General features: G+C 47.4%; 1 long non-coding RNA gene and 1 pseudogene across 1 annotated transcript; one reads left to right on the top strand and one right to left on the bottom strand.

The window, feature by feature from the left end:
* The first annotated feature begins 108,119 nt into the window (after nucleotides 1-108,119).
* On the top strand, nucleotides 108,120-250,472 carry LOC134965054 (uncharacterized). Its single transcript, XR_010188287.1, has 4 exons — nucleotides 108,120-108,207; nucleotides 109,434-109,513; nucleotides 231,938-232,069; nucleotides 249,376-250,472. It is a non-coding gene; the product is annotated as an uncharacterized LOC134965054 (long non-coding RNA).
* Nucleotides 169,640-169,736, bottom strand: LOC134967987 (U8 small nucleolar RNA; annotated as a pseudogene).
* Nucleotides 250,473-288,358: the final 37,886 nt, after the last annotated feature.

Raw genomic sequence — 288,358 nt, 5'->3', positions numbered from 1 at the left:
AGGGAAGGTGGCCCCTCTCAGCTTTGTGCCCCATAGCAGCTGCACTGCCTGCACTTATGGTAGCTACGCCCTTGCAGCCACAGAATCTGTGTAATCCATGAGCATCCCAGGTAAAAGGGATAATATGGTCAGCCGAGACATGATTAAATACTTCTTCATGTCTATAGGTCTATAGTTGCAATGGTGGGAACTTTGTGGTCAGCGGTGAGGTTACTTTCGGTCAACCGCTGACCACAAAGTTCCCACCATTGGTTACAATGGAGCGCATAGGCGCTACATTGTATCACTGCCGTGTGCTGCCTGACATACACTACAGGAGCACACAGCCAATCAGGAGGGTGCCACGACGTGGCGCTCCCTGATTGGCTGAAGGAACCCTCTTAGACAGAAGTCAGGGGGGGTTCCTGGCAGTCGGGGAAAGGGGTCCCATGTGAAAACATGGGGCCCCTTTCAGTGCGTGGTCGGGTGTCCGTTTTTTTATTTTGCAAAGTACGTGGATTACAAATAGAACAGAAGAGGACCGATCTACACTGGATTATGTGAGTATAATTTTTCTAAGAGGTACCCCATGGATTCTACATGGAGAAGAGGACCGACCCTCGTGTGAACATAGGTAAGTATGTATGTTTGGAGGTGTGGATGTATGTATTAAACTTTTACTTTCAAGCTGTGTGTCTTCTGTTTTTATTGGGGTATTTTTTTAGTAGTAGTACTACAGGTACCAGTGGGCCCGGTTTTCCACCGCATGCTGGTACTTGTGGTTCTCCAAGTACCAGCTTGCGGGGGAGGCTTGCTGGGACTTGTAGTACTGCTCCTAAAAACAATATTCAATTTTTGTCAAAAAGGCTATCAGCCCCCCATCCGCCGCCCTTGGATGGGGGGGACAGCCTCGGGCTTCACCCCTGGCCCTTGGGTGGCTGGAGGGGGGGACCCCTTGATTGAAGGGGTCCCCACTCCTCCAGGGTACCCCGGCCAGGGGTGACTAGTTGGGTATGTATTGTCAGGGCCGCAAGGACCAATATAAAAGTGTCCCACGGCTGTGGCATTATGTATCTGGCTAGTGGAGCCCGGTGCTGGTTTCAGAAATACGGGGGACCCCTACGTTTTTTGTCCCCCGTATTTTTGGAACCAGGACCAGGCGCAGAGCCCAGTGCTGGTTGATTAAATATGGGGGAACCCCGGTCACTTTTTTCCCCATATTTTTTCAACCAGGACCGGCTCAAAGAGCCCGAGGCTGGTTTTGCTTAGGAGGGGGGACCCTACGCATTTTTTTTTTGCAAATTTAACACTTTCCCACCCCTTCCCACTGATAAACATGCACGGATCTCATGGATCCGTGCATGCCTATCAGAACACGGTAAAAAAAAAAGCAGGTCTGTTTTATTTTAGCACTTTTTTACGATTTGTATTTTTTCACGGCAGTGTTGGGCTATTGTCGGCAGTGTTTGTGAATTGCACTTTTTAGTAAATGACAGAGTTCTACCAAATTACAGGCGTATTTGACCGATGGTGTATTCATTCGTATTTTTTTTCTTGGACTTCCAAAAAAATACGAATGCCCTCATCACTGCCGTGATTTGAGTTTAGTAAATTCCCGAGATGACACTTTGAAGAAAAAACACCATCTCCGACAAAATCGGGACCTTAGTAAATGTACCCCAATGTACTAGATTAGTAACAGCACAGTCTGGAAACTGATCCCTAGAAGAGGGTGTGGGCCCCCAGGCAGTAGGGCCCTCCTCTGGTTTCCCATGTACCCCTGTGAGCCAGTTCAACCCTATTTCTGGATCTGAATGCTAGAGCTCTACTACACAAGATTTATTTATTAACAGTTTCTTATATAGCAGGTGTGTGCCTTATATAGACAGGTGTGTGCCTTTCCAAATCATGTCCAGTCAACTAAATTTACCACAGATGGACTCCAATTAAGCTGTAGTAACATCTCAAGGATGATCAGTGGAAACAGGATGCACCTGAGCTCAATTTTGTTTTAGTTTTTTTATTTTTAATAAATTAGCAAAAATCTAAAAAAACTTTTTTCACGTTGTCATTATGGGGTATTGTGTGTAGAATTTTGAGGGCAAAAATTTATTTATTCCATTTTGGAATAAGGCTGTAACATAACAAAATGTGAAAAAAGTGAAGTGCTGTGAATACTTTCCAGATGCTCTGTATATCCTTAAAATCTCTCCTCTTTATTTCTATCCCATTTTTCCAAACCAGCTATTGTCCCTGCCTTCCCAACTTTCCTCCCATTGGTTATCTCATCTCCTATGGTTTCCCTGTGAGTTTTCCTGCGTAGCATTTGTCGCAGTCACACCAGATCGCTGCTGATATATTATTGCATCCAAGGCCTGCAATGTTTACAAGATAATCAGCTTCCTCTAGGAGGGGTTATTTCTCTGCCAAACAACTACAGCCTGCCTGACATATCTCTTATTTGGTCCTCTTCTACCTTGGCCCACATAATTTTCATCTCTTGTTATATTTTCATTATTATAGTTCCTTCTGTTGTTGCAGTTTTACATCTCCTTTATCCTGTCTTTCTCAGTCGTGCAATTTGAATCCACCCTCTTCATCATCTCCTCTCCTCCTTCTCTGGATATTTGATTAGCGAGAGCTTTTTGTTCTGACTGCTGAAGCTGATTTATTGATATTACACAAAGGGAGCCAAGTCATTACATCTACCAGCTCCATGCTGCTCGTGCCTTCCCCTCATCATGTGTCTCCTGTCAGCACAAAGACTAATATGAGGAAGGCTAGGGATATCCTGCTGGGAAGCCCTGCTCTTTATGCTATCCCTCATCTTCTTCCCAGCCGGTTCCATGGCTCTTCATATACAAGCCTTATCTCACTGCTGTCACCTCCCCTTCAGATTCCTCTATAAGTGCAGAATGTATATAACAGTACCACCACGTACCTTGTTTTGGTTTAAATAAAAATCACAGACCATGCAATTAATTATACAAACTGTTTACTACATTTAAGAATGTAGCACATAATCTCTGAGCCATTATCTGAAATAGCTTACATTTTATCTGACATTGGGTAGATGTACTAAGGGGGTTATTCAGGTGTGTTAGCAAACCAAAAAAGCACACTGATGGGCAAAACCATGCTGCACTGCAAGTGGGGCAGATGTAACGTGCAGAGAGATTTGGATGTGAGTGGGTTATTTTGTTTCTGTGCAGGGTAAATAGTACTGGCTGCTTTATTTTTACACTGCAATTTAGATTTCAGTTTGAACACACCCCACCCAAATCTAACTCTCTCTGCACATGTTATATCTGCCTCCCCTGCAGTGCAACATGGTTGTGCCCATTAGTGTGCTTTTTTTGTTTGCTGACAAACATGAATAAGGCCCTATGGGCTCTATTTACTAAGCCTTGGCTGGAGATAAAAGTGGATGGAGATAAAGTATCAGCCAACCAGCTCCTAACCGTCACTTTTTAAACCCAGCCTGTGACATGGCAGTTAGGAACTGAATGGCTGGTACTTTATCTCTGTCCATTTTATCTCTATCCAATGCTTATACCCCTTTCACACAGCCATAAATTACCCAGGTTAAAACACATGAACGCGCATCAACCCGGGAAATTTCTCGGTGTGAAAGGGTACAGGGACAAAAACCCGGGATTTCTGTCCCCGCATTTCAACCCTGCAATCGACCAGGGTTGGTCCCGGGATGATCCCTGGACCCTGGACAGTGTGAATGGTGCAGGGACATGTCCCACCTTCCCTGGTTGCCTATACTGATGCTGATTGGCTCTTCAGGGCACTTCCTGGTCTAGTTTTTTCCTCTGTGGCGCGCAGAGGATGCACAGCAGCGTGGAGGCAGGTACTGTCAGCTCTGTGGCACATCACACCCCTGCTGTGCATTTATACCACTGCTGCCCTGCAATGTCTTGGACAAATGCTGAGGTGAGGGAGCTTTTAAGTATCAGAGGGGAGGAGGAGATCCGGCGCCAATTCACAGGCACTGTAAAGGATGCCCAGATATACCACAACATAGCGAAGATGCTGGTCTCGTGGGGCATAATCCGTACCCAACAAGTGGTAAATAAACTGAAATCGCTGAAAAAGCAGTTTAATCGCATCCATGACCACAACAGGAACAAAAGTGGTGTTGCAAGGCGCAACTGGATGTTTTATGATCAATGTGCATCTATTTTTGGCAGCACTGCGCTCACTGACCCCATCAGCCTGTCATCCTCCAGCACAGCCACTCCCTCACCCTTTGTGGTTGCTGATGAGAGTGAGTCCAGCATGGAAAGTACCCAATGTGGGCAACCATCATCATCGCCCATACTATTCCCAGATGACCCTGGCCACCCCGATCTGGACTCATCTGTCAACCAGACTGATGACAATATACCCGACATCAGTGCGGAAGCTGCGATTGGGCAGGAAACAAATGTGGATGCGACACTCCAGCCAAATCCCCCTGTGATGCGCACCAATAGTATGTATTTGTGCTTGCTTATGACACCGTAACTGCCAACAAATAAGAATTTACTTACCGATAATTCTATTTCTCGTAGTCCGTAGTGGATGCTGGGCGCCCATCCCAAGTGCGGATTGTCTGCAATACTTGTACATAGTTATTGTTACAAACATCGGGTTATTCTTGTTGTGAGCCATCTTTTCAGAGGCTCCTTCGTTGTTATCATACTGTTAACTGGGTTCAGATCACAGGTTGTACGGTGTGATTGGTGTGGCTGGTATGAGTCTTACCCGGGATTCAATATCCTTCCTTATTATGCACGCTCGTCCGGGCACAGTATCCTAACTGAGGCTTGGAGGAGGGTCATAGGGGGAGGAGCCAGTGCACACCACCTGATCCTAAAGCTTTTATTATTGTGCCCTGTCTCCTGCGGAGCCGCTAAACCCCATGGTCCTGACGGAGTCCCCAGCATCCACTACGGACTACGAGAAATAGAATTATCGGTAAGTAAATTCTTATTTGTTGGCAGTTAGGACCATGGGGTTTAGCGGCTCCGCAGGAGACAGGGCACAATAATAAAAGCTTTAGGATCAGGTGGTGTGCACTGGCTCCTCCCCCTATGACCCTCCTCCAAGCCTCAGTTAGGATACTGTGCCCGGACGAGCGTGCATAATAAGGAAGGATATTGAATCCCGGGTAAGACTCATACCAGCCACACCAATCACACCGTACAACCTGTGATCTGAACCCAGTTAACAGTATGATAACAACGAAGGAGCCTCTGAAAAGATGGCTCACAACAAGAATAACCCGATGTTTGTAACAATAACTATGTACAAGTATTGCAGACAATCCGCACTTGGGATGGGCGCCCAGCATCCACTACGGACTACGAGAAATAGAATTATCGGTAAGTAAATTCTTATTTTCTCTGACGTCCTAAGTGGATGCTGGGGACTCCGTCAGGACCATGGGGATTATACCAAAGCTCCCAAACGGGCGGGAGAGTGCGGATGACTCTGCAGCACCGAATGAGAGAACTCCAGGTCCTCCTCAGTCAGGGTGTGCCCCTGACCAAGTAGCAGCTCGGCAAAGTTGTAAAACCGAGACCCCTCGGGCAGCCGCCCAAGATGAGCCCACTTCCTTGTGGAATGGGCTTTTACTGATTTTGGCTGTGGCAAGCCTGCCACAGAATGTGCAAGCTGCCTGAATTGTACTACAAATCCAGCGAGCAATCGTCTGCTTAGAAGCAGGAACACCCATCTTGTTGGGTGCATACAGGCTAAACAGCGAGTCAGATTTTCTGACTCCAGTCGTCCTGGAAACATATATTTTCAGGGCCCTGACAACGTCAAGTAACTTGGAGTCCTCCAAGTCCCTAGTAGCCGCAGGTACCACAATAGGTTGGTTCATGTGAAAAACAGAAAACACCTTAAGGAGAAATTGAGGACGAGTCCTCAATTCTGCCCTGTCAGAATGAAAAATTAAGTAAGGGCTTTTATATGATAAAGCCGCCCATTCTGACACACGCCTGGCTGAAGCCAGGGCTAATAGAATCTTCACCTTCCATGTGAAATATTTTAATTCCACAGTGGTGAGTGGATCAAACCAATGTGACTTTAGGAAACTCAAAACAACATTGAGATCCCAAGGTGCCACTGGGGGCACAAAAGGAGGCTGTATATGCAGTACCCCTTTTACAAACGTCTGAACTTCAGGCACTGAAGCCAGTTCTTTCTGGAAGAAATTTGACAGGGTCGAAATTTGAACCTTAATGGACCCTAATTTTAGGCCCATAGACAGTCCTGTTTTCAGGAAATGTAGGAAACGACCCAGTTGGAATTCCTCTGTAGGGACCTTCTTGGTCTCACACCACGCAACATATTTTCGCCAAATGCGGTGAAAATGTTTTGCGGTTACATCCTTCCTGGCTTCGACCAGGGTAGGAATGACTTCATCTGGAATGCCCTTTCAGGATCCGGCGTTCAACTGCCATGCCGTCAAACGCAGCCGCGGTAAGTCTTGGAACAGACAAGGCCCCTGCTGGAGCAGGTCCTTTCTTAAAGGTAGAGGCCACGGTTCTTCCGTGAGCATCTCTTGAAGTTCCGGGTACCAAGTCCTTCTTGACCCATCCGGAACCACGAGTATCGTTCTTACTCATCTCCTTCGTATGATTCTCAGTACTTTTGGTATGAGATGCATAGGAGGGAACACATACCCTGACTGGTACACCCACAGTGTTACCAGAGCGTCCACCGCTATTGCCTGAGGGTCCCTTGACCTGGCGCAATATTTGTCTAGTTTTTTGTTCAGGCGGGACGCCATCATGTCCACCTTTGGTTTTTCCCAACGGTTTACAATCATGTGGAAGACTTCCCGCTGAAGTCCCCACTCTCCCGGGTGGAGGTTATGCCTGCTGAGGAAGTTTGCTTCCCAGTTTTCCACTCCCGGAATTAACACTGCTGAGAGTGTTATCACATGATTTTTCGCCCAGCGAAGAATCCTTGCAGTTTCTGCCATTTCCCTCCTGCTTCATGTGCCGCCCTGTCTGTTTACGTGGGCGACTGCCGTGATGTTGTCCCACTGGATCAATACCGGCTGACCTTGAAGCAGAGGTCTTGCTAAGCTTAGAGCCTTGTAAATTGCCCTTAGCTCCAGTATATTTATGTGGAGAGAAGTCTCCAGACTTGATCACACTCCCTGGAAATTTTTTCCTTGTGTGACTGCTCCCCAGCCACTCAGGCTGGCATCCGTGGTCACCAGGACCCAGTCCTGAATGTCGAATCTGCGGCCCTTTCATAGATGAGCACTCTGCAGCCACCGCAGAAGAAAACACCCTTGTCCTTGGAGACAGGGTTATCCGCTGATGCATCTGAAGATGCGATCCGGACCATTTTCCCAGCAGATTCCACTGAAAGGTTCTTGCGTGAAATCTACCGAATGGGATCGCTTTGTAAGAAACCACCATTTTCCACAGGACCTTTGTGCAATGATGCACTGATACTTTTCCTGGTTTTAGGAGGTTCCTGACTAGCTCGAATAACTCCCTGGTCTTCTTCTCCGGGAGAAAACATCCTTTTCTGGACTGTGTCCAGAATCATTCCTAGGAACATTAGACGTGTCGTCGGAAAAAGCTGCGATTTTGGAATATTTAGAATCCACTCGTGCTGTCGTAGAACTACTTGAGATAGTGCTACTCCGACCGCCAACTGTTCTCAGGACCTTGCCCTTATCAGGAAAGCGTCCATATTTCTTTTAGGAAGAATCATCATTTCGGCCATTACCATGGTAAAGACCCGGGGTGCCGTAGACAATCCAAACGGCAGCGTCTGAACTGATAGTGACAGTTCTGTACCACGAACCTGAGATACCCTTGGTGAGAAGGGCAAAATTTGGACATGTAGGTAAGCGTCCCTGATATCCAGTGACACCATATCGTCCTGGTTCGCTATCACTGCTCTGAGTGACTCCATCTTGATTTGAACCCTTGTATGTAATTGTTCAAATCTTTTAGATCTCACCGAGCCGTTTGGCTTCAGTACCACAATATAGTGTGGAATAATACCCCTTCCCTTGTTGTAGGAGGGGTACTTTGATTATCACCTGCTGGGAATACAGCCTGTGAATTTTTTTCCAATACTGCCTCCCTGTCGGAGGGAGACGTTGGTAAAGCAGACTTCAGGAACTTGTGAGGGGAAGACGTCTCGAATTTCCAATGTACACCTGGGATACTACGTGTAGGATCCAGGAGTCCACTTGCGAGTGAGCCTACTGCGTGCTGAAACTCTTGAGATGACCCCCCACCGCACCTGAGTCCGCTTGTATGGCCCCAGCGTCATGCTGCGGATTTGGCAGAAGCTGTGGAGGACTTCTGTTCCTGGGAATGGGCTGCCTGCTGCAGTCTTCTTCCCTTTTCTCTAACCCTGGGCAGATATGACTGGCCTTTTGCCCGCCTGCCTTTATGGGTACGAAAGGACTGAGACTGAAAAGACTGTGTCCTTTTCTGCTGAGATGTGACTTGGGGTAACAAAAGTGGATTTTCCAGCTGTTGCCATGGCCACCAGGTCCGATGGACCGCCCCTTTATACGGCAATACTTTCATGTGCCGTCTGGAATCTGCATCACCTGACCACTGTCGTGTCTATAAACATCGTCTGGCAGATATGGACATCACATCTACTCTTGATGCCAGAATGCAAATATCCCTCTGCGCATCTCGCATATATAGATAGAAATGCATCCTTAAAATGCTCTATAGTCAATAAAATATTGTTCCTGTCAAGGGTATCAATATTTTCAGTCAGGAAATCCGACCAAGCCCCCCCAGCGCTGCACATCCAGGCTGAGGCGATTGCTGGTCGTAGTATAACACCAGTATGTGTGTATATACTTTTTAGGATATTTTTCAGCTTCCTATCAGCTGGCTCTTTGAGGGCGGCCGTATCTGGAGACGGTAACGCCACTTGTTTTTATAAGCGTGTGAGCGCCTTATCCACCCTAAGGTGTGTTTCCCAACTCGCCCTCACTTCTGGCGGGAAAGGGTATACCTCCAATAATTTTCTATCGGAGGAAACCCACGTATCATCACACACTTTAATTTATCTGATTCAGGAAAAACTACAAGTAGATTATTCCCACCCTACATAATACCCTTATTTGTGGTACTTGTAGTATCAGAAATATGTAACACCTCCTTCATTGCCCTTAACATGTAAGGTGTGGCCCTAAAGGAAAATACGTTTGTTTCTTCACCGTCGACACTGAAGTCAGTGTCCGTGTCTGTGTCGACCAACTGAGGTAAATGGGCGTTTTTACAAGCCCCTGACGGTGTCTGAGACGCCTGGACAGGTACTAATTTGTTTGCCGGCCGTCTCATGTCGTCAACCGACCTTGCATCGTGTTGACATTATCACGTAATTCCTAAATAAGCCATCCATTCCGGTGTCGACTCCCTAGAGAGTGACATCACCAATACAGGCAATTTGCTCCGCCTCCTCACCAACATCGTCCTCCTACATGTCGACACACACGTACCGACAAACAGCACACACACAGGGAATGCTCTGATAGAGGACAGGACCCCACTAGCCCTTTGGGGAGACAGAGGGAGAGTTTGCCAGCACACACCAAAAACGCTATAATTATACAGGGACAACCCCTTATACAAGTGTTTTCCCTTATAGCATTTTCACATATGTAATCATATCGCCAAATAAGTGCCCCCCCTCTCTGTTTTAACCCTGTTTCTGTAGTGCAGTGCAGGGGAGAGCCTGGGAGCCTTCCTCACAGCAGAGCTGAGCAGGAAAATGGCGCCGTGTGCTGAGGAGAATAGGCCCCGCCCCCTAAAACGGCGGGCTCTTCTCCCGGAGTTTGTGAGATCTGGCAGGGGTTAAATACATCCATATAGCCTCAAGGGCTATATGTGATGTATTTTAGCCATAAAAAAGGTATAATACATTGCTGCCCAGGGCGCCCCCCCCCCAGCGCCCTGCACCCTCAGTGACCGCTGGTATGAAGTGTGCTGACAACAATGGCGCACAGCTGCAGTGCTGTGCGCTACCTTATGAAGACTGAAAGTCTTCTGCCGCCTGTTTCTGGACCTCTGGACCTCTTCAACTTCGGCATCTGCAAGGGGGGTCGGCGGCACGGCTCCGGGACGAACCCCAGGGTGAGACCTGTGTTCCGACTCCCTCTGGAGCTAATGGTGTCCAGTAGCCTAAGAAGCAAATCCATCCTACACGCAGGTGAGTTTACTTCTCTCCCCTAAGTCCCTCGTAGCAGTGAGCCTGTTGCCAGCAGGACTCACTGAAAATAAAAAACCTAACTTAAACTTTTATTCTAAGCAGCTCAGGAGAGCCACCTAGATTGCACCCTTCTCGGCCGGGCACAAAAATCTAACTGAGGCTTGGAGGAGGGTCATAGGGGGAGGAGCCAGTGCACACCACCTGATCCTAAAGCTTTTATTATTGTGCCCTGTCTCCTGCGGAGCCGCTAAACCCCATGGTCCTGACGGAGTCCCCAGCATCCACTTAGGACGTCAGAGAAATTAAGTTTATTCTGTAGAGTTTACAGTGTATCTAGTGAAGGTGGTAGGAGGCCCCAAACACGTAAAAAAACAACACTGCTTGTTCTTATATGCCCTTTTATTCCCCTTGCAGTATATACAGTTCCCAAGAGGAGACGCAGAGCCACCAAAGTGGAGCTTGCTGCACGGGCAATGACCTCAGTACTGGTTGCAGAACTGCGCGACATGGATAACAACATGCAGCACCATGAGGATGCCCGCCAACTCTGTTTTATGGAGGCAGAAAGAGAGCTGCAGCAATCCTTCATTACACAGATAATGGGACACCAAGAACGCATCTTGAGCCAATATCAAGAGCGGCAGTTTCAGTTCACGGAACGCTTCTTGCCACACAATCAGTGCCACAATTTGTACCCACATAACTACCCCAACCAGGCCCCCCCTGTCCCAGAGCACAGTTATCCATCATATTCTCGAGGTCACTACTATGACCCCCTAACCATAACCCCAACCCCACCCCTAACCCGACCCCGACCCCTAATATTTCATCTCCAGAATACAAAATCTATAGGCAACTGCCATAGTCAGTCTTTGGAATGTATACTTGTCATTTTCGTATATACTTTTGTGCTGTTATAGCCCACAATTTTCATGTTTGGGTGTGTGTGGGGGAGGGGGGGGGGGCTGTGTTGGAAAGTTAATTTTATTATTTTAAGTTTGCATTGTGCTCCGCACATGTTGGCATTTTATGCCAAGTTGAATCCTATATATGCCTGTGCATTTGACAGGTTACTTTTGCACCATTGAAACAAAGTCAAAAACTTGGCTAAACTTTTGTTTATGTACAATTATTTATATTAGGAATCCCGTAACATTTCTTTATGCTGGGTACAAATGTTTTCACTGTTTGCCACTCATCTTTATGCCCCTTAAAAAGGGCATTTCTAATGGCATTCTTCCTAAAATTAACGCCCATCCCGGGTTCTGTATGAAAGGTACAGACCCGGGATGTATCGGCTCCAAATGCTGGTGTGAAAGGTGCCAACCCGGGAATGTCCCTGCATGAGCCCGTGGCAGTATTCCCGGGTTTTGTCCCTGCATTTCTGGTGTGAAAGGAGTATTAGCTTAGTAAATAGACCCATAAGTCTTGAAGAAAGATACAGTGGAGAGAGATGAAGCACCAGCCGATCAGCTCAAGTCATTTTTCAAACACAGCCTGTAACACGGCAGTTAGGTGCTGATTGGTTGGTAGTTTATCTCTCTCTACTTTATCACTCTTCAAGGCTTAGTACATCTCCCTCTATATACTGTATATAGGATTCAAGAAGTCTATGGTAAGGACTATGGCAAAGGCCTGCTCCCATTAGTAATTTCATTGAAATATTATCCTACCCATAACCTGATATCAGAAGTGTTTCTACAGATTGAGCCAAGTGACCTCGTCCATTCCCTCCAGCCAAGAGAGGTATTGGATAAGAAACTCCCTGTTCAGTTTGCGCTCCTGTTGCAGTTATAACAGCATAATTCAGTGATTACCTGATCTATCACATGCGGTGAGGTAAATGGCTCAGGAGGCACTGGCTAGTACCAGAGCCAGATTTGCACGCAATAAATAAATAAAAGGGTACATCTAGGCATTATACACAGGTGCAGCAGTATAAACTCCTGGAAATTTGGTGAGGTTTGATCAGAGATGTATGGGAAAGATAGACAGGTGGGGCACTGCCTAACCTGCCATAGACTTTTTATTCCAGAGTTTTGACTACAAAAATTATTAGAATGATACAAAGAAGATATTACTAATATATTCTTTGTATTTTTCATATACTTTATACAGTCAAAACTCTGGTTTACACGTTAGTATGACAGTAAAGGCTCTGCCTCACCTGCCTCACATCACTGCATGTCATACTTGCCTACTTTTGAAAACTAGTTTCAGGGAGATTCCAGGCGGCAGCAGAATACACCGCACAAAGGGGGTCATTCCGAGTTGTTAACTCTGTAAATTTCTTCGCATCGCAGCGATTTTCCGCTTATTGCGCATGCGCAATGTTCGCACTGCGACTGCGCCAAGTAAATTTGCTATGCAGTTAGGAAATTTACTCACGGCATTACAAGGTTTTTTCTTCGTTCTGGTGATCGTAATGTGATTGACAGGAAGTGGGTGTTTCTGGGCGGAAACTGGCCGTTTTATGGGAGTGTGTGAAAAAACGCTACCGTTTCTGGGAAAAACGCGGGAGTGGCTGGAGAAACGGAGGAGTGTCTGGGCGAACGCTGGGTGTGTTTGTGACGTCAAACCAGGAACGACAAGCACTGAACTGATCGCACTGGCAGAGTAAGTCTCGAGCTACTCAGAAACTGCACAGAGAAGTATTTTCGCAATATTGCGAATCTTTCGTTCGCAATTTTGATAAGCTAAGATTCACTCCCAGTAGGCGGCGGCTTAGCGTGTGCATAGCTGCTAAAAGCAGCTTGCGAGCGAACAACTCGGAATGACCCCCAAAGTGCGTCACACCGCTGAAGGGGGGTGTCATGCTCCACCCAAAGTGCGTGTCTAGGACTACCTATAGGTGTATTGATTGCCACTCATGGGTGTGTCCTGCAATGGCAGGTGAAAATTAGTACTAAAAGCAGCAAAAAAAGAAAAAAAGAGTAATACTGTAGGTGCACTAGAGTATTATTACAAGTGCACTAAATTAAGATACCGTATACATTTGTGAGAAGAAACAGAGAGTATATTACACATTACACCCAGTACACACAGCACCATAATACATTATATTATACACAGCCCTTCTCCCATATTGTACCCAGTACCATATTACATTACATTATACATGGTCACCACATTACACCCAGTACACACAGCACCATATTCCATTACATTATACACAGGGAGCACCTTATACACATTACGCCAGGCAGAGACAGTAGCGCTTCATCATGACCCGCAGCTCCACGTCTCACCCTCCTCTGCGAGCAGCCTTGGGACCCACTGTTCCACAAGTCCAGCTGCACTGCGCACCACACAGGGGTTGACACTCGGAGTGACCTGCTCTGCCTGCTGTAATATACACAGCAGTCAGCACTGCAACTGTCGACAGCAATGCAGACAGAGCCGGGTAGAGTAGATGGTGCACCAGCATGAAAAGTGTGCGGTTTGCAAGGCACTGTCTGCCCAACCCTACTTACGGCCTGGACACAGCACTATAATACATTACATTATACACAGCCCCACTCCCCCGTATAACAGCCAGTACCACATTACATAACATTATACATAGCCCCAGTCAGTGCCGTAACTAGACATTTTAGCGCTGTGAACAAGAAACAACATCGCCCCCCCATCCAAAACAGGGCCAGTGCACAGCACGTGCCAAGAATATAGAGACATGGCTTCATGGGCAAGTGGTGTGGCCACAGAGCTTCTTTTTATACATTATGGCAGGCAGAGCCCCCTTTTTTTACACATTACGGTAGCAGAGATCCCCTTTTTCTCTTACGTCCTAGAGGATGCTGGGGACTCCGTAAGGACCATGGGGATAGACGGGCTCCGCAGGAGACATGGGCACTAAAAAGAACTTTAGATATGGTTGTGCACTGGCTCCTCCCTCTATGCCCCTCCTCCAGACCTCAGTTACATTTTGTGCCCAGAGGAGATAGGGTGCATTACAGGGAGCTCTCCTGAGTTTCTCTGAAAGAAAGAATTTTGTCAGGTTTTTTATCTTCAGGGAGCCCTGCTGGCAACAGACTCCCTGCATCGTGGGACTGAGGAGAGAGAAGCAGACCTACTTAAATGCTAGGCTCTGCTTCTTAGGCTACTGGACACCATTAGCTCCAGAGGGAGTCGGAACGCAGGTCTCCCCTCGCAGTTCATCCCGGAGCCGCGCCGCCGTCCTCCTCACAGAGCCGGAAGATAGAAGCCGGGTGAGTATGAGAAGATAAAAGACTTCAGAGGCGGCAGAAGACTTCAGATCTTCTCTGAGGTAACGCGCAGCGGTAACGCTGCGCGCCATTGCTCCCACACACAACACACATGGCAGGCACTGATGGGTGCAGGGCGTGGGGGCGCCCTGGGCAGCAATTTTAAACCTCTAGGACTGGCCAAAATATATATATAGGCTCTGCGGGCTGTATATAGGAAATCACCCGCCAGTTTTTAAAGAAATCGAGCGGGACCGAAGCCGCTGAGGGGGCGGAGCTTGATCCCTCAGCACTCACCAGCGCCATTTTCTCCACAGCCCACCGCTGAGAAGCTGGCTCTCCCCTGCTGAACACGGTGACAGAAGGTTTTACAGGAGGGGGGGGGGGGGGGGGGCACATAATTTTGGCGCAGTGAATATATATAATAAAAGCGCTATATCTATCTGGGAATTTTTTCCAGGGTCATTGGCGCTGGGTGTGTGCTGGCATACTCTCTCTCTGTCTCTCCAAAGGTCCTTGTTGGGGAACTGTCTCCAGATTAGAGATTTCCCTGAGTGTGTGGGGTGTCGGTACGCATGTGTCCGCATGTCTGAAGCGGAAGGCTCTTCTAGGGAGGAGGTGGAGCAAATGAGTGTGGTGTCTCCATCGGCAACGCCGACACCTGACTGGTTGGATTTGTGGAATGTTTTAAATGCAAATGTGAATTTATTACACAAAAGGTTGAACAAAGCAGAGTCCAGGGAATGTACAGGGAGTCAAGCCCTGCCTTTCACTATGTCGCAGGGACCTTCTGGGTCTCAAAAGCTATCACTATCCCAAGTAGTAGACACTGATACCGACACGGATTCTGACTCCAGTGTCGACTACGATGATGCGAAGTTGCAGCCAAAATTGGCTAAAAGTATTGATTATATGATTATTGCTATAAGGGATGTGTTACATATCACTGATGACCCCTCTGTACCGGACACGAGGGTCCACATGTTTAAAGAAAAGAAGCCTGAGGTTACTTTTCCCCCTTCACATGAGCTAAATGAGTTGTTTGAAAGGGCTTGGGAAACTCCAGACAAGAAACTGCAGATTCCCAAAAGGATTCTTATGGCGTATCCTTTCCCGGCTAAGGATAGGATACGGTGGGAATCCTCCCCAAGCGTGGACAAAGCGTTGACACGCTTATCCAAATAGGTAGCGCTGCCATCTCAAGATACCGCAACCCTCAAGGATCCTGCTGATTGCAGGTAGGAGACTACCTTGAAGTCAATTTACACACATACTGGTACATTACTCAGACCGGCGATAGCGTCGGCTTGGGTTTGTAGCGCTGTAGCAGCGTGGACAGATACCTTATCTACTGATATTGATACGCTTGATAAGGAAACCATTTTATTGACCCTGGGTCATATTAAAGATGCGGTCCTATATATGAGGGATGCTCAGAGAGACGTGGGCCTACTGGGTTTCAGAGCCAACGCTATGGCGATTTCTGCTAGGCGAGCCCTATGGACCCGACAATGGACGGGTGATGCCGACTCGAAGAGGCATATGGAGGTTTTGCCTTACAAGGGTGAGGAATTGTTTGGGGAAGGTCTCACGGACCTGGTTTCCACAGCTACGGCAGGTAAATCAACTTTTTTGCCTTATGTTTCCTCACAGCCTAAGAAAACGCCACATTATCAGATGCAGTCCTTTCGGTCGCATAAATCCAAGAGAGTACGGGGATCTTCCTTTCTTACCAGAGGTAAGGGCAAGGGGAAAAAGCTGCCAACTACAGCTAGCTCCCAGGAGCAGAAGTCTTCCCCGGCTTCTACAAAATCCACCGCATGACGCTGGGGCTCCGCTGAGGGAGTCCGCCCCAGTGGGGGCACGTCTTCGACTTTTCAGCCATGTCTGGGTTCAATCACAGGTGGATCCCTGGGATTCCCAGGGTTACAGGCTGGAATTCGAAGAGGTGCCTCCTCGCCGTTTTTTTAAATCGTCCCTAACGGCTTCTTCCCCAGAGAGGGAGGTAGTTTTAAATGCGATTCAAAAATTGTGTCTTCAACAAGTGGTGGTCAAAGTTCCCCTGCTTCAGCAGGGGATGGGGTATTACTCAACCCTGTTTGTGGTACCGAAACCGGACGGTTCGGTCAGACCCATTCTGAATTTAAAATCCTTAAACCTATACTTAAAAAGGTTCAAGTTCAAGATGGAATCGCTCAGAGCGGTCATCGCCAGCCTGGAGGGGGGGGGGGATTATATGGTGTCCCTGGACATAAAGGATGCATACCTTCATGTCCCCATATATCCTCCTCATCAGGCGTTCCTGAGATTTGCTGTACAGGATTGTCGTTACCAATTTCAGACGTTGCCGTTTGGGCTTTCCACGGCCCCGAGGGTTTTCACCAAGGTAATGGTGGAAATTATGGTGCTCCTGCGCAGGCAGGGAGTCACAATTATCCCGTACTTGGACGATCTGCTAATAAAAGCGAGATCAAGAGAGCAGTTGCTGAACAGCGTATCACTCTCCCTGACCGTTGTCACGGCTGGATTCTCAATCTACCAAAGTCACAGTTGGTTCCAACGAACCAATTGCCTTTCTTAGGCATGATTCTGGATACAGAACAGAAAAGGATTTTTCTCCCAATGGAAAAGGCCCAGGAACTCCAGAGCTTGGTCAGGGACCTGTTGAAGCCGAAAAGGGTGTCGGTGCATCAATGCACTCGAGTTCTGGGAAAGATGGTGGCGTCTTACGAGGCCATTCCATTCGGCAGGTTCCATGCGAGGACTTTTCAGTGGGACCTTCTGGACAAGTGGTCCGGGTCACATCTACATATACATCAAATGATCAGCCTGTTCCCAAGGGCCAGGGTATCTCTCCTGTGGTGGCTGCAGAGTGCTCACCTTCTAGAGGGTCGCAGGTTCGGCATTCAGGACTGGGTTCTGGTAACCACGGACGCGAGCCTCAGAGGATGGGGAGCAGTCACACAGGGAAGAAACTTCCAAGGTCTGTGGTCAAGCCAGGAGGCTTGTCTACACATCAACGTACTGGAATTAAGGGCCATATACAACGGCCTTCGTCAAGCGGAGAATTTGCTTCGCGACCTACCGGTTCTGATTCAGTCAGACAACATCTCCGCAGTGGCTCATGTAAACCGCCAAGGCGGAACAAGGAGCAGAGTGGCAATGGCAGAAGCCACCAGGATTCTTTGCTGGGCGGAAAATCATGTAAGCGCTCTGACAGCAGTCTTCATTCCGGGAGTGGACAACTGGGAAGCAGACTTCCTCAGCAGACACGATCTACATCCCGGAGAGTGGGGACTTCATCTGGAAGTCTTTGCAGAGATTACAAGTCAGTGGGGGCTGCCTCAAATAGACATGATGGCGTCACGCCTCAAGAAGAAGCTTCCGAGATATTGCGCCAGATCAAGGGACCCTCAGGCGATAGCAGTGGACGCCCTGGTGACACCGTGGGTGTTCCAGTCGGTCTATGTGTTCCCTCCTCTTCCTCTCATCTCAAAGATATTGAGAATCATAAGACGAAGAGGAGTACAGACAATTCTCATTGTTCCAGATTGGCCTCGAAGGGCCTGGTATCCGGATCTGCAGGAAATGCTCACAGAAGATCTGTGGCCTCTTCCTCTCAGAGAGGACCTGTTGCAACAGGGGCCCTGTCTATTCCAAGACTTACCGCGGCTGCGTTTGACGGCTTGGCGGTTGAACGCCGGATCCTGGCTGAAAAGGGCATTCCGGATGAGGTCATTCCTACTCTGATAAAGGCTAGGAAGGAGGTGACGGCGAAACATTATCACCGTATTTGGAGGAAGTATGTGTCTTGGTGTGAGTCCAAGAATGCTCCGCCGGAAGAATTCCATCTGGGCCGTTTTCTTCACTTCCTCCAGAATGGAGTGAATTTGGGCCTAAAATTAGGCTCCATTAAAGTTCAGATTTCGGCCCTATCCATTTCCTTTCAGAAGGAATTGGCTTCTCTCCCAGAAGTCCAGACTTTTGTGAAGGGAGTGCTGCATATCCAGCCTCCTTTTGTGCCTCCAGTGGCACCATGGGACCTTAGCGTGGTGTCACGGTTCCTTAAGTCTCACTGGTTTGAGCCGCTTCAAACGGTGGAATTAAAGTATCTCACTTGGAAGGTGGTCATGTTGTTGGCCTTGGCATCTGCTAGGAGAGTATCTGAGTTAGCGGCTTTGTCTCACAAAAGCCCCTATCTGATCTTCCATGTGGATAGAGCTGAGTTGCGGACTCGTCCTCAATTTTTGCCTAAGGTGGTTTCCTCTTTTCATATGAACCAACCTATTGTGGCGCCTGTGGCTACGCGGGAATTGGAGGATTCCGAGTCCCTTGATGTGGTCAGGGCATTGAAAATTTATGTAGCCAGAACGGCTCGGGTTAGGAAAACAGAGGCACTGTTTGTCCTGTATGCAGCCAAGAAGGTTGGCGCTCCTGCTTCTAAGCAGACTATTGCTCGCTGGATCTGTAACACGATTCAGCAGGCTCATTCTTCGGCTGGATTGCCGTTACCAAATTCAGTAAAGGCCCATTCTACTAGGAAGGTGGGCTCTTCTTGGGCGGCTGCCCGAGGTGTCTCGGTATTACAGCTTTGCCGAGCGGCGACTTGGTCGGGTTCAAACACCTTTGCAAAGTTCTACAAGTTTGACACCCTGGCTGATGAGGACCTCATGTTTGCTCATTCGGTGCTGCAGAGTCATCCGCACTCTCCCGCCCGTTTTGGAGCTTTGGTATAATCCCCATGGTCCTTACGGAGTCCCCAGCATCCTCTAGGACGTAAGAGAAAATAAGATTTTAAACCTACCGGTAAATCTTTTTCTCCTAGTCCATAGAGGATGCTGGGCGCCCGTCCCAGTGCGGACTAATTTCTGCAAGACTTGTATATAGTTTTGGCTTACATAAGGGTTATGTTACAGTTTTGATCAGTCTCGGACTGATGCTGTTTTGTTTCATATTGTTAACTGGTTCGTATATTCCATGTTATACGGTGTGGATGGTGTGGGCTGGTATGAATCTTGCCCTTAGATTAACAAGAATCCTTTCCTCATACTGTCCGTCTCCTCTGGGCACAGTTTTCTAACTGAGGTCTGGAGGAGGGGCATAGAGGGAGGAGCCAGTGCATACCCATATCTAAGTTCTTTTTAGTGCCCATGTCTCCTGCGGAGCCCGTCTATCCCCATGGTCCTTACGGAGTCCCCAGCATCCTCTACGGACTAGGAGAAAAAGATTTACCGGTAGGTTTAAAATCTTATTTTTACACATTATGGCAGCAGAGCCCCCCTTTTTTCCACATTAGGCAGGCAGAGTCCCCTTTTTAAACATTACAGCAGCAGAGTTCTCCTTTTTTACACATTACAGCAACAGAGCCCCCCTTTTTTACATATTAGACAGGCAGAGTCCCCATTTTTTTTTTTTTTACACATTACAGCAACAGAGTCCCCCTTGTTACACATTAAGCAGGCAGAGTCCCCATTTTGCACATTAGGCAGCAGTGTCCCTTTTTTACACATTACATCAGGCAGAACTCCCTTTTACACATTACAGCAGGCAAAGTCCCCTTTTACACATGACATTACGGCAGGCAGAGCCCCCTTTTTTACACATTATGGCAGCAGAACCCCCCTTTTTTACACATTAGGCGGAAGAGTCCCTTTTTTTTACACATTTCAGCAACAGTTCCCCTTTTTTACACATTACAGCAACAGAGACCCCCTTTTTTTTTACACATTAGGCAGGCAGAGTCCCCTTTTTAAACATTACAGCAACAGAGTCCCCCTTTTTTTACACATTACAGCAACAGAGTCCCCCTTATTACACATTAAGCAGGCAGAGTCCCCTTTTTAAACATTAGGCAGCAGAGTCCCTTTTTTACACATTACAGCAGCATAGTCCCCCTTTTTTTACACAGTACAGCAGGCAGTCCCCCCCTTTTTTTTAACACATTATGGTTGGCACGCCTCTCCTCTTCTCGCCCTACGCTGCGCTCTTCTACCAGCCAATCAGCTCCTAACTACCATGTCACAAGCTGGGTTTGAAAAATGACAGGAGCTGGTTGGTTGGTACTTTATCACTGTGAAATGTATCACTTTTCAAGGCTTAGTAAATCTGGCCCAATATAATGGCAATTTTATTTCAATAATTTATTTTATCATCTGCAGTGCAGTAACTCAGAAGGTCAGGCCGAAGCAATGATGGACCCAATCGACAAGCTAAAAGCTTGGAACTGTGTAAGGAAAATAACAGGATGAATCACCAATATGGTTAGACAGTAGGTGACATAACTGAATAAGAACTGGCCATTCTGCCATTCAGGTCGACCAGCTGGCTTGCTTCAGGCAGAATTGGTGGTTGATACTGTGGTCAGAAGATATTGGACGATATTGCTGCCTGTACCGCAGCATGAATCGCATATATTAGCTAGGCAACAGTGCCAATAGGTAACTATAGCAACAGCACACCACATCTGCACAAGCCACTTTGCAAATCTAATATAAACCAGTTATGAGGCCTAATGAAATCATTTGCCTTCCGTTACCAACTATTCTCTAATCACAACAGTTCTGCAGTTTTATAGAATATTATTTAAGAAATTATGCATAGACTGAAAAGTATCATAAACATATCCAGAATTAAGCAGAAAGCATGCAGGAATTCCAAATAACAAGGAGAGGAAGATGCTGCCTTATGAGGTAACTGTTTGGCCTTAATACTGCTTGCTATGGTTGGCCCATGTCTAACACTACGTATCATCCCAGCAAAAAAGAGGCAGATGTATTATGGCTGGCGCATGTACAGATGGAGTCACGCTAATCGTCATGTGCACAAATACCGCTATACCCCACAACAGCTGTTACATATCTCTCTACCCCAGGATCCCTAATGTGAAACGTTGGCAAGAACATAATACTCAGCATATCTCTTCACTGGTCCTCTCATTCCTCCCAGAATTAAATGCAAGCTGCTCACCCTCATCTACCAGCACCTTCTCTTCATACATCTCTTCATTATTGTGAGATACACTCCTGCCCGACCTCTCTGTTCAACCTCTGATAACCACCTATCCTGCCTCCAAGAGGTGCGCGCAGGGGGTTAATCTGGCACACTGGCTGTCACCATATGCTACTTGTAATTGTACCTTTATTATTTGCTATGTCTAATGTGTATGTATGTGAGTTGTATGATGACCATCCGCACTGCAGATTTCTTTTTCATCCACTAGGGGTCACTGGAGTACTCGTGGGATATGGACGGCTTCCGCAGGGACAGGGCACTGAATATTTAAATTTAGAACTCTCCACCCCTCCATATCCCAGAGTACCTCAGTGTTTTTTCTGTGCTCACAGCACTAACAAGGCTTGTGTGGGGCTCTCACACTTTCTTTGAATATTTTTTGATTTTTCATTTTATTTGTATTTTTACAACTTCAGCACATCCCTTCCCAGTTTCTACTAAAAACGTGGGTCCGGGATAGTGCCGCTGCACGGAGGCAGCGCATGGCGTGTCGGTCCTCACAAAGAGCACCCTCACTGCCACACGCAGCCCACTGCCTGCTGCAAGAGCTCGACGGAGCTTACAGAAGAAGCCCCGTCGCAGCCCTCCCTACAGGAGACAAGGTATGCTGGGGGGGACGGGGCGGTCAGCGCACGCTGCCGCCCCGCTGTGTGGGGTCCGTGTTATATCCGTCGCCCGCACCCGCCGCTAATACAGGCCGCCCGCCCCAGCCGCTCCGTCCGCGCTGTACGGACCTCAAAGTTTGCTCCAGCGCTAAGAGGGGGAGAACCGCCGCAGCACAGCCGTTCACACTAGCGCCGCCGGAAGCAGCTACGCACCGCTCCAGCCCGCCGAACTCCGTTCACACGGCCGCTCTCCTCATAAACGTCCCCCGCCTCCCTGCAATGACACCAAGGTCAGATACAGGGGTGTTAGGCTTCCCGGCAACCGCTCCCCGCTAAGACACAGCGCTACACGGAGCACAGGGGGAGGGGGGGGAGAAGTCTGATCACAGGCAGCGCTGCTGCAAGGGAGAAAAACTTATAAAGACCCTTCAGACGTAAGATAGAAGGGCATTTGGGAAGAATAGGCTGCATGACAGGCTGCCAGATTTCATATGCATAGGTTATATTAATAGACTATTAAGCCTATATTAAACTGCAGTCAGGTACAGGTTATAAAGGCATGTATTGTAACCTGTACTGTGATTCTAACTGTAAGCATGGGATGGGGGCCATTTTAACCATGCTTCCTGTTTCTTCCTGTTTGTGATTCCAGAACGTTCCTGTCCTACATCTCTACTCCACCGGAGGCGCAGGGGTGTTAGTGGGAATTTTGGTTCAGGTTTCATATAGGCTGGCCACGTGAACTGTACTTCGGCCATATATATATATATTACACACCTTAAGTAACAATTTTACTGAGTCGTGCAAGTTGTCTGTCTTTGTCTATTGTATTGTCTGTTTGCATAATGAGTAAGGCACCAGCAAAGACTAAAAAGAAGTTTTACTGCAATGTCTGTACATGAATCTACCACATGTACAGTATGTTTTGTAGGTTTCCACTCCGGAAGCCGGTTTCATTCCCGGATCCTATGTTAAGCAAATGTAATGGCTGGGTTGAAATCAGAATTGGCCGCCGCTCGACACGAGCGGCAAGCGGCAAGATCGGAGTCTCGGGTGAGACCGCCAGAACTAACGGAGGCGTCTCAGTCTTTGCAAAGGTCCAAGTTCACTTTGGGTACAAGGGATAAATTTAATTTGTCTTATAATTTACCCGTTTCTGCTATGTTGCAGTCTGACGATTCAATGCCAGACCTCACGGCGCGAAATAAGGGTGAGGAGGGCAAATTAGACCAGCAGTCAGATAGTGCAGCTTTTGACAGCCCAGGCATTGATAATCTCATCAGGCCAGTGCGTCAGTCTCTGAAGTTTACAGAGACTAAGGAGCCTCTGACATATAATAAAGTCGTATTTACTAAACGACAGAGATCTCCAATGGGGTTCTTATTTAAGAATATCTTAATAAGATGTTAGTAGAAACACGAAAGAATCCGAATAACCGGTTCTATACCTCACAGATTTAAGTCTAGTTACCCGTTTCCACAGTCAGTGACATCTACATTGGAGAATCCGCCATTGGTGGATTCGTCTGTGTCAAAACTTATAAAGACCCTTCAGACGTAAGATAGAAGGGCATTTGAATAACAGAACTCAAGTCTGCTCTACATGACGATCACATTATATTTATCGCTAATCAAATCTGAGAAGCTGCTGAGTATCTATGTACAGCTTCTGCTGCCGGCTGTCAGCTCACTTCTCGCTTTTCATCGTCGCTAGTTACAGCACGACAAACACTCTGGCTGCGTTCTTGGCAAGCGGAGTCAGAGGTCAAAAGAATACGGTTGCCAGAAGTTGTTTGGTCCTAAATTGGACAAGTGAATTTCTCAGGCCACGGGGGGGGGGGGGGGGGGGGGGGAGTCTAGGAGTCTAGTTTCCTGCCATTGCGTCCACCGGTACCGAAACGGAAATACTCTGGGCCGGCGTTCAAATTGACGGGCTCCCAGGCCATCTCGGATTTCCAATTGTGGGAGCACGCCTTCAGACGTTCCATTTGCCGGGGTTCCAGACATCCACTTATGGATGGATCCGCTATTTAGTGTTAAAAGATAGCTGTCTCCCGCCACTGCGCTTTTTCAAGACAGGACTGCCTCTGTCGGACGACAAGAAGGCGGTTCGGCAAATTGCCATTCAGTCTCTGCTGGATTCAGCAGTTTTAATTCCAGGCCTTGTACACCAACAAGGTCAGGGTTATTATTCCAGTCTGTTTGTGGTACCGAAGCCGAATGGCTCCATCAGGCCAATATTGAACTTAAAGGGTCTCTTACTACAGATTAAAGATGGAATCTCTGCGGTCAGTAATTGCAGATTTCTCTGACGTCCTAAGTGGATGCTGGGGACTCCGTCAGGACCATGGGGATTAGCGGCTCCGCAGGAGACAGGGCACAAAAATAAAGCTTTAGGATCAGGTGGTGTGCACTGGCTCCTCCCCCTATGACCCTCCTCCAAGCCTCAGTTAGGTTTTTGTGCCCGTCCGAGCAGGGTGCAATCTAGGTGGCTCTCTTAAGGAGCTGCTTAGAAAAAGTTTTTAGGTTTTTTATGTTCAGTGAGTCCTGCTGGCAACAGGCTCACTGCATCGAGGGACTTAGGGGAGAGAAGTTCAACTCACCTGCGTGCAGGATGGATTGGCTTCTTAGGCTACTGGACACCATTAGCTCCAGAGGGAGTCGGAACACAGGTCTCACCCTGGGGTTCGTCCCGGAGCCGCGCCGCCGACCCCCCTTGCAGATGCTGAAGATTGAAGGTCCAGAAACCGGCGGCAGAAGGCTTTTCAGTCTTCATGAAGGTAGCGCACAGCACTGCAGCTGTGCGCCATTGTTGTCACACACTTCACACCTTAGGTCACGGAGGGTGCAGGGCGCTGCTGGGGGCGCCCTGGGCAGCAATGTATAATACCTTTTATGGCTAAAAAATACATCACATATAGCCCTTGAGGCTATATGGATGTATTAAACCCATGCCAGATATCTCAAACTCCGGGAGAAAAGCCCGCCGGAATAGGGGGCGGGGCTTATTCTCCTCAGCACACAGCGCCATTTTCCTGCTCAGCTCCGCTGTGAGGAAGGCTCCCAGGACTCTCCCCTGCACTGCACTACAGAAACAGGGTAAAACAGAGAGGGGGGGCACTTTTTTTGGCGATATTTTATATATTTAAGCTGCTATAAGGATACAACACTTATATAAGGTGGTTCCCATATATATTATAGCGCTTGGGTGTGTGCTGGCAAACTCTCCCTCTGTCTCCCCAAAGGGCTAGTGGGGTCCTGTCTTCGATAAGAGCATTCCCTGTGTGTCTGCTGTGTGTCGGTACGTGTGTGTCGACATGTATGAGGACGATGTTGGTGTGGAGGCAGAGCAATTGCCGATAATGGTGATGTCACCCCCCAGGGAGTCGACACCGGAATGGATGGCTTTGTTTATGGAATTACGTGATAATGTCAGCACAATACAAAAATCAGTTGACGACATGAGACGGCCGGAAAACCAGTTGGTACCTGCCCAGGCGTCTCAGACACCGTCAGGGGCTGTAAAACGCCCTTTACCTCAGTCGGTCGACACAGACCCAGACACGGACACTGAATCTAGTGTCGACGGTGAAGAAACAAACGTATTTTCAAGTAGGGCCACACGTTATATGATCACTGCAATGAAGGAGGCTTTGCATATCTCTGATACTGCAAGTACCACAAAAAGGGGTATTATGTGGGGGGTGAAAAAACTACCTGTAGTTTTTCCTGAATCAGAGGAATTGAATGATGTATGTGATGAAGCGTGGGTTAACCCAGATAGAAAAGTGCTAATTTCAAAAAAGTTATTGGCATTATACCCTTTCCCGCCAGAGGTTAGGGCGCGCTGGGAAACACCCCCTAGGGTGGATAAGGCGCTCACACGCTTATCAAAACAAGTGGCGTTACCGTCTCCAGATACGGCCGCCCTCAAGGATCCAGCTGATAGGAGGCTGGAAACTACCCTAAAAAGTATATACACACATACTGGTGTTATACTGCGACCAGCCATCGCCTCAGCCTGGATGTGCAGTGCTGGGGTGGTCTGGTCGGATTCCCTGACTGAAAATATTGATACCCTGGATAGGGACAGTATTTTATTGACTATAGAGCAATTAAAGGATGCTTTTCTTTATATGCGAGATGCTCAGAGGGATATTTGCACTCTGGCATCGAGAGTAAATGCGATGTCCATATCTGCCAGAAGAAGTTTATGGACGCGACAGTGGTCAGGTGATGCGGATTCTAAACGACATATGGAAGTATTGCCGTATAAAGGGGAGGAATTATTTGGCATCGGTCTATCGGATCTGGTGGCCACGGCAACTGCCGGAAAATCCACCTTTTTACCTCAGACCCCCTCCCAACAGAAAAAGACACCGTCTTTTCAGCCGCAGTCCTTTCGGTCCTATAAGAACAAGTGGGCAAAAGGACAGTCATATCTGCCCCGGGGCAGAGGAAGGGGTAAGAGAGGACAGCAAGCTGCCCCTGCCCAGGAACAGAAGCCCTCCCAGGGTTCTGCAAAGCCCTCAGCATGACGCTGGGGCTTTACAAGCGGACTCAGGAGCGGTGGGGGGTCGACTCAAGAATTTCAGCGCACAGTGGGCTTGCTCACAGGTGGACCCCTGGATCCTGCAGGTAGTATCTCAGGGTTACAGGTTGGAGTTCGAGAAGTCTCCCCCTCGCCGGTTCCTAAAGTCTGCTTTGCCAACGTCTCCCTCAGACAGGGCGACGGTATTGGAAGCCATTCACAAGCTGTTTTCTCAGCAGGTGATAGTCAAGGTACCCCTCCTACAACAAGGAAAAGGGTATTACTCCACGCTATTTGTGGTACCGAAGCCGGACGGCTCGGTAAGACCTATTCTAAATACAGAAATTCAAATTCAAGATGGAGTCACTCAGAGCAGTGATAGCGAATCTGGAAGAAGGGGACTTTATGGTGTCCCTGGACATAAAGGATGCTTACCTGCATGTCCCAATTTGCCCTTCACATCAAGGGTACCTCAGGTTCGTGGTGCAAAACTGTCATTATCAGTTTCAGACGCTGCCGTTTGGATTGTCCACGGCACCTCGGGTCTTTACCAAGGTAATGGCCGAAATGATGATTCTTCTTCGAAGAAGAGGCGTATTAATTATCCCTTACTTGGACGATCTCCTGATAAGGGCAAGGTCCAGAGAACAGCTGGAGGACGGTGTAGCACTAACCCGATTAGTGCTGCAACAACACGGGTGGATTCTGAATTTTCCAAAATCTCAGTTGACACCGACAACACGTCTGCTGTTCCTGGGAATGATTCTGGACACGGTTCAGAAAAAGGTGTTTCTTCCGGAGGAGAAAGCCAAGGAGTTATCCAAACTTGTCAGGAACCTCCTAAAACCAGGAAAAGTGTCTGTGCATCAATGCACAAGAGTCCTGGGAAAGATGGTGGCTTCTTACGAAGAGATTCCATTCGGCAGATTCCACGCACGAACTTTTCAGTGGGATCTGTTGGACAAATGCTCCGGATCGCATCTGCAGATGCACCAGCGGATAACCTTATCACCACGGACAAGGGTGTCTCTTCTGTGGTGGTTGCAGAGTGCTCATCTGTTAGAGGGCCGCAGATTCGGCGTACAGGACTGGGTCCTGGTGACCACGGATGCCAGTCTGAGAGGCTGGGGAGTGGTCACACAGGGAAGAAACTTCCAGGGAGTATGGTCAAGCCTGGAGATGTCTTTTCACATAAATATACTGGAGCTAAGAGCGATTTACAATGCTCTAAGTCTGGCAAAACTCCTGCTTCAGGGTCAGCCGGTGTTGATCCAGTCGGACAACATCACGGCAGTCGCCCACGTAAACAGACAGGGCGGCACAAGAAGCAGGACAGCAATGGCAGAAGCTGCAAGGATTCTTCGCTGGGCGGAAGATCATGTGATAGCACTGTCAGCAGTGTTCATTCCGGGAGTGGACAACTGGGAAGCAGACTTCCTCAGCAGACACGATCTACACCCGGGAGAGTGGGGACTTCATCCAGAAGTCTTCCACATGATTGTGAACCGTTGGGAAAAACCAAAGGTGGATATGATGGCGTCCCGCCTCAACAAAAAACTGGACAGGTATTGCGCCAGGTCAAGAGACCCTCAGGCAATAGCTGTGGACGCTCTGGTAACACCGTGGGTGTTCCAGTCAGTGTATGTGTTCCCTCCTCTGCCTCTCATACCAAAAGTACTGAGAATTATACGGCAAAGGGGAGTAAGAACGATACTCGTGGCTCCGGATTGGCCAAGAAGAACTTGGTACCCGGAACTTCAAGAGATGCTCACGGAGGATCCGTGGCCTCTACCTCTAAGACGGGACCTGCTTCAGCAGGGACCGTGTCTATTCCAAGACTTACCGCGGCTGCGTTTGACGGCGTGGCGGTTGAACGCCGAATTCTAAGGGAAAAAGGCATTCCGGAAGAGGTCATTCCTACACTGGTAAAAGCCAGGAAGGAGGTGACTGCACAACATTATCACCGCATTTGGAGAAAATATGTTGCGTGGTGTGAGGCCAGGAAGGCCCCCACGGAGGAATTTCAATTGGGTCGATTCCTACATTTCCTGCAAACAGGATTGTCTATGGGCCTCAAATTGGGGTCCATTAAGGTTCAAATTTCGGCCCTGTCGATTTTCTTCCAGAAAGAATTGGCTTCAGTTCCTGAAGTCCAGACTTTTGTAAAAGGAGTACTACATATACAGCCCCCGGTTGTGCCCCCAGTGGCTCCGTGGGACCTTAATGTAGTTTTGGATTTTCTCAAATCCCATTGGTTTGAGCCACTCAAATCGGCGGATTTGAAATATCTTACATGGAAAGTAACCATGCTACTGGCCCTGGCTTCAGCCAGGAGAGTGTCAGAATTGGCGGCTTTATCCTATAAAAGCCCATATCTGATTTTCCATTCGGACAGGGCAGAACTGCGGACGCGTCCTCATTTTCTGCCTAAGGTGGTGTCAGCGTTTCACCTGAACCAGCCTATTGTGGTGCCTACGGCTACTAACGATTTGGAGGATTCCAAGTTGTTGGACGTGGTCCGGGCATTGAAAATATATATTTCAAGAACGGCTGGAGTCAGAAAGTCTGACTCGCTGTTTATATTGTATGCACCCAACAAGCTGGGTGCTCCTGCTTCTAAGCAGACGATTGCTCGTTGGATTTGTAGCACAATTCAACTTGCACATTCTGTGGCAGGCTTGCCACAACCAAAATCTGTCAAGGCCCATTCCACAAGGAAAGTGGGCTCATCCTGGGCGGCTGCCCGGGGGGTCTCGGCATTACAACTCTGCCGAGCAGCTACGTGGTCGGGGGAGAACACGTTTGTAAAATTCTACAAATTTGATACCCTGGCTAAAGAGGACCTGGAGTTCTCTCATTCGGTGCTGCAGAGTCATCCGCACTCTCCCGCCCGTTTGGGAGCTTTGGTATAATCCCCATGGTCCTGACGGAGTCCCCAGCATCCACTTAGGACGTCAGAGAAAATAAGATTTTACTTACCGATAAATCTATTTCTCGTAGTCCGTAGTGGATGCTGGGCGCCCATCCCAAGTGCGGATTGTCTGCAATACTTGTACATAGTTATTGTTACAAAAAAATCGGGTTGTTATTGTTGTGAGCCGTCTGTTCAGAGGCTCCTACGTTTGTCATACTGTTAACTGGGTTCAGATCACAAGTTGTACGGTGTGATTGGTGTGGCTGGTATGAGTCTTACCCGGGATTCATTATCCTTCCTTATTGTGTACGCTCGTCCGGGCACAGTATCCTAACTGAGGCTTGGAGGAGGGTCATAGGGGGAGGAGCCAGTGCACACCACCTGATCCTAAAGCTTTATTTTTGTGCCCTGTCTCCTGCGGAGCCGCTAATCCCCATGGTCCTGACGGAGTCCCCAGCATCCACTACGGACTACGAGAAATAGATTTATCGGTAAGTAAAATCTTATTTTAGAGCCACAGGAATTCATGATTGCGCTAGATCTCAAGGATGCGTACTTACACATTCCGATTTGGTCACCTCATCAGAGGTTCTTACGTTTTGCAATACGCCACAACCATTACCAGTTTCAGGCTCTACCGTTTGGCCTCTCGTCAGCGCCTCGGGTATTCACCAAAGTGATGTCTGTGATGATAGCTCATCTCAGATCCCTGGGAGTGACAATCGTTCCGTACTTAGACGATCTGCTCATAAAAGCTCCGTCTCAACAGATGCTCCTCCAACATGCGCTGCTAACGTACAATGTACTAGTTCACCACGGTTGGATTGTCAACTTCAAGAAATCACATCTAATTCCGTCTCAACGACTTAAATTCCTAGGTATGATTCTCGATACGGTAAATCAAAGAATTTACCTACCACAACAGAAAGTACAGATTATTCGCCATCTGGTACAATTAGTGCTCAAGCCACGCACAGTCTCGGTACATTTGTGCATTTGCCTCTTAGGAACAATGGTGGCGGCTTTTGAAGCGCTTCAGTTAGGAAGATTTCACTCACGTCCATTTCAACTGGATGTGCTCGCACAGTGGTCGGGCTCGCATCTGCAGATTCACCACAGGGTGAGGTTGTCGCCAAGGGCAAGGGTGTCTCTACTCTGGTGGCTCAAGGTACACAATTTAACCGCAGGGAAACTGTTCGGCGGCTGGAATTGGATAATTCTAACGACGGACGCGAGTCTCAGAGGTTGGGGAGCTGTAGTTCAAAATTGTCAGCTCCAGGGTCTCTGGGCGGATCACGAAAGATTGCTGTCTATAAATGTCCTGGAACTCCGCGCAATTTACAATGCGCTACGACAAGCAGTACACATGCTTCGGTCTCAGACTGTCCAGGTGCAGTCAGACAACGCGACGGCAGTCGCATACATCAACAAGCAATGAGGAACAAGAAGCCGCATGGCAATGCGGGAAGTAGCTCGAATCCTCAATTGGGCAGAATACCACCAGGTGATATTGTCGGCAGTGTTCATTCCGGGAGCGGACAACTGGGAGGCGGATTATCTCAGCCGTCGGGATTTTCATCCAGGAGAATGGGCATTAAATCCAGAAGTGTTTCACATGTTAGTCCAGAGGTGGGGTTACCCTCAAGTGGACCTGATGGCGTCTCGCCACAATCACCAAACGCACCAGTAGGTGTCCAGAATGACACATCCAAAGGCAGTGGCGGTGGATGCTCTAACAATCGCTTGGCCGTACAGCCTAGTGTATCTGTTTCCACCGTTTCCGCTGCTCCCTCTGTTGCTAAAACGGATCAAAAGAGAGTCTGTCACAGTCATACTAGTGGCGCCTCATTGGCCTCGGAGAGCTTGGTTCTCGGGTCTCCGCGGACTACTCGCACACGATCCTTGGCCGCTTCCACTACGTCCGGACTTGTTACAACAGGGTCCGTTCCTTTACCCCGATTTAGCGCGGCTGCGTTTGACGGGGTGGCTATTGAGACCGCACTCTTAAGAAGAGAGGGCATTCCAGAATCGGTTATACCAACCATGTTACGGGCTAGGAAGCCAGTTACGGCAGCTCATTATTACATAATTTGGCGTGCCTATATAGGTTGGTGTGAAGCTCGGAAGTTTCCGACATCATCTTTCAAGTTATCCCGTCTTTTGTTATTTCTACAGACGGGGTTAGATGGAGGACTGAGTTTATCTACACTAAAGGTGCAGGTATCTGCGTTGTCAATTTATTTTCAAAGACGATTGGCTCTATTGCCGTCGGTACACACTTTTCTGCAAGGTGTCCTCAGAGTACAGCCTCCGTTCATTCCACCTACTGCGCCATGGGACTTGAATCTAGTTTTAGATTTCTTACAGTCTTCACATTTTGAACCCTTACAACAAGTGGATATTACTTGGAAAATAATTTTTCTCCTAGCCTTAGCTTCGGCAAGGCGTGTTTCGGATTTGGGTGCCTTGTCATGCAAGTCACCGTATTTGGTGTTTCATGATGACAGAGCGGAACTTCGTACGAATCCCGCTTTCTTACCAAAGGTAGTGTCATCTTTTCACATCAATCAACCAATAGTAGTTCCTGTGTTAACCGGACATTCTGGAACTCTGGATGTGGTACGCGCATTACGCGTTTATGTATCCCGAACGTCCACAGTTCGTAAAACGGATACGTTGTTTGTTCTCTATGATGCTGCCAAGATGGGTTGGCCAGCTTCTAAGCAGACCTTATCCAGATGGATAAAACTGACTATACGTCAGGCTTACCTTAATGCTAGGTTACAACCGCCTACATCAGTAACAGCTCATTCCACATGTTCTGTGGGAGCTTCATGGGCATCTGGTCGTGGAGCTTCTACGACGCAGCTTTGCCGTGCGGCTACATGGTCATCAGTGCACACGTTTGTGCGCTGTTACAAGTTTGATACGTTTGCGGCATCAGCATCTAGCTTTGGCCGCATAGTGTTACAGGTGCCAAACAGCTCTCCCGCCCACAAGGGAAACTTTGGTACGTCCCAAGAGTACTCCAGTGACCCCTAGTGGATAAAAAAGAAAATAGGATTTTGGTACTTACCAGGTAAATCCTTTTCTTTGAATCCATAGTGGGCACTGGACGCCCACCCAGAGCAGTTTTACCTGGTTTGTGGTAAGCTCAGTGGATCTTATGGTAACACACTTTCACCGACTGGTTCAAATTATAAAGTTCTATCGGTTATGGTGTCAACTGTTTAGTTGTCAGTAACGTTATGTGTCAACTTTATTGTTGTCCGTTATGTTATATGTAATTCTCCATTGTCAACCTCTCTATAGCTCCTGTTCGGCTCAGTAAAAAACACTGAGGTACTCTGGGATATGGAGGGGTGGAGAGTTCTAAATTTAAATATTCAGTGCCCTGTTCCTGCGGAAGCCGTCCATATCCCAAGAGTACTCCAGTGCCCCCTATGGATTCAAAGAAAAGGAATTACCTGGTAAGTACCAAAATCCTATTTTTACTGTACCTTGCAAATAACTGATGAGGATGATGAATGCTAGGGATTCTTCTCTACATCAGAGACTGAAACATTTGACATGCAGAGGACAAAATATGGAACAAGATATAAACAGATCTTGCTGGGAAACAGGCCGTAGTCTGCGAAAGGATTTATATTCCAGCTGGACAATGATCCAGAGCATATAACAAAAGCCACAGTGAAATGACTTAAACACAATAAAAAGAGGAAAAAAAATCGGTGTCCTGGAGTGGCCCAGTCAAAGCCCTGACTTTAATCCCATCAAGAATCTGTGGAATGATCTGAAAATTGCTGCTCATTAATGACCCCCACCCGGAATGGCGGAACTCGAGTAACACTGCAGTGAGTAATGGATGAATACTGCAGGGTCCAGATGTGCAAAGTGTTACATAGACTCACAGCTGTGACTGCAGCCAAAGGGGAATCTACCAATTATTTAAGGATTAATAACAGTCTCATTTATTTTTAATTAAGAACTTGATACAGTTGTTTTTTTTATTAACAGAGCATTTTTGTCTTGATTAACGGAAAGAATCTATTTTGATTTTATGATTTAAGAAAATAACATGTGTGCTACGGGGGCGGAGGCCGGCGTGTTGGGAGGCACTTTATATTTAGTCCCTGCAAGTGTCGGACTGGGGCATGTAGAGCCCACCAGGAAAATGCAGTGGTAGAGGCCCATGTTTAGGCGTGTGGCCAGTCTCTAGAGGGGGGGTGCCCAGCCACCACATTGGTTTGCCTAACCAATTTTCAAGTGTTGGTCCCCTAGATAAATATATACAGTAAATACTGTAGTGCATGAAAGATAATGTACTAGATTAGTAACAGCAGTCTGAAACCTGATCCCTAGAGGAGGGGGTGGGCCCCCAGGCAGTGGGAGATAATAATTTCCAAACACTGCCTCCTTCTATGCAGAGAACGGGTGCCGGGTCGCCTTGACCCAGCTTACCCGTTCACACGGCACATATCCCGGGTCGATTCCGGCTTCAACCCAGGTCACGCCCTGGGATGAAATGCCGGGACACTCGACCCGGGATATTCTTTCAGGACCCTTTCCCACTGAGCAAATTCCCGGGTTGATGCGCGTACACGTGCAATAACCAGGGAAATATTTGTCAGTGTGAAAGGGGGGGTATATCCATCCTCATGGACTAAGATTGGGTATAGTAACCTGAGGCAAGCGCATCGGTAGCAGAGTGAGGTCATCAGGTTCAAAATGTCAACATGACAACGGTCGACACAGGTTTTTTGTATTCTTTTCATTTAAAAAAAAGATTTACTTAATTTACAATTGGAAATAGTAACCTTTGGCGAGCACAGCTGCATCGGAGCCAGCCACCGTACCTGAAGTGTGGCGAGGGTACACACTTACACTGATTGTGGTCACAGGTGATGAAATATACAAAATGACACAACAAACCTTGTGTCAACCTTTTTTTAAGTTGACCATATTCATCTCGACCTTTAACCCTGTCGACCTTTTGCACCTATTGATCTTAGACACAATCAACTTTTTCAATGTCAACCTTTTATACCTGTCGACCAATTGCATGTTGACCATATGGCATCTACCTATTGACCGTCTAATTTGTGTAGATATATTATACCACACCCAAAATATTGCACCTTCTGATTCTGATCTAGTTAGTACATAATAGGAATTATATGCCTGTTAGCTGAAGGACAGATAAGCAAGCAAAGGTTATGAGGACTGTGTATTTGTGTTCTATAAAGAGAATAGCACAACATTACCATAAAGCACTCAGACATTAGTAATATAAGCCACAGCAACAAGATGTACAGTAGATGCTGAGTAATGCAAACTGATGCTGTGCTGCCAAACCCAGCGGAATAGATTGTGCCAGGATTTACAGCACTGATTTATTGTGTTACCAAAGATCCCTTCCCGATCCCAAATATTGGCATCGGATAGATTTGCTGGATCATTCATCCCCATTATGTTCTCTATTCATTACATCCACAGTCACCTTGTCTTGTAAGTAAAGCATCTCATCCACTTGAAATTCTTTAAGCATATTTGCCATCACCCCCTTTTATGGTAAGAAATGACAGTTTAACCCTTCCATTGCTTTTATGAATAATTGAAATCTGTCCTCAGCAATTATATCATTTAAAAGAACACCACTAGCATATTTAACAAAGTCTGAATATGTAGAATTGGATGCAAGCTCACTTTGTGCCTTTTCTCCTGCAAATTTTGCTTTTCAAATACTTATGAGTACCAAAAATTCTTCCCCATCCAAATGTTGGGTGGTATGTATAAAGGGGTAAATGCATCAAACCTTCAAGAGAGTTAAAGGGGGAGATGTACTAAGCAGTGAAAAGAGCGGAGAAGTGAGCCAGTGAAGAAGTTGCCCATGGCAACCAATCAGCTGCTCTGTATAATTTTATAGTATGCAAATTATAAATGTTACTTCAGTAGTGATTGGTTGACATGGGCAACTTCTCCACTGGCTCACTTCTCCACTATTTTCACTGCTTAGTACATCTCTCCAAAGTGTATAATTTGCCCATAGCATTCCATCAGCTCCTGTCATTTTATAGACTGTGCTAGATAAATGACAGCTAGGAGCTGATTTCTTCCTACGGACAACATCTCTGCATTACCTCTCTCAACGTTTTGAAACATCTTCCCCAACATAGAAATGTTACAATAGCAATATAGGGCGGGATACATGACTCATCTCATTTTGAATAATTCCCTCCACCAAAAGAATGTCATGAATGATGATGTGAATATTACTGACAGCAAGGGAGGATTGGGAACATGGGGGCAGATGTATTAAGCCTGGAGAAGTAACAAAGCAGTGATAAGTGCAAGGTGATAACGCACCAGCCAATTAGATCCAATATGTAAATTTACAGTTAGGAGCCGATTGGCTGGTGCGTTATCACCGTGCACTTATCACTAGGGAAGCCAATCCCGAGCCATTTTTTCAATCCCGGGTATCGGGATTGAAAAATGTCCAATCCCGGGATACCCGGGATTGGCTTTTAGATAGGTGGCCGCCCCCTCGCCCCGCCCCGCCCATATAATTTAACATATACCGAGGGCGGGCAGGAGGGGATCATCCTTTGATCGCTGCTGACAGCTCCTGACAGCGCAGCGTGACCTCTCACGCTGCGCTGGGAACCCGGAAGGAGGAAGCCGGGCAGCGTCTGAGCATCCTGTGGACGCTAAACGCTGATCCCTCAATCCCCAGGATTGGAGCTTCCAATCCTGGGATTGAAGCTTCCAATCCCGGGATTGAATCCAGGCCATTTTTGGGCCTAAATCCCAGGATCCCGCCGATCCCGGGATTGGCCACCATACTTATCACTGCTTTATCACTTCTCCCGGTTAATACTGTACATCTGCCCCTGAAAGTGGCTCTGGAAAAATTAGTAGAAATGGCCTCAGAGGTATAATGTGTAACCATGGCGGCAGCACCAACCCTCACATGCCAATAAACAAAACAGCCCACTGGGAATCTTCCACGAGAGCCCCCCTGACTCGCGGCACGCCCCCCCATTTCCATGGAGACGCGCTGCAAGTCTACACCCCCTGAAACTCACGGCACGCCCCCGTGGTTAGAGTCCGCGCGCCCCTTTTCACGGCATGCGCGTGCATGCACATGCCAGGACCGATTTTCACCCCAAGTCCGTCCCTACAGGCACAGCACTCAACCCCCAATCTCTGGGGTTTACACAGTCACTGGGTGCTTCACTGTGCAATGCTCACTGCTGCTGCCCAGCCCTGTACTATGCTTCTCCAGTGCCCATACTGGCTCTTCATCTCCGGGCATCAGTCATTCAGCTCACCCTGACTCTCGCTGCGCCTTGCCGCCTCTTCCTCTGCTTATGCTGCACCGCATGCTCCAATGCTGCGGATGACCTATCGGCTCCTTGGCGCAAAGCACTATGGGAATGGACTGTGAGAGAGGTAATGCCATCTCTCCCAGTCCCATGAGACACTGCAGGAGATGGGGGAGAGGCAGGCAGCTGCAGCACTGTCCACTGCAATGTATAACAGTATCCAATACATCCGACAGAGAAGGAGCAGGACGAACTGTTACTAATTACCATTACAGCAGGTAGAGGCGTCCAACAGCGCACAAAGACATCGGCAATCGCGGGTAGATATAGCCAGTTCCGCCAACAGGGCAGATGCGCAAGCGCACCCACTACACCACCACAGTTATGCCACTGTATCCCACCACTCATTGATGCATGAAGATTTTAGCAAAAGGACAGCTCTCCCGATGATCTGATTGGATCCCTCTTAAAGGTAATGCGAATAGAAGCCCATACGCTACCAACAAAAATAATGTTTCAGCATAATATATATATTTTTTTAAATCAAAACAATAAAAATACTAACAAGCTTTTAGAATAGTTTACAAAGCCTTGTGTACAGCTGAGCACACCCTGCAACCAACATAGATACTTACTATACGGGTGGTATTTAGGTTGCCGGCTGTTGGGATCCCGGCGCACAGTATACCAGCGCCGGAATCCCAACACCCGGCATACCGACACCTTTTCTCCCTCTTGGGGGTCCACGCCCCCCTAGAGGGAGAATAGATAGCGTGGCACGCGTAATGTGCTACCGTGCCCGCAAGGGGCTCATTTGCGCTCGGCCAGCTGTCGGTATGCTGGCAGTCGGGATTCCGGCGCCAGTATGCTTTGCCGCCGGGAGCCCGGCCGCCGGCATACCATACTACACCCTACTATACTATCCCTTTAAATTGGGACACTCATGAATTACACAGGTTCGGTGGCTGGCTGACTTCTGGCCTGTATTTCACCTGGTTTTAATCAGCCACAGAACCTGTATAATCCATGAGCGTCCCAGTTTAAAGGGATAGTATGGAAACCTATGGATTATCCACTGGTATAGCAAAAGCAAATATGACTTATGCAAACTATGGGCCTAATTCAGACCTGATCGCTGTTGTGTGAAATTGCACAGCAGACAATTATCGGACGACTGCGCATGTGTACGGATCATAATGCGCAGGCGCAAGGCCGAACTGCGAATATATCCGGCTTCATTTTTGATCGCTAGGCTGACTGACAGGAAGCGGACATTTGGGGATGCTAACTGGCCGTTTCTTCTGCACTGTAGGAGTAAGTCCTGGGCTACGTACAGGCAGCACCGACTGGAAAAATAATTCGATGGTGAGTGAGTTGCCAACGGATTTGCAGCTCACCGGCGTTTGCAAAGCTTTTCGTACGGCGCACGCAGACTTGCACGGGCTGGTATTTCACTTTGTCTGGGCGGTGACTATCTGATTGCAAAGCTCTGCAAATTCACAGAAGTGCGATCAGGTCTGAATTAGGCCCTAGGTCCTTGTGGTGGTAACCTGCGCAATTATCAGGCAATTTCCTGGGCAGTGAAAAAACCTCACACAGCTCAAAATCTATAATTCATTTCTTTAGGCTCAGTCTCTCTCCGTGTCATTAGGGTTACATCAGGGCTGCCTGTGTATGTCTCAGCACTAAGTTATGTCACAGGAAGTTCAGGTTATCCTGACTTCTTAATTCATTTAACCTCTGGGAGCTCCAACTTCTCTACAGTTACATAGATCTCTATCTAAGATCCCACAGTAGGACATCTAGCATAAGATCATTTCTCACTGCACTAATTAGAAAAGGGATAAATGCGGACACAAACATAAACAATAATGACAATTTGTACACTGTGCTGAGAACCGATATGTTCCCGAAAAATCATATGTTCCTGTGCCTGAGGCTCAGCTTCTATGTAACCTCTCACCCATCACTGGACCCCCGCACACAGTTCCCAGAGATTCCTGACTGATGTTTCATATTTAGAAAAGAAAATCAGCCCTTCATGAATCATTAATGCAGCCGTCTGAAGGCCTCACACAGGAATCGCTGCAGTGATGTCCTGGCACAGGATGATTCACATACACAGAAACCAAGTGACTGTATAGAATTTGACAGCAGATGAGAACCATACGGCCCTTAAAAATGGTCAGAGTAGATAGGGGGTATGGTTCTTATCTTCTATCAAATTCTAGATTCGTTTCCATCCACAGTGTGTATCCTATGGTAGTACAGAACATCTTCAGATGCCAAGTTGTATTTATTTCCTTAAAGTTAAGGTGGGTACACACTATTAGATATATCTGCAGATTTATTTATTATTATTTATTTATTACCAGTTATTTATATAGCGCACACATATTCCGCAGCGCTTTACAGAGAATATTTTGGCCATTCACATCAGTCCCTGCCCCAGTGGAGCTTACAATCTATATTCCCTACCACATGTACACACACACACATTCACGCTAGGGTTAATTTTGTAGGGAGCCAATTAACCTACCAGTATATTTTTAGATTGTGGGAGGAAACCGGAGTACCCGGAGGAAACCCACGCAAGTACGGGGAGAATATACAAACTCCACACAGTTAGAGCCATGGTGGGAATCGAACCCATGACCTCAGTGCTGTGAGGCAGTAATGATAACCATTACACCATCCGTACACCATCCGATCTGCAGATATATCTATGTACGGATCGGGCAGTGTGCTGTGCATACACACAGCCCGATCCGTCGGGGGACTGACGTCATGAACTGGGCGGGCGCTCGCGCCCGCCCAGTTCACCTGTCAATCACCGCCGGCCGCCGCAGCATGTGTACGGGCGGTCGGACGACCGCCCCATACACACACAGCGACGGGCCAATATATCGTTAGATATATTGGCTGTCGGCTGTGCTGCGCGGCCGACGCGATACGTCTGTGAATGACGGAGTTCACAGACGTATCGCCCGTACACACTGGCCGACGGTCCCGCGATGTATCGGCCGTTCAAGAGAATGGCCGATACATCGACCAGTGTGTACGGGCCTTTAGTCTTGATTTTTCCTTACCTCCCAACTATAGACCAGGTCAGGGAGGTACAAATGGGCATGGCTTAGCGGCAAGGGGCGTGACCTCACCAGATGCCGGCACAGCGTGTGTGGATGACTGGCACATGTGGTCAGAGTGTCCTCCCCAACTGCCCCCCACCGTGGGAGGGACAGCGGGACAGCCCTAGAAAAAGTCTCTGTCTCTAGAATCTGTGCAGTTGCATACTAAGCCTTGGCGAGAGAGATAAAGTGCATGGAGATAAAGTACCAACCAACCAGCTCCTGTCATTTTTCAAACACAGTCTGGCAGCTAGGACCTGGTAGGCTGGTACTTTATCTCTCTTCACATTATCACTCTTGATGGCTTAGTACATCTCTCCCTAGTTCTTAAAAAAGTAGACTATTGAATTGTCTTTTTTATTCCTCGGCCCAAGGCTGCTGAAAGATCAATTTTCTTTTTTAACTTACTATATTGCCTGATGTGTTTGTCTATTGACTTTCCATTTCATATATATTATTATTATTATTATATATGGTGACAGGTTAACCATGTGACATAGTGACCATATGACTGGATAACGCAGGTACTACCAACAATGCAGCACAAAGATTCCTATAGAAGACAAATTACTTTATAGTTTAAGACATTTGGCTAACATCACATATTCTATTTAATTCATGTTAATTAATTTTGACAGGTTCCCTTTAAAGCTAAAGTACAGCACAAGCGCAAGTAGCCTGTATATCAGGAAAGCCACAGTAACCTTCATTTCAGGTGTATGTGACCTCTGTACATTACTAATTTACTTCTTATTAAAAATATGTATATATTTATAAAACAGTTATACGCATTTGTCACACTAACAATGTTGGGGATGTTGCGGATTTTATTCTGAATGGTGAGATGTATTGTTATTGAATTACTGTTATTATATTACTATATTTATTGTTATTGCTTTTATAACCTTTGTTTTAAAGGGAAATGAATAATTCCTAAAGTCTGTGTTAAACTGGGCATACACACTACAATTATCTGTCCGATCTGCCCAATATCAGCGGATTGCACAGATACAGGCAGGTGACGGCTGTCCGGGAGACTTGACCACTCTTCAGAGGGGCCGGGAGTGCCATGCGATTTTCGGGAGCCTCCCGGCCATTCTGGGAGAGTAGGCAAGTATGTTTCAAAATGTGCAATTTAGGAGATCTTTATATAGCATTAACATATTCATGTGTTCCTGTTTTTTTTGTGTGTGCAACACAGCAGTCACTTACTGCATTATATAGCACATTAAATACCCTGTAAGTTCCAGTAACACGTGCCTACTCTGCTGAATGACCGGGAGACTCATGAATTTCACATTGTTCTCCAAAACTCCTATTAGAGTAGGTCACCCTCCTGGATCCCGTCTCTCTATCCTCTATCCTGAGAGTGGCATGAATTACACTTCTGGGGATCTGTCTCCACTGCATGGTTGCACAGTGGAGACATTGCACAGCACCTGCACATTTGTCCCTTGGACATGTGCTTCGAGATGCCCCTCAGGGCCGTAACTAGGTGTGTGCGGAGGGGGCACATAGCGCTGTTGGGTAGGGGGCGCTGTTGGCAGCACTTGTCAGTTATCTGTTTTAATTACTTTCACTTGCAGCTTCCCCTCTTTTTGAAGCCCAGTATCTCCTGACCGCCACTATCTCCTACCCTGACCCCTTCTGTCGCTAATACCTATATGACATTAATGAACTCAACTTGAGAGTTCGTTGTTATTCAGTCGCACTGTCCTTTATTACATTTCAAGATGCTGACATACCCAGGATTCTAACCCATTGCCTGTGGCATTGCAGCCAGACAATTTATTAATTGAGCTATCTGTCTTTGCATAGAAAGGTAGATAATTCTAACTATGTGAAGCTTACCTTGTACTTTGTGAAAAAATGATCAGCATTGCGGCTAAGCTGATCTATGTAGTGTGTGGCTGCAAGAGATTGGATGTGTGGCTGCACACTACATACATCTGCTCAATTGCAGTGCTGATTAGTTATTTACAAAGTACCAGTAGCTTCATATGTTGTTCACAGTTTTTATGCAGAATCAAATAGCTCAGTGAGTAGGGTGTTTGATTAGAATTCAATACGTTATAGGTTTGAATCCTGGGTATAGCAGTATATTGAAATGTGTTATTTAATAAAGGGTATTGTAAATTAATAACAACAAGCTCTCAAGTTAAGTGCATGAGTGTGGTATAAAGAAGATTTGTGTCCAAATCCATTTTCTTCCAGTGGACTATAAATGTGTGTGTATTATAAAAATGTGGGAAGGGGCATCATAGCATGGGCTTTCTCTGGGATCCATTGTGTCATGCCCCTTCCCCACAAGACATTCACCTTATGTCCCTATTGGAAAAGTGAGGAGAGGCGCAAATTCTCTCTCTGGCACACGGCACCAAAAAGTCTAGTCACGGCTCTGATGCCCCTTATGGGAGATCCAATGCATAGGCAATATGGTCAGAATGTTTGTTGAACAGTTAAAAATCCTGGCTGTAAAAAGGACAAGGTTCATCAATTTGTGTCCCAGTTCTTCTCCCCAGCATGCGTACAATATTAAAAATAATTGGGTTGTGTCTTCCTCCACCCCTTTTTTATGCAATCAACGGAACATAACACAACATAACATATCATAAAAAATGTATGGTATATTATTAACCTCAAATAGACTATTGAGAATACAGCCATAGGTGTCGGAACAGGGCAGGCAAGAAGATTGCCCCCCCCTCCAAAAAAATAAAAAAAAATTGAGAGGCGCCAGTAAATTTACTAGGTCACGGGCGCAGTGCGGTCGCCATCTAAGCTTACCACGGCAATGTAAGGATGGAGATAATCCCGTTTCCGTCTGCTCCAACTCCTCCCTCCCCACAGCCCTTCTGCGCCCACCTCCAGGGCCTTCCTCCACCCTGCTGCAGCCAGCTCCAGCCCCTACAGTGTGTGGCTAATCACCCCCTTCTCGCCTCCAATTTCATATGTTCCTCCCCTCTTCCCCCTCAGCTCCTCCTGTATGCTCCCCCGGATAGATAGAGATATCTATATATATATAGACATATATCTCTGTCACGTAATGTAGCTGGTGTGGCGGGTAAATCCATCTGCCCCTGAGGGGGCGACATTCAGCAATTTACTGCTGGCATCTACAGTATGACAATATTAATGACATACGTACAGTACATAGGAAAAATCTTAACATCACTCTGGCACAGGGTGGACACATAGAATGCTATCATAGCATAGCGTAATAGTCTCACACTTAGTTTGTGTAGTTTGTTAGTGTGATGGAGGAATAAGTTTATGTAATAAAAGACTGGCAGGGGGCAATGTAACTACAGCCTGGTACAGACGAAATCTCTCAGTGGTACTTTGGCACATGGGAATATATATGTATGATACAAAGGAGTCATTGTTCCAGGTTATTACTACAACCCAGAGAATACTAGGACTTCCTGGCACCAGAGAGTTGCAGTGTGATTCTATTTGGCACAACCTAAGACTGGTACAGATTAACACATGCCATTAGTAATAGGCTTGTGTAACGATGATGACATAGCACAGAGTGATTTATGTATAATTAGTAAATGGCACAGAAATACTGGCGCTGAGCAATTTGTGTGTGTTTATTATTGTTTTTACAAAGTTGTCCATGTATAATGAGAGATTGGCACAAAGTAACTTGTGTGATGATGTCCTGGCACAGAGTGATTTTTGTGTGATGACAGCCTGGCACAAGATGACCGGTATAATTATAAATCCTCTAACATTTTTGTGCCTTTGTGACCTATCTCAGGTCAAATGCTATATATTAAGAAACATGACATAAACGGAAGAAACATAACTTGATCAAAAGGTCAGTTTATATGGCGTGGCAGGCACGTATGGTGACAGAGAAAAGATTGCCAGCTTTTAGACTCAACCCCAGTAGTCGTGCAAACATGTACCAAACATCAGCATTGGGGCAACAGTAGCAATCTGGTGCACCAAACAAAAAACGTATCCAGCCCTCCATCAGGTTACTAAAATATTGCAACCACCCATGAGACTGTTGTCACTGACCCCTAGTCAGTTGGTATCATCCTAACACCCACACTGTGAAGAAGAGTATGCCTCAACAACTGCTGCAGCAAAATGGACGCTAATATGCCATGCTTTCCCGCTTACCAGGAACCAATCACCAAGCAGCAACCGAACGGCTACAACAAGAACAGGGAATGGTTGGTGTTTTCAGGAAAAAAGGGACCTTAGACCCCATTAGTAGCGCTGACTGGCCTGGATGGGGCCAAGATTGCAACCCCAGAACGACTGGCAGTCCTAGGAAGAGTTGTATGTATCATTGTAACTGAGCCGCTCTTATCTGTACACTTGGAGGTCTATGTACTAAGCCTTGTAGAGATAAAGTGGAAGGAGATAATGTGCCAACCAACCAGCTCCTAACTGTTAGATATCAGGTACAGCATGTAAAATGATTGGCTGGTACTTTTTCTCCGTCCACTTTATCTCTCTCCGATTGGATCCCTCTCAGTGAAAATGCAAATAGAAGCCCATAGGCTTCAATTGGGTAACGCCACATAAAGATGGCGTTACCCACCGGCTCCAAGCTCTGGAATGTACCACATTACGGAGCTTGGTACATATGGAAATGTGGGCAAACATCCAAAAATTGGATTTTCTGAGTTTTGGTCGCATTTGTGGCTTTAGTACTTCCCACCCTTTGTGGTTGTTGTTATAAATACAGTAATAATGACATGGCACAGGGACTTATATGTAAAAAATAACCTGGATTATTCCTACATTTATGTATTAGTAGTTTGGCAAAGGGTGCAGTGCTTTGTGAGGCATAATAATGACACAACATACAGGGATTTATGTATAACAATAACTTGGCAGGGGATAAGATGTGTGGTTATTTATGTGTGATAATAGCCTTGCACCAGGTGATCCTAAGGAGGCTATTATCCATTCTCAGGGCCCTCAATTTACATTCCTGGGATTCTTGGCAGAAATGGATGCAGGGGAGTAAGTGATTTGTGTGATCCATGTATTGTGGTGTGGGCTATGCAGGTGTATGTGAGCCCAGTGGGAAATGAGTGAGCTGACACTATCACCGCACCGCACCTATTGCACTTATAAACCCCCTTATGCCAGCCACCACATAAACACAGGGAATTCCTGAATGCAGCTCAAAAGGAGTCTTTCACAGTTAGGCAAATTAATCACATCTTGTTGTAGACTTGTAGAAAGTATTTGCATTCTGTAGTTGCATAGAAGTCGGCACCATCGCATTTACAGTACAACAACTTGGTGTTAGCTGAAATGTTTTTTACTGTGCATGTATCTAAGACTAAGTCACACTGCACATGTATCCTGATTGTGTTCGTATGAAGTCACAGTTGCAATTTCAGACTCACAAACTGAGAAGTGTATTGAAAATTTATTGGGTGTGTTCAGGGCCGGTTCTAGCCCTTGTGGCGCCCTGGGCGAAAACAGGGGCGTGGCTTCATAAAAGGGCATGGTCAGTTATGCCCCCTGTAGAGTTTTGCCCCCCGTTTGTGCCCCCAGTGTTATTGCCCCCAGTACAGTTGTGCCCCCGTTTGTGCCACCTAATTGCGCCACTTACAAAAACATAAATAAAAATGTTTTTGTTTTTTTTAAATGAATACTCATCATACCCGCTCCTGATTCCCGACCGCTGCTGCCCTCTGTCTCCGTCTCCGCTCCTCTGATCTATGGGAGAGACGTCATGACATTTCTCCCATAGCACCACATAGACACTAGAGGTCAATCATGACCCCTAGTGTCTATGTGCCGCTCCCACAATGCAGTGCAGTGCGCGATGACATCATCGCGCACCGCACAGCAGTGACAGCCAGCATCGGGGGGCACCACCAGTAGCGGATCTTGCATGGCAGCGGCGCCCTCCGGAAGACAGCGCCCCTGGCAAAAATCCTGTGTGCCCGTAGCAAGATCCGCTACTGGGTGTGTTCCTGCCAAGTGTCTGGGAGGTGGCTATTCAGATGCACCAAGATGGGTGTTATAGGAATGTTGCATGTACATATGTCCAGGGCCGGATTAAGGGAAGTGACAGGTGCCCCAGATCCCTCTTTCTCATAGGTCTCCCCAGCCTTTGATTACAGCTGCAATCCAGAATTGCACTGCAAGATCGAGAAATTGAAAAGTAGATGGAGGCTGTGCATCCAAAGGGTAGAATCCAAGCAGGGAATCGGGGCTACACTGCTCTGTACAGTCGAGTGGCAAACGCAGGATTTCTAGAGGGGGGTTTCCAAATGCAGTACACAGTCTCCCACTCTGCGGAACGTTGGAGCAATTGTGGGAGTCTGGGGGAGCAGTAGAAGAACCTAGTAAAGACCCTGGACATTAATGTATACTGTATGGAATACAGTATTAATATTTAACACTATAGATGGTCTATAGTGTAGGCTGTATCACACATTTAAATAATATAAATAAATGGTCAGGAAAAAAATTATACATACCATAATAAATAAATACACAAACATAATAGAACCAGTACTGCACTTTTTAAGCACACATTCTCCCACCTCATGGTAAGGCTCCTGTCTTTTCTTCCTGGTAGCTACTCTCTTGTCCAGTGTACGGATTGAGGATTCACACAGCAAACCTGGTAGAAGAAGATGCTACCACTGGGCAGGTGCAGCAGCTCTGCTCTGTCCCTTAAACTGAATTATGTGGTGGTAGCTCTAGTTATCGTATTATATACTATTGCTATAGTTTTCATAATTTGAGTGACTTGCCAAGAGTAGGGGGGTTTCCGGGCAACGGGAAACCCCCCTGCGTTTGCCTATGCAGTCAGTGTACTGCAAGCGGCATGGGAGAGAGGAGGGAAGGAGAAGCTGTGCACAGACCTTTTTCCATGTCAACCTAGTACATGTGAACCTAATGACCATGTCAACCTAGTGACCCTGTCGACCAATAGTGAACGACCTAATGACTGTCGACCTAATGACCCATACCCATGCACAGTGTACCAAGAAGAATAAGGAGACTCTCTAGCTTGTAAGGCAAGAGGGAGGGGGCACTGTGTTGTTTGTATGTACAGATGTAGCCATGTTCAGCTTTGCCGCAATACGGATTGCTGCATGGTGCGCCAGCCTGCAATTATTCACAGCTGGCAATCACTCCATTAATTCCTATGGAGGTGCATGTGTCGCGCCAGATGCGCACTGCATCTATTCACCACTTGCTCCACTGATTAGCAGCTTAGATCTGTCTTCCACCACCATACTATACTAATATAGATGACCAAATTCATGCCACATATGCCTCATGTCATTATTTAGAATTATTTCTGTTTTTGTATTATGATAGGTTTATAGTTAGGTTAGAGCTCTTATTGACATTATTCACATGTAGGGACACAAACCGCAAGTAAAAATGTAAAAACAGCACCAGAATTAAAATGAATGAATTGAATTATTGTGCAGTTTGATAATAAATGAGGTTTAATAAAGCATATAGTATTAGGGACCCCCAGTGACGGAGAAGCCTTGTCGATCGGCCTGGGGGCTTAACCCTATATCTGCAGATATACGCAACTAAGATCTCCGTATTATCTGAATATTATGTAGTATTATTATTTTTCACTCAGTGTGCATTAGGGAACACAAATTGTTTTTTCTTCCACAGAATTACCCCTCCCTTTTAGCACCTGAGTGAAATTACAATCTGATTGAGCAGCTCACCATCATATGTGTATTGTATTTAGAGAGGCATGGATGGGTCAGCATTAGGATGGATTGCTGACTCCAGAGTGCCATTGGAGAAGCCAGGGGTATCTCCAGGTAAGCTGGCTCTCAGATACTGTAGGAGCCATTATCATGTGGCCTTACACTGGGAATTTTGACCCAGACATATGTGTAATTATTTATGGGGTGGGTGTGGGGTGCGGTGGCCCCTGTGTCGGTATGGCTGGGCGGCTTCAGGTCGGCACACCCTAACACTTTATTAACACTTATGATTTTCCCTATCACTTTGTATATATTTTTGTATTATTTTAATCACACCACTTACATAGCACTTCTGTGCTTCTTATTAACCCTTATTAATTTTCACCTGTGTGCTGACCTGGGGTAGCCGACCTGTGCCAACGTGATGGGGTCCTGCACCCCGGACCCATACCTAGTATTAGGGACCCCCAGTGACGGAGAAGCCTTGTCGATCGGCCTGGGGGCTTAACCCTATATCTGCAGATATACGCAACTAAGATCTCCGTATTATCTGAATATTATGTAGTATTATTATTTTTCACTCAGTGTGCATTAGGGAACACATTGTTTTTTCTTCCACAGAATTACCCCTCCCTTTTAGCACCTGAGTGAAATTACAATCTGACTGAGCAGCTCACCATCATATGTGTATTGTATTTAGAGAGGCATGGATGGGTCAGCATTAGGATGGATTGCTGACTCCAGAGTGCCATAGGAGAAGCTAGGGGTATCTCCAGGTAAGCTGGCTCTCAGATACTGTAGGAGCCATTACCATGTGGCCTTACACTGGGAATTTAGACCCAGACATATTTGTAATTATTTATGGGGTGGGTGTGGGGTGCGGTGGCCCCTGTGTCGGTATGGCTGGGCGGCTTCAGGTCGGCACACCCTAACACTTTATTAACACTTATGATTTTCCCTATCACTTTGTATATATTTTTGTATTATTTTAATCACACCACTTACATAGCACTTCTGTGCTTCTTATTAACCCTTATTAATTTTCACCTGTGTGCTGACCTGGGGTAGCCGACCTGTGCCAACGTGATGGGGTCCTGCACCCCGGACCCATACCTAGTATTAGGGACCCCCAGTGACGGAGAAGCCTTGTCGATCGGCCTGGGGGCTTAACCCTATATCTGCAGATATACGCAACTAAGATCTCCGTATTATCTGAATATTATGTAGTATTATTATTTTTCACTCAGTGTGCATTAGGGAACACATTGTTTTTTCTTCCACAGAATTACCCCTCCCTTTTAGCACTTGAGTGAAATTACAATCTGATTGAGCAGCTCACCATCATATGTGTATTGTATTTAGAGAGGCATGGATGGGTCAGCATTAGGATGGATTGCTGACTCCAGAGTGCCATAGGAGAAGCTAGGGGTATCTCCAGGTAAGCTGGCTCTCAGATACTGTAGGAGCCATTACCATGTGGCCTTACACTGGGAATTTAGACCCAGACATATTTGTAATTATTTATGGGGTGGGTGTGGGGTGCGGTGGCCCCTGTGTCGGTATGGCTGGGCGGCTTCAGGTCGGCACACCCTAACACTTTATTAACACTTATGATTTTCCCTATCACTTTGTATATATTTTTGTATTATTTTAATCACACCACTTACATAGCACTTCTGTGCTTCTTATTAACCCTTATTAATTTTCACCTGTGTGCTGACCTGGGGTAGCCGACCTGTGCCAACGTGATGGGGCCCTGCACCCCGGACCCATACCTAGTATTAGGGACCCCCAGTGACGGAGAAGCCTTGTCGATCGGCCTGGGGGCTTAACCCTATATCTGCAGATATACGCAACTAAGATCTCCGTATTATCTGAATATTATGTAGTATTATTATTTTTCACTCAGTGTGCATTAGGAAACACAAATAGTTTTTTCTTCCACAGAATTACCCCTCCCTTTTAGCACCTGAGTGAAATTACAATCTGATTGAGCAGCTCACCATCATATGTGTAAAGCATATTAGAACAGACACACCTAGCCAGTGGCGGAACTGTGGGAGGCCCACTGCCCGACAATCCATCGCCGCTGCGCTGAATGTGGATGGAGGAGCTTTGCCAGTGTCGTGAGTGACACGGCTGCAGCAGCTGCCTCCTCGTATCCACAGAGACGTGCTGGCAGCTGGCTGCAGCTAGGGGGAGCTCCAGCACACAGCTGCTTCCAGCATTTCCAATTGAGCTGGCCGGCTGAAACTCTCTCTTCCCCCGTCCTGCTGCTAGCCGCAGGTAGGCACTGGCACCACCTGCCTCATGCTGCTGCACTGTGTATGTGTGGTGTATGTGTGTGTATGGGGGGTGATTACTGGGGGTATCTTTAATAAATATTGCCAGCACTGACTGTGTTTATGTGTGTTGATGTTTTTAAGGGAGGTGTGTGTGTGTCTGTTTTTTAACGAAAGTTGTGTGTTTAAGTGAAAGAGATGTGTGTGTGTGTGTGTGTGTGTGTGTGTGTGTGTGTAATTGTGTGTGTAATTAAATGAGGCGTGGTGTGTGTGTATGTGTGTGTGTAGTTGAAATAGGCATGTATGTGTCTGTTTAAGTGAAAGAGGCATGTGTGTGTAATTGTGGGTGTGTAACTGTGTGTAATTGAAAGAGGTGTGTGTGTATGTAATTGAAAATAAGAATTTACTTACCGATAATTCTATTTCTCGTAGTCCGTAGTGGATGCTGGGGACTCCGTCAGGACCATGGGGATTAGCGGCTCCGCAGGAGACAGGGCACAAAAGTAAAAGCTTTAGGATCAGGTGGTGTGCACTGGCTCCTCCCCCTATGACCCTCCTCCAAGCCTCAGTTAGGATACTGTGCCCGGACGAGCGTACACAATAAGGAAGGATTTTGAATCCCGGGTAAGACTCATACCAGCCACACCAATCACACTGTACAACCTGTGATCTGAACCCAGTTAACAGCATGATAACAGCGGAGCCTCTGAAAAGATGGCTCACAACAATAATAACCCGATTTTTGTAACAATAACTATGTACAAGTATTGCAGACAATCCGCACTTGGGATGGGCGCCCAGCATCCACTACGGACTACGAGAAATAGAATTATCGGTAAGTAAATTCTTATTTTCTCTGACGTCCTAAGTGGATGCTGGGGACTCCGTCAGGACCATGGGGATTATACCAAAGCTCCCAAACGGGCGGGAGAGTGCGGATGACTCTGCAGCACCGAGTGAGAGAACTCCAGGTCCTCCTCAGCCAGGGTGTGCCCCTGACCAAGTAGCAGCTCGGCAAAGTTGTAAAGCCGAGACCCCTCGGGCAGCCGCCCAAGATGAGCCCACCTTCCTTGTGGAATGGGCATTTACATATTTTGGCTGTGGCAGGCCTGCCACAGAATGTGCAAGCTGAATTGTACTACACATCCAACTAGCAATCGTCTGCTTAGAAGCAAGAGCACCCAGTTTGTTGGGTGCATACAGGATAACAGCAAGTCAGCTTTCCTGACTCCAGCCGTCCTGGAAACCTATATTTTCAGGGCCCTGACAACATCTAGCAACTTGGAGTCCTCCAAGTCCCTAGTAGCCGCAGGTACCACAATAAGCTGGTTCAGGTGAAACGCTGACACCACCTTAGGGAGAAACTGGGGACGAGTCCGCAGCTCTGCCCTGTCCGAATGGACAATCAGATATGGGCTTTTGTGAGACAAAGCCGCCAATTCTGACACTCGCCTGGCCGAGGCCAGGGCCAACATCATGGTCACTTTCCATGTGAAATATTTCAAATCCACAGATTTGAGCGGTTTAAACCAATGTGATTTGAGGAATCCCAGAACTACGTTGAGATCCCACAGTGCCACTGGAGGCACAAAAGGGGGTTGTATATGCAGTACTCCCTTGACAAACTTCTGGACTTCAGGAACTGAAGCCAATTCTTTCTGGAAGAAAATCGACAGGGCCGAAATTTGAACCTTAATGGACCCCAATTTGAGGCCCATAGACACTCCTGTTTGCAGGAAATGCAGGAATCGACCGAGTTGAAATTTCTTCGTGGGGCCTTCCTGGCCTCACACCACGCAACATATTTTCGCCACATGTGGGGATAATGTTGTGCGGTCACCTCCTTCCTGGCTTTGACCAGGGTAGGAATGACCTCTTCCGGAATGCCTTTTTCCCTTAGGATCCGGCGTTCAACCGCCATGCCGTCAAACGCAGCCGCGGTAAGTCTTGGAACAGACATGGTACTTGCTGAAGCAAGTCCCTTCTTAGCGGCAGAGGCCATGAGTCCTCTGTGAGCATCTCTTGAAGTTCCGGGTACCAAGTCCTTCTTGGCCAATCCGGAGCCACGAGTATAGTTCTTACTCCTCTACGTCTTATAATTCTCAGTACCTTAGGTATGAGAAGCAGAGGAGGGAACACATACACCGACTGGTACACCCACGGTGTTACCAGAACGTCCACAGCTATTGCCTGAGGGTCTCTTGACCTGGCGCAATACCTGTCCAGTTTTTTGTTCAGGCGGGACGCCATCATGTCCACCTTTGGTCTTTCCCAACGGTTCACAATCATGTGGAAGACTTCCCGATGAAGTCCCCACTCTCCCGGGTGGAGGTCGTGCTGAGGAAGTCTGCTTCCCAGTTGTCCACTCCCGGAATGAACACTGCTGACAGTGCTAACACATGATTTTCCGCCCAGCGAAGAATCCTTGCAGTTTCTGCCATTGCCCTCCTGCTTCTTGTGCCGCCCAGTCTGTTTACGTGGGCGACTGCCGTGATGTTGTCCCACTGGATCAATACCGGCTGACCTTGAAGCAGAGGTCTTGCTAAGCTTAGAGCATTGTAAATTGCTCTTAGCTCCAGTATATTTATGTGGAGAGAAGTCTCCAGACTTGATCACACTCCCTGGAAATTTTTTCCTTGTGTGACTGCTCCCCAGCCGTTCAGGCTGGCATCCGTGGTCACCAGGACCCAGTCCTGAATGCCGAATCTGTGGCCCTTTAGTAGATGAGCACTCTGCAGCCACCACAGAAGAGACACCCTTGTCCTTGGAGACAGGGTTATCCGCTGATGCATCTGAAGATGCGATCCGGACCATTTTTCCAGCAGATCCCACTGAAAAGTTCTTGCGTGAAATCTGCCGAATGGAATCGCTTCGTAAGAAGCCACCATTTTTCCCAGGACCCTTGTGCAATGATGCACTGACACTTTTCCTGGTTTTAGGAGGTTCCTGACTAGCTCGGATAACTCCCTGGCTTTCTCCTCCGGGAGAAACACCTTTTTCTGGACTGTGTCCAGAATCATCCCTAGGAACAGCAGACGTGTCGTCGGAGACAGCTGCGATTTTGGAATATTTAGAATCCACCCGTGCTGTCGTAGAACTACTTGAGATAGTGCTACTCCGACCTCCAACTGTTCTCTGGACCTTGCCCTTATCAGGAGATCGTCCAAGTAAGGGATAATTAAGACGCCTTTTCTTTGAAGAAGAATCATCATTTCGGCCATTACCTTGGTAAAAACCCGGGGTGCCGTGGACAATCCAAACGGCAGCGTCTGAAACTGATAGTGACAGTTTTGTACCACGAACCTGAGGTACCATTGGTGAGAAGGGCAAATTGGGACATGGAGGTAAGCATCCTTGATGTCCAGGGACACCATATAGTCCCCTTCTTCCTGGTTCGCTATCACTGCTCTGAGTGACTCCATCTTGATTTGAACCTTTGTATGTAAGTGTTCAAATATTTCAGATTTAGAATAGGTCTCACCGAGCCGTCTGGCTTCAGTACCACAATATAGTGTGGAATAATACCCCTTTCCTTGTTGTAGGAGGGGTACTTTGATTATCACCTGCTGGGAATACAGCTTGTGAATTGTTTCCAATACTGCCTCCCTGTCGGAGGGAGACGTTGGTAAAGCAGACTTCAGGAACCTGCGAGGGGGAGACGTCTCGAATTTCCAATCTGTACCCCTGGGATACTACTTGTAGGATCCAGGGGTCCACTTGCGAGTGAGCCCACTGCGCGCTGAAACTCTTGAGACGACCCCCCACCGCAGCTGAGTCCGCTTGTACGGCCCCAGCGTCATGCTGAGGACTTGGCAAAAGCGGTGGAGGGCTTCTGTTCCTGGGAATGGGCTGCCTGCTGCAGTCTTCTTCCCTTTCCTCTATCCCTGGGCAGATATGACTGGCCTTTTGCCTGCTTGCCCTTATGGGGACGAAAGGACTGAGGCTGAAAAGACGGTGTCTTTTTCTGCTGAGATGTGACTTGGGGTAAAAAAGGTGGATTTTCCAGCTGTTGCCGTGGCCACCAGGTCCGATGGACCGACCCCAAATAACTCCTCCCCTTTATACGGCAATACTTCCATGTGCCGTTTGGAATCTGCATCACCTGACCACTGTCGTGTCCATAAACATCTTCTGGCAGATATGGACATCGCACTTACTCTTGATGCCAGAGTGCAAATATCCCTCTGTGCATCTCGCATATATAGAAATGCATCCTTTAAATGCTCTATAGTCAATAAAATACTGTCCCTGTCAAGGGTATCAATATTTTCAGTCAGGGAATCCGTCCAAGCCACCCCAGCGCTGCACATCCAGGCTGAGGCGATCGCTGGTCGCAGTATTACACCAGTATGTGTGTATATACTTTTTAGGATATTTTCCAGCCTCCTATCAGCTGGCTCCTTGAGGGCGGCCGTATCTGGAGACGGTAACGCCACTTGTTTTGATAAGCGTGTGAGCGCCTTATCCACCCTAAGTGGTGTTTCCCAACGCGCCCTAACTTCTGGCGGGAAAGGGTATAACGCCAATAATTTTCTATCGGGGAAAACCCACGCATCATCACACACTTCATTTAATTTAACTGATTCAGGAAAAACTACAGGTAGTTTTTTCACACCCCACATAATACCCTCTTTTGTGGTACTTGTAGTATCAGAAATATGTAACACCTCCTTCATTGCCCTTAACATGTAACGTGTGGCCCAAATGGAAAATACGTTTGTTTCTTCACCGTCGACACTGGAGTCAGTGTCCGTGTCTGTGTCGACCGACTGAGGTAAATGGGCGTTTTAAAGCCCCTGACGGTGTTTGAGACGCCTGGACAGGTACTAATTGGTTTGCCGGCCGTCTCATGTCGTCAACCGACCTTGCAGCGTGTTGACATTATCACGTAATCCCCTAAATAAGCCATCCATTCCGGTGTCGACTCCCTAGAGAGTGACATCACCATTACAGGCTATTGCTCCGCCTCCTCACCAACATCGTCCTCATACATGTCGACACACACGTACCGACACACAGCACACACACAGGGAATGCTCTGATAGAGGACAGGACCCCACTAGCCCTTTGGGGAGACAGAGGGAGAGTTTGCCAGCACACACCAAAACGCTATAATTATACAGGGACAACCTTTATATAAGTGTTTTTCCCTTATAGCATCTTAATATATATAATCATATCGCCAAATAAGTGCCCCCCCTCTCTGTTTTAACCCTGTTTCTGTAGTGCAGTGCAGGGGAGAGCCTGGGAGCCTTCCCACCAGCATTTCTGTGAGGGAAAATGGCGCTGTGTGCTGAGGAGAATAGGCTCCGCCCCCTTTTCGGCGGGCTTCTTCTCCCGTTTTTCTGAGACCTGGCAGGGGTTAAATACATCCATATAGCCCCAGGGGCTATATGTGATGTATCTTTTAGCCAGTATAGGTATTTCATTGCTGCCCAGGGCGCCCCCCCCAGCGCCCTGCACCCTCAGTGACCGCTGGTGTGAAGTGTGCTGACAACAATGGCGCACAGCTGCAGTGCTGTGCGCTACCTCATGAAGACTGAAAAGTCTTCTGCCGCCGGTTTCTGGACCTCTTCACTCTTCGGCATCTGCAAGGGGGTCGGCGGCGCGGCTCTGGGACCGGACTCCATGGCTGGGCCTGTGTTCGATCCCTCTGGAGCTAATGGTGTCCAGTAGCCTAAGAAGCCAATCCATCCTGCACGCAGGTGAGTTCACTTCTTCTCCCCTAAGTCCCTCGTAGCAGTGAGCCTGTTGCCAGCAGGACTCACTGAAAATAAAAAACCTAACAAAACTTTTACTCTAAGCAGCTCTTTAGGAGAGCCACCTAGATTGCACCCTTCTCGGCCGGGCACAAAAATCTAACTGAGGCTTGGAGGAGGGTCATAGGGGGAGGAGCCAGTGCACACCACCTGATCCTAAAGCTTTTACTTTTGTGCCCTGTCTCCTGCGGAGCCGCTAATCCCCATGGTCCTGACGGAGTCCCCAGCATCCACTTAGGACGTCAGAGAAATAGGCATGTGTGTATAAGTGAAAGGCGTGTGTGTGTGTGCATACGCGCATGCAGGGGGGGTTTCCGAGTACCCAGAAACCCCCCCTGCCCACCGATATATCAGTGAAGCTGACCTATACTATATTTTTCTTTTTTAATTGAGGAGCTCCGGCAGCTGTGTCTGCTTGAATACAGCGCACATCTCCTCTCAGGCGGCAGACGGAGCAGTGTACAGCAGTGGAGAGGGAGAGCTCCAGGCGGCAATAGTCGCGGCTGTGCCCGGAAAGAAATGTGCTGCTGTGAGAACTGAGGCAGCGGGTGCCGCACCAGGTCAAGAGAGGACCCGGCGGCAAGTGTAGTTTGGGCGAGACCCTGCCAGCTGAAGATGCCGGGTGCGGGAACTGGAGAGGCAGTCAAACAACCTCCACACCACAGAGGGAGAAGGGAGAGACGGAGCCGCGTCCCAGCACGAGTCCAGAGCGCTGCTCAGACAGGACAGAGAAGACAGAACGCCAGTGGCTGACAGGTAGTAATCTTCTTCTCCTCTCCTCATACCCAGCTATCACTCCGGCTTGCTCCCTGCTTCTCCTGTCACTAAGCTTTCAGCCCATATTAACAGTCAGCCTCTTCCTTTGCTGCCATCATCCTGCATTCGCTATATTCCCACTCTATGGGTGGCATGGACACACATGAGTGGAAATAGTCCCTGTTAGTCGGCATTCCGACTGTCGGGACTGCAAGGGGGCGGAATTCAGTGTATATATATATATATATATTTATTCTGGAACCCCCCACCCCCCTCCTAAAAATCCTGTGTTTGTGTGTGCGTGTGTGTGTGTGTGTGTGTGTGTGTAATTGAATGAGGCGTGGTGTGTGTGTGTGTGTGTGTATATCTGCGGCTGTATCTGCATACAAAATGCTACGTTGCAGTGTAGTCCTGGAAACCACTGTAATGTAGCATTTCATATGCAGATACAGCCGCAGTCACACACAGAATATAGACATGCTGCATATCATTTTAATCAGCAGAAGCTGCATGTGCATCCTAGCCACATAGTAATGCAAATAAGATGCATTTTTATAAACAAAAGGCGCCCGACATTAGCAGAGCTACCAGCTGATTCATACCATCATCTCCTGCAGAACTAGCGGCGGTGCTAGGGGGCACCAGCCAAAATCTTGCCTAGGGCATCATATTGGTTAGGGCCGGCTCTGCGGTACTGCACGATCATCTGTCTTCTGTGCCTTCAACACACTCTGCCTCAAACTGAGTTTTGATGCTGAGTAGGCACAGTCTCTTCTTGTCTTATCAGATTTTATTATTGATTATAAGAAGAAATCAACACGTCGTATGGACTGTCTTCCCTCATGTAGGAACTGACCCACGTTGAGGATTATTATAAGGGTGATTATCCATATTGCTCTCTATGGTTCAGATTTAGCGCCATTGTATTTCTGTTACATATTCTTTTTTCTAGGCTACAGCTGGCATGTCTACCCACAGTGTATCCGACTTGCACTTTGTCTGACCCACACTATAACCCGCACTGTTTCCGACACATACTGTATCAGGCCAGCACTGTATCCAACCAGCACTTTATTCAATCCACACTGTATCCGACCCACATTGTGTGTCCCGCACTAAAACCTGCACAATATATAACTGTGTTTCCCAAAGTATTCCCCACTTTATCCCACACAGTATCCACTGTTTTTGTGGTTGGAGACATGTTGGGGAGCTGATGAAGGAAGAAGACACCCGTTCTACGGCTAGGAAAAGTTGCTGGCACTGATCACCTGGCTGTGGGCGCACGATGCCTAGGACAGGCTTCACTTGCTGTCTGATGATGCCTGGAGGGCTGCCACACATTGGTCTCTGCATCACCCGCCCATGAGTACATAGTGCCAGTCATCAGTGGCCTGGCCAAACCCTTCCCCTCCTCCAGGAAGTAGATGCAGATTGGACACTGACAATAGGCATGTGATCTAATGTAGTTGGCATCCACTTCTGCGTTCACTATTTTACACATTGTTTAGGGTTCTTTTTTCTTTGCTGTGTGTTAACTACAACTACTTTTGAGCAATGATATTCCACACACGATTCTTAGTAAGTTTCCTTGTATTGTTTTCTATTGAAAGTACTTGCGAGTTGGTTTGATTGGTTATTGCTAATACATTACTTATTTGAAACACATTTTTAAACAGAAATAACTGCCGTGTGTTTGTGCCGCTGCTCTGTTGCTTAGTTTGCTTTTAATTTTTTGCAATACTGCGATTCGGTGAGAACTGCGCATGCATATGCACCGCAATGCACACAGGCGTCGCACGGGTACAAAGCGGATCGTTGCTGTGCGATGGGTTTTACGAAGAATCCAATCGCACAGCGGATCGTAAGGAGATTGACAGGAAGAAGGCGTTTGTGGGTGGCAACTGACCACTTTTTTTTGGAGTGGTTTGAAAAACGCAGGCATGTCCAAGCGTTTGCAGTGTGGGTGTCTGACGTCAATTCCGGCCCCGAACAGGCTGAAGTGATCGCAGCAGCTGAGTAAGTTCTGGGCTACACAGAAACTGCACAAATATTTTTTGTAACGCCCGGCTGTACAGGCGATCGCACACTTGCAAAGCTAAAATACACTCCCCTGTATGGCGGCGACTATCTGATCGCAGCGCTGCAAAAAATTGCTAGCGAGCAATCAGGTCTGAATTAAGCCCTATAGGCCTAATTAAGACCTGATCGCCCGCTAGAGTTTTTTTGCACTGCTGTGAGCAAATAGTCGCCGCCCATGCGGGAGTGTATTTTCGCTTTGCAAGTGTGCGATCGCATGTACAGCCGAGCGGTACAAAAAAAGCTTTGTGCAGTTTCTGAGTTGCCCAGGAATTACTCAGCTGCTGCGATCACTTCAGCCTGTTCGGGGACGGAATTGACGTCAGACACCCGCACTGCAAACGCTTGGACAACACCTGTGTTTTACAAAACACTCACAGAAAACGGTCAGTTGCCACCCACAAACGCCTTCTTCCTGTCAATCTCCTTGCGATCCGCTGTGCGAATTGATTCTTCGTAAAAAACCCATCGCACAGCAACGATCCGCTTTGTACCCGTGCGACGCGCCTGCACATTGCGGTGCATACGCATGCGCAGTTCTGACCTGATCGCAGCGCTGAAAAAAACGCTAGCGAGCAATCAGGTCTGAATGACCCCCTATGTTGGTGAACAATATTGTGAGCTGTGAGGTTGTCAAAATTGACTGGAAATGACTGGACATAAATGTTATTGAGGTTAATAAAACTGTAGGAACAAAAATAGGCCCAAATTACAGAATTTTAGCTGTTTTTAGCATAGAAAAAAAATGCATATCCAAAACCAAAACATGCAAAGGTTCGGGGCGCATTTCTAATTATTACTACATTTGCTTAATTATTAATATTTTTAGTAGTAGTAGTAGTAGTAGTAGTAGTGGTAGAGGTGGTAGTTGTAGTAGTATTTTACGTCTGTAAAAATATATCCCTATTTTCCATAATTAATTTACTTGACCCATATTTCACATTACTTTAGTTCAGGAAAGATCCTGAGGTATACATTTCCTAATATATTATGAACACTGAATATTTAATGTAGTTAGAGTGGCAGTAATTTATGGGCGTATGCACTGATATGTACTGTATGTTTTAGCAACATTGCACATTTCTTATTACTGTACCTAGTGTTGCATTTGTGATTTCTTTCCACAGTCTGGTTACAACTTACCTCTAATCTTCCCCATTTATTTTCCAATTGCAATTACTTTGCCTTTGTTGACTGGCGATAAATCAGCTTAATCAGGAGACGGGGACATGACTGTGTCATGGTGGGCTTTACCCCAACATGACAGTTTGGTGTGCTTAGCACTGCTGAAGTGCCAGGCCATGCTCACCTCTGTGGGAAAGGTGTACTAAGCCTTGGAGAGAGATAAAGTACCAGCCAATCAGCTCCTAACTGCCAAGTTACAGGCTGTGTTTGAAAAATTACAGGAGCTGAATGGTTGGTACTTTATGGCTTTCCATTTTATCTCTCTCCACATCTTAGTACATCAGCCTGCCAGAAAGAACATTTTATTGATACTTGCAGTGAGGCGATCCCAATCAGGATGCCCAGTTTATTGATATCAACAGGGTAACAGGGAACAGTGGTATCAGCGGTAACCACAATAGCAGTATTGCAGCAGGGGTTAATAGCTGTAACAGGTCATACTCGCCTACACAGTAGAGATGGAGCTTGGGGACACAGTAGAGATGGAGCTGGGGACACAGTAGAGATGGAGCTTGGGGACACAGTAGAGATGGAGCTTGCGGACACAGTAGAGATGGAGCTTGGGACACAGTAGAGATGGAGCTTGGGGACACAGTAGAGATGGAGCTTGGGGACACAGTAGAGATGGAGCTTGCGGACACAGTAGAGATGGAGCTTGGGACACAGTAGAGATGGAGCTTGGGGACACAGTAGAGATGGAGCTTGGGGACACAGTAGAGATGGAGCTTGGGGACACAGTAGAGATGGAGCTTGGGGACACAGTAGAGATGGAGCTTGGGGACACAGTAGAGATGGAGCTTTGGGACACAGTAGAGATGGAGCTTGGGGACACAGTAGAGATGGAGCTTGGGGACACAGTAGAGATGGAGCTTGGGGACACAGTAGAGATGGAGCTTGGGGACACAGTAGAGATGGAGCTTGGGGACACAGTAGAGATGGAGCTTGGGGACACAGTAGAGATGGAGCTTGGGGACACAGTATAGATGGAGCTTGGGGACACAGTAGAGATGGAGCTTGGGGACACAGTAGAGATGGAGCTTGGGGACACAGTAGAGATGGAGCTTGGGGACACAGTAGAGATGGAGCTTGGGGACACAGTAGAGATGGAGCTGGGGACACAGTAGAGATGGAGCTTGGGGACACAGTAGAGATGGAGCTTGGGGACACAGTAGAGATGGAGCTTGGGGACACAGTAGAAATGGAGCTGGGGACACAGTAGAGATGGAACTTGGGGACACAGTAGAAATGGAGCTGGGGACACAGTAGAGATGGAGCTTGGGGACACAGTAGAGATGGAGCTTGGGGACACAGTAGAGATGGAGCTTGGGGACACAGTAGAGATGGAGCAGAGATGGAGCTTGGGGACACGGTAGAGATGGAGCTTGGGGACACAGTAGAGATGGAGCTTGGGGACACAGTAGAGATGGAGCTTGGGGACACAGCTGGGGACACAGCAGAGATGGAGCTGGGGACACAACAGAGAGGGATCTGGGGGCATTAATGAGATGGAGATGGGGACATAAAAGAGATGGTGCTGGGAACATAAGAGATGGTGTTGGTAGCACAAGGTACAGTAGGTGGCGCTGGTGACCAGGTCCGGTGGCATGGGAGGGGAGTGACGACACATGTCTTGGGCCCTGGGCTTGCAAGGGGCCCCAGCTACTCTTTGCCCCACCATCACCGATGGACACCTAACAAACAGTCCCCTTCATGTCAATAAATAGTGTGTCGTTGGTGGCCAGAGCACTCGTCTGTGCTCCATTCAGGTGGCTACTATTAGGACCCGCTGATGAAGCTGGGTGCCCAAGGAACGCATTAAGTTTTATCACTTTTCTCTGACGTCCTAGTGGATGCTGGGAACTCCGTAAGGACCATGGGGATAGACGGGCTCCGCAGGAGACTGGGCACTCTAAAAGAAAGATTAGGTACTATCTGGTGTGCACTGGCTCCTCCCTCTATGCCCCTCCTCCAGACCTCTGTTAGATTTCTGTGCCCGGCCGGGCTGGATGCACACTAGGGGCTCTCCTGAGCTCCTAGAAAGAAAGTATATGTTAGGTTTTTTATTTTACAGTAAGACCTGCTGGCAACAGGCTCACTGCAACGAGGGACTAAGGGGAGAAGAAGCGAACCTACCTGCTTGCAGCTAACTTGGGCTTCTTAGGCTACTGGACACCATTAGCTCCAGAGGGATCGACCGCAGGACCCGTCCTTGGTGTTCGTTCCCGGAGCCGCGCCGCCGTCCCCCTTACAGAGCCAGAAGCATGAAGATGGTCCGGAAAATCGGCGGCAGAAGACTTCAGTCTTCACCAAGGTAGCGCACAGCACTGCAGCTGTGCGCCATTGCTCCTCATACACACTTCACACTCCGGTCACTGAAGGCCCTGAGCAGCAATAAAAACACCTTGGCTGGCAAAATAATCACAATATATAGCCCCAGAGGCTATATATGTGATAATTACCCCTGCCAGAATCCATAAAAAAGCGGGAGAAAAGTCCGCGAAAAAGGGGCGGAGCTATCTCCCTCGGCACACTGGCGCCATTTTCTCTTCACAGTGTAGCTGGAAGACAGCTCCCCAGGCTCTCCCCTGTAGTTTTCAGGCTCAAAGGGTTAAAAAGAGAGGTGGGGCACTAAATTTAGGCGCAATATTGTTTATACAAGCAGCTATTGGGGAAAATTCACTCAGTGATAGTGTTTATCCCTACATTATATAGCGCTCTGGTGTGTGCTGGCATACTCTCTCTCTGTCTCCCCAAAGGGCTGTGTGGGGTCCTGTCCTCAGTCAGAGCATTCCCTGTGTGTGTGCGGTGTGTCGGTACGGCTGTGTCGACATGTTTGATGAGGAGGCTTATGTGGAGGCGGAGCAGATGCCGATAAATGGGATGTCGCCCCCTGTGGGCCGACACCAGAGTGGATGGATAGGTGGAAGGTATTAACCGACAGTGTCAACTCCTTACATAGAAGGCTGGATGACGTAACAGCTATGGGACAGCCGGCTTCTCAGCCCGCGCCTGCCCAGGCGTCTCAAAGGCCATCAGGGGCTCAAAAACGCCCGCTCCCTCAGATGGCAGACACAGATGTCGACGCGGAGTCTGACTCCAGTGTCGACGAGGTTGAGACATATACACAATCCACTAGGAACATCCGTTACATGATCCCGGCAATAAAAAATGTGTTACACATTTCTGACATTAACCCAAGTACCACTAAAAAAGGGTTTTATGTTTGGGGAGAAAAAGCAGGCAGTGTTTTGTTCCCCCATCAAATGAGTGAATGAAGTGTGAAAAAGCGTGGGTTCCCCCGATAAGAAACTGGTAATTTCTAAAAAGTTACTGATGGCGTACCTTTTCCCGCCAGAGGATAAGTTACGCTGGGAGATATCCCCTAGGGTGGATAAGGCGCTCACACGTTTGTCAAAAAAGGTGGCACTGCCGTCTTAGGATACGGCCACTTTGAAGGTACCTGCTGATAAAAAGCAGGAGGCTATCCTGAAGTCTGTATTTACACACTCAGGTACTAGACTGAGACCTGCAGATAGTGCTGCTGCAGCGTGGTCTGTAACCCTGTCAAACAGGGATACTATTTTGCGAACATAAGACGTCGTCTTATATATGAGGGATGCACAGAGGGATATTTTGCCGGCTGGCATCCTGAATTAATGCAATGTCCATTCTGTCAGGAGGGTATTAGAGACCCGACACTGGACAGGTGATGCTGACTTTAAAAGGCACATAGAGCCTTATAAGGGTGAGGAATTGTTTTGGGATGGTCTCTGGGACCTCGTATCCACAGCAACAGCTGGGAAGAAAATTTTTTACCTCAGGTTTCCTCACAGCCTAAGAAAGCACTGTATTATCAGGTACAGTCCTTTCGGCTTCAGAAAAGCAAGCGGGTCAAAGGCGCTTCCTTTCTGCACAGAGACGAGGGAAGAGGGAAAAAGCTGCACCAGTCAGCCAGTTCCCAGAATCAAAATTCTTCCCCCGCTTCCTCTGAGTCCACAGCATGACGCGGGGGCTCCACAATGCCTTAAGTCTGGCAAGGCCTCTGCTTCAAAACCAGCCGGTACTGATCCAATCGGACAACATTACGGCAGTCGCCCATGTAAACCGACAGGGCGGCACAAGAAGCAGGATGGCGATGGCAGAAGCCACAAGGATTCTCCGATGGGCGGAAAATCACGTCTTAGCACTGTCAGCAGTGTTCATTCCGGGAGTGGACAACTGGGAAGCAGACTTCCTCAGCAGACACGACCGACACCCGGGAGAGTGGGGACTTCATCCAGAAGTCTTCCAACTGTTGGTAAACCGTTGGGAAAGGCCACAGGTGGACATGATGGCGTCCCGCCTAAACAAAAAAACTAGATATTGCGCCAGGTCAAGGGACCCTCAGGCAATAGCTGTGGGTGTACCAGTCGGTTTATGTATTCCCTCCTCTGCCTCTCATACCAAAGGTACTGAGAATAATAAGAAAACGAGGAGTAAGAACGATACTCGTGGTTCCGGATGGGCCAAGAAGAGCTTGGTACCCAGAACTTCAAGAAATTATATCAGAGGACCCATGGCCTCTACCGCTCAGACAGGATCTGCTACAGCAGGGGCCCTGTCTGTTCCAAGACTTACCGCGGCTGCGTTGGACGGCATGGCGGTTGAATTCCGGACCCTAAAGCAAAAGGGCATTCCGGAGGAAGTCATTCCTACGCTGATAAAAGCCAGGAAAGAAGTAACCGCAAACCATTATCACCGTATTTGGCGAAAATATGTTGCGTGGTGTGAGGCCAGGAAGGCCCCAACAGAGGAATTTCAGCTGGGTCGTTTTCTGCACTTCCTACAGTCAGGAGTGACTATGGGCCTAAATTTGGGTTCCATTAAGGTCCAGATTTCGGCTCTGTCGATTTTCTTCCAGAAAGAACTGGCTTCACTGCCTGGAGTTCAGACATTTGTAAAGGGAGTGCTACATATTCAGCCCCTTTTTTGTGCCTTCTGTGGCACCTTGGGATCTCAACGTGGTGTTGAGTTTCTTAAAATCACATTGGTTTGAGCCACTTAAAACTGTGGATTTGAAATATCTCACATGGAAAGTGGTCATGTTATTGGCCTTGGCTTCGGCCAGGCGTGTGTCAGAATTGGCGGCTTTGTCATGTAAAAGCCCTTATCTGATTTTCCATATGGATAGGGCAGAATTGAGGACTCGTTCCCAGTTTCTCCCTAAGGTGGTATCAGCTTTTCACTTGAACGAACCTATTGTAGTGCCTGCGGCTACTAGGGACTTGGAAGATACCAAGTTACTGGACGTAGTCAGGGCCTTAAAAAATTTACAGGACGGCTGGAGTCAGGAAAACTGACTCGTTTTTTTATCCTGTAGGCACCCAACAAAATAGGTGCTCCTGCTTCTAAGCAGACTATTGCTGGCTGAATTTGTGGCACAATTCAGCTGGAGCATTCTGCGGCTGGATTGCCGCATCCTAAATCAGTAACAGCCCATTCCACGAGGAAAGTGGGCTCATCTTGGGCGGCTGCCCGAGGGGTCTCGGCTTTACAACTTTGCCGAGCTGCAACTTGGTCAGGGGCAAACACGTTTGCTAAATTCTACAAATTTGATACCCTGGCTGAGGAGGACCTTGAGTTCTCTCATTCGGTGCTGCAGAGTCATCCGCACTCTCCCGCCCGTTTGGGAGCTCTGGTATAATCCCCATGGTCCTTACGGAGTTCCCAGCATCCACTACGGACTACGAGAAATAGATTTACCGGTGAGTAAAATCTTATTATTTGTATGTATGACACATCTATTTCCTGGATTTATTTAGATCCCTGATATGGACTGTGCTCAAACTCTATCATTGCTGGACTGTATCTCTCTCCATTGAACCAGAACATGTCCGTAGCTTATGGAAACCTAGCGGACTATTAGGGGCTGCGGGTGTGTGTGTGTTAGGGTTTGGCACTGGGGAAGGGGGGGGGGGGAGTTAATTGTAGGCACTAGAGGGGTAGTTAGGGTTAGGCACTATAGGGGGTGGTTTGCCATAGTCACCACCCCCCGAGGGTTAGCCGTAGCTGCCACCCCGAGGGTTTAGCCATAGTCACCACCCCAGGAGGCTTTTTGATAGGTTAGGGGTTGGGAGAGGGGTAGAATACTTACCATGTTCAGTTTCAGGATCATCAGTGTCGGGATACTGCTGTCGGGATTTCATACCTAATCCTTCCAGACATCTATCCACAAATTGGTAACACCTTGCTGCTTAACTGGTTTCAGAAATAAGACCTTTGGAGAAAAAGTCCTAACACAGAATATAATATAATTTATTTTTTATTTTGATAAATGTATATATGAGATTTTTCCCACCAAATTAGCAAATATATTTATTAATTTAATATTGCTTGATCAGGGAAATCCACACTTTGCTCTGCCCCAAAACTTCTGTTACTATGCACACAGGCGGCTTCCGGATCATGTGATCTCCTACATGAATAGTGAATGCTTACTTTACAGGGGATACACAGGGGTTGCAAAAAACAAAACATGGGGCAGCCACATGGCTAAGGGCCTAATTCAGACCTGATCGCTGTTGTGCGACATCGCAAAGCGGACGATTATCAAATGACTGCGCATGTGTACGGATTGTAATGTGCAGGAGCTAGGCCAAACTACGAAAGAATCCTGCATCTTTTTTGATCGCTAGGCATACGCAGATTGATTGACAGGAAGCAAACGTTTGGGGATGGTAACAGCCTGTTTTCTGGGAGTGTAAGAAAAAACGCTGGCGTTCCCAAGTATCTTCAGGGTGGGTGTATGTGGCATCAGCTCTGGCCCCGAACAGCCTGTTTCTGTCGCACTGTAGGAGTAAGTCCTGGGCTACGCACAGACTGCACAGACTGGAAAAATCATTCGATGGTGAGTGTGTTGCAAACTGATGTGCAGCTGACCGGCGTACGTAGATATGCACAGGGCGGATTTTCACTCTGGCTGGGCGGCGACTATCCGATCGCAAACCTCTGCAAATTCGCGGAGGAGCTATCAGGTCTGAATTAGGCCCTAAAACTTGTTTGGTGACAGACAGATGAGTGACACTGAAGGAATAGTAATGTTTTCCTTTTTGAAGTGACCTAACATTTTAGTCTCAGCTGGTGACAGGAGTGATATAAAAAAAAAGCATCTAAAAATGCATTTCATACTATAAAGGTCTGTACGGCTTCTGGGGTCTCGGGCTCGGTGGGCCCCATACCGGAGGCCGCCCACTTCATATTTCTACAACAGTTTGCTTTTGTCGTTCTCTCTTATACCTCCCTAGTATTATTTCCTGTGTGGTTATGTGTACCTAATACTCCTGCCAGAATTCTAAAGAACATATTTCAATGGGTACCACTTTCCATTTCTCCATACCTCCCAACATGACCCTCCAGGAGGGACACAATGCTCTGCTTCTTGACTTTTCTCTTAATTTATGATTGACGACACCTGTTTTCAACAGGTAATGGATAAGAAAGGTGTTCAGCACAGGTGATGGCAACCATAAATTAAGAGGGAAGTCCAGGAGCAGAGCATTCTATCCCTCCTGTAGAGGGTCATGTTGGGAGGTATGATTTCTAGAGATGTGCACCGGACATTTTTCAGGTTTTGTGTTTTGGTTTTGGATTCGGTTCCGCGGTCGTGTTTTGGATTCGGACGCGTTTTGGCAAAACCTCCCTTAAGATTTTTTGTCGGATTCGGGTGCGTTTTGGAATCGGGTGTTTTTTTTTTTTTTTAAACCCTCAAAAACAGCTTAAATCTTAGAATTTGGGGGTAATTTTGATCCTATAGTATTATTAACCTCAATAACCATAATTTCCACTCATTTCCAGTCTATTCTGAACACCTCACAATATTATTTTTAGTCCTAAACTTTGCACCGAGGTTGCTGGATGACTAAGCTAAGCGACCCAAGTGGGCGGCACAAACACCTGGCCCATCTAGGAGTGGCACAGCAGTGTCAGACAGGATGGCACTTAATAAAAATAGTCCCCAAACAGCACATGATGCAAAGAAAAAAAGAGGTGCACCAAGGTCGCTGGATGGCTAAGCTAAGCGACACAAACACCTCAATATCACAGGAATTATTCGTTCTAATCAATGGTATTATTTATTGGTCCAAATCACTGGAAGAAAATGACAAAATCACTGGAATTAAAAGACAGTATCACAGGAATTATTCGTTCTAATCAATGGTATTATTGGTCCAAATCACTGGAAGAAAATGACAAAATCACTGGAATTAAATGGCAGTAATGTCGGGAATTATATCAAATGGCAGTACCTCTGGACATATACGGAAGTGTCAGACATGATGGCACTTTAGAAAAAACTTTTTTTTTTATATGACAGGGACAAACCCACTGTCCTAACAATTGTCAGGGCTGATTAAACAAACAGCCAGGGGGAAACTCCTGAATCCAGTTTCTAACGTAATATTTTTTATTACCCGGGATATAATAATCACTAAGGCTCCCCTGTAGTGATGTAGATGATATCCCCCCCCCCCCAGTGGACCCCCACATGGGAGTCCTTCCACGCCACGCTGAGGACGCTAAGGGAGTAGAATCCAACTGTGAACCCGTGCACCTGTAGAGGGTGCAGATTTTCTGCTCTTTCTATGGCCTAGCCTCGTGCAGAAGTAGGCCCTCCCGAATTTTCTCGATCTGGCAGCCCAAGGGGACTACATCAGAGAAGCAGAGTTACGTCTTCTCACAGGTGGTGCTGTGGAAGGATTTGTATTCAGAGTGTCCCCAAGTATGTCTCACCTGCGAAGGGGAGGTACCTCTTGGATTCGGCGTCTGCATTCCATTGGCGGATCCAGAGACCTCTGCGAGCCGCTACTGCCATGGAGGATGCTCTAGAATTCATCAGCCTAATGTCCCTCATGGCTTTCACCATGAATTTAGCCGAATCCTTTATGTGACCTAGAATCAAGACAACATCATCCCTATGGATTGTATCAAGGTCTTCTATTAAATTGTCTAACCATTTTAACATAGCCCTAGCTACCCAAGTGCATGCAATAGTCGGCCTAAGGGCGGCTCCAGTAGCCGTGTAAATGGATTTTAGAGTTGTCTCTATCTTGCGGTCAGTCAGCTCCGTTAACGAGGCCGAGCCTGGTACACGTAATGTAATTACCCCTGATGGCCTGGACACCGAAATGTCCATTATGGGAGGAATCTCCCATTTCCTTCTATCCTCCTCAGGAAAGGGATATGTCTTAAGTACTTTATTGGGGATGTGCAAAACCTCTTCTGGGTTTAACCAGGATCTTTCAAATAGGGTATTCAACTCTTCCGAAACCGGGAATGTCACTAATGATTTTGCAGTTAGCATACAAGAATTTTCCTCTTATTTGTATAGGTATTTCTAACACATCCCTAATGGCATTGATAAATTGCTAAATATTATATACCAATCTATCATAGTGCCCCCCTCTAACATCTGTGTTGATCCCTGTGTCGGCATCGATGTCCGCGTTGGCCTGCAAGACTTGTGTATCAGGAGCTGAGGGGGTCCTAGATGAAATGGACTGATCCATATCTAGAGCATTCTTCTTAGCTTTTTTCCAGCAACTTAATAGAGTATGCCCTAATGAACTCTGAGGAATCTTATTTCCTAGGCTATCCAGCCATTCTGTTTCCATCCTAATGGGATGAAACCACTCAAGGCAATCCTGAGTACCTGGTACAGACTCCTCTGAGGAAGACACCTCCACAACCTCCAAAACATTTTGTTCTGACATGACACTGACCAGTGATACCAGTGATACTGAGCACTGTTCAGGATACTAGAAGTGACACGAGCAGCAAGATACAGCAATGGGCTGCTGTACTGTACTACTATATACTGGTCACCACAATGCAGCACTGACACTGAGCACAGATATTGAGCACTGTTCAGGATACTAGAACTGACACTGGGCAGCGAGAACAGCACTGGACTACTGTACTGTACTACTATATACTGGTCACTACAATGCAGCAATGATGATAATGAGCACAGATATTGAGCACTGTTCAGGATAATAGAACTGACAATGGGCAGCGAGAACAGCACTGGACTACTGTACTGTACTACTATATACTGGTCAGTGGTCACTACAATGCAGCAATGATAATAATGAGCACAGATATTGAGCACTGTTCAGGATACTAGAACTGACACTGGGCAGCGAGAACAGCACTGGACTACTGTACTGTACTACTATATACTGGTCACCACAATGCAGCAATGATAATAATGAGCACAGATATTGAGCACTGTTCAGGATAATAGAACTGACACGGAGCAGCAAAATACAGCAATGGACTACTGTACTGTACTACTATATACTACTACTATATCCTGGTCACCACAATGCAGCACTGATACTGAGCACAGATATTGAGCTGATATTTAGCTGATATTGGGCTGTTCAGGCAGAGAACGTAGCCACGTCCTCTCCGCTCAATCTACAATGCACAAGTGAAAATGGCGGCGACGCGCGGCTCTTTATATGGAATCCGAATCTTGCGAGAATCCGACAGCAGGATGATGATGTTTTCCCCCGTTCGGGTTTTGCAAGTAAGGCGGGAAGAACCGAGGCTGCCTCGGACCCGTGCACACCACGTGAAGTTCGGGGGGAGTTCGGATCTCGACGAACCGAACCCGCTCATCTCTAATTTCCCGGGGGCCATCAACTGTAGTTATTCCTCTGCCCATTGGCACAACATCCTGTACTTAACAGGGGGGAAAAGGTACCTGAGTGTACCAGGCCCCGAGATTTCTGCCCTGGCCTGTATTGGTCATATCTTACTATTTAATCATCTTTAAGTACATTATTATTCATTAGGGGAGGGGGGGGGGGGAGGGGGGGGGATGGAAGGAGGGGACCAGAGGTAGTGAATTGCACTCTGCATTTTTACATTAAAATAATAACTTTTCAAAAGTTATTTCCAACTATGGAAAGTAGACTTCTTGGCAGATATTTTACTTATCGCTTTTAAAGAAATCACAGCTGCATGTTTTTGTTACAAAGAAACTTAGTTCATGGCTAATTAAATCTGCCCTATGTTTTGCAAATAACTCGGCTCCAATGTATGCTATGTCGGCTGAGCTCCAATGTATGCTATGCAATCTTAATGTTTGTATTCCAGTGACAGCCTGTCTATATTTCTCCAGTGGGAGGCAGTGTCTGGATTGGTAAATGATGATTCACCTTCAGTCTAATTCATGCCACAATCTTCCCTCTCTGGATGCATTAGACATGGCTCAGGTTACAGGTCACTGCTCAATTCCAGAACATTATCATTACGCATCAATTACTCTACCGTTTATTTCACTTTATAACATTGTGTCTATGACAAACATAATAGCATTGGAGTAATATACATTGTTTTTTGTTTGTTAAAAAGAGAATTGAAAATGGGAGATGTGGAGTTAATTCCGTAGCTTAAATGGCACTTGTATTTTCTTGGCCAATGATGCTGAAGCAAGTGGTCAGGACCCAAAGAGGAGTCCTGGAACTGTTTTTTGGGGTCCTCCATTTGTCAGACAGACGTACATATGTACTGTTACAGAACAATGTCATACTGACACTTAGGGTCAAGAATAATGGGAAGCATCCCGACAGCCAAGGGAAACCCGGCGGTCAGAATCCCGACCGGGGCTCGGAATCCCCACTCAGGGATGGTCCACGCTACCAGGACCCAAGCATGGCTAGCGCAGGAGCCCGCGAGGGGACACGCTGTGCTCGCCGTCGGGATCCCACCTGTCAGGATTCCACTGTCGGTCTTATGACTGCTGGGATCCTGACCGTTGGGATCCCATACTGTATCCACAATAATGTTGTGCTTATACTCAGGGTCACGGAACAATGTCGCACTGACACCTGGGGTCACAGAACAGGGTCACACACTAGGGGTCACAGAACAATGTCACAATGATCCTTAGGGATCACAGAACAATGGGGCAGATGTATTAGGCCTGGAGAAGTGATAAAGCAGTGCTAAGTACAAGGTGATACGCACCAGCCAATCAGCTCCAATGTGTAAATTGACTGTTAGGAGCCGATTGGCTGGTGCGTTATCACCTTCCACTTATCACTGCTTTATCACTTCTCCAGGCTTAACACATCTGCTCCAATGTCACAATGGTACTTAAGGATCACAAACAAAGGGGGTCATTCCGAGTTGATCGCACGTAGCAACTTTTGTTGCTTGTGCGATCAACTAGACACCGCCAATGGGGCAGTGTATTTTAGCATAGCATAGCAGGGCTGCGATTGCTTGTGCAGCCCTGCTATGCTTAAAAAGTTTTGTGCAGAACAAGACTAGCCCTGCAGCTACTTACCCTGTGCGATGGATCCAGCGATGAATGTCCCGGAATTGCCGTCAGACAGCCCTCAAAACGCCTGGACACGCCTGCGTTCGGATCTCCATGCCTGGAAAACGGTGAGTCCTCCCCCCCCGGAACCCATCCCCACTGTCAATCTTCTTGCGATCGCGCCAGCAATCACTTTCTTCTTTCTTCTGGTCGTTGCCCGGCAACGGCTGACGCTGGGCAACGGCGCGTGTGCACATTTCCGACCCATTCGCACCGCAGCGATGAACTTCTGCGTGCGAAAGGGTCTGAATGACCCCCAATATCGCTCCAACACCTGGGGTCACAGAACAATGTCGCACTCACACTTTCATTCCCAAGTAAATATTACTATGATTCGTCATGTTTATAAATCAGAACCAAAACCCCCTAAGCCTTAACTGTTTAAAAGGCTTGTTAACTGATATCTAGTAAACAGTAGGTTGTTATTTGCTGATGCAGTAGTATGTCTTTCTGTGCTCATGACAATTTTAAATAGACTGACCCTGTAATTATTTGATTGTGATAGTAATTCACATAACATGCAGCCTTGTGGGGTACTTAAGAAGGGAGTTAAGAGTCATTTCTTTGAACGCCAACTGAATACATCTCTAAACAAAATTCGAGCCTGGAGGGACAGAGCCGCACCCAGCATCTAAACATTAGGCAGGGATCTTAATTGCATTGTCTGGAAGAAAGCAGTGGCTACCAAACAGGGCAGGTGTGGCCCTCACACAGCCTTGACTGTGCAGGATAGTTAAATTCGTCTCTGCAAAATAGACACAGACACGTTTGATAAGTGTAACCCAATACAAAGCAAAACAGTGATAAACCTAATGTACAATAAATAATACTGAGTCAGTGGCGGAACTAGCGAGCGGTGGGCCCAGGTGCGACAAAATGCTTTGGGCCCCCCACATCCCATCCAAGTCCACCCCCTCACCCCTAGAAAGGATCTGGTGAGGGGGACCTGCTCAGGGCCAGAGAAATGGATACCTAGCAACAGTGCCGTAACTAGACATTTTAGCACTGTGTGCAAGAAACGGCATCGGAGCTCCACTCCTGCATGCAAAACAGGGGCAGTGCGAGCCGTAGGCGCGCGCAAAAATACATAGTGGCGTGGCTTCGTGGGGAAGGGGTGTGGCCACAAAATAATACCAATTCATAAAACGGTGCACAGTAGTCTCCATTATTCAAATTACGCCACACAGTAGCACCACTACACCAGGTAGAGACCCTTTTACACCTTACAGTGGACAGATTCCTCTTTTTACACATTACGGCAGACAGCGTCCCCTTTTTACACATTACGGCAGACAGTGTCCCCCTTTTTACACATTACGGCAGACAGCGTCCCCCTTTTTACACATTACGGCAGACAACGTGCACTTTTTACACATAACGGCAGACAGCGTCCCCTTTTTACACATAACGGCAGACAGCGTGCCCTTGTTACACATAGCGGCAGACAGCGGACACTTTTTACACATAACGGCAGACAGCGTGCCCTTGTTAAACATAGCGGCAGACAGCGTACACTTTTTACACATAACGGCAGACAGCGTCCCCCTTTTTACACATTACGGCAGACAGCGTGCACTTTTTACACATAACGGCAGACAGCGTCCCCTTTTTACACATTACGGCAGACAGCGTGCCCTTGTTACACATTACGGCAGACAGCGTCCCCCTTTTTACACATTACGGCAGACAGCGTCCCCCTTTTTACACATTACGGCAGACAACGTGCACTTTTTACACATAACGGCAGACAGCGTCCCCTTTTTACACATAATGGCAGACAGCGTGCCCTTGTTACACATAGCGGCAGACAGCGGACACTTTTTACACATAACGGCAGACAGCGTGCCCTTGTTAAACATAGCGGCAGACAGCGTACACTTTTTACACATAACGGCAGACAGCGTCCCCCTTTTTACACATTACGGCAGACAGCGTGCACTTTTTACACATAACGGCAGACAGCGTCCCCTTTTTACACATTACGGCAGACAGCGTGCCCTTGTTACACATTACGGCAGACAGCGCCCCCCTTTTTACACATTACGGCAGACAGCGTGCACTTTTTACACATAACGGCAGACAGCGTCCCCTTTTTACACATAACGGCAGACAGCGTGCCCTTGTTACACATAGCGGCAGACAGCGTACACTTTTTACACATAACGGCAGACAGCGTGCCCTTGTTAAACATAGCGGCAGACAGCATACACTTTTTACACATAACGGCAGACAGCGTCCCCCTTTTTACACATTACGGCAGACAGCGTCCCCCTTTTTACACATTACGGCAGGCAGATTCCCCCTTTTTACACATAGCGGCAGGCAGATTCCCCATTTTTACACATAGCGGCAGGCAGTCCCCCCTTTTTACACATTGCGGCAGGCAGATTCCCCCTTTTTACACATTGCGGCAGGCAGATTCCCCCTTTTTACACATTGCGGCAGGCAGTCCCCCGTTTTTACACATTGCGGCAGGCAGATTCCCCCTTTTTACACATTGCGGCAGGCAGATTCCCCCTTTTTACACATTGCGTCAGGCAGTCCCCCATATTTACACATTGCGGCAGGCAGATTCCTCCGTTTTACACATAGCGGCAGGCAGTCCCCCATTTTTACACATTGCGGCAGGCAGTCCCCTATTTTTACACATAGCAGCAGGCAGTCCCAACAAAGAAAGAAAGAAAGAGACAGAAAGAAAGAATTATACTTACCCTCTCCGGCGTCTCCGCTGGCTCAGGCTCCTCGGTGCAGCGTCAGACGATTCCCGGGCTGGAGAGAAGGAGGAGGAGGGAGGTGGAGGAGGGAGCCGCAGCAGCGCTGTGTCATTGGTGGAGGCGCTGCTGCTGCTGCCCCTCTGCTTCACTATAGGCTGTTCTCGGAAGACAGCCTATAGTGAAGCAGAGGGGCAGCAGCAGCGCCTCCACCAGTAGTAAAGCGCTGCTGCGGCTCCCTCCTTCGGCTCCCTCCTTCGGCTCCCTCCTCCTCCTTCTCCCCCGTACCGCTGCTCCTCTCTCCGGGCGGCTGTGCGCTGCGGGCAGCGGTTGCCCGCAGCGCACAGCGGCATGTAATGAGTCAGTTTGACTCATTACATGCTTTGGGCCCCTGGACAGAGGCGGGCCCCAGTGCAACGCACTGGTTGCACTGGCGGTAGTTCCGCCTCTGTACTGAGGGATAGATGTATCAAACCTTGAAGAGACATTCGGGGGCATTTATCAAAAAACTCATTTCCAACAATGTTAATGCCCAAGATTTCATTTCAGGATGAGAATCTTCTGGCCAGATGTATCAATGAACACCCGCAGGGACAGGATCAGAAAGGATTCCATTCCTGTGATGTGCTCTGAGTGATGCTGGGGCTTCTGTGCAGTCCCAGGGAGGGGATTCAGTGGAACCCCCTGCCGGCAACAGCTGCGATGTGTAGCTGCAAGGGCCAATTGGTAAATCTGCTGCCGGTGGGAACGGAGGGATCTCAGAAGGTATCAGATATCTGCTGCCCCCCCCCTGTCATACATTCGGTGAATCCAGTACTAAATATTTGCGGTCACCCCCTGAAAATGGATGTTTTTGTGTAATAAGCCTCAAATATATATGGATAAATGGTCACCATAAAGTGGAGAGATATAAAGGGCACTAGGTACTAAGCCTTCGAGAAGGATAAAGTGGAGAGAGATAACGTACCAGCCAACCAGTTCCTAATTGCCTTTTTAAGGGGGGGACACACGGAGAGATCCTTGTTTAAAATCTATTAGATTTCAAGCAGGGATCTGTCGTGTGTACGCCCCCCAGCGATATTGATGCACGGCCCCGCGCATCGCTATCGCAGGTGCTAGATTGAGCCTGCATGCAGGCTCAATCTAGCGGGTCGCTCACTTCAGCGCTGTGTGAAGTGAGTGGCCCCCCGTCCGTCCGTCCCCTCGCTCAGCACATCGCGCTGTGCTGAGCGGGGGGAGAGATGTGTGCTGAGCGGGGGGAGAGATGTGTGCTGAGCGGGGGGAGAGATGTGTGCTGAGCGGTCTGTGTTAAGATCGCTCAGCACACATCTCCCATCAGTACCCACCTTTACAGGCTGTGTTTGACAGGAGCTAATTGTTTGGTACTTTATCCCTTTCCACTTTACCTCTCTCCCACTAAGGCACAGAGGGGTTGTTGTATGACCAGGCATTATGGGGGAAAATGATATCAGCGCATATTATTTGCACTGATACTGTTTTGCCCATATGTATTAATGTTAATGTGGAGATGTTGCTGTAATGACCAGTCATTTTTGGCGCTCCTATTAATTAGACAGGTCACCACAGTGGTGTTAAAATGTATGAAACAGTCAGTGGCACTGGTTGCTTCATCTAGTCTACCTTTCAATGTTGGTAGCTCTGGCTGGCGCTGGTGCAGCTCCATTTTTCTTTTTGGTGGGGAGGAGTGAGAAGTACAGAGCCGGCCCTAGGCATAGGCAATATAGGCAATTGCCTAGGGCATCTGGTATGCCTATGGGCACAAGCAGCTTCTGCTGATTAAAATGATATGTGGCATGCCTATATTCTGTGTGTAGCATTTTGTATGTAGATACAGCCACAGTCGCACACAGTATATAGGCATGCTGCATATCATTTTAATCAGCAGAAGCTGCTTGTGCATCCTAGTCACAGCAATGCAAATAAGATAAATTTTCATAAAAAATAGGCACCGACGTTAATATAGCTGCCAATTAACTCACACCAGGAACTATCTGTGTCATTAGGTGTATAAGGGCACTAATAATGTGCAGCATATGTGTAAGGGACATTATGTGTGTCATTATGTGTATAAGGGAATTAACAATGTGCGGCATATGTGTAAGGGAAATTATCTGTATAAGGGCAATAATAAGGGTTAGCATAATGTGTAAGGCGCATTATGTTTATAAGGACATTAATAATGTGTGTCATGTGTGGTATTATCTGTATAAATGCATTACCAATGTGTGGCATTATGTGTATAAGGTGCTTAATGTGTGGCGTAACATATAGAAAGGCCACTACTGTGTGGTCTAATGTGAATAAAGAGCAATATGGTATGGTGTAATGTGAATAAGGAGTAATATGGTATGGTGTAATGAAAATTAAGAGCAATATGGTGTGGTGTAATGTGAATAAGGAGCAATTCAGTATGATGTTATGTGAATGAGGGGCACTACTGTGAGGAGTAACGTATATAAGGTAAAGTGGTACTACTGTGTGATGTAATGTGAATAAGGGACACTATCGTATGATAAATTGTGAATAAAGTTGCACTACTGTGTGGCATAATTTGAATTGGGGGTACTATTGTGTGGCCATGCCCCTTGCCAGCAAAAACACATACCTTTTTGGGCTGTGCACCGAATGTGCACACTGCTCTTATTTAAATTACAAGGGGTAGGAAAACAAAAAAAAAAAGGGACTGCTATGAGTATGGGGTGATGGTGCTGGGAAAGGGGTGCAGGGTCAGAAGCGGAACTAGCGGTGGTGCTAGGGGGCATCAGCCAAAATCTTGCCTAGGGCATCATATTGGTTAGGGCCGGCTCTGGAGAAGTACGCATGTGATTAATATCAGCCACTTGTGCCCCTGGGATCTTTTGACCGGCGTTTGAGCAGACTACCTGCAAGCAGTGGTCAGAGCTGCTAAAAGAGGGAGAATGCCCTTCTCCGGACAGGTGATTTATCACTCTCCCTCTTCGGCAAAATACATGATAATACATTCCGTCGATGCAGGGACCTGATTTCACACTTTTCGCACTGTCAAGTCTGGGGCCTAATATAGACAGGTGTGTGCCTTTCCAAATCATGTCCAATCAACTGAATTTACCACAGGTTGACTCCAATTAAGCTGTAGTGTAGTACATCTCAAGGATGATCAGTGGAAACAGGATGCATCTGAGCTCAATTTTGAGCTTCATAGCAAAGGCTGTGAATACTTCTGAACATGTGATTTCTTAGTTTTTTGTTTTTAATAAATTTGCAAAGATCTCAAAAAAACTTTTTTCACGTTGTCATTATAGGGTATTGTGTGTAGGATTTTGAGGGAAAAAAATAATTTATTCCATTTTGGAATAAGGCTGTAACATAACAAAATGTGGAAAAAGTGAAGTGCTGTGAATACTTTCCGGATGCACTGTACATCTCCCCCAGAGAGCAATATGCTGAGGCCGTGTTAGTCTAAGCAAAGCAGTTATTGGGGGTTATTAAGATTTGGGTGGGTTATATTGTTTCTGTGCATGGTAAATACTGACTGCTTTATTTTTACACTGCAATTTAGATTTCAGTTTGAACACACCCCACCCAAATCTAACTCTCTCTGCACATGTTACATCTGCCCCACCTGCTGTGCAGCATGGTTTTGCCCATTAGTGTGCTTTTTTGGTTTGCTAATAAACCTGAATAAGGCCCATTGTCGCCAAATGTTTATTTTGCGTGCCGTGGAGCAATTTTTTGGTCGGAAGTCGCAGTAAGGATTTATGTGCAAATAGACTGACAGGGAGCGCTTGTGGCTGTTAGTGGGGGAGCGGCATTCCAAACGCAGGAGTATTACAACCATTGGCCTAATTCAGACCTGATCGTAGATGTACGAAAAAACGCACATATACAATCAAAATCATAGGCATGCAGGGAAAATGCCCCGCATGCCAAGCCCTACCCTCCCTTTCCCTGCAGACGTGTGAAAGCAGCGCACAGCGGTGATGCTTTCGCACCTGCCGAGTAGCTCCCTGCCTAAACAGCCTAGCTGTGAAGGCAGGTGGCTACCCGCCAGGGCCGGATTGGGATAGAAAACCAGCCCGGGAAATTTCTGGATGCAGCCCTAATGGAGGAGGAGTCTGTTGAGGGGGTGGAGGCTATTGTGCGGGGCAGGAAACTCTTCCTTGGGTCTTTTGCAGCAATTATGTCTGCAGCTTTATGGTAATGCAGCTACACACTGCCCTTCCCTGATGTATATCCATATCCCCTCCTGCAGCCTAACCCTAACCTCTCCCCTAAACCTAACTAGGCTGCGGGAGGGGAGGTTAGGCTGCTGTAGGGGAACGTAAGGTCTAGCTTAAGGTTAGGATGCAGGAGGGGAAGTTATGTTTAGGCTGTAGGAGGGAAGGTTAGGTTAGGGTTAGGTTAGGCTGTAGGAGGGGAAGTTAGGTGTCGATTAGGGTAAGGCTAGAGAGGGTAGAATGAGCTGTGAGAGGGGAGGTTAGGTTTAAGGGAGAGGTTAGGGTTATGCTTCAGGAGGGGAGGTTAGGGTTACGCACAAAGGGGACGTTTAGGGTTAAGGAGGACGGAAGGTTAAGGTTACATTTGGCCAAGGTCCTTTAGCCTACTTGGATTTAGTCTCAATTCTGAGGACTCCATGCTGAGGGGGATTAGGCGTAATAAAGACACAGAAGCTGCTGCTGAAAAGTGTTAGCTGGCATAGAGACAGTGTGCAGCAGCGTCATACCCAGCACAGGCACAGAGCACAGGGCATAGCACAACTTCTGTTTTCTGCCTACTTCTCACTTTGCTCCCGGTACCTATGGCTACAGCAATACCGGCAGTGTATGTTGTGTGCACATAGGCCCTCATTCCGAGTTGTTCGCTCGGTAAAAATCTTCGCATCGCAGCGATTTTCCGCTTAATGCGCATGTGCAATGTTCGCACTGCGACTGCGCCAAGTAAATTTGCTATGCAGTTAGGAATTTTACTCACGGCTTTTTCATCGTTCTGGCGATCGTAATGTGATTGACAGGAAATGGGTGTTACTGGGCGGAAACAGGCCATTTTATGGGCGTGTGTGAAAAAACGCTACCGTTTCCGGAAAAAACGCAGGAGTGGCCGGAGAAACGGAGGAGTGTCTGGGCGAACGCTGGGTGTGTTTGTGACGTCAAACCAGGAACGACAAGCACTGAACTGATCGCAGATGCCGAGTAAGTCTGAAGCTACTCAGAAACTGCTATGAGGTGTGTAATCGCAATATTGCGAATATATCGTTCGCAATTTTAAGATGCTAAGATTCACTCCCAGTAGGCGGCGGCTTAGCGTGAGCAAATCTGCTAAAATCCGCTTGCGAGCGAACAACTCGGAATGAGGGCCATAGTGGTGTGTGTCAGTGTGTGAGGTGCTGTGTGTACATGGAGCTGTGTGTCAGTGTGTGAGGGGCTGCGTACAGAGGACTGTGTGTAAGTGTGTGAGGTGCTGTGTGTACATGGAGCTGTGTGTCAGTCAGCTTGGTGGAAGTAGTAAAAGTGGGCTTACGACTTCCCCTCTGGGATGACCATCGACTCCCAGCAGCAACAACAGCAGCGCCAGCAGCAGTAGGCGTTACACGCAAGGATGCATCGGAGGAATCCCAGGCAGGAGAGGACTCGTCAGAATTGCCAGTGACATGGCCTGCAGGACTATTGGCATTCCTGGGGAAGGAGGAAATTGACACTGAGGGAGTTGGTGGGGTGGTTTGCGTGAGCTTGGTTACAAGAGGAAGGGATTTACTGGTCAGTGGACTGCTTCCGCTGTCGCCCAAAGTTTTTGAACTTGTCACTGACTTATTATGAATGCGCTGCAGGTGACGTATAAGGGAGGATGTTCCAAGGTGGTTAACGTCCTTACCCCTACTTATTACAGCTTGACAAAGGCAACACACGGCTTGACAAATGTTGTCCGCATTTCTGTTGAAATACTTCCACACCGAAGAGCTGATTTTTTTTGTATTTTCACCAGGCATGTCAATGGCCATATTCCTCCCACGGACAACAGGTGTCTCCCCGGGTGCCTGACTTAAACAAACCACCTCACCATCAGAATCCTCCTTGTCAATTTCCTCCCCAGCGCCAGCAACACCCATATCCTCCTCATCCTGGTGTACTTCAACACTGACATCTTCAATCTGACTATCAGGAACTGGACTGCGGGTGCTCCTTCCAGCACTTGCAGGGGGCGTGCAAATGGTGGAAGGCACATGCTCTTCACGTCCAGTGTTGGGAAGGTCAGGCATCGCAACCGACACAATTGGACTCTCCTTGTGGATTTGGGATTTCGAAGAACGCACAGTTCTTTGCTGTGCTTTTGCCAGCTTTAGTCTTTTCATTTTTCTAGCGAGAGGCTGAGTGCTTCCATCCTCATGTGAAGCTGAACCACTAGCCATGAACATAGGCCAGGGCCTCAGCCGTTCCTTGCCACTCCGTGTCGTAAATGGCATATTGGCAAGTTTACGCTTCTCCTCCGACAATTTTATTTTAGATTTTTGAGTCCTTTTTTTACTGATATTTGGTGTTTTGGATTTGACATGCTCTGTACTATGACATTGGGCATCGGCCTTGGCAGACGACGTTGCTGGCATTTCATCGTCTCGGCCATGACTAGTGGCAGCAGCTTCAGCACGAGGTGGAAGTGGATCTTGATCTTTCCCTATTTTTGGAACCTCAACATTTTTGTTCTCCATATTTTAATAGGCACAACTAAAAGGCACCTCAGGTAAACAATGGAGATGGATGGATACTAGTATACTTATGGATGACGAGCGACTGCCGACACAGAGGTAGCTACAGCCGTGGACTACCGTACTGTGTCTGCTGCTAATATAGACTGGATGATAATGAGATAAAATTAAAATATATATATATATATCACACTAGTACTGCAGCCGGACAGGTATATATTATGTAATGACGGACCTGCTGGACACTGTCTGTCAGCACTGCAGACTCCTAAAGTAAGCTACTAGTATCAAGAAGATAGAAAAAAAAAAACACGGGTAGGTGGTATACAATTATGGATGGACGAGCGACTGCCGACACAGAGGTAGCTACAGCCGTGGACTACCGTACTGTGTCTGCTGCTAATATAGACTGGATGATAATGAGATAAAATTAAAATATATATATATATATCACACTAGTACTGCAGCCGGACAGGTATATATTATGTAATGACGGACCTGCTGGACACTGTCTGTCAGACTCAGCACTGCAGACTCCTAAAGTAAGCTACTAGTATCAAGAAGATAGAAAGAAAAAAAAACCACGGGTAGGTGCTATACAATTATGGATGGACGAGCGACTGCCGACACAGAGGTAGCTACAGCCGTGGACTACCGTACTGTGTCTGCTGCTAATATAGACTGGATGATAATGAGATAAAATTAAAATATATATATATATCACACTAGTACTGCAGCCGGACAGGTATATATTATGTAATGACGGACCTGCTGGACACTGTCTGTCAGCACTGCAGACTCCTAAAGTAAGCTACTAGTATCAAGAAGATAGAAAAAAAAAACCCACGGGTAGGTGGTATACAATTATGGATGGACGAGCGACTGCCGACACAGAGGTAGCTACAGCCGTGGACTACCGTACTGTGTCTGCTGCTAATATAGACTGGATGATAATGAGATAAAATTAAAATATATATATATATATCACACTAGTACTGCAGCCGGACAGGTATATATTGACAATGCTGAATTCCTTTGTCGTATAAACAACCCTTTATGAAGTCTAAGAACACTGTACGCTGTTTACTTAAGAAGTACCGTATGGGTACGCTGGTTGCGTAACGATCGCTCAGCCGTAGGCGAGACGCTCACGCGTCACGTTCGCTCACGGCCCAGAGATCACAGGACAGCACGTTGTTGGCTATGACTAGAGTACTGATTCGCTATGGCGTAGCGGACGCTCGAGACCACGAGGAGATCACCAGCGGCGCAGACGCTCACAACGCTATACCTTTATGTCTAAACCTTTTAACAATGAAATACACAGAATACCTTAATGTGAATACAGGGTGTAAGTGCAACCTTGTGTAACCTGACTAACTACAAAGCTGCTTGTGCGTCACCGACGCTCAAGTGAACACTTAACACTATAGGAAATACACAGATACTGGTTTAGGGTCCAAAGCCTATTAACTGTATTATATCTAATATACTTGTAAAAGAGAATAACAGTACAAATGATACACTACAATATAACAGATACTTCCTAACCAAAATAGCTACACTAGAAATACAATACAATACCAATCTAATACAATACAATACAATACAATACAATACAATACTAGTCAAAGGGGAGATATGGGAGAAAAGAGAAGGGAGAGAGAGAGAGAGAGAGAGAGAGAGAGAGAGAGAGAGATGAGAGAAATGGCTCACAGTAAGACAACATGATTGCAGAGAAGCTTACACATGTGAGGAACAATCGCTGCGCAGTTAGTCAATGCTGATGAAATACTTGGGCTTACTCATACTGGCTGTCCCTATATCATGGGACAGAAGCTAGACTCCATTTTGGGAAACCTCCACTTGATTCCAAAGACCACACCACATGGCTGAAAGGGGGAGGGGAAGACATCCAGCAGCAGCCATTTTAGATTTGCAGGTCCAAACACATGGCACTCTCAACTACACCACAATCACATAGCAGGAGACACAAGACTCCATGTTATTCCAAAATGTCCAAGCCTCAAAACAATGCATATGTTCTGATTTTACAATTCCAAACCATCTAAATCACCTTTCACAATGTAATCCAACTTCCTAGAACCATCTCATAATTTCACATCCCAAACAACTTCAGTATCTCAATAACCAGAGCATATTCATCACAAGACCAGATCACAATGTAATTAACACAAACGTAACTGCATGGTGGTATTTATGATTAACAGGATATATAGTATAACTAACCAGCACAATCTATTTTAAATCTCCATAGGCAAACAAATACCACAAATACTATGCTACAGATGGTATACTGTTCCAATCCATCACAGACTTCACAGAGTATCCACAAACACCCAACAATCACACAACCAAGTTACAATATCCTATTTAAACCAGAAAGCAATCTGTCTGTTTCCTTATCTAGCCATGTGAAGTTCAATACTTAGCCTTTAGTTTGGAGGATGTCCTGGGGATTTAGCCGCCATGCTGCTGGGTGCCAGGTAGCTGTGTGTGTGTGTGTGAGTGTAGCTACATTACATCTGTTCTCTGAGGCCACACCTGACCACTACCTTCCTGTTTGACCAGTACCTGGGGGAGGGGTCTTTCTTTCTCCTTTGTATATGCTAATCAGGTTCAGCCCTGAAAACTTAGTAAAAGGTTGTCTTGAGCATCCATTGTTCTAACAATATGATCTTAGCTTTTATACATATAATCATATCTATCCGCTGCAATGTCCCACAACAACACAACAGGCCTCAAACTAACCCACACCTCATTCTGCTTGCTTCAATACCAAACATGATGTGTTTATCTGGTTCGGTTCGAATGATACACATCCATGACATTAATTCATTAGCCAATTCTAAATCTTCATGATGTCTGGTGCTGTTCATTATTATAACCATGTACTGTATGAAACAAGCGCCGAATCCATCTCAGTGCCATGTCCGAGCAAATGCGTGTGTTTCCATATATTGCTGTGCTCGCTGCGCATATTTGCAAGTATAGCGACTTATATGTGTGCAGTTTATATGGTCTCTCTATGTAATATTTTTGACTTTGACAGTCCACCCTTTGGCAGTCACCAATAACTGCCACTTCCTAAAACATTTCAAAAAGAGAAAAATATATGTCAGGGGTTAATTCATTTCCATGGTTGGGTAAGGGAGGAGAGAGGAGAAGGTGTGAAGAGGGTATGACCTAGTGAGATAGCAGAAGCATGTGTGTATGAATCCATGTTTGGGGGGTCATGTATCATCGTGCCGTACGTGTTGTACATCAAGCTTCGAGGTATTGCGAAGTATACATTTGAATTCCTTCTTATCCTGTGGTACAGGTCTGTGGATGGGCTGTCAAACTTTACCGAGCTCTTTTCGGATTTTGAACAAAATGGGGAGCACATTTTAGTTGATGATACATGAATGGGGGAAGTATGTGGTGGCTGATATCTGAGCCTGTATTCCCTATCGACTATGTGTGTCATTACCTGAGGGTTGTAGAAATGAAGAAAAGACATAATTACGGTAAATGCGGTGGTATTCTATGTCAGGGAAATGTACATCTGTTGTTGAAGTTTTTGTTCGGTATCTGTTGAGAGTCGTCTTCTTTGCGCTGTATTGCTCCTTGGGCATGAGCAAATAGCTTTGTCAGTGCCATCAGATTTACAAAAATGTTGGGCTAGCGTGAGTTTAAAAATACTAGGGAAACTGGGGATCCATGGCAAAGTTCATCAAGTGTCCATATCATAGGTTGTCAAAACTTCATCTTTGGTGCTTGTCTGTTGTCTGTATAGCGTCTCGTCAACTTCCTCGTCCAAGGGGTCTTTGTATCTTGGAGAACAGCAGAAAAACAGGTGAAAGAAACGGACCGTATAATCGCATTTTCATCACATCATGGTTTCTATCATTGGGTCATATACCAAATCCAGGTTAATTACAGTTTCCTCACTCCTTAGACTCATTACCTCAGGTAGTACTTTTCCAATACAACACAATCCTTCAGAGTTTGGGGCAAGCCGCTCATACGCCTTTCTCCCGCATATGAAATATGCATCATCGGGGAGAACATATGGGACGGAATATGTCATTACCATGTTACACATTTTCCATGTGAACTCTCCTAACCCTAATTCTCCCATCTGTTTAGTACACGTATCAGTTTGTACGATATGTGCACAGTATCCTGGTGATACTTCTCCAACTCTCGTAATCCTATTTCCTAAGGTATATCGATACCGGAAAGATTTTCCTCTACTGGCTATGTGGCGTACAAGCTCTGTATCTGTAGGCATTCTATCTGCTCTGTGTGAAAAGGTCATGGTAAGGTTGCTCCATGTCACTTCCCAATTTCCCGGCTTACGGGGATTGGAGATATTAAAACATAAGAGGGACCTATCCACATGGTATTGGTGGAGCTTCAAACTAGGAGGGCTGGAGATGTTAAACCTCCGGTCCACCGGTCTCCCACCACTTAGCTCAAGTACCTCCCCTAACGTTAAAGGAAATGGTACTAGCCCTGATTTGCTATGACCCTGAGGTACTTGAGAGCATACCCAACAATCTGTTTGGTTTAACACGTTACCCACTAAGGAGTGATAGTCACTCAATGGATGCCGGTCCATATGGATATTAAAACTGGATTGGCATTTCTTTATGCATCCATCTTCAATCAAATTGTCACAGAGCCTACAGATACAGTTTTCTTCAGTTAACAATCCATCACAATTTCTTCTATCGGATCGTTTTCTGATACTCGCCTTTGCTTGTTGGTTTGGTTGATCTTGGAAAACTACGCCTCCATCATCATAATCGGAACCCATTCCAGAACCTCTCTCGACCTCCATGGTACTCTCGCCGGAACAGACTGCTCTGGTCAACATCATGGCCAACAGAAAAATCCGGATCGCAGTCTCTTGGGGCAAGTCCATCTTACAGGAGGAGAAAAGAAGAAATTTGTAAAGGGGGTATAAGAAAACAGTTTGAGGGGGAGAGAACTTGTTACGATAATAAGTTCTCTCGTCTTGTTGTTCTTCTTGTTCTGCTGTCCTCTCAAAGGTGCTGTCTCTCAGTCTTCCAAACGAACATTCTGGTGATGCAATATTCCTTCCTAACCGGCGATCTTTCTGTAAGGAGCAAAAATCTGGCATCACCATTGGTCCAACTGAGGGGTGACATAGCATCTTTAAACCATGGAAACATGAGTGGGAAGAGAGAGACAACAAAAAAAACAAAAGAGATAGAGAACAATTCATGTGCATATATACATTACCTAACTCGACAATAACCATCAATAAGAAAAGAGAAACAAAGCATTTTTAAACATTGTCAACATTAAGAAAACATTGTTAGCATTAGAAAAACATTGTCAGATTATCAGGCTGTCATAGCTACGTGTCTAATGGTCTCCTTGAGCAGTCCCTCCCCACCAGCACCTGCATTACTCCACTGTCTGTATCTGGCCAGAAATACATTGTGGCGGAGGTCATGCTGGGGTTTGGTAGACTTCTGCAAGGACCAAGTGGATATGCAATGTTTGAATTCTTACCAATAATCGTCAGAGATGGGGATAGCGAGAGAGAGAGAGAAAAAAAACATTTCACAGATACATTTACAACGTTTCACCTGGTCATTCCGGTGTCTTCAGTGAATGACCTCCCACTTTATTAACCGTTACCTCAGGCTTACCATCAGTCGTATGATCACCTTTCTTGACTACCTATCATGGATGTGGCTCAAAATTCTTCCTATGTGATCCCTGCTTGTAATTTGGTGTGTCATATTCATGCTCATTTTCATGTCTAGGGGGTCTAACTTTATGTGGGTTATTACAGTTGTTGGCATAATGCCCTTCTCTTCTACAATGGTAACAAACCCTGGGCTTCCTCCAAGTGTCAGTGAAATGGGGTCTTGGCTGATTTGATGCCTCCTCAAACGTTTGGATGCTCATCACCCTCAACCGCTTTCCCTGTACCTACCTGATTCCTTGGATACCATGATTATGTCGTTGTCTAGGGAGTTGATATACCTTCTGTGAATCTTTGATCATACAGTTAGATCTTTCCTAGGATCTGGGTAATCAGATATGATTGATCTCAATTCTGTCCGGGACCAGGGATGGCGCATTGCACTGTCCTTGACGGGAATGGTTCCCTGATCATCAGTCTTCCCATTGGGGACTGTGATCACCCTGACAGGACTAAACTCAATCACATCACCTTGTTTTGGTCTTACAATATGGGGTACATTTGTTTGTGCGTGATATAAAACATTGTACGTACCTGTGGACACGACCTCACCTGACCCTCCGTTAGGGGGTTTGATTATTGCCTTTACCAATTTGGTCGCGTCCACCTGGATGTCTTGTAGGATGGCTTCTGGAAGAGGTGCCGACATCGTTCTGGGCTCACTTTCTTGTTGGTAATCCTGAGGGAAGTTTAACATGGGGTGCGACTTGCACAGGTTAACATTTGTAATTTTTACACTTTCATTTTCATAAACATTATTACATTTAACACTTTCATTCTTAATACAGTTACTAAGTGCATTTTTATCGTACAACATTGTGCCATTTCTCTGCAACCATAATCCTCTTCAATGCCATGTCTCTCCTCTCAAGATGAAAGTTAGATATGTAAGTTACATTTCTTTGCATTTCACTTTCCTGTTGCCATAACTGCAAACAATCATCATGTTTAACTCGTTGTTTCCAGGATTTTATGAGACTGATCCTTTGCCTTAAATTATGCAACACCTCTAAGTCAAAACTACCTATCCCGGGAAATGGTGCCTTATCCCCTGCAGTCATTCGTGTCCATTCATCACAAAAGGTCTCAGTGTGGGGACCATACCTCCTCCACATTACTAACCGAGCAGACCCTCGGGGTCTACAAGCCTCTGGAGTCTGAATCCTGACCTCCGACCGTCTCTGTGTTGTGCACTTGGCTGCCATTGTGGACCTTTTTAACACAGAAAAACTTCCTAAAATGCACCAAACACAGAACTTCGTTGGAAATCCTTAAAGCTCTTCCACTGAACTTCTTCTGCTCCGGGTATCCCCGTTCCGCCTTCTAGCAGACACGTGTAGCCGTTGCAGGCCCTATCTCTAGAGATTTTCCTGAGAAAATTCCCTTCCTTTTTCTTTTACACAAATCACGCTTGCATGTGCTCCCTACAACACGTATGAGGGCAAGATTTACGCATGGATATACGACCTCATATCACGTTGCGTTATTGGTCACACATACAACCGTGCGGTCCAATCGTACCACTTATAGACACTTGTTGCCCATAAATGGTAGGATCATTGGAGTCTCCCTACTGTGCTCCAAAACAGCCAGAGCGTAATACAACGAAAACTTTATCACACTCTGTTGCACGTTTTCACTCAGATCGTGCTCATCACGTTCCACATAGATCACACAGATCACAAAGTCCACAAAGCGGAATTCAATACCGTTTTATCACATAGATCACAAAGTCCACAAAGCGGGATTCAATACACTCATACCGTTTTCAACCCACTATCATTCTTATAGTTTTCTGATCAGAAAAATCATTTCCCGTAGTCTGATAGCTCTCCCCAGAGGCGTTACAGTAAAGTAAGGTATTTAAACTAAATTTTGGAAACTGAACAAATGTGTGCTATTGTCTTGTGGCTTCTGTATCGCCTTACTATAAGCGATATTTCACTATATAAACGCTTACCAAACACCACACAGTATCTTCTATGCTGTGTGCTTGTTTTTTTTTTTTTTTTCAGTTACTCCCTTACCTTTTTTTTTTTTTTATAGCAGCAAATTTTCTCAGCACGTTATCAATGCAAATGGCAAACAGGAAGGTGAGATGTGAAACTTACACAGATGAAAATGCAATTCTAAATTTAATCTAATAACATACATTGATGTAAGCACACGCATATAGATATTACATATAAGTACCAATCACTATTACTTATGATTGACTATGATATAGATTAAATAAATGCATAAAAAAAAACTCATTAAATGATGATTTCTTTTTGACAGTGGATGGCTGATTGTTTCCTGAGTCAACTGAAAACCAGCCGCTCAGAAAAAAATAAAAAATTTGACCTTCCCAAAATGGCCGCTGCTCCTCCCCCTTCCACCTCCATGAGGGTCACACAAAATGGTGGACAGACCATGCGGCCTCTTGTCACAAAGAAAGTCATCATTCAAAACTCCTAAAGTTATTCTAGGCCTGAGTGTGTAGTTGGCACCAAATTGAAATAAAAACCAGATTTTCAAAGACAATAGCGTACTGTTCTTACCTCCGGTCCCGGATTCCCTCAGCACCCTTTACTAAGCGAAACAGACGCTTATCCAATCAGCACTGCAAGGAATATGATCCCGCCCTTTGCTGATGGATAATGTCTGCTGATATTACCTAGCAGAGATATGTGAAGGACAGGACGAGTCCCCCAATTGACAATGCTGAATTCCTTTGTCGTATAAACAACCCTTTATGAAGTCTAAGAACACTGTACGCTGTTTACTTAAGAAGTACCGTATGGGTACGCTGGTTGCGTAACGATCGCTCAGCCGTAGGCGAGACGCTCACGCGTCACGTTCGCTCACGGCCCAGAGATCACAGGACAGCACGTTGTTGGCTATGACTAGAGTACTGATTCGCTATGGCGTAGCGGACGCTCGAGACCACGAGGAGATCACCAGCGGCGCAGACGCTCACAACGCTATACCTTTATGTCTAAACCTTTTAACAATGAAATACACAGAATACCTTAATGTGAATACAGGGTGTAAGTGCAACCTTGTGTAACCTGACTAACTACAAAGCTGCTTGTGCGTCACCGACGCTCAAGTGAACACTTAACACTATAGGAAATACACAGATACTGGTTTAGGGTCCAAAGCCTATTAACTGTATTATATCTAATATACTTGTAAAAGAGAATAACAGTACAAATGATACACTACAATATAAGAGATACTTCCTAACCAAAATAGCTACACTAGAAATACAATACAATACCAATCTAATACAATACAATACAATACAATACTAGTCAAAGGGGAGATATGGGAGAAAAGAGAAGGGAGAGAGAGAGAGAGAGAGAGAGAGAGAGGGAGAGAGAGAGAGAGAGAGAGAGAGAGAGAGAGAGAGAGAGAGAGGTATGAGAGAAATGGCTCACAGTAAGACAACATGATTGCAGAGAAGCTTACACATGTGAGGAACAATCGCTGCGCAGTTAGTCAATGCTGATGAAATACTTGGGCTTACTCATACTGGCTGTCCCTATATCATGGGACAGAAGCTAGACTCCATTTTGGGAAACCTCCACTTGATTCCAAAGACCACACCACATGGCTGAAAGGGGGAGGGGAAGACATCCAGCAGCAGCCATTTTAGATTTGCAGGTCCAAACACATGGCACTCTCAACTACACCACAATCACATAGCAGGAGACACAAGACTCCATGTTATTCCAAAATGTCCAAGCCTCAAAACAATGCATATGTTCTGATTTTACAATTCCAAACCATCTAAATCACCTTTCACAATGTAATCCAACTTCCTAGAACCATCTCATAATTTCACATCCCAAACAACTTCAGTATCTCAATAACCAGAGCATATTCATCACAAGACCAGATCACAATGTAATTAACACAAACGTAACTGCATGGTGGTATTTATGATTAACAGGATATATAGTATAACTAACCAGCACAATCTATTTTAAATCTCCATAGGCAAACAAATACCACAAATACTATGCTACAGATGGTATACTGTTCCAATCCATCACAGACTTCACAGAGTATCCACAAACACCCAACAATCACACAACCAAGTTACAATATCCTATTTAAACCAGAAAGCAATCTGTCTGTTTCCTTATCTAGCCATGTGAAGTTCAATACTTAGCCTTTAGTTTGGAGGATGTCCTGGGGATTTAGCCGCCATGCTGCTGGGTGCCAGGTAGCTGTGTGTGTGTGTGTGAGTGTAGCTACATTACATCTGTTCTCTGAGGCCACACCTGACCACTACCTTCCTGTTTGACCAGTACCTGGGGGAGGGGTCTTTCTTTCTCCTTTGTATATGCTAATCAGGTTCAGCCCTGAAAACTTAGTAAAAGGTTGTCTTGAGCATCCATTGTTCTAACAATATGATCTTAGCTTTTATACATATAATCATATCTATCCGCTGCAATGTCCCACAACAACACAACAGGCCTCAAACTAACCCACACCTCATTCTGCTTGCTTCAATACCAAACATGATGTGTTTATCTGGTTCGGTTCGAATGATACACATCCATGACATTAATTCATTAGCCAATTCTAAATCTTCATGATGTCTGGTGCTGTTCATTATTATAACCATGTACTGTATGAAACAAGCGCCGAATCCATCTCAGTGCCATGTCCGAGCAAATGCGTGTGTTTCCATATATTGCTGTGCTCGCTGCGCATATTTGCAAGTATAGCGACTTATATGTGTGCAGTTTATATGGTCTCTCTATGTAATATTTTTGACTTTGACAATATTATGTAATGACAGACCTGCTGGACACTGTCTGTCAGACTCAGCACTGCAGACTCCTAAAGTAAGCTACTAGTATCAAGAAGATAGAAAAAAAAAAAACCACGGGTAGGTGGTATACAATTATGGATGGACGAGCGACTGCCGACACAGAGGTAGCTACAGCCGTGGACTACCGTACTGTGTCTGCTGCTAATATAGACTGGATGATAATGAGATAAAATTAAAATATATATATATCACACTAGTACTGCAGCCGGACAGGTATATATTATGTAATGACGGACCTGCTGGACACTGTCTGCAGAATGCGTTTATAAAAACACCACACGACGAGTGTTTAACTTTTTCAGGCAGACAATCACAATATACTGGTGGTCAGCAGACAATCACAATACTGGTGGTCAGTGGTCACTGGTCAGTCACACTGGCAGTGGCACTCTGGCAGCAAAAGTGTGCACTGTACTTAAAATATGTACTCCTGCTATAACTGCTCCCCAGTCTCCCCCACAATTAAGCTGTGTGAGCAGTGAGCACTCAGCACAGTCAGATAATGATATACAGTATTACATATGATGCAGCACACTGGGCTGAGCACAGATATGGTATGTGACTGTGTCACACTGTGTATCGTTTTTTTTCAGGCAGAGAACGGATTAATTAAACTGGTGGTCACTGGTCACACTATCAGCAGCAAGTAGTACTCCTCCTAATAATATGCTCCCCAAAATTTGTGTCTCTCTCTAGTACTCTAGTCTAAACGGAGAGGACGCCAGCCACGTCCTCTCCCTATCAATCTCAATGCACGTGTGAAAATGGCGGCGACGCGCGGCTCCTTATATAGAATCCGAGTCTCGCGATAGAATACGAGCCTCGCGAGAATCCGACAGCGGGATGATGACGTTCGGGCGCGCTCGGGTTAACCGAGCAAGGCGGGAAGATCCGAGTCGCTCGGCCCCGTGAAAAAAAACCTGAAGTTCGGGCGGGTTCGGATTCCGAGGAACCGAACCCGCTCATCTCAAGTACTACCCAGTGCCGTTTCTTGCGGCACTTTACGGGTCCCAGATTCCCCCCTCCTCCCTTTTCCTGAGTACTCCTGCTCGGGGGGCGTAGTTTTGCGGTATGACGTGGTTGCGTCGTGACGTCACGACGCAACCGCGTCAATCTGCGAAACTCCGCCCCCCGAGCAGGAGTACTCGGGAAAAGGGAGGAGGGGGAGCAAAGCTGTTAAGAGGAGGCGCTGGCGGCCGGCGCGAGGAGCGGGAAGATCTTCTTGACATGTAAGTTGTTCATCTCTCTCCCCCCCTCCCTTCCTCCCCCCCCCCCCCCCCACTTGACACTTGCCTGCCTACTGCATAGAATAGGGACACTTTCCTGCCGTACTGTGTAAAATGGGGACACGTGCCTGCCGCAATGTGTAAAATGGGGACACGTGCCTGCCGCAATGTGTAAAATGGGGACTCTTGCCTGCCGTACTGTGTAAAATGGGGACATGTGCCTGCCGCAATGTGTAAAATGGGGGCACGTGCCTGCCGCAATGTGTAAAATGGGGACTCTTGCCTGCCGTACTGTGTAAAATGGGGACACTTTCCTGCCGTATTGTGTAAAATGGGGACACGTGCCTGCCGCAATGTGTAAAATGGGGGCACGTGCCTGCCGCACTGTGTAAAATGGGGGCACGTGCCTGCCGCAATGTGTAAAATGGGGACTCTTGGCTGCCGTACTGTGTAAAATGGGGGCACGTGCCTGCCGCAATGTGTAAAATGGGGACACTTTCCTGCCGCTATGTGTAAAATGGGGACTCTTGGCTGCCGTACTGTGTAAAATGGGGACATGTGCCTGCCACAATGTGTAAAATGGGGACTCTTGCCTGCCGTACTGTGTAAAATGGGGGCACGTGCCTGCCGCAATGTGTAAAATGGGGACACTTGCCTGTTGTACTGTGTAAAATGGGGGCACGTGCCTGCCGCAATGTGTAAAATGGGGACACGTGCCTGCCGCAATGTGTAAAATGGGGGCACGTGCCTGCCGCCATGTGTAAAATAGGGGCACGTGCCTGCCGCCATGTGTAAAATGGGGGCACGTGCCTGCCGTACTGTGTAAAATGGGGACACTTGCCTGCCGTGCTGTGTAAAATGGGGTCGCGTGCCTGCTGTAATGTGTAAAATTAGGACTTTTTTTGTTATCCTGTGGTGGCTGTGATGATGAGATCAGACAAGGCCATGCCCATCTTAACAAAGCCACGCCCATTTTAACGAGGCCACGCCCCCTTGTCGGAAGCACTTTTCCTCTTTATATCTATGGGGGGGGGCGCATTTTATTTTATGTGAATGGGGGGGGCGCATTTTTAAATCTCGCACTGGGAGCCAAATTGGCTAGAAACGGCCCTGCTTCTACCACATGCCGCGCGGAGAGAGAGCACCCACAAACTTACAGAATCCAGGAAGCTAAGTTTGCACATTGCTCAGGTAAGCACAAGGAGGCGGAGCACAAAGAGTTTCCCTGACAGTGGAGCAATTGTAGTTAAAGTAAAAAATGTCTCCACTGTAGGTTCCGCTGTAGGTTGCGCTGGAGATGCCAGCCCAGACATATGCGATGCCCGGCCTCTGATTGATCTGGAATCTGGATGCAGCTGGGTTATTTGCATAGTGGACGGCAGCCGCGGCACCCAGTAACTTTATTCCCACGGCTCCAGCTTGAGCTGCGGCAGCAGATGTCACTGTACCATAGTTGAATCGGCCAGTGTAGTGAGGGGAAGCACGGCCACCACAGAGAGGATGGGGCCGGCAAAACGTCCCGGCGGGGCCAATACACCCCTGCTACCCCTCCAGACACGCCTGGTTTGTCCGGCCCGCGCACCCCCAACACCGCCACAATGACGTCCTAACGCCGCTGACACGCCCTTGACCGCCCCACGACTGCATCTGTCTGTCAATCAGGCAGAGACGATCGCATAAGTGAGATGCCTTTGCATCTCACCGAATGCGCACACGTAGTGCAGCTGCTGTGCGTGCGCACACGGCATAGGGCTTCAGTCTACGATCGCTGCACGTCTGCATTAGGCAGCATGTCAGTGGCGTGTTACAGCTTAAGGTCGCTGACATCCATCTAAAATCAACAAGAGCTCAGTGTGCGCACACCTCTGTGTAGCCTGCAGTTCCACTCACACCTCCATGACATGCCCCCAGAATACTTACCTTACATGCAGGGGTGAATTTAGGGGTCAGGCCGCCCATAGGCACATTATTGTTCAACCCCTACCATGTCACCAGTGGTGCCTAGAGGGGGGAGGGCAGGTTCTATTTACCAGAGCCCAGGACTGATGGAGGAAGTCCCCCCCCCCCTTTTCTGGCAGCAGAAGCTGCAGCTCTTCTCCTCAGTCCAGCATATGCATACATACTATTTTTTTCTAAGTGTGCAGGGCCACACCTCCCTTAGGCCACGCCCCCTGAAAAGTACCTGGGCCCGGCCAGGCTCTCTATTGCCCTGCCTGTCACTACCCCCTGCATGTTGGAGCTGTCTGACTGCCAAAGCAGCACTAACCTCACCCCCCCCCCCCCTCCACCACCACCACAATTTACTGACCATTGCCCCCTTTGCCCTCATCAATTACAAAATAAATAAATAAGACAAAATAAAAAAGAGTCATCTGACCTCATCTGGCCATCGGCCTAGCAGGGTTCTCATGCAAGTGAGCATGCTGGGCCGCCACCCCCCCCCCCCCCCCCCCCCCTCCCAAGCAAGTGTCACCCCTAGACAGGCACTTGTCTCATGTGCTTAGTGGGAAATCCACCACTGCCCAGGTGCCAACATCCATGGCCATAGGCATGCACAGCACATTTTATTAGGGTGTGCACCACCGCAGGGGGAAAGCTAGTACCGCCTACTGGGCATGGCTAGCACCACCTATTGGGTGTGGCTAGCGCCATTTTACAATTAGTCTAAGTGGAAGAGCATAAGAATGCCTCTCAGCCTGCCCCCCCCCCTTCACTCTGTGCCCCAGCCTGCCCCTCCCCCTTCACTCTATGCCTCTCAGCCGGCTACCCCTTTCCTCTGTGCCTCTCAGCCTGCCCCTCCCTTTCACTCTGTGCCTCTCAGCAGGCTACCCCTTCCCTCTGTGCCTCTCAGCTTGCCCCCCTTCACTCTGTGCCACTCAGCCTGCCCCCCCCTCCTTCACTCTGTGCCACTCAGCCTGCCCCCCCCCCTCCTTCACGCTGTGCCTCTCAGCCGACTACCCCATCCCTCTGTGCATCTCAGCCTGTCCCCTCCCCTTTCACTCTGTCTCCAACCTGCCCCCATTCACCCTTTCAGCCTGCACCTCGATCTGTGTGTCTCAGAATCCTCCCCTCTCTCCCCTCCGTTCACTGGTAGCCTCTCACCTGCATGTGAGGCCAGGAGCAGCTCAGCAGCAGTCAGTAATCAGGCAGGACAGGGACTCAGAGCGCTGCGCAGTAGTGAGAGTGACAAGCTCGCTGGTTGCGACTCAAATGCGGCGCTGGCCAATCAGAAGACGCGGTTCGGCAGCCAATCAGGAGCCGCAGCTCCCGATTCGCTTCCGCTACGAGAGCTCCAATTGTCTGGAGACCGGCGCTGCATTTTAAATGGCACCATCGAGTCTGTCACTCACTACTGCGCAGCGCTCCGAGTCCCTGTCCTTTCTGATTACTGACTGCCGCAGCACTGCACCTGTCTGCCGTCTCCCATGTACTCCGCTGCCACCTGGGCCAACCTTGTCTGTCAGGACCCAGGACAAAGGTTCGACGGTCGGCGCTGCGTGCGGGGGGTGCCAGACATTAGGGGGTGCCTGTGCGCACCAGTAACCCCCCGTGCGCACGCCTATGTACATGACCCCCCCAGTTACACAAACTCAGCCTTAAGTGGAGATGTGGCTGAGATGCGCAATACTTTGAATCACCGGAGTTTCTCAAGGCTGCCATTTCCCACAGTGTGGGAAATGGCAAGGAACATTCACCAAGTGGAATTCTGTGCAACTCTGCATTAGCTCCCAAGAATATAACAAGATACTCGGGATTCTCAAGATATGGCCAGTCTGTCAAGTATAAAAGCACTAGGAATAAGCTTTCAGGAGGCAGGGAACATATACAAGGCAATCTGTCTCCACCTACAAGCCAGACAGGAGATGGCAGAGACTCTATTTCAAGGATGGCCAGACTTATGGCCTCTGGGGACTACGCGTCGCTGAAAATAATGTTGGAAGTCTTCCGCGATGTTTTGTACTAATAATGTATGATGATAGTGAGGCAAAATTGAAACTACAATATGTATTTAGATGTATAATCGAACATAGTAGTGTTTAAATAGAAATCATGTCAGTAAAAAGAAGAATATATATAGAAATAATGCCAAAACAGTAAGTACACACATTGGAGTGCGAAGTCAGGAGGGGTGTAGAGGAGATCCCAAGATTAGGCCATGTTGAGTTTTCCAAGAAGCGGTCCCAGTGTTGTCCAGTTTAGATAGAAGGCAGGCAGACACTGATGGGGATGTTTTTGAGCTCCTGGGGTGGCAATGGACAGTCTTGAGGTGGAAGTCTGGCAGTAGCTAGCGATAACTGCTGTGTCATAGAATGGGCGGCCATCTCGTCCGAGGAGCCTGTTGATGTACAGAAGGAAGCTTTGGTAGTCACCTCAACAACAAGGGTTAGATAGCTCTCTCAGAGCACCAGGTCAGGCTGCTTAGCTTCATCTCCCCCAATGTGCTGTATTTAGCCTCAGGGATAAGGATGTGTACTGGATAAAGTCACAGGCGTGATAGGGTCATGGGTGACTACGAATGGCTCACATCATAAAGTGGTAGCGACAAAATAAAGCTTCCTGACATCTGCCATGGAGAGGGTGTTTCTTGGGCTATCTTAGAAATATTGCTGCCAGAGGCACTTTATTGTGAGTATTGCTCCTGTAACTCTCTAGGCATCCAGCAGCATAGCTACCATGGGTGCCTGCCCCTTCCAACATCAGACACATTATTTACTAACGTATTTATGTTGGTTAGCCTTAGTTTCCAACATGTTAGGCATGTGTAATGTTTAGGGGGTCTGCACAGGGGATGCTCCCAGCCCCCTGTCAGCCGAGCACGATTGGCATTCTGTGGCACTGTTCTTCAAAATGGGGGAGGGGGGGTGTTACCCCCATTTTGAAGGTGTGACAAGCAGACTTCCTGGTCCCCAATGTCTTGTTCCTACCGATGGTCGCAGTGGTCGCGATGGTGTGGTGATCCAAGGCTGCGTCTTCAGACACAGCACTCGGATTCTCGCTAGTGCAAACAGGAGGTGTCAATCTCCTACAGATGCCTCCTGCTGCATTAGAGTTTTAATCAGACTGAAATGCACAGCCGTTTCCTTGCGGCTGTGCAATTCCATAGAGAGACAAGAATCAGGCCCTCCATGCTTGCGCAGAATGGGGGTCATTCTGACTTAATCGCACACTGCAGTTTATTGCAGCGGTGCGATCGGGTCAGAACTGCGCATGCGCCGCAGTGCGCCGTCGCTGCAGTACGATCGTCTCTGCCCGATTGACAGGCAAAGGCGGTCGCTGGGCGGGGGGGACGAAACGGTGGCGTTTGGCTACGGCTACGATCAACTAGGAATGACCCCCAATGTCCAATGTGAAGTTGGCACCATCTTTTCAGCATACTGTACAGAATCGCTGGTGCAGGCTAAGATACACCTCGAAAACGGTCGTACACACTGGCATGTTTGCCGCCACTTTCTGTTACATCCCCCAAATGGCCTCTGCCTGTTATTCCCTTAAAGAATAAATTCTCTGTGCCATCATAGTTCCAAGTGAATCGCCGCGTGTGCATATAGTGCTACCATTGTGTATGTAATGCATGATGGTAAATGTCATTTTCTGATGCCAAAAAAAGGAGTAACTTTGCACCTGGATAATACAATACAGTGTTGCACTGCAGGTGTAAAATGTGCAGAGATTTGGGAGGGGCATGTCCTAGCTTACATTAGAGATGAGCGCCGGAAATTTTTCGGGTTTTGTGTTTTGGTTTTGGGTTCGGTTCCGCGGCCGTGTTTTGGGTTCGACCGCGTTTTGGCAAAACCTCACCGAATTTTTTTTGTCGGATTCGGGTGTGTTTTGGATTCGGGTGTTTTTTTCCAAAAAACCTAAAAAACAGCTTAAATCATAGAATTTGGTGGTCATTTTGATCCCAAAGTATTATTAACCTCAAAAACCATAATTTCCACTCATTTTCAGTCTATTCTGAATACCTCACACCTCACAATATTATTTTTAGTCCTAAAATTTGCACCGAGGTCGCTGTGTGAGTAAGATAAGCGACCCTAGTGGCCGACACAAACACCGGGCCCATCTAGGAGTGGCACTGCAGTGTCACGCAGGATGGCCCTTCCAAAAAACCCTCCCCAAACAGCACATGACGCAAAGAAAAAAAGAGGCGCAATGAGGTAGCTGTGTGAGTAAGATTAGCGACCCTAGTGGCCGACACAAACACCGGGCCCATCTAGGAGTGGCACTGCAGTGTCACGCAGGATGTCCCTTCCAAAAAACCCTCCCCAAACAGCACATGACGCAAAGAAAAAAAGAGGCGCAATGAGGTAGCTGTGTGAGTAAGATAAGCGACCCTAGTGGCCGACACAAACACCGGGCCCATCTAGGAGTGTCACTGCAGTGTCACGCAGGATGTCCCTTCCAAAAAACCCTCCCCAAACAGCACATGACGCAAAGAAAAAAAGAGGCGCAATGAGGTAGCTGTGTGAGTAAGATAAGCGACCCTAGTGGCCGACACAAACACCGGGCCCATCTAGGAGTGGCACTGCAGTGTCACGCAGGATGTCCCTTCCAAAAAACCCTCCCCAAACAGCACATGACGCAAAGAAAAAGAAAAGAAAAAAGAGGTGCAAGATGGAATTGTCCTTGGGCCCTCCCACCCACCCTTATGTTGTATAAACAGGACATGCACACTTTAACCAACCCATCATTTCAGTGACAGGGTCTGCCACACGACTGTGACTGATATGACGGGTTGGTTTGGACCCCCACCAAAAAAGAAGCAATTAATCTCTCCTTGCACAAACTGGCTCTACAGAGGCAAGATGTCCACCTCATCATCATCCTCCGATATATCACCGTGTACATCCCCCTCCTCACAGATTATCAATTCGTCCCCACTGGAATCCACCATCTCAGCTCCCTGTGTACTTTGTGGAGGCAATTGCTGCTGGTCAATGTCTCCACGGAGGAATTGATTATAATTCATTTTAATGAACATCATCTTCTCCACATTTTCTGGATGTAACCTCGTACGCCGATTGCTGACAAGGTGAGCGGCGGCACTAAACACTCTTTCGGAGTACACACTTGTGGGAGGGCAACTTAGGTAGAATAAAGCCAGTTTGTGCAAGGGCCTCCAAATTGCCTCTTTTTCCTGCCAGTATAAGTACGGACTGTGTGACGTGCCTACTTGGATGCGGTCACTCATATAATCCTCCACCATTCTTTCAATGGGGAGAGAATCATATGCAGTGACAGTAGACGACATGTCCGTAATCGTTGTCAGGTCCTTCAGTCCGGACCAGATGTCAGCATCAGCAGTCGCTCCAGACTGCCCTGCATCACCGCCAGCGGGTGGGCTCGGAATTCTGAGCCTTTTCCTCGCACCCCCAGTTGCGGGAGAATGTGAAGGAGGAGATGTTGTTGACAGGTCGCGTTCCGCTTGACTTGACAATTTACTCACCAGCAGGTGTTTGAACCCCAGCAGACTTGTGTCTGCCGGAAAGAGAGATCCAAGGTAGGCTTTAAATCTAGGATCGAGCACGGTGGCCAAAATGTAGTGCTCTGATTTCAACAGATTGACCACCCGTGAATCCTTGCTAAGCGAATTAAGGGCTCCATCCACAAGTCCCACATGCCTAGCGGAATCGCTCCGTGTTAGCTCCTCCTTCAATGTCTCCAGCTTCTTCTGCAAAAGCCTGATGAGGGGAATGACCTGACTCAGGCTGGCAGTGTCTGAACTGACTTCACGTGTGGCAAGTTCAAAGGGCATCAGAACCTTGCACAACGTTGAAATCATTCTCCACTGCGCTTGAGACAGGTGCATCCCACCTCCTATATCGTGCTCAATTGTATAGGCTTGAATGGCCTTTTGCTGCTCCTCCAACCTCTGAAGCATATACAGGGTTGAATTCCACCTCGTTACCACTTCTTGCTTCAGATGATGGCAGGGCAGGTTCAGTAGTTTTTGGTGGTGCTCCAGTTTTCTGTACGTGGTGCCTGTACGCCGAAAGTGTCCCGCAATTCTTCTGGCCACCGACAGCATCTCTTGCACGCCCCTGTCGTTTTTTAAAAAATTCTGCACCACCAAATTCAAGGTATGTGCAAAACATGGGACGTGCTGGAATTGGCCCAGATTTAATGCACACACAATATTGCTGGCGTTGTCCGATGCCACAAATCCACAGGAGAGTCCAATTGGGGTAAGCCATTCCGCGATGATCTTCCTCAGTTGCCGTAAGAGGTTTTCAGCTGTGTGCGTATTCTGGAAACCGGTGATACAAAGCGTAGCCTGCCTAGGAAAGAGTTGGCGTTTGCGAGATGCTGCTACTGGTGCCGCCGCTGCTGTTCTTGCGGCGGGAGTCCATACATCTACCCAGTGGGCTGTCACAGTCATATAGTCCTGACCCTGCCCTGCTCCACTTGTCCACATGTCCGTGGTTAAGTGGACATTGGGTACAGCTGCATTTTTTAGGACACTGGTGACTCTTTTTCTGAGGTCTGTGTACATTTTCGGTATCGCCTGCCTAGAGAAATGGAACCTAGATGGTATTTGGTACCGGGGACACAGTACCTCCAACAAGTCTCTAGTTGGCTCTGCAGTAATGATGGATACCGGAACCACGTTTCTCACCACCCAGGATGTCAAGGCCTCAGTTATCCGCTTTGCAGTAGGATGACTGCTGTGATATTTCATCTTCCTCGCAAAGGACTGTTGGACAGTCAATTGCTTGGTGGAAGTAGTAAAAGTGGTCTTACGACTTCCCCTCTGGGATGACCATCGACTCCCAGCAGCAACAACAGCAGCGCCAGCAGCAGTAGGCGTTACACGCAAGGATGCATCGGAGGAATCCCAGGCAGGAGAGGACTCGTCAGAATTGCCAGTGACATGGCCTGCAGGACTATTGGCATTCCTGGGGAAGGAGGAAATTGACACTGAGGGAGTTGGTGGGGTGGTTTGCGTGAGCTTGGTTACAAGAGGAAGGGATTTACTGGTCAGTGGACTGCTTCCGCTGTCGGCCCAAGTTTTTGAACTTGTCACTGACTTATTATGAATGCGCTGCAGGTGACGTATAAGGGAGGATGTTCCGAGGTGGTTAACGTCCTTACCCCTACTTATTACAGCTTGACAAAGGGAACACACGGCTTGACACCTGTTGTCCGCATTTCTGGTGAAATACTTCCACACCGAAGAGCTGATTTTTTTGGTATTTTCACCAGGCATGTCAACGGCCATATTCCTACCACGGACAACAGGTGTCTCCCCGGGTGCCTGACTTAAACAAACCACCTCACCATCAGAATCCTCCTGGTCAATTTCCTCCCCAGCGCCAGCAACACCCATATCCTCCTCATCCTGGTGTACTTCAACACTGACATCTTCAATCTGACTATCAGGAACTGGACTGCGGGTGCTCCTTCCATCACTTGCAGGGGGCGTGCAAATGGTGGAAGGCGCATGCTCTTCACGTCCAGTGTTGGGAAGGTCAGGCATCGCAACCGACACAATTGGAGTCGGACTCTCCTTGTGGATTTGGGATTTCGAAGAACGCACAGTTCTTTGCGGTGCTACTGCTTTTGCCAGCTTTAGTCTTTTAATTTTTCTAGCGAGAGGCTGAGTGCTTCCATCCTCATGTGAAGCTGAACCACTAGCCATGAACATAGGCCAGGGCCTCAGCCGTTCCTTGCCACTCCGTGTGGTAAATGGCATATTGGCAAGTTTACGCTTCTCCTCCGACAATTTTATTTTAGGTTTTGGAGTCCTTTTTTTACTGATATTTGGTGTTTTGGATTTGACATGCTCTGTACTATGACATTGGGCATCGGCCTTGGCAGACGACGTTGCTGGCATTTCATCGTCTCGGCCATGACTAGTGGCAGCAGCTTCAGCACGAGGTGGAAGTGGATCTTGATCTTTCCCTAATTTTGGAACCTCAACATTTTTGTTCTCCATATTTTAATAGGCACAACTAAAAGGCACCTCAGGTAAACAATGGAGATGGATGGATTGGATACTAGTATACAATTATGGACGGGCTGCCGAGTGCCGACACAGAGGTAGCCACAGCCGTGAACTACCGCACTGTACTGTGTCTGCTGCTAATATATAGACTGGTTGATAAAGAGATAGTATACTCGTAACTAGTATGTATGTATAAAGAAAGAAAAAAAAACCACGGTTAGGTGGTATATACAATTATGGACGGGCTGCCGAGTGCCGACACAGAGGTAGCCACAGCCGTGAACTACCGCACTGTACTGTGTCTGCTGCTAATATAGACTGGTTGATAAAGAGATAGTATACTCGTAACTAGTATGACTATAAAGAAAGAAAAAAAAACCACGGTTAGGTGGTATATACAATTATGGACGGGCTGCCGAGTGCCGACACAGAGGTAGCCACAGCCGTGAACTACCGCACTGTACTGTGTCTGCTGCTAATATATAGACTGGTTGATAAAGAGATAGTATACTCGTAACTAGTATGTATGTATAAAGAAAGGAAAAAAAACCACGGTTAGGTGGTATATACAATTATGGACGGGCTGCCGAGTGCCGACACAGAGGTAGCCACAGCCGTGAACTACCGCACTGTACTGTGTCTGCTGCTAATATAGACTGGTTGATAAAGAGATAGTATACTCGTAACTAGTATGTATGTATAAAGAAAGAAAAAAAAAACACGGTTAGGTGGTATATACAATTATGGACGGGCTGCCGAGTGCCGACACAGAGGTAGCCACAGCCGTGAACTACCGCACTGTACTGTGTCTGCTGCTAATATATAGACTGGTTGATAAAGAGATAGTATACTCGTAACTAGTATGTATGTATAAAGAAAGAAAAAAAAACCACGGTTAGGTGGTATATACAATTATGGACGGGCTGCCGAGTGCCGACACAGAGGTAGCCACAGCCGTGAGCTACCGCACTGTACTGTGTCTGCTGCTAATATATAGACTGGTTGATAAAGAGATAGTATACTCGTAACTAGTATGTATGTATAAAGAAAGAAAAAAAAACCACGGTTAGGTGGTATATACAATTATGGACGGGCTGCCGAGTGCCGACACAGAGGTAGCCACAGCCGTGAACTACCGCACTGTACTGTGTCTGCTGCTAATATAGACTGGTTGATAAAGAGATAGTATACTCGTAACTAGTATGTATGTATAAAGAAAGGAAAAAAAACCACGGTTAGGTGGTATATACAATTATGGACGGGCTGCCGAGTGCCGACACAGAGGTAGCCACAGCCGTGAACTACCGCACTGTACTGTGTCTGCTGCTAATATAGACTGGTTGATAAAGAGATAGTATACTACTAATATTATATATACTGGTGGTCAGGTCACTGGTCACTAGTCACACTGGCAGTGGCACTCCTGCAGCAAAAGTGTGCACTGTTTAATTTTAATATAATATTATGTACTCCTGGCTCCTGCTATAACCTATAACTGGCACTGCAGTGCTCCCCAGTCTCCCCCACAATTATAAGCTGTGTGAGCTGAGCACAGTCAGATATATATATACATTGATGCAGCACACTGGGCTGAGCAGTGCACACAGATATGGTATGTGACTGAGTCACTGTGTGTATCGTTTTTTTCAGGCAGAGAACGGATATATTAAATAAAACAAACAACTGCACTGTCTGGTGGTCACTGTGGTCGTCAGTCACTAAACTCTGCACTCTCTTCTACAGTATCACAGCCTCAGGTCAATCTCTCTCTCTCTCTCTCAACCCTAATCTAAATGGAGAGGACGCCAGCCACGTCCTCTCCCTATCAATCTCAATGCACGTGTGAAAATGGCGGCGACGCGCGGCTCCTTATATAGAATCCGAGTCTCGCGAGAATCCGACAGCGTCATGATGACGTTCGGGCGCGCTCGGGTTAACCGAGCAAGGCGGGAGGATCCGAGTCTGCTCGGACCCGTGAAAAAAACATGAAGTTCGTGCGGGTTCGGATTCAGAGAAACCGAACCCGCTCATCTCTAGCTTACATCTAAATGTCAGTGTAAAAATAAAGCTGTCCACCATTTGTTAGCTACATAGAAAAGCAGGCAGTATTTTACCCTGCATGCAAAATAAAAAAAATGTTTTTTTAAATAAATGCATTTGTACACAGTGGCGTGTTTACAATGGGTGAGCTACACACGGGCCCCCAGGGTCCAGGAGGGGCAAACACCGCACACCCTGCACCCATTTTTTAAATAGTCCCCCCTGCATCTCTAAGCAAGTCTCCGGTAAATGGCACGGCGGCCATTTTTCCGGAGATTTGTGCATACGCAGTAAGGAAATATTTGGGAAAATGGCCGCCACTCCACTTTCCCGGAGATCTGTGCATGCGCACTAGACTCTACAACAGCACTAGGGTCCCCTAGTGACCCTAGTGCCCGGAGTCTGCACACGCAGGGGCAAACGCAGGATTTCCTAGGGGGGGTTTCCTAGTGACCTCTGGTACAAATTACTCTGCACCCAGGTGACTGTGTTCTACTTAAATATTCACACACACACACACACACACACACACATATATATATATATATATATATATATAAATAATAGATTCGGTATGATAAACCGATGGACGGGATGCCAGCGGTCATCATACAGACAGCAGCACCCCGACCATCAGAATCCCGACAGCCCCCCCAAAAGTACCCCTTCCCTGCCCCCTAACCCTCCCTTGTGGGTGCCTAACCCTAACCCTCCCATCGCCGCTGCCTAAACCTAACCCTCCCCACATGGTTACAAACCTTGACACCCCCCCCCCCCCAGTACCTAACCATCCCCTTCTTGCTCCTGCACCCTAACCTCATTTCTAATGCCTAAACCTAACCTCCCCCCCCGGCAAGACACGAGTGCGTCCCGCTAAAAGAACGGATTCCAGGCGTCTGTATTTTTACGATGGGATTCTGAGCTCTGTCGGGATTTTGTGCTTCTTTTTAATCAAGCCTTATAAAGAGTAAATGGCTATTATGAAGACTTGGAATGTGGTGGGCTCTGACACATAGGACCCCCAGAATTGTTATTTGGAGGGAACTTTAGTTCGTTTAATTTTAGTATTGTGTGTTTCTCCTATGGGAACTACAGTACAATTAGAATTGAATGAAAAAAAAAAAACTTCAGTAGCCTCTCTTAGTTTTTCTCTGATGAACAGCAGGAGCAAACACTGCACTGTACAATCGCAAATACGTAAGTGCGCGGCCAACAGCAGCAGGTAAGAGGAAGGTCAGTCCCTCAAAACTAAACAGTAGAGAAGAAAAATGTGTACCAGCGCTGGCTGTATCAATTTAGATTAATACTTTATCAGTAGTTAGATATAAATATAATAATAATAATAACCTTAATAATATAATAATAATATTAATAATAATAATAATGAATGGATGGTTTGTTCTATATAAAAAAGTAACAATTTAATAGCATATCACATATGACAATTCTAAAAAAGAAGGAATTCCTCTTGCCACAAAGTGGTAATAAAAGCTTGGATATAGCTTGTCTGGACAGAATTGGATAAAATTCACATTCTCCACTGTTTATATTGTCCAATCCTATAGGCTAGGACAGCCTCCCTCTGTGTATTCACTGTACTCGGTATATATTTACCAAATCCCCTTGTTGATGAGCATCAGCCTTGGAACAGGTCCTTTGTATAGCTGTGGGGGTAACCAGTTTGATGGAGAGATCCAGTGATGGGAGATAGGTCCAAATTGTGCCAAGGAGGACACGGCTTTTGCGGGCCGGTATGGAGAATGGAGTCCTGATAGAGCAAGTGGGCTCAAGTCCAGTAGGAAAAAGCTCAACGCGTTTCACTGGTAAAATCCAGCTTCCTCAGGAGTGAATACACAGAGGGAGGCTGTCCTAGCCTATAGGATTGGACAATATAAACAGTGGAGAATGTGAATTTTATCCAATTCTGTCCAGACAAGCTATATCCAAGCTTTTATTACCACTTTGTGGCAAGAGGAATTCCTTCTTTTTTAGAATTGTCATATGTGATATGCTATTAAATTGTTACTTTTTTATATAGAACAAACCATCCATTCATTATTATTATTATTAATATTATTATTATATTATTAAGGTTATTATTATTATTATATTTATAGCAAACACTGCACTGTCTGGCTCAGCTACATGTGCACGTTCCTCTCTTCCTCCAAACATAACCTTCGTAGGCTAAGCTCATTGCTGCAGCTTTGATCTCCGTTCCTCCCGGCGCCTCCTCCTTCCCCGCAGCCAGTCACTGATCCGCAGGCTGCACACAGCTTCTCATACCATTGGAGAGCTGAGCCGTCGCTCGGTAGACCAGAACTGCTCTGCGGTGCCGGCAGCTGTGCTGTAGTTTAATGTGTGGTGCGCAGCGCTGCAGATCCAATCTGTAGTTGGTCGCGTGGGTGCACCCTCCTCCCCACTGCCTTCAATCCAACACTGGGAGCGGCTGCGCTTGTGCATCCGCTCTGTGTTCTATAATGTGAAGGGTTTTCTTTTTCTTTTTCCTCAGGTTTTATAGCTTATTTGGTTGTTGGGGGGGGGGGGTTCTGTGCAACTGGGAAACCCCCCCTGCGTGCACCACTGACACGGGACTCCCACCTCTCAAGAAGCGCCCCTGTTTGTACACCTTGCATTTCAAAACATGCACATGTTTAGGCATACATCTTTATTCAAGGCCACCATCATGGAGGGACTGCTGGGACTGGAGTCCTGGGCCCATACAGCGAAGAGAGCCCTGGGTCCGAGTAGAGGGTCACATACCCAGTCTAGATGGATGTATCTTTCTATTTCTGTGGTTTGGGGTTCAGGTCTGGGCAGCCACTGATGCTCACTGGAGGCTGCGCATGAATAAAGTTTTTCTTTTTTATTGAGACAAGGCATGTGTGACATCATTATGTCATGCGTGCCTCACCATTGTTTGTCACACAGAGGAGTCGGCCGCAGCTCAAGGAGGACAACCGCAGCCAGAAGACACAGGAGAAGGTAAGTGTATGTGGCCTGCGGGGGCTGGCTTGAGAGATACAGAAGGGGAGCTGGCTGGGGAGTCAGAAGGGGGGCTGGAACTGGAGACACAGCTCTATTTTGTCAATCCCGGGCCCCGCAATTACTAATCGCAGCCCTGTCTTTATTATAAAAAGGATAATTCCATAAGCAAGGCTTATACCACCATCATACCTCTCTAAACCAAATTATTAATAAGTGGGGTATCCAGCCACACCCCAATCTGTCAAACCAAGCCCCTGTTATGTCTGACCAAAGCTGCCAAGTACAGCTACATGGTAAAGGCCATGCCCAAACTAAGCTCCGCCAATTTCAGCAAAAGCAACACAGGATCATTGAGAGGCATGAAACATAATCAGAACCTGGCTTTTCAGGTAGATGTAATAAGCTATGATAATATAGTGTAATGAAATGCTGAAACCGCCGAGTGAGAAGTACTCAGGTCTCTCTGATGTCTGGGGACATTGAACTTCATGGACATATGTTCCTTCTCAACCTCATTAATTGTATACTGTTTAATATTACTGTTTTACCTATATAAAGTGGACAATGATGTGCTCTATATGCTGAGAGCAAAGACAAATAGGTCAGGTTACTATCACATAATAATTGCGGCATCTTCTGTCTCCAACATGGATGTCAGAAATGTTACAAAAATATAGATTTATTGGGGGTGGTTTATCAAATTGTTTATTACTGGTATAATTTCTTTCTTTGTGGCCTGGATCTTGCTAAAATGAATGGAGATATTGCTCCTCCTCCAGAAATTTTCTTTAAAGAAACTGCTCCTAAGTCCTCCTGCTTGCTCCATGCATTGCTTCATGCTGTAGTGGGGATTATATTTGATTTAGATCTGTTGGTGTCAACCTAAAATATGTTTTGGGTCATACTTGCAGAAAAAGGTATGTAGCTGATCCATGTTATATACCCCTTTCTTAGAGGCACATAATGCTGTGAACCACGGATCTGTGACATGGGGGAGGGGCAAAGATGACACAATTGTCTGACAATCTTGTCATAGCACCGTAGTCGCACTCAATTCACGTGGAAGTAGGTAGGATGCAGGAGGCCTACTCTTCCAGAAGTCTGCGGTATTCCCCAAAAAGTGGGGTCCCCTGTATATAGGCTTGTGTGCTTCAGTGAAATCTCACAGTCCTATTTTTGCAGTACAGTACAAATTAATAACCTATGATTCTTTTTCTGATTAGGGCTGCGTACCAGAAGATCGCAGGTACACTTTACATGCTCATCTTCAGGTGCAAGAACGATGTGATGTCCACTTGTCCAGGTAAAGTAAGCTAGCTCAGATGTATCTTTTGTTTGGTAGTACCGAGTTGATCGCACATAGCTGATTTTTGCAGCCCGTGCGATCAACTATACTCCCATAGCAAGGCTGCGTTCGCTTGTGCAGCCCTGCTATGGGGAATACATTTGTGCAGTTTGTAAGTAGGGCTAGACATACTTACCAGCTGCGACGATTTCAGCCTGTTCGGTCCTGGCTCTGACGTCAAACACCTGCCCTGGACACGCCTGCGTTTCTTCAAACACGCCTGCGTTTTTCTTACCACTCCCAGAAAACGGGTCCGAACACTGTGTTGCCGCCCAGGAATGCCCACCGCCTGTCTATCTTCAAGCGATCGCCGCTGCAATCGCTTTCTACGCTCCCTTCGTTGTTGCCCGGCGACATTCATCGCCAGGCAACAACGCGCGTGCGCATTATGGCCCCGCGCATCCGCAGTAGTGACCCGGTCGCAGCCGTGCGAGCGAAAGCACGCTGCGATCGGGTTGGAATGACCCCTTAGTATGCAGCCAAACACAGTAAATGGGCAATAGTAAGCTGTGGGTTTTGAGTGTACCACCATCTCTTCAGGGAGAGAATAGAACATACTGCTGTATACCTGTAGCTGGAAGTAAGATAGTATAATACGGTAGTGTAATTTACATTATATAATATTTTTAAATATTTCTCAACTGAATTTGATTTATTTGATATTGGGAAGGATTATTGATGAACAAAGCAGAATTGCAGTTACCCATTGCAAGCAGTTACATATTTGCTTCAGGGACATTTTATAAATCTAGTGTATCTGTGTGAATGAAGAGTGCTTTTCCCACCCCCACCCCCCTCATCTCGTCAGATGTGACAAGGGGAGTATGCTATAATGATTCCCCCCACACCGGCCACTGCATTCCATTAATAGCCTGACAATATAGTATAATGAGAAACAGTAGCGGATCTTGCCACGGGCAAGCAGGACTTTTGCCCGGGGCGCCGCCATCCGGAGGGCGCCGCACCAGGGCAAGATCCGCTGCTGCTGTGTGCCCCCCACTGCCCGCCTGCTGCCGCTGGCCGCTGCCCCCCCCCCGCTGCCGCTGTGAAGGGAAACTAGACGCGTACGCGTCTAGATTCCCTTCGTGGAGAGGTCCTTTGCTGTGCGGTGCGCGATGACGTCATCGCGCACCGCACATCAGTTCAGTCTGTACAGGGGGCGTACATGACCACGCCCCCTGTACAAAGCCACGCCCCCTATTGCCGCCCGGGGCGCTCAGAGCGCCAGAACCGGCCCTGATGAGAAACCACTATATGACATATTGCAGAGTAGCAGTAAGTAGAAAAAGAAAAATGAGAAACAGGACAGGAGGGGAAGAGCAGGGGGTGAGGTAGCCAGTTCGTTGGTAAGAGGAGCATAAGAGCCCCTTGTCCTAATTGGAAGCATCCGGTCTTTAGGTCGACTGCACTTAGGTCGACACTCATTAGGTCAACCACTATTGGTCGTTATGCATTAGGTTGACATGGTCTATAAGTCGACATGGTCACACGGTCGACATGTACAAGATCGACATGAGTTTTCACAGTTTTTTCCCCCCAGTTTTTTTTACTTTTACATACTTTACATACTTTATGATCCATGTGGACTACGATTGGGAATAGTAATCTGTGCCGAGCGCAGCGGCAGTGGAGCGAGGTACCTTCGCGAGCCATGCGAGGAGACACGGTGCACTAATTGGGGTTCCAGGTCACTTTCCGAAGAAAACAACACCAAAAAAAACAAAAAAACAAACAAACCCCATGTCGACCTTGTTCATGTCGACCAAATGACCGTGTCAACCTATTTCAGATGCCGACCTAGTCGCTGTCGACCAATAGTGGTCGACCTAATAAGTGTCGACCTAGTTACAGTCGACCCTATGAGCCACACCCCTAATTGGATTTGCACAATGCAATTTGGGTCATTGTATTAACATGCTCCTTATCACTACGCTAATAGACATCCTGCGTCACCGCTTACTGCAGCAATATAGGATGTATTAGCACCAATATGTATTAAACAGAGAATCACTGGAGATGTGTAACCTGCCTTTTTGGAGATCTTTGTCCTGGCTGTATAACGGCGGCCTAGTGCTAGTGTAATATGGAATGGCTCCTGTGCAGCCGCATTGCGCATGTGCTAGACCTCAAAAAAACGTGAGATCTCATTGTGAGCAGGCAGTGCATGCACAAGGACATCTGGCGGCAATAATGCAATCCTCAGATGGCACTAGGTGTTAGTGGACCACCGAAGAAAAGTTCAGCTTTTTGCCATTTAGTAAGGGCCCATCTCACTTGCCCACCATAGGTGCATCTGGTCTGCCTTTTAAAACATCTTGGAGAAGCAGCAATAACCTTTTGATCAGCACTTCCTATATTTGCCCGCTGTCTGTTATCTTGCCATTGCCAGGAAACTGTGCCAGTCAGGAAAAGTGCTGATAAGTGGGCCTAGATTTACACTGCCAGGGTCGGTTCAGATAAGTCCTGGGTGGCCAGATGCGTGGGTGCAGGGTGGATTGCTATGGGTTCCTGCATATTTCAGAGTAATTTGATATTTGTATTGTAAGTAACACCCCTTTTGTAAATGCCTGTGGACGTGGCCGTGTACCGATAGTGCCCACGTATCAACATTCTTCATACTGTCTCTCTGTTTAACTTATGTCAGTGCCTCAGCCTGAATCTGAACAGACTGCACGGGTAATGGCCGGGTCTTCCGTCAAGCAGAGATTGATTCACGGGACCTCTGCCCAACACCACTAACATTTTATACTTAACCAGTGTAAACCACACAATAAGCCTAATTCATATTTGTACGCAGATCCAATGTTTTGTGTACAAATACGATGTTTAGAAGTCTGCGCAGGAGGAAGAACCATTCTGTGCATGTGTAGAGCGGATCTTGCAATGTCAGCTGCAGGATGACTGACATGCTGCAGTGTTTGGGGAGGGGGGGGGGCACCCGGCACCCTGCGATGTTGATCTGAGATGCAGCACTCGAATCTCGCAAATGCTAACAAGAGGCGTCTATCTCCTACAGACGCCTCCTGTTGGATTTGAATGTTAATGACACGGAATTGCACACCCGCTTCCTTACGGCTGTGCAATTCCTTCCAAACATGAATCTGGCCGAATGTTTGTTGCCACTACAACAAACTACAATGGTATATTAAATACAGGTAGAACGATGGCAATCATCTACTGTATCAAAAGAATAACAAATGTTAGCAATATAATTTGTAGAACTAGAGGCTTTGAATAATGCACAGTTACTTGGTATTGGCCCTCATTCCGAGTTGTTCGCTCGTAAGATTTTTTCGCAACGGAGCGATTAGTTGCAAACTGCGCATGCGCAACGTTCGCAGTGCGACTGCGCCAAGTAAATTTGCAAAAGAGTTTGGTATTTTACTCACGGCCTGACAAAGAAATTTCATCGTTCTGGTGATCGGAGTGTGATTGACAGGAAGTGGGTGTTTCGGGGGGGGGGAAACTGTCCGTTTATGGGTGTGCGCGAAAAAACGCAGCCGTTTCTGGGAAAAACGCGGGAGTGTCTGAAGAAACGGGGGAGTGTCTGGGCAAACGCTGGGTGTGTTTGTGACGTCAAACCAGGAACGAAACTGACTGAACTGATCGCAGTGGCAGAGTAAGTCTCGAGCTACTCAGAAACTGCTAAGAAATTTCTATTCGCAGTTCTGCTAATCTTTCGTTCGCAATTCTGCTAAGCTAAAATACACTCCCAGAGGGCGACGGCTTAGCGTGTGCAAATCTGCTAAAAGCAGCTAGCGAGCGAACAACTCGGAATGAGGGCCATTGTAATAAGACAACAATAGAAATCAAGTTAGGATAATATCAGCAACAAACAGGACATGGGCCCTCATTCCGAGTTGATCGGTCGCAAGGCGAATTTAGCAGAGTTACACACGCTAAGCCGCCGCCTACTGGGAGTGAATCTTAGCTTCTTAAAATTGCGACCGATGTATTCGCAATATTGCGATTACTAACTACTTAGCAGTTTCAGAGTAGCTCCAGACTTACTCTGCCTGTGCGATCAGTTCAGTGCTTGTCGTTCCTGGTTGACGTCACAAACACACCCAGCGTTCGCCCAGGCACTCCCACCGTTTCTCCGGCCACTCCTGCGTTTTTTCCGGAAACGGTAGCGTTTTCAGCCACACGCCCCTGAAACGCCGTGTTTCCGCCCAGTAACACCCATTTCCTGTCAATCACATTACGTTCGCCGGAGCGAAGAAAAAGCCGTGAGTAAAAATACTTTCTTCATAGTAAAGTTACTTGGCGCAGTCGCAGTGCGAACTTTGCGCATGCGTACTAAGCGGATTTTCACTGCGATGCGATGAAAAATACCGAGCGAACAACTCGGAATGAGGGCCATAGGATGATAGGGGGTAATTCAGATCTGATCGCTGGGCTGCTAATATTGCTGTCCTGGGATCAGATAGTCGCCGCCTCCAGGTGGAGTGTAAATTCGCCATGCAAGTGTGCGATCGCATGTGTACGCCGAGCTGTGAAAATCCACTGTGTGCAGTCTCTGTGCAGCCCAGGACTTACTCCTACAGTGCGATGAGAACAGGCTGATCGGGGCCGGAGCTAGGGAAGCTTTTTACCTAGGTGGCCGCCCCCTCGCCCCGCCCTGCACATATAACTCACCATATACCGGGGGTGGGCGGGAGGTGAACATCTTGTGAACACAGCTGGCGGCTCCCACCAGCAGCTGACAGCGCAGCGTGACCTCTCATGCTGCGCTGGGGACCCGGAAGCAGGAAGCCGGGCAGCGGTTGAGCGTCCTGTGGACGCTCAACGCTGATCCCTCAATCCCCGGGATTGGACCTTCCAATCCCGGGATTGAATCCCGGCCATTTTTGGGCCTAAATCCCGGGATTGGCCACCATAGCCGGAGCTGACATCACACACCCTCCCTGAAAACACTTGGGAACGCCTGCGTTTTTCCGGACACTCCCTGTAACGCTCAGTTGCCACCTACAGACAGCCTCCTCCTGTCAATCACCTTGTGAACGCCCGTGCGAATGGATTTTTCACATCATTCCGTCACTGACCGGCAATGCCCATTGTTGTTGTTGTCCAACGCGCCTGTTCATTGCGGTGCATACACATGCGCAGTTTGGAACTGATCGCCCACTGTGCGAAAACGCACAGCAGCGATCAGATCTGAATTACCCCTATGGAAAAGTAAACAAATAACATGAAAAATCCATCAACAATCGATGTATACTATAGTAATAACGTATTTACTATCGAATGATGATAATTAGTAGAGAATGCAAAACATGAATTTCTGGTAAAATCTTGACAAAATAACAGGATCTCAGACATAGACTGTTGAGCAATAATGATAATATAGGGGATAGAAAACCAGAGAGAAGAGAATATAGATAAAGAAATCAAAGAAATAGCACAGATAAACGGAAGAAACTATGGGGGCGATTCAGACCTGATTGCTAGGTTGCTAAAATTGCAGTCCTGCAATCAGATAGTCGCCACCCAAGGGCAGTGTATATTTGTCGTGCAAATGTGCGATCGCATGTGTACGCCGAGCAGCTAGAAAAAACCCCTCTGTTCGCACCTCACTCACCATTGAATTTTTTTTCCAGTGTGTGCAGTGTGTGCGTAGCCCAGGACTTACTCTTACATTGTGATGAGTACAGGCTGATCGGGTCCGGAGCTGACGTCACACACCCTCCCCGATAATGTTTGGGAACGCCTGTGTTTTCCCTGACACTCCCAGAAAATGTTCAGTTACCACCCACAAACTGCCTCTTCCTGTCAATCAGCATGCGAATGGCTGTGCGACTAGAATTTTCGCACCAGCCTGTCACTGACCGGCGATGCCTGTTGTTGTTTGCGGATGCACGTTCGCATTGCGGTGCATACGCATGCGCAGTTAATCACTGATCGCCCGCTGTGCGAAAATGCACAGCAACGATCAGGTCTGAATCACCCTCATTAATCAATACACAATTCACTCCATTCAATGCCTTGACTATAGAACTAAGATTATTAGAACTGTAGTAATTGTACCTCTAATAGCACTTTGCACTATTCCAAATAAACCTGAATATATTCCAAATATCTCTTTGATGAACAATAGACACAGCTGCACACACTCCTTCACTCTCAACAAATGCAGCAAAGATTAAAGGACAATATAATATTTTTGCAAACTCGATCTGTTGGTGAATACCATAGGCGTTGGGGAGCATGCAATATCAATATACAATTGTACACGCTTGCAAACAATGGGCCCGATTCCGAGGTGGAGCAAGTAAAACATCGGGGATTGCAGTTCCACTGAAACCATCAGTCAAATACCATTGGACATTCTGAGCAACTCTCCGTCTCCTCCATGGAATCGGAGCAATACCGCCCCCCCCACCCCCGCCCCGCAACCGCCTCTGCCTGATTGACAGGCAGAGGTGATAGTTTTTTTGCGCCCCCCGCAGAAAGTGCAGGCGCATGCGCAGTACGGGCACTGCGCATGAGCCCACGGGGCCATCGTAAAAATTACAGTTGGATCGCGATTTGCGATCCAACCTGAATTAGCCCCAATGTCCGCTTGATGGTGCCCCGTGGTGGATTAGAGCTGCAGCCAGTCAGCATCTCAATAGACAGCCCATTGGCTGCAGCATTAGCATCATTTTGCAGTACCCGCTAAGACAAAAGTCACAGCAGCTACTGTATAGCATCCACCTCTGAATCAGGCACAGTGTCTCTTAGAAAGGAAATATACAACTTGAATACCCTATGTACTTTATCTGATAAATGTCTTATCTGCATTTTGTAATATTATAGCAAACAGTCAATGAGTGCACTTGATCTGATAATCATCTTATCAGTATTGTGCAATATTATAAAGAACATCTGGTCAATAGTAATCTCTCTTGCAACACTAGTCATATCTACTAATGATTCTCAGCAGAGATATGCAAATATTGTATAGTCATCTCTCTGTAAAGCAATTACAGTAAGTCACCCCTTTCTTGCTTGAAAAAAAAACCCTCTGTGACATTCACCCAGGATCGGTGTCCCCTTCTCGGTCCAAGAACTCGCTTGCAAATGCCCAGCTCTGTAAGTTGCAGCCATTTAGGGTAAGTTAACACAGGAGGTCATCATTTTGGATGGGTGTATGTGCATATAGCTCTTGTGGTCCCTATATTAAAGGCCAGGTGGTCAAGAGGGCTACACCATGCAGTTGGGTGTAGGTCAGAGGTTCTCAAACTTTCTTGAATCACGGAGCCGCAGTTGGGTGTAGGTCAGAGGTTCTCAAACTTTCTTGAATCACGGAGCCATGAGTATCAGCATTTTCTTCCTGGCACCCCTAGGCCAAAAGTTTATTTTTTGAGAAATTCTGCAAATATTATTAAATTAAGTAAATTGAGCTAACCTGTCAACCTTAAGGCCAGGATGTAATGTTGGACATGGTAGCACTTCTGTTTGTCCACATATTTTATGATTAACAGCCACCAGCACTGTTTTTTCCTATCACATTGACCAGAAATAACTTGATTTGGTCCTGGACCACCAATCTAACTGTGGAACCCCAGCAAGCGCCTTGCTGTATCCCAGGGTGCCACATCACCCAGTTTGTGACCACAGGTGTAGGTTGTTCCTAATTAGCAACCACGGAGGGAGACCTAATGCAGCAACCATCAACATGCCTGAAATACCTGAAGTCAAGTGCGTGTAGGAATAAATTAACCCCTTGGTTACAGATGTCTTATACCCCTTTATGTTTGATAAGCCCCTGGACCTTTTACATATAAACTTTGAATGTTATTAATATGAGCACTTTTATTATGTAAGGCAACTTATACTTAGTGGTGCTTTAATTTAAAAGTACATAAACAGAGATAAAGCGGCAACCAGACTTAGGGCCTGATTAAGGTTGGATTGCAAATTTCGCTAAGTAGCAGAATTTGCAATCTATGTGAATTCATGCAGGGGGCCGGCCATCGCAGGGCACGGCCACCCAGCATGCTGACCACCGCCAATCCCCCCCCCCCCCTTGATCAAACAGAAATTGCGATTGCACCTCAATTTCTGCTTAATCGCAGAAATTAGGGTTGCCTCCTGCCGGCGCAGCTTGGCTGCGCCCGCTGGAGGCCTGCCACCATCTTTCTGATTGCGGCGGCTGCGTGTGACGTCACACAGCCGCCCCCATCATGTCCCCCAGCCACGCCCCTGTTTGCACCACACCGCCCCCCGTTTAGAAACCACGCCCCTGCAACGTACCATCTCCGCCTAGGAAATGGAGTGTTGCCCCCCCGCCCCACGAACGCCTCTGCCTGATTGACAGGCAGAGGCGTTCGCATTTTCTGCTGCACCCCCGCAGTAAATGTGGCCGCAAGATGGGTGCTGCGCATGCGCCCACATCCTTTTCGTAATATTTGCAGTTGGATGGCGTTTTGCAATCCAACCTGAATCGGGGCCTTAGGCCTGATTCAGCGGTGGATGCACAGCCGATGTTTACAGATCTGAGCAATTTAATTGGACTGCACATATATTAGATGTGCACTGCACGCGCGCCAGCTTAGATTAGCAATGGCGGATGCAGTGAGGATTTAGGTGCAGAGTGACTGACCGAGAGGGAACACTTGTGAAAGGTAAAAGGGCTATGGTGAGCGAAACGCAGGTGTGTTGCAACCATTTTGGGGGCTTGTTTGAGTCTGCAGTTACAACGGCTCATGTGGCTGACTTCCGTCAAACATTCTAAGCAGCCATATTGTTGCTCAGATGATTGATGGTACAACTGATGTGCGTCATATGGTGCGTCTGTATGCAAGCGGTGGATTTTAAATCTCAGCGGCTGCGGCATTATCATAGTTTTGCAAAGCCAACGATCACGGAATCGCAGCCGCGACAAGATTTGCATGCACCTCTATATAAATCCCTCAATCTGGTTTACAGGCTGAAAAAGATAAACAAGCCCTGGTCTAAAAGCTTAGAAGATCAGTTCATGTCTTCTGCAAAGTGAATGGCTCTGATCCATATAACCAAACCTTTCATGTCTGCTAGAGAAATAAATGAGTGCACAGGATGATAACCATTAATGTCGATATAAAAAGAAGTGATATTTGCACTTCCCCATAACGTATGACCCAACCCTCTAATTAGTTCAATAAGCACCATCCTGTGGGATTTGCCATCAGCAGACATTGATCTGTCTAAAGCTTTAATCTCCCGTTGGCAGTGGGAGGTGGCACAACACGGAGTGCAGTGTATTTCCCTATTTGTCGTGCAGGTGGAGCTCACCACTTACCGGAATCTGTGGATCAGCCTGAGGTCAGGTTATTTTTATTCCCACACATCCTGACTAACATGCTGCAACAAAGAGCTAGTAATAAAATCCTGCAGTCTGATCTTATCATAACTCATATCATTCCGTACAAACAGGCACCAAGGAAGCTGAGGACACCTGTATTTCTTTCTTTCATTCTTTTGTTTCTCTTACGTCCTAGAGGATGCTGGGGACTCCGTAAGGACCATGGGGTATAGACGGACTCCGCAGGAGATAGGGCACCTAAAAAGAACTTTGACTATGGGTGTGCACTGGCTCCTCCCTCTATGCCCCTCCTCCAGACCTCAGTTAGATCTTGTGCCCAGAGGAGAATGGGTGCACTGCAGAGAGCTCTCCAGAGTTTTCTGTGGAAAAAGAATTTTGTTAGGTTTTTTATTTTCAGGGAGTCCTGTTGGCAACAGGCTCCCTGCATCGTGGGGCCGAGGAGAGAGAATCAGAGCTGGCTTGTAAAGTTGGGCACTGCTTCTAGGCTACTGGACACCATTAGCTCCAGAGGGAGTCGGAACACAGGTCTCACCTGGGGTTCGTCCCGGAGCCGCGCCGCCACCGTCCTCCTCACAGATGCCGAAGATAGAAGCCGGGTGAGTATTGAGGAAAAGACTTCAGGCGGCAGAAGACATCAGATCTTCATGAGGTAAGCGTGCAGCGGTAAGCTGCGCGCCATTGCTCCCAGTCACACACACAAAGCAGGCACTGAAGGGTGCAGGGCGCAGGGGGGGGGGGGGGCGCCCTGGGCAGCAATAAACCTCGTTTTGGCCATTAATAAGGTGGATTAGGCTGGGGGACAGTAAATCCGATGAAGGGACCAAAGCCCGCCGTCGGGTGGGCGGGGCTTGATCCTCAGCACTAACCAGCACCATTTTCTCCACAGAGGCTGCATGAGAAAACGCTGGCTCCCTGTTCTCGCCCCTGCTGACGCGACGCAGTGAGTGGAGATTACGATTATAAACATATAAAAGCGCTATCTGGTTGTATATTCCAGTGTTTTTAAGCGCTGGGTGTGTGCTGGCATACTCTATCTCTCTGTCTCTCCTAAGGGCCTGGTTGGGGTTTTGTCCCCTTATAGGTAAATCCCTTTGTGTGTGGGGTGTCGGTACGTGTGTGTCGACATGCCTGAGGCGGAAGGCTTCTCCAAGGAGGAGGTGGAGCAAATGAGTGGTGTGTCCCCGTCGGTTGTGCCGACTCCTGATTGGATGGACATGTGGCATACGTTGCATGCAAGTGTGGCATCTTTACATAAAAGGCTTGATAAGGCTGGTTTAGGGGGGGACATCAGGCGGTCAATCCTCAGATTGGACCGACTCACAGGGCCCGTCGGGGTCTCAAAAGCGTCCCTTAAAACAAGACACTACTACCGACACGGATTCTGATTCCAGTGTCGACTATGACGAAGTAAAATTGCACCCTAGGGTGACTAAAACTATTCAGTGTATGATTGTGGCAATAAGGGATGTGTTGCATATTGTGGATGAACCCTCAGTCCCCGACACAAGGGTACACATGTTTAAGGAAAAGAAACAGATTATTAATTTTCCCACATCTCATGAATTAAATGAGTTCTTTGGAAAAAAGTGGCGCTACCGTCTCCTGACACAGCGGCCCTTAAAGACCCAGCAGATCGCAGGCAAGAAACTACCTTAAAGGGTATTTATTCTCATACGGGTGCTGTGCTAAGACCGACGATTGCGTCGGCATGGGTGTGTAGCGCAATTGCAGCTTGGACAGATGAGCTGACAGATCAATTTGATACTATGGATAAGGATACTATATTCCTAACTCTAGCCCATATAAAAGACGCAGCCTTATTTATGAGGGATGCTCAAAGGGACATTGGATTGCTAGCTTCTATGGCCAATGCCATGGCTATCTCAGCGAGAAGATCCTTATGGACTCGCCAATAGACGGGTGATGCGGATTCCAAGAAACATATGGAAGTACTACCCTATAAGGGGGATGTATTGTTTGGGGATGGGCTGACGGACCTGGTTTCCACAGCTACAGCAGGTAAATCACATTTTTTACCATATATTCCCCAACAGCAAAAGAAAGTAACACCCTATCAGATGCAGTCCTTTCGGTCGCACAAGTCCAAAAGAGGTCGGGGATCCTCTTTCCTCGCCAGAGGTAAGGGCAGAGGCAAGAGAGCACCTGCTGCGGCAGGTGCCCAGGAACAAAAGTCCTCCCTGGCTGCTCCAAAACCCACAGCATGACGCTGGGGCTCCCCTGAGGGAGTCCGCACCGGTGGGGGCACGTCTTCGACTTTTCAGTCAGGCCTGGGTCAGTTCTGACCTGAATCCCTGGGTGTTGGAAATAGTTTCCCAGGGTTACAAACTGGAATTCGAGGAGGTGCCCCCGCGCCGATTTTTCAAATCGGCCCTACCAGCTTCCACATCGGAAAGGGATGTAGTGTTAGCTGCAATTCAAACGCTGTGTATACAGCAAGTGATAATCAAGGTTCCCCTGCACCAGCAGGGAAGAGGTTACTACTCAACCCTATTTGTGGTCCCGAAACTGGACGGTTCGGTCAGACCGATTTTGAATCTGAAATCCCTAAACCTGTACATAAAAAGATTCAAATTCAAAATGGAATCACTCAGTGCGATAATAGCCAACATGGAGGAGGGGGAGTTTATGGTGTCTCTGGACATAAAGGATGCGTACCTTCATGTCCCCATATATGCCCCCCATCAGGAATACCTGAGATTCGCTGTACAGGATTGTCATTACCAATTTCAGACGTTGCCGTTTGGACTTTCCACGGCCCCGAGGATTTTCACCAAAATAATGGCGGAAATTATGGTGGTCCTGCGCAAGCATGGAGTCACAATTATCCCATACTTGGACGATCTCCTGATAAAAGCAAGATCAAGGGAGAAATTGCTGAGCAGTGTGGCGCTCTCTCTGAGAGTGCTCCAGCAACACGGTTGGATTCTAAATCTACCAAAGTCACAGTTGATTCCGACAACTCGACTACCGTTCCTAGGTATGATACTGGATACGGAACAAATGAAGGTCTTTCTCCCAATAGAGAAGGCCCAAGACATCCAGAACATGGTCAAAGAACTGCTAAAACCGAAAAGGGTGTCTGTTCACCAATGCACTCGAGTTCTGGGAAAAATGGTGGCGGCCTACGAGGCCATTCCCTTCGGAAGGTTCCATGCACTGACTTTTCAATGGGACCTTCTGGACAAGTGGTCAGGGTCCCATCTGCACTTACATCGGAAAATAACTCTGTCCCCAGGAACCAGAGTGTCCCTCCTGTGGTGGTTGCAAAGTGCTCACCTACTGGAGGGTCGCCGGTTCGGGATTCAGGACTGGATCCTGGTTACCACGGACGCGAGCCTCCGAGGAGGGGGAGCGGTCACACAGGGAAAGACTTTTCAGGGTCTTTGGTCAGACCAGGAGTCCTGTCTTCACATCAATGTGTTGGAACTCAGGGCCATTTACAACGGCCTTCGACAAGCGGAGAGTTTTCTTCGAAACCTACCGGTTCTGATTCAATCAGACAATGTCACAGCAGTGGCTCATGTGAACCGCCAAGGCGGGACAAGAAGCAGAGTCGCGATGACGGAAGCCACAAGGATTCTTCGCTGGGCGGAAAATCATGTAAGCGCTCTGTCGGCTGTCTTCATTCCGGGAGTAGACAACTGGGAAGCAGACTTCCTCAGCAGACACGATCTCCATCCAGGAGAGTGGGGACTTCATCAAGAAGTCTTTGCAGACGTAACACGTCTTTGGGGAACCCCTCAAATAGACATGATGGCGTCACGCCTCAACAAAAAACTTCGGAGGTATTGCGCAAGGTCTCGGGACCCTCAGGCAGTAGCAGTAGACGCACTGGTAACACCGTGGGTGTTCGAATCGGTCTACGTGTTCCCTCCTCTTCCTCTCATCACGAAAGTGTTGAGGATCATAAGACGAAGAAGAGTACAGACGATACTCGTTGTCCCAGACTGGCCTCGAAGGGCCTGGTACTCGGATCTACAAGAGATGCTCACAGGAGATCCCTGGCCTCTTCCTCTGAGGGAAGACCTGTTGCAGCAGGGGCCATGTGTATTTCAAGACTTACCGCGGTTACGTTTGACGGCATGGCAGTTGAACGCAGAATCCTAGCAAAAAAGGGGATTCCGGAAGAGATCATCCCTACTTTAATTTAGGCTAGGAAGGAGGTGACGGTAAAACATTATCACCGTATCTGGCGAAAGTATGTGTCTTGGTGTGAGACCAAGAATGCACCTACGGAAGATTTTCATCTGGGTCGTTTTTCTCCACTTCCTACAGACAGGAGTGGATATGGGCCTGAAATTAGGCTCGGTTAAGGTACAGACGTTTGTAAAGGGAGTGCTGCTCATCCAGCCCCCTTTTGTGCCTCCAGTGGCACCATGGGACCTGAACGTGGTGTTGCAGTTCCTAAAATCACACTGGTTTGAACCGCTTAACAAGGTTGAGTTGAAATTTCTTACTTGGAAGGTGGTCATGTTGTTGGCCTTAGCATCAACAAGGCGAGTGTCAGAATTGGCGGCTCTCTCACACAAGAGCCCCTACTTGATTTTTCATGTGGATCGAGCTGAATTGAGGACACGTCCGCAATTTTTGCCTAAAGTGGTTTCTTCGTTCCATATGAATCAACCTATTGTGGTGCCTGTGGCTACCGGTGACCTGGAGGATTCCAGATCCCTAGATGTAGTCAGGGCCTTAAAGATTTATGTAGCCAGGACGGCTAGAATTAGGAAAACAGAGGCTCTGTTTGTCCTGTATGCGGCCAATAAGATTGGCGCTCCTGCTTCAAAGCAGACTATCGCTCGCTGGATCTGTAATACGATTCAGCAGGCTCACTCTAAGGCTGGATTGCCGGTACCAAATTCGGTTAAGGCCCATTCCACTAGGAAGGTGGGCTCTTCTTGGGCGGCTGCCCGAGGCGTCTCAGCTTTACAACTTTGCCGAGCGGCGACTTGGTCGGGGTCAAACACTTTTGCTAAATTCTACAAGTTTGATACCCTGGCTGATGAGGACCTAGCGTTTGCTCAGTGGGTGCTGCAGAGTCATACGCACTCTCCCGCCCGATTGGATGCTTTGGAATAAACCCCATGGTCCTTACGGAGTCCCCAGCATCCTCTAGGACGTAAGAGAAAATAAGATTTTAAACCTACCGGTAAATCTATTTCTCCTAGTCCGTAGAGGATGCTGGGCGCCTGTCCCAGTGCGGAAACTCTGCAAGACTTGTATATAGTTGTTGCTTATATAAGAGTTATGTTACAGTTGACATCGGTCTAGGACCGTTACTGTTGTTTTTGGTCATACTGTTAACTGGTTATGTATGTTCCAGGTTACATGGTATGATTGGTGTGGGCTGGTATGAATCTTGCCCTTGGATTGCTAAATCCTGCCTTGTATTGTCCATCTCCTCTGGGCACAGTTCTCTAACTGAGGTCTGGAGGAGGGGCATAGAGGGAGGAGCCAGTGCACACCCATAGTCAAAGTTCTTTTTAGGTGCCCTATCTCCTGCGGAGCCCGTCTATACCCCATGGTCCTTACGGAGTCCCCAGCATCCTCTACGGACTAGGAGAAATAGATTTACCGGTAGGTTTAAAATCTTATTTTTTCTTGTAGGTTGATTTTTTTTTTCCAGACACCAAAAAAGTTACAGAATACAAAATATTGTCATGATACGGTCATATCACTGCAACGCAAACTATACCATGCTCTAAATGGCTATTGATATTGATAGCTTAATTATTGGTTGAATTGGCCCGATTGGGAGATTTACATAAATCCGACAAGCACATGCGAAGGAGCTGCACTGCGCATATGCAGAACAGGTCCTGAGATGTCGCCCGCAGTGCCCCAAAAGCCGCAGTGTCATCGACATGCTGCTGGTATTTGGAGTGGTGAAGCTACCACTGGCTTCGGCCTTGTCTGGGCATGTCGGCAGCGTGATTAACTCTCAGCTTACTCATATGTCCGATGTTTACGCAGCTGATCCGATGCAGCATCTTCAGACGCATCAGCAGATCACAGAAGCCGGCAGTGGACGTCTTCTTACGTAAGACACCTCCTGCTGCTTCTGAGTAATTTCGCACAGTCGATGCATACAAAGTCTCAGTGGCTGTGACATTAGCATCCACCTCTGCATCAGCCCCTAAATTCCCGCTTAGACGATCTGTAAATATTTTAGGAGCTTTGTGAACTCCTAACATTGGGAGTAATGTTCTTGTCGGATCTTGTTTAGTTGCGCCCCAACCACTTTTATCTCATGAATAACTTTGAAAGTGTTCCAGAAGGGAATACAAAGCACACCTACGTTTTAGGATTACCTCATACAAGCTCCTTGTTTAAAATTGAAAAATATCTGCATGACCTTAGGCAGAGAAGCTGCCTGTCACTCTGTCCTATCACTGCAGCACCCATAATAACAGACGCAAACCCAAACAGGGGAAAACCACTAACCGAGTGCTAGTTCGTGTCGCATAGGGTGCGCAATTGTCATAGTTAGAGGATCAGCGGATCATTTGTAATGTCTACGGGTGGTGGAAGTAGAGAGGTGTATGGTATAATGGACAGAGTGATAGACTATTCATTGTGAGTTCTATATTCGGTTCTGCCCTCGTTACATCAGGACCTGCAGGAATCTGTACAATCGCAATCCTGACGCTAGTGTAATACCAGTTAGGGTGCTTCAGTTACTGGCTGTGGCCTAGTCAGATTGCCATACCAGTGACACATACCAGTGACACATACCTAGTGACACCTACTTGCATAGGCGTGCGCAGCACATTTTATTAGGGGGTCCACCGTCGGAGGGGTGTGTCTAGCACGGCCTTTTGAGCGTGTCTAGCACCATCTATTGACGGTCAACGCAATATAAAATATCCACCCATGTACCAATCCTAATAAAGCAGATACATTGTCAGATGTTGTGGTGTGCACCAAACAAACACCCCTGATGGCACTCGCTGCAATTACACTGCTCCTTCTCAGCCTGGTCTGGCTCCCCCTCTCTTTCCCCTGCAAGCTGCAGCAGCTTATTTACAAGTCAGTCACTCACTGACACTGACAGTCGCAGACTAGTACTGCCGCTGCTGGAAAAATGAGTGACGTGTCAATGCTGCTGCCGTCCGCCTGCCAGTATTGAATTTGTCTTCCTAAGAGGAACGCTGGCTGCATGCTGATCCTCATCAGTGGCTGGCGTTGGCATATCATAGAAGGAGAGAGGTGGGCGTGTGACGGGTGGGCGTGCGAGCAGCATGACGTCATCACGTCACATCACGCTGTTTTTGTACATTGAGGTGGAGCCGGGAGTTTGAAAGCCGGTGGCAGTGGCACCCTTGATTAACCCAGGCGCCCGGTCAGTAATGCAATCCTGACAGGGTGCAGCGCAGAGGGGACAGTAATCAGCCTGCTCGGCGATCGCTGCATCAGGCATGTGAGATCGGGGTGCCAGACATTAGGGGGTGCCTGTGCGCACCAGGCACCCCCCCTGCGCACACCTATGCCTTCTTGGGCTTTTGACGAGGACCATTGCCCCTTTTAATGCACTTCTGCAAGGTTAGTATTTGTGGGACAAAAATGTGTGACATCACCAGGATTCCCGCAAATCGCCATTTCTAATGAGATCACAAATATCGCAGCTGCGTGCATTGCAGTGATGTATGTGAGTTTTATGCTGCTAGTTCAAATTTTACAAATGACCTAACTCTCTGTCCCGATGACAGACATAAAATCCATTCTGAGGGATGGGAACTCTTCAGGACCATTGCCGAACCAGTTTCCAGCATTTCATACAAAAAAAACATTTACCGCGCTGTCTTTTTTCCAGGGACAATCAATAGGCCTCCTAAGCCTCAACTTAAATCATTCCAAGTATAAAAAAAAAAAATCAAACAAGTTCCTAAGCATAGTACAATACATTTAATTAGTATAGTTCAATAAACTTTTTGGTTTTATCCCCTAGCTAACATAAATGGGTGATGAGTCGGGTTACCTCCACATGTCTTTCCAGAAAGTGGAGTGAGCGCACCCTCTGTTTTCAAATGCCACTACAGCACCGGACTCTGCTCATCCCCCCTCTTCCCTCACCCATTCAAGTTCATAAAACATACTGGTAGGTTAATAGGCAAAACTGGGTGTACTTCAATGATGCAGTGTAATCATTTATAATTTAATATGGGAGGCATTCATTAAGCTGGCTGTCGGTATCCCGGCTGCCAGGACACCGGAATCCCGACAGCCGGTGAAATACCGGCGATCGGAATCCTAACCGCCGCCTGGAATCCCCACTCGGGTGGTGGTCCAAGCCACCACCTGAGGGGCAATATAACCCTGTGGTGACCAAAAGAAGTGTAGCGAGCATGCGAGGGGACAAGCTACGCTCACCGCTGTTATTCCGGCTGTCGGGATGCCGGCAACAGTCTCCTGATCGCCGGGATCCCAACAGCCAGGATATAATACATAGGGAAATGTACTAAGCAGTGTTAAGCGTGGAGAAATGAGCCAGTGGAGAAGTTGCCTAGTCAATCTAGAGGGTTATACGCTGTTCAGGAGAGACAGATTAAATAAACGGGGTGGAGGGGTGTGTCTTTACGTAAAGCCGGTTTTAAAACCTGATATACGGGAAGATATTCAGGATGGGACTGTAGACACTATTGAGATGTTATGGGTAGAAATTGCAAGCGGGGATAAAGGAATAAAAAAAAGTTAGTATTGGGTTTATGCTACAGGCCGCCTGGTATTAATTTGTCTGATGAGGAATTGTTACTGAAACAAATTGAAAGAGCAGCAGGAGTAGGAGACATAGTAGTGATGGGAGATTTTAACTATCCAGAGATAAATTGGATAAACGATTCATGTGATACTGCAAGGGGTAATATGTTTTTAAACATACTAAATGATAAATACTTAGTTCAACTAATCAAGGAACCTACTAGGTACAATGCAATCTTAGACCTGGTATTAACAAACAATGGGGAATTGGTATCAAATATTATGGTAGGGGAGCCCATAGGAAACAGCGACCACAATATGGTCACATTCAATATCAGTTTTCATAAACAGTCCTATACTGGCTCAACTAGGACTCTAAACTTTAGCAAAGCCAACTTTGACATGATGAGGGAAGCTTTAAGTGATATTGAATGGGAAATTTTGTTTCAAGGAAAAAATACTACGGAGAAATGGAATGTATTAAAATCACTGCTAGTTAAAAATACTCTCAAATTTATTCCCATGAGCAGCAAAAAAAGGAATAAAAATCCCAAACCAATGTGGCTTAACAAAAAGATAAAGGAACTTATGGGCAAGAAAAGGCGAGCATTCGAAAAATACAAATCTGACGGGAATGCGGAGTCATTTCAGCACTATAAGGACTGTAACAAAATATGCAAAAAAGAAATAAGAGCGGCTAAAGTATAAACTGAAAAACTAGTAGCAAAGGAAAGCAAAGCGAATCCCAAAAAATTATTTAAATACATCAACAGCAAGAGATTAAAGAAGGAGAGTATAGGCCCTTTAAAAGACAAATTGGGAGTTTTAGTCAAAAATGCTAAGGACATAGCGTACAAACTAAATTAGTTTTTTTCAATGGTATTTATAAGAGAGGACAAAATTCAGGGACTAACACACAATCTCAATAATGATAATGTCCCACTGATAAGCGCTTATTTAAGTGAGGAGGTAGTCTGAGACCGATTAAAATTTTTAAAGATTAATAAGTCACCGGGTCCTGATGGAATTCACCCAAGGGTTCTAATGGAGCTTCACTCTGAACTTGCAAGACCGCTATTTTTGATCTTTAAAGATTCAGTTATATCAGGTATGGTTCCCAAAGACTGGCGTATAGCGGAAGTAGTGCAAATATTCAAAAAGGAAGTAAAGCTGAACCAGGTAATTATAGACCAGTTAGTCTTACATCTATAGTGGGTAAAGTATTGGAAGGTATTCTAAAGGATAGTATTCAGAAGTTCCTTGAAGTCAATAAGGTAATTAAAAAGGAATCAACATGGATTTATGAAGGACAGATCATGTCAAACCAACTTACTTGGCTTTTATGAAACAGTAAGTGCGGACCTTGATCAGGGTAAGGAGGTGGATTTAATCTTTTTAGACTTTGCCAAAGCTTTTGACACTGTACCACACATGCGACTTATCTATAAGCTACAAGAAATACGGCTAGGGAGTACAATATACACTTGGGTCAAAAATTGGTTAGATAATAGGGAGCAACACGTTGTGGTTAATGGATAATTTTCAAATTGGACTGAAGTGCTAAGCGGTGTGCCACAAGGGTCTGTACTAGGACCACTTTTGTTCAACATTTTCATTAACGACCTAATAGAAGGTCTAGAGAGTATGGTGTCAATTTTTGCAGACGATACCAAATTGTGTAAAGTTATAAATACGGAGGGGGATGCTGAGTCTCTTCAGAATGACTTAGTTAAATTAGAAGCATGGGCAGCCAAATGGAGAATGCGCTTCAATACAGACATGTGTAAGGTAATGCACTGTGGTAGCAAGAACAAAAATTACACCTACATACTAAATGGGGTAACATTAAGGGATTCTGTAATGGAAAAGGACTTAGGTGTTCGCATAGATAGCAAACTAAGCAGCAGTACCCAAAGTAGTATTGCAGCAAAGAAGGCTGATAAGATATTAGCATGCATAAAACGTGGAATTGATGCAAGGGACGAGAGTGTTATACTCCCATTATATAAATCACTAGTGAGGCCACATCTTGAATACTGTGTGCAATTTTGGGCACCATACTACAAAAAGGATAATCTGGAGCTAGAAAAGGTTTAGAGGCGGGTGACCAAACTAATTAAGGGCATGGAGACGCTGGAATACGAGGAAAGGCTTGCAAGGCTAGGCATGTTTACACTGGAAAAGAGGAGACTAAGAGGGGACATGATCAATATCTACAAATATATAAGGAGACAATACACAGAGCTTGCACAGGACCTGTTTTCGGTAAGATCAGCACAGAGGACATGTGGACACTCGCTTAGGTTAGAGGAGAGGAGATTCCGCACACTGCGGCGTAAAGGTTTTTTCACAGTAAGGACAATACGTGTTTGGAATTCCCTGCCTGAGGGCGTTGTAATGGCGGACTCAGTCAACACCTTTAAGAATGGGTTAGATAAATTCCTAATGGATAAGGATATCCAGGGTTCTGGTGCGTAGTCGCGCACTATAGTTACTATGAAAAGAAGAATAAAACACAATGGCCGACATTAGCATCAGACAAAATTTAGACCAAAATAATCCTGCATAGGAGACCACAAATAGGTTCAACTCGATGGACAAATTGTCTTTTCTCAACCATAGATACTATGTTACTATGCAACCAATCAGTTGCTCTATATAATTTTAAAGTATACAAATTATAAATGTTACTTCAATGCTGATTGGTTGCCATGGTCAACTTCTCCTCTGGCTCACTTCTCCGCTCTTTTCATTGCTTAGTACATCTCCCTTTAAAAGATTACATTTTAAAATATTTGAGGGACAAGATGAGCAGAGGGCATGCATATAGTACTACACCCTGATTTCAGAGCACTAAAGGTTTTTTAGCCACAAAAAAGTATTGAAACTTGCACTACAAAAGAAACATTATGGGGGATATATATCAAGCTATGGAGAGAAGTACAGGCCAAGCTGTGTTTGAAAAATTACAGTCATAAGCTATTGGATGGTAATTTATCTCTCCCCAAGACTTGACACATCTCCCCTCTGAGACATGAGAGTACTTTCCTTGTTTTCTCATACGACCTAGAGGATTCTGGGGACACCATAAGAACCATGGGGTATAGACAGGATCCGCAGCAGACATGGGCACTTTAAGACTTTGAATGGGTGTGAACTGGCTCCTCCCTCTATGCCCCTCCTCCAGACTCCAGTTTAGAATCTGTGCCCAGGCAGACTGGATGCACACTGAGGAGCTCTACGGAGTTTCTCTGAAAAGACTTTATGTTAGGTTTTTTATGTTCAGGGAGCACTGCTGGCAACAGTCTTCCTGCATCGTGGGACTTAGGGGAGAGAAGTCAGACCTACTTCTAGTGAGTTTAAAGGCTCTGCTTCTTGGCTACAGGACACCATTAGCTCCTGAGGGTTTGGAACACTAGGTACGCCTAGGGGTTCACTCCCAGAGCCCGCCGTCACTCCCCTTGCAGAGCCAGAAGTCAGAAGACAGGTGAGTAGAAGAAGATAGAAGACTTCAGTGACTGCTTCTGAGGTACCGCACAGCGATCACGCTGCGTGCCATCCTCCCACACACAGCGGCACTACAGGGTGCAGGGTGGGGGGGCGCCCTGGGCAGCATAAAAATCCTCTTTTCAGGCTGGCAAAGTGAAATTGGAGTGCCTTGGCACTAAATTCTTACCCCCGCCAGCATTATTAGTTTTAAAAAATAGCGGGCTGAAGCGCGCCATGAAGGGGGCGGAGCCTAGCCCTCACAGCTCTCATCGGCGCCATTATCTCTCCAGAGCTACAGAGACGCTGGTCCTTCCTCACCACTGCTGTAACAAGTAACAGGGTGCATACGGGGGGGCACAGCAAATTTGGTGCTTAAATAGTTATTATAAAGCGCTGCAGGGTCTGAGGCATTATATAGTAAGGTTTCAGCTCCGGGACAGGCGCTGGGTTGTGAGCTGGCAAACTTCCTCTGTGTTTCTCTGTCAGAGAAACACAGAGGAAGTTTGCCAGCTCACAACCCAGCGCCTGTCCCTTCCTCTGTGTTACTGTGGGTCTGTCCCCCTTTTGGCCCAGTGTGTCTGTGGGTGTCGGTACAGGTGTGTCGGCATGTCTGAGGCAGAGTGCTCTTCCCAGGAGGAGACTGCGTTAGGGGCAGAAACGGCTGTGGGAGTGACCCTGTCGGCACCACCGACTCCTGACTGGGTAAATGTGTTGAATGCTTTGAATGCTAATGAGGCTCTTATTAATAAGAGATTAGATAAATCTGAGTCTCAGAACCAGGTATGGAAAAATCTGTGGAGGATGTGTAATCACAGGTCCAGACCCCCTCGGGGTCACATAAACGTTTGTTTGCTCAGTTAGCAGACACAGATACCAACACGGACACTGACTCCAGTGTCGACTATAGTGATTCCAGATTAGACCCAAAATTGGCAAAGAGCATTCAGTACATGATTGTGGCAATAAAAGACGTGTTGCATATCTCCGAGGACCCTGCTGTTCCTGATACTAGGGTCTGTATGTTTAAGGGAAAGAAACCTTAGGTAACATTTACTTCCTCTCATGAACTGAATGCCCTTTTTGAAAAAATGTGGGAAAATCCTGACAAAAAAGTTTCTGATTCCCAAAAGGATTCAAATGGCGTATCCGTTCCCCTCTGGGGATAGAGAAAAGTGGGAGTCACCTCCCATTGTGGACAAGGCACTATCACGGTTGTCTAAAAAGGTGGCTTTACCGTCTCCTGACACGGCAGCCCTTAAGGATCCTGCGGATCGTATACAGGAAAATACGCTAAAATCCATTTACATCACCACAGGTACACTACTCAGACCAGCTATTGCATCTGCGTGGGTGAGTAGTGCTATAGAAAAGTGGGCAGATAACTTGTCATCTAATATAGATACCCTGGATAGGGATACCATCCTTTTAACGCTGGGTTATATCAGGGACGCTGCAGCCTACCTAAAGGAGGCGGCGAGAGATATTGGCCTCTTGGGATCAAGGGCCAATGCCATGGCAGTCTTAGCTAGGAGAGCATTGTGGATTCATCAATGGAATGCTGATGCGGACTCTAAGAAAGCTATGGAGTCTCTACCGTTTAAAGGTGGTGTATTGTTTGGTGACGGCCTCGCTGAGTTTGCCTTATGTTCCTCCACAACAAAAGAAAGCTCACCACTTGCAGATGCAGTCCTTTCGGCCAAATAAATACAAAAAAGGCAGAGGTTATTCCTTCCTTGCTAAGGAAGAGTAAAAGGTAAAAGATCTCCGGCCGTGGCAGGTTCTCAGGAGAAGAAGTCCCCCCCGTCTTCTGCCAAATCCACCGCATGACGCTGGGGCTCCTCTGCGGGAGTACGCACTGGTGGGGGCACGTCTCAAGCTCTTCAGTCAATTCTGGGCTCGTTCGGCCCTAGACCCGTGGATTTTAGAAATAGTGTCCCAGGGGTACAAACTGGAGTTTCAAGACGTCCCCCCTCGACGTTTTTTCAAATCAGCCTTACCAGCTTCTCTTCCGAACAGGAAGGTAGTATGCGATGCAATACAAAAGTTGTGCCTGAATCAAGTCATTGTCAGGGTTCCCCCGGCACAACAGGGAGAAATCTTTTATTCAAGCCTGTTTGTGGTCCCGAAGCCGGACGGCTCGGTCAGACCAATTCTGAACCTAAAGTCCCTCAATCTTTACCTAAGAAAATTCAAATTCAAGATGGAATCTCTCCGAGCAGTGATCTCCAGTCTCGAGGAAGGGGATTTCATGGTGTCGGTCGACATAAAGGATGCCTACTTACACATCCCCAGAATATCCTCCGCATCAGGCTTACCTGAGGTTTGCTATTCAGGATTGTCATTACCAATTTTAGACGTTGCCGTTTGGTCTGTCCACGGCTCTGAGGATTTTCACCAAAGTAATGGCGGAAATGATGGTTCTCCTTCGCAGGCAAGGAGTCACACATATACCTTACCTGGACGATCTCCTGATAAAGGCGAGATCCAAAGACAAGCTGGAGCAGGACATTGCGCTCTCCCTGACAGTTCTGCAACAACATGGTTGGCTCCTAAACCTGCCGAAGTCACAGTTGAATCTAATGTAGCGGCTGTTGTTTTTGGGAATGATTCTGGAAACGGAATTACAGAGAGTTTTTCTTCCAGAAGAGAAGGCTCTGGAAATTCAGAGTTTGGTCAAACAAATTCTGAAACCAGTGAGAGTATCAATTCATCAATGCACTCAGTTGCTGGTGAAGATGGTGGCGGCCTACGAGGCCATTCAGTTTGGCAGATTCCATGCCAGAGTGTTTCAGTGGGACCTATTGGACAAGTGGTCCGGATCCCATCTGCACATACAACAGAAAATAATTCTATCCTTGAAGACCAGAATCTCACTCCTGTGGTGGCTGCACAGCTCTCACCTCCTAGAGGGATGCAGGTACGGGATCCAGGACTGAATCCTAGTAACCACGGATGCGAGTCTCCGAGGCTGGGGAGCAGTCACACAGGGGGAAACCTTCCAGGGAAAATGGTCAAGCCAGGAAGTGTGTCTACACATAAACGTTCTGGAGTTAAGGGCCATTTACAATGGCCTTCTTCAAGCGGAACGTCTTCTTCGCAACCGGCCCGTCCTAATACAGTCGAACAATATAACAGCAGTAGCGCACATAAACCGCCAGGGCGGAACAAAGAGCAGGGCGGCAATGGCAGAGGCCACAAAAGTTCTCAGCTGGGCGGAAAGACATACAAGTGCTCTGTCAGCAATCTTCATTCCAGGAGTGGACAACTGGGAAGCAGACTTCCTCAGCAGACACGATCTCCATCCAGGAGAGTGGGGTCTTCATCAAGAGGTCTTCACAGAAGTGACAAGTCTTTGGGGAATTCCTCAAATAGACATGATGGCGTCTCGCCTAAACAAGAAACTTCAGAGATATTGTTCCAGGTTGAGGGACCCTCAAGCAATAGCGGTGGATGCGCTGGTAACACCATGGGTGTTTCAGTCGGTGTACGTGTTTCCTCCGCTTCCACTCATTCCAAAGCTGCTAAAGATCATAAGAAGTACAAAGGTTCAGGTGATCCTCATTGCTCCGGACTGGCCAAGGAGGGCTTGGTATCCAGATCTTCAGGAATTACTCATAAGAGATCCCTGGCCTCTTCCTCTACGAGAGGATCTGTTACAGCAGGGGCCGTGCGTGTACCACGACTTACCGCGGCTACGTTTGATGGCTTGGCGGTTGAATGCCGGATCCTAGCCCGAAAGGGTATTCCCAGTGAAGTTATTCCCACACTTCTTCAGGCTAGGAAAGGAGTAACGTCTAAACATTATCACCGTATCTGGAGAAAATATGTGTCTTGGTGTGAATCCAAGAAGGCTCCTACGGAAGAATTTCAGTTAGGGCGTTTAACCCATTTCCTGCAAGCAGGTGTGGATGCGGGCCTAAAGTTAGGCTCGATTAAAGTACAAATTTCGGACTTATCGGTTTTCTTTCAAAAACAATTGGCCTCCTTTCCAGAAGTTCAGACTTTCGTGAAAGGAGTTTTGCACATGCAACCTCCATTTGTGCCCCCAGTGGCACCATGGGATCTTAAAGTGGTGTTGCATTTTCTTCAGTCACATTGGTTTGAACCTTTACAGAAGGTTGAGTTGAAATTTCTCACTTGGAAAGTGGTCATGCTATTGGCCTTAGCATCCGAAAGGCGGGTGTCTGAGTTAGCGGCTTTGTCTCACAAGAGTCCTTATTTAATCTTCCATGAAGATAGAGCGGAGTTGAGGACTCGTCAACAATTTCTGCCGAAGGTGGTTTCATCGTTCCACATGAACCAGCCTATTGTGGTACCAGTGGCTACTAACGCCTTCGCAGAGTCAAAATCTCTCGATGTCGTCAGGGCCTTGAAAATTTATGTCGCCAGAACGGCTCAACTTAGGAAAACGGAAGCTCTGTTTATCCTTTATGCTACCAACAAGATTGGAATGCCTGCTTCCAAGCAGACTATTGCGCGCTGGTTCTGTAATACGATTCAGCACGCTCATTCTATGGCTGGAGTGCCGTTACCGAAATCAGTGAAGGCCCACTCTACCAGAAAAGTGGGCTCATCCTTGGCGGCTGCCCGCGGAGTCTCGGCATTACAACTCTGCCGAGCACCTACTTGGTCGGATTCAAACACTTTTGCGAAATTTTACAAGTTTGATACCCTGGCTGATGAGGACCTCATGTTTGGTCAATCGGTGCTGCAGAGTCATCCGCACTCTCCCGCCCGTTCTAGAGCTTTGGTATAAACCCCATGGTTCTTATGGTGTCCCCAGCATCCTCTAGGACGTATGAGAAAATAGGATTTTCTCTAACGTCCTAGTGGATGCTGGGGACTCCGTGAGGACCATGGGGAATAGACGGGCTCCGCAGGAGACTGGGCACTCTAAAGAAAGATTAGGTACTATCTGGTGTGCACTGGCTCCTCCCTCTATGCCCCTCCTCCAGACCTCAGTTAGAATCTGTGCCCGGCCAGAGCTGGGTGCTCCTAGTGGGCTCTCCTGAGCCTGCTAGTAAAAGAAAGTATTTGTTTAGGTTTTTTATTTTCAGTGAGCTTCTGCTGGCAACAGACTCACTGCTACGAGGGACTGAGGGGAGAGAAGCAAACCTACCTATCTGCAGCTAGGTTGCGCTTCTTAGGCTACTGGACACCATTAGCTCCAGAGGGTTCGAACACAGGCATCTGTCCTCGATCGTCCGTTCCCGGAGCCGCGCCGCCGTCCCCCTCGCAGAGCCAGAAGAACAGAAGCTTGAAGACGGCGAAATCGGCGGCAGAAGACTCCTGTCTTCATTTAAGGTAGCGCACAGCACCGCAGCTGTGCGCAATTGCTCCCAGCACACTTTCACACTCCGGTCACTGTAGGGTGCAGGGCGCTGGGGGGGGGGCGCCCTGGGCAGCAATTGAAGTACCTTTTTGGCATAAAATACATATATACAGTCAGGCACTGTATATATGTAAAAACCCCCGCCATTTTTTCACACAGAAAGCGGGACAGAAGCCCGCCGCTGAGGGGGCGGGGTCTTCTTCCTCAGCACACCAGCGCCATTTTCTCTTCACAGCTCCGCTGGAAGCAGCTCCCCAGGCTCTCCCCTGCAGTATCCAGGTACAAGAAGGGTAAAAAAAGAGAGGGGGGGCACATAAATTTAGGCGCAAAAGACATAAAATCGGCAGCTATTGGGTAATCACTTTTTATAGTGAAAATCCCTGGGTTATATAGCGCTGTGGTGTGTGCTGGCATACTCTCTCTCTGTCTCCCCAAAGGCCTTTGTGGTGTCCTGTCCTCAGTCAGAGCATTCCCTGTGTGTGTGCTGTGTGTCGGTACGGCTGTTTCAACATGTTTGATGAGGAGGGTTACGTGGAGGCGGAGCAAGTGCAGATAAATGTGGTGTCGGGGCCGACACCTGATTGGATGGATATGTGGAAGGTCTTAAATGATAATGTAAGCTCCTTGCATAAAAGGTTTGATGACGCTGCAGCCTTGGGACAGCCGGGGTCTCAACCCGGGCCCGCCCAGGCGACTCAGAGGCCGTCAGGGTCTCATAAACGCCCACTATCTCAGATGGTTGACACAGATGCCGACACGGAGTCCGACTCCAGTGTCGACGATGATGAGGCACATTTACAGCCTAAGATGACCAAGGCCATCTGCTACATGATTATTGCAATGAAAGATGTATTGCACATTTCAGAGGTTAACCCTGTCCCTGACAAGAGGGTGCATATGTTTGGGGAGAAAAAGCAAGAAGTGACTTTTCCCCCGTCACATGAATTAAATGAGTTATGTGAAGAAGCGTGGAGTTCCCCTGATAAGAAAGTAGTGATTTTCAAAAAATTACTGATGGCGTACCCTTTCCCGCCAACGGACAGGTTACGTTGGGAATCCTCCCCTAGGGTAGACAAGGCGTTGACACGCTTATCTAAGAAGGTGGCCCTGCCGTCTCAGGATACGGCCGCCCTAAAGGATCCTGCGGATAGAAAGCAGGAAGCTATCCTGAAGTCAGTGTATACACACTCTGGTACTCTACTGAGACCAGCTATTGCTTCAGCCTGGATGTGTAGCGCTGTAGCAGCATGGACAGATACTCTGTCAGAGGACATAGATGCCCTGGACAGGGATACTGTTTTGCTAACCCTGGGCCATATAAAAGATGCCGTCTTATATATGCGGGATGCCCAGAGGGACATTTGCTTGCTGGTCTCTAGAATTAATGCAATGTCCATTTCTATCAGGAGGGTCTTATGGACTCGGCAATGGACAGGGGATGCCGATTCTAAAAAACACATGGAGGTTTTGCCTTATAAGGGTGAGGAATTGTTTGGGGACGGTCTCTCGGACCTCGTGTCCACAGCGACAGCTGGAAAGTCGACTTTCTTGCCTCAGGTTTCCTCACAGCCTAAGAAAGCACCGTATTATCAAATGCAGTCCTTTCGTTCTCAGAGAAACAAGAAGGTCAGAGGTGCATCCTTTCTTGCCAGAGGCAGGGGTAGAGGAAAGAAGTTGCACCATGCAGCTAGTTCCCAGGAACAAAAGTCCTCCCCGGCTTCCACTAAGTCCACCGCATGACGCTGGGGCTCCACAGGCGGAGCTAGGTGCGGTGGGGGCGCGTCTCCGAAAATTCAGCAACCAGTGGGTTCGCTCGCAAGTGGATCCCTGGGCTGTACAAATTGTATCTCACGGATACAAGCTGGAATTCGAAGTGACTCCCCCTCACTGTTACCTAAAATCAGCCTTGCCAGCTTCCCCCACGGAAAGGGAGGTAGTGCTGGCGGCAATTCACAAGCTGTACCTCCAGCAAGTGATAATAATGGTCCCCCTCCTTCAACAGGGAAGGGGTTACTATTCCACAATGTTTGTGGTACCGAAACCGGACGGTTCGGTAAGACCCATTCTGAATTTAAAATCCTTGAACATTTATATGAAAAAATTCAAGTTCAAAATGGAATCGCTCAGAGCGGTCATTGCAAGCCTGGAAGAGGGGGATTTTATGGTATCTCTGGACATCATGGATGCTTACTTGCATGTCCCCATTTATCCACCTCACCAGGAGTACCTCAGGTTTGTGGTACAGGACTGTCATTACCAGTTCCAGACGTTGCCGTTTGGCCTGTCCACGGCACCGAGAATATTTACCAAGGTAATGGCGGAAATGATGGTACTCCTTCGGAAGCAAGGAGTTACAGTTATCCCGTACTTGGACGATCTCCTCATAAAGGCGAGGTCCAGGGAGCAGTTGTTGATCAGCGTAGCACACTCTCAGGAAGTCTTGCAACAACACGGCTGGATTCTGAATATTCCAAAGTCGCAGCTGATTCCTACAGTCTGCCCTTCCTGGGCATGATTCTGGACACAGAACAGAAGAAGGTGTTTCTCCCGGAGGAGAAGGCCCAGGAGTTAGTGACTCTGGTCAGGGACCTCCTAAAACCAAAACAGGTGTCGGTGCATCACTGCACGCGAGTCCTGGGAAAAATGGTGGCCTCATACGAAGCCATTCCCTTCGGCAGGTTCCATGCGAGGATCTTTCAGTGGGATCTGTTGGACAAGTGGTCCGGATCGCATCTTCAGATGCATCGGCTGATCACCCTGTCCCCGAGGGCCAGGGTGTCTCTTCTGTGGTGGCTGCAGAGTGCTCATCTTCTCGAGGGCCGCAGGTTCGGCATACAGGACTGGGTCCTGGTGACCACGGATGCAAGCCTCCGCGGATGGGGGGCAGTCATTTAGGGAAGAAACTTCCAAGGGCTGTGGTCAAGTCAGGAGACTTGTCTGCACATAAATATACTGGAACTAAGGGCCATATACAACGCCCTGAGTCAAGCGGAGCCCCTGCTTCGAGACCAATCAGTGCTGATTCAGTCAGACAACATCACGGCGGTCGTCCATGTAAACCGCCAGGGCGGCACAAGAAGCAGGGTGGCAATGGCGGTGGCCACAAAGATTCTTCGTTGGGCGGAGAATCACGTGCAAGCACTGTCAGCAGTGTTCATTCCGGGAGTGGACAACTGGGAAGCAGACTTCCTCAGCAGACACGACCTCTACCCGGGAGAATAGGGACTTCATCAAGAAGTCTTCACACAGATTGCAAATCGATGGGAACTGCCACAGGTGGACATGATGGCGTCCCGCCTCAACAAAAAGCTAAAAAGATATTGCGCCAGGTCAAGGGACCCTCAGGCGATAGCTGTGGACGCGCTAGTGACAACGTGGGTGTTCCAGTCGGTGTATGTGTTTCCTCCTCTTCCTCTCATACCAAAGGTGCTGAGAATTGTAAGAAAAAGAGGAGTGAGAACAATACTCATTGTTCCGGATTGGCCAAGAAGGACTTGGTACCCGGAACTGCAAGAAATGCACACAGAGGACCCATGGCCTCTGCCTCTCAGACAGGACCTGCTGCAACAAGGGCCCTGACTGTTCCAAGACTTACCGCGGCTGCGTTTGACGGCATGGCTGTTGAACGCCGGATCCTAGCGGAAAAAGGCATTCCGGATGAAGTTATTCCTACGCTGATAAAGGCTAGGAAGGACGTGACAGCACAACATTATCACCGTATATGGCGAAAATATGTTGCTTGGTGTGAGGCCAGGACGGCCCCTACAGAGGAATTCCAGCTGGGTCGATTCCTGCACTTCCTACAGTCAGGAGTGTCTATGGGCCTAAAATTAGGGTCCATAAGGGTCCAGATTTCGGCCCTATCCATTTTCTTTCAAAAAGAACTGGCTTCACTGCCTGAGGTTCAGACGTTTGTTAAGGGAGTGCTGCATATTCAGCCCCCTTTTGTGCCACCAGTGGCACCTTGGGATCTTAACGTTGTGTTGGATTTCCTGAAATCCCACTGGTTTGAGCCACTTAAGACCGTGGAACTAAAGTATCTCACATGGAAAGTGGTCATGCTGTTGGCCTTAGCATCGGCTAGGCGTGTGTCAGAATTGGCGGCTTTGTCATGTAAAAGCCCCTGTCACTGACCTGGTTTGGGAGTGTTGTGGACTCGGGGCTTCTTCCGATGACCGGGAAGAGGAACCGCCACTGGGTCGTAGTAGAGATGGCCGGATGTAGGTCTTCCTCATGCAGGACTAAGACGGCAGGCGGGAGGCCCAGAGGAATTCTTGAAGGTCTCCTGTAAGACAAGACTTGTAGAAATACTGAAGGCTGGGGTACTGAGATATTGGAGACACTGTGGTATTGGAGGCACTGAGGTGCTGGGAGTACAGGGAGTGCAGGGAGGCCCTTGGAGGCACGGAGGTGCTTGGAGGCACGGAGGTGCTTGGGGGCACGGAGGTGTTTGGAGACACCGAGGTGTTTGGAGGGATGAGGTGCTTGGAGGCACGAGGTGCTTGGAGATACGGAGGTAACTGGAGGCACGGAGGTGCTTGGAGGCACGGAGGTGCTTGGAGGCACGGAGGTGCTTGGAGGCACGGAGGTGTTTGGAGACACCGAGGTGTTTGGAGGGATGAGGTGCTTGGAGGCACGAGGTGCTTGGAGACACAGAGGTAACTGGAGGCACGGAGGTGCTTGGAGGCACGGAGGTGCTTGGAGGCACAGAGGTGCTTGGAGGCACAGAGGTGCTTGGAGGCACGAGGTGCTTGTAGGCACGGAGATAATTGGAGGCACGGAGATAATTGGAGGCACGGAGATAATTGGAGGCACGGAGGTGCTTGGAGGCTCAGGATGCTTGGAGGCACAGGATGCTTGGAGGCACAGGATGCTTGGAGGCACAGGATGCTTGGAAGCACAGGATGCTTGGAGGCACAGGATGCTTGGAGGCACAGGATGCTTGGAGGCACAGGATACTTGAAGGCACAGGATGCTTGGAAGCACAGGATGCTTGGAGGCACAGGATGCTTGGAAGCACAGGATGCTTGCAGGGACGAGGGAGCTCTGGAATCACAGCTTCCGCAGGAGAAACGAAGATACTCAGGCACCGGATCTCTGCCTGGTATCTGATTTTAAATTCCCCGCCCTAGCCTGATTGGCGGAGCAGGCAGGTGACGTCAGACCTGCTCCGCCTCCTTGCCCTCGCTTGTGATGGCGGCGTCCTTGCTTCCGGGAAGCCGCCGGAGAGCAGCGCCGACCCGCCGCTGAAGCCGGAGACCGTCAGGGGAAAAGAGGCGCCGGGCAGACCAGGCCACCCGCAGGGACAAGCGCGGTCGCCGCTGCCCGAGGTTCGTGACAGCCCCTATCTGATCTTCCATATGGACAGGGCAGAATTGCGGACTCGTCCCCAATTTCTACCAAAGGTGGTATCATCGTTTCATTTGAACCAACCTATTGTGGTGCCTGCGGCTACTCGGGACTTGGAGGACTCCAAGTTGCTGGACGTAGTCCGGGCTTTGAAAATATATGTTTCCAGAACGGCTGGAGTCAGGAAGACTGACTCGCTGTTTATTCTGTATGCACCCAATAAGCTGGGTGCTCCTGCTTCAAAGCAAACTATTGCTCGCTGGATCTGTAGCACGATTCAGCTGGCTCATTCTGCGGCTGGATTGCCGCATCCAAAATCAGTGAAAGCCCATTCCACAAGGAAGGTGGGCTCTTCTTGGGCGGCTGCCCGAGGGGTCTCGGCTTTACAGCTTTGCCGAGCGGCTACTTGGTCGGGTTCAAACACTTTTGCAAAGTTCTACAAGTTTGATACCCTGGCTGAGGAGGACCTTGTGTTTGCTCATTCGGTGCTGCAGAGTCATCCGCACTCTCCCGCCCGTTTGGGAGCTTTGGTATAATCCCCATGGTCCTTACGGAGTCCCCAGCATCCACTAGGACGTTAGAGAAAATAAGAATTTACTCACCGGTAATTCTATTTCTCGTAGTCCGTAGTGGATGCTGGGCGCCCGTCCCAAGTGCGGACTTTCTGCAATGCGTGTATATAGTTATTGCTTAATAAGGGTTATTGTTATGAGCCATCCGTTGAGTGATGCTCAGTTGTTGTTCATACTGTTTACTGGGTAAGGTTATCACAAGTTGTATGGTGTGATTGATGTGGCTGGTATGAGTCTTACCCTGGATTCCAAAATCCTTTCCTTGTAATGTCAGCTCTTCCGGGCACAGTTTCCTTAACTGAGGTCTGGAGGAGGGGCATAGAGGGAGGAGCCAGTGCACACCAGATAGTACCTAATCTTTCTTTAGAGTGCCCAGTCTCCTGCGGAGCCCGTCTATTCCCCATGGTCCTTACGGAGTCCCCAGCATCCACTACGGACTACGAGAAATAGAATTACCGGTGAGTAAATTCTTATTTTAATACCTATCGTTAAATCCTTTTCTCTTAGTCCGTAGAGGATGCTGGGCGCCCGTCCCAGTGCGGACTCTATCTGCAGTTATTAGTTATGTTTACACACGGGTTGTGTTACGTTATGGTCAGCCTGTTGCTGATGTTGTTCATGCCGTTGACTGGAGTTTCTGTTAAATGCCATGTTGTACGGCGTGTTTGAGGTGTGAGCTGGTATGTGTCCCACCTTAGTTAACAATAAATCCCTTCCTCGAAATGTCCGTCTCCCTGGGCACAGTTCCTATAACTGGAGTCTGGAGGAGAGACATAGAGGGAGGAGCCAGTTCACACCCATTCAAAGTCTTAAAGTGCCCATATCTCCTGCGGATCCCGTCTATACCCCATGGTTCTTATGGTGTCCCCAGCATCCTCTACTGACTAAGAGAAAAGGATTTACCGGTAGGTATTAAAATCCTATTTTTTCAACAACTAATAGATTGGCTAAGGCATATAAAAACTGAAATTGTTGTACCCTGCCCACACCTGTCTACCTCTCTCCCACCCTTCAGCACATCTGCTGCATCCCAGAGATCAACTTTCTCATATCTCCTCCTAAACTTGGCCAAATATCCAATATTTAAAGTATAAACAAGCACCATCTGCTGTGTCCCATCAGCGAGGTCCAGGGCGATACATACACCCCTTCCCCCCTCCAAGCCGGATTTTAATACAGATGAATCACTTTCATAAATTCGTCTTTGTTCAATACAGAAATATAGTGGCAGTAAAAAGCATTAACCCCCATTGGCATTTTTCACATTTTATTATTAATGTTATATTTAATGCATAGTAAATGATGTTATTGCATGATAATGTTTCCCTCCAGGCAATATTATATTGTAGATTTCATATTACTGCGCCTCAGATGATAGCTCTCTTTTATTCTAACTAGGGATAATATGTAAAACAAAAGGAATTAGGTTTTGGTTTTTTTCAAAAAGATATGTCCATATATTTATGGAAAAAATAAAGTGAAAATAAACAAATTATAACTTAGCCCATTGAGGAAAGAGCAGTTATTTCTATGGTTACCCAGTCTGATGAAGTGGTCAGGAAGGAACCACAAAACGCATAAACTAATTAAGGAGGTGCTACCACTCCTAGTGAAAATAATACTATGCCTTCATTGTTCTATATTTCAGGTTTATTGTATATATTTTTTATTTCTTTGATTGAGATTTTGTACTCTGCAAAGTAGATACCAGTCACTTTTCATTGGAACCCATTTAATGATATATAGAACTACAAATAGCTCTTTTGTAGAAATATACACTCTTAATTTTATGAAATTCATGTACGTTTAATACAAATTAAATTTTTTACTAAAGAATACTGTAGCTTATTGGTATTTAATACCTACTCCTGCTCTCTCACTGGGCCTGATTAAGAGGTGGACGTAAATCAGGTCAGTGCTTATCTTCTGTTGTTGCGGTTCTAAGTGTATATGCAAATGCTACAAAAGCCGCCTTTTCTAGTATGACGCCCACTGCCGGCTTCTCAGATCCACTGCATGCGTCAAACACGGGAATGTAGGTCAGACCATCCAACCTCTGAGATAACCCTACGGGTACTCAGAGTGTCCGTCTTAGCTAAGCTAGAGAAACTATGGGGGTAATTCAGACCTGATCGCTGCTGTGCATTTTCGCACAGCGGGCGAACTGAGCTAAACTTCTTTAGTTCTTTAAACTAAAGTGCAAAGCTTAAATTTTCAGAAAAGTAAGTTGAATAAATAAGTAGTATATCAGTGATGAAGAAATGATACATGATAGATTGTTGTTCTAATATATACCCCATTTCTGTTTATCCAAGGTTCTAAAGATGGTCAATTAATATCCGTCTTAACAGCATTGTAGGCCCTGGGGAAAGCAATGCACTGGGACCCATAACCCACCCATTCATGGGAACCAATTTAAAAAAATCATAACATGCCCCTTCTGCGGCCCTGCGCTGTCTCTCCACATGCTTCCATACAGTGAATGGCTATCTGATTTGTGGATAGCTCCAGCCATCTGCCATTCAGCATGCTGACAGCCATTCAGTGTCTGGTTGCAGTCTGGGAGGCAGACAGAGAATGCTACTTCCACGTTCTGATTGTGTAACTACCACCCAACCCTGTTCGGAGGCCCCTAGAATCGTGGGGCCCTGGGCAGCTGCCCAGTGTGCCTATACTTTAGGCTGGCCATTGGTCATCTTCTGAGGCACTTTCAGAGCATCATTCCCCCACAGTGCTATTTATGTCTTATTTACTGCCAGTCCCCCAGTTAGGTTAGGTTTAGCCACCCCCTGGGGAGGGTTAGGGTTAGGCTGTGAGAAGGGAGGGTTAGGGTTAGGCTGTGGGAAGGGAGGGTTAGGGTGAGGGCGGGGTAGAGGTTTAGGTTTAGCCACCCCCTGGGGAGGGACGAGGTTAGGCTGTGGGAAGGGAGGGTTAGGGTTAGGCTGTGGGAACGGAGGGTTAGGGTGAGGGTGGGGTGGAGGGTTAGGTTTAGCCACCCCCTGGGGAGGGTTAGGGTTAGGCTGTGGGAAAGGGAGGGTGAGGGTGGGGTAGAGGGTTAGGTTTAGCCACCACCTGGGGAGGGTTAGGGTTAGGCTGTAGGAAAGGGAGGGTGAGGCTGTGGGTGGGGTGGAGGATTAGGTTTAGGCACCACTGGGGAGGGTTAGGGTTAGGCTGCAGGAGGAGGAGGGTTAGAGTTAGGGGGTATTGGGGGAGGGTAAGTATACTTACCTAGCCCTTGTCGGGATTGTCTCCACTGGGATGCCATGTCAGTCCTCTGACCGCCGGCATCCCAACCACCAGGATATCATATCACACTCCAGGGATGGAGCTGATGTATCTGAAGAGATCCCTCTTCACACTCCAATAGCTGTTTCTCTAACGTCCTAAGTGGATGCTGGGACTCCGTAAGGACCATGGGGAATAGCGGCTCCGCAGGAGACTGGGCACAACTAAAGAAAGCTTTAGGACTACCTGGTGTGCACTGGCTCCTCCCACTATGACCCTCCTCCAGACCTCAGTTAGAATCTTGTGCCCGGCTGAGCTGGATGCACACTAGGGGCTCTCCTGAGCTCCTAGAAAGAAAGTATATTTAGGTTTTTTATTTTACAGTGAGATCTGCTGGCAACAGACTCACTGCAGCGAGGGACTAAGGGGAGAAGAAGCGAACCTACCTAACAGGTGGTAGTTTGGGCTTCTTAGGCTACTGGACACCATTAGCTCCAGAGAGATCGACCGCAGGACCCGACCTTGGTGTTCGTTCCCGGAGCCGCGTCGCCGGCCCCCTTACAGAGCCAGAAGCAAGAAGTGTTCCGGAAAATCGGCGGCAGAAGACTTCTGTCTTCAACAAGGTAGCGCACAGCACTGCAGCTGTGCGCCATTGCTCCTCATGCACACCTCACACTCCGGTCACTGATGGGTGCAGGGCGCTGGGGGGGGGGCGCCCTGAGGGCAATATAAGACACCTTGGCTGGCAAATCATCACAATATATAGTCCCAGGGCTATATATGTGATAAATTACCCCTGCCAGAATCCATAAAAAAGCGGGAGAAAAGTCAGCCGAAAAAGGGGCGGGGCTATCTACCTCAGCACACTGGCGCCATTGTTTCTTCACAGTGCAGCTGGAAGACAGCTCCCCAGGCTCTCCGCTGTAGTTTTCAGGCTCAAAGGGTTAAAAAGAGAGGGGGGGCACTAAATTTAGGCGCAATATATGTATACAAGCAGCTATTGGGGGAAAAATCACTCAGTTATAGTGTTAATCCCTGCATTATATAGCGCTCTGGTGTGTTCTGGCATACTCTCTCTCTGTCTCCCCAAAGGACTTTGTGGGGTCCTGTCCTCAGTCAGAGAATTCCCTGTGGGTGTGCGGTGTGTCGGTACGGCTGTGTCGACATGTTGGATGAGGAAGGTTACGTGGAGACGGAGCAGAGGCCGATAAATGGGATGTCGCCCCCTGTGGGGCCGACACCAGAGTGGATGGATAGGTGGAAAGTATTAACCGACAATGTCAACTCCTTACATAAAAGGCTGGATGACGTAACAGCTGTGGGACAGCCGGCTTCTCGGCCCGCGCCTGCCCAGGCGTCTCAAAGGCCATCAGGGGCTCAAAAAACGCCCGTTACCTCAGATGGCAGACACATATGTCGACACGGAGTCTGACTCCAGTGTCGACGAGGTTGAGATATATACTAGAGATGAGCGGGTTCGGTTTCTCTGAAACCGAACCCGCACGAACTTCATGTTTTTTTCACGGGTCCGAGCAGACTCGGATCCTCCCGCCTTGCTCGGTTAACCCGAGCGCGCCCGAACGTCATCATGACGCTGTCGGATTCTCGCGAGACTCGGATTCTATATAAGGAGCCGCGCGTCGCCGCCATTTTCACACGTGCATTGAGATTGATAGGGAGAGGACGTGGCTGGCGTCCTCTCCATTAGAAATTAGATTAGAAGAGAGAGAGAGATTGTGCAGAGTCAGACAGAGTTTACCACAGTGACCAGTGCAGTTGTTGTTAGTTAACTTTTATTTATTTTAATATAATATATCCGTTCTCTGCTATATCCGTTCTCTGCCTGAAAAAAAACGATACACAGCAGCAGCCAGTCACACAGTGTGACTCAGTCTGTGTGCACTCAGCTCAGCCCAGTGTGCTGCACATCAATGTATAAAAGGCAAAGCTTATAATAATTGTGGGGGAGACTGGGGAGCACTGCAGGTTGTTATAGCAGGAGCCCCCAGGAGTACATAATATTATATTAATTTAAAATTAAACAGTGCACACTTTTGCTGCAGGAGTGCCACTGCCAGTGTGACTAGTGGTGACCAGTGCCTGACCACCAGTATAGTAGTATATTGTTGTATGTATTGTATACTATCTCTTTATCAACCAGTCTATATTAGCAGCAGACACAGTACAGTGCGGTAGTTCACGGCTGTGGCTACCTCTGTGTCGGCAGTCGGAACTCGGCAGGCAGTCCGTCCATCCATAATTGTATTACAATATATACCACCTAACCGTGGTATTTTTTTTTCTTTCTTTATACCGTCGTCATAGTGTCATACTAGTTGTTACGAGTATACTACTATCTCTTTATCAACCAGTGTACAGTGCGGTAGTTCACGGCTGTGGCTACCTCTGTGTCGGCAGTCGGCAGGCAGTCCGTCCATCCATAATTTTATTATTATTATAATATATACCACCTAACCGTGGTTTTTTTTTCATTCTTTATACCGTCATAGTGTCATACTAGTTGTTACGAGTATACTACTATCTCTTTATCAACCAGTGTACAGTGCGGTAGTTCACGGCTGTGGCTACCTCTGTGTCGGCAGTCGGCAGGCAGTCCGTCCATCCATAATTGTATTATTATTATAATATATACCACCTAACCGTGGTTTTTTTTTCATTCTTTATACCGTCGTCATAGTGTCATACTAGTTGTTACGAGTATACTACTATCTCTTTATCAACCAGTGTACAGTGCGGTAGTTCACGGCTGTGGCTACCTCTGTGTCGGCAGTCGGCAGGCAGTCCGTCCATCCATAATTGTATTATTATTATAATATATACCACCTAACCGTGGTTTTTTTTTCATTCTTTATACCGTCGTCATAGTGTCATACTAGTTGTTACGAGTATACTACTATCTCTTTATCAACCAGTGTACAGTGCGGTAGTTCACGGCTGTGGCTACCTCTGTGTCGGCAGTCGGCAGGCAGTCCGTCCATCCATAATTGTATTATTATTATAATATATACCACCTAACCGTGGTTTTTTTTTCATTCTTTATACCGTCGTCATAGTGTCATACTAGTTGTTACGAGTATACTACTATCTCTTTATCAACCAGTGTACAGTGCGGTAGTTCACGGCTGTGGCTACCTCTGTGTCGGCAGTCGGCAGGCAGTCCGTCCATCCATAATTGTATTATTATTATAATATATACCACCTAACTGTGGTATTTTTTTTTCTTTCTTTATACCGTCGTCATAGTGTCATACTAGTTGTTACGAGTATACTACTATCTCTTTATCAACCAGTGTACAGTGCGGTAGTTCACGGCTGTGGCTACCTCTGTGTCGGCAGTCGGCAGGCAGTCCGTCCATCCATAATTGTATTATTATTATAATATATACCACCTAACCGTGGTTTTTTTTTTCATTCTTTATACCGTCGTCATAGTGTCATACTAGTTGTTACGAGTATACTACTATCTCTTTATCAACCAGTGTACAGTGCGGTAGTTCACGGCTGTGGCTACCTCTGTGTCGGCAGTCGGCAGGCAGTCCGTCCATCCATAATTGTATTATTATTATAATATATACCACCTAACCGTGGTATTTTTTTTTCTTTCTTTATACCGTCGTCATAGTGTCATACTAGTTGTTACGAGTATACTACTATCTCTTTATCAACCAGTGTACAGTGCGGTAGTTCACGGCTGTGGCTACCTCTGTGTCGGCAGTCGGCAGGCAGTCCGTCCATCCATAATTGTATTATTATTATAATATATACCACCTAACCGTGGTTTTTTTTTCATTCTTTATACCGTCGTCATAGTGTCATACTAGTTGTTACGAGTATACTACTATCTCTTTATCAACCAGTGTACAGTGCGGTAGTTCACGGCTGTGGCTACCTCTGTGTCGGCAGTCGGCAGGCAGTCCGTCCATCCATAATTGTATTATTATTATAATATATACCACCTAACCGTGGTTTTTTTATACCACCTAACCGTGGCAGTCCGTCCATAATTGTATACTAGTATCCAATCCATCCATCTCCATTGTTTACCTGAGGTGCCTTTTAGTTCTGCCTATAAAATATGGAGAACAAAAAAGTTGAGGTTCCAAAATTAGGGAAAGATCAAGATCCACTTCCACCTCGTGCTGAAGCTGCTGCCACTAGTCATGGCCGAGACGATGAAATGCCAGCAACGTCGTCTGCCAAGGCCGATGCCCAATGTCATAGTACAGAGCATGTCAAATCCAAAACACCAAATATCAGAAAAAAAAGGACTCCAAAACCTAAAATAAAATTGTCGGAGGAGAAGCGTAAACTTGCCAATATGCCATTTACCACACGGAGTGGCAAGGAACGGCTGAGGCCCTGGCCTATGTTCATGGCTAGTGGTTCAGCTTCACATGAGGATGGAAGCACTCAGCCTCTCGCTAGAAAACTGAAAAGACTCAAGCTGGCAAAAGCACCGCAAAGAACTGTGCGTTCTTTGAAATCCCAAATCCACAAGGAGAGTCCAATTGTGTCGTTTGCGATGCCTGACCTTCCCAACACTGGACGTGAAGAGCATGCGCCTTCCACTATTTGCATGCCCCCTGCAAGTGCTGGAAGGAGCACCCGCAGTCCAGTTCCTGATAGTCAGATTGAAGATGTCAGTGTTGAAGTACACCAGGATGAGGAGGATATGGGTGTTGCTGGCGCTGGGGAGGAAATTGACCAGGAGGATTCTGATGGTGAGGTGGTTTGTTTAAGTCAGGCACCCGGGGAGACACCTGTTGTCCGTGGGAGGAATATGGCCGTTGACATGCCAGGTGAAAATACCAAAAAAATCAGCTCTTCGGTGTGGAGGTATTTCACCAGAAATGCGGACAACAGGTGTCAAGCCGTGTGTTCCCTTTGTCAAGCTGTAATAAGTAGGGGTAAGGACGTTAACCACCTCGGAACATCCTCCCTTATACGTCACCTGCAGCGCATTCATAATAAGTCAGTGACAAGTTCAAAAACTTTGGGTGACAGCGGAAGCAGTCCACTGACCAGTAAATCCCTTCCTCTTGTAACCAAGCTCACGCAAACCACCCCACCAACTCCCTCAGTGTCAATTTCCTCCTTCCCCAGGAATGCCAATAGTCCTGCAGGCCATGTCACTGGCAAGTCTGACGAGTCCTCTCCTGCCTGGGATTCCTCCGATGCATCCTTGCGTGTAACGCCTACTGCTGCTGGCGCTGCTGTTGTTGCCGCTGGGAGTCGATGGTCATCCCAGAGGGGAAGTCGTAAGCCCACTTGTACTACTTCCAGTAAGCAATTGACTGTTCAACAGTCCTTTGCGAGGAAGATGAAATATCACAGCAGTCATCCTACTGCAAAGCGGATAACTGAGTCCTTGACAACTATGTTGGTGTTAGACGTGCGTCCGGTATCCGCCGTTAGTTCACAGGGAACTAGACAATTTATTGAGGCAGTGTGCCCCCGTTACCAAATACCATCTAGGTTCCACTTCTCTAGGCAGGCGATACCGAGAATGTACACGGACGTCAGAAAAAGACTCACCAGTGTCCTAAAAAATGCAGTTGTACCCAATGTCCACTTAACCACGGACATGTGGACAAGTGGAGCAGGGCAGGGTCAGGACTATATGACTGTGACAGCCCACTGGGTAGATGTATGGACTCCCGCCGCAAGAACAGCAGCGGCGGCACCAGTAGCAGCATCTCGCAAACGCCAACTCTTTCCTAGGCAGGCTACGCTTTGTATCACCGCTTTCCAGAATACGCACACAGCTGAAAACCTCTTACGGCAACTGAGGAAGATCATCGCGGAATGGCTTACCCCAATTGGACTCTCCTGTGGATTTGTGGCATCGGACAACGCCAGCAATATTGTGTGTGCATTAAATATGGGCAAATTCCAGCACGTCCCATGTTTTGCACATACCTTGAATTTGGTGGTGCAGAATTTTTTAAAAAACGACAGGGGCGTGCAAGAGATGCTGTCGGTGGCCAGAAAAATTGCGGGACACTTTCGGCGTACAGGCACCACGTACAGAAGACTGGAGCACCACCAAAAACTACTGAACCTGCCCTGCCATCATCTGAAGCAAGAAGTGGTAACGAGGTGGAATTCAACCCTCTATATGCTTCAGAGGTTGGAGGAGCAGCAAAAGGCCATTCAAGCCTATACAATTGAGCACGATATAGGAGATGGAATGCACCTGTCTCAAGTGCAGTGGAGAATGATTTCAACGTTGTGCAAGGTTCTGATGCCCTTTGAACTTGCCACACGTGAAGTCAGTTCAGACACTGCCAGCCTGAGTCAGGTCATTCCCCTCATCAGGCTTTTGCAGAAGAAGCTGGAGGCATTGAAGAAGGAGCTAACACGGAGCGATTCCGCTAGGCATGTGGGACTTGTGGATGCAGCCCTTAATTCGCTTAACAAGGATTCACGGGTGGTCAATCTGTTGAAATCAGAGCACTACATTTTGGCCACCGTGCTCGATCCTAGATTTAAAGCCTACCTTGGATCTCTCTTTCCGGCAGACACAGGTCTGCTGGGGTTGAAAGACCTGCTGGTGACAAAATTGTCAAGTCAAGCGGAACGCGACCTGTCAACATCTCCTCCTTCACATTCTCCCGCAACTGGGGGTGCGAGGAAAAGGCTCAGAATTCCGAGCCCACCCGCTGGCGGTGATGCAGGGCAGTCTGGAGCGACTGCTGATGCTGACATCTGGTCCGGACTGAAGGACCTGACAACGATTACGGACATGTCGTCTACTGTCACTGCATATGATTCTCTCAACATTGATAGAATGGTGGAGGATTATATGAGTGACCGCATCCAAGTAGGCACGTCACACAGTCCGTACTTATACTGGCAGGAAAAAGAGGCAATTTGGAGGCCCTTGCACAAACTGGCTTTATTCTACCTAAGTTGCCCTCCCACAAGTGTGTACTCCGAAAGAGTGTTTAGTGCCGCCGCTCACCTTGTCAGCAATCGGCGTACGAGGTTACATCCAGAAAATGTGGAGAAGATGATGTTCATTAAAATGAATTATAATCAATTCCTCCGCGGAGACATTGACCAGCAGCAATTGCCTCCACAAAGTACACAGGGAGCTGAGATGGTGGATTCCAGTGGGGACGAATTGATAATCTGTGAGGAGGGGGATGTACACGGTGATATATCGGAGGGTGAAGATGAGGTGGACATCTTGCCTCTGTAGAGCCAGTTTGTGCAAGGAGAGATTAATTGCTTCTTTTTTGGGGGGGGTCCAAACCAACCCGTCATATCAGTCACAGTCGTGTGGCAGACCCTGTCACTGAAATGATGGGTTGGTTAAAGTGTGCATGTCCTGTTTTGTTTATACAACATAAGGGTGGGTGGGAGGGCCCAAGGATAATTCCATCTTGCACCTCTTTTTTCTTTTCTTTTTCTTTGCATCATGTGCTGATTGGGGAGGGTTTTTTGGAAGGGACATCCTGCGTGACACTGCAGTGCCACTCCTAGATGGGCCCGGTGTTTGTGTCGGCCACTAGGGTCGCTTATCTTTCTCACACAGTCAGCTACCTCATTGCGCCTCTTTTTTTCTTTGCGTCATGTGCTGTTTGGGGAGGGTTTTTTGGAAGGGACATCCTGCGTGACACTGCAGTGCCACTCCTAGATGGGCCCGGTGTTTGTGTCGGCCACTAGGGTCGCTTATCTTTCTCACACAGTCAGCTACCTCATTGCGCCTCTTTTTTTCTTTGCGTCATGTGCTGTTTGGGGAGGGTTTTTTGGAAGGGACATCCTGCGTGACACTGCAGTGCCACTCCTAGATGGGCCCGGTGTTTGTGTCGGCCACTAGGGTCGCTTATCTTTCTCACACAGTCAGCTACCTCATTGCGCCTCTTTTTTTCTTTGCGTCATGTGCTGTTTGGGGAGGGTTTTTTGGAAGGGACATCCTGCGTGACACTGCAGTGCCACTCCTAGATGGGCCCGGTGTTTGTGTCGGCCACTAGGGTCGCTAATCTTACTCACACAGCTACCTCATTGCGCCTCTTTTTTTCTTTGCGTCATGTGCTGTTTGGGGAGGGTTTTTTGGAAGGGACATCCTGCGTGACACTGCAGTGCCACTCCTAGATGGGCCCGGTGTTTGTGTCGGCCACTAGGGTCGCTTATCTTACTCACACAGCGACCTCGGTGCAAATTTTAGGACTAAAAATAATATTGTGAGGTGTGATGTGTTCAGAATAGGCTGAAAATGAGTGTAAATTATGTTTTTTGAGGTTAATAATACTTTGGGATCAAAATTACCCCCAAATTCTATGATTTAAGCTGTTTTTTAGGGTTTTTTGAAAAAAACACCCGAATCCAAAACACACCCGAATCCGACAAAAAAAATTCGGTGAGGTTTTGCCAAAACGCGGTCGAACCCAAAACACGGCCGCGGAACCGAACCCAAAACCAAAACACAAAACCCGAAAAATTTCCGGCGCTCATCTCTAATATATACACAATCCACTAGGAACATCCGTTACATGATCTCGGCAATGAAAAATGTGTTACACATTTCTGACATGAACCCAAGTACCACATAAAAGGGGTTTTATTTTTGGGGAGAAAAAGCAGCCAGTGTTTTGTTCCCCCATCAGATGAGTGAATGAAGTGTGTAAAGAAGCGTGGGTTCCCCCGATAAGAAACTGGTAATTTCTAAAAAGTTACTGATGGCGTACCCTTTCCCGCCAGAGGATAGGTCACGTTGGGAGATATCCCCTAGGGTGGATAAGGCGCTCACACGTTTGCCAAAAAAGGTGGCACTGCCGTCTTAGGATACGGCCACCTTGAAGGAGCCTGCTGATAAAAAGCAGGAGGCTATCCTGAAGTCTGTATATACACACTCAGGTTCTATACTGTTAGGGTCTCCTACCCTGTGCTGCCACGTCGTCATGGCAACCGGGAGACAAGTGCTAGTGGAGTAACCTGAGCGCAGCTGATACTCCGGTTCGGGTCTTTTGCTGTGCAGTGGTTATAGGCTCTGTGCACGGCAGGGGATCCGGTGCTGGTTTTTGTGCTCACAGTCTGTGAGGTCTGAGTGGGGCGTGGACAGCACCTGCTTTATAGGGCCTCTTTTCAGGGTGAGCAGATGCTGCTGAATCTTTGTTGGTTAGTCAGTTCATGAAAGTTAGCCAGTACTGTGTAGCTTTGTATTTGTTTGTTGCTTACTGCAAATAGGCCTGGGGATTTGGTATTACACTCTGCCAATCCAGACCTAGCAGTAAGACTGGAGTCAGTCGTTTAGCTTGCTGGGGTTCTGTTACTACTCTGTGAACTTAGCAAGTTTGCGGCTGTATTCTAAGACTTGCCTGTCTAATCCTGTCTCACTGTGCTAGGTGTCAGGGGTCAGTTTAGTGGCAGTAAGCTAAAACCTGTGCACTGCAAGTGAGAATTAGGATTGTGGAGATTCTCCTTGTGTCTATCATTCCATCTCTGACCAAGGAGTTTACTGCCACACCCGTTGGTAACCCTTTAGGGTTTTGCTGTTGCCCTTAGCAACAGCATTTCGGGTTCTCTACGTATTAAAACACAACATCTTGCTTTTTTCCATCTGAGCAGTTCTAATACAAGGGAGATACCCAGTTCCTTAGCCTCTGGGCTTCTCTGTTCACTTTGTGTGTGTTTTGTTACCCTATCACCTTCTGTGTACGTTATGTCATATTCCCCAGTTTGTCCGTGAGTCCATTTGTTTTGCATAACAGTTCAAACACCAGTACATTCCTGCAGACACTGGAGTGCATAACAGTTCTGACACCAGTACTTTCCTGCAGGCACTGGTGTGCATAACATATTCAGCAGCCTAATACTCCTGTTGAAATTTTGTGGGAATATGGAGCATACCCCTCAAAATACGTTGCAACAGGTGGTCGATCAGGTGCAGGTCCTGACTCGACAATTTAATGATTTGTCCATTAAAATGCACACCTCCCAGGCTGCTGGCGGAGCTTCCGCAGCAGCAGCACCTGCAGGGGTTAAGGAGCCGAAAGTAAATCTCCCGGATCGTTTTTCTGGAGATCGCTCGCAGTTCTTTTGTTTCAAGGAGAGCTGCAAGCTATACTTCCGGCTTAGGCCTCAGTCTTCTGGGTCGGAGATTCAGCGGGTGGGCATAGTGATTTCCTTGCTACAAGGAGACCCACAGGTCTGGGCATATGGGTTGCAGCCTGACTGTCCGTCGCTTAAAAGTGTTGATGCTTTTTTTTACGGCACTGGGCATGTTGTATGATGACCCTGACAAGACGGCCTCAGCCGAGGCTCAGATTTCGATCCTTAAGCAAGGGCGAAGGCCAGTTGAGGTTTACTGTACGGAGTTTCGGAGGTTGGCCCATGATACCCAGTGGAATGACCCAGCCCTGAGACACCAGTACCGAAGAGGTCTTTCAAACCAGATAAAGGACCAACTGGTACAATATCCCTTGCCTGATAGCTTGGATCAGCTCATGCAGTTATCCATCCGGGTGGATAGACGGCTGAGAGAGCGTAGGCTTGAAAGGGAGACTGAGATTTCCTTCCTTCCCAAGGGAACCTCAGACTCTGAGGAATTTTCTGAGGAGCCTATGCAGATTGGGGCTACCCGCCTCTCCTCGCGTGAGAAGATGCGGAGGAGACAGCAGGGGTTGTGTTTGTACTGTGTGAATAAAGGTCATGTGGTAGTATCATGCCCAGAAAAGCCGGAAAACTTCAGGGCCTGAGGGTGATGGGAAATATCCTGTCAGGCCAGAAGTCAGAATTTCCCAAGAAGACTTTTATCATTCCGGTGACCTTGAAGATCCTCGGTCAAACTGTCAAGACTGAGGCCTTTGTGGACAGTGGGGCCGACGGGGTTTTTATGGACCGCCAATTCGCCCTGAAACACTCTGTTCCCTTAGTACCCTTGGCATCGGAAATTGAGATTTGTGGGTTAAACGGGGAACCATTATCCCAAGGTAAAATTACCTCTTGCACTAGCCAGATTTCTTTGTTTATTGGAGCCACACACTCTGAAAAATTGTCCTTTTATGTGACTGTCTGTACTTTTGCCCCATTGGTGTTGGGGTTACCCTGGTTAAGGGCCCACAATCCTCAATTTGACAGGGTCTCTGGGGAGATTCTTAGTTGGGGTACTGATTGTTTCAGGAGTTGCTTGAGCCTTCCAGTCAGGCTCTCGCAGCTAAGTTTGCCAGGATTGCCAGGGTGTTATGCAGATTTTGCGGACGTGTTCTCCAAAAAAGTTGCAGAGGTACTACCTCCCCATCGCCCCTATGACTGTGCCATTGATTTGTTGCCAAATGCTAAGCTTCCCAAGAGCAGGTTGTACTCCCTGTCACGTCCTGAGACTCAGGCTATGGCAGAGTACATTCAGGAGAACTTGGCTAAGGGATTTATCAGACCTTCACAGTCTCCAGTTGGGTCGGGGTTCTTCTTCGTGGGTAAAAAGGACGGTTCGTTGCGACCCTGCATCGACTTCAGGGAATTGAACCGTATCACGATTAAAAACTCATACCCACTGCCTCTCATTTCGGTCTTGTTTGACCAGCTTCGTACTGCCACCATTTTTTCTAAGATTGACCTACGCGGTGCGTACAATCTAATCCGAATAAGAGAGGGGGATGAATGGAAGACTGCCTTTAATACCCACTCAGGGCATTATGAATATTTGGTGATGCCTTTTGGGCTCTGTAATGCCCCGGCAGTCTTCCAGGATTTCATGAATGATGTGCTCAGGGAATATTTGGATAGATTCTTAGTTGTATACTTAGATGACATCCTAATCTTCTCCCATTCCCTGGAGGAACATCGGAAGCATGTACGCTTAGTCCTCCAGAAACTCAGAGACCACCGGCTTGGGGCGAAGCTGGAGAAGTGCGAATTTGAAGTTCAGCAAATCGCATTTCTAGGATATATTATCTCCCCAGAAGGTTTCCAAATGGAGGGTTCCAAGGTACAGGCAGTCCTGGATTGGGTGCAGCCCACTAGTTTGAAGGCGCTTCAGCGTTTCCTGGGCTTTGCGAATTTTTATAGACGATTTATCGCTGGATTTTCGTCTATAGTGGCGCCCTTGGTGGCACTCACTAAGAAAGGGGCGGATGTTGCTCACTGGTCTTGTGAGGCTAAAGCGGCTTTTGCCCGTCTCAAAAGGGCATTTGTTTCGGCCAAGGTGCTGCGACACCCAGATCCAGAGCGTCCTTTTGTGGTGGAGGTGGATGCCTCTGAGATGGGTATTGGGGCAGTGCTTTCTCAGATGGGAGTGTCTGATAATCGCCTTCATCCCTGTGCTTACTTTTCCCGTAAATTTTCGCCTGCCGAGATGAATTATGACGTGGGTAACCGGGAATTGTTGGCTATTAAGGATGCACTCGAGGAGTGGAGACACTGGCTTGAGGGGGCTAAGTTTGTGGTCTCAATTCTCACTGACCATAAGAATCTGGCATATTTAGAGTCAGCGAAGCGTCTCAATGCCAGGCAGGCACGATGGGCTTTGTTTTTTGCTCGCTTTAATTTTTTGATAACATATCGCCCTGGGTCAAAAAACATCAAGGCTGATGCGCTCTCGCTGAGTTTTGCTCCAATCCAGGAGACCACCGAGGAGCCGTTGCCCATTGTTTCCCCATCATGTATTAAAGTGGGCATTACCCAGGACCTCTTATCATTAGTCCTTAGAGCACAGGAGCAGGCTCCTCCAGACCTTCCGGTAGGTCTTTTGTTTGTGCCTCCTAGGTTAAGACAGCGAGTGTTCCTGGAATTCCATGCCAAGAAGTCGGCAGGTCACCCGGGTATTGCCAGAACTCGGGAGTTGCTATCTAGGGCGGTGTGGTGGCCCTCGGTGGCTAAGGATGTGGATCAGTGGGTTCGGGCATGTGACATCTGTGCCCGAAATAAGACTCCTAGAGGGGTTCCTGTTGGCCCATTACATCCACTCTCTATCCCATCTAAGCCATGGACCCACATTTCAATGGATTTTGTGGTGGACTTGCCCAAATCCTCGGGGATGACAGCCATCTGGGTTGTCGTTGACAGGTTTTCGAAGATGGCGCACTTCGTTCCACTGGTTGGGCTGCCATCAGCCAGACGCCTGTCTGAATTATTTATGCTGCATGTTGTGCGTCTCCACGGGTTGCCACTTGATGTGGTCTCTGACCGCGGATCCCAGTTTGTGGCCAAATTCTGGAGGGCATTTTGTTCCGATCTCCAGATTTCTGTCAGCTTGTCGTCAGGCTACCATCCGCAGTCTAATGGGCAGACTGAAAGGGTGAACCAGTCCTTGGAGCAGTTCCTCAGGTGTTATGTCTCCAAGTGTCAGACTGACTGGGTTGCTCATCTGTCCATGGCGGAGTTTGCCTATAACAACGCGGCTCACTCTGCTACAGGGATCTCTCCCTTCCTTTGTGTGTATGGGCATCATCCTAAGGCCAATTCTTTTGACCCCCTGGACTCCACGCCTGGTGGTTCCTCTGTGGTTTCGGTCCTTAGAGGTATTTGGCGGAAAGTGAAGAAAGCCCTTGTGTCTGTGTCATTAGTGACCAAAAGGGTTTTTGATAAGCGGAAAAGACCCTGCAGCTTCAAATTAGCAGACTTCGTCTGGTTGTCTACCAAGAATTTGAAGTTGAGACAGCCATCTCATAAGTTAGGGCCCCGGTTCATCGGCCCTTATAAGATCACCAGGGTTATCAATCCGGTGGCATTTCAGTTAGATCTGCCCCGTTCTTTGGGTATCAATAAAACATTTCATTGTTCCCTTTTAAAACGGGCGATTAGTAATCCTTCTTCCAGTGGAAGACCTTCCCCTCTTCTGATACGTGGCCAGAGGGAGTTTGTTGTTGAAAGGATTCTTGACTCCAAGGTGGTTCGGGGTCGGCTGTCATTTTTGGTGCACTGGAAGGGGTATGGCCCGGAGGAGCGGTCGTGGGTGCGCAGTTGTGATCTTCATGCCCCCAGACTGATACGCTCTTTCTTCTCGCAGTTCCCCGATAAACCCGGTGGTAGGGGTTCTTTGACCCCTCGTCAGAGGGGGGGTACTGTTAGGGTCTCCTGCCCTGTGCTGCCACGTCGTCATGGCAACCGGGAGACAAGTGCTAGTGGAGTAACCTGAGCGCAGCTGATACTCCGGTTCGGGTCTTTTGCTGTGCAGTGGTTATAGGCTCTGTGCACGGCAGGGGATCCGGTGCTGGTTTTTGTGCTCACAGTCTGTGAGGTCTGAGTGGGGCGTGGACAGCACCTGCTTTATAGGGCCTCTTTTCAGGGTGAGCAGATGCTGCTGAATCTTTGTTGGTTAGTCAGTTCATGAAAGTTAGCCAGTACTGTGTAGCTTTGTATTTGTTTGTTGCTTACTGCAAATAGGCCTGGGGATTTGGTATTACACTCTGCCAATCCAGACCTAGCAGTAAGACTGGAGTCAGTCGTTTAGCTTGCTGGGGTTCTGTTACTACTCTGTGAACTTAGCAAGTTTGCGGCTGTATTCTAAGACTTGCCTGTCTAATCCTGTCTCACTGTGCTAGGTGTCAGGGGTCAGTTTAGTGGCAGTAAGCTAAAACCTGTGCACTGCAAGTGAGAATTAGGATTGTGGAGATTCTCCTTGTGTCTATCATTCCATCTCTGACCAAGGAGTTTACTGCCACACCCGTTGGTAACCCTTTAGGGTTTTGCTGTTGCCCTTAGCAACAGCATTTCGGGTTCTCTACGTATTAAAACACAACATCTTGCTTTTTTCCATCTGAGCAGTTCTAATACAAGGGAGATACCCAGTTCCTTAGCCTCTGGGCTTCTCTGTTCACTTTGTGTGTGTTTTGTTACCCTATCACCTTCTGTGTACGTTATGTCATATTCCCCAGTTTGTCCGTGAGTCCATTTGTTTTGCATAACAGTTCAAACACCAGTACATTCCTGCAGACACTGGAGTGCATAACAGTTCTGACACCAGTACTTTCCTGCAGGCACTGGTGTGCATAACATATACTGAGACCTGCAATTGCCTCGGCATAAATAGGGCTGCTGCAGCGTGGTCTGATACCCTGTCAGATAATATTAATACCCTAGACAGGGATAATATTTTGCTAACATAGAGCATATTAAAGACGTTGTCTTATATATGAAGGATGCACAGAGGGATAGTTGCCGGCTGGCATCCAGAATTAATGCAATGTCCGTTCTGCCAGGAGGGTATTAAAAACCCGGCAGTGGACAGGTGATGCTGCCTTTAAAAGGCACATGGAGATTCTGCCTTATAAGGGTGAGGAATTGTTTGAGGATGGTCTCTGGGACCTCGTATCCACAGCAACAGCTGGGAAGAAATTTTTTTACCTCTGGTTTCCTCACAGCCTAAGAAAGCACCGTATTTTCAGGTACAATCCTTTCGGCTTCAGAAAAGCAAGCGGGTCAAAGGGGCTTCCTTTCTGCACAGAGACAAGGGAAGAAGGAAAAAGCTGCACCAGACAGCGAGTTCCCAGGATCAAAAATCTTCCCCCGCTTCCTCTGAGTCCACCGCATGACGCTGGGGCTCCACAGGTGGAGACAGGTGCGGTGGGGGCGCATCTCGGGAACTTCAGGGACCAGTGGGCTTGCCCACAGGTGGATCCCTAGATTCTGCACGTAGTATCACAGGGATACAGGCTGGAGTTCGAGGCGACTCCCCCTCGCCGTTACCTCACATCAGCCTTGCCTGCTGCCCTCAGAGAAAGGTAGTACTGGCGGCAATTCACAAGCTGCACTTCCAGCAGGTGAAATCAAGGTACCCCTCCTTCAACAAGGCCGGGGTTACTATTCCAAAATGTTGTGGTACCGAAACCAGACGGTTCAGTGAGACCCATTCTAAAATTGAAATCCTTGAACACTTATATACGAAGGTTCAAGTTCAAAATGGAATCGCTCAGGGCGATTATTGCAAGCCTGGAGAATTTCATGGTATCACTGGACATCAAGGATGCTTACCTGCATGTCCCTATTTACCCTCTTCACCAGGAGTACCTCAAAATTGTGGTACAGGATTGTCATTACCAATTCCAGACGTTGCCGTTGGTCTGTCCCCGGCACCGAGGTATTTACCAAGGTAATGGCCGAAATAATTATCCCGTACTTGGACGATCTCCTTATAAAGGCGAGGTCCAGGGAGCAGTTGTTCGTTTGGAGTAGCACTATCTCGGGAAGTGCTACAACAGCACGGCTGGATTCTGAATATTCCAAAGTCGCAGCTGGTTCCTACGACGCGTCTACTGTTCCTGGGTATGGTTCTGGACACAGAACAGGATAAAAAAGGGTTTCTCCTGGAGGAGAAGTCCAAGGAGTTGTCGTCTCTAGACAGAGACCTCCTAATACAAATACAGGTGTCGGTGCATCAATGCACGCGAGCCCTGGGAAAGATGGTAGCTTCTTACGAAGAAATTCCATTCGCCAGGTCCCATGCAAGGATCTTCCAGTGGGATCTGTTGGACAAGTGGTCCGGGTCGCATCTTCAGATGCATCGGCGGATAATCCTGTCTCCAAGGGCCAGGGTGTCGCTGTTGTGGTGGCTGCAGAGTGCTCATCTTCTAGGGGGCCGCAGATTCGGCATACAGGACTGGGTCCTGGTGACCACGGATGCCAGCCTTCGAGGCTGGGGGGCAGTCACACAGGGAAGAAACTTCCAAGGCTATGGAAAAGTCAGGAGACTTCCCTACACATAAATATTCTGGAACTAAGGGCCATTTACAATGCCCTAAGTCAGGCTAGACCCCTGCTTCAACAACGGCCGGTGCTGATCCAGTCAGACAACATCACGGTGGTCGCTCATGTAAACCGACAGGGCGGCACAAGAAGCAGGATGGCGATGGCAGAAGCCACAAGGATTCTCCGATGGGTGGAAAATCATGTGTTAGCACTGTCAGCAGTGTTCATTCCGGGAGTGGACAACTGAGAAGCAGACTTTCTCAGAAGATACGACCTCCACCCGGGAGAGTGGGGACTTCATCCAGAAGTCTTCCAAATGATTGTACACCGTTGGGAAAGGCCACAGGTGGACATGATGGCGTCCCGCCTCAACAAAAAGCTACAAAGATATTGCGCCAGGTCAAGGGACCCTCAGGCGATAGCTGTGGACGCTCTGGTAACACCGTGGGTGTACCAGTCGGTGTATGTGTTCCCTTCTCTGCCTCTCTTACCCAGGGTAATGAGAATAATAAGAAGGAGAGGAGTATGAACTATACTCATTGTTCCGGGTTGGCCAAGAAGAGCTTGGTACCCAGAACTCCAAGAAATGATCTCAGAGGACCCATGGCCTCTGCCGCTCAGACAGGACCTGCTGCAGCAGGGGGCCTGTCTGTTCCAAGACGCACCGCGGCTGCGTTTGACGGCATGGCGGTTGAACGCCGGATCCTGAAGGAAAAGGGCATTCCGGAGGAAGTTATCCCTACGCTATTTAAAGCTAGGCAAGAAGTGAACGCAAACCATTATCACCGCATATGGCGGAAATCTGTTGCGTGCTGTGAGGCCAGTAAGGCCCCAAAGGAGGAATTTCAGCTAGGTCGATTTCCGCACTTCCTACAGTCAGAGGTGACTATGGGCCTAAAATTGGGTTCCATTAAGGTCCAGATTTCGGCTCTATCGATTTTATTCCAAAATAGAACTGGCTTCACTGCCTGAAGTTCAGACTTTTGTTAAGGGAGTGCTGCATATTCAGCCCCCATTTGTGCCTCCAGTGGCACCGTGGGATCTCAAAGTGGTGTTGGATTTCCTGAAGTCGCATTGGGTTGAGCCACTTAAATCCGTGGAGCTACAATACCTCACGTGGAAAGTGGTCATGCTGTGGGCCTTGGCGTCGGCCAGGCGTGTATCAGAATTGGCGGCTTTGTCATACAAAAGCCCTTATCTGTATTTTATATGGATAAGGCGGAATTGAGGACTCGTTCCCAATTCCTTCCTAAGGTGGTATCAGTTTTTCATGTGAACCAACCTATTGGGGTGCCTGCGGCTACTTGGGACTTGGAGGATTCCAAGTTACTGGACGTAGTCAGGGCCCTGAAATGTATATGTTTCCAGGACGGCTGGAGTCAGGAAAACTGACTCGCTATTTATCCTGTATGCACCCAACAAGCTGGGTGCTCCTGCTTCTAAGCAGACTATTGCTCGCTGGATCTGTAGCACGATTCAACTTGCACATTCTGCGGCTGGACTGCCGCACCCTAAATCTGTAAAAGCCCATTCCACGAGGAGAGTGGGCTCTTCTTGGGCGGCTGCCCGAGGGGTCTCGGCTTTACAACTTTGCCGAGCTGTTACTTGGTCGGGTTCAAACATTTTTGCAAGAGTCTACAAGTTTGATACCCTGGCTGAGGAGGACCTAGAGTTTGCTCATTCGGTGCTGCAGAGTCATCCGCACTCTCCCGCCCGTTTGGGAGCTTTGGTATAATCCCCATGGTCCTTACGGAGTCCCAGCATCCACTTAGGACGTTAGAGAAAATAAGATTTTACTCACCGGTAAATCTATTTCTCGTAGTCCGTAGTGGATGCTGGGCGCCCATCCCAAGTGCGGATTGTATGCAATACTTGTTTATAGTTATTGCCTAACTAAAGGGTTATTGTTGAGCCATCTGTTGAGAGGCTCAGTTATATTTCATACTGTTAACTGGGTATAGTATCACGAGTTATACGGTGTGATTGGTGTGGCTGGTATGAGTCTTACCTGGGATTCAAAATCCTTCCTTATTGTGTCAGCTCTTCCGGGCACAGTATCCTAACTGAGGTCTGGAGGAGGGTCATAGTGGGAGGAGCCAGTGCACACCAGGTAGTCCTAAAGCTTTCTTTAGTTGTGCCCAGTCTCCTGCGGAGCCGCTATTCCCCATGGTCCTTACGGAGTCCCAGCATCCACTACGGACTACGAGAAGTAGATTTACCGGTGAGTAAAATCTTATTTTCTGTAGGAAAGAGCTGGTACCACCATCTGAGAAACAAGACATCTGGGCCTTTTGTAGCTTCTTTATTTGGGCAAGATTGCAGACCCTGTTGTCGCTTTGGGTGGATCATGCCAGCACATAGTAGATGTGTGCCCTGTATACTCACGAACGGAGACATTATGCATTTGGGTCCTGAGTAGTACAGCTACTATATGTTCACCAACATAGCAAGACACCCGCATTGATAATGACTGTACATACCTATGGCCCTCATTCCGAGTTGTTCGCTCGGTAAATTTCATCGCATCGCAGCGATTTTCCGCTTAGTGCGCATGCGCAATGTCCGCACTGCGACTGCGCCAAGTAAATTTGCTATGAAGCTAGGATTTTTACTCACGGCTTTTTCTTCGCTCCGGCGATCGTAGTGTGATTGACAGGAAATGGGTGTTACTGGGCGGAAACACGGCGTTTTATGGGCGTGTGGATAAAAACGCGGGAGTGGCTGGAGAAACGGAGGAGTGTCTGGGCGAACGCTGGGTGTGTTTGTGACGTCAAACCAGGAACGACAAGCACTGAACTGATCGCAGATGCCGAGTAAGTCTGAAGCTACTCAGAAACTGCTACGAGGTGTGTAATCGCAATATTGCGAATACATCGTTCGCAATTTTAAGAAGCTAATATTCACTCCCAGTAGGCGGCGGCTTAGCGTGTGCAATACTGCTAAAATCGCCTTGCGAGCGAACAACTCGGAATGAGGGCCTATGTTATTAAATTAGACATAAACAATTTTTTAAATGTGTGTGAGAGTCTTCCGGTAACAGTGAGGAGGAAACTGCTACAGTGACTCCTTACTCTGCAGAAAGGATATTGATTGCATTGGATTTCTCTCTGCTGCAAGTGTTCTGCAGACGACTGCTATTATGTTTAACCCAGTCTGTTTATTTACCTATTATTATTTATTTATTTATTTATTTATAAATTATAATTCGCCACAGATAGTCCACAGGGCCATACATAGTGATGGACACATATCTAATTTAGCTGTATTAAACACTGCACAGACAACAGCAAATGCTACATAGTTACACAATACAACATTATGTAATAACCAATAAATTCCCACCACGTAATGTGGTTGGGATCCTGACAGTCAAAATACTGACAGCGGGATCCCGAAGATCAGAATACAGATGGATCCCGAAGGGAAGTACTGGCCTTGGGTGCTAGGCCCTAGGGGAAGGGTCAGGGTTACTCTGCTGGGGGGAAGGTTAGGGTTAGGCTGCGGGGGGAATTGGGAGGTGGGAGTGGACGGACAGTTACTGTTAGGCTGCGGGATGGGTGGGTTAGAAAGGGGTAGTATTAAGGGTAGGTGAAGGATAAAAAAGTATTCTGACTGTTGGGATCCCGACTGTACGATTTAGTTTCCAACCCCCCCCCCCCCCCTTCCCACATACTCCCACATGATTTTTTAACATTGCCTTTAAATCGTCAAAGATGTGCCATACTGGCTTGTCTCCTATTTATTAAAGGTTAATTTTTGTCTGGTGAGTCATGCATTACGTGCAGTAAAGTATGGTTCTGGGGTGGGGTAAAAACTGGTATTGTCCGGACCACACAAGGAGGCTGTAATCTCTCCCAGGCACCCCCCCTCCAAGCCCCCCTCCCTCCCTTTCCCGGTTAGGATGCCCCGTGGACGGGAAGGGACGGGAGCGCACACTACAAGCTTCAAAGTGGCAAAAGTTGCTACAGGGAGCCTGTCCGGTCTGGCATTCTGGCGTCCGGACTGTTCCAGTTTTTACCCAATCCCAGTTCCAGGAAAGGATCCTGGGGATGGCAGAAACAAAGTAGGGATTTACTGCTCCGAACTTCATTGCTTGTCATGGCACCAGCCAGTACTCAAATACAATCTGGTGGCAGGGTCGGACTGGCCCACAGGGGAAACCACCAGTGGGCCCTACTGCCTGGGGGCCCACTCCTTCCTCTAGGGATCAGGTTCCAGACTGTGCGCTTGAATTATACATGGTAGATATGTTGCATTACACTGCACAAGTCTATTGTGTATTTCAAGCATCTGTGGGGGTTGGTCACACCCCCTTTGTAGGCTGACCACACCCCTAAGTATGGGCCCTGATCACTGCATCCCCCCCCCGGTGGGCCCTTCATGCCCCAGTCCGACACTGTCTGGTGGCCATGGTCCATAGTTACGTAGCTGTAGACTGTTGTATGGTTACACTGATGACATATCAATATAGCCCAGCCGGCTCATACTGAACATATGTGTGGAATGTATGATAACTACCATAATACACCGCCGGTCACATGACTACATCCCCAAAACACTACACCCAAGTATCTTACTGTCAGTTTAATACTGCTTATGCGCTGCATGATGTGTTTATAACAATGATGCTTAGTAATATATTAGAGAAACAAAGAGATCAATGTCAGCAAGCATCTATGTAAGTATAGGGCAATAGGGGTGGTCTTCAGTATGCAGGTGGTCGGGCTCCCGGCGACCAGCATACCGGCGCCGGGAGCCCGACAGCCGTCATACCGACACTTATTCTCCCTCGTGGGGGTCCACGATCCCCCTGGAGGGAGAATAAAATAGCGTGGGGCGCGTAGTGCGCCACCGTGCATGTAGCGTGGCGAGCGCAGCGAGCGCGCAAGGGGCTCATTTGCGCTCGCCACACTGTCGGTAAGCCGGCGGTCGGGCTCCCGGCGCCAGTATGCTTGTCGCCGGGAGCCCGACCGCCGGCATATCGTAGTGAACCCGGCAATAGCTCTCTTGTCTTACCTACAATGTGTGATGCCTTAGGCAGCGCCATTCCATAATGTAACCTTGTGGACATACTAACCTTCTGGGCTGAAGTTGCCAGCCTTAGGCAAGCGACAAGGCTTGGTAGCCCTGGGACAAACATCTGACAGTGGATGATGAGTAGATGACAGGAGTAGAGCAGTAAAGATTACAGTTATACATAACAGGACTGCGAGGAACATACTAAGATATCACACTTTGGGGCCCATTTATCATTAAATATTTGCAGTTTATTCCCAAAAACAATAGTCTCTGAAGAAGGCGTTAGCCCATTGCAGCCCACGGTGCATGTGTAGGAGTCCCGGCACTGAACACATCACAGGGACAGGTTCCTTCTTTTTGAGCCCCTGTCCCTGTGTGTGCCTCTTCATAGATCTGGACTGTGTAATTGCATTCTGCAGTGCGATTTTGGGTGCTAAAATTGCACCCATAACCCATTGTAAATGTGATTCATTATAAATGGGCCCCTTTACTGCCTGCGGCTACAGTGCTACCGGAGTGTGTGATCCTGTATAGTGTACATATGACTATAATAAGCTGTATTCTCTAGTGGAAATCCACCCTGTTTGATAGCACTTGTCTGCAGAGCTGATAGGAATATTTTAGCGCATTCACACCCTCCATCATGATTCCTTCCACCAGTTACAAAATGTGCTGCTTCTGAATATTCCACTTCATTTACTATTGCACATTCCTATGCTTGTTCATTGACAATTGTAAAAGCCCATCTCATCTCGTGTCTTGAAGAAATTCAGAACAGATAGGGACAATAAGAAATGAAGTGTAACATTCAGGATCAGAGCTTTGTGTATCAGGCGGAAGGGGTCGCTTTGGAGGCTTTGCAGATTGAAGCTGGGTTATAAACAGACTTAAAACATGTGATAGTAAGGTATAGAAAGGGTTAACGCCACTCAGCAGGTCCTGGATGAAGTGCTGGAAGATGTTAGTGAAAGGGAGGAATTTCTTTGAAGTGGTATCTGAAGTGGAAAGCAAGTATGAAAAACTAATGACACACTTGGGTTTTTCCAGAAGAATTACTCACCTCCAGAAACTAGCTCCCATATGCACACCTTGTATTGTCTGCAAGAAATAGTTTTCCTGAGAACATGAAGAATTACATTGACATGTCTCTAATTAAAGCAACCTGTTGTTATGCAAATTGTTTGTAAAGAGGTGCCATTATCTGTTAACATGACAGCACAATGGAGATCGTTGCTGCCTCAGCACCCTGGGGTCTTGGGTTCAATTTCAGTGTAACGAGGGGCAAGAAAAAAAACTATTATGGGAATGCCTATTTATCAAGTATCTCAGGATGGCAATAAGATTGTTAAAAAATGCTTTGCACAATAAGGAGCGTTTATATCACAATCTACGTTTCTAACATGGATGTGATAGTTTTCACATAAAGTCGCAAAAAATAGGATTTTAGTACCTACCGGTAAATCCTTTTCTCCTAGTCCGTAGAGGATGCTGGGGACTCCAAAAGGACCATGGGGTATAGACGGATCCGCAGGAGCTTGGGCACACTACAAAGACTTAAACTGGGTGTGAACTGGCTCCTCCCTCTATGCCCCTCCTCCAGACCTCAGTTAGAAAACTGTGCCCAGGAGAGATGGACATTTCAAGGAAAGAATTTATAATTTAAACCCAGTGAGTGTTATACCAGCTCACACCACGAACATACCGCAAGACATGGCCTTCAGCAGAATGCCAGCCCACGGTATGAAACCATACAGCCCTACGCTGAGAGAATACGTAACACAACCTGTGTGTCAACCCAACCAATAGTAAGAAAACCACATGCCATAGCATGAACAACGTCAGCGATAGCCTGACAGAGAAGAAACACCACAAAGTGTAACCAACCTCAATAATCCGCAGAAACAGTACGCACTGGGACGGGCGCCCAGCATCCTCTATGGACTAGGAGAAAAGGATTTACCGGTAGGTACTAAAATCCTATTTTCTCTTACGTCCTAGAGGATGCTGGGACTCCAAAAGGACCATGGGGTCTATACCAAAGCTCCAAAACGGGCGGGAGAGTGCGGGCGACTCTGCAGCACCGAATGAGCAAACATGAGGTCCCCATGAGCCAGGGTATCAACTTGTAGAGCATAGTAAAAGTGTTTGAAACCCCACCAAGTAACTGCTCGGCAAAGGTAACCCACCGAGACTCCTCGGGCCTCCGCCCAAGAAGAGCCCATCTTCCCGGTAGGATGGGCCTCCCCCGACTTCGGTAACGGCAATCCAGCCGTAGCACTAGCACACCGAATCGCCTCACAGATCCAACGTGTAACAGACTGCAGAGACGCAGGCGCCCCAAGCACGCTGGGTTCATACCGGACAAACATAGCCTCTGTTTCCCCAAACTGAGCCCAATTGGCGAAATAATTCCTCAAAACCCTGACTACATCGAGAGACTTTGAATCAACTACTGTTGAAAATTCATATACTCAGCCTCCCCGATTTATCACGTCTGTTTTTCCATAAGAAAGAACAGGTAAGGAACAGCCTCACTGATGAACTTGACAAACACCTAAAACCCTCTTCGGCAGAACTACCATCTGAGTTCTCCCTTCTATCCACTTGGAAGAGCAAACAGGGGCTCTTATGAGACCAAGCTGCTACTTCCGACAACCGCCTTGCGGTCGCCCAGAATGTACTAACATGACCACTCTCCAATAGAGAATCTTTTAACACAACCTTTAATAAAAGGTTCCAATCAGTGAGACACAAAAAATGCAACACCACATCAAGATCCCACTGTGCCAATGGGGCACAAATGGAGGGTGGACGAGCAGTATTCCTTTCATGAAAGATTGAACTTCCAGAAAGGTGGCCAAATCTTTCCTTTTTTTTTTTTTTAAAGACTGCCCTGAAACAGAGCCTAACATTAGGCTTGCATCCACGCCTGCTTTCAAGAAATGTAGAAAAACGCTAAAAGTCTTCCGTAGGAGTCTTCGTAGATGCACACCAAGACACATAGTTACACCAAATGCGGTGTCAAGGCTTCGCTGTAACTTCTTTTCTAGCCTGAATAAGTGTGGAACCGACCTCAGTGGGAATACCCATTCGGACTAGGATATGACATTCAACCGCCACGCCGTCAAACGCAGCCGCTGTAATTCCTGATACACGCCCGGAGCTTGCTGTAACAGTTCCTCCCGTAGAGGAGTCCAGGGATCTTCTATAAATAAATCTTGAAGAACTGGATACCAAGCCCTCCTAGGCTAGACCGGAACAATGAGGATCGCCGGAACCTCTGTTCTTCTTACGGTTATCTCCTTCAGCAGAGTGAACGCTGAGGAGACACCTAGACCTACTGAAAACACCCAAGGTGTCACAAGGGCGTCTACTGCTATAGCTTGAGTGTCCCTTAACCTGGAACCATATTCCTTAGGTCTCCCGTTGAGGCAAGACGCCACCATGCCCAATTGATGCACTCCTCAAAGACTTGCCACTTCTGTGAAACTTCTTGAAGACGACAGAATGTCTCCCAGATGGAGAGCGCATCTGCAGAGGAAATCCATTTCTCCAACGGACATGTCCGGAACGAAGACTGCTAATGTAACGTCTTCCAGTCTTTCCACGCAGCGGAAACTATTTCAGCTTTTGCCAGGGCTGCTTTGCTCCTTACTCTGCCCTAGTGGCTTACCTACGCCACTGCTGTCAAGACGTCCGACAGAATTAACACGGGCAGATCACGAAGAATATGCGTGTTAAAATTAGTGATGAGCGGGTTCGGTTCCTCGGAATCCGAACTCCCCCGAACTTCACCCTTTTTACACGGGTCCGAGGCATACTCGGATTCTCCCGTATGGCTCGGTTAACCCGAACGTCATCATCCCGCTGTCGGATTCTCGCGAGATACGGATTCTATATAAGGAGCCGCGCGTCGCCGCCATTTTTCACTCGTGCATTGGAAATGATAGTGAGAGGACGTGGCTGGCGTCCTCTCACTTTGATTCAGGGGGCTGCAGTGCAAATATCTTTATTCTGGGGACCAGCAGTATTATAGGAGGAGTACAGTGCAGAGTTTTGCTGACCAGTGACCACCAGTATTATACGTTGTCTGCCTGAAAAACGCTCCATATCTGTGCTCAGTGTGCTGCATATATCTGTGCTCACACTGCTTTATTGTGGGGACTGGGTACCAGCAGTATTATATAGGAGGAGTACAGTGCAGAGTTTTGCTGACCAGTGACCACCAGTATACGTTGTCTGCCTGAAAAACGCTCCATATCTGTGCTCAGTGTGCTGCATATATCTGTGCTCACACTGCTTTATTGTGGGGACTGGGGACCAGCAGTATTATATAGGAGGAGTACAGTGCAGAGTTTTGCTGACCAGTGACCACCAGTATTATACGTTCTCTGCCTGAAAAACGCTCCATATCTGTGCTCAGTGTGCTGCATATATCTGTGCTCACACTGCTTTATTGTGGGGACTGGGGACCAGCAGTATTATATAGGAGGAGTACAGTGCAGAGTTTTGCTGACCAGTGACCACCCGTATTATAAGTTCTCTGCCTGAAAAACGCTCCATATCTGTGCTGCATTGTAGTATATAGTAGGAGTACAGTGCATAATTTTGCTGACCACCAGTATATAATATATAGGAGTATGGTACAGAAGGCCACTGCTCTACCTACCTCTGTGTCGTCAAGTATACTATCCATCCATACCTGTGGTGCATTTCAGTTTTGCACAGTTTGCTGACCACCAGTATATAATATATAGCAGTACGGTACAGTAGGCCACTGCTCTACCTACCTCTGTGTCGTCAAGTATACTATCCATCCATACATACCTGTGGTGCATTTCAGTTTTGCACAGTTTGCTGACCACCAGTATATAATATATAGCAGTACGGTACAGTAGGCCACTGCTCTACCTACCTCTGTGTCGTCAAGTATACTATCCATCCATACCTGTGGTGCATTTCAGTTGTGCGCAGCATATATAGTAGTAGGCCATTGCTATTGATACTGGCATATAATTCCACACATTAAAAAATGGAGAACAAAAATGTGCAGGGTAAAATAGGGAAAGATCAAGATCCACTTCCACCTCGTGCTGAAGCTGCTGCCGCTAGTCATGGCCGAGATGATGAAATGCCATCAATGTCGTCTGCCAAGGCCGATGCCCAATGTCATAGTAGAGAGCATGTAAAATCCAAAAACAAAAGTTCAGTAAAATGACCCAAAAATCAAAATTAAAAGCGTCTGATGAGAAGCGTAAACTTGCCAATATGCTATTTACGACACGGAGTGGCAAGGAACGGCTGAAGCCCTGGCCTATGTTCATGGCTAGTGGTTCAGCTTCACATGAGGATGGAAGCACTCATCCTCTCGCTAGAAAAATTAAAAGACTTAAGCTGGCAAAAGCACAGCAATGAACTGTGCGTTCTTCTAAATCACAAATCTTCAAGGAGAGTCCAATTGTGTCGGCTGCGATGCCTGACCGTCCCAACACTGGACGGGAAGAGGTGGCGCCTTCCACCATTTGCACGCCCCCTGCAAGTGCTGGAAGGAGCACCCGCAGTCCAGTTCCTGATAGTCAAATTGAAGATGTCACTGTTGAAGTACACCAGGATGAGGATATGGGTGTTGCTGGCGCTGAGGAGGAAATTGACAAGGAGGATTCTGATGGTGAGGTGGTTTGTTTAAGTCAGGCACCCGGGGAGACACCTGTTGTCCATGGGACGAATATGGCCATTGACATGCCTGCTCAAATTACAAAAAAAATCACCTCTTCGGTGTGGAATTATTTTAACACAAATGCGGACAACAGGTGTCAAGCCGTGTGTTGCCTTTGTCAAGCTGTAATAAGTAGTGGTAAGGACGTTAACCAGGTCGGAACATCCTCCCTTATACGTCACCTGCAGCGCATTCATCATAAGTCAGTGACAAGTTCAAAAACTTTGGATGACAGCGGAAGCAGTCCACTGACCACTAAATCCCTTCCTCTTGTAACCAAGGTCCTGCAAACCACACCACCAACTCCCTCAGTGTCAATTTCCTCCTTATACAGGAAAGCCAATAGTCCTGCAGGCCATGTCACTGGCAAGTCTGACGAGTCCTCTCCTGCCTGGGATTCCTCCGATGCATCCTTGAGTGTAACGCCTACTGCTGCTGGCGCTGCTGTTGTTGCTGCTGGGAGTCGATCGTCATCCCAGAGGGGAAGTCGGAAGACCACTTGTACTACTTCCAGTAAGAAATTGACTGTCCAACAGTCCTTTGCGAGGAAGATGAAATATCACAGCAGTCATCCTGCTGCAAAGCAGATAACTCAGGCCTTGGCAGCCTGGGCGGTGAGAAACGTGTTTCCGTTATCCACCGTTAATTCACAGGCAACTACAGACTTGATTGAGGTACTGTGTCCCCGGTACCAAATACCATCTAGGTTCCATTTCTCTAGGCAGGCGATACCGAAAATGTACACAGACCTCAGAAAAAGAGTCACCAGTGTCCTAAAAAATGCAGTTGTACCCAATGTCCACTTAACCACGGACATGTGGACAAGTGGAGCAGGGCAGACTCAGGACTATATGACTGTGACAGCCCACTGGGTAGATGTATTGCCTCCCGCAGCAAGAACAGCAGCGGCGGCACCAGTAGCAGCATCTCGCAAACGCCAACTCGTTCCTAGGCAGGCTACGCTTTGTATCACCGCTTTCCAGAAGAGGCACACAGCTGACAACCTCTTACGGAAACTGAGGAACATCATCGCAGAATGGCTTACCCCAAATGGACTCTCCTGGGGATTTGTGACATCGGACAACGCCAGCAATATTGTGCGTGCATTACATCTGGGCAAATTCCAGCACGTCCCATGTTTTGCACATACATTGAATTTGGTGGTGCAGAATTATTTAAAAAACGACAGGGGCGTGCAAGAGATGCTGTCGGTGGCCCGAAGAATTGCGGGCCACTTTCGGCATTCAGCCACTGCCTGCCGAAGACTAGAGCAACAGCAAACAGTCCTGAACCTGCCCTGTCATCATCTGAAGCAAGAGGTGGTAACGAGGTGGAATTCAACCCTCTATATACTTCAGAGGATGGAGGAGCAGCAAAAGGCCATTCAAGCCTATACATCTGCCTACGATATAGGCAAAGGAGGGGGAATGCACCTGACTCAAGCGCAGTGGGGAATGATTTCAACGTTGTGCAAGGTTCTGCAACCCTTTGAACTTGCCACAAGTGAAGTCAGTTCAGACACTGCCAGCCTGAGTCAGGTCATTCCCCTCATCAGGCTTTTGCAGAAGAAGCTGGAGACATTGAAGGAGGAGCTAAAACAGAGCGATTCCGCTAGGCATGTAGGACTTTTGGATGGAGCGCTTAATTCGCTTAACCAGGATTCACGGGTGGTCAATCTGTTGAAATCAGAGTACTACATTTTGGCCACCGTGCTCCATCCTAGATTTAAAACCTACGTTGTATCTCTCTTTCCGGCAGACACAAGTCTGCAGAGGTTCAAAGACCTGCTGGTGAGAAAATTGTCAAGTCAAGTGGAACGTGACCCGTCAACAGCTGCTCCTTCACATTCTCCCGCAACTGGGGGTGCGAGGAAAAGGCTAAGAATTCCGAGCCCACCCGCTGGCGGTGATGCAGGGCAGTCTGGAGCGAGTGCTGACATCTGGTCCGGACTGAAGGACCTGCCAACGATTACTGACATGTCGTCTACTGTCACTGCATATGATTCTCTCACCATTGAAAGAATGGTGGAGGATTATATGAGTGACCGCATCCAAGTAGGCACGTCAGACAGTCCGTACGTATACTGGCAGGAAAAAGAGGCAATTTGGAGGCCCTTGCAGAAACTGGCTTTATTTTACCTAAGTTGACCCCCCTCCAGTGTGTACTCCGAAAGAGTGTTTAGTGCAGCCGCTCACCTTGTCAGCAATCGGCGTACGAGGTTACTTCCAGAAAATGTGGAGAAGATGATGTTCATCAAAATTAATTATAATCAATTCCTCCGTGGAGACATTCACCAGCAATTGCCTCCAGAAAGTACACAGGGACCTGAGATGGTGGATTCCAGTGGGGACGAATTAATAATCTGTGAGGAGGGAGATGTACACAGTGAAAGGGGTGAGGAATCGGACGATGAGGAGGAGGTGGACATCTTGCCTCTGTAGAGCCAGTTTGTGCAAGGAGAGATTGATTGCTTCTTTTTTGGTGGGGGCCCAAACCAACCAGTCATTTCAGTCACAGTTGTGTGGCAGACCCTGTCGTTGAAATGATGGGTTTGTTAAATTGTGCATGTCCTGTTTATACAACATAAGGGTGGGTGGGAGGGCCCAAGGACAATTCCATCTTGCACCTCTTTTTTCTTTCATTTTTCTTTGCATCATGTGCTGTTTGGGGACTATTTTTTTGAAGTGCCATCCTGCCTGACACTGCAGTGTCACTCCTAGATGGGCCAGGTGTTTGTGTCGGCCACTTGTGTCGCTTAGCTTAGCCATCCAGCGACCACAGTGCACCTCCTTTTTTCTTTGCATCATGTGCTGTTTGGATACTATTTTTTAAATCGACCATCCTGTCTGACACTGCAGTGCCACTCCTAGATGGGCCAGGTGTTTGTGTCGGCCACTTGGGTCGCTTAGCTTAGTCATCCAACGACCTCGGTGCAAATTTTAGGACTAAAAATAATATTGTGAGGTGTGAGGTGTTCAGAATAGACTGGAAATGAGTGGAAATTATGGTTATTGAGGTTAATAATACTATGGGATCAAAATGACCCCCAAATTCTATGATTTAAGCTGTTTTTGAGGGTTTTTTGTAAAAAACACCCAAATCCAAAACATACCCGAATCCGACAAAAAAATTTCAGGGAGGTTTTGCCAAAACGCGTCCGAATCCAAAACACGGCCGCGGAACCGAATCCAAAACCAAAACACAAAACCCGAAAAATGTCCGGTGCACATCACTTGTTAAAATAACTCTTAATTCAAGAAAGTTATTGTATACAAGCTTCGCAGCTTGACCTTTTCCTCTGGAAATACTTCTCATGCAAGGACTGTTCTCCAGCCTCGAAGATCAGCATATATGGACACTAGGATCTAATCCTGGCTCCCTAACCGTCGTCCTCTAGGAGGTGAGAACTGAGCAGACCCCCCCAGAGCGATATCCTGGCCATTAGAAGTAAATTCCGGTGCATGTGCCAGTGAAAACCCGGACCATATCCCTAACAGGTCCCCTGAACCACTCTGGCAATTGACCTGTACACCAAAAAAGCCTCTTATGCCGCATCCAACGTCTTCATCAACGGAACATATTGATGGATTGGCTCTGTAAATCTGATCCGACTCCAGATCCTCAGACCTCTGTCCACAGGAAACCACCGAACCGCAACCGTTCAGTATCTACCCTGATACTACCTCCGACATCTGCGCCGTTGGGAACAACAGCCCTTCCCTGTGTCGAAGCAGTCAGAGAGAAACAATGATTTCTTTACCTCGCCTCAATCAGGCGAACATCTCAGTACAGAATAACAATGGTTCTTACTGTTTTTTTTTTTTTTTTTATAACTGGGACAGGAGGACGAGGCCCTGAACCTGATGCCCTCTGGTATGGCATCGCGTACTACCTCCCCTTCCAGAGGGAAATAGCTATATCCATTAGAAAATTAGTGAGGGAAAACATCTGTAACTCCAGAATGTCCCCTTCTGAATTCTATAAGTAATTCACCAGTCCTAGTTCATCCTTGGACTAACTGCAAATAGTAACTGAGTCGTCACCGGAGTGGGGTCCCGTCATATAGACACTGCGACATGTGGTGAATGCGGTAGAAATAGACACGACATCCTCTTCTCCGAACCTAACAAGGCCGGAGAACTCTTACCTTTTCACTTTCCACAGGGTGAATAGAAAAGGAAAAAAGAACTGTATTGAACCGATTAAAATGACTGGATCCCATAAAGGAATGCGTCACCAACCGTTGTGGGAGACTCTAACTCCCAAAACTAGACTTACCAGCAGGATCCACCGAGATTGACTGAACTGAAGTATCCCCCCAAACAGCGGTACACCTTCCCAGGGAAAAAAACTCCAGTTACTCTCGGAGTCAGCCTCAGCAATCGCCCGGTCACACATCCTGCATTCGTACGACAGCCTTCCGCAATGTTATAGAGAAGAACCAACATAAGGAAGCTCCCCTCTCTCTTTCGGGTAAATCTATCTGAAGTCTTACCGAATCCAAACACTCTCTCATGTGCATGTAACGCAAATAAGCCTACAGTATAGAAATAAAATATCACTTAGCTTTCCTGTATACTATCCTTTGAGACAGGGCCCCGTGTCGACCAGGAGTTAACTTTCACAGTATTCTATCCGTGGCAGGAAAAGAATAAACCTTCGGACTCCTTGAGAGGATGTGAGACCAACTCGTCACGGCCGACCTAGAGCTTTATCAACAGAGCGACCAGCACATGAGAAAGAATACTTTACTTCAGTCGACATTAGAAATCATAATGTAATACACAAATAATAAGAATTTACTTACCGATAATTCTATTTCTCGTAGTCCGTAGTGGATGCTGGGGACTCCGTCAGGACCATGGGGAATAGCGGCTCCGCAGGAGACAGGGCACAAAAGTAAAAGCTTTAGGATCAGGTGGTGTGCACTGGCTCCTCCCCCTATGACCCTCCTCCAAGCCTCAGTTAGGATACTGTGCCCGGACGAGCGTACACAATAAGGAAGGATTTTGAATCCCGGGTAAGACTCATACCAGCCACACCAATCACACTGTACAACCTGTGATCTGAACCCAGTTAACAGCATGATAACAGCGGAGCCTCTGAAAAGATGGCTCACAACAATAATAACCCGATTTTTGTAACAATAACTATGTACAAGTATTGCAGACAATCCGCACTTGGGATGGGCGCCCAGCATCCACTACGGACTACGAGAAATAGAATTATCGGTAAGTAAATTCTTATTTTCTCTGACGTCCTAAGTGGATGCTGGGGACTCCGTCAGGACCATGGGGATTATACCAAAGCTCCCAAACGGGCGGGAGAGTGCGGATGACTCTGCAGCACCGAGTGAGAGAACTCCAGGTCCTCCTCAGCCAGGGTGTGCCCCTGACCAAGTAGCAGCTCGGCAAAGTTGTAAAGCCGAGACCCCTCGGGCAGCCGCCCAAGATGAGCCCACCTTCCTTGTGGAATGGGCATTTACATATTTTGGCTGTGGCAGGCCTGCCACAGAATGTGCAAGCTGAATTGTACTACACATCCAACTAGCAATCGTCTGCTTAGAAGCAAGAGCACCCAGTTTGTTGGGTGCATACAGGATAACAGCAAGTCAGTTTTCCTGACTCCAGCCGTCCTGGAAACCTATATTTTCAGGGCCCTGACAACATCTAGCAACTTGGAGTCCTCCAAGTCCCTAGTAGCCGCAGGTACCACAATAAGCTGGTTCAGGTGAAACGCTGACACCACCTTAGGGAGAAACTGGGGACGAGTCCGCAGCTCTGCCCTGTCCGAATGGACAATCAGATATGGGCTTTTGTGAGACAAAGCCGCCAATTCTGACACTCGCCTGGCCGAGGCCAGGGCCAACATCATGGTCATCTTTCCATGTGAGATATTTCAAATCCACAGATTTGAGCGGTTTAAACCAATGTGATTTGAGGAATCCCAGAACTACGTTGAGATCCCACAGTGCCACTGGAGGCACAAAAGGGGGTTGTATATGCAGTACTCCCTTGACAAACTTCTGGACTTCAGGAACTGACGCCAATTCTTTCTGGAAGAAAATCGACAGGGCCGAAATTTGAACCTTAATGGACCCCCAATTTGAGGCCCATAGACACTCCTGTTTGCAGGAAATGCAGGAATCGACCGAGTTGAAATTTCTTCGTGGGGCCTTCCTGGCCTCACACCACGCAACATATTTTCGCCACATGTGGTGATAATGTTGTGCGGTCACCTCCTTCCTGGCTTTGACCAGGGTAGGAATGACCTCTTCCGGAATGCCTTTTTCCCTTAGGATCCGGCGTTCAACCGCCATGCCGTCAAACGCAGCCGCGGTAAGTCTTGGAACAGACCTGGTACTTGCTGAAGCAAGTCCCTTCTTAGCGGCAGAGGCCATGAGTCCTCTGTGAGCATCTCTTGAAGTTCCGGGTACCAAGTCCTTCTTGGCCAATCCGGAGCCACGAGTATAGTTCTTACTCCTCTACGTCTTATAATTCTCAGTACCTTAGGTATGAGAAGCAGAGGAGGGAACACATACACCGACTGGTACACCCACGGTGTTACCAGAACGTCCACAGCTATTGCCTGAGGGTCTCTTGACCTGGCGCAATACCTGTCCAGTTTTTTGTTCAGGCGGGACGCCATCATGTCCACCTTTGGTCTTTCCCAACGGTTCACAATCATGTGGAAGACTTCCCGATGAAGTCCCCACTCTCCCGGGTGGAGGTCGTGCTGAGGAAGTCTGCTTCCCAGTTGTCCACTCCCGGAATGAACACTGCTGACAGTGCTATCACATGATTTTCCGCCCAGCGAAGAATCCTTGCAGTTTCTGCCATTGCCCTCCTGCTTCTTGTGCCGCCCTGTCTGTTTACGTGGGCGACTGCCGTGATGTTGTCCCACTGGATCAATACCGGCTGACCTTGAAGCAGAGGTCTTGCTAAGCTTAGAGCATTGTAAATTGCTCTTAGCTCCAGTATATTTATGTGGAGAGAAGTCTCCAGGCTTGATCACACTCCCTGGAAATTTTTTCCTTGTGTGACTGCTCCCCAGCCTTTCAGGCTGGCATCCGTGGTCACCAGGACCCAGTCCTGAATGCCGAATCTGTGGCCCTTTAGTAGATGAGCACTCTGCAGCCACCACAGAAGAGACACCCTTGTCCTTGGAGACAGGGTTATCCGCTGATGCATCTGAAGATGCGATCCGGACCATTTTTCCAGCAGATCCCACTGAAAAGTTCTTGCGTGAAATCTGCCGAATGGAATCGCTTCGTAAGAAGCCACCATTTTTCCCAGGACCCTTGTGCAATGATGCACTGACACTTTTCCTGGTTTTAGGAGGTTCCTGACTAGCTCGGATAACTCCCTGGCTTTCTCCTCCGGGAGAAACACCTTTTTCTGGACTGTGTCCAGAATCATCCCTAGGAACAGCAGACGTGTCGTCGGAGACAGCTGCGATTTTGGAATATTTAGAATCCACCCGTGCTGTTGTAGAACTACTTGAGATAGTGCTACTCCGACCTCCAACTGTTCTCTGGACCTTGCCCTTATCAGGAGATCGTCCAAGTAAGGGATAATTAAGACGCCTTTTCTTTGAAGAAGAATCATCATTTCGGCCATTACCTTGGTAAAGACCCGGGGTGCCGTGGACAATCCAAACGGCAGCGTCTGAAACTGATAGTGACAGTTTTATACCACGAACCTGAGGTACCCTTGGTGAGAAGGGCAAATTGGGACATGGAGGTAAGCATCCTTGATGTCCAGGGACACCATATAGTCCCCTTCTTCCTGGTTCGCTATCACTGCTCTGAGTGACTCCATCTTGATTTGAACCTTTTTATGTAAGTGTTCAAATATTTCAGATTTAGAATAGGTCTCACCGAGCCGTCTGGCTTCAGTACCACAATATAGTGTGGAATAATACCCCTTTCCTTGTTGTAGGAGGGGTACTTTGATTATCACCTGCTGGGAATACAGCTTGTGAATTGTTTCCAATACTGCCTCCCTGTCGGAGGGAGACGTTGGTAAAGCAGACTTCAGGAACCTGCGAGGGGGAGACGTCTCGAATTTCCAATCTGTACCCCTGGGATACTACTTGTAGGATCCAGGGGTCCACTTGCGAGTGAGCCCACTGCGCGCTGAAACTCTTGAGACGACCCCCCACCGCACCTGATTCCGCTTGTACGGCCCCAGCGTCATGCTGAGGACTTGGCAAAAGCGGTGGAGGGCTTCTGTTCCTGGGAATGGGCTGCCTGCTGCAGTCTTCTTCCCTTTCCTCTATCCCTGGGCAGATATGACTGGCCTTTTGCCTGCTTGCCCTTATGGGGACGAAAGGACTGAGGCTGAAAAGACGGTGTCTTTTTCTGCTGAGATGTGACTTGGGGTAAAAAAGGTGTATTTTCCAGCTGTTGCCGTGGCCACCAGGTCCGATGGACCGACCCCAAATAACTCCTCCCCTTTATACGGCAATACTTCCATGTGCCGTTTGGAATCTGCATCACCTGACCACTGTCGTGTCCATAAACATCTTCTGGCAGATATGGACATCGCACTTACTCTTGATGCCAGAGTGCAAATATCCCTCTGTGCATCTCGCATATATAGAAATGCATCCTTTAAATGCTCTATAGTCAATAAAATACTGTCCCTGTCAAGGGTATCAATATTTTCAGTCAGGGAATCCGACCAAGCCACCCCAGCGCTGCACATCCAGGCTGAGGCGATCGCTGGTCGCAGTATAACACCAGTATGTGTGTATATACTTTTTAGGATATTTTCCAGCCTCCTATCAGCTGGCTCCTTGAGGGCGGCCGTATCTGGAGACGGTAACGCCACTTGTTTTGATAAGCGTGTGAGCGCCTTATCCACCCTAAGGGGTGTTTCCCAACGCGCCCTAACTTCTGGCGGGAAAGGGTATAACGCCAATAATTTTCTATCGGGGGAAACCCACGCATCATCACACACTTCATTTAATTTATCTGATTCAGGAAAAACTACAGGTAGTTTTTTCACACCCCACATAATACCCTCTTTTGTGGTACTTGTAGTATCAGAAATATGTAACACCTCCTTCATTGCCCTTAACATGTAACGTGTGGCCCAAATGGAAAATACGTTTGTTTCTTCACCGTCGACACTGGAGTCAGTGTCCGTGTCTGTGTCGACCGACTGAGGTAAATGGGCGTTTTAAAGCCCCTGACGGTGTTTGAGACGCCTGGACAGGTACTAATTGGTTTGCCGGCCGTCTCATGTCGTCAACCGACCTTGCAGCGTGTTGACATTATCACGTAATTCCCTAAATAAGCCATCCATTCCGGTGTCGACTCCCTAGAGAGTGACATCACCATTACAGGCAATTGCTCCGCCTCCTCACCAACATCGTCCTCATACATGTCGACACACACGTACCGACACACAGCACACACACAGGGAATGCTCTGATAGAGGACAGGACCCCACTAGCCCTTTGGGGAGACAGAGGGAGAGTTTGCCAGCACACACCAAAACGCTATATTATACAGGGACAACCTTATATAAGTGTTTTCCCTTATAGCATCTTAATATATAATAATATCGCCTCTCTGTTTTAACCCTGTTTCTGTAGTGCAGTGCAGGGGAGAGCCTGGGAGCCTTCCTAGCAGCGGAGCTGTGTAGGAAAATGGCGCTGTGTGCTGAGGAGAATAGGCCCCGCACCCTTTTCGGCGGGCTTCTTCTCCCGTTTTTCTGACAACCTGGCAGGGGTTAAATACATCCATATAGCCCCAGGGGCTATATGTGATGTATTTTTAGCCAGCATAGGTACTTTCATTGCTGCCCAGGGCGCCCCCCCAAGCGCCCTGCACCCTCAGTGACCGTTGGTGTGAAGTGTGCTGAGAGCAATGGCGCACAGCTGCAGTGCTGTGCGCTACCTCATGAAGACTGAGAAGTCTTCAGCCGCCGATTTCTGGACCTCTTCTCTCTTCAGCATCTGCAAGGGGGTCGGCGGCGCGGCTCCGGTGACCCATCCAGGCTGTACCTGTGATCGTCCCTCTGGAGCTAGTGTCCAGTAGCCTAAGAAGCCAATCCATCCTGCACGCAGGTGAGTTCACTTCTTCTCCCCTAAGTCCCTCGTTGCAGTGAGCCTGTTGCCAGCAGGACTCACTGAAAATAAAAAACCTAACAAAACTTTTACTCTAAGCAGCTCTTTAGGAGAGCCACCTAGATTGCACCCTTCTCGGCCGGGCACAAAAACCTAACTGAGGCTTGGAGGAGGGTCATAGGGGGAGGAGCCAGTGCACACCACCTGATCCTAAAGCTTTTACTTTTGTGCCCTGTCTCCTGCGGAGCCGCTATTCCCCATGGTCCTGACGGAGTCCCCAGCATCCACTTAGGACGTCAGAGAAACACACGTATCCCCTATACATATATATATAACATACATATAAGTGGATTGTCTCGAACCGTAGGGTCCTTAGTGACAGTATTGTGTACTGTATGTGTATGACCGTGTGCTGACATGCCCCAGTTGTAGATCAGACAGGAAACCATATGGTCGACAGAAACCCTAGTATTTGTCGACAAACCGGGAGTAGTAACCAGGTAAAATAACCATCTGGCGACCCCGAGAGGTCCGAATAGAAAATACCTAAATAAACTTTCTAAGACTCTCCCACCTACTACCATATCAGTGCTTGAGCTACAGGCCCAAGGAACCGTACCAAACATATATATACAAATACATATATATAATATATATACTGATTTAAGGCAGTTACAGCGTGTTAAGTTACTCTCAGTAAAGACAGTTGGTGCCGACAGGGTCGCCCGCATACAACTGTGTCACCCAAATAGTGTTCTGCTGACACTGCATAAACTGCTTCGAGGACCAATAGGCGTCAATGATGCCGACAGCGATCCACCTTTAGTGACAGATTACTGAATCCTGTCGACATATGTCGACTAAAAAGGTATAGTGGGCATTCTGACCGGGAAAACCCAGGGTACATGGTATACTCCCATTTAATCACCTAAGTGTTATAATCTAAACACTGTACCCCCCTCATGATTGAACAATGGCGGGGAAATGGAGGAAAATGGCGCTGAAAGAGTTGTGAGGGTGAAGCCCCGCACCTTCTCGGCGCTTCAGCCAGCTAAAAATATACCTTCTCTTTCCCAGCGGGGGACCTTATACAGTGTCTACACACTGTATATAAGGTTCACACAGTTAAAACAGTGTACATCATGCTTCCCAGGGCGCCCCCCCACCCCTTGCGCCCTGCACCCTCGTGAGCCTTCGGTGCGGGAGTAAGTGGCGCACAGCGCTGCTTCATGCTGGCGGGGGACGGGACGCGGACTACCCTAATATATAGAGTTTACACTCTGAATCAGTGTATAACATGCTGCCCAGGGCGCCCCCCCCCTGCGCCCTGCACCCTCATGAGCCGTTGGCGCGGGAGTCACTGGCGCGTCTGATGCGCTATGCTGGCGGGGGTATGGGACACGGTGCCGAGGCACTGAGAAAGCTTTTAAAGCCAGCCGTGTTTTAAAAGATCAGTAACTTGCTGCCCAGGGCGCTCCCCCCCCAGCGCCCTGCACCCTGAGAGTGCGTTGGTGTGTGGGAGCATGGAGCGCAGCGCGTCTGCTGCGCTGTACCTCCATTACTGAAGTCTTCTGCCGTCACTGAAGTCTTCTGTTCTTCTAATACTCACCCGGCTTCTTTCTTCTGGCTTCTGTGAGGGGGGTGACGGCGCGGCTCCGGGAACAAGCAGCTAGGCGAACCAAGTGATTGAACCCTCTGGAGCTAATGGTGTCCAGTAGCCGAGAAGCAGAGCCTTTGAACTAAGAAGAAGTAGGTCCTGCTTCTTTCCCCTCAATCCCACGCTGCAGGGAGCCTGTAGCCAGGAGGTCTACCTGAAAATAAAAAACCTAACATAAAGTCTTTTAGAGAAACTCAGTAGAGCTCCCCTAGTGTGCGTCCATTCACTCCTGGGCACAAAGTCTAACTGAGGTCTGGAGGAGGGGCATAGAGGGAGGAGCCAGTTCACACCCAGTTTAAGTCTTTGTAGTGTGCCCAAACTCCTGCGGATCCGTCTATACCCCATGGTCCTTTTGGAGTCCCCAGAATCCTCTAGGACGTAAGAGAAATAAGTATTTTAACCCAAATTTACCAATGTTCTCTTGCCAGGAGACTGGTTCTGACAAGAGCCCGTCCTGGCGAAGAGCTGGAAGCAGTATGGTAGCATAACGCTATTACACTGTTTCCTGGTTCAGGTTCCTGCCAGCCAATGCGCATGTGCTGCTGTCTGTCGGTGCATGTTCACCAAGGGGAAACGGAAAGGCTCCCTTGCCAGAAAAAACTGTGTGTTAGTAGCCTGTAGGCTACTATAGGATAACTATAGGATAATGTCATCTGCATTTCCACGTTATCCTGTCGGGGCCAAACTCTAGAGCTTGGTAAGTCTGACAACTTTGATGCAAAAAAGTATCTATGGACTAACTAACGTCATCTAAAGATGTTGTTAGCTACTGGGGACAACCTCCAGAATACAAAGCATGCTTTTGTGATCGAAAATGGGGTACCCCCTAGATACTGTACATACTGGGGATGCTTGCTGTTTTTGGAGGGATATCCCACAAATATCCTTTGATATATATGCCCCATACAGTAGGTTAAAGAGTAGTTCGGCTCTACCTTATGGAGGAAACAGTTATACTAATAATAATAATTATTATTATTATAATAATAAGGATAAAAATAATTTTATTTCTATTTCGCTCTTTCTCCAACCTGACTCAAGTGCTTTACAGGCATCAAAAACAAAGCACATAGTACAAAGATTAATACAATAACTCAGAAGTAAAAAGGAAACCTGAAGTGCACAGTAAGCATAATGCAGGGTTGTTGCAGACATTTTGTGTAATAACGTCTAAGGGTTATATATTTTATCCACCAAAAGGTACTAGGTGAGGCAGCCATGTTAGGCGCACTGCGTAGGATTACACTGGGGTAACAGGTCACACCTTGAATAGATGACACAAAATGGGTGGTTACAGCGACCTAACGCTAGTTGCAGGGTCCCAACATAATCATCAGGTCCGTGTATTTTTCATCCCATCCATGAGCATCCCAGCTGAGGCAGCCATGTTGAGCGCACTACGAAGGATATGCTGTGGGAGAAGATAAGCCATACAAGACCCAAGGCATATATGTGAATAACTAACACATGGGCCAGTATTTACTAAAAATCCGAGTTTGGCCGATTTGTGTTTTTTTTTCTAAGTCCCAATCCGGGAATTCACTAAGCAGAAAACTCGGCAGTGTCTGGTCTATTCGTAATGGTTTGATTGGCAAAGTTCTGAAATACGAATGAATAGACCATCGGTCAAACGCGGCTGTTATTTCATACAATACGGGCATTCACTATTCATTCGTATTTGGGTGTTAGTCTCTGAGTGCTCAAGTGCGGGTCTATTTTTTTTTTAGATTCGTTAAAAAAAGCAGCAAAAAAATAGACCTGCTTTTTCCAGTCGAGTTTGGATAACCATGCACGGATCAGTGAGATCTGTGCATGGTTATCTATGGGAAAGGGTCTGTTTAGTGTAAAAACAGAAAAAAAAATTGCGTGGGGTCCCCCCTCCTAAGCATAACCAGCCTCGGGCTCTTTGAGCCGGTCCTGGTTGAAAAAATATGGGGAAAAAATTCACAGGGGTTCCCCCATATTTAATCAACCAGCACCGGGCTCTGCACCTGGTCCTGGTTCCAAAAATACGGGGGACAAAAAGCGTAGGGGTCCCCCGTATTTTTTGAACCAGCACCGGGCTCCACTAGTCAGAGAGATAATGCCACAGCCGGGGGACACTTTTATATAGGTCCCTGCGGCCCTGGCATTAAATCACTAACTAGTCACCCCTGGCCAGGGTACCCTGGAGGAGTGGGGACCCCATAAATCAAGGGGTCCCCCCCCTCCAGCCACTCAAGGGCCAGGGGTGAAGCCCGAGGCTGTCCCCCCCATCCATGGGCTGCGGATGGGGGGCTGATAGCCAAGTGTAAAATAAAAGAATATTGTTTTATGCACAAGAACTACAAGTCCCTGCAAGCCTCCCCCGCAAGCTGGTACTTGGAGAACCACAAGTACCAGCATGCGGGGGTTAAACGGGTCCGCTGGTACCTATAGTTCTTCTGCAAAAAAAATACCCAAATAAAAACAGGACACACACACCTTGAAAGTACAACTTTATTACATACATTCCGACACACACATACTTACCTATGTTCAGATGCCGACTCGGCCCACGTCTCGACGTCGATTCCAGGGTACCTGAAAATAAAATTATACTCACCTAAATCCAGGGCACAGACTTGCAGAGACGCTGACCAGGACCTCCACTCTTCTGATCAAGTACAGGGAGCAAAACGGGGGGGGACAGTAATTTGGTGCTATCATAACAGCGCACACATCATATATTATTTTTCAGTATTATATGGGCGCTGGGGTGTGAGCTGGTATACTCCCTCTGTGTTTCTCTAACAGGCTTCCCTGTGGGTCTGTCCCCTATAGCCAGTGTGAGTGTGTGCGTGTCGGTACGGTGTGTTGACATGTCTGAGGCTGGGTGCTCCTACCCGGAGGAAGTTACTGGGGGCGCAGAGAAGGATTTGGAAGTGACTCTGTCGGCACCGCCGACTACTGATTGGGTGAATATGTTGAGTACATTGAATGCAAATGTGGCGTTATTGTCTAAAAGGCTGGATAAATCTGATTCTCAGACACAAACGTGGAGAAAATCCATGGCGGACGCCTTGTCCCAGGTACAGGTCCCCTCAGGGTCACAAAAGCATTCATTTACCCAAAGAGCTGATACGGATACCGACACGGACTCTGATTCCAGTGTCGACTATAGTGAGGCCAGTTTACATCCAAAATTGGTTGAGTATTCAGTACATGATTGTAGCTATTAAAGATGTTTTACATATTTCTGAAGTGCCTGCTGTTCCTGATACAAGGGTTTGTTTGTTTAAGGGAAAGAAGCCTGAGGTGACGTTTCCCCCCTCTCATGAATTGAACGCTCTTTGTGAAAAAGGTTGGGAATCGCCTGATAAAAGGTGGCAGATTCCCAAGAGAATTTTTATGGCATAACCTTTCCCGACAGGGAAAAGTGGGAGTCATCTCCCAATGTGGACAAAGCTCTGTCACGGATGTCCAAGAAGGTGGCGCTTCCGTCTGCCCTCAAGGATCCTGCGGATCGTAAGCAGGAAACGACATTAAAATCCATTTATGTCACTACGGGTGCACTCCTCAGACTGGCCGTGGCGTCGGCATGGGTGAGTAGTGCTATTGCTAAGTGGGCTGATAATTTGGCATCTGACATGGATACCATGGATAGGGATAACATTCTGTTGACTCTCGGTTATATCAGGAATGCTGCAGCTTACCTAAAGGATGCGGCGAGAGATATTGGCCTCTTGGGATCAAGGGCCAATGCCATGGCAGTCTCGGCCAGGAGAGCGCTGTGGATTCATCAATGGAATGCTGATGCCGACTCCAAGAAAGCTATGGAGGCTCTCCTATATAAAGGTAGTGTCTTGTTTGGTGATGGCCTCGCTGACCTGGTGTCTACCGCTACAGCGGGTAAGTCATCTTTTCTTCCTTATGTTCCAGCGCAACAGAAAAAGGCACCCCATTATCAGATGCAGTCCTTTCGGCCTAATAAATACAAAAAAGGAAGAGGCTCATCCTTCCTTGCTTCAAAAGGTAGAGGAAGGAAAACGCTTGCCTGCTGTGTCAAGCTCCCAGGACCAAAAGTCCTCCCCGGCCTCTGCCAAGTCCACCGCATGATGCTGGGGCTCCCCTACGGGAGTCCGTGCCGGTGGGGGCGCATCTCAGACTCAGTCAGGTCTGGCGTCACTCGGGCCTAGATCCTTGGGTATTAGACATAGTGTCCCAAGGGTACAAACTGGAGTTTCAGGAGGTGCCAGTGTCATTGTCCCGGTACCCCTGTCCCAATGGGGAGAAGGGTTTTATTCGAGCCTCTTTGTCGTACCAAAGCCGTACGGCTCGGTCAGACCAATCCTGAACCTAAAATCCCTCAATCTGTATTTGAAAACTTTCAAGTTCAAGATGGAATCTCTTCGAGCAGTGATCTCCAGTCTGGAAGGGGGGGATTTTATGGCGTCAGTCGACATAAAAGATGCCTACTTACACGTCCCGATATATCTTCCACATCAAGCTTTCCTGAGGTTTGCAGTGCAGGATTGTCATTACCAATTTCAGACGTTGCCATTTGGGCTTTCCACAGCCCCGAGGGTCTTCACCAAAGTGATGGTGGAAATGATGGTACTCCTACGCAAGCGTCCGGGTCTCACTGTCAGGTCCGGGTGTTTTTGTGAATCCGTTAACCCGGGACCAACCACAGGTGTAGGTGCTGGGGTATGAAGAAAGTAGGGAGGACGAAGAAAGTTCCGTTTCATATATTTATTAAAAATAACAATTCAGTAAAGAGTTAAATAACAAGTTGTTAATCATCATATTATACTGAAGTATTGCAGGAATGGCAGAAATAATATGCAGGATAAAGCTCAAAGATAAATAAAAGAAATGTTCATGGAAATGTATGCAAAAACAAGCTGATGAATAAATGTTGAATTGTCCAAATATAATTAAGCTTTGATGCAGAACTGTAGAATGTGTTTAACTGGTTAATGCAGACATGAAGAAATAACTGTAAGGATTTGCAATGAAGTTTTGAGAGTTAACTGAGAGGCTGTGAAGAATTATCTTTGTTATGGCAACATAGAAAATAAAAGTACTGAATTGGGTTACTTGCAGATTCCGGAGATCACTGTGAAACTGTAGCAGATGACAAGGTGATGAATGGGTTAAATGCTGAGTAGAACAAACGAACAGCTGAGGGTAGTAGAATCCTCTAAACTTCGTATGGTAGGCAGACAAGGTAACCTCATGCAAGACTCTGGGAATCCAACTGCTTCCAGTAGGTGTGCAATTAACTGACAGCACAGCGGGGAGCTGGTGGATCTTTTAGCAGTGAAGGCTGCAGACGGACCTCTGGGAACGGAGGCGATATCTGGACCACGGGAATCACACAGGAATGCACGGAGAGAGCTCAGAGCTAGAGCACAGCGTTGATACAACAAAGCACTGGCCCAGAGTAATATAATCCCAGCCTACTTAAAGGCAGCACAAGCACGGGATTGGCTTACACCTGCCCACAGGTGTTTTCACAAGTGCTCTGTATTACCTATTTGGTCTCCAACATGGCCACCTCCTATACAGCAGACACACCGCAGTGCCTTAGGCCATTTGGTCCCCGCACTCACAGTTCCCAGATTCTGCATTACCTGTGCCACCGATCACGCCGCGTCCCCACACGGGCGCACAGCACCGCGAGCAACCGCACTGGCAACGGATGAACCCCAGAACCCGCAAAGGTAAGAGACCGGTTCGTGACACTCACCTGCACATGCAGCGGAAAATAAGTCTATCTTCCAGGACCAGAATTTCTCTCCTGTGGTGGCTGCAAAGTTCTCACCTTCTAGAGGGACGCAAGTTCGGAATCCAGGATTGGGTCCTGCTGACTACGGATGCAAGTCTCCGAGGCTGGGGAGCAGTCACACGGGGAAGAAGTTTCCAGGGAAAATGGTCAAGCCAGGAAACTTGTCTCCACATAAACATTCTGGAGTTAAGAGCCATCTACAACGGCCTTCTGCAAGCGGAACACCTGCTTCGAGGACTACCTGTCCTGATTCAGTCGGACAACGTAACAGCGGTAGCGTACATAAACCGCCAGGGCGGAACAAAGAGCAGAGCGGCGATGGTTGGAGTCCACAAGGGTTCTCCGCTGGGCGGAAAAGCACGTGAGTGCTCTGTCAGCAGTCTTCCTTCCGGGCGTGGACAACTGGGAAGCAGACTTCCTCAGCAGACACTATCTCCATCCAGGAGAGTGGGCTCTTCATCAAGAGGTATTTGCAGAAGTGACAAGATGTTGGGGAATTCCTTAAATAGACATGATGGCGTCTCGCCTCAACAAGAAGCTTCCGAGGTATTATTCTAGGTCAAGGGACCCCCAAGCCAGTGCAGTGGACGCCCTGGTAACTCCGTGGGTGTTTCAGTCGGTATATGGGTTCCCTCCGCTTCCTCTCATTCCAAAAGTGTTGAGGATCATCAGATGAACAAGGGTTCCGGCAGTACTCATCGTTCCAGATTGGCCACGAAGGGCCTGGTATCCGGATCTTCAGGAATTGCTCATAGAAGATCCTTGGCCGCTTCCTCTCAGAGAGGACCTGTTTGACGTTTGATGGCATGGAGGTTGAACGCCAAATCCTAGCTCGAAAGGGTATTCCTGGGGAAGTCATCCCCACTCTCCTTAAGGCTAGAAAGGAGGTTACTGGCGAAGCATTATCACCGTATTTGAAGAAAATATGTGTCGTGGTGTGAAGCCAAGAAAGCTCCTGCGGAGGAGTTTCAGCTGGGTCGTTTCCTCCATTTTTTGCAGGCAGGCGTGGATGCAGGCCTGAAATTGGGTTCCATCAAAGTGCAGATTTCGGCTTTATCTATTTTCTTTCAAAAAGAATTGGCCGTCCTTCCTGAAGTTCAGACTTTCGTGAAGGGAGTGCTGCATATCCATCCTCCGTTTGTGCCACCCGTGGCACCGTGGGATCTTGACGTGGTGTTACAATTTCTTATGTCTCACTGGTTTGAACCTTTGCGAAAGGTTGAGTTGAAATTTCTCACTTGGAAAATTGGTCATGCTTTTAGCCTTGGCATCCGCCAGACGGGTGTCGGAATTGGCGGCTTTGTCTCACAAGAGCCCATATTTGATTTTCCATGTGGATAGAGCGGAATTGAGAATTCGTCAACACTTTCTGCCGAAGGTGGTTTCTTCGTTTCACATAAATCAACCTATTGTGGTGCCTGTGGCTACGGATGCTGTGGTGGTTCCAAAATCTCTCGATGTCGTGAGAGCTTTGAAAATTTATGTCGCCAGAACGGCTCTTGTTAGGAAAACAGAGGCTCTGTTTGTCCTGTATGCTTCCAACAAGGTTGGAAATCCTGCTTCCAAGCAGACTATTGCACGCTGGATTTGTAATACGATCCAGCAGGCTCATTCTACGGCTGGATTGCCGTTGCCGAAGTCAGTGAAGGCCCATTCTACAAGGAAGGTGGGCTCATCTTGGGCGGCTGCCCGAGGGGTCTCGGCACTTCAACTTTGCCGAGCAGCTACGTGGTCGGGTTCAAACACTTTTTCTAAGTTCTACAAGTTTGATACCCTGGCTGATGAGGACCTCATGTTTGCTCAGTTGGTGCTGCAGAGTCGTCCGCACTCTCCCGCCCGGTCTGGAGCTTTGGTATAGACCCCATGGTCCTTTTGGAGTCCCTAGCATCCTCTAGGACAGGCCTGGCCAACCTGTGGCTCTCCAGCTGTTGTAAAACTACAATTCCCAGCATGCTTTGCCACAGTTTTGCTATTAGGGAATGCTAAAACTGTGGTAGAGCAAGCTGGGATGTGTAGTTTCACAACAGCTGGAGAGCCACAGGTTGGCCAGGCCTGCTCTAGGACAGGCATTCCCAACCACGGTCCTCAAGGCACACCAACAGTGCAGGTTTTAGGGATATCCAGGCTGCTGCACAGATGGTTAAATCAAAATAACTGAGCTTCTAATTAAGTCACCTGTGCTGCAGCCTGGATATCACTAAAACCTGCACTGTTGGTGTGCCTTGAGGACCGTGGTTGGGAATGCCTGCTCTAGGACGTAAGAGAAAATAGGATTTTAATACCTACCGGTAAATCCTTTTCTCCTAGTCCGTAGAGGATGCTGGGCGCCCATCGAAGTGCGGACTGTTACTTGCAGTTGTATTGTTAGTTGTTGTTTTCGGTTACACGAAGGTTGTGTATCGGTTATGTTCAGCTTGTTGCTGTTTTTCGTTCATACTGTTCTCTGGTTTTCCTGGTAATCCAGTTGTACGGTGTGTTGTGGTGTGAGCTGGTATGTATCTCACCTTTAGTGTAACAAAAATCCTTTTCCTCGAAATGTCCGTCTCCCTGGGCACAGTTCCTATAACTGAGGTCTGGAGGAGGGGCATAGAGGGAGGAGCCAGTTCACACCCATTCAAAGTCTTATAGTGTGCCCATGTCTCCTGCGGATCCCGTCTATACCCCATGGTCCTTTTGGAGTCCCCAGCATCCTCTACGGACTAGGAGAAAAGGATTTACCGGTAGGTATTAAAATCCTATTTTCTCATACGTCCTAGAGGATGCTGGGGATGCTTCAAGAACCATGGGGTATAGACGGGATCCGCAGGAGACATGGGCACTTTAAGACTTTGAATGGGTGTGAACTGGCTCCTCCCTCTATGCCCCTCCTCCAGACTCCAGTTAGATTCTGTGCCCAGTGAGACTGGATGCACACTGAGGAGCTCTCCTGAGTTTCTCTGAAAAAGACTTTATGTTAGGTTTAGACCTGCTGGCTACAGGCTCCCTGCTTCGTGGGACTGAGGGGAGAGAAGCAGACCTATTTCTGTGAGTTTCAAGGCTCTGCTTCTTAGGCTACTGGACACCATTAGCTCCAGAGGGTCTGATCGCTAGGTACGCCTAGATGCTCGTTCCCAGAGCCGCGCCGTCACCCCCCTTGCAGAGCCAGAAGTCAGAAGACGGGTGAGTAGAAAAAGATCAGAAGACTTCAGTGACGGCTTTGAGGTACCACGCAGCGGCGGCGCTGCGCGCCATGCTCCCACTCACACAGCGGCACTACAGGGTGCAGGGTGTGGGGGGGGGGGGCGCCCTGGGCAGCATACAACCTCACTAATGGACTGGCAGAAGTGGTATAAAGTGCCTGGGCACTAAAACCAGACCCCCGCCAGTATAAATTTGTGGAAAATAGCGGGGCTGAAGCGTGCCATTAAGAGGGCGTGGCTTAGCCCTCACAGCTCTAATCAGCACCATTTTCTCTTCACAGAGCTGCAGAGACGCTGGTCCTGGCCTCCTACACTGCTGTACAAGTAACAGGGTGCAAAACGGGGGGGGGGGGATCCAAGGAGCAATTACTGAAAAACGTTACGTTCTCCCTGACAATTCTGCAACAACATGGTTGGCTCCTGAACTTGCCAAAATCACAGTTGGTTCCGCACAAACACGCCTTTCATTCTTGGGTATGATTCTGGACACAGAATTACAGAGAGTCTTTCTTCCAGTGGAAAAGGCTCTGGAAATCCAGGACTTGATCAAACAGATTCTGAAACCGGCAAGAGTGTTGATTCATCAATGCACTCGGTTGCTGGGGAAGATGGTGGTGGCCTACGAGGCCATTCAGTTTGGCAGGTTCCATGCCCGGGTGTTTCAGTGGGACCTGTTGAACAAGTGGTCCAGGTCTCACCTGCACATGCACCGGAAAATAATCCTATCTTTCAGGACCAGAATCTCTCTCCTGTGGTGGCTGCACAGTTCTCACCTACTAGAGGGACGCAGGTTCGGGATCCAGGATTGGATCCTAGTGACCACGGATGCAAGTCTCCGAAGCTGGGGAGCAGTCACACAGGGGGAAAATTTCCAGGGAAAATGGTCAAGCCAGGAAGCTTGTCTGCACATAAACATTCTGTAATTAAGGGCCATTTACAACGGCCTTCTGCAAGCAGAACATCTTCTTCGCAGTCTGCCCGTCTTGATTCAGTCGGACAACATAACAGCAGTGGCGTACATAAACCGCCAGGGTGGAACAAAAAGCAGAGCGGCAATGGCGGAGGCCACAAAAGTTCTTCGCTGGGTGGAAAGACATGCAAGCGCTCTGTCAGCAGTCTTCATTCCAGGCGTGGACAACTGGGAAGCACTTCCTCAGCAGACACGATCTCCATCCAGGAGAGTGGGGTCTTTATCAAGAGGTCTTTGCAGAAGTGACAAGTTGTTGGGGAATTCCTCAAATAGACAAGATGGCGTCTCGCCTCAACAAGAAACTTCAGAGATATTGTTCGAGGTCGAGGGACCCTCAAGCAATAGCGGTGGACGCCCTAGTGACACCGTGGGTTTTTCAGTCGGTCTATGTGTTCCCTCCACTTCCACCCATTCCAAAGGTGATAAAGATCATAAGAAGAACAAGGGTTCAGGCGATACTCATTGTTCCAGACTGGCCAAGGAGGGCCTGGCATCCTGATCTTCATATTTGGAGAAAATATGTGTCTTGGTGTGAATCCAAGAAGGCTCCTACGGAAGAATTTCAGCTGGGCCGTTTTCTCCATTTTTTGCAAGCAGGTGTGGATGCGGGCCTAAAGTTAGGCTCCATTAAAGTACAAATTTTGGCTTTATCAGTTTTCTTTCAGAAAGAATTGGCCTCCCTTCCAGAAGTTCAGACCTTCGTGAAAGGAGTGCTGCGCATTCAACCTCCCTTTGTGCCCCCAGTGGCACCATGGGATCGTAACGTGGTGTTGCAGTTCCTGCAATCTCATTGGTTTGAACCTTTACATAAGGTTGAGCTCAAATTCCTCACTTGGAAAGTGGTCATGCTGTTGGCCTTGGCATCCGCAAGGCGGGTGTCTGAATTAGCGGCTTTGTCTCACAAGAGCCCCTATTTGATCTTCCATGTAGATAGAGCGGAGTTGAGAACTCATCAGCAATTTCTACCAAAAGTGGTTTCATCGTTTCACATGAACCAACCTATTGTGGTGCCAGTGGCTACTGAAGCCTTGGCGGAATCGAAGTCTCTTGATTTGGTCAGAGCTTTGAAAATCTACTGTATGTCGCCAGAACGGCTCAGATTAGGAAAACGGAGGCTCTGTTTGTCCTGTATGCTCCCAACAAGATTGGGGCTCCTGCTTCCAAGCAAACTATTGCACGCTGGATCTGTAATACGATTCAGCATGCTCATTCTACGGCGGGATTGCCGTTACCGAAATCAGTGAAGGCCCATTCTACGAGAAAGGTGGGCTCATCTTGGGCGGCTGCCCGAGGGGTCTCGGCGTTACAGCTTTGCCGAGCGGCTACTTGGTCGGGTTCAAACACTTTTGCTAAGTTCTACAAGTTTGATACCCTGGCTGAGGAGGACCTCATGTTTGGTCAATCGGTGCTGCAGAGTCATCCGCACTCTCCCGCCCTTTCTGGAGCTTTGGTATAAACCCCATGGTTCTTGAAGCGTCCCCAGCATCCTCTAGGACGTATGAGAAAATAGGATTTTAATACCTACCGGTAAATCCTTTTCTCCTAGTCCGTAGAGGATGCTGGGCGCCCGTCCCAGTGCGGACTCTATCTGCAGTACTTGTTTAATAGTTATTGCTTGTGTTACACAAAGGTTGTGCTTTGGTTATGGTCAGCCTGTTGCTGACTTTGTTCATGCCGTTGACTGGAATTCTGTTTAATGCCAGGTTGTACGGCGTGTTTGGTGGTGTGAGCTGGTACATATCTCACCCTTAGTTTAACAGTAAATCCTTTTCCTCTAAATGTCTGTCTCCCTGGGCACAGTTCCTATAACTGGAGTCTGGAGGAGGGGCATAGAGGGAGGAGCCAGTTCACACCCATTCAAAGTCTTAAAGTGCCCATGTCTCCTGCGGATCCCGTCTATACCTCATGGTTCTTGAAGCGTCCCTAGCATCCTCTACGGACTAGGAGAAAAGGATTTACTGGTAGGTATTAAAATCCTATTTTAACAACTATAAATCATGTTACACCCAGATTAACAATGTCAATATTTTAAATGTTAACCTTGGATATCATTTTCAGTCAGAAATGTATCCAATCCTTTTTTAAATGAATTTACAGAGTCCGCCATTACTACCTTCCCTGGCAGTGAATTCCAAATCCTTATTGCCCTAACAGTGAAGAACCCTTTCCTCTGTTGTGTACGGAAATTCCTCTCCTCCGGCCTCAGTGAGTGCCCACGTGTCCTAAACAGTGTTCTTTTAATAAATAATTCCTCTGATTAATCTTTGTAATGCCCCTTTACATATCTGAAGATATTAATAATGTCTCCTCTTAGACGCCTCTTTTCCAGTGTATACATATTCAACCTAGTAAGCCTTTCCTCGTAATCCAGTCCCTCTAGCCCTTTAATCAATTTAGTAGCTCGCCTTTGATCCCTTTTGAGTTCATAGATATCTTTTCTATAATGTGATGCTCAAAATTGAACACAATATTCCAGGTGCGGACGTACCAATGATTTATTCAGCTACAGGATTACATCCTCGTCCACTGTCTCAATTCCCCGTTTAATGCACGCTAGGACCTTACTTGCCTTCTTTACTGTGCTTTGACATTGTGTATGGTTATGATTATGAAGCTTATTATCAATGAGTACTCCCAAATCTTTTTCCAGTACTGTTACAGCTAGACTTTCCCTGTTTAATATGTAGGATGCAAGCTTGTTTTTAGTCCCGAAGTGCATAACCTTGCATTTTTCTATATTGAACCTCATTCTCCATTTAGTCAACCAGGTTTCAAGTTTAGATAAATCATTCTGCAGAGACTCCACATCTATTTCCGAATTAATTACCCTACACAGTTTAGTATCATCTGCAAAGATTGACACTGTGCTTTCCAGGCCTATTTCTAGGTCATTGATAAATATATTGAACAGTAGTGGCCCGAGTACGGACCCTTGTGGTATTCCGCTGACTACTGGGGTCCAGCTTGAGGACTTCCTGTTGACCACTACTCTCTGTACCCTGTTATCCAGCCAGCTACTTATCCATGTGCAGACAGTTTTTCCTTGGCCAAGTTCCTTTAATTTGATGATCAGTCTCCTGTGAGGCACTGTATCGAAGGCTTTTGCAAAAACTAAGTAGACCACATCCACTGCTTTTCCCTGGTCGAGATTATTGCTCACTATAGTGTATATCATAGTAGTATGATATACACTATATGGATAGATGCATGTGAAGCACATCCTGCACCACGGGGAGGTATAGCATGCAGGTATAGCATACAATGGGGTATATTTACTAAGATTCGTAATTTCCGAAAATAGGTCAAAGTTCAATCACGAATGACATCGGCAGTGTAAAACTGCAACTTTTTGAATGGATTACGACTAATTTACTAAGCTGTCGTATTCGTGTTTTTCTTTTCTTCCGATGTCGATGTCATTCGTGTTTTTTTACCTAATTTAACGGCAGTGATTAGCAAAACACTGCCGTTTTTTTTTACAATCAATCTCGGCCGGATTTGTGTGATCCGTGCTGGGGTTTTTTTTTTTTAAAGTAAACCATGTAATTTTTAAAAAAAAAATGCGTGGGGTCCCCCCTCCTAAGCATAACCAGCCTCGGGCTCTTTGAGCCGATCCTGGTTGCAGAAATATGTGGAAAAAAATGACAGGGGTTCCCCCATATTTAAGCAACCAGCATCGGGCTCTGCGCCTGGTCCTGGTCCCAAAAATACGGGGGACAAAAAGAGTAGGGGTCCCCCGTATTTTTAAAACCAGCACCGGGCTCCACTAGCTGGACAGATAATGCCACAGCCGGGGGTCACTTTTATATAGTGCCCTGCGGCCGTGGCATCAAAAATCCAACTAGTCACCCCTGGCCGGGGTACCCTGGGGGAGTGGGGACCCCTTCAATCAAGGGGTCCCCCCCCCCCAGCCACCCAAGGGCCAGGGGTGAAGCCCGAGGCTGTCCCCCCCCCATCCAATGGGCTGCGGATGGGAGGGCTGATAGCCTTTGTTGTAAAATAAAAGATATTGTTTTTAGTAGCAGTACTACAAGTCCCAGCAAGCCTCCCCCGCATGCTGGTACTTGGAGAACCACAAGTACCAGCATGCGGCGGAAAAACTGGCCCGCTGGTACCTGTAGTACTATTACTAAAAAAATACCCAAAAAAACACAAGACACACACACCGTGAAAGTATAATTTTATTACATACATACACACATACATACATACATACTTACCTTATGTTCCCACGCAGGTCGGTCCTCTTCTCCAGTAGAATCCAAGGGGTACCTGTTGAATAAATTATACTCACGAGATCCAGGGGTCCAGGCTCCTCGGCAAATCCAGGGATAATCCACGTACTTGAATAAAACAAAAAAACGGTTGCCCGACCACGAACTGAAAGGTGACCCATGTTTGCACATGGGTCACCTTCCCACGAATGCCAGAAACCCACTTTGCCTTCTGGCTAAGTGGGTTTCTTCAGCCAATCAGGGAGTGCCACGTTGTAGCACTCTCCTGATCAGCTGTGTGCTCCTGTCTTCACTGACAGGCGGCACACGGCAGTGTTACAATGTAGCGCCTATGCGCTACATTGTAACCAATGATGGGAACTTTCTGCCCTGCGGTTGACCTAAAGTGACGTCACCGCTGAGCAGAAAGTTCCCATCATTGGTTACAATGTAGCGCATAGGCGCTACATTGTAACACTGCCGCGTGCTGCCTGTCAGTGAGGACAGCAGCACACAGCTGATCAGGAGAGTGCTACAACGTGGCACTCCCTGATTGGCTGAAGAAACCCACTTAGCCAGAAGGCAAAGTGGGTTTCTGGCATTCGTGGGAAGGTGACCCATGTGCAAACATGGGTCACCTTTCAGTTCGTGGTCGGGCAACCGTTTTTTTGTTTTATTCAAGTACGTGGATTATCCCTGGATTTGCCGAGGAGCCTGGACCACTGGATCTGGTGAGTAGAATTTCTTCAACAGGTACCCCTTGGATTCTACTGGAGAAGAGGACCGACCTGCGTGGGAACATAAGGTAAGTATGTATGTATGTGTGTATGTATGTAATAAAATTATACTTTCACGGTGTGTGTGTCTTGTGTTTTTTTGGGTATTTTTTTAGTGGTAGTACTACAGGTACCAGCGGGCCCGTTTTTCCGCCGCATGCTGGTACTTGTGGTTCTCCAAGTACAAGCATGCGGGGGAGGCTTGCTGGGACTTGTAGTACTGCTACTAAAAACAATATCTTTTATTTTACAACAAAGGCTATCAGCCCTCCCATCCGCAGCCCATTGGATGGGGGGGGACAGCCTCGGGCTTCACCCCTGGCCCTTGGGTGGCTGGGGGGGGGGACCCCTTGATTGAAGGGGTCCCCACTCCCCCAGGGTACCCCGGCCAGGGGTGACTAGTTGGATTTTTGATGCCACGGCCGCAGGGCGCTGTATAAAAGTGACCCCCGGCTGTGGCATTATCTGTCCAGCTAGTGGAGCCCGGTGCTGGTTTTAAAAATACGGGGGACCCCTACTCTTTTTGTCCCCCGTATTTTTGGGACCAGGACCAGGCGCAGAGCCCGATGCTGGTTGCTTAAATATGGGGGAACCCCTGTCATTTTTTTCCCCATATTTCTGCAACCAGGATCGGCTCAAAGAGCCCGAGGCTGGTTATGCTTAGGAGGGGGGACCCCACGCAATTTTTTTTAACAACAAAAAACACTTTCCCACCCCTTCCCATTGATATACATGCACGGATCTCATGGATCCCTGCATGCATCTCAAATCACGAATAAAAAAAGCAGGTCTGTTTTTTTTTAGGACTTTTTTGCGAATTGTAATTTTTCACGGCAGTGTTTTGTGTTTTTTTGCTTAGTAAATGACCGAGATTCGTATCTAAACAGGCGTAATTTGACCGATGGTGTATTCATTCGTAATTTTTTACCTGAACTAGCAAAAAATTACGAATGCCCTCATCACTGCCGTGATTAGTGTTTAGTAAATGACCGAGATTGACCGAGATGACACTTTGATGAAAAAACGGCATCTCGGTCAAAATCGGGAGCTTAGTAAATATACCCCTGTGTGTGTGTCCCATCGGTAACTCCATCAGCTATGTCCTTCTCCGGAAGTGTCAGAGTCCAGGGGTCTCCGTGGGCAGGCGATGGCAGAGCTGGGTGCTTGAAGGCAAAGTGTCCTTTGGTCAAGGAAGGGAAGCAGCCTGGCAGTGGTGTGGCAAGATCATGCTGATCCACCTTCTATCGCTGCAAGTGCAGCTTCAGGAGGATCTGACCGCAGCTGCAGCCAGGAAACACGCAGGCAGCAAGATGGTGGCTTCCATGAGGTTCCAGCAATCTCTCCTCTCATAACCCTCCTCACCCCGATGGGCAGATCCTTTTGATCCTGGAATGACCACTTGTAACGTGTGTTTATACAATAGCTGTGCTCATAACTGATCAGGTTTATCTGTAATAACAAGCAGAGCATATGCTGCAGCCACAGAATGTCCGGGCACTGCTCCTGGAGTGCGCAGGGGCTTTGTGATGTGATTCACTGCAAATCCCATCATGATGCCGCTGCCCCTGCTGCTTGATAACATGAACGATGGCATCGCAGAGTGATGGTAGGGCCATAAAGGCGCCCAACTCTTGCCAATAGTATTTCCGTTCTGGGAGCTCACAAATAGGCATGTATGATACATTTACAATATTTAATATTATACATTACAAGACATGTCACATTTTATATTATATTGCAGGACAAGGCAAATAAACATGGCTTAAAGCAGGACTTCCAGTTATGAGCTAAAGTGTAATGGGCACAGCGTGGGTGTAGCGGGTTTAACAAATTTAAATATAGACCATAAGGGACATCCCTCTTGGACATCCCAGTGGTGGCTTTTTATTTTCTGCACCATTGCTAGAAGACTGGTGGTTCCCCTGTTTGAATTTTGGACTGCACTGCGAACCCCACCTCTGGAGCCGCCACTGACAAACAATAATAATAATAATTTATGTGGACATCCCATGGTTATAATTATCAGGATTGGGACTGACTCATTGTGATCCAGAGCCTCCACACCCCCACCAACCAAGCGATATATTCTAAAACGTATATGCAGGTTTATACCTATTTTGTCTACTACGGGATAAATTTACTAAGATGGGAGTTCTGTTTAAGATGGGATGTTGCCCATAGCAACCAATCAGATCCTACTTCTCATTTATCTAGCACCTTCTAGAAGATAATATCTGGAATCTGATTGGTTGCTATGGGCAACATCATATCTTAAATAGAACTCCCATCTTAGTAAATTTACCCCTACGTAAGCCAATGATGAAGGTTTGAACAATAGCTGAGAAGTTGATTTCTCAATACATTAGCACTGGATGCCATATGGCGAGGTCACCATGAACCAGATATTAAGTTGTTATCTAGGATTCTCATATTTGTCAAGTAGTAGCAACCGACTGTAATTTTCCAATATCATAAATAGCTCCAGATTACTGTATTAACCTGTATGTGAGTTATTGGCTGTCTCCGATGTGTTCCTGTCCCTTTGAAGTTATGCTCATTTGATCCAAATAAATAAACTGAAAGGTTAATGTATACTCCGATTACGCCACATTTTATTCCGATTCCTCTACAGGAAACACAAAACACACACGTCTATTGGAGTTGGATCTAACGGCAAACACAGTGACCCTAATTTCCATAAAATGATGTATGTTGGTGAGACCTCTGACCTGTTTAAATATTCATAAGGATTTTAAACCGACCACGGGGGACAAGAATGTAATCACAGTTTGCAAATCACTTCAGGCTTTAGAATCCATAATCGCTTATTTAAAAAACCCAACTAGATTGAATTTCCCTCGGTGCGAGTAGCTGACCGTGGTTAGAGAGGTCCATTATAGTAGATATCCACTCAAAATCATTTAAAAAAAGCAATTATCAAAAAAAAAAAAAAAAATTTTGCAGGTGCAGGGGCCAATACTTATTTTCTTATTCTAGTTTCCTTTTACTTACCTTGGTGACCAGCAGGAAATGATCATTAACCAGAAGTATCAAAATAGGTTTTGTAGTTTTCTCACAAAATTATCCAATATTTCTATGTTTATGTATTTAGGGAGACATTGAGGCATATAGCCAGTTGCACAGAGATGGGGGTGGGGAGAGGGTACTAGTTACCTAGGCCCAGGTGTAATGGAGGGGCCCAGTGGAGGGGGGGGGGGCAGATCCACCCCACCCCCTACCTGGGGGCACCAGCAGTTTCAACTCTTCTCCTCAGCCCAGCACACAATGTGGCCAGGAACGTGCTGAGAGTACTTTTTCTGTATTATTCCAAGGATGCATGGCCAAGCCTTCTGTGGTTAGGCCATGCCTCCTGAGAAGTACCTGGGCCAAGCCAAGCTCTCTACTGCCCTGCATATATTGTATAGGGTGTACACACCCACATGGCTTTGGCCACATTCACACAGCACTAGTCACGGTTCCTCTCCTTCTCAATATAGGCCATTGAAATTATTCAGCTGCAGGCCCATGTGACTCCTAATCCGGCCCTGGACGCTGGCGTGTAATTGGTGACTACTGGGGTAGTGGTAGTACTAACTCACAGGATTGGGAGGAGATGGAGGCAAAAGGATACTGGCAGAAGCCGCATGGTCTTGTGGCCGTACTAGGGTCCTGACAGTGGCGTAAGTAGAAATTTTTCTCCCCCAAGCCAAAAAATTCTCTGTAATCAATTATGCCACACATCGCAATGCCCGTTATACATTATGCCACACACCACAATGTCCATTACAGATTAAGCCCTACAGTAAGGCTTCTAATTACTTTTAAATTAACTGATCGGTGCCAAGGGTTTCATGATCTTGGGTCCATGCACGGTACCAGGGTTTCATGCGCTGGGTGTTATGCTCATTGCCAGAGGTTTTATACGCTGGGTGTCAAGCTCGTTGCCAGGGGGTAATGCTTGTTGCCAGGGGTTTTATGCACTGGGTGTCATGCCTGTTGCCAGGGATTTCATGAGCTGGATGTCATGCGTGTTTCCAGGGGTGGTAATGTTCGTTGCCAAGGGATTTTCATGCTTGCTTCCAGTGATGCAAGGGTGGCAGGGTGCCGAGGACAGCTCTATGCGCTCCTGCGGGTCCCGGCACTTCCTAGACGCTAGAGGTCAAGTATGACCTCTAGCATGTCTCCTCCATGGTGGCGGCCGTTTTGGGAGGGACATTTAGCAGATTGACATGTGGATAGCTAATCCGCATGTCAATCTGCTCTGAATCAGTGGCAGCAGCCCTGCGCCTCCAAGCCTCCGCAGTGGCTGTAGGAGTGGTAGTTACGCCACTGGGTCCGGATTCAGAGATGTACACAAATGTATTCACAGCTGCAAATTTGCACGCAAAAAAAAAGAAGCAAATTTTTTAGCCGCTGGGATTTGCATTGAGATGTAGACTGGAAGCGTCTCAGATCCTCCGCTTGTGTATGAAGACGCAACCATCAGACGCAGAATGGTCGACAATCAACATTGGGTCTGATTTAGAGATGTACGCAAATTTTTTGCACAGTTGAGTGATTATTGGCTAATGCGAATGCATCTAAGACATACTGTGCATGTGCTGCGATAGGTTTGCGACAGTGTGCAGTATGCAGAGACGATTTATTTGCAAACTGATTGATGGGCAGGGACCATTTGTGAGTGGCATTAGGAGTGTGGCAACTCAAATGTAGGCGTGTCGTGGCCATTTTTGGAGTATACTTCAGCCTGCAACTGCAATCACGTACGCAGTAGAATGCGCTCCGGCGTCTTACTTCCTACGGCCATGCTGAGCAACCTACTCACAACTCCAATGATCTGTGACGGCTGTTGCATCTTTGTACGCAGCTGCTGAGATTTGTGAGGCCGCTGGTGGGCGTCTCACTATATTTCCAGGTGGCTGCAGCATTAGCATAATTTCAAACTGCCGCTGGGTACAAATTTTCAGCTGTAAATGCATTAACATTCATCTCTGAATCCGGCTCCTTACGATCAACCCTATGGCTGCGCAGACTTGATGACGGAACTAAGACGCCAGAGCCCTGTTGACTGCATTCAGGATCACAGTCACAGGCAGCTACAGGCCTCCAAAATGGTAATGAGACACCTGCTCTTTAGTAGCTCCCCCCCCGTTACCGCTCTCAAGATGCTGTCTGCCCAGGGAAGCTTGATTACTTCAGAAGTTCCCAATTGCAGAGAAACCACCATATACAGTAGCTAAGAAAAAACTCTCAAACACAGGGGATACTTAGGGGATTGCTAAATATAATAAAACACATGGAGTACTCAAGTGACAAAGGGGGTCATTCTGAGTTGATCGTAGCTGTGCTAAATTTAGCACAGCTACGATCATCTTCCCTGACATGCGGGGGGACGCCCAGCACTGGGCTAGTCCGCCCTGCATGTCAGTCCGACCCCCCCCCCCCCCCCCCCCCCGCACAAGTACAAAAGCATCGCACAGAGGCGATGCTTTTGTACTTGTTGAGTAACTCCCGGCCAGCGCAGCTCCTGTGGCTGGCCGGGAGATGATCGTCGCTGCCCCTGGTCACAGCGGCTGCGTGTGACGTCACGCAGCCGCCACGGCCTGCCCCGTTCAATGGTCCAGCCACGCCTGCGTTGGCCGGACCGCGCCCCCTAAACGGCAGCTTCACGCCGCCGCCCAGCCTCTGCCTGTCAATCAGGCAGAGGCGATCGCTAGGGTACAACGGCCTTCGGCCGTCCAGCATGCGCCGGCGCACTGCTGCGCCGGCACATGCGCATATCCGACCTGATCGCTGCGCTGCGATAAACTGCAGCGAGCGATCGGTTCGGAATGACCCCCAAAATCTTGTATGAGGGTACAAAACAAAAACCAGAGGGGTGGCAGAACTATAACGAAAAGTGACACTGATAGCACAGAACTTTTTTCTATTTAAGTGACCTAATGTTTTAGTCTCAGCTGGTGGCAGGAGTGTCAAAAAAGTATCTAAAATATATTTTACACAAACAGGGGGCGATTCAGACCTGATCGCTAGGTTGCTAAAACTGCAGTCCTGCGATCAGATAGTCGCCGCCCAAAGGAGTGTATATTCGCTGTGCAAGTGTTCAATCGCATGTGTAAGCCGAGCAGCTAAAAAAATCCTCAGTCAGCGGACAGCTGCAAATCAGTTCGCACCCACTCACCAGTGAATGTTTTTTACCAGTTTGTGCAGTCACTGCGCAGCCCAGAACTTACTCCTACAGTGCGATCAGAACGGGCTGATGGGGGCCAAAGCTTATGTCACACACCCACCCTGAAAACGCTTGGGCACGCCTGCGGTTTCCCTGACACTCCCAGAAAACACACGACACCCCCTTCCTGTCAATCAGCTTGTGAATGGCTGTGCAATTCAGATTTTCGCACCAGCCTGTCACTGACCGGCGATGCCTGTTGTTGTTTGCCGACGCATATGCGCATTGCAGTGCATACGCATGCGCAGTTAATGGCTGATTGTGTGGTACCCACGTTTGGGATACCACTACTAATCCCATCATGGCCTTAACTGCAGCCAGCGCAGCCCAAGGAGATCTGTCAGCTGGGCAGGCGCTGACAGTGTTAAAGAATCCCCTCTCCGGTTGCCTAGCAATAGTCCATGGAGGGAGTTGAGACGGGGAGGACTAGGACCCAGCAATTCCCAGCCAGGAGGGAGAGAGCGGGAACCCCTGATGCCCAGTGGATTGGAGGAGAAGTTGGCGCGGAAGGAGGAGGAGGAGCTGACCGGGAGAAATAAAAGGAAAAAGCGCGGCTGATTGGCGGGATGCGCCGAGAGAGGGAGAGAGGACGGAGCGCGGCTGAGAGGAGGGCTGCTGCAGAGAGCCGCACGTGGGGGAGAAGCCGCCTGACACAGCGACAGCAGGGGAGCAGAGGACCGCGCCAGCGTTAAGCCTTCCGTCACCGCCGTCTCACAGGAGTGAGAGGTGCCAGCGGAGAGAGGGCCGCCAGCCGGGTAGCAGGTGAATCAGTGCCTGCGCCTGGGGGTCTGTCCGGGGAACAACTGACACGCAGGAGCAGTCCATCACCGCTGCAGCACCCAGTGAACTCCCCGGTGGTCTCCCAGGGGGGGGGGGGGGCAGAGAGAGCAGTGTCATGCTGCAGAGCCGCTGCAGTGAGCAGAGAAGAGGAACGCGATCAGGGCTGCCAGGACCAGTGAGAGGAATCCGGATCCCTGCAACCTCATGTGACAGGTACCTAGTCCACCTCATCCACAATCCTCACACTACTGGCTCATAATATTGTGCCCCATCAAAAAGGGGGTGGGTCTGACACTACAAGGGACTCACAGGGAACCAGGGGGACGCCCCTGATCCAAAGTGCCTCAGGAAGCAACTCCATATTAAAGCACCGTACCACAGTTCCCAGTGGTGACGTCATATATGTATATATAGGCGAACTGTGTCCAACCCTGACCCCTTCACTAGAGGTCGACACGAGACTGTACGCTGCCGAACCCCCTTACTTTTCCGTGGATACAAATACGGTCAATACCGTTAGCCATGGCTGCCGTGTTATACCACGAACAGTTAGTTTTGCACACCTCCTACGAATACTTACCTTGCGTCCACTGACGTCTTCCCAGGAGTCCTCTGTCAGGGTGCAAGTACTCTGCTAAAGGGACACTGACCACAGACGCCCACTGGGCGCAGGAACTGAACATTAGTGCCCGGCGTGTAGCACCATCCTATGGATAGTTTAAGAAGTGCAACAGAATTACTGTCAGGACATTCCTTACTCTAAGCTATCATTACATACCAAATGATTGTTCGTACATGTAATGTATCCGATTGTTTGATCCAGCTGTAGTTATGCTTTTGAGATATCTAAACTGTGAACACTGTTATAGACAGGGAAAGAAGCAGGATATTGTAGTGATGTTCAACCTATGCAACTGCGTTTATTGAGAATTGAGTTATAGCGGTGACTGATATCTTCAATGCAATAAATGGTTGTCACCATCTCCATGTGTAGTGGTCCTTGGGTATAGTGTGTTTGGGTTGTCCTTCCGGGGTCCTCCTGGTCCTTCTGTCCCAGCCTTACAGGTGATGTACAAGAATAGTCGCTGGCCTCGACATCGTTGAAGAGTGGATACGGCCAACCACGAAAACGATAGACCTTCAGGTACGAACCCACTTTATAGCGATATCACACTTGCCCGCTGTGCACAGCAGTGATCAGGTCTGAATCGGACCATAGGGCCTAATGGGTAGCAGTTAGCTTCCCAACGGACGGGATACCGGTGGTCGATATACCGATGCCGGGATCTCGGTGATCAATATACCGATGCCGGGATCCCAAAAACAGGAGGCAATCTCAGCGTCTAGATACCGACGCCGCACGGGATGCTGTGGGGGTAAGTTTAGGCAGGAGAAGAAAGGCTAGGGTTAGGGGCCAGGGAGGGAGGGTTAGGCACATAGAAGGGGAGGTTAGGGTTAGGCATCAAGCGGAGGGGGTTAGGTTTAGCTAGCAGGGAAGGGAGGGTTAGGGTTAGGCACTACCCAGGAGGGTTAGGTTTAGGCACTCACAAGGGAGGGTAAGGGGCAGGGGAGGGTTAAGGGACTTTAGGGGGCTGTCGGGATTCTGATGGACAGGATGCCGCTGTCCGTTTTCTAACCGTCGTCATCCCTGTCCATCGGTAAATCATACTGAACTCGGCCTAACTCATGGTTGTACGAGGGTGCTGCTGCAATCCCGCTCACATTGAGAACTTTGTTGCAGAGTGATTGACAGGAAGGGGCTGTTTGGAGGTGGTAATGGAGAGTTTTCGGGGTGTGTATCGTCTGATGACTGTGTGATTGTACGTGCAAATACTCCCGTGGCCAGTCTGCGAAGCCATTGACCAACCCTTAGCATCTTCGTAATTGTGTATAGCCCACTAATGTGTAAGCAATCGAGACTGAGCTTGTGATGAGTCCTGTGGACATCTCGTTTCATTCCTGGGCGGCAGCTGCACTTGATAACATTAGCAGCTCCGTAGCCTAGAGAATCGCAATCGCCTTTGCATACAAACATGAATTCGGCCCATAGTCCCTAAAGCTTCTGCTGTGGATACAGCTTCAAGCCATTGACTTTTAATTTTTCGAGAGAGAGACTCAGCCCAGTCATATTGAGGTTTTAGCTTGCTCTTGCGTAACCCTTATCGTGTTTCAGACAAGTATACAGACAGAATTTGAAATAACAGTTTTCAGGGGCGCAACATTTGTTTAATTTGCTCTGGGCGCAATCAACCCTATTTGTGCCTCTGGCGGTGGCAAGGCACCATCTCAGAGTAGCTCTGGCTAAAACGAGGGTAGGAGAAACGTTTCGGGAGGTGCAGGAGAGAAGAGTTCCACTGCTACCACTTTAAGCTCTGCGCTCCCCTCCTTCCCCACATCCTCTTCCCTGATCCAAATCTAGCAGGTTGCCCACTAGATACAGAGGTATTTTCACCACTGGTGATAGATGTCTTTTGATATGAGCACAGAAATAGTTTGACATGGTTGGAATGTAGGAAATTATCCATGGCACTTGGCCGTCATCCTAGTCCCTGTGTACAGAGCCGACAGATTCCATTTCAGGTTGGGTCTTAAATGCATTAAATATGTGATTCTAGATTATTCTAAAATAAGTTAAATAGTTACTGTGTATAGTTGGATAGTTAGATGTGGTGCTGACCTTTGCTTCCAAAAGGTCACATTGACCATACAGAGAACGTTGCTAGGCTGTTTATCAGTGTATCTTTTAAACAGAACAGAAAATGAAATGTCTAGAAGCTGATAAGTACAGTATCACCATGGTTATGGAGATACTGGCCGGTACAATTATTATTACTGTTTATTTATATAGCGTCACCAATGTTATGCATCGTTGTACAGATAATATTTGTCATTCGTGTCAGTCCCTGGCTCAGCGGAGCTCACAGTATATATTCAAAAACATAAAAGAACAAAAACACTAGGATTAATTTTGTCAAAATCCAGCTAACCTACCAGTACATTTTTTGTTGTGTGAGAGGAAACTGGAGCCAATCCATGCAAACATGGGGACAAACTACCATAGATTTCCAGTCTGCAGTTTAAGGTTAGTGCCACACAAGGAAATATATCTGCAGCCATGATGCATGTGGTCTCAGTGCCCCCCTGCATGTAACCTGCTCCGACTGCATTAAGGGTTGTTTACCAATGATATTGACTACAGCTGACTTCTGTAATATACACTAATGACACTAGTAGGTCAACAACTGCAATATAGCCAGGTTAGTCATAGTTTTCACAATTAATAGCTCTGTTATCTTAGACCTAAGGGCCTATAAGTATTACCTCTTGTCCCTTGCAAACTTAGATGCTGGAAGTGGAGATGTTCACCATGTTTACTTTATGCCTTCATAGCTCAACATCCTGTTTTCACTAGGGTTACTCATTTGTTTTTCTTGCCTTTCTTACTCATTTCTTTCCTTTCTCTCCTTTTCCTTTTTTTCCCCTTTCTCCTATCGACTGTTATAACATTGAGTTACGAAAGATAGACAACTTTATTATACCATACCTCCCAAAATGACCTTCTCCAGGAGGGACACAATGCTCTGCTCCTGGACTTCCATCTTAAGTTATGCTTGCCATCACCTGTGGTGAAACACCTTTCTTATCCATCAACCTGTTCAAAACAGGTGCTGGCAATCATAAATTAAGAGAAAAGTTCAGGAGCAGAGCATTTTGTCCCTCTGAGAGAGGGTCATGTTGGGAGGTCTGATACAGTTTTACCTCCCAACACGACCCTCTCCAGGAGGGACACAATGCTCTGCTTCTGGACTTTTTTCTTAATTTGTGATTGCCAGCACCTGTTCTGGACAGGTAAACGGATAAGAAAGGGGTTACACCACAGGTGAGGGCAATCATACATTAAGAGGGAAGTCCAGGAGCAGAGCATGCTGTCCCTCCTGGAGAGGGTCATGTTGGGAGGTATGTACAGTAGATCACAGGTTCTCAAACTCGGTCCTCAGGACCCCACACAGTGCATGTTTTGCAGGTCTCCTCACAGAATCACAAGTGAAATAATTAGCTCCACCTGTGGACCTTTTAAAGTGTGTCTGTGAGTAATTAATACACCTGTGCACCTGCTGGGTTACCTGCAAAACATGCACTGTGTGGGGTCCTGAGGACCGAGTTTGAGAATCCCTGCAGTAGATGATGGGTGCTGTTTCCAAGTCAATTAAACAACAAACAACTGATTAATAAATAGCTGGAAAGAACAGCATTCAGAATATGAATGTTGCTTATGTTAGCCAATACATTTTATGTCATTTCAAAGATAAACATCAGTTTATGCATATCTCCCAACATTACCCTCTCCAGGAGGGACAGAATGCTCTGCTTCTGGACTTTTCTCTTAATTTATGATTGCCGCCACCTGTCTTGAATAGGGTAATGGATAAGAAAGGTGTTTCAGCACAGGTGATGGCAATCATACATAAGAGGAGGGAAGTCCAGGAGCAGAGCATTCTGTCCCTCCTGGAGAGGGTCATGTTGGGAGGTATGCTTTATTATACTGTCTTACGCAGTTATTTCTGGAAGACACGGTACATAGCATTGATATGTCCCCGGCTTTCTCTCATCAATTTTATATTGGTATTGTTTCAACTTTCAATGTATGTGTCTATCTGTATGGCCATTATTTCAATACAAACAGTTTACATAAAAAGAACTAAGGGCCTGGTTCATATGGCCTAATTCAGACCTGATCGCAGCAGCAAACTTTTTCTCTAATGGGCAAAACCATGTGCAGTGCAGGTGGAGCAGATATAACATGTGCAGAGAGAGGTAGATTTGGGTGGTTTTGCCAGTTAGAGAAAGATTTTGCTGCTGTGATCAGGTCTTTATTAGGCCCACAGTTGTATGGTATTGCCACTGCATCTTTGCCATACTGTGAAACTGTGCTATATAACTATGCTATGCTAATTCCGCAGGAGGTGTCTGAAGAAAAAGACATGTCCTGTTAGCATCAAAGATAGGAATGCTGCGGTCGCAGCCATCGCTCATCTGAGTCAGTCTAAGCTTACTCAGATGGACTACCAGAATTCTTCTCTTGGCAGTGATACATACTGTAGATGACGTAAGCATTTTCATGTTAGCTCCTGAATAAAGACTTTATGTAGGATTTCCAAGGATTTTCTTGAAGCTAATGATGACTAATTATAAGACATTATTGTAAGTTGAATATTTGAAGGTTAAATGGAAAATGAACCTTGAAGTTTTAGCTGCTGGAGATGTACTTGCTGTTAGAGCGATAACAAAGTACAGTACAGATGCTGATTGTTTATTGACAGTATAAGTGGGATACTGGCGTCTGAGGTTTAAATAAGACGAGTACTTTTAAGAGGGAAGGCTTTCTTCACTTATATCGAGAATGTGAAAATCAATAGTCTGCAACATAAACAGACATTTTGAGAAAAGTATAGAATACTAAAAATAAGACAAAGGAATGAATATATTTTACCCTAAAGTTATTCTGCTTGTGGTTGTTGGTAGACAAATCATGCTGGTACATTATGCATGGCTCCATGGGAGCCAATGAATGTTGTAGTTTAGGAGGCTGTCACTGGGTGGAGCCACAATGTGCTCAAAAGGAGGCAAGTCAGCTACAGAAAAGGAGTTACTGGTTGCACATATTCAGTGAAGTAGCTGAAGACCACAGTAGCAGAGGTGTGAGGGGTAAGGTGGCACAAGTCTGAAAAGAAAGACTTGGCTAGCCACAAAGCTGATGGGGTACAAAGTAACAAGCACCACTGAATACCTGCTTATGGAGCAGTGCGGAACACTACAGAGCGCAGGCAGAGTGAGGCTCAGATCTGGAAACAGTGTGTCAGCACTGGGAGCTGCAGCTGAGATCTGTGTAGGCTGTGTGTGAGTAAAACTCTGTAAAAGGGAGATGTCCCTACTGAGATATTGAGAACTGTTAAGCCCTATTGAGATGTATTGAAAGATACAGAGAGCCACTGAGAGCTGTTGGGAATATATTGAGAGATATTAAAGTATATTGGGAAGCATATTAAAAGCACTGTATAATCCTACCTTGTGTAAGAAATTGAGCTAAAGATCTGAATGTGCATATAGTGTGATATTTACCTTGTTTGAGCTGTTATAGAATCTAACTGTAAAAAGAGGAAGCCATTTTGTGAGAGAATCATAAGCTGATTAAAGAGCACTTTAGCACTGAGCAGTTGATACTGTGAAGTGCTGAAGACAATTGTACGTTTGAAAGTGGAACTTTGTTGTGCCTTATAATTGGAAATCCAAAGCTATTGATTCTCTACAATCAGAAAAGACCAGCATCAAATGCTAATCCTACTACTTTTTTGACACGCAAGTCTACTTTTGTTGATCCATATTAGTACCTTTGGGTCTCGCTGAAGCAGGGTTAATGCTGAAGCTGGAGGCTTTGGTAAGACTATTGTTCATATCATCAGTTTTAGGGGAAGCAGTTGGCTTCCCAATGGACGGGATTCTGGCGTTCGATATACTGACGCCGGGATTCCAAAGGAGGACGCAATCCCAGCATCTAGATACCAACGCCACATGGGATACTGGCGTCACAATACCGACAGCTGGCATCCCAATCGTCCTGACAGCAGGATGCGCTGGCATCCTGCTGCGCAGAGGAGGTTAGGTTTAGGTAGGATAAGGGGTGGTTAGGGTTAAGTCTTGGAAAGAAAAGGTTAGGCCCATAGAAGGATGGGGGGGGAAAGGGTTAGACATCAAGCAGGGAGGGTTTAGGCAGCAGGAAAGGGAGGTTAGGGTTAGGCACCACCTGGGAGGGTTAGGTTTAGGCAACCACACGGGAGGGTTATGGTAGGGGGCAGAGTAGGGTTAGGGGACTTTAGAGAGGGCTGTCGGGATTCTGATGGATGGGATGCCACTGTCTAACCGCCGGCATCCCATCCATCGGTGATAAGTGTCTCTGTTCTGGGTCTCTGGTAACCGGATTCAGCGCTAAATCCATAGGTGTGCCACAATGGGACTTCCTCCTCTGTAGGGTCATGGACTATACCCTCCACCCCGCATTCCAGGACATAAGCTACTCATCTGGGCCACCTAGGTTAGTACTTAATGTTCCAGAGGGTGGGAAGTAGTTCATGACCTGTTAAAGGGGGAGGTCTCATTGTGGCACCCCCTGTCTCAGCCCTGCACACACCTATGGTGCTAAACCCGATTACCACAAACCCAGATGAAAGATACCTGTCACCTAGAACTGATGGTATGCTAGTGTAACACCGAAGCATTGGCGGGTATGCCTAAATGGTTGAGAGAGGTATCAGAGGTGTTGGGTGGCTATGAGACCTTTCCCCTGAAATGTTTCTCCTAATACCTTATTCTGTAGTACCTTGCTCAGAGAGGTAGGATAGAATGATACGAAACAGAAGTAAGTCAGCAATTCTAATAGGATGTCTTTTTATTGAGCCGCAATTAACTCTGGATTGAGGATGATGATTGGTTAATTGGCACAAACTATTAATCACATGAAGAATTGGGCATCAAAAGAAGATAAAGAGAAGGCAATTGGATACATTCACTTCACAATGGATCATTCAAAAATGCCAAAGACAATCAATTGAATCATCAGAGATATTAGCATATTATAATCACAATCTATAATGTGGTAATGAGTAGAGTAATGAAAAACACACTTTTTCAATAACAGTTACTAAATTTCTAGCTTTCCCTAACCAAGGTATGATGATCTTCGCAAGCAAATAACATTGGAGCTCTTTTAGAATCCTTTGGTGCCACAGCTTTGCAATGGGGAAAATGGCACACAGATATATAAGTAATACTGGGTTGTAAAATGTCATTGTATCTCAGTCTTATTTCAAAAGAAGATGTAGCTAGCCAAGGGATGGTAGTGTATCTGAAAAAATGTAGTTTACTTGGTAATAAGGGCTTCTTGGGCAATTAAACTTAGTCTCTGTCTCCATAATAAGTAACTAACGTTCACTTGCATAAGTAACTCAGTCTCTTTCTCATAAAGTAACTCGCTCCACGTGCATAAATAACTCAGGGGCTGATTCAGACCTGATCGCTGCTGTGTGTTTTTCATAGGCTGAGATCAGGTCTGCACTGCGCATGCATATGCACCGCAATGCGAAGGCGCGACAGACCACAGCAACGGTGTCACTGACCTAGGTTGGGGGTGTTGTGAACTCGGGGGTTCTTCCGATGGTTGGGAAGAGGAACCACAGTTGAGTCGGAACAGGGATGGCCTGATATAGGTCTTCCTCATACAGGACTCTGACAGTAAGGCTTGGTGAAAATATTGAAGAACTTTATTGCAGGAAGGGAGCAACACAATGTCACATAGCAGAAAGGGAACTTATGGGGGAATGTCCAGGCCTATAGAAGAACTTGTAAGCAATGTTAAAGATGCTAATAAATGAAGTACTTGTGAGTGATGGTGAAAGACACTGAGAACGATGTTTTAAAGATGCTGATGATTGAAGAGCTTGTGAGCGATGTTAAAAGATACTGGTGACTGAAGAACTTGTGAGCGATGTTTTTAAAGACACTAATGATTTGAAGAACTTGTGAACAGTGTTTAAAGACACTGATGATTTGTAGAACTTGAGAGCGGTGTTTAAAGACACTGATGACTTGTAGAACTTGAGAGCGGTGTTTAAAGACACTGATGACTTGTAGAACTTGAGAGCGGTGTTTAAAGACACTGATAATTTGTAGGACTTGAGAGCGGTGTTTAAAGACACTGATGACTTGTAGAACTTGAGAGCGGTGTTTAAAGACACTGATGACTTGTAGAACTTGAGAGCGGTGTTTAAAGACACTGATAATATGTAGGACTTGAGAGCGGTGTTTAAAGACACTGATGACTTGTAGAACTTGAGAGCGGTGTTTGAAGACACTGATGATTTGTAGAACTTGAGAGCGGTGTTTAAAGACACTGATGATTTGTAGAACTTGAGAGCGGTGGTTAAAGACACTGATGATTTGTAGAACTTGAGAGCGGTGGTTAAAGACACTGATGATTTGTAGAACTTGAGAGCGGTGGTTAAAGACACTGATGATTTGTAGAACTTGAGAGCGGTGGTTAAAGACACTGATGATTTGTAGAACTTGAGAGCGGTGTTTAGCCCGCAGCCCACGCTGACTCCAAGAAGCACTGGTGACTGGACCGCAGAGGAACACACCAGCCACTGGGAACGCTGGAAACTATGCAGCAACTGGCACCTGGAAATGCCAGAGACACTGGAGTACAACTGCAGAGAGACTTGCCGGGAGCACTGGCATCCACTTCAGGGGAAAAGATGATACTCAGGCGCTGAGGCTCTGCTCAGCGTCTGACTTTGAATCTCCCGCCTCCGCTGGATTGGCGGAACAGTCTGATGACGTCACCTGCTCCCCGCCCACGTGATGCCGTGTGTCATGGTGGCGCCCCTGCCCCGGGGACCCGCCGGGAGCCGCGCCAGCCAGACGCCGGAGCCCGTGGACCACCGAAGGCCGCAACACAGACCAGCAGGCACGCAGGGATAAGCGCGGCGAATGCCGCCTCTGGCGAGTGACAGTACCCCCTCCTCCAGGAGTGGCCCCCGGACACTTTCCAGGTTTTGTTGGATGTTTGGAATGGAAGATCCGCACCAGTCGGGGAGCCATAACTTCAGTAGCCTTGACCCAGCTCCTCTCCTCGGGGCCAAAACCTTTCCATTCCACCAAATACTGTAGATTCTTGTGAAGATAACAAGAGTCAAGAATAGCTTTGATTTCAAAGTCCGTTCCAGCTTCAGTCTCTGCAGAGGTTGGCCTCGGGACTTTGAATGGAACCGGTTTAAAATAAGGGGGCGAAGGAGAGAGACATGGAAGGAATTTGGTATCCGGAGGTGGGAAGGCAATACCAATTTGCAGACAACCGGGTTCAGGACTTGTAACACGGGGTAAGGACCAATAAACCTCGGAGCGAACTTCATAGTGGGCACCCTTAAACGAAGATTGCGGGTAGAGAGCCATACCCTGTCACCAACCTTGTATTGGGGAGCTGCTCGTCGCTTCCTATCCGCAAAGAACTTATAGCGGCCGGAGACTCTCTTGAGGCTAGCATGAACTCGACTCCAAATTTGACTGAAGTGCCGGAGAGTAGAGGCTGCAGCAGGAACATCCTCCGGAGGACAAATGGGTAATTCTGGAACTTGGGGATGAAATCCATAATTAATGAAAAATGGGGACTCACCAGTCGAAGAGTGGTACAGATGATTATGGGCAAACTTGGCCCATGGCAACAGTTCCACCCAATCATCTTGCGAGAGAGAGTGATAAACACGGAGAAAAGTCTCTAAATTTTGATTGACGCGTTCAGTTTGCCCATTGGTTTGTGGATGGTAAGCGGATGAAAACTTGAGTTTTATTTGTAAGGCCGTACAGAGGGCTCTCCAGAATCTTGCAGTGAACTGTACCCCCCGATCAGAGACTATTTCCTGAGGTAACCCGTGCAGGCGGAAATGTTCCCGGATAAATAACAAAGCCAACTTGGGAGCTGATGGTAACCCGGTCAAAGGAACAAAATGTGCCATCTTAGAGAAACGGTCAATAATTACCCAGACGGTATTGTGACCTTTGGAGAGGGGCAATTCGGTGACAAAATCCATAGAGATATGGGTCCAAGGCCTCTTAGGAATGGACAGTGAATGCAGCAACCCCGCAGGAGGCAGATGAAGAATTTTGTGCTGAGCACACTGAGGACATGAGTTGACATAACCTTGAATATCCTTTTTCATAGTGTCCCACCAGTAAGATCTTCGTAGAAACTCCCACATCTTTCGAACTCCAGGATGACCGGAAAACTTGGAAATATGAGCCCACTGCAACAACCTTGGTCGGAATTTAGCTGGCACAGAGATTCTCCCAGGAGGAGGACCCAGAGCGGTGGGAGCCGCTGACATAGAAACTGGACTGAGAATCAAAGCCTTTTCAATGGAATTCTCCTCATCCGAAGCCGTTAAGGACCGGGATAAAGCATCAGCCTTGGTGTTAAAAGTCCCAGCCCGGTACTTAATAACAAACGAGAATCGAGTAAAGAAGAGCGCCCATCTAGCTTGACGGGGATTCAAGCACTGGGCCGTCTTGAGGTACAGCAAATTCTTGTGATCAGAAAAAATTGTAATTAGGTGTTTAGCACCTTCCAAAAGATATCTCCATTCCTCCAAGGCAGATTTTATTGCCAAAAGCTCTTTGTCTCCAATGGTGTAATTCCGTTCAGCAGGAGAGAACTTGCGAGAATAGAAACCACATGGATGTAACTTCCCGTCTGGAGCGTACTGCGAAAGCACGGCACCTATGCCTACCGTGGAAGCATCAACCTCCAAAAAGAATGGTTTTGAAAAATTTGGTTGTTGAAGTACCGGAGTAGACATAAAGGCTGCCTTCAACTGAGCGAACGCTGCTACAGCTTCAGAGGACCAATGACTTGGGTCAGAACCCTTCTTGGTTAGGGCAGTGATAGGTGCCACAATGGTAGAGAATCCCTTTATGAATTTCCGGTAGTAATTTGCAAAACCCAGAAATCGTTGTACCGCTTTCAAGGAAAGAGGCTGAGTCCAGTCCCGAATGGCAGTGAGTTTCTCCGGATCCATACGAAGCTCCGTGCCCGAAATGATGTAACCAAGAAATGGAATAGAAGGGACCTCAAAGGTACATTTGGAAATCTTGCCATAAAGATGATTCTTTCGCAGTCGAAGAAGTACCTCTGACCTGTATTCTGTGCTCTGTGAGGTTCTTAGAAAATATCAGAATGTCATCCAAATATACCACTACACTTAGGTATAGCATATCCCGAAAGATTTCATTAATGAATCCCTGGAAGACGGCAGGGGCGTTGCTGAGGCCAAACGGCATTACCAGATACTCGTAATGCCCGTCCCTGGTATTGAAGGCCGTCTTCCATTCGTCCCCTTGTCGGATACGTATCAAATTATAAGCTCCCCTTAAATCGAGCTTAGTGAAGACTCAGGCTCCGCGAACTCTATCAAAAAGCTCCGTGATGAGCGGCAAAGGATACTTATTCTTAATGGTGACATTATTTAGACCACGATAGTCAATACATGGTCTCAGCCCTCCGTCCTTCTTTTTCACAAAAAAGAAACCTGCCCCCGCCGGGGAGGTAGAGGAGCGGATTAATCCTTTCTGCAGATTAGACTTGATATAGTCCGACATAGCTTGGGTCTCGGGTAATGATAAGGGATAGGTGCGACCCCGTGGTGGCATTTTCCCCGGAATGAGCTCAATGGGGCAGTCCCAGGGTCTATGCGGTGGTAACTGATCGGCCGCCTGTTCCGAGAACACGTCTGAAAACTCCCGATAGGCCACCGGAATGAGCCCTTCATCTGACTTGGAAGATACACGGAGCGGGTAGACAGGAGTGAGACAATTTGAATGACAAAATGGACTCCAGGATATTATTTGTGTCGACCTCCAGTCGACGTGAGGGTTGTGAAGTTTAAGCCAAGGAAGGCCAAGAACCAGATCGTGGGGCATCTCCCGAATTACTAGGAACTCCAGGTGTTCTTGATGCAGAGCTCCCACTTGCAGCTTGATTGGCACTGTACAACTTGAAATCAGACCGTTAGAAATTTGGGTACCATTGATAGCAGTCAACGTAATAGGTCGTTCGACCGACCGTAACTGAAAACCCAGATTCTGGGCACAGGAAAGGGAAATAAAATTCCCCGCAGCCCCTGAGTCCAGCAGAGCCTTAACGGGTTTGGCTATTGACTCAGAAAACAGAGACACGGAGAGTAAACAGTCCACTGTCGGAGAAGGTTTAGAAGAAACGCCTGGCTCGACTCCTCCGGAACAAGCTAGGACTGCCCGTTTCCCGGGCGAGACTTGCAAAACTTGAGAAAATGATCCGCGGCTCCACAGTAGAGGCAGAGTCTACCCTCACGACGACGCTGACGTTCTTCTGGGGACAGCCGAGATCGATTAATCTGCATGGGTTCGTCTGGACTCGGAATAACCGTTTGCTTAGACGGAAGAGATCGGACCCTTGATCGATCTGACCGACTACGTTCGCCACCTCGTTCCTGCATGCGAAGATCCACCTTTACACAGAGTGAGATCAACTGTTCTAAGGAATCTGGCAGATCTCTAGTGATCAACTCGTCCTTTAGACGATCGGAGAGCCCGTTCCAAAAGGCAGCCCGGAGGGCATCATTATTCCAGCGCAGTTCTGAGGCTATGTTCTGAAAATGAAGCACATACTGTCCCACTGAACGAGAGCCTTGTCGGACACGGAGCAAGTCTGCAGAGGCAGCGGTCGTCCTGCCGGGCTCATCAAAGATCCTCCGGAATGACGTAATGAAGTTGGTGTAACTAGAAACCAACGGATCTGATCGCTCCCATAACGGAGACACCCAATCCAACGCTAAACCCTCAAGCAAAGAAATAATGTATGCCACCTTGGAACGATCAGTAGGGAAGTTATGTGAAAGGAGTTCAAAATGTACCTCGCACTGATTGAGAAAACCACGGCAATTCTTTGGATTCCCGTTATAGCGAGAAGGAGTAGGGAGCTGAAGGCGTGACCTGGTTCCAGACAAGGATGGAACATTACTAGAGACAACCACTGGAGCGGGTACTGAAACTGGGGCCGGAACTACTGAAGCCAGAGAAGCCTGAATTTGATCCAGCCGGCCAGATAATTCCTGGAGACAATGCATCACCTTGTTAGGGTCTCCTGCCCTGTGCTGCCACGTCGTCATGGCAACCGGGAGACAAGTGCTAGCGGAGTAACCTGAGCGCAGCTGATACTCCGGTTCGGGTCTTTTGCTGTGCAGTGGTTATAGGCTCTGTGCACGGCAGGGGATCCGGTGCTGGTTTTTGTGCTCACAGTCTGTGAGGTCTGAGTGGGGCGTGGACAGCACCTGCTTTATAAGGCCTCTTCTCAGGGTAAGCAGATGCTGCTGAATCTTTGTTGGTTAGTCAGTTCCTGAAAGTTAACCAGTACTGTGTAGCTTTGTATTTGTTTGTTGCTTACTGCAAATAGGCCTGGGGATTTGGTATTACACTCTGCCAATCCAGACCTAGCAGTAAGACTGGAGTCAGTCGTTTAGCTTGCTGGGGTTCTGTTACTACTCTGTGAACTTAGCAAGTTTGCGGCTGTATTCTAAGACTTGCCTGTCTAATCCTGTCTCACTGTGCTAGGTGTCAGGGGTCAGTTTAGTGGCAGTAAGCTGAACCTGTGCACTGCAAGTGAGAATTAGGATTGTGGAGACTCTCCTTGTGTCTATCATTCCATCTCTGACCAAGGAGTTTACTGCCACACCCGTTGGTAACCCTTTAGGGTTTTACTGTTGCCCTTAGCAACAGCATTTCAGGTTCTCTACGTATTAAAACACAACATCTTGCTTTTCCCATCTGAACAGTTCTAATACAAGGGAGATACCCAGTTCCTTAGCCTCTGGGCTTCTCTGTTCACTTTGTGTGTATTTTGTTACCCTATCACCTTCTGTGTATGTTATGTCATATTCCCCTGTCTGTCTGTGAGTCCATTTGTTTTGCATAACAGTTCAAACACCAGTACATTCCTGCAGGCACTGGAGTGCATAACAGTTCTGACACCAGTACTTTCCTGCAGGCACTGGTGTGCATAACATATTCAGCAGCCTAATACTCCTGTTGAAATTTTGTGGGAATATGGAGCATACCCCTCAAAATACGTTGCAACAGGTGGTCGATCAGGTGCAGGTCCTGACTCGACAATTTAATGATTTGTCCATTAAAATGCACACCTCCCAGGCTGCTGGCGGAGCTCCCGCAGCAGCAGCACCTGCAGGGGTTAAGGAGCCGAAAGTAAATCTCCCGGATCGTTTTTCTGGAGATCGCTCGCAGTTCTTTTGTTTCAAGGAGAGCTGCAAGCTATACTTCCGGCTTAGGCCTCAGTCTTCTGGGTCGGAGATTCAGCGGGTGGGCATAGTGATTTCCTTGCTACAAGGAGACCCACAGGTCTGGGCATATGGGTTGCAGCCTGACTGTCCGTCGCTTAAAAGTGTTGATGCTTTTTTTACGGCACTGGGCATGTTGTATGATGACCCTGACAAGACGGCCTCAGCCGAGGCTCAGATTTCGATCCTTAAGCAAGGGCGAAGGCCAGTTGAGGTTTACTGTACGGAATTTCGGAGGTTGGCCCATGATACCCAGTGGAATGACCCAGCCCTGAGACACCAGTACCGAAGAGGTCTTTCTAACCAGATAAAGGACCAACTGGTACAATATCCCTTGCCTGATAGCTTGGATCAGCTCATGCAGTTATCCATCCGGGTGGATAGACGGCTGAGAGAGCGTAGGCTTGAAAGGGAGACTGAGATTTCCTTCCTTCCCAAGGGAACCTCAGACTCTGAGGAATTTTCCGAGGAGCCTATGCAGATTGGGGCTACCCGCCTCTCCTCGCGTGAGAAGACGCGGAGGAGACAGCAGGGGTTGTGTTTGTACTGTGGGAATAAAGGTCATGTGGTAGTATCATGCCCAGAAAAGCCGGAAAACTTCAGGGCCTGAGGGTGATGGGAAATATCCTGTCAGGCCAGAAGTCAGAATTTCCCAAGAAGACTTTTATCATTCCGGTGACCTTGAAGATCCTCGGTCAAACTGTCAAGACTGAGGCCTTTGTGGACAGTGGGGCCGACGGGGTTTTTATGGACCGCCAATTCGCCCTGAAACACTCTGTTCCCTTAGTACCCTTGGCATCGGAAATTGAGATTTGTGGGTTAAACGGGGAACCATTATCCCAAGGTAAAATTACCTCTTGCACTAGCCAGATTTCTTTGTTTATTGGAGCCACACACTCTGAAAAATTGTTCTTTTATGTGACTGTCTGTACTTTTGCCCCATTGGTGTTGGGGTTACCCTGGTTAAGGGCCCACAATCCTCAATTTGACTGGGTCTCTGGGGAGATTCTTAGTTGGGGTACTGATTGTTTCAGGAGTTGCTTGAGCCTTCCAGTCAGGCTCTCGCAGCTAAGTTTGCCAGGATTGCCAGGGTGTTATGCAGATTTTGCGGACGTGTTCTCCAAAAAAGTTGCAGAGGTACTACCTCCCCATCGCCCCTATGACTGTGCCATTGATTTGTTGCCAAATGCTAAGCTTCCCAAGAGCAGGTTGTACTCCCTGTCACGTCCTGAGACTCAGGCTATGGCAGAGTACATTCAGGAGAACTTGGCTAAGGGATTTATCAGACCTTCACAGTCTCCAGTTGGGTCGGGGTTCTTCTTCGTGGGTAAAAAGGACGGTTCGTTGCGACCCTGCATCGATTTCAGGGAATTGAACCGTATCACGATTAAAAACTCATACCCACTGCCTCTCATTTCGGTCTTGTTTGACCAGCTTCGTACTGCCACCATTTTTTCTAAGATTGACCTACGCGGTGCGTACAATCTAATCCGAATAAGAGAGGGGGATGAATGGAAGACTGCCTTTAATACCCACTCAGGGCATTATGAATATTTGGTGATGCCTTTTGGGCTCTGTAATGCCCCGGCAGTCTTCCAGGATTTCATGAATGATGTGCTCAGGGAATATTTGGATAGATTCTTAGTTGTATACTTAGATGACATCCTAATCTTCTCCCATTCCCTGGAGGAACATCGGAAGCATGTACGCTTAGTCCTCCAGAAACTCAGAGACCACCGGCTTGGGGCGAAGCTGGAGAAGTGCGAATTTGAAGTTCAGCAAATCGCATTTCTAGGATATATTATCTCCCCAGAAGGTTTCCAAATGGAGGGTTCCAAGGTACAGGCAGTCCTGGATTGGGTGCAGCCCACTAGTTTGAAGGCGCTTCAGCGTTTCCTGGGCTTTGCGAATTTTTATAGACGATTTATCGCTGGATTTTCGTCTATAGTGGCGCCCTTGGTGGCACTCACTAAGAAAGGGGCGGATGTTGCTCACTGGTCTTGTGAGGCTAAAGCGGCTTTTGCCCGTCTCAAAAGGGCATTTGTTTCGGCCAAGGTGCTGCGACACCCAGATCCAGAGCGTCCTTTTGTGGTGGAGGTGGATGCCTCTGAGATGGGTATTGGGGCAGTGCTTTCTCAGATGGGAGTGTCTGATAATCGCCTTCATCCCTGTGCTTACTTTTCCCGTAAATTTTCGCCTGCCGAGATGAATTATGACGTGGGTAACCGGGAATTGTTGGCTATTAAGGATGCACTCGAGGAGTGGAGACACTGGCTTGAGGGGGCTAAGTTTGTGGTCTCAATTCTCACTGACCATAAGAATCTGGCATATTTAGAGTCAGCGAAGCGTCTCAATGCCAGGCAGGCACGATGGGCTTTGTTTTTTGCTCGCTTCAATTTTTTGATAACATATCGCCCTGGGTCAAAAAACATCAAGGCTGATGCGCTCTCGCGGAGTTTTGCTCCAATCCAGGAGACCACCGAGGAGCCGTTGCCCATTGTTTCCCCATCATGTATTAAAGTGGACATTACCCAGGACCTCTTATCATTAGTCCTTAGAGCACAGGAGCAGGCTCCTCCAGACCTTCCGGTAGGTCTTTTGTTTGTGCCTCCTAGGTTAAGACAGCGAGTGTTCCTGGAATTCCATGCCAAGAAGTCGGCAGGTCACCCGGGTATTGCCAGAACTCGGGAGTTGCTATCTAGGGCGGTGTGGTGGCCCTCGGTGGCTAAGGATGTGGATCAGTGGGTTCGGGCATGTGACATCTGTGCCCGAAATAAGACTCCTAGAGGGGTTCCTGTTGGCCCATTACATCCACTCTCTATCCCATCTAAGCCATGGACCCACATTTCAATGGATTTTGTGGTGGACTTGCCCAAATCCTCGGGGATGACAGCCATCTGGGTTGTCGTTGACAGGTTTTCGAAGATGGCGCACTTCGTTCCACTGGTTGGGCTGCCATCGGCCAGACGCCTGTCTGAATTATTTATGCTGCATGTTGTGCGTCTCCACGGGTTGCCACTTGATGTGGTCTCTGACCGCGGATCCCAGTTTGTGGCCAAATTCTGGAGGGCATTTTGTTCCGATCTCCAGATTTCTGTCAGCTTGTCGTCAGGCTACCATCCGCAGTCTAATGGGCAGACTGAAAGGGTGAACCAGTCCTTGGAGCAGTTCCTCAGGTGTTATGTCTCCAAGTGTCAGACTGACTGGGTTGCTCATCTGTCCATGGCGGAGTTTGCCTATAACAACGCGGCTCACTCTGCTACAGGGATCTCTCCCTTCCTTTGTGTGTATGGGCATCATCCTAAGGCCAATTCTTTTGACCCCCTGGACTCCACGCCTGGTGGTTCCTCTGTGGTTTCGGTCCTTAGAGGTATTTGGCGGAAAGTGAAGAAAGCCCTTGTGTCTGTGTCATTAGTGACCAAAAGGGTTTTTGATAAGCGGAAAAGACCCTGCAGCTTCAAATTAGGAGACTTCGTCTGGTTGTCTACCAAGAATTTGAAGTTGAGACAGCCATCTCATAAGTTAGGCCCCCGGTTCATCGGCCCTTATAAGATCACCAGGGTTATCAATCCGGTGGCATTTCAGTTAGATCTGCCCCGTTCTTTGGGTATCAATAAAACATTTCATTGTTCCCTTTTAAAACGGGCGATTAGTAATCCTTCTTCCAGTGGAAGACCTTCCCCTCTTCTGATACGTGGCCAGAGGGAGTTTGTTGTTGAAAGGATTCTTGACTCCAAGGTGGTTCGGGGTCGGCTGTCATTTTTGGTGCACTGGAAGGGGTATGGCCCGGAGGAGCGGTCGTGGGTGCGCAGTTGTGATCTTCATGCCCCCAGACTGATACGCTCTTTCTTCTCGCAGTTCCCCGATAAACCCGGTGGTAGGGGTTCTTTGACCCCTCGTCAGAGGGGGGGTACTGTTAGGGTCTCCTGCCCTGTGCTGCCACGTCGTCATGGCAACCGGGAGACAAGTGCTAGCGGAGTAACCTGAGCGCAGCTGATACTCCGGTTCGGGTCTTTTGCTGTGCAGTGGTTATAGGCTCTGTGCACGGCAGGGGATCCGGTGCTGGTTTTTGTGCTCACAGTCTGTGAGGTCTGAGTGGGGCGTGGACAGCACCTGCTTTATAAGGCCTCTTCTCAGGGTAAGCAGATGCTGCTGAATCTTTGTTGGTTAGTCAGTTCCTGAAAGTTAACCAGTACTGTGTAGCTTTGTATTTGTTTGTTGCTTACTGCAAATAGGCCTGGGGATTTGGTATTACACTCTGCCAATCCAGACCTAGCAGTAAGACTGGAGTCAGTCGTTTAGCTTGCTGGGGTTCTGTTACTACTCTGTGAACTTAGCAAGTTTGCGGCTGTATTCTAAGACTTGCCTGTCTAATCCTGTCTCACTGTGCTAGGTGTCAGGGGTCAGTTTAGTGGCAGTAAGCTGAACCTGTGCACTGCAAGTGAGAATTAGGATTGTGGAGACTCTCCTTGTGTCTATCATTCCATCTCTGACCAAGGAGTTTACTGCCACACCCGTTGGTAACCCTTTAGGGTTTTACTGTTGCCCTTAGCAACAGCATTTCGGGTTCTCTACGTATTAAAACACAACATCTTGCTTTTCCCATCTGAACAGTTCTAATACAAGGGAGATACTCAGTTCCTTAGCCTCTGGGCTTCTCTGTTCACTTTGTGTGTATTTTGTTACCCTATCACCTTCTGTGTACGTTATGTCATATTCCCCAGTCTGTCTGTGAGTCCATTTGTTTTGCATAACAGTTCAAACACCAGTACATTCCTGCAGGCACTGGAGTGCATAACAGTTCTGACACCAGTACTTTCCTGCAGGCACTGGTGTGCATAACACACCTGACTCTGTGCTGCTTCCTGACTTTGAACTCGGGAAACCAGGTCCTGGATGGTACTTGCCTCTGGGTTCCGATCCCCCGGGTCCATGAGGCCAGAGTATACTGTCACTGACCTAGGTTGGGGGTGTTGTGAACTCGGGGGTTCTTCCGATGGTTGGGAAGAGGAACCACAGTTGGGTCGGAACAGGGATGGCCTGATATAGGTCTTCCTCATACAGGACTCTGACAGTAAGGATTGGTGAAAATATTGAAGAACTTTATTGCAGGAAGGGAGCAACACAATGTCACATAGCAGAAAGGGAACTTATGGGGGAATGTCCAGGCCTATAGAAGAACTTGTAAGCAATGTTAAAGATGCTAATAAATTAAGTACTTGTGAGTGATGGTGAAAGACACTGAGAACGATGTTTTAAAGATGCTGATGATTGAAGAGCTTGTGAGCGATGTTAAAAGATACTGGTGACTGAAGAACTTGTGAGCGATGTTTTTAAAGACACTGATGATTTGAAGAACTTGTGAACGGTGTTTAAAGACACTGATGATTTGTAGAACTTGAGAGCGGTGTTTAAAGACACTGATGACTAGTAGAACTTGAGAGCGGTGTTTAAAGACTCTGATGATTTGTAGAACTTGAGCGGTGTTTAAAGACACTGATGATTTGTAGAACTTGAGAGCGGTGGTTAAAGACACTGATGATTTGTAGAACTTGAGAGCGGTGGTTAAAGACACTGATGATTTGTAGAACTTGAGAGCGGTGGTTAAAGACACTGATGATTTGTAGAACTTGAGAGCGGTGTTTAGCCCGCAGCCCACGCTGACTCCAAGAAGCACTGGTGACTGGACCGCAGAGGAACACACCAGCCGCTGGGAACGCTGGAAACTATGCAGCAACTGGCACCTGGAAATGCCGGAGACACTGGAGTACAACTGCAGAGAGACTCGCCGGGAACAAGAGCACTGGCATCCACTTCAGGGGAAAAGACGATACTCAGGCGCCGAGGCTCTGCCCAGCGTCTGACTTTGAATCTCCTGCCTCCGCTGGATTGGCGGAACAGTCTGATGATGTCACCTGCTCCCCGCCCACGTGATGCCGGGTGTCATGGCGGCGCCCCTGCCCCGGGGAACCGCCGGGAGCCGCGCCAGCCAGACGCCGGAGCCCGTGGACCACTGAAGGCGGAGGCCGCAACACAGACCAGCAGGCACGCAGGGGTAAGTGCGGCGAACGCCGCCTCTGGCGTGTGACAAACGGGGATCGCCAGTCACCGACGGGATGGTGTGAAAATTCTGCACGCACCAGCGATCGCAAGTAGATTGACAGGAAGAGAGCGTTTGTGGGTGGCCGGAAAAACGCAGGAGGGAACCGGCGTTCTGTGGGAGGATTTCTGACGTCAGCTCTGGCCCGATCATCGCAGAGTGTAAGTCCTGGGCTGTGCAGAGACTGCACAAAAAGCGATCGCACACCTGCACACACACAATATCCTCCCCCTGTAGGTGGCGACTACCTGATCATTCCGACCCGATCGCTCGCTGCAGTTTGTCGCAGCACAGCGATCGGGTCAGAAATGCGCATGGCAGTCATCGTTGCCTAGTGATCGCCTCTGAAACAGAGGTGGTCGCTGGGCGGGAGGGGGCTGAATGGCGGTGTTAAGCCGCCGTTTAGTGGGCGCAATACGGCCAACGCATGCGTGGCCGGACCGTTGGGGGGGGGGGGTTGCTGCGGCGGCTGCGTGACGTCTCACGCAGCCGCTGTGGCCAGCAGCAGCGAAGAACAACTCCCGGCCAGTCGCTGGAGCTGCGCTGGCCCGGGAGTTACTCCAGAAATACAAATGCATCGCCACTGAGCGATGCTTTTGTATTTGTGCGGGGGGGGGGGAGGGCACTGACATACGGGGAGGACTAGCCCTGTGCTGAGCGTCCCCCCGCATGTCAGGGAACATGATCGTAGCTGTGCTAAATTTAGCACAGCTACGATCAACTCGGAATGACCCCCCAGATCTGAATTACCCCCTCAGTCTCTTATTTCCTGACAGTGCTTTAAACATGAGGTATTTGCCGTTGCTATTTTCCAACAAAGTCTAGCTTGTAGAACGTGGCGCTATGTTGTCTGCGCCGTTTGTACTGTACAGCATATGACAAACTGGATATTGGGGCTAGGTGTTTGATTTGCCCGTGGTTTGTGTCAATATCAGTCTCAGTGTACTCACTCAAGACTCTGCATTAGAGGTGTCCACGATGTGGACCGCTTTCAGCGATTCCTCCCTGTACAAGATGTCTGCAGTGTCCGCGCCTTTCACTAGGCCTGGCGGTATCTGGTCTCTTGGCTGCGACATCTCACACTTGCTCACCTGGTTTTATGCTTTCCGTAGCACCCACTGCTTCTGCTCTGCAGCACTACTCTCACCACCCAGCATGATAATGCGGTTTGCATCCATTACTCGTCTCCCACTCCGCTCCTCATTCAGCGTGTCCAGCACCTCTCAGCACTTCTCTTCGACTCCTCCTTCTTCTTCCCACTAGACTCCTCTGGTTCCAGACGTTCTTGTCCAATCTATGGGGGTAATTCAGACCTGATCGTAGCAGTAAACTTGTTAGCAGTTGGGCAAAAACTTGTGCACTGCAGGTGGGGCAGATATAACATGTGCAGAGAGAGTTAGATTTGGGTGGGGTGTGTTTAAACTGAAATCTAAATTGCAGTGTAAAAATAAAGCAGGCAGTATTTACCCTGCACAGAAACAAAATAACCCACCCAAATCTAACTCTCTCTGCCAATGTTATATCTGCCACACCTGCAGTGCACATGGGGGGTCATTCCGAGTTGTTCTTTCGTTAATTTTTTCTCGCAAAGGAGCGATTAGTCGCTAATGCGCATGCGCAATGTCCGCAGTGCGACTGCGCCATGTAAATTTGCTAAGCAGTTAGGAATTTTACTCACGGCATTACAAGGTTTTTTCTTCGTTCTGGTGATCGTAATGTGATTGACAGGAAGTGGGTGTTTCTGGGCGGAAACTGGCCGTTTTATGGGTGTGTGTGAAAAAACGCTACCGTTTCTGGGAAAAACGCGGGAGTGGCTGGAGAAACGGAGGAGTGTCTGGGCGAACGCTGGGTGTGTTTGTGACGTCAAACCAGGAACGACAAGCACTGAACTGATCGCAGATGCCGAGTAAGTCTGGAGCTATTCAGAAACTGCTAAGAAGTGTCTATTCGCAATTCTGCTAATCTTTCGTTCGCAATTTTGATAAGCTAAGATTTACTCCCAGAGAGCGGCGGCTTAGCGTGTGTAAAGCTGCTAAAAGCAGCTTGCGAGCGAACAACTCGGAATGACCCCCATGGTTTTGCCCAACTGCTAACAAATTTGCTGCTGCGATCAACTCTGAATTACCCCCTATGAGCAGGCTCAGGACCACTTGATCGGACCAAATTCCATGCATAACTCCTGCTGTGCCTGTGTTTCACCTGCACTGCCGCGGACATTGTAAACAAACGTTAAAGGGGCACACGCGCACACACACACACACACACACACACACACACACACACCATTTTCCGGGGTGCCACACTAGTAGATGAACTGGTTACTTGACACTTGATACAGTTGCAGCACTTGCAAAGAAAACAGGCTCTTTTGTAATGCAGAATTCTTGCAGAGAAACAGGCACTTTGGATAAATGGAGCACTTGCTGTAAAACACAAGAACACAGCTGGAAATTACTGAAGCCTGGAGCAATGGAACTCTTCTCATCAGAAGGAAGTGAGTTGTTCTAGCAATGAGCTGGTCTCTGGAGAAGGATTAAATAGGGCACTCCCAACCTGGCTTTACCTTGTAAACGACTGCCGCTTTAAAAAATACAGACATTCTCGCACCTTCGGCTTATACACTTTATTGCATTTACCTCATAAACTTAATTTGTCAGATGCCAATGGCTATTGTGAGATGAATGCAAAGTTCATTGTTATCCATACTTGCCTACTCTGCTGAATTGGCCGCGAGGGTGTTCCAGAAAGGTAGGAAAGTCTCCCAGAGCCTTGCCTCACCCCCACGCAGCCTCCCGCAACCCACCTAAGCCTCCATCCCCTTCAGTCATCCTTGAAAGTGGGCGGTCTGGACGATGATGCTATTCGCACTGAATCACTTCATCATCATAGCCCCATCCCCTCTATACAATGCCAGTAATTTGAGCACTGAATAACTGGGTGTGGGGCCATGATGATACAACCACTGTTGTACAGACCTGACTGTCCCCTCCCTCCATGGGGCAGCCGGAAAGTTGGTAAGTATGTTGTTATCTGAGCATGTGTGCCTCCCATGTGTTCTGGTGCAGACAAGACTTACCCATACCACCGAACCTGAATAGTTTTTGAATCAGGACAATTAAAGGCTATGCTACACAGGGACAAGCCCATGTCACATTGGGGCCACCTGCAGCCGGTATGTGCGGAATTGAAGGAACAGCTATCACCAACACAATGCCCACATGTCCTGGACTTTGGACAAAGCGGGGCTATCCCAACTAAAAAATCACTACAGTAAAGAGGTAGGCCTATGTCTGCCACATTACTTCACCAATAAGATACCCCTGATGAGTTACTGCATATTTACACCTGAATATATGGAATGTTTCATTTAATGACTTAGATATAGGTAGCCATATGGGATGCATTCTGCATCCCGGCGGTCGGGCTGCCAGCAGTCATGTGACCGATGTCAGAATGCCGACACCACTCAGGAGACCGGCGCCACAACACCAACAGCCAACATCCTGAAGGTAAGTATCGGGTTAGGGCCCGGGGGGTAGGGGGGGGGGTTAGTGCTAGGCACTAGGGGGGTTAGGGTTACACACTAGGTGGGAGGGTTAGCCATAGCCGCCACCCCCTGAGGGTTAGCCATAGCCGCCACCCCCTGAGAGTTAGCCATAGCCATCACCCCTGGAGGGTTAGCCATAGCCGCAACCAAAGGAGGGTTAAGATATGGGAGATGGGAGGGTTAAAATTCTAACCCTGCCTAGTGTCGCGATCTTCAGTGTCGGTATCTTCAGTGTCGGGATGCCGCTGTCGGTCACGTGACCACCATCATCCCGACCGCCGGTATTACATACCGAACCCAGTCATACTCGTCTCTAGATAATTAATCAAAGAGAAAATGGCAGTACCCTCCTCAAGACTCCTTAATTGTAATCCAGGATAATCCCTATAATATTTCAGTCCTCCAATCAGGAAGACATGAGACTGCATCTATGCCAGCTGTCAAACTGCTGCTACCGGTGTGTAGAGCTGACGCCTGGAACCATGACTTGTACAGTTAGTGCCTTGCTGGCTTCAAGCAATAGGACTAAACATGTTAGTGTGTGTCCTGATCTACATATAGCGACTGCCAAACTGTGCTCAGACACAGCTCACATCCCTTAATAGAACTAGATAGGACTGTTTGCAACTTTGTCCAGTTATCTCCCATTGTTTATTCATTGAAATATTAAACTCGAACATCTGCTATTTTGTCTACGTCCCTAACTTGTAAAAAATACTAATAGCCCTGTACTCTGTGTGGTTCAGACACGTTATGTGCATGCTGACAAACGCCTGTCAAGGATGAGGTTACTAATACAAAGATAATTACAGATGGACAATCTGTGCCACTGAGGAAGTCTCAGCCCTAGAACAGTGGAAGATAAGAATTATTAATCATTTCCAAGGGCACATAAAATAATTCACAATAGCAATGAGGCAAACCAAGAGAAAAGAATTGTGCAGGTACTGTTTAAATCGTATTATTAAGCCTTATCATAGATTCATATGTGTATTCATGACCGTATGAGTTCAAAGATTTACTAATAATAATGATGAAGAACAAATAAATAGGCTAAAGATGAACAAATAAGACCTGGGAGCCCATATCATACATATTCCAACAAACCTCTGGATATAGTATCATATTTGACCATCTTGTCATGTGATGGGGTTTTTCTCCCAGTTATAATGAGAATTATTTTATATAAGGATGGTTAAAATCAATGAAGATATTCTCTGACTCCAACAGCCGAGTACCTATCTTTCACCAGGGGCACCAAGAATGGGCAGGTACGGATTACCTTGTCTGGTGGGTCCAAGGCAGCAATGGAGGTGGAGCAACACCCCCTTGGTTCATGCTTCCAATTTGCGGTGGTATGCTGATTATTCATGGGGTATTCTTTTCAGGGCCAGTCATAGCCACAATACTGTAATTGGCCACACACCCTCTCTAGCACCCGTGAGATGTCTCGGTGGCCCTGACTGCCACAGAGGACTGGTGCAAGATTTCTCAGCTCCTAGGCAAAACTTGAGTCTACTGCCCCAACCTTCCCCAACCCAAACACCAATACACACTTCCCAGCCTTTTAGGTGAAAGTGTGGAAGTGGCGTCTTAGAAGCTGAACAGCCGCCGCCTACATTAAAGTACAACAAGGATACATCTGTCAGAGACATTCTTAATTTTGTGACATGCAGACTGAGGGGTACACCCTAGGCCCCGGCACTCTAGGCAGCTGCCTAATGGTAGAGCCGGTCCTGCTGCTACAGTCTGTAACCTGTACTCATGTTTACACTGTATTTGCGGGATCGGTATGAAATACCTACAATCAAAATCCCGACGGTCAAAATCCCAACAGCAATTGACCGACGGTCAAAATCCCGACATGGACATAATACCGACATTTAAATTACTGACAAGGTCAAGATACCTACATTTAAAATGTGGACAGGTCAAAAAGCCGACACAAGTTTTTCATTGTTTTCTGGTGTTTGTCGACATAGGTCGACATGGACACAATATAAGTGTACCGCGTCCCCTCGCATGGCTTGCTGCGCTCGCCATGCTTCGGGTGCAGTGCCTCGCTGCGCTCGGCACACTATTATATTCCCCCTCCAGGTCCACTGGGATGGTAAAGTGTGAATAAGTCGGTTTTAATGAAAAACTCATGAAAAACTCATGTTGACTTTTTGACCTGTTGACATTATAAATGTCGGTATTTTAAATGTTGGTATTTTGACCATGTCAGGATTTTGACCGTCGGTCATTTGCTGTTGGTATTTTGACCGCCTGGATTTTGATTGTCGGTAAATTGACTGCATCCCGTATTTGCTACATTGCTGCCTGACTTTTCCACCCTCACTAGAACATAATGACCACCCAATACACAATGATTTTCTGTACTTTAGCACCATTAATTGTGAGCTCCTAGGGAGGGAAGTCAGAAATTGATGGGCACCCGACAGAGCTATTCAATTGTAACTGTTTCCAATCCCCCCAGATTGTAAACTCCTTGGAGCAGGGCCCTCGTCTCTCCTGTTCTCACAGCCCCCTTCTCTTGTCTGTCTGCTGAGACCCTGCGCTGGGGGAAGGCTGAGCAGCACTGGACCCTGTTTACTCTAGGGCCTGTGTGCATAGTACAACCTGCACCCATTGCAGATGCACCACTGTAGTCGCAGCAATTTAATATTATAATACATGACATTACAAAGTGCTTATTAGTGGCTTGCACAGGTAGAAATACCAATCACGTGCACACCAGTGACAGTCACAACACAAGCAGGTGCGGAGTACATTTATTTTATAGAGAGTGCGGCACTCATGCTTTTTATATGCTTATTCATAAATGCCTTATCTTCTGTGTACATAGCCCTGCACCTGGGAGTAGAGAACATGTAATATAGGCCCTCTTTCCGAGTTGTTCGCTCGCAAGCTGCTTTTAGCAGCATTGCACACGCTAAGCCGCCGCCTACTGGGAGTGAATCTTAGCTTATCAAAATTGCGAACGAAAGATTCGCAATATTGCGAAAAGACTTCTCTGTGCAGTTTCTGAGTAGCTCGAGACTTACTCTTCCAGTGCGATCAGTTCAGTGCTTGTCGTTCCTGGTTTGACGTCACAAACACACCCAGCGTTCGCCCAGACACTCCTCCGTTTCTCCAGCCACTCCCGCGTTTTTCCCAGAAACGGTAGCGTTTTTTCACACACACCCATAAAACGGCCAGTTTCCGCCCAGAAACACCCACTTCCTGTCAATCACATTACGACCACCAGAACGAAGAAAAAACCTTGTAATGCCGTGAGTAAAATACCTAACTGCATAGCAAATTTACTTGGCGCAGTCGCACTGCGGACATTGCGCATGCGCATTAGCGACTAATCGCTCCGTTGCGAAAAAAAAATAACGAGCGAACAACTCGGAATGACCCCCATAGATCGCTCTGACAGATTTGTACTTTCTTTTATGCCTAAATGTGTGCTGAGCACCTTTATATTAAAAAGTGCTAATAAATGTAAGAAGATAAAATAAATATTGCCTAGTTACCATGTCAGAGCTCATAAACACCTTAAAATTCATCAAAGTATAAAATAAAAGATGGCATTTGGGATGAAATATCGCCATAAGGGAGTCGGGATATGGTGGAATGTAACGGACATCACAGAGCGTAATCTGTTTCTCCTTGGAAAAGCTCGCCCACAGTAGCTCCCATTATCCACTGTAAACATTTGTGGCCTGTGCATGTGTTCCAATCTTCTCTCTAATGTCACTTGACAGCGGCAGAAGAGAGAACAAGCAGAAGGCTACGTTGACTTAGGACACATGTTGCATTGTTACAGCAAACAGATGCCTGAAGAGAGGCTGCTCAACTTGGAACAAGCTGGGTGACAGATGCTCGGGTAGGGAGGGAGAGAACTCAGCCACTTGTGCCAGGGAAGACTGTGCACGCGGTCTCTGGCCGTACAACCATGCTCGTTTATACATTTATGGAATTATGAAAATGAAAGGGGTAAAACACAAGGCGTAGTACAAACATTTTGTTAGCAGACAATACAAACAAGGTAACACAGACATGCTGCAGACAAAAACATTTTACATAAAAAAATAAAATTAATTTGATATTAAATAACACAAAAACAATATATTAATATAACCCTGAGAAATACCCTTTTTTATTAATAATCTTACAATTGCTGTCCATGTATACATTTTTATAAATGAATATAGCCTAGTATAGCCGTCATTTACAGGCAGCTAGCTATTGTTACTAGCATTGCAGAGCTTTTCCCCTCTCTCTTCCACCATCTTCCCATCTCTTGCTACTGTTTTCCTCCCAACTTTATCATTCTCTCTTCTGCATCTCCCCCTCTTCCTCACATCTCTCTCTCTCTCTCCACCCCTCTTTCTCCTTTCTCTCTCTTTCTCCCGGCTTGGGAGCATGGGACCTCCTACACTGGCTGTGGGCGGAGTACCTATTTGTTGGGGGAAGAAGAGAGAGTGTATCTTGGCATCGGGCAGCCAGTGAGAGGGTAGAGCCTTGGGCTCCTGCCAGCCTTCACTGAGCTTTCACTAGACAGACACTTAGCAAACTCATATAGTCAGCGAGACCAGGTGTTAAGTTTGGGGTTACCTTTCTAAAGTGTAAACTAAAAATGTATCACAGAATACATCTGTATTTGCATAAATTAGCATATCTGTCCACCTGGCACATATGTAACGTCCCATCCATAACCTTATAATTAACCCCTATTATTAGTACTAGAATTATTATTATGTTTTACGTTTTGCGGGTTCACCTTGAAGGGCGTGTGATGGAGCGGGCACATCCAGCCTCCTGTTATCACCCACTTCATTAAATTACACTTTTAGATTACTCTCCTAAAATAATATGTTTTCATTTGAGTCACATTATTGTAATAACATTTGGACTATAGTTATTCCAGCATATAAGTCACCTTTATGTGTTTGGATTCATCTCTGCAGCAACGCCCCTATTTTGTCACTTAGGGGGGTCATTTATTAATCATCGCCTTTGCAGTGCCTTCTGTGTGCAACGTTAGCAAAGGGCAGGTGTATGAAGCGGCAACAGCAGGGGCTCCAAAAGGAGACTATCCCTGCAATGTACTCTCTTCAGTGCCCGGACTCCTGTGCTGTGCATGTGCCGTCCTGCTGATTAGATTGGGCTAATGCCGACTTTAGATGGCACTAGCTGCGGGGGCCAGTCTGTGGAGCATTCCGGAGCTTGGTAAATCTGGCTGCAGTTGGAAATGGAGGGATTGCAGCAGATATCGGAGATGGGTGATTTCAGGGAATAAGCCACAAATATTTTTTTGATAAATGGGTCCCTTAACAAGAAATACGTTGGATATGGTAACTACCATTTGTTCTAATAACAGGTGGTGAAACTGTGAGAGAGAAAAGAGTTGAACTGTTTGCATTGGCCTGTGCTACTAGGGCAGAAGTCCTCCCAGGTGCTCCCACAGTTGGCTGCCTTCTCCTCCCAGTCTGTGATAGTGTATCAGTTACAGCTCTCCAGTGCATCACAAAGCTCCACAGCTGCCAACAGTGATTCTTCAGGAAACACTATTTCCATTACCAGTGCAGAAACCACTGGCTCATATATCCTCTAACCAGGTGTCTAGAGGCAGTTATTGTGTATTTCTGTGAGACCCAGTTCTGAGTAAGTCATTCTGTGGTAGGCATCCCTGTTAGAGTAGTTTGCAGTCCTAGTAATGTACAGTTAGTTACAAAGTAGGACGCAGTGTAGTTGCTGAACGCAGTTGGGCAACACATGCTTCCCAGTCGCAAAGCGCACGTGTCCCGACTGTTAGCACACAGACACACAGTACAGATTAAGACGCACTGTATGTGAGTTTTTGTGGGAGTTCCTGGGAGACAATAGGGGGTGTCTAAGTCAATGCAGGAATGTCGCTGAAAGCGGCTGCATCCAAAGATGCTGACCTGCTCACATGGGTGGTATTCAGTATGCTGGCTGTTGGGATCCCGGCGCTCAGTATACCGGCGCCGGAATCCCGACACCCGGCATACCGACAACTATTCTCCCTCTTGGGGGTCCACAACCCGCCTGGAGGGAAAATAAATAGCATCGCGCCACCATGTCCGCAGCGTGGCAAGCGCAGCAAGCCCGCAAGGGGCTCATTTGCACTCGCCCAGCTGCCGGCATAACATACTACACCCGCTCACACAGAAGTCCATACTCAGATGGGGAAACTGCACCTGACATAGGACGAGTACAAGTGTTGGTGACGCGACCATTGCTGCATCTGAAGATACACAGAGAAGCACCCGTCGCAAAAGATGTAGCCGACTCTGTCTCTGCCTCGGAATCAGCATCTTGAGGTCCACAATTCAGCCATTTTTAGAAGACAGTTCTCCTACCCTGGTCTATGTCTAGTTGTCACTAAGCAGCACATCAGATAAAAGGAACAGATACCGTCCTGCAGCAAATGACATTAGAACAATGGCCCTCATTCCGAGTTGTTCGCTCGCTAGCTACTTTTAGCAGAAATGCAAACACAAAGCCGCCGCCCTCTGGGAGTGTTTCTTAGCTTAGCAGAATTGCTAACGAAAGATTAGCAATTGCTAACGAAAGCAATTTCCTTGCAGTTTCTGAGTAGCTCCAGACCTACTCCTAGATTGCGATCACCTCAGTCCGTTTAGTTCCTGGTTTGACGTCACAAACACGCCCAGCGTCCGGCCAGCCACCCCTCCGTTTCTCCAGCCACTCCAGCCACTCCTGCGTTTTTACCTGGCACGCCTGAGTTTTTTAGCACACTCCCTGAAAATGGCCAGTTTCTGCCCAGAAACACCCACTTCCTGTCAATCACACTACGATCAACAGAGCGATTGAAAAGCTTTGTTCGCCTGTGAGTAAAATAGCATAGTTTTGTGTAAAATTGCTTAGCGTGTGCGCTCTGCTGTGCATACGCATGCGCAGAACTGCCAGATTTTAGCCTATTAGCAAGTCTGCTATAATTAGCAGCGAGCGAACAACTCGGAATGAGGGCCAATGGCCCTCATTCCGAGTTGTTCGCTCGCTAGCTGCTTTTAGCAGCTTTGCACACGCTAAGCCGCCGCCTACTGGGAGTGAATCTTAGCATAACAGAATTGCGAACGCAAGATTAGCAGAATTGCAAATAGAAATTTCTTTGCAGTTTCTGAGTAGCTCGAGACTTACTCTGCCACTGCGATCAGTTCAGTCAGTTTCGCTCCTGGTTTGACGTCACAAACACACCCAGAGTTCGCCCAGACACTCCCCCGTTTCTCCAGACACTCCCGCGTTTTTCCCAGAAACGGCTGCGTTTTCTTGCACACACCCATAAAACGGCCAGTTTCCACCCAGAAACACCCACTTCCTGTCAATCACACGCCGATCACCAGAACGAAGAAATTTCTTCGTTAAGCCGTGAGTAAAATACCAAACTTTTAAGCAAATTTACTTGGCGCAGGCGCACTGCGAACGTTGCGCATGCGCAGTTTGCGATTAATCGCACCGATGCGAAGAAAAATAACGAGTGAACAACTCGGAATGAGGGCCAATGGCCCTCATTCCGAGTTGTTCGCTTATTAGCTGCTTTTAGCAGCACTGCACACGCTAAGCCGCCGCCCTCTGGGAGTGTATCTTAGCATAACAGAATTGCGAACGAAAGATTAGCAGAATTACGAATAGAAATTTCTTTGCAGTTTCTGAGTAGCTCGAGACTTACTCTGCCACTGCGATCAGTTCAGTCAGTTTCGTTCCTGGTTTGACGTCACAAACACACCCAGCGTTCGTCCAGACACTCCCCCGTTTCTTCAGACACTCCCGCGTTTTTCCCAGAAACGGCAGCGTTTTTTCGCACACACCCATAAAACGTCCAGTTTACGCCCAGAAACACCCACTTCCTGTCAATCACACGCCGATCACCAGAACGAAGAAATTTCTCCGTTAAGCCGTGAGTAAAATACCAAACTTTTTAGCAAATTTACTTGGCGCAGGCGCACTGCGAACGTTGCGCATGCGCAGTTTGCGACTAATCGCACCGATGCGAGGAAAAATAACGAGCGAACAACTCGGAATGAGGGCCCATGTTCCCGATTCTAAGGTGGGAGAAAAGCAAGTAACTTTGCACCTGCAACAAACCATGCTGCATTATAAGAGGTGCAAATACATCCATTATTTTGCATGCAGCGTAAATACTGGCTGCTATTGCATGTAGACCACAAGTACTGGGCAGCTTTATTGTTACACTGCAATTTAGATTGTCATTTGGCCACACCCCTCTCACTTCTAAGGCCGGGTGCACATTAGGCAATATATTGTTCTAATGCGAATTGAAATATATATCGTCCATATCATTCAATGTGTACGCTCAATTGCGCATTCACGTGCGTCGTCAGTAGTGTCATCCCATCTGATGCGTCGACCCTGTTTACCATGGTATGCAGTTGAATGCAGGATAGAAGGCTATATGGTACGGTTGTACACCGTATCATGCAGTGTGTAGGCTGCACTCTATATCGGTACTCTGGCCACGCCATTGGCTGAAATAAACATCTCTCTGATGTGTACCCCACCTACATCTCTCTGCACATGTTACATCTGTCTAACCTGCAGTACAATATGGTTTTGCCAAGAGGCAAAGTTACTGTCTTTTTTGCTTTACTCCCAATGTCAAGGCCTAATGTCCCTCAACCACAGCTACATGACAGCAAACATACCTGAGATACCTGATTAGTATTGTAGTTATGAGCGGGTTCAGTTCCGAGAACCGAAACACCCCCCCCCCCCCCCTCCCCCGAACTCCACGTGGTTTACACGGGTCCGAGGCAGCCTCGGTTCTTCCAGCCTGACTCGTAAAACCCGAAGGAGGTAAAACATCGTCATCCTGCTGTCAGATTCTCGCGAGATTCGGATTCCATATAAAGAGCCGTGCGTCGCCGCCATTTTCACTCGTGCATTGTTGAGAGAGAGAGAGGACGTTGCTACGTTCTCTGAGTGGAAAGCTCAATATCAGCTCAATATAAGTGCTCAGTATCAGTGCTGCATTGTGGTGACCAGTATACTACAGTACAATAGTCCAGTGCTGCATCTGGCTGCTCAGTGTCAGTTCTAGTATCCTCATCAGTGCTCAGTATCAGTGCTGCATTGTGGTGACCAGTATGCTACAGTACAATAGTCCAGTGCTGCATCTTGCTGCTCAGTGTCAGTTCTAGTATCCTCATCAGTGCTCAATATCAGTGCTGCATTGTGGTGACCAGTATACTACAGTACAATAGTCCAGTGCTGTTCTCGCTGCTCATTATCAGTTCTATAAATTAAGAAAAGGAGAACGGCTGCGCAAATGTATAAGAGCAATTAATAAGAATTGGTAGTGAGTAGTTAATGATAAGAGCTGACGTGTAGTAAAAGAGAATTTATTATATTAATAACATTAATTATAACACTTTGAAACTAAGTATAAAATTCAGTAGAACCATTCATACATAGATTAAATGTAACAACACCTCGATCAAATGAATAGTTGAGCTGCAAAGTAATGGCCCTCATTCCGAGTTGTTCGCTCGCAAGCTGCTTTTAGCAGCTTTGCACATGCTAAGCCGCCGCCTACTGGGAGTGAATCTTAGCTTATCAAAATTGCGAACGAAAGATTAGCAGAATTGCGAATTGACACTTCTTAGTAGTTTCTGAGTAGCTCCACACCTACTCGGCATCTGCGATCAGTTCAGTGCTTGTCGTTCCTGGTTTGACGTCACAAACACACCCAGCGTTCGCCCAGACACTCCTCCATTTCTCCAGCCACTCCCGCGTTTTTCCCAGAAACGGTAGCGTTTTTTTGCACACACCCATAAAACGGCCTGTTTCCGCCCAGAAACACTCACTTCCTGTCAATCACATTACGATCACCAGAACGAAGAAAAAACCTCGTAATGCCGTGAGTAAAATACCTAACTGCATAGCAAATTTACTTGGCGCAGTCGCACTGCGGCATTGCGCATGCGCATTAGCGACTATTCGCTCCGTTGCGAGAAAAAAATACAGAGCTAACAACTCGGAATGACCCCCAATGTCTTTTGTTGGAGGAAAGAAGCATGGATCCAATTGTTAACTCTACTTGAGTGTCCACAGTTCCAATCAGCAGCCGGTCAGTATCATGCTGATAGTAAATGCCGTAATGGTGGCTTCAAAGGCAAAGGAAAGCTGTAGTTTTACAGATGATTAAATACCTCTCCTCGGGCTGTAATAGACCGGGATATCAGTAGCTCAGTAAGCAGCTTGCTACCAAATAGGTAACAAGATCAAGGTGTGCCGGCAATCTCCCTCTGTACGCCGCTGATACTGCACTTTCCACCGCTGGCTATTTGGCCACAGCACGCTCATCTCCTTGCCGCACAGACGGGCACTGGGCACTGCAGGACCGCACTACCGAGGACGCTCGGTACGGACTAGCCCGAGGAGAGGTATTTAATTATCTGTAAAACTACAGCTTTCCTTTGCCTTTGAAGCCACCATTACGGCATTTACTATCAGCATGATACTGACCGGCTGCTAATTGCAACTGTGGATACTCAAGTAGAGTTAACAATTGGATCCATGCTTCTTTCCTCCAACAAAAGACATTACTTTGCAGCTCAACTATTCATTTGATCGAGGTGTTGTTACATTTAATCTATGTACGAATGTTTCTACTGAATTTTATACTTAGTTTCAAAGTGTTATAATTAATGTTATTAATATAATAAATTCTCTTTTACTACACGTCAGCTCTTATCATTAACTACTCACTACCAATTCTTATTAATTGCTCTTATACATTTGCGCAGCCGTTCTCCTTTCCTTAATTTATTTACCTGTAACAAACACACACACAGTGTTTTACGGCAGCGCAGCTGATAGAGCAATTACATACCCACATATCTATTTAATATTAATATCATTACTTGAGGCGCTACTCAGCAGTTGTCAGTTTTTTATTGTCAGTTCTAGTATGCTCATCAATGCTCAGTATCACTGCTCATTGTCTTGTGCTGCATTGTGGTGACCAGTATACTACAGTACAATAGTCCAGTGCTGCATCTCGCTGCCCAGTTTCAGTTCTAGTATCCTCAACAGTGCTCAGGATCACTACTCATTGTCTTGTGCTGCATTGTGGTGACTAGTATACTACAGTGCAATAGTCCAGTGCTGCAACTCGCTGCTCAGTGTCAGTTCTAGTATCCTCATCAGTGCTCAGTATCACTGCTCATTGTCTTGTGCTGCATTGTGGTGCTCAGTATACTACAGTACAATAGTCCAGTGCTGCATCTCGCTGCTCAGTGTCAGTTCTAGTATCCTCATCAGTGCTCAGTATCACTGCTCATTGTCTTGTGCTGCATTGTGGTGCTCAGTATACTACAGTACAATAGTCCAGTGCTGCATCTCGCTGCTCAGTGTCAGTTCTAGTATCCTCATCAGTGCTCAGTATCACTGCTCATTGTCTTGTGCTGCATTGTGGTGACCAGTATACTACAGTACAATAGTCCAGTGCTGCATCTCGCTGCTCAGTGTCAGTTCTAGTATCCTCATCAGTGCTCAGTATCACTGCTCATTGTCTTGTGCTGCATTGTGGTGACCGGGTTCACTACGATACGCCGGCGGTCGGGCTCCCGGCGACCAGCATACCGGCGCCGGGAGCCCGACCGCCGGCTTACCGACAGCGTGGCGAGAGCAAATGAGCCCCTTGCGGGCTCGCTGCGCTCGCCACGCTACGGGCACGGTGCACACTATTTTATTCTCCCTCCAGGGGGGTCGTGGACCCCCACGAGGGAGAATAAGTGTCGGTATGCCGGCTGTCGGGCTCCCGGCGCTGGTATGCTGGTCGCCGGGAGCCTGACCGCCGGCATACTGAAGACCACCCGTGGTGACCAGTATACTACAGTACAATAGTCCAGTGCTGCATCTCGCTGCTCAGTGTCAGTTCTAGTATCCTCATCAGTGCTCTTTATCACTGCTCATTGTCTTGTGCTGCATTGTGGTGACCAGTATACTACAGTACAAAAGTCCAGTGCTGCATCTCGCTGCCCAGTGTCAGTTCTAGTATTCTCATCAGTGCTCAGTATCACTGCTCATTGTCTTGTGCTGCATTGTGGGGACCAGTATACTACAGTACAATAGTCCAGTGCTGCATCTCGCTGCCCAGTGTCAGTTCTAGTATCCTCATCAGTGCTCAGTATCACTACTCATTGTCTTGTGCTGCATTGTGGTGACCAGTATACTACAGTACAATAGTCCAGTGCTGCAACTCGCTGCCCAGTTTCAGTTCTAGTATCCTCATCAGTGCTCAGTATCACTACTGATTGTCTTGTGCTGCATTGTGGTGACCAGTATACTACAGTACAATAGTCCAGTGCTGCATCTCGTTGCCCAGTTTCAGTTCTAGTATCCTCATCAGTGCTCAGGATCACTACTCATTGTCTTGTGCTGCATTGTGGTGACCAGTATACTACAGTACAATAGTCCAGTGCTGCATCTCGCTGCCAAGTTTCAGTTCTAGTATCCTCATCAGTGATCAGGATCACTACTCATTGTCTTGTGCTGCATTGTGGTGACCAGTAAACTACAGTACAATAGTCCAGTGCTGCATCTCGCTGCCCAGTGTCAGTTCTAGTATCCTCATCAGTGCTCAGTATCACTGCTCATTGTCTTGTGCTGCATTGTGGTGACCAGTATACTACAGTACAATAGTCCAGTGCTGCATCTCGCTGCCCAGTGTCAGTTCTAGTATCCTCATCAGTGCTCAGTATCACTACTCATTGTCTTGTGCAGCATTGTGGTGACCAGTATACTACAGTACAATAGTCCAGTGCTGCATCTCGCTGCCCAGTGTCAGTTCTAGTATCCTCATCAGTGCTCAGGATCGCTGCTCATTGTCTTGTGCTGCATTGTGGTGACCAGTATACTACAGTACATTACTAAAAGTCCAGTGTCTTGTGCTGCATCTTGCTGCTGTAGGGTGCTGTGGTAGTGTCCTGTCACTGTGCATAGGTCATCATCATTCCAGTCACAGTGGTATCTGGTATCTATCCAGTGGTATCTAATTCCAGACATTACTGCCATCTAATTCCAGATATATTACTGGCATATAATTCCACACATTAAAAAAATGGAGAACAAAAATTTGGAGGGTAAAATAGGGAAAGATCAAGATCCACTTCCACCTAGTGCTGAAGCTGCTGCCACTAGTCATGGCAGAGACGATTCAATGCCATCAACGTCGACTGCCAAGGCTGATGCCCAATGTCATAGTAGAGAGCATGTAAAATCCAAAAAACAAAAGTTCAGTAAAATGACCCAAAAATCTAAATTAAAAGCGTCTGAGGAGAAGCGTAAACTTGCCAATATACCATTTACGACACGGAGTGGCAAGGAACGGCTGAGGCCCTGGCCTATGTTCATGGCTAGTGGTTCAGCTTCACATGAGGATGGAAGCACTCATCCTCCCACTAGAAAACTGAAAAGCGTTAAGCTGGCAAAAGCACAGCAAAGAACTGTGCGTTCTTCTAAATCACATATCCCCAAGGAGAGTCAAATTGTGTCGGTTGCGATGCCTGACCTTCCCAACACTCCTTCCACCATTTGCACGCCCCCTGCAAGTGCTGGAAAGAGCACCCACAGTCCACTTCCTGATATTCAAATTGAAGATGTCACTGTTGAAGTACACCAAGATGAGGATATGGGTGTTGCTGGCGCTGAGGAGGAAATTGACAAGGAGGATTCTGATGGTGAGGTGGTTTGTTTAAGTCAGGCACCCGGGGAGGCACCTGTTGTCTGTGGGATGAATAAGGCCATTGACATGCCTGGTCAAAATCCAAAAAATCACCTCTTCGGTGTGGAATTATTTTAACAGAAATGCGGACAACAGGTGTCAAGCCACTTGTTGCCTTTGTCAAGCTGTAATAAGTAAGGGTAAGGACGTTACCCACCTAGGAACAACCTCCCTTATACGTCACCTGGAGCGCATTCATCAGAAGTCATTGACAAGTTCAAAAACTTTGGGTGACAGCGGAAGCAGTCCACTGACAACTAAATCCATTCTTCCTCTTGTACCCAAGCTCCTGCAAACTACCCCACCAACTCCCTCAATGTCAATTTCCTCCTTAGACAGGAACGCCAATAGTCCTGCAGGCCATGTCACTGGCAGGTCTGACGAGTCCTCCACTAACTGGGATTCCTACGTTGGATCCTTGAGTGGAACGCCTACTGCTGCTGTTGCTGCTGGTGCTGCTGTTGTTGCTCCTGGGAGTCGATCGTCATCCCAGAGGGGAAGTCGGAAGACCACTTGTACTACTTCCAGTAAGCAATTGACTGTCCAACAGTCCTTTGCGAGGAAGATGAAATATCACAGCAGTCATCCTGTTGCAAAGAGGATAACTCAGGCCTTGACAACTATGTTGGTGTTAGACGTGCGTCCGGTATTCGCCGTTAGTTCACAGGGACTTAGAGAATTGCTTGAGGTAGTATGTCCCCGGTACCAAATACCGTCTAGGTTCCACATCTCTAGGCAGACGATACCGAGAATGTACACAGACGTCAGAAAGAGAGTCACCTGTGTCCTAAAAAATGCAGTTGTACCCACTGTCCATTTAACCACGGACATGTGGGGCAGGGCAGACTAAGTACTATATGACTGTGACAGCCCATTGGGTAGATGTATTGCCTCCCGCAGCAACAACAGCAGCAGCGGCACCAGTAGCAGCATCTCGCAAACGCCAACTCGTTCCTAGGCAGGCTACGCTTTGTATCACCGCTTTCCATAAGAGGCACACAGCTGACAACCTCTTACAAAAACTGAGGAACATCATCGCAGATTGGCTTACCCCAATTGGACTCTCCTGGGGATTTGTGACATCAGACAACGCCACCAATATTGTGTGTGCATTACATGTGGGCAAATTCCAGCACGTCCCATGTTTTGCACATACAATGAATTTGGTGGTGCAGATTTTTTTTAAAAACGACAGGAGCGTGCAGGAGATGCTGTCGGTGGCCCGAAGAATTGCGGGCCACTTTCGGTATTCAGCCACCGCGTGCCGAAGACTAGCGCACCAACAAACACTCCTGAACATGCCCTGCCATCAGCTGAAGCAAGAGGTGGTAACGAGGTGGAATTCAACCCTCTATATGCTTCAGAGGATGGAGGAGCAGCAAAAGGCCATTCAAGCCATTACATCTGCCTATGACATAGGCAAAGGAGGGGGAATGCACCTGACTCAAGCACAGTGGAGAATTATTTCAATGTTGTGCAAGGTTCTCCAACCCTTTGAACTTGCCACACGTGAAGTCAGTTCAGACACTGCCAGCCTAAGTCAGGTCATTCCCCTCATCAGGCTTTTGCAGAAGCAGCTGGAGAGATTGGAGGAGGAGCTAAAATGGAGCAATTCCGCTAAGCATGTGGGACTTGTTGATGGAGCCCTTCATTTGGTTAACCAGGATTCACGGGTGGTTAATCTGTTTAAATCAGAGCACTACATTTTGACCACCGTGCTCGATCCTAGGTTTAAAGCCTACATTGTATCTCTTTCCGGCAGACACAAGTGTGCAGATGTTCAAAGACCTGCTGGTGAGACACTTGCCAAGTCAAGCGGAACGTGACCCGCTAACAGCTCCTCCTTCATTTTCTACCGCCACTGGAGCTGCCAGGAAAAAGATAAAGTTTCCCAAACCACCCACTGGCGGTGATGCAGGGCAGTTAGGAGCAAGTGCTGACATCTGGTCTGGACTGAAGGACCTGCAAACGATTACTGACATGTCGTCTACTCTCATTGCATATGATTCTGTCACCATTGAAAGAATGGTGGAGGATTATATGAGTGACAGCATCACTGTAGGCATGTCAGACAGTCCGTACGTATACTGGCAGGAAAAAGAGGCAATTTGGAGGCCCTTGCACCTACTGGCTTTATTTTACCTAAGTTTCCCCCCTTCCAGTGTGTACTCCGAAAGAGTATTTAGTGCAGCCGGTAACCTTGTCAGCGATCCACGTAGGACGTCACTTCCAGAAAATATGGAGAAGATGATGTTCATCAAAATGACTTATAGGTGGTCATTCCGAGTTGTTCGCACGCTAAGCCGCCGCCTATTGGGAGTGAATCTTAGCTTAGCAAAATTGCGAACGAAAGATTAGCAGAATTGCGAATAGACACTTCTTAGCAGTTTCTGAGTAGCTCCAAACTTACTCGGCATCTGCGATCAGTTCAGTGCTTGTCGTTCCTGGTTTGACGTCACAAACACACCCAGCGTTCGCCCAGACACTCCTCCGTTTCTCCAGCCACTCCCGCGTTTTTCCCAGAAACTGTAGCGTTTTTTCACACACTCCCATAAAACGTCCAGTTTCCGCCCAGAAACACCCACTTCCTGTCAATCACATTACGATCACCAGAACGAAGAAAAAACCTCGTAATGCCGTGAGTAAAATACCTAACTGCATAGCAAATTTACTTGGCGCAGTCGCACTGCCGACATTGCGCATGCGCATTAGCGACTATTCGCTCCGTTGCGACAAAAAAATAACGAGCGAACAACTCGGAATGACCCCCATAATCAATTCCTCCGTGGAGACATTTACCAGCAATTGCCTCCAGAAAGTACACAGGGACCTGAGATGGTGGATTCCAGTGGGGACGAATTAATACTCTGTGAGGAGGGGGATGTACACAGTGAAAGGGGTGAGGAACCGGATGATGAGGAGGAGGTGCACATCCTGCCTCTGTAGAGCCAGTTTGTGCAAGGAGAGATTGATTGCTTCTTTTTTTGTGGGGGCCCAAACCAACCAATCATTTCAGCCACAGTCGTGTGGCAGACCCTGTGGCTGAAATGATGGGTTTGTTAAAGTGTGCATGTCCTGTTTATACAACATAGCAGGTGCTATGTTTTTGTACGTACATGATCGCAGCTGATGGCATATACATGCCTTGAAAACGCCCAAGTCATGTCTGCGCTTTTGCTGCCTCTCCCCGTTACTGCCTCCAAACAGTCCCTTCCTCTCAATCACTCTGCAATAAAAATCTTAGTGCGAGCGTGATCAGTGCGTCACCTTGGGACTTGCGCAGTGCGATCACGACACATGCGCAGTCTGCTGATAATCACTCCATTGCGTGAGCATCGGCATCGTGTACAAACATGAATTACAGTAGGCCCCCCTGGTCTCCAAACTGCGGACAGCTCAGGCCTGTCTCACCTAGAGGGTAAAATGAGTAAAGACCACTAGTCATGATATTTTTATCAAATGGAAATGTATTAATAATATGAATCACTTTTCTTCAAACAAAGCCTCCAACACTTGCCATTCCACAGTACAGACAATGATAAGGGGGATGTACATTATATCACTACACACCTAGAAATGTGCCAAGTAATAAGCAGAATTCATGTACGTTGAAGAAGCTCATATATACATATAAGGTTAGTTCTGCAAGGTAGGCTGGCTCATTGGAATTTCTGTAATACTGTAGGTGCAATGTGCACATAGACCTCTGGGTCCAGGAGGGGCACACACTGCACCCATATTTTAACACTTTCCTTTCCGGAGTACAGCGTCGGGTTCTGCAGTTGCGGTGAAAATCGCTGCCAAAATGGCCACTGCTCATGCGCAGTAGTCAAATTGGTCTCCAGAACATGGAGGGCGCATTTTTCCAGAGCCCTGGGTATGGTGGCCAATCCCGGGATCGGCCGGATCCCGGGATTTAGGGCCAAAAACGTCCGGGATTGGAAGGTCCAATCCTGGGGATTGAGGGATCAGCGTTGAGCGTCCACAGAACGCTCAGACGCTGCCTGGCTTCCTCCTTCCGGCTCGCTTGGTGCAGCATGAGGTCACATTGCGCCGTCAGCCTAACACTGAGGGAGGCAGGAAGAGGTTCCCCCGACCGCCCTCGGTATATGGTTAGTAATGTGTGCGGGGCGGGGTGGGGCGAGGGGGCGGCCACACACTTAAAAGCCAGTCCCGGGTATCCTGGGAATCCCGGGATTGGCCATTTTTCAATCCCAATACCCGGGATTGAAAAAATGGCCTGGGATTGGCTTCCCTAGCCCTGGGCATGCGAAGTAGACTCCTGCGCCGTGCAAAGGAGGAGGTCCACCCTGGATGCACACGGGCCCCCTCCACTGTTAAATCGCCCCTGGGCTGGCGTGTGAGTCAGTTTGGCTTGGTTGCTCTCCCCTACATGTTCACTGACCGCTGGCTCTTATGCCCTGCCTCCTTCTATATTCTGTCCTTGTGCTAATTCTCCTTTCTCCTTAGGAATTCAGAGAATGTGATAAGGGATGCAGAAATCTAAAGCAACAAAAATCCTCTCCAGACCAGGAGGGGGAAGGAGTAGAGATTAAATGAAGTATCAACAAGGACTCTGCACCTGACCTATGGTTCTCTAATGGTATTGGGGGAGGAATTCATAACCTGCATTCTGTACAGTTACTGCCTACGCTGGAATTCTTTTAAGCACTTGTTATCTGTTATCATAGCCTGGCATCTTATAAACACACAGGTTTCTATTTCCTTCAGTGCCAGTTTCCAGCCTATAATGATCAGATCTACCTAGTCTATCTTAGTTCTAAACTCTGTGTTTAAATAACATTAGAATTACTTAAAATACAAACTAGAGAATTGGTCTTTGGTACTCACACTTATCAAGGTACTTAAGATTCTTTGCATTTTACTGGCTTATAAATCCCTATTGTGGTATAGCTCTAGTACACAAAGGCTGAGGAGCCATAATGATGTGGATCACTGGTGCTATACAGCCCATCGCATGGTCATTTGCAGCCCCAAATTAATCATGTGTCCCTAGGCACCATACTGTTTCGGGTCCCCTTCCTACCTTCATTGGTAGAGAAAGTCCAAGATAGAAAAAGGAACCTAATTTGGCTAATGCATACCCTCCAACACGGCTGAACCTAAAATTGGTACAAATTAGGGAAGGGGTGTGGCCACGAATAAAGGGGGTGTGGCGCTCCTATAGGAATCAATAGGATTGGGAGAAGCCGAAACCCAGTACAAAGCCCTTTATGGCCCATACAGACCACAAAAAACATGCTAATGGATGGTCTTTCTAAGGTCATGTTATAGAATGCCAAGTGTCCTAGGACAGTCCAATACCTCCCTGTCAGCCCAGAACAAATCATGGTACTGTAACTAAGGGTTACCACTGTGCATGTAGGCAGCAGAATAATGAGCAGGAAGAGGATCCATCGATGTATCCTTGGAACAGAAGAAAAGCTGCCTTGGGCACGACGATGCTTGGAGACACAGTTTCAGAACTGACTATAGTCAGTTGTCTTTCAGCTTTGAAGAACCAGCAGCAGGACTTTGTCAGTATGAAGACTACAGTACATTTGACCATCACCATGGCTTTCCATTTGTATTTATGACTATAAAAAAGGTTCAACTGATAAAATGTTGTGACTTATGCCTTTGCTATGCAGTGACATTGCCATCATGCCATGTGTATGTGTAGAAGACTTGTGGGATGGGTGCGACTTGTAATACATTTCTCAATTATTCCCAAACTGCAGCACACCTTCTTCCCCAAGGTTTTGGGCCACTAAAAAATCCCAAACATTCAAAACATATAAAATGCTGCTGAAGTGAAACGTAACACTGAATGGTAGCAGTCATAACTGAATGTTTCAGTTCTAAACCACAAAGAGCAGCACAGTGGTACAGTGGTTAGTACTGATATTTCACATTACTCTGGCAATGAGGCCACTGGCATACGCATCACTTATCACTTAATTAGTACCTCATTCAATTTGAGTTAATCATCTTTGCTCAGCCATGAATATCCTTAAAACCAGGACTGTTATGGTGCCTTGAGTACCGAGTTTGGGAACCACTGACGGGTTGGGTACGGGTGACCGGCGTTTAGGATCCAGCCGGTCACCATACCGATGCTGGGATCCTGGGGTTTAGAATGCCGGCAGGAGGGGGTGGCAAGAACAGCGAAGCCCCTTGTGTCGTGGACACCCACAAGTGGGAATAGTCCCGCCAGCTGTCAGGATTATGAGGGGTTGGGATGCAGAAGTCCGTATTGTGACCGGCGACCTTCTGTCACATAACTGCATACCCCAGTGACCTATGCTGTATTTATATAATATGGTTGTTCTCAACTACAGTCCTCTAGTACTACCAACAGGTCATGTTTTGTGGATTTCTTTACTCATGCACAGGTGAGTTCATAGGTGTGCGCAGGGGGGGTGCCTGGTGTGCACAGGCACCCCCTAATGTCTGTCACCCCCTCACACACACCTGCTGTTGCTACAGTATCGGCGATCGCAGAGTGTGCTCATTTCTGTCCTCCCGCCCATTGCGCCCACCACCCCCTACGCTCAGTCTGGCTGTCATTCATTTGTATGGTGCAGCATCACTGACGTAATCCTACTCCCAGTTCCTCTAACCTGTGGGATGTGTCGTGATGATGTCATGCCGCGTGCATGCCCGCTCATGCTCCCACCCACTCTCTCTCTCTCCTCATCATGTGCCAATGCCACAGAATACAGCGTTCATCTTGGAGGAGGACAAATTCAAATTTAATATCAATATATATTTCGAGAGATTAGGATATAATCTATGGTAATAAAATATAAAAATTTAAAATATATTAAACAGATTATATATATATATATATATATATATATATATATATGTGCATCAATTCTCTATATTATTTAGTTTGCATTGAGTGCCAATATGTGGTGGTAGACACGCCTGATAGGTGATGTTAGACGTGCCCAATAGGCGGTGCTAAACACGCCCTTCTGATTGTGCACCCCCTAATAAAATGTCCTGCGCACGCCTATGGGTGAGTTACTTTATTTTGCTGGGTCACTTATTATCCCACCTGCTTCCACAGACAGAAATCCTTAAAACATGACCTGTTGAGATAAATTAAGATTTGAGTTTGAGAACCACTGATATCATATATGCACAACTCACTGCATTGAATTGACTCACAGTGACTGGTGTGAATAGTTTAGTATTTACCATAAAACACTGTGTAATATGATGGCACATTATAAATTACAGTCAATAAATAAATGCAGTAGCATCATTAGCCCCGGTGACACCTGGTGCAGGGAACCGTCACTAAAAAGGGACATGGCTTCATGGGAAGGGTGTGGCTTTACTGGAAGGGGTATGACTTCACGGCCTGACCCCCATTTTCATCACTCCGGGAGTCCCGGAAATACTGTGGGGTAAATTTACTAAGAATCGTGTCTCATGTGTTTGTCTATGATTAAACACGGGTGGTATCAGTCAAACACGGGAGCTTTTGTTTTAAATGAAATACAACATTTACGGGAGGCACTCGATATACCAGCTATCAGGATCCCGGCACTCAGCATACCGGCGCTGGGATCCCGACAGCCGGTGTACCGACAACTATTCTCCCTTTTGTGGTGTCCACGACACCCCTGGAGGGAGAATAAATAGCGAGCCCGCAAGGGGCTCTTTTGCGCTCGCCCCGCTGCCAGCATTCCGGTGGTCAGGATCCCGGCGCCGGTATGCTGGGCGCTGAGATCCCGGGCGCCGGACAAACGTAGTATACCTAAAATTTACCATGCTCAAGTGTTTTGGGGGATCATGGTGTATGCAATGGTATTTTACAAGCGTGTATCATCAGGAGAGAATCACCAAACACTCCCGTAAATGGCTTATTTTGAGTCCGGTTCTGTGTTTTTCAATTACGCCCGTATTCCGGTCCGTGTTTGCAAAATGTACATACACTATTGTTATTGAAGTGATGTGTCATTTTTTATGAAAAGTGCAAGCTTTTCATTTATGATTAAATGTTACCAAAGAAAATTTGACATGAAAATGTTTTGTGATTTATGACTGCAAAATCCATTTAGATATTTACATTTTGAAGTATCCATGGGCAAGTTATGTGTGTATGTATTTTAAACTATTTTATGGGTAACCCAAATAAAAAATAAAAATTTCACAACACCGTAACATTTAAAATAAAATGGACCAGTGTGTATACAGTTTATTAAGTTAAAACTAAAATAAACAGGTATGGTTATAGTATCCAGAATCAGTGGGCACTGTTTTTTGTTTTTTTATTGTTCTATTTTAATGATAAGTATTTTGGATATGCTTAATTTTTGGTGGTTAAATGAGAAATGTTCTATTGTACAGTCAGTAAGTAATGAAATTATCATGGGTGATTTTGCAAACACGCTCCTGGGGTGGTGGTGCCTTTGAAACTTCTATTTTGGGGTGAGTTTGGACAATTCACGGGTGTGTTTGCAAACACGAATCTTGGTAAATTTCGATGTTCTGTTATTTTCTATGAAAAGTACTTCAGCGTTTGGCAGATGGTGTATTGGATTGAATTTGTGATTACACCCATGTTTTAAACTTCTATTTAAGCCAACACTCTTGTCTTTGGTAAATATCTGTGATCACTGCCATGTTTGCAAATTAGGACAGACACGAAGCTTTGTAAATTTACCCCTGTATGTCTGCAGTGCCGGATCCTACACTGTGACAGGAGCCAGGGGCTGCATGTAATGTCACAGTGCGGCACCTGGCTCGTGTCACTGAAGAGGAGTCCGATTTTTGTGTCACCACTTGGTGGGTGACACCCGGGTGCGGCTGGCATCCCCGTAGTAAGGCCACTAAGTAAATACTAAGGGGGTGATTCAGACCTGATTGTAGATGTGCTAAATTTAGCACATCTACGATCAGCTTCCCTGACATGCGGGGGGACGCCCAGCATAGGGCTAGTCCACCCCGCATGTCTACCCCTCCCCCCCCGCCGCGCAAGTACAAAAGCATCGCACAGCGGCGATGCTTTTGTACTTGAAAAGTAACTCCCAACCAGCGCAGCTCCTGGCAGGGAGCTACTCGTCACTGCCCAGGTCACAACGGCTGCATGAGACTTCACGCAGCCGCCGCGGCCCACCCTCCCCAACCAGCAACCGCCTATGCCTGTCAATCAGGCAGTGGCAATCGCAGGGCTGAGACGGCCGTCGGCTGTCTGGCAAACGCACAGCAGCGATCAGGTCTGAATTAGCCCCAGAGTCTCCAAGTAGAGTTTATCTTTGACTACCCAGTAATCCAAAAGTGAACAGTGGTGCAGAGTGTCAAGCTCCGGAGCCTTACCTCCTGCGGGGGCCCCCTGGGGGTTGCCGTTCCGCTGGTTGGCGCGGCTGCGGTGGCAGGTCCTCCTGGACGGATGTGCGGCTACCGAGGGCAGGGGGTCTGGAGAGCCGGGCCCTGCGGCGGGGATCGCTGAGGTAAGGTCCTCTAGTGGTGACACAGTATAGTGTGTCGAAGACTGAAGCTGGCGAAAGCTGTGTGCTAACAGCTGAGTATGTCTCCTGTGCTGGGGGCAGCCATGTTGGAGAGCAGAGCATTACCAATTAAGCTCCCATTCTGTGTCCAGCCAATCCTGTGTGTTCTCCCCTTACAAAAGGGTCTGGCTCAGAGGGAGAGTGCAAGTGCTTCATGTTACCTCCTTGTGAAAGGTTCTCCAGCTCTGTGTTCCCAGGTTACTTCTGGTGCCCTGGTCCTGGTTGCTCTCATCTATCAGTTACCTAAACGCTGCTGCAGTCCTGCTGTCTAAGTCCGTCGCCACTCGGACTTAGACAGCGGGGTCCCAGGTCGTAGAGGAGCTCCAGATGCTAACGGTGGTTCTTCAGCCTCGTCTTTCAATCACAAATCACAGTCTTCATTTCTTCAAAGTCCAAGTTCTTCAGCCTTGTCTTTTAATCACAGTCTTCAGTTCTTCTTTACCGGAGTTCTTCAGCTTCACTCTTCAAGTCATTTAACCATAGACTCGTGTACAGCCTGTTATTCATTAAAACTACAGTTATCTTCCTACAGAGTCCTCCTTTTCTTTATGCCCTCCGGCCAACGTTAACACTTTGTTTGGCCTCCACCCCATGAGGCAGAATTACATTCAGCCACCTCGTTTACTCTCCTCACAGGTAGCTGTCCCTTCAGCCAAAACTCGGTTGTCGGAACCCCAACTTACGCAATGCGTGACACAGAGAGGGTTACTCTTTACACGGGACCGGGCCAGTTGGAGTAGCCTGGCAAGGGCTTGGGTCTCGCTACCTCTTCCCCGTTGCAGAGGTACTTTGCGTGCAAGGGTGAGAGAGGACTGGCTGCTGCAGCAGCCTCTCTCCCCAGCACAGCACACACTGCTGTGTGCTGCACTTGGGGGAGAGAGCAGAAGTCAGTCAGTCCTCTCTCACCTTGCGTTATATCCGGGGTTGATGCGTCGTGATCGCACTCGCCTGCCACTGCTTCCTCCTTCCCCTCCTCCGCTGCTGCCGCCTGCCACCCATGGCATAGAGGAATTGCGCCCCGCTGTGCGGTGCCCAACTGGTTTCCGACTGCAGTCTCTGCCTCCCTCCTCCATTACCGGGGCCCGGCAAGGCTGTCGGTGCACCTGAAAGTGAACAAAGCTGTGGAAATATTTAAATGAGAAACATTTGATTGGTTGGCTATGTAAAGCTGATACTGAGCATCGTATTGCCTTACAGGATATCAGTGCATCAAAATGACTGAGCTGCTGGGAGCCAGGACTCTCTCATGCTGAGGTGTGTGCACGCGCAGCCTCGAACACTTGAATTGCTCTGTCGGACTCCATCTAGTTGCTGCCGGCGCACCATAGAGGTGAGGAGCAGCTTTAGCCTTTTAAAATATAGGATGCTCTAGAATACGATGCACTCTAATCCTGAAACAACTCCAATTCATTACAATTCCAACAATAACAATTAGCTATTAGCACCATTTTATAGAGAAGTCAAAATATTCTATTATATTCAGACACTTTATTAAATAAACCATAACATGTTTTGCACAAATGCATCTATTTAACACATTTCTCTTCACTGCTTGTCATCAGCCAGCTGTACAAACCTAGACTGCGCTGAGGGTAATTAACATTCACCAGCCAAGTCAATTACCATAATTAAGGTCTATTAATCAGGCATAGAATAAAATATGTAACGGGTCTTCCACTGAATTGGTAATTTTTCTGCTTTTCAATGTTCTGCCCCTCTGGCAGCAAATTAATGTTATTAATCCTAAGTAAGATGAATATGTGTTTCTTGTAAACGGCAAAATATAGAAATCCGAGTGGCTCTGTCATTTACACTGAGATGTGGAGAGAGTCACTTGTGGGCTTAGCAAGCATTCCTAAGAATGCTACCTGGCAATTACTCAATGAGGTAAGCGGTTAATCCATGCCCCTTATTGGATGTAGTTCTCTCCATATAGCTATAAACTGGCCTCCATTTCCAATGTAGAAATAAGTCATTTCATGGAAAACAAGACAGGTGGTATGTTTATGCAGGGCCATAAATAGGTGTTTGCGAGCAGAGCCATCGCACAGAGCGCAGGGCCCTGAGGTGGCACAGTCGCTGGCCCATAGCACCTCCATGTGGCTTGCAGGATGCCTAGATCGACACCTTGCATCTAGTAGCACTACTGCAGAGCCACCAGGAGCACCCACAGCAAGATGCCCTACCCCTTAGACATGACATCAAGATATCACAGGTTTAGGGAGCGGGGCTGGCACAGGGATCCACCCTGTTACGGCTCTGCACAGCTCAGGACTTATTCTTCCAGTGCGATGATCCGGGCCCGTCTCTGACGTCAGGAACCCTCCCTTCAAACGTCTGGACATGCCTGCGTTTCTCCGGACACTCCTAGGAAACAGTCAGTTGACACCCACAAACGGCTTCTTCCTGTCAATCTTCTTGCGACCGCCGGTGCGATCACTTTCTTCGGCCATCCCGTCGCGGTCCTGCATACGCATGCGCAGTTCATACACAAACGCTGCTGAGCGAAAACGCACAGCAGCGATCGGGTCTGACTGACCCCCTGTGTCTGCAGTGTGGCAAGTGTAGCGAGCCCGCAACCCGCTGCTGGCATACTGGAGACCGGGATGCCACTGCCGGCCGGCATCCCGGCCAACTGTAATTCATATCGAACTCAGGTCATCAATATTTTGCTATCCGCATGTTGGCTAAAATTAGTTAAGCTCCGTGAGCTGGTTCTACATTATTATTTTATCTATTTATATTTTTAAATGGATTATATAATGACTCATTGATAATAATGGGACCAACTAATACTGCATATTTGTAATTACAGAAATATGTAAAACATTTCCAAATGCTATATAGTGGAAGAAGTGGTGACAGCAGCAAGATCAAAGAGTAGGTGGCAACTGGGAAGCCCAATACACCAACAGACCTTATAGGTAAATAAGTCAGTTTGGGCTTATTGGTATTGTTTGTTATATGGAACTAAATAAATAAACAAATTGCTGCTTTTAGATCTGTACACATTAGACGACGTCGCTCTGTGAGCGACGTCGTCTAATGTTTCCCCCTCCCGGGCCGGCCGGTCGGCAGCCGACTGTACACACTGACCGATATGACCGTTCATATCGCTCAGTTACGTCACGCCTCCCCCAGCCCTGCATGCAGGTCGTGTGCAGGACGGGGGGGGGAGTAGGGCCTGACATGCGGGGCGGTCTAGCCCTGTGCAGCTCACAGTGTAAAACGAGGGGGGGCACAGTTGTTTAGTGCAATATAGGTACAAAAATGAAGCACTATATATATATATATATATATATATATATATATATTTAGTGATGTGCACCGGAAATTTTTCGGGTTTTGTGTTTTGGTTTTGGATTCGGTTCCGCGGCCGTGTTTTGGATTCGGACGCGTTTTGGCAAAACCTCCCTGAAAATTTTTTGTTGGATTCGGGTGTGTTTTGGATTCGGGTGTTTTTTTACAAAAAAACCTCAAAAACAGCTTAAATCATAGAATTTGGGGGTCATTTTGATCCCATAGTATTATTAACCTCAATAACCATAATTTCCACTCATTTTCAGTCTATTCTGAACACCTCACAATATTATTTTTAGTCCTAAAATTTGCACCGAGGTCGCTGGATGGCTAAGCTAAGCGACACAAGTGGCCGACACAAACACCTGGCCCATCTAGGAGTGCCACTGCAGTGTCAGGCAGGATGGTGCTTCAAAAAATTTGTCCCCAAACAGCACATGATACAAAGAAAAAAAGAGGCGCACCAAGGTCGCTGTGTGACTAAGCTAAGCGACACAAGTGGCCGACACAAACACCTGGCCCATCTAGGAGTGGCACTGCAGTGTCACACAGGATGGCACTTCAAAAAAATTGTCCCCAAACAGCACATAATGCAAAGAAAAAAAGAGGCGCACCAAGGTCGCTGTGTGACTAAGCTAAGCGACACAAGTGGCCGACACAAACAACTGGCCCATCTAGGAGTGGCACTGCAGTGTCAGGCAGGATGGCACTTCAAAAAAATTGTCCCCAAACAGCACATGATGCAAAGAAAAAAAGAGGCGCACCAAGGTTGCTGTGTGACTAAGCTAAGCGACACAAGTGGCCGACACAAACACCTGGCCCATCTAGGAGTGGCACTGCAGTGTCAGGCAGGATGGCACTTCAAAAAAATTGTCCCCAAACAGCACATAATGCAAAGAAAAAAAGAGGCGCACCAAGGTCGCTGTGTGACTAAGCTAAGCGACACAAGTGGCCGACACAAACACCTGGCCCATTTAGGAGTGGCACTGCAGTGTCAGACAGGATGGCACTTCAAAATAATTGTCCCCAAACAGCACATGATGCAAAGAAAAAAAGAGGCGCACCAAGGTCGCTGTGTGACTAAGCTAAGCGACACAAGTGGCCGACACAAACACCTGGCCCATCTAGGAGTGGCACTGCATTGTCAGGCAGGATGGCACTTCAAAAAAATAGTCCCCAAACAGCACATGATGCAAAGAAAAAAAAGAGGCGCACCAAGGTCGCTGTGTGACTAAGCTAAGCGACACAAGTGGCCGACACAAACACCTGTCCCATCTAGGAGTGGCACTGCAGTTTTCTAGCGAAAGGATGAGTGCTTCCATCCTCGTGAATTTGAACCACTAGCCATGAACATAGGCCAGGGCCTTAGCCGTTCCTTGCCACTCCGTGTCGTAAATGGCATATTGGCAAGATTACGCTTCTCATCAGACGCTTTCAATTTTGATTTTTGGGTCATTTTACTGAACTTTTGTTTTTTTTGGATTTTACATGCTCTCTACTATGATATTGGGCATCGGCCTTGGCAGACGACGTTGATGGCATTTCATCGTCTCGGCCATGACTAGTGGCAGCAGCTTCAGCACGAGGTGGAAGTGGATCTTGATCTTTCCCTATTTTAACCTCCACATTTTTGTTCTCCATTTTTTAATGTGTGGAATTATATGCCAGTATCAATAGCAATGGCCTACTACTATATATACTGCGCACAACTGAAATGTACCACAGGTATGGATGGATAGTATACTTGACGACACAGAGGTAGGTAAAGCAGTGGCCTTCCGTACCGTACTGCTATATATACTGGTGTCACTGTCAGCAAACTGCAAAACTAAAATGCACCACAGGTATAGAATCTAGATGGATAGTATACTTGACGACACAGAGGTAGGTAGAGCAGTGGCCTTCCGTACCGTACTGCTATATATACTGGTGGTCACTGTCAGCAAAACTCTGCACTGTACTCCTCCTATATAATACTGCTGCTCCCCATTCCCCACAATAAAGCAGTGTGAGCACAGATATATGCAGCACACTGAGCACAGATATGGAGTGTTTTACAGGCAGACAACGTATACTGGTGGTCACTGGTCAGCAAAACTCTGCACTGTACTCCTCCTATATAATATACTGGTGGTCCCCAGTCCCCACAATAAAGCAGTGTGAGCACAGATATATGCAGCACACTGAGCACAGATATGGAGTGTTTTTCAGGCAGACAACGTATACTGGTGGTCACTGTCAGCAAAACTCTGCACTGTACTCCTCCTATATAATATACTGGTGGTCCCCAGTCCCCACAATAAAGCAGTGTGAGCACAGATATATGCAGCACACTGAGCACAGATATGGAGTGTTTTTCAGGCAGACAACGTATACTGGTGGTCACTGTCAGCAAAACTCTGCACTGTACTCCTCCTATATAATACAGCTGCTCCCCAGTCCCCACAATTAAGCAGTGTGAGCACAGATATATGCAGCACACTGAGCACAGATATGGAGTGTTTTTCAGGCAGACAACGTATACTGGTGGTCACTGTCAGCAAAACTCTGCACTGTACTCCTCCTATATAATACAGCTGCTCCCCAGTCCCCACAATTAAGCAATAAGCACAAATATTTGCAGCAACATTAATAAACGGAGAGGACGCCAGCCACATCCTCTCCCTAACATTTCCAATGCACGAGGGAAAATGGCGGCGACGCGCGGCTGCTTATATAGAATCCGAATCTCGCGAGAATCCGACAGCGGGATGATGACATTCGGGTTTAACCGAGCCATACGGGAGAATCCGAGTATGCCTCGGACCCGTGTAAAATGGGTGAAGTTTGGGGGGGTTCGGTTTCCGAGGAACCGAACCCGCTCATCACTAATATATATATATATATATATATATATATATAAAATGAGCGTGTGGTAAATGGGTTGGTAAACGGTTTCTGTGTTTTCCCTGTCAGATACTGGGATATACCCATTATAGTAAGTGTAATGTTGGTGGGTGTTTAGTACACGTGTGTCGGCATATGTGAGTGCTCTGCCACAAACAGCTATGGGGATCCCTCTGTCGGCACTGCCGACTCCTGATGGTACTTGATTAATGAGATTAAGTGTCAGCGTGTCAGTAGTTGTAAGCTTTTCCAAAGAAAACACTATATGGGAGACACAGACGTATGTGGGTGACCCTGTCGGTTTAAGTTAACATGATAATGTAAAAAAGCTATACCTGTATATGTATATATATATATATATATATATGTATGGTGCGGTTACATTGAGCTGTTGCTCGAGCACAGACGTGGTAATATTTGTGGGGGAGTAATATTAAAATTATGTATATATTTCCCTCAGACCCCTCGGGGTCACAAATATGTTATTTTTCCCAGTTACTACTCCCTGTTGTCGACACGAATACTATGTTTTTTGTCGACCATAATGTTTCCTGATTAGATCCACAACATCGGCATTCAGTACATGTTCATACGCAATAAGAACGCATTAATGTCACTAGGGACCCTGCTGTTACTGACAAAAATATATATATATATGTATATGAGATATGTATATATAGATATACGTGTGTTTATATGTATTTAAATGTGTATTTTTATACAAAAGACTTTATAATGAATGCTGAAGTAAACTTTTCCTTCTCATGTGCTGGTCGCTCTGTTGAATAACTCTAGGTCAGCCGTGACAAGATGGTTTCAAATCATCACGAGGAGTCGGTGTGTTTATTCTTTTCCCGCCATGGATAGAATAAAGTGAGAGTCAACCCCTGTTCTGCACGGGGCACTGTCACAAAGGATCATTTACAGGAAGCTAAATGATATTTTAATGATATGCTTTGATTATACTTGCATTGCATGCGCAGGGGGGAGTGATTGTATTCAGAAATGGTCGGTTACTTGGTCATCCGATATAATTACCCTGAGGAGAGATGTGTTACCCCTTGAGGTGGGTCATGTCTAGGACATTGCAACATACTACCGTGCGACTACAAGGGATGGGACTCTTGGGTGCGCGGGCCACTTCCATGGCGGTCTCGGCTAGGAGGGCGTTGTGGATTCACCAAAAAGATGCAAATGCTGAATCCGAAAAGAAGTGGAGTCTCTTTCCCATGAAGGGAAGCCTGGTTGGTGATGGCCTTGTTCATATGCTCTAGGCAGGTGCCACGGGTAAGTTTACCTTTCTTGCTCTATGTTCCCTCACAACGGTTGGTGACGCATTGTTGTAGGATGCTGTCATTTCGACCGAATAGATAAAGATTCCCCTTTCTTTGCAGGTAAAGGAAGGTAAAGAAGGTAAGAGGTCAGCTGCCTTTTCACGTTCACAGGAGCAGAAATCATCCGTTGTTTTTTGCCACGTCGACCGTGGGACGTTGGGTCTCTCTTGTGGGGGCCCACACAGGTGAGACCTCGTCTAAAACTCTTCAGCCAGTTCTGGAAAGAACATGGACCAGTGAGTTAAGGATAGAATCCCTAGGGGGACATGCGGGAGTTCCAGACGTTCCCCTCACTGATTTTTTCAAATCAACCCTACCGATCCTCCTCATGATAGGGAGGTAGTATGTGACGCAATACAAGAGTTGTGTCTGGATCAGGTCATTGTCCTGCTGTTCTGGTCATAAAAAAAAAAAAAAAGAAGAAGAAGCTGTGGTTCATGCTTTTTCGAACTCCCGAGGCCGGACGACTCGGTCAGACAAATCCCAATTTTTCCTACTTAATCTTCATGAGGGAATATATCATGGCAGGGTTCTCCACTCTGAAAGTGGAGTAGGGAGGTCTAATTACGGTTTCTTCCGCTTTGGACTTACCTGAGGTTTGCGATTCAGGATTGTTGTTACCATTTCACCAGGGTGATGCCGGTGGGATGGGTTTCCTTCGATAGTAAGGAGTCATATTTATTCTGTACTGGATCGCTCTCCGAATTATGGGGAAATCAAGAAGCCAAATGGTGCGAAATGTTGTTTTATCCTTGACAGTTTTTCAACAACAGGACTGGCCAGAATCCCTGTTGGTCCCAACGACGCGGTGATCTGCTTGGGCAATATTATTAGAGGCAGTACTGAGAAGAGTTTATTTGCTTTCAAAAAAAAAAAAAGGGGAAGCGCTGACAGACCTGTACCGGTGTCAATCAGTCAATACAGTCAGTTGCTGAAAAAGATGGTTGGGGCCTACGAGGCCATTCAGTGGGCAGGTTCCAGACCTGAGTGTTTAGCGGGACCTGTTGGACAAGTGGTCCGGTTTCCACCTGGGATAATCATGGTTTCAAGACCAGTATGTTGATCCTGTGGTAGCGGCGCAATTCTCACTGAGGACAAGTGTCATGTTAGGATACTTGTCGCCCCATTAACGGTCTAGAGTTAAGGGCCGTTTATAACGGTTTTCTACAGACAAAAACAGGAGAAGAAAGGGCAGAAGCCAGAAAGATTTTCCGCTAGGCGACGAAAACATTTATGCGCTATATCAGTAATGTTCGTTCCAAGAGTGGACAACTGGGAAGCAGACTTCCTTGGCGGACACGTTCTCTGTTCAGGAAGGTTGAGTCTTCATCAAGCGGTTTTTCACAGAAGTGATAAGTCTTTGGAGAATTTCGCAAATAGACAAGATGGCGTCTCGCCTCGACAAGAAACTTCAGAAATTTTGTTACGGGTCGGGGGTCCCCTCAAGCAATAGCGGTGGACACCCTAGTGACACCGTGGGTGTTTCAGTCGGTCTATGTGTTCCCTCCACTTCCGCTCTTTCCAAAAATGTTAAAGATTATAAGAGGAACAAGAGTTCAGATGATCCTCCTTGTTCCAGACTGGTCAAGGAGGGCTGGTATCTGAATCTTCAGCATTTTACTCATAGGAGATCCCTGTCTTTTTTCCTCTGCGAGAGGATCTGTTATGGCAGGGGCCGTGGGTGTTCCAAGGCTTACCGCGATTTCCATTGACGACTTGGAGATTGAACGTCGGATCCCAGCCCGGAAGGGTATTTCCAGTGAGGTCTTCCCTACTCCCTTCAGTCAGAAATGAAGTAACGTAATAACATTACCACCATATTTGGGGGAAAATTTTGTGTCTTGGTGTGAATCCAAGAAGGTTCCTACGGAAGAATTCCAGTTGGATCGTTTTCTCCCTTCTTTTCTTACAAGATCGTGTGGAGGCAATCTTTGGTTGGGCTCGATTACGGTTCAGATTTCAGCCTTATCGGGTTTCTTCCAAGAAACAATTGGCCTCCTTTCCAGAGTTTAATACTTTCGTAAAAGGAGTCTAACACATCCATCCTCCCTTTGTGCCTTTGTGACACCATGGGATCTTTACATGGTGTTGCAGTTCCTGCAATTTCTTTGGTTGAACTTTTCAGTATGGTTAAGTTGAAATTCCTCAATTGGAAAGTGGTCATGCGGTTGACCTTGGCATCCGCAAGGCGGGTGTCTGAGTTGGCGGTTTGGTCTCACAAGAGCCCTGTTTAATCTTCCATGAAGATAGAGCGGAGTTGAGAACTCGGCAGCAGTTTCTGCCAAAAGTGGTTTCATCGGTTTTACTTGAACCAACCTATTGTGGTGCCGGTGGCTACTAACGCCTGGGCGACATCGGAGTATCTCGATGTGATCGGAATTTTGAAAATTTGGGTTGCCAGATTGGCTCAGATCAGGAAAACGGAAGATCTGTTATCCTATATGCTCCCAACTAGATTGGGGTTCCTGTTTCCAAGCAGACTATTGCACGCTGGATCTGAATTACGATTAAGCTTGCTCATTTTACGGCTGGATTGCCGTTACCGAAATCGGTGAAGGACCATTCTACCAAGAAGGTGGGCTCATCCTGGGCGGCTAACCGAGGGGTCTCGGGTGTATAGCCTTGCAGAGCAGCGGCTTCGTCGGGTTCAAACAATTTTGCAAATATTCTACAAGTTTGATACCCTGGCTGTTGAGGCCCTCTTGTTTGGGCAATCGGTGCTGCAGAGTCATCCGCACTCTCCCGCCCGTTCTAGAGCTTTGGTATAGACCCCATGGTCCTTTTGGAGTCCCCAGCATCCTCTAGGACGTATGAGAAAATAGGATTTTAATACCTACCGGTAAATCCTTATCTCTTAGTCCGTAGAGGATGCTGGGCGCCCGTCCCAATGCGTACTGTATCTGCAGTTATTGGTTATGGTTACACATGTTGTGTTTCCTTTCAGTCAGTCTGTTGCTGACGTTATTCATGCCATGGCATGCGGTATGCTTTTATTGGTCGTGTTTACACACAGGTTGTGTTACATTTTCGGTCAGCATGTTGCTGTATATATTTCATGCCGTCGGCTGGTGTTCTATTGAATGCCACGTTCTGCGGCATGTTTGAGGTGTGAGCTGGTATGACACTCACCGTGTTTAAACAATAAATTCTTTCCTCAAAATGTCCATCTCCCTGGGCACAGTTCTAACTGGAGTCTGGAGGAGGGGCATAGAGGGAGGAGCCAGTTCACATCCATTCAAAGTCTTATCGTGTGCCCATGTCTCCTGCGGATCCCGTCTATACCCCATGGTCCTTTTGGAGTCCCCAGCATCCTCTACGGACTAAGGGAAAATGATTTACCGGTAGGTATTAAAATCCTATTATTTGTGACAATCAAAAACCATCCGCAGCTATGGGGAGATGTACTAAGCAGTGAAAAGGGGATTGGTATGTAATACCGCCACATGGGATTCCAAATGTCAGAATACCGACATCGGCATCCCATGCGCCAGTATGCCAGCAGGGAGGGCGAGTGCAGCCATAGAGAGGGAATCACTTACCTCGCTGGTATTCCGGCGGCGGTATAGTACCCCAGTCGGGATCCTGGCGTTGGTGTTGCGACAGCTGGGATCCCGATGGGTGGCATGTTAACCACATACCGTGAAAAGAGTGGAGAAGTGAGCCAGTGGAGAAGTTGCCCATGGCAACCAATCAGCATTGAATTAGTTGGGAGGTATGATACTATGAAAGTATACAGAGCAGCTCATTGGTTGCTATGGGCAACTTCTCCGCTGGCTCACTTCTCCACTCTTTTCACTGTTTAGTACATGTCCCCCTGATCTGCTCTCACATGCCTCACACTCAGCCTTTTTCTTGGAAGCACAATATGAATCTAAAGGGTTTGTCTTTTATGTGAGGACAACCCTAAATGCAAGAGGAAATGTCTGTTTTCGGCAGAAATAGATACTTATCAAAAGATACTATTGGCAGCGGTAGTTGCCAAGTATTGCTATGGATAATAGGGGGAGGGTTAGGGTTAGGCTGTGAGGAAGGGGGGGGGGGGTAATAGTAAGGGTAGGGCATACAGCCATCTGTCAGGATTCTGTCGATCAGTATCCCACTGTTGGTCTTCTTCTGGCTGTCAGGATCCCGACTGCCAGGATTTCGTACACATCCCAATTACATTATATTGACAAGGATTGTTACTATGATGGTGAAGTAGTTAATAGTTTTTGAGGAAGTGTTAATTTTTGATGAGGGAATGATATTGTAAGGCAAACAAAAATGCTCTGTATTGTATAGCAGTCACTTATGCTATCTGCATTCTACGAAGGTGACTGATACTCTATGTATTATATGGCAGGCACTGATGTTCTCTGCATTATATGGCAGTCACTGATGCTCTCTGTATTATTTGGTGGTTATTGATGGTCTCTGTATTATATGGTGGTCACAACTACTCTCTGTATTAAATTGCAGTCACTGATGCTATCATTGATGCTCTCTGTATTATTTGGTGGTCATTGATGCTCTATGTATTATATTGCAGTCTCAACTCTCAACTACGCTCAGTATTGTTTAGTGTTCACTGATGTTCACTATATTATATGGCAGTGAGCTCGCAAGGGGTTCTTTTGCACTCGCCCCGCTGCCGGCATTCCGGCGGTCGGGATCCCGCACCGGTATGCTGGGCGCCGGGTTCCCAAGCGCCGATATCTCGTAGTACACCCACTGGTCTTATTATATGATGCTTTCTGTATAATACAGTATGGTGATCACTGATGCCACTGACGTTTTCTGTATTATGTAGCGATCCCCAATGCTCTTATGTGCATTATATGCAGGTCACTGATGCTCTCTTGATTATATGGCAGTCATTGATGTTCTCTGTATTATGGGGCTAATTCAGACCTGATCGCTCGCTAGCAATTTGTTGCAGCGCTGTGATCAGATAGTCGCCGTCTACAGGGGAGTGTATTTTAGCTGTGCAAGTGTGCGATCGCATGTGCAGCCGGGCGGTACAAAAAATATTTGTGCAGTTTCTGAGTTGCCCAGAACTTACTCAGCCGCTGCGATCACTTCAGCCTGTCAGTGCCCGAAATTGACGTCAGACACCCGCCCTGCAGACGCTTGGACACGCCTGTGTTTTTCCAAACACTCCCAGAAAACGTTCAGTTGCCACCCACCAGGGACGTGCAGTCAGGGGAGGCAGGGGAGGCAGTGCCTCCCCTGACATTAATGTTGGAATAATACAAAGAAGATAGTTATGACACATGTTATGTGTTATAAGTATCTGCTTTAGCCTTTGTATTATTTTACCCAGTCGTACATGTGTAAAAGCGGTCCTGTCAGTGTAGTTGAGGCAGCGCTGTCAGTGCCTCCCGATGTCTGTGTGTACGGGCCGGAAGCGGGGGGCGGGGCCAGCATAAGGGCAGGAGAAAGCATTGACAAAAACTCCTAGAAGCGGCACCTACTTGTAGTGCCGCTTTGAAGCAGCGATTGGCCAGTGCGGGACCAGGGGAGGATACTTTGCGGCTACAGGCGCATCACGTGGCTGTTTCCGTCAGAGCCGGAGAGCAGCGCTGAGTAAGCTGCATGGAAAGAGCTGGGGGGAATCAACGTGGCTGTTTCCGTCAGAGCCGGAGAGCAGCGCTGAGTAAGCTGCATGGAAAGAGCTGGGGGGAATCATTGGCTGCGGAGGTGATAATGCGGAAGGCCATGAGGACGGGGAGCGACGGGGAGCATCGGTGAGCGCTCTCTTTCTCCCCTTTTTTTGCCACTCCTCTGTATTGAAGTTTTTATGTCTCAGGGCTGTACTAACCTCCGCCATAACTGCACTTTTCTCTGCGCTCTGACACTCCCCCGTCTGCTTTCTTATCCCCTTCTCCCTCTTCCTCACGGCCACTGTATTCTCTCATCGCTGCGCTCCCCCTGGCCGTTTGGCGCATGCGGATCCAGGTTCTGTTTTTCTGGCCATGCGCGGACTGACTTATTGATGAACCAGTGTGCGCATGCCCAGAACAGCAGAACCCGGATGCGCATGCGCCAAACGCCCAGGGGGAGCGCAACGATGAGAGAATACAGTGGCCGCGGCGGTGAGGAAGAGGGAGAAGGGGATGAGAAAGCAGACAGGGGGGCAGCGGGGAGTGTCAGAGCGCAGAGAAAAGTGCAGTTATCGCGATGGCGGAGGTTAGTACATCCCTCCCTAAATTACTTGTTTTACAGGTTTTATTGGATTCTACTGGACAAGTGACGTGACCGGCGTGGGATGTAGGTAAGTAATCTCTCTCTCATTTTTACAGGTACCCCAATTGGATTCTACTGGACAAGTGGACGTGACCGGCGTGGGATGTAGGTAAGTATGTGAGAGTATGTAAGTGTGTTTTAATAAAATTTTACTTTCACGGTGTGTGTGTTGTGTTTTTTTTGGGTATTTTTTTTGTTGTGGAACTACAGGTACCAGCGAGCTAATTATTTCCCTGCATACTGGTACTTGTGGTTATCCAAGTACCAGCAAGTGGGGGAGGCTTGCTGGGCCTTGTAGTTCCACAACAAAAAACAATATTCTATTTTTGCACACTTATGACTATCAGCCTGGCACCCACCGCCCAGGGGTGCTGGGGACAGCCTCGGGCTTCACCCCTGGCCCTTGGGTGCCTGGAGGGGGGGACCCCTTGATTTAAGGGGTCACCACTCATCCAGGGAACCCCGGCCAGGGGTGACTAGTTGGGGGGGGTAATGCCACGGCCGCAGGGACCAATATAAAAGTGTCCCCCGGCTGTGGCATTATCTCTCTAGCTAGTGGAGCCCGGTGCTGGTTTTAAAAATACGGGGGACCCCTACGTCTTTTGTCCCCTGTATTTTTGGAGCCAGGCCCGGACTATGAGCCCGGTGCTGGTTGTCTAAATACGGGGAACCCCTGTTCAATTTTTTCCCCAGTATTTAAACAGCCAGGACTGGCTCAAAGAGCCCGAGGCTGGTTATACTTAGGAGGGGGGACCTCACGCATTTTTTTAATTTTTTTTTAACCCATTCACACCCTTTTCCAAAGATAACCATGCACGGATCTCACTGATCCGTGCATGACTATCACAACATGCCAGCAATAAGCAGGTCTCTTTGAAAGCTCCATTTTTTTACGAATTCTATGCTTTCCCGGCAGTGTTTGGCTAATGACGGCAGTGATTGAGAATACAAATTCTTAGTAAATTACACAGTTCTATCAAATAACACCCGTGTTTGACCGATGGTCTATTGATTCGTATTTGTGGGCTCAGGGGCAGTGGCGGGCATTGGCTCGGCGGCGGTAGGGGTCATCGGCAGATTCGGCGGACATTATGGCCGCAGTGCCTCACCAGCCACTGACCTCACCGCACGCCACTGCCACCCACCAACGCCTTCTTCCTGTCAATCTCCTTGCGGTCGGCTGTGCGAATGGATTCTTCGTTAAAACCATTGCACAGCAACGATCCGCTTTGTACCCGTGCGACGCACGTGTGCATTGCATACGCATGCACAGTTCTGACCTGATCGCAACGCTGAACAAAAAGCTAGCGTGCATTCAGGTCTGAATTACCCCCTATATGTTGGTCACTGATGCTTTTTGTATTACGTGGCAGTCACTTATGCTCTCTGTACTATATGGCAATCGATGACACCCTCTTTATTAAAATAAACTACCACTACAGTAGTTGCGCTAAACTTGCATCCCAATCATTTTCTTTGTGGTATTGGTCATTGTATGTGTTGAAAGACTGCCATTATATTTTATTATGTATAGAATTAGAAACAAGTAGATTTTTTCCCCCCAAATGCCGAACCCCATTTTGTTTAGTTATGTGTTTTGGATGATATCTTTATCTTAGTCATCCATGCCAATATCACCTTATCTCTGAAACATCAGGATGTTGAGCAATGCTAGTTTCTGGAGGTTCTGCTTCAGCGATAACTGAGGCCTCTTATTCTAGCTACGGTAGTTATATTGAACAGATGGGACTGCCCAGCATTCTTCTGCATGACCCTGTGCTTTCTTAGGTTGATGATTACGTAATTACAGTAACTCAGGTATTATAACTGTGTGGAAACACCTGCTTTCCATATATTTTGTAGCCCTCATTTTGTTCAAGTAGTGCATTTATTTGGTTAATGTATTTTGATACTCATGTTAATTTAAGTTTCAGGAAGATACTTCTGGTTTAATGCTTTTATTTATCTACTATATTTATCTGGAGCTAGAAAAGGTTCAGAGGAGGGCGACCAAACTAATCAAGGGCATGGAGACGCTGGAATACGAGGAAAGGCTTGCAATGCTAGGTATGTTTACATTGGAAAAGAGGAGACTAAGATGGGACATGATCAACATCTACAAATATATAAGGGGTCAATACACAGAGCTTGGGAGGGACCTGTTTTCTATAAGATCAGCACAGAGGACACGTGGTCACTCGCTTAGGTTAGAGGAGAGAAGCTTCCGCACATTGAGGCGAAAAGGTTTTTTCACAGTAAGGACAATACGTGTTTGGAATTCCCTGCCTGAGAGAGTAGTAATGGCGGACTCAGTTAACACCTTTAAGAATGGGTTAGATAAAATCCTATTGGATAAAGATATTAAGGGTTATGGTGCGTAAGCACGCATTATAGTTAATATAACTAGTCCAAACATAAAAATAACTAGTCCTATAATAAGACTGCATAGGAGACCACAAATAGGTTTAACTCAATGGACAATTGTCTTTTTTCAACCTTAGTTACTATGTTACTACAGTATGTTACTATGTATATATCTACAATATAGCCTCCTCCTCATCCTTGCTGGTGAATGCTTTGAAAAGTTCCCTCTTTGGATAAAAATCTTTTCCTTTGTTATATTTAAAATATTTGATTTAAGCCACCCTTCGCTGGGAATTCTGGCCAACTCTGTCAATCACCTTTTTCTTTCACGTGTGTTTCATACTCTGCTATCTAGGGCAAGTGTTTCCCTTCAATGTGTTTTTATTTTAAATTTATGGGATTTGGATTATCTTCTATTCCTCTTTTCAGCATTAACCGAAGTAATACTGAAACTTGGAATCTGGTCAGACTCAGGTCCCATGAAGGCTTACCCCCTACACACAGACCTCTACCTCAAGCGTTAAACAAAGTAATACTCGAGGGGATGGTCACCATTCAGGTTCCATGCAGGCTGACCCACCACCGTCACACAATCATGTCTAGAGAAAGTCTCCCATCGTCTAGATGAAATGCGTAGACATCACTTCCGCTGCCTGAGCACTGTCCTTACTCAGTCTCCGGAAATCAGTTACACATCACTGGGCCCCCTTTCTGTTCAGTCATGCAACATAGGTAGCCCAGACGTTGCACTCGTATGCCCGCAGCCCTTCAAGATGACAGCGCAGTGGTGATTGTACAGAGACTGTCTGACTTCTGGCCTTGATGAAGGTCTGGTATCCCCACAGACACTAAAGGCGCTTCCGAGTTAGTGCATTCCACTTTACCCATTACAATAGCGTGACCACGCTCTAAGGTACAGCTGTTATTACATACCACAATCGGGTGATTGATTTATTACCTATATTGACCTCATTTGCATTACTGCCCGCACTGCTTTCTTTGCCTATGACTTGCTGCTATCTATAGGAGACAAATGGGGCTTTTTTTAAAACCTTGCTGGGACGCCAGTATTGGTTATCTATTATTACATAGTAGTGATGAGCACCGGAAATTTTTCGGGTTTTGTGTTTTGGTTTTGGGTTCGGTTCCGCGGCCGTGTTTTGGGTTCGAACGCGTTTTGGCAAAACCTCACCGAATTTTTTTTGTCGGATTCGGGTGTGTTTTGGATTCGGGTGTTTTTTTTCAAAAAACCCTAAAAAACAGCTTAAATCATAGAATTTGGGGGTCATTTTGATCCCAAAGTATTATTAACCTCAATAACCATAATTTCCACTTATTTTCAGTCTATTCTGAACACCTCACAATATTATTTTTAGTCCTAAAATTTGCACCGAGGTCGCTGGATGACTAAGCTCAGCGACCCAAGTGGCCGACACAAACACCTGGCCCATCTAGGAGTGGCACTGCAGTGTCACGCAGGATGGCCCTTCAAAAAACTACTCCCCAAACAGCACATGACGCAAAGAAGAAAAAAAAGAGGCGCAATGAGGTAGCTATGTGACTAAGATAAGCGACCCTAGTGGCCGACACAAACACCTGGCCCATCTAGGAGTGGCACTGCAGTGTCACGCAGGATGGCCCTTCCAAAAAACACCCCCCAAACAGCACATGACGCAAAGAAAAAAAGAGGCGCAATGAGGTAGCTGTGTGACTAAGATAAGCGACCCAAGTGGCCGACACAAACACCTGGCCCATCTAGGAGTGGCACTGCAGTGTCACGCAGGATGGCCCTTCCAAAAAACACCCCCCAAACAGCACATGACGCAAAGAAAAAAAGAGGCGCAATGAGGTAGCTGTGTGACTAAGATAAGCGACCCAAGTGGCCGACACAAACACCTGGCCCATCTAGGAGTGGCACTGCAGTGTCACGCAGGATGGCCCTTCCAAAAACTACTCCCCAAACAGCACATGACGCAAAGAAAAATGAAAGAAAAAAGAGGTGCAAGATGGAATTGTCCTTGGGCCCTCCCACCCACCCTTATGTTGTATAAACAGGACATGCACACTTTAACCAACCCATCATTTCAGTGACAGGGTCTGCCACACGACTGTGACTGAAATGACGGGTTGGTTTGGACACCCACCAAAAAAGAAGCAATTAATCTCTCCTTGCACAAACTGGCTCTACAGAGGCAAGATGTCCACCTCATCATCATCCTCCGATATATCACCGTGTACATCCCCCTCCTCACAGATTATCAATTCGTCCCCACTGGAATCCACCATCTCAGCTCCCTGTGTACTTTGTGGAGGCAATTGCTGCTGGTCAATGTCTCCACGGAGGAATTGATTATAATTCATTTTAATGAACATCATCTTCTCCACATTTTCTGGATGTAACCTCGTACGCCGATTGCTGACAAGGTGAGCGGCGGCACTAAACACTCTGTCGGAGTACACACGTGTGGGAGGGCAACTTAGGTAGAATAAAGCCAGTTTGTGCAAGGGCCTCCAAATTGCCTCTTTTTCCTGCCAGTATAAGTACGGACTGTCTGACGTGCCTACTTGGATGCGGTCACTCATATAATCCTCCACCATTCTTTCAATGGGGAGAGAATCATATGCAGTGACAGTAGACGACATGTCCGTAATCGTTGTCAGGTCCTTCAGTCCGGACCAGATGTCAGCATCAGCAGTCGCTCCAGACTGCCCTGCATCACCGCCAGCGGGTGGGCTCGGAATTCTGAGCCTTTTCCTCGCACCCCCAGTTGCGGGAGAATGTGAAGGAGGAGATGTTGACAGGTCGCGTTCCGCTTGACTTGACAATTTTGTCACCAGCAGTTCTTTGAACCCCAGCTGACTTGTGTCTGCCGGAAAGAGAGATCCAAGGTAGGTTTTAAATCTAGGATCGAGCACGGTGGACAAAATGTAGTGCTCTGATTTCAACAGATTGACCACCCGTGAATCCTTATTAAGCGAATTAAGGGCTCCATCCACAAGTCCCACATGCCTAGCGGAATCGCTCTGTGTTAGCTCCTCCTTCAATGTCTCCAGCTTCTTCTGCAAAAGCCTGATGAGGGGAATGACCTGACTCAGGCTGGCAGTGTCTGAACTGACTTCACGTGTGGCAAGTTCAAAAGGTTGCAGAACCTTGCACAACGTTGAAATCATTCTCCACTGCGCTTGAGACAGGTGCATTCCACCTCCTATATCGTGCTCAGTTGTATAGGCTTGAATGGCCTTTTGCTGCTCCTCCAACCTCTGAAGCATATAGAGGGTTGAATTCCACCTCGTTACCACTTCTTGCTTCAGATGATGGCAGGGCAGGTTCAGGCGTTTTTGGTGGTGCTCCAGTCTTCTGTACGTGGTGCCTGTACGCCGAAAGTGTCCCGCAATTCTTCTGGCCACCGACAGCATCTCTTGCACGCCCCTCTCGTTTTTTAAATAATTCTGCACCACCAAATTCAAGGTATGTGCAAAACATGGGACGTGCTGGAATTTGCCCAGATTTAATGCACACACAATATTGCTGGCGTTGTCCGATGCCACAAATCCACAGGAGAGTCCAATTGGGGTAAGCCATTCTGCGATGATCTTCCTCAGTTGCCGTAAGAGGTTTTTAGCTGTGTGCGTATTCTGGAAAGCGGTGATACAAAGCGTAGCCTGCCTAGGAAAGAGTTGGCGTTTGCGAGATGCTGCTACTGGTGCCGCCGCTGCTGTTCTTGCGGCGGGAGTCCATACATCTACCCAGTGGGCTGTCACAGTCATATAGTCCTGAGCCTGCCCTGCTCCACTTGTCCACATGTCCGTGGTTAAGTGGACATTGGGTACAACTGCATTTTTTAGGACTCTGGTGAGTCTTTTTCTGAGGTCTGTGTACATTTTCGGTATCGCCTGCCTAGAGAAATGGAACCTAGATGGTATTTGGTACCGGGGACACAGTACCTCCAACAAGTCTCTAGTTGGCTCTGCAGTAATGATGGATACCGGAACCACGTTTCTCACCGCCCAGGATGCCAAGGCCTCAGTTATCCGCTTTGCAGCAAGATGACTGCTGTGATATTTCATCTTCCTCGCAAAGGACTGTTGGACAGTCGATTGCTTGGTGGAAGTAGTAAAAGTGGTCTTACGAGTACGACTTCCCCTCTGGGACGACCATCGACTCCCAGCAGCAACAAAAGCAGCGCCAGCAGCAGTAGGCGTTACACGCAAGGATGCATCGGAGGAATCCCAGGCAGGAGAGGACTCGTCAGAATTGCCAGTGACATGGCCTGCAGGACTATTGGCATTCCTGGGGAAGGAGGAAATTGACACTGAGGGAGTTGGTGGGGTGGTTTGCGTGAGCTTGGTTACAAGAGGAAGGGATTTACTGGTCAGTGGACTGCTTCCGCTGTCGCCCAAAGTTTTTGAACTTGTCACTGACTTATAATAAATGCGCTGCAGGTGACGTATAAGGGAGGATGTTCCGAGGTGGTTAACGTCCTTACCCCTACTTATTACAGCTTGACAAAGGCAACACACGGCTTGACAAATGTTGTCCGCATTTCTGTTGAAATACTTCCACACCGAAGAGCTGATTTTTTTGGTATTTTCACCAGGCATGTCTATGGCCCTATTCCTCCCACGGACAACAGGTGTCTCCCCGGGTGCCTGACTTAAACAAACCACCTCACCATCAGAATCCTCCTGGTCAATTTCCTCCCCAGCGCCAGCAACACCCATATCCTCCTCATCCTGGTGTACTTCAACACTGACATCTTCAATCTGACTATCAGGAACTGGACTGCGGGTGCTCCTTCCAGCACTTGCAGGGGGCGTGCAAATGGTGGAAGGCGCATGCTCTTCACGTCCAGTGTTGGGAAGGTCAGGCATCGCAAACGACACAATTGGACTCTCCTTGTGGATTTGTGATTTCGAAAAACGCACAGTTCTTTGCTGTGCTTTTGCCAGCTTGAGTCTTTTCATTTTTCTAGCGAGAGGCTGAGTGCTTCCATCCTCATGTGAAGCTGAACCACTAGCCATGAACATAGGCCAGGGCCTCAGCCGTTCCTTGCCACTCCGTGTGGTAAATGGCATATTGGCAAGTTTACGCTTCTCCTCAGACAATTTTATTTTAGATTTTTGAGTCCTTTTTTTACTGATATTTGGTGTTTTGGATTTTACATGCTCTGTACTATGACATTGGGCATCGGCCTTGGCAGACGACTTTGATGGCATTTCATCGTCTCGGCCATGACTAGTGGCAGCAGCTTCAGCACGAGGTGGAAGTCGATCTTGATCTTTCCCTATTTTTGGAACCTCAACATTTTTGTTCTCCATATTTTAATAGGCACAACTAAAAGGCACCTCAGGTAAACAATGGAGATGGATGGATACTAGTATACTTATGAATGGACGAGCGACTGCCGACACAGAGGTAGCTACAGCCGTGGACTACCGTACTGCGTCTGCTGCTAATATAGACTGGATGATAATGATATAAAAAATATATATATATATCACTACTGCAGCCGGACAGGTATATATTATATAATGACGGACCTGCTGGACACTGTCAGCACTGCAGACTCCTAAAGTAAGCTACTAGTATCAAGAAGATAGAAAAAAAAAAACACCACAGGTAGGTGGTATACAATTATGGATGGACGAGCGACTGCCGACACAGAGGTAGCTACAGCCGTGGACTACCGTACTGCGTCTGCTGCTAATATAGACTGGATGATAATGATATAAAAAATATATATATATCACTACTGCAGCCGGACAGGTATATATTATATAATGACGGACCTGCTGGACACTGTCAGCACTGCAGACTCCTAAAGTAAGCTACTAGTATCAAGAAGATAGAAAAAAAAAACACAACAGGTAGGTGGTATACAATTATGGATGGACGAGCGACTGCCGACACAAAGGTAGCTACAGCCGTGGACTACCGTACTGCGTCTGCTGCTAATATAGACTGGATGATAATGATATAAAAAATATATATATATCACTACTGCAGCCGGACAGGTATATATTATATAATGACGGACCTGCTGGACACTGTCAGCACTGCAGACTCCTAAAGTAAGCTACTACTATCAAGAAGATAAAAAAAAAAAAACACCACAGGTAGGTGGTATACAATTATGGATGGACGAGCGACTGCCGACACAGAGGTAGCTACAGCCGTGGACTACCGTACTGCGTCTGCTGCTAATATAGACTGGATGATAATGATATAAAAAATATATATATATCACTACTGCAGCCGGACAGGTATATATTATATAATGACGGACCTGCTGGACACTGTCAGCACTGCAGACTCCTAAAGTAAGCTACTAGTATCAAGAAGATAGAAAAAAAAAAAACACAACAGGTAGGTGGTATACAATTATGGATGGACGAGCGACTGCCGACACAGAGGTAGCTACAGCCGTGGACTACCGTACTGCGTCTGCTGCTAATATAGACTGGATGATAATGATATAAAAAATATATATATATCACTACTGCAGCCGGACAGGTATATATTATATAATGACGGACCTGCTGGACACTGTCAGCACTGCAGACTCCTAAAGTAAGCTACTACTATCAAGAAGATAAAAAAAAAAAAAACACCACAGGTAGGTGGTATACAATTATGGATGGACGAGCGACTGCCGACACAGAGGTAGCTACAGCCGTGGACTACCGTACTGCGTCTGCTGCTAATATAGACTGGATGATAATGATATAAAAAATATATATATATCACTACTGCAGCCGGACAGGTATATATTATATAATGACGGACCTGCTGGACACTGTCAGCACTGCAGACTCCTAAAGTAAGCTACTAGTATCAAGAAGATAGAAAAAAAAAAAACACAACAGGTAGGTGGTATACAATTATGGATGGACGAGCGACTGCCGACACAGAGGTAGCTACAGCCGTGGACTACCGTACTGCGTCTGCTGCTAATATAGACTGGATGATAATGATATAAAAAATATATATATATCACTACTGCAGCCGGACAGGTATATATTATATAATGACGGACCTGCTGGACACTGTCAGCACTGCAGACTCCTAAAGTTAACTACTAGTATGAAGAAGATAGAAAAAAAAAAAAAAACCACCACAGGTAGGTATACAATTATGGACGAGCGACTGCCGACACAGAGGTAGCTACAGCTGTGGACTACCGTACTGCGTCTGCTGCTAGTATAGACTGGATGATAATGATATAAAAAATATATATATATCACTACTGCAGGACAGGTATATATTATATAATGACGGACCTGCTGGACACTGTCAGCAGAATGCGTTTATAGAATAAAAACACCACACGACGAGTGTTTAACTTTTTCAGGCAGACAATCACAATATACTGGTGGTCACTGGTCACTGGTCAGTCACACTGGCAGTGGCACTCTGGCAGCAAAAGTGTGCACTGTTAAATATATGTACTCCTGCTATAACTGCTCCCCAGTCTCCCCCACAATTAAGCTGTGTGAGCAGTGAGCACTCAGCACAGTCAGATATACATAGATGATGCAGCACACTGAGGCTGAGCACAGATATGGTATACTGTGTCACTGTGTATCGTTTTTTTTCAGGCAGAGAACGGATTATATTAAATAATAATAAAACTGCACTGGTGGTCACTGGTCAGTCACTAGTAAACTCTGCACTCTCTGAGTACTCCTAAGCTCCAGTAAATCAAGTGTCTCACTCTCACTATCTATTTCTATTCTAAACGGAGAGGACGCCAGCCACGTCCTCTCCCTATCAATCTCAATGCACGTGTGAAAATGGCGGCGACGCGCGGCTCCTTATATAGAATACGAGTCTCGCGATAGAATACGAGCCTCGCGAGAATCCGACAGCGGGATGATGACGTTCGGGCGCGCTCGGGTTAGCCGAGCAAGGCGGGAAGATCCGAGTCTGCCTCGGACCCGTGTAAAAAGCGTGAAGTTCGGGGGGGTTCGGTTTCCGAGAAACCGAACCCGCTCATCACTATTACATAGGAGATAAAATTTCTGGAGACTCGCTTGGGCACTGCTTTTATTAATCGCACATACTAAAAGCTGCTTTTTTACATTGCAACTAACTCTTTGCATGCTTGCTTGTACCTGACAACAGAATTCATCAGATACATTTTTATGCATATATTTTTACTTTTTATCATGTTTTCTTATTTGCTTTTTTATATGATTTATTGTATATTATTGATTTGTTCCTACTGATAAATATATTTTTTTACCAATTACCTCTGAGCCTTGTGTCATCACTCATTAAGAAGCGGGAACATTTTTATAATTTATATACTTATTATTGATATTGGGAACTATCATAGCACAGTGATATATTGAGTACTATTGCCATTTTTTTTTTTTTCTTAAAGCTTTGCTAGCTTCACTCACTTGCAGCCGAATATTTTCCCTAATTAATTCTATCATACAGCGCCGAGGGAAAGAAGTTGATCTTTCAACTCTCTTTTTTTGTATATTTTGGCATTCATAAATGATTAACAAAGTTCTTTAACAGTCTCTTACATAAACAGCAAAAGGAGTTATTAAAATTTTAATTATTGAACGTCCAGTCAAAGATTGAAAAATAATATAATTTACTTATAAGTGATAATTCATTGACATCAAAAAAGAGTGCATAAAGAAAGAATTACAGAGAAAACAGTTCAGCCAATAAATGACATAGTTCCGTGTCACAGAAGCATGGCCCCTCAGAGCTTCAGTCCAAAAGCTCTATTTGAGCCAATTTAGCCTAGTATTTATAGTGATACTATCAAGGTTTTCTCACCAAGGTTAACCTTGATTGGTCACCCTCATCTTATCTATCTCATCGTCTGTACATCTTCTGGAAAGTCCCCTTGACAAGACACGTTAAGTCCCATATATTTGTACTTCACTTGGCTACTATCCCACTTGGCCCTGTGTCCATTTTAGCCCAAACGACCTTAACCTTTATCTCACTTGGCTTATGCCCAACTTAACTTATAGAACTTTAGTGCCCATTTTACTTTTTAACTTATGCAACTTGTGTCCCTATGGACCATATATGGTCTTAACTTCCTAAGCCCTCAGGGGCCATTTAAAACGACTTATTTAATGAGATATGTTATATCTATAATTCTAACTCTTTGACTTCTATTCTTCTATTAATATAACTATTGATTATCATCACTACTTTAATATACACATGTAACTAATATCATTATTGAATCCCATAACATATTTTAATAAAGCTTGTCTTCTTAACCTTTAGCATCAGTCAATAATAAGAATTTACTTACCGATAATTCTATTTCTCGTAGTCCGTAGTGGATGCTGGAAACTCCGTAAGGACCATGGGGATATAGCGGCTCCGCAGGAGACTGGGCACAAAAGTAAAGCTTTAGGACTACCTGGTGTGCACTGGCTCCTCCCCCTATGACCCTCCTCCAAGCCTCAGTTAGGATACTGTGCCCGGACGAGCGTACACAATAAGGAAGGATTTTGAATCCCGGGTAAGACTCATACCAGCCACACCAATCACACCGTACAACCTGTGATCTGAACCCAGTTAACAGCATGATAACAGAGGAGCGTCTGAAAAGATGGCTCACAACAATAATAACCCGATTTTTGTAACAATAACTATGTACAAGTATTGCAGACAATCCGCACTTGGGATGGGCGCCCAGCATCCACTACGGACTACGAGAAATAGAATTATCGGTAAGTAAATTCTTATTTTCTCTGACGTCCTAGTGGATGCTGGGAACTCCGTAAGGACCATGGGGATTATACCAAAGCTCCCAAACGGGCGGGAGAGTGCGGATGACTCTGCAGCACCGAATGAGAGAACTCCAGGTCCTCCTCAGCCAGGGTATCAAATTTGTAGAATTTAGCAAACGTGTTTGCCCCTGACCAAGTAGCTGCTCGGCAAAGTTGTAACGCCGAGACCCCTCGGGCAGCCGCCCAAGATGAGCCCACCTTCCTTGTGGAATGGGCTTTTACAGATTTTGGCTGTGGCAGGCCTGCCACAGAATGTGCAAGCTGAATTGTACTACAATTCCAACGAGCAATAGTCTGCTTAGAAGCAGGAGCACCCAGCTTGTTGGGTGCATACAGGATAAACAGCGAGTCAGATTTCCTGACTCCAGCCGTCCTGGAAACATATATTTTCAAGGCCCTGACTACGTCCAACAACTTGGAGTCCTCCAAGTCACTAGTAGCAGCAGGTACCACAATAGGTTGGTTCAGATGAAACACTGAAACCACCTTAGGGAGAAAATGAGGACGAGTCCTCAATTCCGCCCTGTCTGAATGGAAGATCAGATAAGGGCTTTTACAGGATAAAGCCCGCCAATTCTGACACGTGCCTGGCCGAGGCCAGGGCCAACAACAAGACCACTTTCCATGTGAGATATTTTAACTCCACAGATTCAAGTGGTTCAAACCAATGTGACTTTAGGAACCCCAAAACTACATTGAGATCCCAAGGTGCCACTGGAGGCACAAAGGGAGGCTGTATATGCAGTACCCCTTTTACAGACGTCTGAACTTCAGGTAGTGAAGCTAGTTCTTTCTGGAAGAAAATTGACAGGGCCGAAATTTGAACCTTAATGGACCCCAATTTTAGGCCCATAGACACTCCTGTTTACAGGAAATGCAGGAATCGACCTAGTTGAAATTCCTCCATCGGGGCCTTACTGGCCTCGCACCACGCAACATATTTTCGCCAAATGCGGTGATAATGCTTTGCGGTTACATCCTTCCTGGCTTGACCAGGGTAGGGATGACTTCATCCGGAATGCCTTTTTCCTTCAGGATCCGGCGTTCAACCGCCCTGCCGTCAAACACAGCCGCGGTAAGTCTTGGAATAGACAGGGTCCTTGCTGGAGCAGGTCCCTTCTTAGAGGTAGAGGCCACGGGTCCTCCGTGAGCATCTCTTGAAGTTCCGGGTACCAAGTCCTTCTTGGCCAATCCGGAGCCACGAGTATAGTTCTTACTCCCCTCCGTCTTATAATTCTCAGTACTTTTGGTATGAGAGGAAGAGGAGGGAACACATACACTGACTGGTACACCCACGGTGTTACCAGAGCGTCCACAGCTATTGCCTGAGGGTCCCTTGACCTGGCGCAATACCTGTCCAATTTTTTGTTTAGGCGGGACGCCATCATGTCCACCTTTGGTTTTTCCCAATGGTTTACAATCATGTGGAAGACTTCTGGGTGAAGTCCCCACTCTCCCGGGTGGAGGTTGTGCCTGCTGAGGAAGTCCGCTTCCCAGTTGTCCACTCCCGGAATGAACACTGCTGACAGTGCTATCACATGATTTTCCGCCCAGCGAAAAATCCTTGCAGCTTCTGCCATTGCCCTCCTGCTTCTTGTGCCGCCCAGTCTGTTTACGTGGGCGACTGCCGTGATGTTGTCCGACTGGATCAGCACCGGCTGACCTTGAAGCAGAGGTCTTGCTCGGCTTAGGGCATTGTAAATGGCCCTTAGCTCCAAAATATTTATGTGAAGTGATGTCTCCAGGCCTGACCACAAGCCCTGGAAATTTCTTCCCTGTGTGACTGCTCCCCAGCCTCGCAGGCTGGCATCCGTGGTCACCAGGACCCAGTCCTGAATGCCGAATCTGCGGCCCTCTAGAAGATGAGCACTCTGCAACCACCACAGGAGAGACACCCTTGTCTTTGGTGACAGGGTTATCCGCTGATGCATCTGAAGATGCGATCCGGACCATTTGTCCAGCAGGTCCCACTGGAAAGTTCTTGCGTGGAAGCTGCCGAATGGAATTGCTTCGTAGGAAGCCACCATTTTTCCCAGGACCCTTGTGCACTGATGCACTGACACTTGGCCTGGTTTTAGGAGGTTTCTGACTAGTTCGGATAACTCCCTGGCTTTCTCCTCCGGGAGAAAACACCTTTTTCTGGACTGTGTCCAGGATCATCCCTAGGAATAGAAGGCGTGTCGTCGGGATCAGCTGCGATTTTGGAATATTGAGAATCCAACCGTGCTGCCGCAGCACTATCTGAGATAGTGCTACCCCGACTTCCAACTGTTCCCTGGATCTTGCCCTTATCAGGAGATCGTCCAAGTAAGGGATAACCAAAACTCCCTTCTTTCGAAGGAGTATCATCATTTCGGCCATTACCTTGGTAAAGACCCGGGGTGCCGTGGACAATCCAAACGACAGCGTCTGAAACTGATAGTGACAGTTCTGTACCACAAACCTGAGGTACCCTTGGAGAAGGGTAAATTGGGACATGTGGGTAAGCATCTTTGATGTCCAGAGAGACCATATAGTCCCCTTCTTCCAGGTTTGCAATCACTGCTCTGAGTGACTCCATCTTGAATTTGAACCTTTGTATGTAAGTGTTCAAGGATTTTAGATTTAAAATTGGTCTCACCGAGCCGTCCGGCTTCGGTACCACAAATAGTGTGGAATAGTACCCCTTTCCCTGTTGCAGGAGGGGTACCTTGATTTTCACCTGCTGGGAATACAGCCTGTGAATGGCTTGCAATACTGTCTCCCTGTCTGAGGGAGACGTCGGTAAAGCAGACTTTATGAAACGGCGAGGGGGAGACGTCTCGAATTTCTTGAGATGGGCCCCCACCGTGCCTGAGACCGCTTGTAAAGCCCCAGCGTCATGCTGAGGACTTTGCGGAGGCGGGAGAGGGCTTTTGTTCCTGGGAATTGGCTGTTTGCTGCAGCCTTTTTCCTCTCCCTCTGCCACGGGGCAGAAATGAGGCGCCTGCTGCCCGCTTGCCCTTATGGGGCCGAAAGGACTGCGCCTGATAATACGGCGTCTTCTTAGATTGAGAAGCTACCTGGGGTAAAAATGTGGATTTTCCAGCCGTTGCCGTGGCCACCAGGTCTGTTAGACCTACCCCAAATAACTCCTCCCTTTTATAAGGCGATATTTCCATATGCCTTTTGGAATCAGCATCACCTGACCACTGTCTTGTCCATAACCCTCTTCTGGCAGAAATGGACAGCGCACTTACTCTTGATGCCAGTCGGCAAATATCCCTCTGTGCATCACGCATATATAGAAATGCATATTTTAAATGCTCTATAGTTAGTAATATACTGTCCCTATCTAGGGTATCAATATTGTCAGTCAGGGAATCCGACCAAGCCACCCCAGCACTGCACATCCAGGCTGAGGCGATTGCTGGTCGCAGTATCACACTCGTGTGAGTGTATATACATTTTAGGATATTTTACTGCTTTCTGTCAGCAGGTTCCTTAAGGGCGGCCGTATCCGGGGACGGTAGTGCCACCTGTTTAGACAAGCGTGTGAGCGCTTTATTCACCCTAAGGGGTGTTTCCCAACGTGCCCTATCCTCTGGCGGGAAGGGGTATGATGCTAATAACTTTTTAGGAATTAACAGTTTTTATCGGGGGAAACCCACGCATCATCACACACTTCATTTAATTCCTCAGATGCAGGAAAAACTACAGGCAGTTTTTTCTCACCCAACATAATACCCTTTTTAGTGGTACTGGTATTATCAGAAATGTGTAAAAACATTTTCCATAGCCTCAATCATGTAACGTGTGGCCCTACTGGAAGTCACATTCGTCTCTTAATCGTCGACACTGGAGTCAGTATCCGTGTCGGCGTCTGTATCTGCCATCTGCGGTAACGGGCGTTTTAGAGCCCCAGATGGCTTTTGAGACACCTGGACAGGCACAGGCTGAGTCGTCGGCTGTCTCATGTCATCAAGCTTTTGTAAAGAGCTGACACTGTCACATAATTCCTTCCATAAGCTCATCCACTCAGGTGTCGACTCCCTAGGGGGTGACATCTTTGTTACAGGCTATTGCTCCGCCTCCACCTCATTTTCCTCCTCATACATGTCGACACAACGTACCGACACACAGCACACACACAGGGAATGCTCTGATAGAGGACAGGACCCCACTAGCCCTTTGGGGAGACAGAGGGAGAGTATGCCAGCACACACCAGAGCGCTATATATATATACAGGGATAACCTTATATAAGTGTTTTTCCCCTTATAGCTGCTGTATTGTTATACTGCGCCTAATTAGTGCCCCCCTCTCTTTTTTAACCCCTTTCCATAGTGTAGTAACTGCAGGGGAGAGCCAGGGAGCTTCCCTCCAACGGAGCTGTGAGAGAAAATGGCGCCAGTGTGCTGAGGAGATAGGCTCCACCCCCTTCTCGGCTGCCTTTTCTCCCGTTTTTCTGTGGAATCTGGCAGGGGTTAAAATTCATCCATATAGCCCTGGGGGCTATATGTGATGTATTTTCGCCAGCCAAGGTGTTTTTATTGCTTCTCAGGGCGCCCCCCCCTAGCGCCCTGCACCCTCAGTGACCGAAGTGTGAAGTGTGCTGAGGAGCAATGGCGCACAGCTGCAGTGCTGTGCGCTACCTTGGTGAAGACAGGATGTCTTCTGCCGCCGATTTTTCCGGACCTCTTCTTGCTTCTGGCTCTGTAAGGGGGCCGGCGGCGCGGCTCTGGGACCGAGCTCCGAGGCTGGGCCTGTGTTCGGTCCCTCTGGAGCTAATGGTGTCCAGTAGCCTAAGAAGCCCAATCCACTCTACACGCAGGTGAGTTAGCTTCTTCTCCCCTTAGTCCCTCGATGCAGTGAGCCTGTTGCCAGCAGGTCTCACTGAAAATAAAAAACCTAAAACTAAACTTTCACTAAGAAGCTCAGGAGAGCCCCTAGTGTGCACCCTTCTCGGCCGGGCACAAAAATCTAACTGAGGCTTGGAGGAGGGTCATAGGGGGAGGAGCCAGTGCACACCAGGTAGTCCTAAAGCTTTACTTTTGTGCCCAGTCTCCTGCGGAGCCGCTATATCCCCATGGTCCTTACGGAGTTCCCAGCATCCACTAGGACGTCAGAGAAATATGTTTTTGAATAAGTACATGTATAATTCAATTCCATATGTTCTTATAAAATGTACACATCAGTTTTCTTCTTTTAAAGTGAAAATAGTTTCTTATCAGCTTCACTATTCTGCACAGTCAGACTTCATTTTGGTTATCTGGGTTGTATCGCAGTCATTTCAGACAGAAAGTCTTTCAGTATTCCTCGATACTATTTTCTAGAATAAACTCATAACTTCATCATATTATTATTCAAACTCTACATGATTGTTTCACACTTATAGGTCTATTCATGAAGCAGTGAAAAGAGTGGAGTCAGTGGAGAAGTTGCCCAATCGTCTTTAAAGTAAGATTTATAAAGTGAGTTCTATAAAAGTATATGTAGCACCTGATTGGTTGCTATGGCCAACTTCTCCACTGGCAAATTTCTCTGCTCTTTTCACTGCTTCATGAATACACCTCATAATCTCAATCATTTTACCACACACGCATTGTAATTGTGCCTCTTAAGACATTGGGGCTAATTCAGACCTGATCGTTGCTGTGCGTTTTAGCACAGTGGGCGATCAGGTCTGAACTGCGCGTGCAGCGGGGAACGCCGGGCAGCAATGGGATGGTGCGAAAATTACTTTCTATGTCTACTTTATAAGAAATCCATTAAATGTATCCGGAGTTACATTACCAAGAAGGACTCTATCACGTAAAATGGGAATTGTTATGATAGATGTATAAATACGTTTGGCAGTACGCAGTGGCGGAACTAGCAAGCGGTGGGCCCAGGTGCGACAAAATGCTTTGGGCCCCCCTCATCCCATCCAAGTCCACCCCCTCACCCCTTGAGAGGATCTGGTGAGGGGGACCTGCTCAGGGCCAGAGAAATGGATACCTAGCAACAGTGCCGTAACTAGACATTTTAGCACTGTGTGCAAGAAACGGCATCGGAGCCCCACCCCTGCATGCAAAACAGGGGCAGTGCGCGCCGTAGGCGCGCTCAAAAATACATAGTGGTGTGGCTTCGCGGGGAAGAGGTGTGGCCACAAAATAATACCAATTCCTAAAACGGTGCACAGTAGTCTCCATTCTTCAAATTACGTCGCACAGTAGCACCACTACACCAGGTAGAGACCCTTTTACACCTTACAGCGAACATATTCCTCTTTTTATACATTACGGCAGACAGCGTCCCCTTTTTACACATAACGGCAGACAGCGTGCCCTTGGTACACATAGCGGCAGACAGCGTGCACTTTTTACACATTACGGCAGACAGCGTACACTTTTTACACATAACGGCAGACAGCGTGCCCTTGTTAAACATAGCGGCAGACAGCGTACACTTTTTACACATAACGGCAGACAGCGTCCCCCTTTTTAAACATTACGGCAGACAGCGTCCCCTTTTTACACATTACGGCAGACAGCGTACACTTTTTGCACATAACGGCAGACAACGTACACTTTTTACACATAGCGGCAGACAGCGTGCCCTTGTTACACATTACGGCAGACAGCGTGCCCTTGTTACACATTACGGCAGACAGCGTGCCCTTGTTACACATTACGGCAGACAGCGTGCCCTTGTTACACATTACGGTAGACAGCGTGCCCTTGTTACACATTACGGCAGACAGCGTGCCCTTGTTACACATTACGGCAGGCAGATTCCCCCTTTTTACACGTTGCGGCAGGCAGTCCCCCGTTTTTACACATTGCGGCAGGCAGATTCCCCATTTTTACACATTACGGCAGACAGCGTCCCCTTTTTACACATTACGGCAGACAGCGTACACTTTTTACACATAACGGCAGACAACGTACACTTTTTACACATAGCGGCAGACAGCGTGCCCTTGTTACACATTACGGCAGACAGCGTGCCCTTGTTACACATTACGGCAGACAGCGTGCCCTTGTTACACATTACGGCAGACAGCGTGCCCTTGTTACACATTACGGCAGGCAGATTCCCCCTTTTTACACGTTGCGGCAGGCAGTCCCCCGTTTTTACACATTGCGGCAGGCAGATTCCCCATTTTTACACATTACGGCAGGCAGATTCTCCCTTTTTACACATAGCGGCAGGCAGATTCCCCATTTTTACACATTGCGACAGGCAGATTCCCCATTTTTACACATTGCGGCAGGCAGTCCCCCCTTTTTACACATTGCGGCAGGCAGTCCCCCATTTTTACACATAGCGGCAGACAGTCCACCCTTTTTACACATTGCGGTAGGCAGTCCCCTATTTTTACACATAGCGGCAGGCAGTCCCAACAAATAAAGAAAGAAAGAGACAGAAAGAAATAAAGAAAGAAAGAGACAGAAAGAAAGAAAGAAATAAAGAGAAAGAAAGAAAGTAGAATTATACTTACCCTCTCCGCTGGCTCAGGCTCCTCGTGCAGCTTGACGATTCCCGGGCAGTAGACGAGGTGGAGGAGGGAGCCGCAGCAGCGCTGTGTTATTGGTGGAGGCGCTGCTGCTGCCCCCCTGCTTCACTATAGGCTGTTCTCGGAAGACAGCCTATAGTGAAGCAGAGGGGCAGCAGCAGCAGCGCCTCCACCAGTAACAAAGCGCTGCTGCGGCTCCCTCCTTCACCTCCGTCCTCCTCCTTCCCCCGTCCGTGCCGCTGCTCTTCTCCTCTGTGGGCGGCTGTGCGCTGCGGGCAGCGGTTGCCCGCAGCGCACAGCGGCATGTAATGAGTCAGTTTGACTCATTACATGCTTGAGCCCCTGGACAGAGGCGGGCCCCAGTGCAACGCACTGCTTGCCCTGCCGGTAGTTCCGCCTCTGGCAGTACGGATGGTGTAATGGCTCACATCACTGAGGGAATGGGTTCCATTCCAACCATGGCCCTAGCTGTGTGGAGTTTGTATATTCCCCCCGTTCTTGCGTAGGTTTCCTCCGGGTGCACCAGTTTCCTGCCACAATCAAAAAATGTACTGGTAGGTTAATTGGCTCCCAACTAAAAAA

This window comes from Pseudophryne corroboree, chromosome 10, assembly GCF_028390025.1.
Source record: "Pseudophryne corroboree isolate aPseCor3 chromosome 10, aPseCor3.hap2, whole genome shotgun sequence".
NCBI classification, from domain to species: domain Eukaryota; kingdom Metazoa; phylum Chordata; class Amphibia; order Anura; family Myobatrachidae; genus Pseudophryne; species Pseudophryne corroboree.
The sequence above is the reverse complement of the archived record's forward strand: the minus strand, read 5'-3'. Positions and strand labels throughout refer to the sequence as shown.